Raw genomic sequence first — 272,962 nt, forward strand, 5'->3', positions numbered from 1 at the left:
ATAAATGGGATTGCAGCTTCCTCTTTCTCTTACACCAAAAAACCAGATAGGACATTTATTCACACTATAGTATTTTACTATGTTATGAATGAAGTGAGTCAGGCTTCTCCCTATTTGCTGTCCTCTGCATGTGTTGGACTATAAGTCCCATCATTCCCAAACCAGCATATCCAATACAGTGTTGGCCAGAGACTGTGAGAATTGTGTTCCAACACATCTGGTGAGCAGTAGGTTGTGGAAGGCCATCTCATTATATGGCAACAGACAGGAGCAGTTGGACCTGAAGGGTTAGACTCATAACCAGAGTGGCCTTGGCTGCCAGATAGGCGGCATATAAATAAAATAAAATAAAATAAATAACCTCCAAAATACTGTATAATGATCAGTGCTTTGTTTACACAGTGCGCTCTTGCACATGTTGGGTCAAGGTCCCAAAACTCATTATGCTCCTGCAAGGCCTTGGCCCCAGGAACCCTCAAAGCTAAGCATTATCCATATCGCTGGCTGAAAATTGACTGTGCTGTGCTGTCCCCAACCTTGGGCCTCCAGATGTTCTTGGACTTCAACTCCCAGAAATCCTCACCAGCAGAGGCGGTGGTGAAGGCTTCTGGGAGTTGTGGTCCAAGAACATCTGGAGGCCCAAGGTTGGGGACCAGTGCTGTAGAGAGTAGCATGTCAAAGAAAAAAAAATCTCCACCACCATCCACTTCTCCCTCACTCTGCTTCTTGCCCCAATGAATGTTGCTGGATGGCAACCGTGCGGCTTCTAGTGGCACAAAAGCTACAGCCACATAGAGTGTTCCCCTTCAAGACTGTACAGTAAATATGATACTGACCAATCAACCTCCTTAATTTAAGGACATTAAGGTGGTTGGATTACAACTTCAGAAACCCTCACCCAGCATAACCACCAGTCAGAGCTGGTGGCAGTTTTAACTAAAACACCTGAAGGACATCAAGTTGAGGAAAATAGATTAGAACCACAAGAGTTGGAAATAACCCAAAAAGGCTAGCTTGTTCAAAGAGACCCATTCCAGAGTAGAACCATCTGTTGCCAAACACTTCCACACAAGCCTGCCAACAAGCTCAACCATCACAGCCCATACACAGTACAATATTCTTCAAGGGGTAAGGAGATGCTGCACATAAAAGTATTATGCAGCACAGCAGCTAGTTCTGGAACAACAAAGATCTGGATTTATTCAGGATTAAAGTGTCCAGACTGTCCTTTTTTAAATCCACGTTAAAGTGAATATTGATGGTGTTGCAATTCCATAGGATATCAGTCCTACTTTGTAATAGAAATAAGATGGATAAAAGGGTGTACAGTAGGACCCCCATATCTGCTATGGATTGGTTGCATGGCCCCCCATGAATACTGAAAACCATGGATAATAACGATCACTATATATATATATAGCATGAAAAAAGGAAAAAAAAACAAGAAAAATTATTTTTGTATGCATTACTAGAACTGGCCTCTAGAGAGTGGCAGGGATGCTATGTATTGTTCACTAACAAGTATTCATAGTACAGTCCCTGGCTCCATCTGATGGCCTGTTATGGTAATACATGTGAAAATAGTTTTTTTCTGGATCTTTTTCATTTAACATTTTTAATATTTTCAGACTGTGGATAAGTGAAACCATGGATACTGATACAGTAAATACAGGTGTCCTGTTTTATTTGATAGCACCCAGTTGTGACTGGTGCCCCCTGTAGGAGGTGGGGTGGAAAGCCCAGCAACCAATAGTGAGTGGAGCTGAGGCAAAAGTGGGCATTCACACACAAACACACATTATCAGGATCCCAGTGCTTTTCGTAATGAGACAGACAGTAGTGGGAATACTGAGATTAGCCCAAGGTGGGCAGTGCCTCACTTGCCATCATCAGTGATCTACCAGTGCTTTGATATCACCTTGAGACTGGCATTTTTATTTCAAAGTGGGCAGCAACCAACTTTACCAAATGCAGTGCAGGAATTGAGAAAATAAAATTGGAAAGTGAGTTTAAAGTCTACCAAGAACAAGCAGGACATTTGTAAAGGAGAAGTAGTGGTACAAGTCATAAAGAATCTTATAATATGTGACTAAACCAGTATCACTGTTGAATTCTAAATTAATACATCCAGATTTTAGTATGAACTATTTTACTATCTCATGTTTCCTGTGACCTCCCTTTATTTGACCTCCCTTAAACCAGTAACACCGTGTGCAGGATATTAAAATAAAACATTTTTTTCTTTCCTTTTATTTGGATCTCACTGTTTTCTTTGTTTATTATTTTTAGTGGTTATGATGCTATATAGTTCAGTTCTTTGGACAGCTTATGAAAAGAATTTATTTGAAAACCTTATTGCTTAATTCTCTGGATTAATTTATATTAACGTATTATCCAAGAAATGAATAGAAAAGACTCAACAGATTTTGTATCAGATTTATTATGCTATACAAAATCACATTGCTTAAGATCTGAAGTGATATTGCTAAATTTGTTTAATATGCAGTATAATATGTTCCCCACAAAATGCACAAATGAATTGTACCTACAGTATTTCAAATTCGCTCAACCTGATGCCCTGCAGATGTTTGTGGCTTACATTTCCCATCAGCCCCAAACAGCATGCTCTATTGCTAAGAGCAATGGGAACTGTAGTCTGTAACATATAGAAAGAATCAGGTTGGGAACAGCAACCTGATCAGTAAATTTGTAGATCAAATCTATTTCTATTAAGAAGTACATTCCTTTGGGCTTTCATGGTCAAGTGAGATATTTGGGGAGTGGTTTTGCCAATTCCACACCCCTTCCCTGTGAGTTTCCATGGCCAAGTAGGGATTTGAACCCAGGTCTCCTGCGTCCTAGTCCATCACTCTACCCACTACACCACTCTGGCTCTATTTGCTTCAAAAACTAGTATAATTAGGTGGTGGGGAGTCACCATGGACGGCAAAGCCTTTCTCGCTTTCATGCTAAATTCAAGAAATTCACAGGTGCAAGCGTGAAATCCTTCTTTTTTGGCAAAGCAGGGGCTTTCAATGAAAAATGCTGCATTGTTTAATCTTTTTAAATTGTGTACTTCTAAATTGTTTTTAAACATTCCAATTAAGTTGTTGTTTTACTGTAATAACATGCTCATTTGTGTTTTGATTTTATAATTTGTTGTGTTTTCAATTGTGTCTGGTTTTAAAAACTATTTCATAACCCTCCTTGGATTCACAGAGTGAAAGACATGGTATCCTTTTTTTAAAAAAGGATACATAACCTCTTTGAATCATGGTATTTAAGAATTAAGTGTGGCCAAGAAAAGAAACGCAGTGCAGGGGAGTTTAGATAGGTGAGAAATTTACATAGAAAGCTGGGCTTAAGAACTTGTTTGGATGTGCATGCTCACTGCTTCATAATGAGGAGTCTTATGGCTACTTGATGACTAATCATCACCATTTTAGAACTGTGGAGCTGAAAGGGACCTTGTGGAACATCAAGTCTAGCCCCTGTCAAGGAGGCACAAAGGGGAATCAAACTCCCAACCTCTGGCTCTGCAGCCAGATACCTAAACCACGGAGCTATCCAGCAGTTCTCTTGTAGCATTTGACATAAGACTGCGTGGATTTTGTGGGCTGGAGCCCACAAAAGTCAAATAAAGTACGTTAACTATAAAGTGCCACAAGACTCTTGGTTGATTTGGGTGCAGAAACATAGTACAGCTTGTTCTGTTGACAACAGCAACATAGAGCAATGGCTTGTACATGTGAAGGAGCTATCACTGATCTAATCCTGAAATTGAACTTTCACATTCCCTGCCAGTGATCCCCAGTGGCGCACGTTCACAAATCCAGCACTGAGGCATCAGCACGTGAATCCTGTACAGTATACATTCTACTTGGGAGAAAATATCTTCAAATTCTGTGGAACAGGTATCTTCTGAGTAGACTTGGAAAGGACTACACTATAATGCTACACCAATGGCATATATAAATGGTGAAAAGTTTGATGAAAGCTCTTATGAACCAGCCTACAAAGAAGCATGTTCCAGTTTGCTTCTCTATACGGTTAACTTACAGTGGTCCTGACAAAGCGTGGTCCAAATTCAGTTCTAGAGGTTACGTTTCTGTATTGTGGATGATGCTGGTGTATTCTTCCAGATGTTGTTGGACATCCATTTCCACTGAGAAAAACAGTGGTAAAGGATGATGGGAGTTATAGTCATAAAACACCTGAAGAGGCATACTTTCCCATCGATGCAGGGGTGTGCCTCCTCACTTAGTCCAAAACCATTGTCCACAGCTTAATATTGCTAAGCACCTTTTGAAAAGCAACTACCATTTCCAGTTTAGAAGAGGGAGGAAAAAACACAGTTACAAGGAGAAGGCAGTAACCAGAGTGGGCTGTAAGGAAGTGCCACTAAAACATGAAACAAAATAAATGAAAATGAAAATGGAATAAACCAATGAGCAACAAGCTCACTTTTACACTTGAAGGCATTTGCAGAATGTCAAAGAACAGCAGCCTTGGATCCCTTTAGTGTCACATCAAGTTATAGGACATGATATAATGCAACTGCTGGTCTATTTTGAAATGCCATCCCTTCATTGTTTTCACCAAACTTTGAAAAACAATCTGTTTCTCCTCCTTCCGAAAAGTGCGATGGGCAACAATGTTTTCTGCCTTAAATCCATGTTTGAAAACTCTCTGAGGGTTGTAATAAAGAATCAAACAACCAAGAGCCAAGGCCAGCTCTACCATTAGGGGGAGTGAGGTAGCGGATTTGGAATGACACGTTACTGATTTAATTTTCATTTTTATTGACGGAGATGGGGAGAGGTGCTTGAAGGATTTTTTTGCCTGTTGGCCACAGCTTGAGCATCATTTGCTAGCCTTCCTCAGCCAGCAAGGTTGGGGGCAGTCCAGAGAGGGTCACTTTGACCACTTCAGCAGACTTCTTCTCAATCTTGAGATCCAAAAATAATGAAGAAAAATTCTCCACAATAAGAGGGAATTGCCTCTCTATATATCTTTTCAGAAACTCTCTAGCTTGTGATTCTTTCATCCAAAGAACTTATGTTAGCAGGTCAAATTCTTTTATGCACAGTCATTCTTCAATTATATAAAACTAACTTTTTGTGAGATCAGCTTTTCAGAGCCAGCCCTACCATTAGGCAAAATGAGGCTATTTCCTCAAGCAGGAGGTGTTCAGAAGTGGCAGGAAAGTGTTGAAGGACTAGAGTTGTGTGCCATGTGGCTTAAGGTGTGCCTTCCAAGCTCCTATGCTGTTGGCTTTTGGACATAGTGGAAGGCACTCTCCTATCATCAATGTTCAGGAAAATTCAAATGGCAGCCCAAGCAACTTTTGTATGTAGAATGGGAGAAAGTGATATCTTGTTTTTTTGTCTCAGGCAGGCAGAATATTTTGGGCCAGCTCTGCGATATTCATGGTTCCACCACAGCTGTTGGACTCTCCTTCTGGATGGTCAACCTAAGCCGAAGCCTGGATATCTTCTGAATATAGCCATAGAATTATACAACTGTAGAGCTGGCAAGTACACTAAAGGTCACTGATTCCAGCCCCATGTCAAAACAGAAAATCCAAAAGAAATATATTACTTGAAAGGGAAATTCATTCATAACCAGGAATACATAATGTTTGGAGATAGGAATAACTCTTAAAATCTGTGTCCAGCAGCTAAGCAGCTCACTAAGAGTGAAATTCACACACTAGTTACTACTCACACTTCCTGGAGAGGAGGATCTACAAAATGGTAGAGTGAGTCATAATCAATATTGTAAACATGCATGGAACTGAATGGCTTAGGTCAAGTCATGAGTAACTTTGCAAGGTTATTGTGATTTAGCTATAGATTTAAAGGCAACTGGCTTTCCCTAGCTTTGGCTAAAAGTAAAAGAATTTAGGACTTAAAACCTTCTATCGCATCTCTGCTTGAGGCTTCACCACAACAGTTTGCAGAAAATATCCCCAGAATTGATATTATGTACACGGAATTTTTTTTTACACAGCGTGAATTAATATTGACTGTATTGTGTTGTGTTCCTTTTTGTGTCTTTGTGTGTTCGGAATCCTTCTATTTATGGACTTTGCATTTCAACACATGTTCTGTTCTGGGTCATAAAAGAAACCAAGGGTGTTGTCCAACATGTGGCACTGCTACAGGGCTGAAGAATGCATTTGGAAAAATAAGCACAAAGCTTTCATTGACTCTCATGGAAACGAGGGCACATGTGAAAGGGCAAAGCAGGCTGCACTGGAACGTTGGCCTGATGCTTCCAAATATGTGTAGAGAAAGGGTGGGTGAACGCTGAGTGAGTGAGGGGAAGATGTTAAAGCCAGTCTTTACACAATATTTGAACATCAACAACACAGTAAGTTACTGCACAGAGTAGTGCCAGGTCTTGAGTGAGGGCATTGATTGAAAATTAAGGAATTGCCAGTAAGGAAAGGTTTAGCCAGACACTGGAAGAAAACGTTGGGGTTTTTGGATTCCATCTCCTAGAATCCTCCAGCCAACATGTCAAAACTGCCCTCCCCCAGTAACTTTTCCAACTCCAGTTTTGATGGCCTTCTGTTCTTACAGTTCTCGGGATAAATTCCTTTTCACACAGCCACATCGTGTGCATTCAGAATGGCCGGGATCCAATGGTTGTTGTGGGTTTTACCAGGCTGTTTGGCCATTTTCTTAAGGTTTTTCTTCGTAACATTTTGCCAGTCTCTGTGGCCGACATCTTCAGAGGACAGGAGTCAGAAATCTGTATGTGCTGTGTTGCAGTTTGTTGGATAGCAACAAACTGCAACAGACAGAGTTCTGACTCCTGTCCTCTGAAGATGCCAGCCACAGAGACTGGCAATATTAGGAAGAAAAACCTTCAGAAAATGGCCAAACAGCCCGGAAAACCCACAACAACCATTAGAGCCTGGCCATGAAAGCCTTTCAGAATACATTAACCCATTATTCTCTTACTTTCTCCATGTGTAATACAGGGTCGATAATAGTCTCATGTTCAAGAGTGCTCTAAGGATCATCAAGAGCTTGGAAAAGTTACTTCTCCCAATTATGGGATTATTTGGATTACATACATGAAGTGATCGAAATATCTGAGATGTCTACATGCTGTGCATTGTTATTCCATGATGACACAGACATAAAAGCAGAGCTAATAATATTGGATTTCATGACTCACCAGGAGCCAGTATATAATATTTTCGTATATACTTATCCCTGCCTTTTGCAAGCTTTAATTGGCTTCCATGGAGTTCCAGCTGCTTGCCATCCATGTCCAGCTTTTTAGCTGCCACAGTGCTAAGGACCAGCCCTACTGTTAAGGAAGAAGGACCTGAAGCCATGAAAGGGTAACAAATTTTAACTCTTTGTTATTATCACATCCAACTGCCAGAGATAGAGATCAATGCTCCTTGGATTTTCTGTCCCATGTGCCAAAATAATTTTATTTACTTACTTTTGGCTACTGTGCATCCTAAGATGGGTGGGTAGCTTTGCCATTTTTGTCTGTCTCAGGCAACAAAGTATCTTGGACTGACAATGATGGAGTAGCCAACCATGGAAACAATATTTTAAAAAACAGTGCTATTTGTGCACATCCCAAGTTCAGAGAAAAGGCTATGGTGTGTTATTTTATTCGGTGTTTGTTCCTTTCCAAAGGAATGCTTATGCTGCATTTATTCTTTTTAAAAAATCTGTACAGGAATGCCACTTAAGGATAGCCATCACAAAACCCTTTTCTCAGTTTGGAAAACTCACCCCCGCAGGCTGAGTCTTCTGTGCCCCCCAAATTGCGATTTCCTTCCTGCCATTCCTAAGGTGCTTTCCAACAGTGGCAGAAGAAAAATCAGGCCATATTCATGATTTCAGCCACTGCTGTATCTCACACAGTGCAACCCCTCCACATGTCTACACACAAGTCAGCCTCAGGGAGTTCAGTACAATTTGTTCTCAGGTAGATGTATCAAAACCTAAACTGGGCAGGGTGATCTAAAACCAATTCATATTGTTAGTTGTTTTTACCCCCTCCATGAATTTTCAGCCACTTTACAGCCTTACCAAAGAGTCGTAAAATCCATCTTGCTTTTTAGAAAAAGAAATATTTGTACGAGTATCCCCTTTTTTTGAAAACAAGGGTTCAAGCCTCGCATTTTGCGAGTGTTGTGCCATTTTCCACGCTGTTGACGTCCTCGTCTGGACAGGATAAAGAGATTCATCACCTATGGACATGATGCACCTTTTCTTCTAACACTGGGTCTCCACCACCACGTTGGAATCTGGAATGACAGCAAGAGATCGTCACGAAAGACCAAAGTGCTCTGGTTTATACCCCTTCAGATGGAGCGGGGAGGGGTGGGGGTGGTCTACCTGATTGCCTGTGGTTGCGTGCATAACAGAAACTCCGTGCACGTAGAAAGTTAACTATAGGGGGAAAGTTCTGATTGGACCTTCTTTCTAGCAGTGATAGGAGCTACCCTTGCAGTGGTGCTGTTTAAGAATTTGATTCACACACGCACACCTAAAACAATCCCTAATAATTTGAAGCGGCGCAGTCCTCTTTTTTTGGTTTTTGTTTGTTTTGACACCTTCTTCTGTCTTTCTCAGGCGCTTGAGCTACGGCTGTAAAAGCTGATCATCCGATTTAAAAGCGCTGTTTTGAAAAAGGTGTGTGCTCTTCAACAACGCTCAGCAACATTTGCTAAGTACCACCATAACTTGGGGTGGTATCACTCCAGTCGTTGGCAAGTGGGAGCCCCAAGGAGAGGAGAAGGGAGCTCCCTTATCCTAGACTTATGATTGTAAGGTACACAGATGCACGCTGTGTTCTAGTGGCGCGCGTTTTACACACGCAGTGTGCGGACAGGCTCTCTTGTTGCTCCTTCCGCGTCCCATCCCGAATTCCTTCTGGACACTCTAGTAGGCAGTTTAGTGCTAAATCAGCCCTTGATGTATCCTATGGGGCTTCCAGGCAAGTGTGTATAGACATGCGGGCAGAATGACTGCTGCCGCGCTTGGCGTATGTATTTGCGATCCCATACCAGGGTTTAGGTTCGAGGACAGCGAGCGGTTCACAATTAAAGGTTTAGCTGTCCCCGTGCTCCCTCTTTCGTCTTTGGAGACGCCCACACCCAGAGGTCTCTCTTGCTTGATTATTCTTTTCATGAACTATTCTGTGTTCCCTGTAAACTGGTACTGTATTCAGTTGTTCGTGTAAAACTTGGTCCGCAACCCTTCCCTCCCCTGCGTCCTGAGCCCTGCGGCAACGGGGGGGGGGGAGGATAGAGAAAGGGAGCAAAGATCCTGGACCTGAAGCGATGCTGTCGGTGCAAGAGTCGGAATAGAGTTTTGGGCCAAGCTGCTTAGTGAGATAAAAGGAGGCCAGTGCAGTGACCCGGAGGGCGTGAGCATCAGGCCCGAAGGGGCCGCATTCAGATACTGTAGTTCTCATATCCCCCCCTCTTTTTGTGTGTGTGTGTGTGTGTGTGTGTGTGTGTGTGTGTGTGTGTGTGTAGATTTGTTCCTCCATTCCAGCTGTGCACTGAAAAGAGGCAGCCGTCTAAAAGCCTAGGAGTTGACAGAAGTGCTGGACGACACCTCCCATTATCCCCACTGGCCGTTGTTGGAGGAGGAGGATAGAAGCGTGAAGCTAACGTCTCTCTAGAGCGCTAGGCTTGGAAAGGTGGACGTGAGTTAACGGAGCCAAGACAGAAGGCGGCAATCTCTAGGCAGCCTCCCAGGCCCCTCCCCCCAAGAACTGGCCCGATTCCTAAATCCAAGATTTCTACAATCTGGCGACTAAAGCTCTCCCTTCCCGCTGCCCCCAAGCCGAGGTGGAAGGCGGAGGCAAGGTAAAGAAGTCTTGTGGCAACTTCCAGACTAGGAAGATGCGTTTGGCATAAGCTTACGGGGGGCGGGGGGGGGGTGCAAGAGGCCACTTCTATCCACGAAAGTGTCTGTCAAATGGAACCTAATCCTTTTTAAGGTCTCCCAAGACGTCTGGACTGGTTTGGCTGCGATAGGCCACCAGCTGACTAGGCTGCCCCCCGTCCCCGTCCCTGACCCCTAGACTCTTTTGAAATGGACGTCCGAGTTCCTTTTCAGGAAGTCCCGGAGGTTCGAGACACGGCTTTGACCTCCTCGTCGGCAAGAGCGGGCGTAACGGTGTTCGCCGGTTGCAGCAAAAGCAACGAAGAAAATCTTTCCCGCGGCACCTTAGAGACGATCAGGTTTTGTTTGGCATTAGCCTTCAGTGGAAGGCAGCCAGCCCACTTCGGTCCGCCGAAGTGTTTGCCAAGCGAAACGTGGTAGCCTTTGAGTTGCCAGGACCCCGAAATGGACAGCAAAGAGGGGGACGTCTTTCCTCCAGATGCGCCAGAAGTTCAGTGGCTTCTATTGCTCTGGGCTTCCCGGTGTGGGAAAGAAGCGCGGGGCGCTCAACCATTCGGAGCGACCGAAGGGAGAGCTGCGGCCGGAGGGATCTTGAGGGACACGACGGCAGGGGCTCCCCACGTGGCGATCCCGGTCTCCCCGTCTGTCTTTGCTTCCTGGGCACCCCTAGGAGGCCGTCGGAGCCCCCTTCGGGCCCTCGAATTCCCAAAGAGAGGCGTGCCCGCCAGCCTGGGTCCTGCCCGGCTTTGCTGGACGGCTTTGCGCTGCCATCAGCGCCGCTGCGCGGAGTGAAAGGCTGGTGGAAGCCATGGCTGGGGAGAGCGAGACAGGAGGAGACACGCCGAGAGGCAGGTCGGGGGCCCGGCCTAGTCGCCGCCTTTTCTCTCCCAGAGGCTCTCTTGGGGGAGGGGGTCGTTTCAAGAGGCGCCTGGCTCCTTCCCCACTTTCTGGCCCGATTCCTGTTGAGAGAGAGAGAGAGACCACGTTTTTCGGGGGGGGGGACTTCATTCTTGGTACCCCCGCAACCTTCATCTGTCAGCCTTTTTACCGCCCCCCCACACACACACTTTTAAAGAACCTTTTTAGGATCCTCCCTGCAGCTTCGAACCCGCAAAGTGTAGGTAGTTCTATACAGTATTACCAAAATTAAAGGGGGAAAGGGTTGCGAGGACAAAATATTGGGAGATTTTTTTTTCAGGGGGACCTTTCGAAGATCAAAGCCTGCTTCCTCAGACACATGGAGTGCCTGTACTGTGCCGTGGCCCCCACCATCGCAAGGATACATCTACAGTTGGCATGAACATTAGCCCTCCCTAGTCCGAGGAAAGCGATTAAGAGCCACAAAAGCTCACGCTGAACGTATCCTGTCACTCTGTCAAATGCCACAATCTTTTGCCCTTTCTTCCCGGTCTTTTCCCCTTAAATTTTGCCAACGTGCTGAAACAAGCTAACAGGGTTTCTTCTCTAGAAACTGTTACACTATGCAGTTTACCTTGTATATAACCTAAAGGATGGGTTTGGTACCGCTTCCCCGCATCTCCCTCAGCTGGTTCAGTCCTTTTATCGTGGCCAGCAAAACGGAAGTGAATAAAGCGTATACCTTTCCAGACACAACTAATCAGATTTACCTAAAGTCGAATAAGAAAGAACGATTTAAAAAAAAAAAAAAACACACCAAAATACTACAGTTCTTTCAATATGAAAGGGAAGTTAAATTGGCCCTCTTGTCTATCAGCAGGAAGGGAGAAATAAATTCCCTTTGGGTCCCTTCCTTCCTTCCTTTGCAGCAGGGCAAAGGAACCAATTCTCGAGAAGTGGCAGGCACTTCTACACTGAAGGCATTAAAGAGAAACTTAGGCAACCACCTGGCAGATACCCTTTGATTTGTATTCCTGCATTGAGCAAGGGGTTGGACTCCATGGCCTTGTTAGGCCCCTTCCAATTTCACTATTCTAGGATTCCTTCCTGGGGATTAATCCAGGACAGATGTTTTGAATCTATAGCGATGCTTAAGTTTTAACAAAAGGGCGGAGGGACTGTTTGTGATATTAAAAGAATACGTTTAACCATATAATTAGCTTTAGGTAAGAGGAGGAGCAAAGAGAAGAAAAAGGAGGGAGCGGTGTGCCCAATCATAGGCGAAAACTCCCCCATTCTCAGAGTGACTTGGAGTAATTACCACGCCTTGATTTTGAAATATGATCAGATCACCTCTAGAAATCCCCCAGGGGACTCATATTCCAAGACGGAAAGACTAAGGAGAGGGGAAGGTGCTTTGTTTGTTTATTTTAAATTCCTCGGATGTTGAGAGCTACTAGTAGGAGAGGAAGTTAAGGGCAGCAGTGAGGTGTTTAACATTAACGAAGGTCCCACAGCAAGTGTGTTTTGCGTGGAGTGGCGGAATCCAACGAACCTGTGTTGCCCTGATGATCAAACCCGAGCGGGTGGGAATCCCACCTTCCCAACCCATTGTGGAAGGGTGTCGCTGGGGCCCTCGGTTCGGTCCACTCCCTTTGGAACTCAAAGCGGAGGGAGAGAAAAAGCATGCACGTTTAAAAGGCAGAAAGACGCCTCCGGAAGGCGGACTGGGTGCTCAAAGCGGACGGCGAAAAGAAAAGGAAAAAATGTGTGGAAAGGAGAGGCGACACATAACTGACCACCGTGGAAATTTCACGGTTTGCCCCGCACCCACCCACCTATCCATCCGCCCCATTCAAAACACAAAAGTCGAATTGTGGAAGGAGCCAGTCCAAAAGACCCAGGAGTCAGAGCTGAGGTCGTCAGTATTGCGTGGGAAACCCAGCGGAATATATTTGAGAATCTGCTTTCTTGACCATCGAGTCAGGAAAAGAGTCTGAAGTGTTGCCCGGCTGGTGTAGGTGGCTTCGCTCCGGATGCATCTCCCTGGAAGAAGGACAGAAAAACAAGTCGCCGTGGAAGAGCGGTCACCTTGATTTGGGGGACATTGTTCAGCAGAAGAGGGAAAGAGGGGGCACGTGAAGCTTTGCGCCCTCTTGCTCGCAGAAAGGAAAGTTTGGAGAAGAATCGGGTCCTGCTCATTTGTCCTTGAAAAAGGCAGGCGTCCAAACTGGCTTCTTCCCGTACCTAATAGCCCACAGGTGCTTCGTGGGGTAGGGACACCCCGCCCTCAAGATTTGGGAGTGAGACGCCCCACCCCTTGGCCTGTCCACGAGGATCCTCCGCACGGCTTCCGCCTAAATTGGTCGTGCAATTATGCACGGAACTGAATTTCCTGATGTTGAATGTGGGGGAAGGAAGAGAATATTATTAGCCGATCTCTTTATTTCTTTCCTCTGCCTTCCGAGACAGCGAAGCTATTTCCTAATTGGAGCATCCATCAAGCCAGTTCACACATATCCCTAAAACGTGAAACCTGCATAGGAACGTGCACCCATCTAACTACTAGGCTTAACTACTCCCAGCTACCTACCATCGTTTCCTTCTTTCTTGATTACAAACAGTATCCATGTCCCTGGTGTACTCAAAACGAGGAAAACATCCACTTCTACCTTGTAATCGCTTTTATTAAAAAAATCTAGTGTTTTATCCCTCACATTCATAACAAACTTTTAAAAAACAAGTTGTACTATTATGGTTACCAATACAGGTTGGAATCTCCAGTTTCCACCCATTAAAGTGCACCAAAGGGGGGGGGGGAAGCAAAACCAACTGATTCACCGTTTTTCCAGAAAATGGGCGAAGCAGAAGGTAAATCTGGATCTACCTTTAGATCTCGGGGCAATTTGCAGGAGTTCTACAATGATTTCTGACGCAAGAACAACAATGCAATGACCCCCAACCCAACCCTGCACCAAATTATATAGCTTGAATTGAATGGATACGGAAAAAATTGAGATTATCCGCTTCGTTTGGATATAAATTCCTCCTCGGTGCAGAATTCTTTGTTCTAGAGCTATAACCAGGTTTAGATCCGTGAAGCTCCAGATTCTAGTAAAAAGAGCAGATCTCCCAGATCCGAATTCTGTTTAGACTTACCTTGAGGTCTTGTTCGTTGTTGATCACGCAACTATTGGCAAGCAAGAACTGACTTGACTGGAACCGATTAAGCTCCTTCATTGTGATGTTGACACAACATGATCACCACGGTCTGCGATCCTAAGGGCATAACCAACGTACGCGGTCGTAATAGCCCTTGAGATCTATGGGTCGCTTTCTTAGCAAGCCGACAGCCTTGTTAGCTTAAATAATTAATCGATCAATCACCCTAAATATAAACAAGAGGAATGGGGTCGCTCTAAAAATAACCCAGCAGCTGTCCTAATCCTTGGCCTCCTCTTAACCGAGGCAAAACAGGTTCTCCAAAAATGAGTTTAAGCGGGGGGTGGGGGAGCAGACCAGCATACACGCAGCCAGGAGCTGCAAGACCGATCAAGAGTCTAGTGGCACATTCAGGGCTAACAAGTTTGATCGGGCATAAGCTTTCGCTGACTCTAACCCACTTCTTCAACTACATTGAAGCTCTAGATATCTACTGCTCCCTGCCTCCTGGGAAGAACTGGGTGATGATCCATAAAAACCTACGCCCCATAAAACATGTCCATCCGGAAGGTGCTACAAGATTCTTGGTTGGTTTTGCTGCAACAGAGTTAACAAGGCCACCCTTCCGTCAATATTAGCAATGAACTAGACGCTACTAAGGCGAAATTTAGCGCTGGTTAGATGACACGGGTGAGCACGCATGGGAGCTAAAAACTTTTCAGAGAAATCTGAAATCGACATGCCTGGAGAGCGCCTCCCGGGACTCTAGATTTTGATCCCTTCCTTGGTCGTGTAAGATCAGCTTCCCAGCAAGTGTTGCGTTTAGGGAAGGGCTGCAAGACTCACGGAAAAAATCTTACATTGTGACCCTACCTGCACACATCTGGTCAAAAGCAAATCCGGGACTCGTGGAGCTAATTTGTAACTCAGAGTTTATAAGTCTGCAGCCTGCCTCCCTTTAGGATGCGATCTACACCCCCTTTTTTGAGAGAATAAGTCCCACTGAGCTGCACAGAGCTGACTTCTCAGGAAGTCAGCGACGGATTGTTCGAAAAGAAGCAGGTATATTTATTTTCTTTGGGCACCGTGGGCACTGAATCAAATCTACGCTTACAATCAGAATACTGGGGCAGAAAGCGGGGACCGCCGAAGCTCAAACAATGCAAGACACTTGGGAAAACATGCGGAAACAAACATTACCAAAAAAATAAATGATTTCTCTCTCTTCCCCCCCCCCCCCCGATTTAATGTGTGAAGCTGCAGTCCTGTACCAGGATCCCGCGTTGGTTCAAGCCCCATTGAAGGCAACAGGACTTCCGTTCGCCGCCACATCAAAACAGGCCCTGTTGAACATCGGCCTTGGATATCCTTTGCAAGTAGGAGCAAGCGGAAAACGAATCTGATGCGACCGACTGTTCAGGACCAAGAGCGTGATTCACATTCCCTTGCCTAGCTTTCTCTGACCTGAGAATGGCTGAGGATGCAGTCTGGAGCTCATAGAATTGTTTTCCCATTTAAAACCGGGGATGCGGGGGGGCAGTGGGAAAATCCCTCCACACTACATGGGCAGACCAGGAACAAGTCAAGGGCCTTCTTCAGGGTGGTGCCCCCCCCCCCCGGTGTGCGATGATCTTCCAGAAAGGTGCTTGCTTTGTCATTGGCCTTCACTGCCAGACAGGCAAAATACCTTCTTTATTTCAAGCAGTGTTTTTAGAAGTAAATTTAATCCTACTGATATTTTTATGCTGCTTTTTTAATTTTGGGGCTTTTAGAGGCGCTGTATCTGGCTCGCTCGCTCTGTGTTGTTGCTGTTGTTGTTTTAACGCTCTGTTTTATTCTTACCCTAAAGTGTCCTGGAAACATAATTGTAAACCACCAGCCCCGCCTCATGTTTTGGAGAAAGGGCATGATATAAATGTATTAAGTAAACAGCACCACCGTGAAATGTTTATAATGGGAAGGTAAAACCTTTCCTGACATATTGGGATTTGATTTTATTTTTTTAAAGATTGCTTTATTTTATATGGACCAGCGCTGACTCATAAGAGCTCCATTTTCACTCCGAAGTGAGACAGCCAGACATGGGTAAAGAACATAATTTCTCATGCGCTTTATCCTATCCTGGTGTAGGATGAATCTATATGTGTGCGTATCCCCAATGCATTCTCATTGGGGACTATATAATTGGGGACTATATCAGCAATTTTAACTTCTAGGATGTCGAGAACGAGGTAAGCAGTAGCAGCAGTAATAATGGTAGTAATATTGTATAGAATGATCAGTGTTGTAAACATTTCGCCTGCATTACCTTCCTGTAAAACCTTGTAACACTCCTGCAAAGTAGGACAGTATTGTCAATTCTATCCATACCGCAGACGGAAAGTTGAGATAACGGCTTTCTTAAGTAGACCTGATGACATCCTGGCAAAGGAGGGACTGGATCCAGGAACTTCAGTCTCCCAGGCCATACTCTCATGCTTGCTTCCCCCGGAATAAGGCCCGTTAAACTACCCAGAAAACTTGTCTAGGTTTGCGCTATTGGGCTGCAGTTTTAAGCAGACTGAGTTAGGGGAGATGTCCCCGAGGAAGACTACGCTGGATTTCCTTCTGAAGAGACACTGGTACCTCCTTGAGCTGCTGACAAGCCATGCAGGCATTAGGCGGCCAAGAACCTCAATGTACCGACACTTGCGCCCCGCAATCTCCCCATTCCCTCCGTGGATTCCTGGCGTTTCTAACGGGACACGAAGGACTTTCCAGATCTACTTTTATTTTGAGCAACTAAGGGAGAACGAAAGAGATGGCAAGGGACAGACAGGGACATGCCCAAGGCCACTCTGTGAACTCCGTAGCAAGGCAAGGCATTTGAACCTGATTTAGGCAAGGCAAGGGAGCGCTTCCCTTCGAAGCAAATCGATTTGAGGGCGCAACCTAAGGGACAAGTTCCAAGCTTGAGCAGCAGAGCCGGGGCTGTGGGTTAGGAAGCGGGCAGGCATTCCCCCCCCCCGCAACCTCTCGCCCGTCGATCCCTGTCTATCCTGGTTTTGGTGAACCCCGGTGAGGGGGGGGTGAGGGTGGGTGCGCGCCCGCGCGCCCGTGTTTGAAGAGAGGTGGTTTGGCTCCGGCTTGTTTTTCTCCATAGCTGTGTTCTTCTCTAAAGCCTTGCCCTGGCCGGCATTTTGCGAGCGCTGAAGGGGATTTTGTAAAACGGGACAGATAAAAATGAGCCAGAACATATTGTTTGACAGAGTGATCCAGGATGATAAAGCGTTTTCTCCAAACGGGGGCGGACGAGGTGGGTGAGGGTGGGGGTCTGAACACACAAAAATGGAGAATTCCTTAAAAATAAATAAAAAGAGAGAGAGAGAAAGCGGGAGGGGGGGGAAGACGACCAACGCGGTCTTTTCTCTCTCCCAGCCTTCTGCCCGGAGGGGATCGGCGGAGAACGAAGTCCGCTCAGGATCACGTCCAAGCCGCTTCTTCCAATGGGGAAGTCATTTGTTTTGCTAGCAAGACAGCCCCGGCCTGGGATTCTCCAGCGTCCTCCTGTCTCTCTCTTCCTCCCACCGCCGCCCGCGGCTCCCCCTCCTCTTTTCTTTTCCTGATGGCGGATGAAAAGAACAATTTTCGAGAGAAAGGCTCGTTTTGATTAAATCTGACATGCTGCTGATAACTCCATGCTAATGTGAAATAATTAACATAATAGCCATAATTAAAAGCACGCTAACAATGCCATAAATTTATCACACAATTTTACTAGCTTTCTGCCCCTAACTGCTCTCTCATCGTTAATTAAATGTGTTGCCTTTTGCAGAATGAATGTTTATACATTTCCAGAACAAATATATCCGTTTTGGAAACATCGGGAACTACATTTTCCCCCGGTTTGTTTGGTCGCCCAACCCAGCCACCCATCTCTTGCTCTGAAGCTGATGGTATGGCTTCTTGGTTTTATATATTTACGATTTTTAGAGGTTGTTCTTGCTGCTGCTTTAATTACGAAAAAAACGTTTTCTTGGTTTTGATGAAAGCGTGGCCTTGGTCCTTTACTGTACTGGCTTCTGTCTGGGGCAGTTCAAGCGGATGGCGGTTCAAGTTGTTTCTAAGGCCTTGACAATGATATCTTATAGGAGTTTCGTCAGAGCTTCGATTGCATCAAGGATGTGCTTTTTCAAGGGACCATCGTACTAACCCCCCCCCCGTCCTCCCTCCATTCTCTCTGTCTTGCAGAAAACGTGGGGGGAAACGTGGCCGATCTTCTCTCTCTCTCTCTCTTTCATACACAGAAAACTGCACCTGCAAGAACAGGAGCGACAACCATCGAACGTTCTCTCCCGAAACATTCGGAAGCTTGTTCAATTTTATTATGACGACAACACCTCGTCTCTCCCCCCACATACACACACACACACACACACACGCCCCAACTCAGTGTTTCCCTCATCTCTGGCTGGTCAAGGTGTTTTTTTTTTTTTAAAAAAAAGCTAACATTAAAAACAGTTTCTTTCTGCTTTTTTCCTCCCACCTTCAAATTGTTGTGCAATTTAGGCAACAACGCAACTCTTCCCCATCCCCACCCCCACCCCCATTTTGATTCAACCAGCAGTGGGATCTAATACAGGTCAGGCCAGCGATTTATATAACTAATTAGAGAAAGTGATAGGGTTAAGGCGATGAAAGAGGACACCTTTGATTCTCACCCACCCCTCTTGTGCTTAAAACGATTACAGTGAAAGGATCTCAGACCAGCGTTGCAATTTGTCCCTCCCCCCCTTTCCTCCAATCCCACCTAGTCTCGGGTTCATTTTTAACTCGCTTCGCGGTCAGACACTCGCTTGGTCATATTAGAACCAAAGTGAGCTGTAATTAATTTCTCCTCTTCCATCATAAGTTGTTCAGACCTCTCTACTCTCTCCCCCCACCTCGCTTTGATGCTAGTTATGTCTCTATCTGACTTCATATCGATCTGGACTGTACAGTTTTCTTGCCTCCCGTTGCTAAATCTTTGTGTGTGTATATATATATATATATATATATCACAGTCACACAACCTCTCTCTCTCTCTCTCTCTCAAACACGCTTATCTACTTTGGCTTCCACTAAGGTGAGCATCTCTTACTCAATCTGATCCATTCCCTCTCTATACCCGCACGCATCTCCTGGTGGGGGGTGGGGGTGGGGTGGGGACGAGCAACTTGAACTCTTCTAAATTAGGTGGTTTATCCCAAACCCCTCTGTGAAAGTTTTGTTTATTATGATAAAAGGCTCCCCCCTCCTCTCCTCCCCACGACGTCCTAGCTAAGCTTAGCACTGATGATTGAAGACTTGTGGGTTTTAAGAGCAAACTTCAATTAGGCTTAAAACAGGATTTACTTAACACCCAAGCACTGTCAGATGGACTGGTCCATAGCTTAACGCCATCTTTTCTTACGGCTGTCTAACTATCTGTCTGTCCGTCTCCCCCCCCCCTCTCTTCCTCTCCCTTTCCGGGGGGGGGATCTTTCCCGATATTAACTTACCGCCAATTTTTCAAATGCTCTTTTCATGGAGGGGGGGGGGTCAGTTTCGGTTTCTACCTTCTCGAATAAATGGCGTTTTTCCTACTAGTGGGCGAGGGTGGAAAGATGGGCTACCAAATTCAAATAGGCCGGTGGGCAAGAGGGCCAGTCTTCTCACCCCTCTTTGATCGAATTAGTTGGGAAAGGAGACCGGACTGTGCTGCCGGAGTCACCGCTCCAGAGTCTAAATGGGTCCCGCAAAAGGCACTCCCAAACTTTCTGTCTCGGAGGCTTCTCCCGCCGCCGCCCCTCTCACCATCCCGTCCCTCTTATTCTACTCCCACCCCTACGTCCTGCGCCTTTCCCCCTGGATCAGATGGTAACACTGATTGAACAAGAGATTAGCACAATAGATCCCTAATCGAGGGGAAACGTTTCTTTTCACGCTAAGCACCGTAATTAACGGTATGAATCAATTAATTTGACTTTTATTGTGTGGAAACAAAAAAGGGCAACAAATGATCTCGACGCCGTGGGGGGGGGGGAGAGAGAAAGGGTGCCTGGGTGTGTGCGTTTTAATTTTCTCCCTTACATTTTCCGGAGAGATTTCAGCGAGGCAATCGCAGGGGGCAGAGGCATTTGCGATCCTGTGCTTTCCGTGGCAAGGAGCCATTTCGACCGGCCCGATGGCGGGGTGGGGTGGGGGAAAGAAAACCCAAATCAAAACAAAAGTTCCACTCTGTTTTCTTTTAGAAAGACCTGAGCAAAAAGAACGCCCGAGTTTTGGTGTGTAGGTTACTAAAAATAGGCGGGCTTCCGGAGAGCGTCTGTGTATGCGCGCGAGTTACACACCCATGTGTAAAGAAGCGGTTGTGATTCCAGGTGGCGAAATTTATTAGGATCATGGAAGGAAGGATGAAAAAATAAAGGAAGAAAAATCAAAGTGGGGAGTAAAGACAAAACAAGGATACGCGAAAATGGAGGGGAGAAAAAGGATTTTCACTGGCTTCTTCGAGGTGAGGCCACAAGCAACAATAAAAGGCAGGTTTGTGTCTACATGGAACGAGATAAACTTGCTTTAGCTTGCGCAGTTTTGTGAATTTCCCACAGATGAGCGTCTCATTTCATCTCGCGCCCTGATCAACATCTCAACCGAAAAGGTAAATTTCCCCCCTTGTTTTGATCGATATTTAGCAACGGTCCAGTCTCATCCTCTGGCCATTTCCTCTATTGTCTTTTAAGAAGTAAACCCTGAAGAGTTCCATGAGGCCTTGTTCCCAGATATGGGATGGCAACGTTTCCTAAAAGGTGATGCCTTACGGACAGGTTTTAACGAAGGTCCGTCTTTAAAGGGGTTGCCTTTATCAGAAAACACCAGGATTTGAAGGAAGCAACGCAAAAAACATCTACTGGAATCCCACCTTGGCTTGTTTTTATGTTTATGTTCCTAGGATAGGACTAATTTTATTGATCAGGTTGAGATGATGGAGAAGAGTTTCCAAGAGACTAATCACCCTCCAGCCTCACCAGGTTGGAGAAGGGGGGGGTGTTTTTGTTTTTACAGATGCTCCATTGTCTAATCCGGAACAACCGGGATGCCAAACCCTTTGGTGTGAACAGCCGGTCCGATCTAACGAATACACAGAGAGCCAGATTCATTTCCCCGCCTTTCTTGGCTCCTCTCCTCCCCCTTTATGAAGAGAATAAATCATCCATCTCTTTTACCCAGTAAAATATTGTCCTGATTTCTTTACTCGTCTGTAGCTCCCCCGTCCATTCCTAGCAAACCCCCTTCTCTCCTTACAAAGCTGACTCACGTTTTTCCCTCCATCCCATTTTTTCTCTGCCCCCTTTAAAAATTAATAACTTTTTTTAAAAAAACTCAGAAGAGTTTCAATTTATGTGTCTACTTTTAATTATTAAAAGGCGGGGGGAATCACGGAAAAGACGGGCAGAGCCTGGCCATTTATTAAGGAAGGTGGCGAGACTCTGACTTCTTTCCGATATTCAGAAGTCACATTCCTCTTTCGGGACGTTTGTTGTTGTTTGTTGTTGTCAACATCTCTCCGAAGCCATAAGCGATCATTACAACAATACACAGGATGAACAAACAAGCAACCAAAAACCAGCACCGAAAACCGCCCGCTGAGCAAACCTTTTCAAACCAAAAGCCAAACTTATTCTTCTCTGTTGAAATCGATTCCCTAGACAAAACCAGAGGAAATCGAAATTTGCAGCCAGCTTTGACAAACTCCCTTCTCTACCTTTCTAAACGCCGCTCCATCCTCGGGACGAGGCTTCCCTGGAGCAGAAGTGAATACAACCTTTCTTTTCACCCACAGCCTTCCCATTTCCTTCTTTTGACATGCTGATGCACCATCACTCCGTCGTTAACACCTCTCCAAATAGTGTCAATATTAATACTAATACCAATACTGGCGTCCCTCAGCGCCAAGCTTCCTCTCCTGTTTTTTTTTTCCTCCCTTTTTGTTATTTATCATTTCCCCTTTTTGTTATTTTACGCCTTTTTGTTTTATTTCTCTCTGGAAGTGAGCTATTAGACTAATCAATAGCCATTTTCTGATCTTCTCTTCCCAGCTGATGCTACTGTTTGCCGGATGAAGACAGAGAGAGCGAAGGAAAGGGATATTCACAGTCCAAAGTTCCCCTGGCCGTTGTTTATTTTTTCAAAAACTAATAGGCGGCATGCGAAAAGACTTCTCTTTCGTCCAGGCGGGGGTTAGAATTATTATATTAAAGAGATATATTATTATTATTTTTATTTTTGCCCGATGCGGATTAAAAGGCCGGCTTGAGGCAGGAGGTGACAAACCCTCCTCCACCTCTCCATCTTCTCTTGGCCTGAACTTTTAAAAAGAGAAGAGGCCCATGCTTCCTGTATTGTCATCCGACGACAAGCATGGTCTTGTTATTTTATTAGCGTCCCGTTCCTTCCTCTGGATGAAGCTTGTGCCCTAAGATGGCTAAAATGTAAGCTAAACGAAAGAGTGGCAACAGGGCCGGTTTTTGGAGCCTCCCTGGGGGTGGGGGTGGACGAGGCGCGGAAGGGAGGGGGAGGTTTGGGCCGATCGGCGGATGGCTGGGCACCCATCAAGGAGAGGAGAGCCACTGTTGTCTCTTTGTTTACAATTCCTTGAAACAACTTGAGGTTTGCGTGGCTTCGCGGGGGGGGGTGCGCTGACGTCAGGCCATCACGTGGCCCCGCCTCCTAGTATATCTTTAACGGGAAAGTAATCTATCAGCCAGCCTTTTAAAAAGGGACTTTCAAAGTGGGCCACCGAGTTCCTTATAACGCCCGCGAACTGCCCCGCCCTCCCTTCTCTTTTGCTTGGCGGCCAGACGTAACCTTCCCCCCGCCCTTCCCTCCAACTCCTCTCCTCCTTTCTGGGAAAGAGGGAGGGAAGGAGATAACGGGAGAAGAATTAGAAACCAAAAAAAAGGGGGGGGAGGAGAGAGAAAGAAAGAGACTCTCTCTCCCTGTGTATCTGTTCTGTGGGGCTTGAAAGGGGGCATCGGAAGAGGGAAAGAGAGGGAGGACTGAACCAAAAGCTACGCTCTGAGGAGGAGAGATGGAAAGATCGAACCGAAAGAGATCTAACCTGCAGCGGCGGCGGCGGCGGCGGCAGCAGTCCCGATGAGCTGGGAGTGGATCTTAAAGGACCTCCTGTCGCCACCGTCCAATCCATCGCCAGCCGCTGTTCCAGGCGCTTGGTCGGGAGCTCTCATCCCAGACGACCAAAGGGCTGCGGAGAAGTCCTGAAGTGATCCCACCGGGGAGAAGGACACAGTCGAGGAATCCGAGCTGATCCCAGCTACTCTACATGCCCCCTCCAAAACGCTCCTTAACCCTCCACAATTTCTCCTCCTCGCTGCCCCGTCGTGGATGCTGCTACTGCTGCTGCTGCTGCTTTCCCTGTAGCAAGGTGAGGTGAGGTGGAGCGCAGGGGAGGAGAGAGAGGAGAAGGGGGAGCGGAGGAAGTCCCCCCCCCCCCGCCGCCGCCGCCACCGTCCCCTTCCTCACCGCTAATGAACGCCCAGCTCGATCTGTGAGAGAATCGATCGGGAGATTCCCTCAGACGCCGCAGCAAACTCGGAGCGGAGTCCGGCCAGGAGTTTGAGCGGATCCCAAATGTCGGCGGCAGAAGAAGGCGCCGAGGCCGGCAGCTAGAGGAGGAAGAGGAAGAAGGAAAAAAAGAGAAAGAGAGAGAGGGAGAGAGAGAGAGAGAGAGAGAGAAAGGAGGAGGAGGGGAGAGGAGGGAGGGAGGCGAGGGGGAGGGGAGCCCCCTTTTTTTGCTGCCAGACCCGCTACCTGTTGGAGAGGTATCTTGGAAGGCGCGGGATTGGATTTGCTCCCAGGTGCTTTCTCGACCGCCTCCCTCCTTTCCCAGCCGCGTCCTCTCCCCCCCCCCTCGCCGCGCTCCATTTTATTATTCTTCCTACTATCATCCCCAATCCCCACCACCACCACCACCATTATTCTTCTCCTTAATACCCTCTCTCCGTCGCACCCCACCCACCCGGGCGCGGTGATGACCCTGTCGGGCAGCCTGAGCGCCAGCGACATGTCCGGCCAGACGGTGCTGACGGCCGAAGATGTGGACATCGACGTGGTGGGCGAGGGGGACGATTGCCTGGAGGAGCGAGAGGGCGGCGGCGGGAGCAGCGACCCCGAAGCCGGCGGCAGCCCCAGCCTGGTGGTGGCGGCCGCAGCGGCGGCGGCAGCGGCGGCCGCCTCGTCGGGGGCGCTGCCCGTGCAGCTGGCCCTGGAGGAAGCAGCGGAGCTGCTGGTGGCCAAGGAGGCGGCCGAGAGCGGCGGGGTTGGCGGCGGCGGCGGCGGCGGCGGCAGCAGCCCGGTCGAAGGCGAGAAAGCCGGCGACGAGGGCGCGGCGGCGGCGGGCGCGCCGTCCGGGCCTTCGGCCGGGGCTGCTGCCTCCAGCGGCGGCAAGCCCAAGAGCAGCCTGGTGAAGCCGCCCTACTCGTACATCGCGCTCATCACCATGGCCATCCTGCAGAGCCCGCAGAAGAAGCTGACGCTGAGCGGCATCTGCGAGTTCATCAGCAACCGCTTCCCTTACTACCGGGAGAAGTTCCCCGCCTGGCAGAACTCCATCCGCCACAACCTCTCGCTCAACGACTGCTTCGTCAAGATCCCCCGCGAGCCGGGCAACCCGGGCAAGGGCAACTACTGGACGCTGGACCCGCAGTCCGAGGACATGTTCGACAACGGCTCCTTCCTGCGCCGCCGCAAGCGCTTCAAGCGGCACCAGCAGGAGCAGCTGCGCGAGCAGACGGCCCTCATGATGCACAGCTTCGGCGCCTACAGCCTGGCCGCCGCCGCCGCCGCCGCCTCCGGGGGCCCCTACGGGCGCGCCTACGGCCTGCCCCACGGCGCCTACCCGCACCCGGCCGCCCTCCAGTACCCCTACATCCCGCCCGTCGGACCCATGCTGCCGCCCGCCGTCCCGCTCCTGCCCTCCAGCGAGCTGACCCGCAAAGCCTTCAACTCGCAGCTCAGCCCCAGCCTGCAGCTCCAGCTCAGCGGCCTCAGTGCCGCCGCCGCTGCCGCCGCCGCGGTCGGAGGCTCGGTGGCAGGCGGCGGCGGCGGCGGCGGCGGGGGTGTCAAAGCCGAGCCTGCCAGTCGGCCGTCCTTCAGCATCGAGAACATCATCGGCGGCGGCGGCGGAGGAGGAGGAGGAGGCGGCGGCGGAGCTGGACTCGGCGGGCCGGTGGCCAGCAGCTCCTCGGGCAGCGTCCAGACTTTCCTCCGGCCGCCGGTCACCGTACAATCGGGCCTGTTGGGCCACCAGCCGCTGGCGCTGGCCAGGAGTACGGCGGCGATCGCGCCCATCCTCAGCGTGCCTACAAACATTATCTCGGGACAGTTCTTGCAGCCCGCCACCTCCGCCACGCCGGTCCAGGCCAAGTGGCCGGCGCAATAGACTCCGGGACCCCGGAAAGAGACATGTTTAGAAGGTGCGCGGGGGGGGGGGGGAGAGGATCATCATGATGATGTGAAAAGACGGCGGTCCTTTTCTACCCGCCACTTTAGACTCCTGCAGTTTAACAATCACAATAACCACAAGATTTCTTTTGATGACGGTCGCCCGTTTCTGCCCCAAGATCGCCGGTGAAGTGCCCAGGATCGATCCAAATGGACGCTTTTAAGGCCCCCAACTCTTACACGCGCGCACTGTCTCACACTCGCTCAATCACAGATACACAAAACACGCAGAGAAGGAATGAGGTCTGTCTATCTGTACAGGTAAACCTAACGCTCAAACCCCGCGGCAAGGTATTTGTACATACAGTATTTGTAATGGGGAAGGGGTGGGGAAGAAGACGGACTTTACTTTCCACTTTTTATTTTTTTAAAACAGGCCACAGTTTTTGGAAAAAAAGGCCAAAAAAAAAAAAAAAGATTTAAAAAAAAAAAACACCCATGGATCCCAAACACAAAGAAACGTAAGGTTTAGGAGCCCCGAACTTTCAGTTTTGTTGAAGGTTCTTATTCTCCTAGTAGTTTTATTCGAAATACATTTAAAAAACATAAACTTTTGAATTATTTTGAATATGTGGTGAAAAAAATTGATCAAAAAGAAAGGGTAAAAAGGGTGGAAATATCTCTGTCATTCTATTATAGAAGTCTGTTTATATATGAATGAATATATGTGTTCTAAATGTTATTCCTCCGTGTTGTACACAGCTTTGTAAATAAATTTTTAAAATGGTGCTTCTGGTGTTTACTTGCTAATTAGCAGATCGTTTGAAATAACTGTAGACAGAGACGCGAAAGCAATTTAGCTGCACCAGGCAGATTCGGTTCAGTCCATTAGCTCGGACTGGAAGTACCTTCTGTTGAAAATCAGTAGGATTTACTTTCACAGCAAATATCGCCCCAATAGGGGTTTTAAAAAAGATGCGGTGGGTCCAGAATTCCGATGTTTAAAGTACTGAGTGGATGTCTCACAGGTTCAGTTACGAGGGTTGTCCTAAATCTCTCCCCCCCAACAAAACAAAGGTGAGAAGCGATAGCTGCCTCTTAAAAATTTACAAAATTGACAAACACAGATTACAAACAAAGGAACGATGTGGACATTACATAGGTGTTAAAGTTCTGGTGCTGGTGAAGTATCTTTCTTCTTAAACAAACATTTGAGACATTGATTGAGGCCCAAAATATTTCTCAGGAGTGGCCAAAGTAACAAATCAATTCTTCTGGTTTGGGAAAGGAAAATAGTCCCATTAAGAGATATCGAATTAAAACAGACTTAGGGAAAGAAACCACCTTTCTACTAGATCTCTCTCCCCCTAAACAGGGAACTTCAATACTTCGTCCGGGTTTCTTTTTTTACTCAGACTAGGTTTTGCTCCCCATGATTAAAACAGATATACAATTTCCTTTTTCTGAGCTGTTTGTCTTTACCTTACTTATGTTTCAGTGAGATGTATGCATGCTCCGAAGGTTTAAGAAGTTGGTGGGTTGTGTGTGTGTGCGTGCGTGCGTGTGTGTGTGTGTGTTACTCGGGTCTGCGACCACATAATAAAGAAAGTAAGGAAAGTAACTTTTAACTTCGGGATTCAATTGTAGAAAATTTGAACTAATTTCTTTGCAACAGAATCAATGGTGGGAGAATTTGGGAATTCCATCAGAAGGAAAGCCGGTCGAGTGGTTAGGACGAAGCGACAATAAGTAACGTGTACACCGCTAATTGCATGTCGATGAGAAACAATGTTTTGATCTAGGGAACATACGTACTTAAACCGAGCCGTGCCTTGTGTTGTTTCTAACAGAGTCAAAGCATCGCTCTGCCAGCTGTTCTTCCGCAGAGGTAGCTTTGCCTATCGACATCTGTGGGTAAAAGAAATGAGGCTGTATGTGTCTTATTTTAGGCCAGGAAAGGCCTGGCCAAACCATTTGAATCCAAAGGCCCCTTCCCATCGATTTTAGGCAGATCCCAACCTGAAATGCAGGTAACGATTTGAAGGGTGGCATTCCGTCGTCAAAAATGGAGAGAAGGCCACCCAAGAACAGGAAACGTTGTTGTTATCATGATTAAATTGTTGTTGGTTGTGGTGAAAATAGGAAATCCAAATACAGTATTTTTCTCCCTTCCTCCTTTTCTCTTTCTTTCTCAGAAACAAAACATGCATTTTGACAGGGCAGGCTTTCGTTCTGTTCAGCCTCAAAATGTACAGCCTGACCGTCAGTCAAGGAACGAGGCTTTGGTGGAGTTTTCTGGCGTAAGGCCCGGATGTGCCTTTAAAAGGAGGCGACCTGGTCTGGTGGTGTACAATTTGTTTTTCCAGATAAACCATAAATATTATTCCACCCTAAGTAAACATTTATACCTCGGGATATGTGGACGAAAATAAAGTTAGCTGCCTGGTGACACGGGGGAGAAGCGGGGGGCGGAGAGGCTGAACTTTATAAATAAGGACCTGCTAATCATTTGACACTCGGGAGGCAAACAGGCAACCCGCGGCCAAGGCAGCGATTAGGTATCAGCCGCTTTTCCAGCAGGTCCCTACATGGACCCACCGGCTCCCTCCCCAGCTCCTCGGCCTCTCCTGGGCTGCCGTGGCCTCCCCTTCCCCAATTTCATAACTTCGGCTCTCCCCTGGCCCCAGCCCCTCCCTCCCTCGGCGGCCGGGATTTCCATCCGCGGCTCTTCACCACCGCCGCCGCTATAAAAGTCACAAGTTGTTTCACAGTTGTGTCTGGCTAATCGGTTTTTACACAAACAGCAAATGGTCCGTGGCTTGTGTGCAAACCAGGCCGAGGCGCTGGCCGCGGGGGCTATATTTAGCTGATACCCCTGGGAAAAGAGGCAGGGGGCTTGTCTTGAATTCACTCGCGGGCCGCCCGAGCTGCTGAGGCAGGCCTTCGCCCTGACATGGGATAACAGGGGGCCCATTCCAGGCCTCAGCCTTTTGTTGCTTATAAAATTACTCCCTCATATTTCCGCGCATAACTCCAATACCTCGCGCGGCCCGGTAGGGGGAAGGGGGCGGCTTTAGGGTCAGCCGCCGCCGCCGCCGCCGCCATTGTTTCAAAGGGGAAATGGCTCCTCTATCTACTCGTTCCCCCCTTCTTCTTTCTACCCATCCCTCAAAAAGAAACAACCCACAAAACCTGGCACCCCCTTTCCCCTGCTCTTTATCGAGGGTCGTTGGCAGGTGTAGAGAAAGAGGGAGGAGAATAGGAAAGAGAGCTGTCAACTTTCGGCCCCAATGGCTCCCTTTGACCGGCGGGGAAAAAAAAAACTCCCTCTCCGTTGTCCTTTTGTCTCGTGGCACACAAGAAAGGGGGTGGCCGCGTGGCGATCGAGGGCGAGGAAAGCTGGACTGAGAAGCGCGTCTGGGAGCACAGAGACTGAGGGAGGTTTCCGCTCCTGACAGGAAAAAAAATAACTGGGAGAGGGGGAAAAAATCAAACCGGCCCATTATGTCTGTATCAGTCTCACACACTTACAAAATCTGTATGAGGTGTGAGTAGCAGAATTAGTTTGCGAAGGACACATGACGGACAACTAATCGTGTGTCTGTCACACAAAACATAGATGTGCCTGTTACGCAAAACAAACTTTGTGGGAGAGTCATGGGTGTACGGACTAGTGTGTATAGAGCAGATTCATACTCAGTGTATCACACATTCTGTGGGGTTGTCTACCAAGTGGGTACGTAGTGTGAATTAAATACGCACAACGTGTCTCACTCCGTGTGTGTCTTTTTAATAGGTGGTGTATAGATCAGGATCATACCCTAGGCAATAAGTACCTGGCAGCTTCTGGATTTGAATGAGCAGCCCTTCCCATTCCAAGGCCTCACCACCATCACAAGCACTCGTTTGATGTGTTGTTATTGGCAACGAGACCTTGGGATGAGTATTCTTGTCAAAAAGTCCTGAGGATCAGAGTGAGAGAAAGTGGGAGACGTCTTTGTATAAGCATGAAGGGAAAGGGGGTGGGGGTGGGAATAGGGGTTGTTTGTTTACAGTACATTTTTAATTTCCTTTCAGGAAAATGCCAATCACAGCCCCGTCATATACAGAAAAGCACCAAGGGTTTATAATTTTAATTCACATATCATTCTGACGTATTCAGATGGATAAATCAGGGCCTTTGCATCCAAGGGAAGAGTAGAAGCCTTTCAATCTCAGGGGGCTCGTTCACCGTGCTGGAAGCTGCTGAAACCTATCTTTTCATTCCTGCAAAAGGGAAAACTCCCATTGCCAGTGTTTATCTTTCGGATCCCGTGAAGCAGCACTCATAATTACAGTATTGCTAGGTAGGCGTATTGCTGGAAAAAGAAAAGGCAACGTGTTTGGAAGAAGGAAGGGCCATTAATGTCCACGACAGGGAACTGGAAAGTTGGGGGGGGGGAAACAGCGGCAGGTGAAAACGGGGTTTTTGGAGGGAAGAGAGTGACGTAGTGGCAGAGAAGTGCCTCTAGGGGGCGTTTGGTGCGCGGCGAGTTGCGCCGCCTTGGATCGTGATGTTTCTGCGATTGCGTCTTTTCAGTCTGGAGGCCCATTGAAAGGAATCGGGAATAAGATGAAGCGCGCTTCTTTTATTTTGCGATCTTGGAGGTGAGCAGCGAGTAAGCACTGTATCGCAGCGAGAGATCAGGGTAGTTTCCCCCGGTGGGGAGTCCAAGCGGAGACAACCATCTGTATAACCGAAGGTGGCTTTTTAGTACGTTTTCTGAGTACATGTTAGGCATGGTAGATTAATACAGTATGTGGATTTATGTAGATGGCAAAAAGAACAAATGTGATGGGAGGAAAAGATTGCTGTTGATCAGTCTTCCCAACCAGAGTGCCCCTCAGATGTGTAAGATTACGACTCCTGTGATCTCCTGCCACTGTGGAAGCTGTGGATGATGGGACTTAGTTCAACACACCTGGAGGGAATCAGATTGAAGAAGGCTGATCTAAATCGTGGGTCTGAGATGTTGTGCCGTGACAGATCAAAAAGGGGTCAGACAGTCATTGGGCGGAAGTTGATCTGTCCTTGATTCTTCTGATGTCCTTGGGAATAAAAAGTGGTGGGAATGGCCCCTCAAAAAAAGTTTTACTCAAAAGCCAAGCAAGAAGGGTAGAAAACAAAATATAGAGGATATAGAATAAAGGCCATTCCTTCTTACAGAAAATTTTGACATGGTGTCCCAGGATCTGCTTTCAAGTAGGAAGGGGGCTTTTGGCCTTGGGCCTGCAGAAATGAACTCAGATTCCTACTTGGCTCTGATATGGGTATATACATGATCTTAAGCAAACAGATCTGGGAGTCAGTGAATCAGAATGCTGAATTTGTGGATACAGACATGAAAAGTCTCTCAAAGAGGCTCCTTAGATGTGTGTATTCACACGAGGATCTGCTGTGCTAAACTGTTAAGAAGTCGTGCATGTCTAGATATACAATGCTCAGGTGCCAGGAAGACAGTTACAGCCAATTACATCTCCTTGAAGTTTTTTAAAGGGGGAGGGCAAGATCACACAATGTTTTTCACTTTCTGAATTTACTGCAGCAAATACTTCCATGATGCCATAGGAAGACTGAAACATTTTTGGGGGACTTTTCTCAATCAACATTTTGAACAACTATTACCATAAGTGTATATTGTATTCAAAATACAAGTATGCCACAGTGAGTAAGAAAAATGGCATGCCTTATATAATACATGCAGTAATTGTTCCCCCATTCTTGTATATATTTAAAGAAAAACATACCACAAAAGAATAGGAGGCAGAAATAAATAAATAAATAAATAAATAAATAAATAAATAAATAAATAAATAAATAAATAAATAAATAAATAAATAAATAAATGCATACATACATACATACATACATACATACATACATACATACATACATACATACCCTTAACCAATTATGAACAGCAAATATGTAAAGAGCAGTTATATTTTACTTACATATCACAAGTGACCCCAAAAAGTCAATTAAGAATCAGTTTGTAGTTTCAAAAATAATTGGCATGGCCCTCTCTCAAGTCTGGCCTATCTCACAAGGTCATTGTGAGTCTAAGCCAGTCCATTCTCAGCAGAGGCTGTATGGCCTCCTGGAGGGCCCTGAGAAGTTTGTAGGGGGCCACAGATTGGAAACGATTCTTCCCACATCACCTCATAGGGTTTATTATGCGACTTACACTATCCTGATTCAACCTATATTTCTCTCATATTATGTTTATGGGCATGGCCAAAAAAAAGTTGGGAACAGCTGTTTAAACAGTGCTGTATGCAAGGAAGGACACAATTGCAATTGAATTGAATTTAATACAGTTAGGTTCCAGTTCTCCACTGTAAAATGGGAATAGTTGAGAAGAACATAATGACTCTAGAAATGAAAAACAGAAATGTGACAGCTCATATTATTAATATTTATAATTAATATTTATTTTATTTATATCCCGCCTATCTGGTCGGGCATATTATGTTATTTTAAAAGTCTTATCTAATATTATTTATTAATGAAAACACCAGACTGTTAATATAAAAAGAAGAAAAAGTATTCTGCCAAAGGTATGTCTGAATTAAATTCCAGTATGAGAAATTTCACCTGCTTTATAAAAATGTTCTCTTTGCATTTTTACCAAATTCCAGTGCAGAGCTACATAGATTAATTTGGAAACAAGGTCTGTTGAAGTCATCCATTGAGCTGAAAACCCAGAACGGCTGCAAAGACCTCAAAACTGGGCAATTAACAACTTATTAAATTAAGTTCAGTGTGAGGAAATAACTATAATGTGATGCACATTCTACATTGGAGTGAAGTATGCGTATATAGCATATTTTTACATATAAACCTGCTGTGGTCAGCGCTTGGAAATGTTGGCTGAAGATTCTGAGACTTTTAGTAAAAAAAATTATGTTTCCAAGCTCTAGCAATGACTAAGGAAGGAATAAATCTCAGGTTTCTAGTAACCAGTTTAATAAAAACATTACTGTACTTTGGTGTGAAATAATTATGGAAAAGTTGCTGGAAAATGGTCTCACCCTATTTGAAACACAGCATACAGTTCCGGTTTGCTCCTCTCTGAAACAACATTACACTGCTGGAAAAGATATTAAAAAGAGAAAACAAAATGTTCAAAATAATGTTCCCTATAAGGAAAGTTTAATCAATTTGGGCCTTTTTATTTTAGAAACAAAGATGATTAAGGATACAAAACGATAGACATGTATAATAATTATGCACATCTTGGGGAAATACATATGGAGAAACTTCTTTGCCCCCTCATAAATTAGAATGTAGGGTTTTTACCAGCCCTAGATTCAAGAGAAACAAAAGGGGAAACAAGATGTATTGACCTGCTCAACCAAGGGGATAACACCACAACCCCAAGACAGAAGCAAACTAGCTGCCACTTTCTATCCAATCTTTTTAAAACATGTGTCAATATGTGGACATTTAAACCTACAATAATCCAGGCAAAGTAACAATGTGGAAGTATATATTAATATGTGTGCCTTTAAACCTGCAAACAAGGCAAGAGAGAAACTAAGACTGTTTTACTTATGGCAGGGAGAGTCTGTAAGTTGCTGGACTGCAACTCCCAGTAACCCTTGCTGTCATCCTCAGTGGTGAGGTATCATGGGATTTATAGGCCCTCACTTATTCACCCAGATGCGGAAATTTATATTATCATTTTGAGCTTGTTTCAACTCAGTTGGAATTTGGATCAATGGAGTCTGTCTCATGACATCCATTTTTCTTAAACTGCCATTCTGTGCATGCCTATTTACTAACACCTAAGTATATTCACTTGAGAGTCCCCTGGACTGCAAAGAGAACAAACCTACCCATTTTGAAGGAAATCAATCCCAAGTGCTCACTGGAAAGACAGATCCTGAAGCTGAGGCTCCAATACTTTGACCATCTCAGGAGAAAAGAAGACTCCCTGGAAAGGACCCTGGTGTTGGGAAAGTGTGAAGGCAAGAGGAGAAGGGGACGACAGAGGACGAGATGGTTGGACAGTGTCATCGAAGCTACCAACATGACTTTAACGAAACTCCAGGAGGCAGTGGAAGACAGGAGGGCCTGGCATGCTCTGGTCCATGGAGTCACGAAGAGTCGGACACGACTTAACGACTAAACAAAAAAGTATATTTACTAATAGTAATCAGTGTGGTTGTCCACACATACAGGACCTTGCAATAGCCCTATTGAATTGAGTGGGGCTTGCTTATACATCTGAGTCCAAAGCAAAACTATAGTGACTCCCAAAGACAGTCTTTTGAGTAGAGCTCACCCACAACTGTCACACGTGTTGTTTCAAAAACAGTATGTTTTTATTTGGTCCAGACCTGACTCTGGCTACACTGTATCATTATTCTATTAGAGGTTTGGCAGAGAATAAAATAAAATGGAACTCAAGCAATAAATTAGCCCTTCAACTAGCTGAGACTTCAGGAGAGTCATTTCTTATAATAGCACACTTGTAATTTTTAAAGAAGTGATATCCAGCTGTCCAGTTAATTCTACACTTAGACTGCAGTCCTGTGCTTAATAATCTAAGAGTAAACCCCATTAATCTCAGTGGACTTTCTTTTAAATAAAAATGCATAAGATTTGTTACCATTTTACCTGGGGTTCAAATCCCAGGTAGCCGGCTCAAGGTTGACTCAGCCTTCCATCCTTCCGAGGTCAGTAAAATGAGTACCCAGCTTGCTGGGGGGGGCAATGTGTAGCCTGTATAATTAAAATTGTAAACCGCCCGGAGAGTGCTTGTAGTGCTATGGGGCGGTATATAAGTCCAATAAATAAATAAATAAATAAATAAATAAATAAATAAATAAATAAATAAATAAATAAATAAATAAATAAATAAATAAATAAATAAATAAATAAATAAATAAATAAATAAATAAGGTCCTTCCTATTACCGACTACTAGATCTTTTAAATAGAAATAAAACTTAGTACCTTCCCCATGCAAAGTACATGATTTACTAGTAATCTGTGGCCCCAATGATTGCTTAATCAGTGATTAAGATTTACAGACAATGTATCTATCTACCTAGAGGTTAATTCCCACTAAGTTCAATGGGGCTTATGTCCAGTGGTTATAGGAGTGCAGTCTAAAATTCTTACAATCTATTAACCTATGTAGAAGCAGAGGACAGCATATTCCTTAGCTTTGTATGTTATGTGATGTCAAGTCAATTCTGCCTTATGAGGTTTGTGAGATAGTTAAGTAGTGTTTTTACCAATGCCAGCACCTGTTGAGTTTCTATGGCCAAGTGGGATTTGAACCTGGGTCTCCTGAGTCCCAATCTACAGCAGTACACTGGCTCTCATTCCTTAGCTTTGCCTCTGCCTAATTCTCTCTTAACTTTATTTTCAACTGCAGGGTTTCGTTTGAGTTTTTAAAACTAGGAATCTAAGAACCACCAACTAGAACCTTCTCACAAAAGATATACACTTGGAATTAAAGAATTTGAAACACAGCGTACCTAAACTGAAAGGAGCACAATGATTTTTCTCTACAAAAGAAAAACAAAAAACAACTCCCCACCCCACCCTGCAGCCATACTCCTGGCTATAGATCCCCCTGTTTCTTAGCACTACATCTGTGGTAGGAGGCAAGGATTTTTTTTATTTTTTTTTACTGTGATGGGAGTCAGACATTCTTGTATCCATACTGCAAATCACCCAGTCAATCTGGGTCTACATTCTGGTCACTTCTGTTCTACAATGCAAGTGGTTCTTTTCAGTCTTTGGCCTTTCAGATGTATTGTACTTCAACTGCCAAAGGCACTTGCTGTTGGCCATGCTGGCTGATCCTTCTGAGAGCTGAAGCCAAATGTTGAGAAAATCTGTTTTAAATGATTAAAAAACAGAGAAATCCTGTTACCATGATCCTGCTAAACTGGTATGGTTATTTCCACAATGAAACAGTTCATACCTGACTTAGAGGTTGCTGATATTGTTTTCCTGATCCTGTTGTGTCTGTTTTCTCCAAATTACAAATCAGTTGGGAATTCATCTTATCTTTGTCTCATTAGAGACAAAGATACGATGTACATTATTTATTGTTTTTAAACAATAAACAAATTTATTGTTTTTAAATTTTGTAATGCTGCCCAGAGAAGACCCAGTCTAGATGGGCGGGGTATAAATCTAGTATAATAAATAAATAATAAATAGAGAGCTGCCTGCTTTACTTTGGAATTCCTGCTGCATCACAGTCCCTATGGAATGTTTACAGTGGTGCCTCGCTTAACAATTTTAATTGGTTAAAAAAAAACCATCGCTATGGGAAAACATCGCTAAGCGAAACATGTTTTCCCATAGAGATGCATTGAAAACCGGATAATCCGTTCCAATAGGAACGGATTGCCGTCCTTAAGCGAAAATCGCCATAGGAAACATCGCTAAGCGATACAATGTTTCCCCCATTGGAATGCATTGAAGCCTATTCAATGCATTTCAATGGTTTTGCGATGTCCATTTTTGCAATTTTAAAAGTGTCTTAAAATGTTCAAAAACTGTTTTAAATGCTTGGAATCGTTAGTGCACCTTCTAAAACGTGTGCAAACTTAATTTGGCTTTGTTCTGACTCTTTGTTAATTTTTGGTGAATTTTTCCCCCATTGAAATGCATTGAACCCAAGTTTGACAGCTGTCAAACAGGCACTTCAATGCATTCCAATGGGGGAGAAAAAAATTCACCAAAAATTAACGAAGACTCAGAAACTGTTTTAAATGCGTGGATAATAGAGCACCTTGTAAAACGTGTGCAAACTTAATTTGGCTTTGTTCTGAGTCTTCGTTAATTTTTGGTGAATTTTTTTCTCCCCCATTGGAAGTGGGTAACACAGCTGTGAAAGGGTGGCAGGATCGCACCCCTTTGATCCTCAAGCAGCTATGAAAGGCTTCAGGGCCAAAGGGGTGTGATCGTGCAAATTGTCAAATTTGGGGTTTAGAAAAGGGCAGGTTGTCTTATACATTGGGTCGTCTTATAAACAGAAAGATACGGTAAATAGTGGATTATGAGGTCTAGTAGAAACCAGCCCTTCCTGCAGCACAGTCCTATATATACCTCCTAAGTAACACCTTCTGAATTGATTATCAGTTAAGTAAGTATGCATGGGACAGAATCTTATGCAAGCCTATCAGAGTTTGCTGCTTACACATCAACATAAGAGAGAACAAAAGATAATACTGATTTGCTTAATAATGCATATGATCGTTTAGTTATAGAGATACAAAATAAGAACAGATTTTTTAAAAAAAAATCGCTGAAGCAGAATTACATTGCATCTTACTCAAGGAGAGAAAGGTGTGGCCATGTGATCTGTGTACCTGCCAAGCCTGCTATCCAAGTGTTGATTGCTGTGGATGAGCTAATCAAGGTTTGTTTCGTTTAGTCGTTTAGTCGTGTCCGACTCTTCGTGACCCCATGGACCAGAGCACACCAGGCCCTCCTATCTTCCACTGCCTCCCAGAGTTGTGTCAAATTCATGTTGGTTGCTTGGCAGACACTGTCCAGCCATCTCATCCTCGGTCGTCCCCTTCTCCTCTTGCCGTCACACTTTCCCAACATCAAGGTTTTTTCCAAGGAGTCTTCTCTTCTCATGAGATGGCCAAAGTACTGGAGCCTCAGCTTCAGGATCTGTCCTTCCAGTGAGCACTCAGGGTTGATTTCCTGCAAAATGGATAGGTTTGTTCTCCATGCAGTCCAGAGGATTCTCAAGAGCCTCCTCCAGCACCACAATTCAAAGGCATCAATTCTTCGGCGGTCTGCTTTCTTTATCGTCCAGCTCTCACTTCCATACATCACGACAGGAAAAACCATAGCTTTGACTATTCGGACTTTTGTTGGCACGGTGATATCTATGCTTTTAAAGATGCTGCCAAGATTTGTCATCGCTTTCCTCCCAAGAAGCAGGCATCTTTTAATTTCATGGCTGCTGTCTCCATCTGCAGTGATCATGGAGCCCAGGAAAATAAAATCTGTCACTGCCTCCATATCTTCCCCTTCTATTTCCCAAGAGGTGATGGGACCAGTGGCCATGATCTTAGTTTTTTTGATGTTGAGTTTCAGACCGTTTTTTGCACTCTCCTCTTTCACCCTCATTACAAGGTTCTTTAATTCCTCCTCACTTTCTGCCATCAGAGTGTTATCATTTGCATATCGGAGGTTGTTGATATTTCTTCCAGCAATCTTAATTCCGGCTGGGGATTCCTCCAGTCCAGCCTTCCTCATTATGTATTCTGCATATAAGTTAAATAAGCGGGGGGACAATATACAACCTTGTCGTACTCCTTTCCCAATTTTGAACCATTCAGATGTTCCATATCCAGTTCTAACTGTTGCTTCCTGTCCCACATATAGATTTCTCAGGAGATAGATAAGGTGGTCAGGCACTCTCATTTCTTTAAGAACTTGCCATAGTTTGCTGTGGTCCACACAAAGGCTTTTGCATAGTCAATGAAGCAGAAGTAGATATTTTTCTGGAACTCTCTGGCTTTCTCCATAATCCAGCGCAAGTTAGCAATTTGGTTTCTAGTTCCTCTGCCTCTTCGGAATACAGTTTGCACTTCTGGGACCTCTCGGTCCATATACTGCTGAAACCTACCTTGTAGGATTTTGAGCATAACCTTGCTAGCGTGTCAAATGAGTGCAATTGTACGGTAGTTGGAGCATTCTTTGGCATTGCCTTTCTTTGGGATTGGGATGTAGACTGATCTTTTCCAATCCTCTGGCCACTGTTGGGTTTTCCAAACTTGCTGGCATATTGAATGTAGCACCTTAACAGCATCATCTTTTAAGATTTTAAATAGTTCAACTGGAATGCCATCACTTCCACTGGCCTTGTTGTTAGCCAGGCTTTCTAAGGCCCACTTGACTTCACTTTCCAAGATGTCTGGCTCAAGGTCAGCAACTACATTGTCTGGGTTGTCCGAGATATCCAAATCTTTCTGATATAATTCCTCTGTGTATTCTTGCCACCTCTTCTTGATGTCTTCTGCTTCTGTTAGGTCCCTCCCATTTTTGGGATTTAAGGAACTAGATTTGGTGGACAGAGTGCCTGAAGAACTTTGGATAGAGGCTCGTATCATTGTCCAGGAGGCAGCAACAAAAACCATTCCAAAGAAAAGGAAATGCAAGAAAGCAAAGTGGCTGTCCAACGAGGCCTTAGAAATAACAGAGAGGAGAAGGGAAGCAAAATGCAAGGGAGATAGGGAAAGTTACAGAAAATTGAATGCAGACTTCCAAAGAATAGCAAGGAGAGACAAGAGGGCCTTCTTAAATGAACAATACAAAGATATAGAGGAAAATAACAGAAAAGGAAAAACCAGAGATCTGTTCAGGAGAATTGGAGATATTAGAGGAACATTTTACGAAAAGATGGACATGTTAAAGGACAAAAATCAAGGTACATGACCTATTTTTTAATGGGACTTGGATCAGATGGTCCTTCATATGGAGGATACTTTGAAAAGGATTATCCTCTGGTAGCCCTAAAAGAGGATGTATCATCATCCTAATTACTACTCAGTTCCAGACTGTTTTCCTCTCTGGTAGCTTTCAGTGCAATCTTATACAAATCTATGCAGAAGTAAATCCTACTGAGTTCAGTGAAACTTAATTGTCCCATAAAACTTGTTTCTCTTGTGACAAAAATACATGGTAAAGGAACTAAAAAATTAGTCTAATTGAATGGATTTCCCTCACTTTGGTCTCCTACCATCCCTTTTGGTTGAAGGACAAATTGATCTGAATCTTAAACTTAAGATCCTCACCTTTCCTCATCTTACTAAAATGTGTTGAGGTCTCACAGCTTTGCTTACCAAACTCTACAGAATAAAACAGTTTAGTAAATTTGTTTGAATAGCACAAGATAAGCTGTGGGAAGGAAGACTTTACCTTATTGGTCTGTGTTTTAATTTCAATTCTGATTTAAGAAAGAGAAAAAGAGAGGCTGGATTAGCATGGATATTGCATTTTCAAGGACCTCACCACTATTAAATAGACTGTTAAGTGCATTTTATGGCTGCAAAGGCTGTTCCCACTTCTGTCTGGAAAGACGTGGTAAGTTCATGTCTACCTGCTACATTACACACTCACTGACTAAAATACTTCCTGTGGATATAATACCAATGCTCTGTATCTTTTTAGTACATAACGCTGTTTTAGTGCTAGTAAAAACCTAACTCCATAAAAAAATCACAGGGAACCTAAATATTGTCCCTTTAGGAGAAAAAAACTGGGTGGTTTGGATTTAGATAATAATGTAATTCTTTGCTCAGTTGTATTACAAGGTAATCCAGGTGTGGAAACCCAAAACCAATAAATTTTGCAACAAATCCTAAAATATGGAGGGAGCTAGGGATAGAAATCAAACCAGTTCTACCTCCTATGTATAGACGTGATTTACATTGTATTATAGACAGCAGGTTTAATGGCCCTGATCCAAAGCGCATCAGATTTGAAACTGTAGTATTTAAAGTTGCTCTGAGCATCTTCTAGAAAGAATGAGTAATAATATGAATGCCTCTGAGCATGCACAAAGTATTTGCCTCTCAAACAGCTACACTCAGGACCTAATATAGGAACATGGGAAACTGCCTGATATTGAGTTACACCATTCATTCATCTAGTCCAGTGGTTCCCAATCTTGGATCCCAAATATGCTTAGACTACAACTCCCAGAGGTCCTGAACTGCAAAGCTACTGGTGAAGGCTTCTGGGAACTTTAGTCCAAAAACATCTGCAGACCCAAGGTTGGGAACCATTGATCTAGTCTTTGATTGTTAGCAGCTTTCTAGTGCATGAGGAAAGATTCTTTCCTAGTTTTAGCTAGAAAACTTGGTATTACCTGATGGTCACCCATCTAACTACTAAACCAGCTTAACCTAACTTAGCATCCAAAATCACACAGTGTGTGTTCAAGATAGCATGGTAGTTTAGAGACTGTATATGTTCTAACTCAAATGATAAAGAGTTCATAACATAATAACAGAAGTAAAAGTAATTTAACCAAGAAACTGGATACTATTCAAATATCAGAAATAAGTAAGATGTTTGGAAAGTATTTTTTGAATATTATGATTAATGGTACTACATAATAATTTTTTATATCTGAAAAAGTACGATTACAAATATTTCTGGATGCCCTGTTGTATGTAATTATCTATGATACCTGAATTTTTTCTAAGTTTTAATTTCCCTTTCTTTATTCCTATTTCATTTTTGAGACTATATATACAGTATCTATATTTAAAAATATAAGAGTTCATGGTAAGCTTGAGTCCAAACTCTTTACACCGTGTACATTAAACATTCAGTGGATATGTACTCCGGAATTATCAAAGCAAAGGTAATATTTCTTTATATGACCATCCCATATATTCCATACCAACAAAATTAGCTTTGCCATACCAAAGGACGCCACAAAATCACTTCCCTGGTTATTGTAATTGTATGACAAGCATGGTTGTTGCATTCACATATTCAGAGTGCCTGGAGTTTTTGTTTTAAAGTGCCAGCTTAGATGTAAACCTACAACCTATCATGTGGGGGATTATTGAGCATCCCTTCAGTTATAAAGCTGCTCCAATAAGCTGGCTTTAAGAGTGGTTATGGATAAGGGAATGAGATGAAAGGCTGTTGATCCAACATTGGTTGGATGAACAGCCTGTTGATCTCACTTGCTATGTGGGGACTGCAATTATATTCTCTCTTCCAGGGGACTTATTATAAGCATTACTGTGATAATTATATACAAAATGATATTGTTGTAAGTGTACTACCAGAGTCTATGTACAAGGTTACAGCCTCAAGGGAAGCAATAGAGAAGGGAAGGAGGTGAGGGCCAGTGCAACATAGTAGAATTGTGCCCTAAGTCGAGGTTCTAAGTCACATTCAATCATAAAACACATTAGGTGACATCAGGTCAGGTATTCTCCCAGCCTAAGGTACCTCACAGGGCTATAATGATACAGTGAGGAAGAGAACTAATTCAGTGGAAAACAAGGTATTTTATTTATTAATTAAAACATTTGTTACAAATATTTATAAATGTACGGTAATCAATATATGGTAGCTATTACTAATAAGTAAACAAATCAGAGACAGGGATAAACAGGTAAAGTATACATGGTCATTCCATTAAACCACACTGACACACAACTGCTAGCTTATGTTCTGGTATAGCAAATGGTACAGAATATACAGGAATGAATCAAAGATATCAGAGAAAAGGTGAGTTTGAGGAAGAATTTGATAGAAACAAAAGAGGCAATATGACATAGGTGTTCAACTTTTTATGGACAGGAAAAGAAAGAAAAAGGTCAGTTTGAGGGAAGAGGAAGTATTTTGATGAAAGGAGACATGGAAGGAAAAGAGAAAGGCAAAATTGTATAGGGATATAAAACAGAAATGGTGTTTAGGGAAGGCCACAGATTACTTTGATGGTAAAGAGATTATGTTGGATGTGTGCATATCTTCCTTGCCTGTGAACCTGCGTATAATTTGCTACCAACATTAGAGATTTTCTTAATCATTAAAGGGTTGGCTGGTGCACACACAGGACATTGTTTTCTCTCTAGCAACAACTCAATCATACAGTTAGATAGAACTAGACAACTCAGTGGTTTATGTATCTAGATGTGGAGCCAAAGGTTGGAAGTGCGATTCCCTTCTGTGCCTCCCTGACAGGAGTTGGACTTGATCCCAAAGGTTCCCTTTCAGCTCTAAGATTAATTATTATTGTATTACACTATATTGTCTGTAAAGTACAGGGCAGACAACTGGTAATGGAAGAGCAGAGAGAAGACTGCAGTAACCAAGTCAAGAAAGGAACAGAACATAGACCAGCTTGTATTTTGGCAAACTTGTAAAGGGAGAATTGGAATGAGTTGATGGGATAGGAATGAAGAAGTAAGGACACTAAAAATATAAAGCCAAGACTAAGTATTTTATATTTTAAATGAAACCCCATATAAAGCTATTGGAATTCTACCATTACACATTGCCTTTCACTACAAAGCAGTGCCCCTCAAGAGACTTACAACCACTGCAAGGCAACAAAAACAAGCAAAGCCACTAAGAGTTAAAAAAAACTGTGCCGTGGAATTTGTTCCACCCACCAGAGCTGACGGAAGCTCACATGTATTCCAGCTTGCAAGTCCACCCATGTTTACCCCATCCCACAAGTGATAACATGCATATTCAGGCAGGATCAAAAGAAGGGCCTCCCGGAATATCTAAAATGCTGGGGGAAATTCCTGCCTTTAAGTCCTTGAAACTACCTCTCAATAGGCATCAGTGAGACCATCTGCTTGGATTCCCTTAAATCTTTCCTAAAATTTCACCTTTTCCAAGAAGCCTTTGCATTCTCCCCCTTGCCTCTTACTGAAGCTAATGCAAAGTACGTATAATTGAAACGACCATTTATTCTTCCTCTAGTCCGACAGTCTCACGACTCTCTCAAGACCTCATCCTTCCATTCCCTCTGTAGTTTTCCCTGCTTTTGGGAAAGGGCAGCTCAGAGCCATCATTCTCTGGAAAGCACCCCAGGTGTAGACTGGCACCATTTATACTCAGCTGAGTCTCGCAGTACTGTATATGGGGCAACAAAAAGAAATAAAGATATGTCCTTAGCCTTATTTACTATAAGTGAAATATTTTTTTGTAAAAAGAGGCTATATAAAGAAATACTCGTAATAAAATAGGCATAATCTGGCCTAACTCTACACAGGATCAGTCTGCTACTAGGATATGCATTCCCAGAATCACACATCCAAGTAAAAGTGTTTCCTTTTGACTACACGACTGTATAAAAGCAACCTCTCAAATTAAATTTAAAAAAAAAGGATGGAATGGAAATGTCACGTCGCTCGCGCGCTCCCGTTTCAGACACGCCTACTGCGCATATGCAGAGTCGAACGAGGCGGGCCTGCCCAGCGAGTGAGGCGGGCGCGCATGCCCATTCACCTCTTTCCCCCCTCCCGTTCCTGACAGTCTCGGTGAGTTTGAAAGAGCGTCTGATCGGGCTGACGAGACAGAGCGGGGGGGGGGAGGGGGGGAGAAGGGAGTGCGGGAAACCTTTCGCGGGCCTGCGTCCCAAGAAGAACGGGAGGGAGAGAAGAGGAGGGAGGGACCGGCGCGAGAGTGAAGGGCGAGGGCCCGGCAGGAGGGGCGCTTCTCGCAGGGTTCCGGGTGACCGTCGTTGCAAAGGGAGGGAAGTACTGGACAAAAGGGTCGGAGGTCTTAAAACTATAAATTCTGGCAGGAGTTCCTCAAGGGAACATAGTCTCCCGCCAGGCTAGGAAGGGAAGCTCTTCAGTCTGCCCAAAGGAAGGAGAGGAAGGCATTAGGTCCTGTTCTGTCAGCCCTCCATTGAACATTTCCTGGCATGACGGCGTCTTAACGAGTGACGGTGACGGAGGCTTCATAGTTTGAATTTCTGTTTGCTGGATAAAATGGTGACTGCCCTCAGGAGCGCCACTCACCCAGGTGCATTCAGCGCTGCCAAATAATGTTACTCTGCCCTGTGAGGCAGGTTCTGGTCCCACACCCTTTTTTAGTAGTACGGCTGAAACCTGTATTACATGAAGTAAAAAAAAAAAAAACTTAAAAAAGTTCTTGAGTACATGCAGAATTCCTTCTATTTCTCTCCTAACACACTGAATCCGTGCACCCACACACCTGGAAGTAGGCAGGAAGGTCTTTAGGTCAGGGGATGGGTTTGAATTCCTATATCTCTCTTTGAGGGAAAGCCTTTCTAGAGAACAGCAGGTTTTTATTAATATTATTTCCCTGTAAATGATATTCATACAAAATGAATGTGGCAGGTAGCTATGGAACAATATATGGCAGAAATAATAATGTCGGACTTATAAGATGAACTAGTTTTTAAAATACTTTTTCACATGGAAGCTTATAAAAAATGCAACCTAATTAGTAGTATAGGTACGACAACTATTTCTCATACAGTACACATTAAAGATCTGCTTTGAATCTATTGCTTGACAATTTTATCTGTCAAATTCTGCTGTCAAATGCTTTTCTTTGACAAAGTTTTTTTAAGTTTCTTTTTTATCCTTATCTATTTTTGTGATACTGTTTTCAAGCCCTGTAATGTCACTATCAGAGTACAGGGACAGACGTGGTATCTGGTCATGTAGAAGAGATTCCCTTCTCTTCTGGTCATGTAGAAGAGAAGCTTCCCATAAGCCTCCTCCCTAAACTGAAATGCACTCTAGCCATCTCATCCTCTGTCGTCCCCTTCTCCTCTTACCGTCACACTTTCCTAACATCAAGGTCTTTTCCAAGGAGTCTTCTCATGAGATGGCCAAAGTACTGGAGCCTCAGCTTCATGATCTGCCCTTCCAGTGAGCACTCAGGGTTGATTTCCTTTAGAATTGATAGTTTTGTTCTCCTTGCAGTCCAGGGGACTCTCAAGAGCCTCCTCCAGCACCACAATTCAAAGGCATCAATTCTTCGGCGGTTAGCTTTCTTTGTGGTCCAGTTCTCACTTCCATACATCACAACAGGAAAAACCATAGCTTTGACCATTCGGACTTTTGTTGGCAAGGTGATGTCTCTGCTTTTTAAGATGCTGTCAAGGTTTGTCATTGCTTTCCTCCCAAGAACCAGGCGTCTTTTAATTTCACGGCTGCTGTCTCCATCTGCAGTGATCATGGAGCCCAAGAACGTAAAATCTGTCACTGCCTCCGTATCTCCCCCCCTTCTATTTGCCAGGAGGTGATGGGACCAGTGGCCATGATCTTAGTTTTTTTTTTATGTTGAGTTTCAGACCATTTTTTGCGCTCTCCTCTTTCACCCTCATTGAGAGGTTCTTTAATTCCTCCTCATCTTCTGCCATCAGAGTGGTATCATTTGCATTTCTGAGGTTATTGGTATTTCTTCTGGCAATCTTAATTCCATTTTGGGATTCATCCAGTCTGGCCTTTTGCATGATTTATTGTGCATATAAGTTAAATAAACAGGGAGACAATATACAGTGGTGTCTCAACTTACGAACATTCCTAGTTGTGAAAATTTTGAGGTACAAAAAGCTCCAGCTGCAAAAAAATTTTCCAAAGCCGCCCCGACCACCGTGCGGGGTGCTGGTTCTTTGGAAGCCGTGGAGGCTTCCTACGGTGGCTGTCAAGGCAGTGGGGAAGACCAGGCTTTCCCGACGGTGGTGGTCATTTTTTGGTTTTTTTTTTCTTCTGGAACGGATTAATCGGTTTTCAATGCATTCCTATGGGAAATAGTGCTTTGACTTATGAAAAGTGCAAGTTACAGCCACCCTTCCAATACGGATTAATTCCATAAGTTGAGTCACCACTGTACAGCCTTGTCGTACTCCTTTTCCAATTTTGAACCAATCAGTTGTTCCATATCCAGTTCTAACTGTTGCTTCCTGTCCCACATATAGATTTCTCAGGAGATAGATAAGGTGGTGAGGCACTCCCATTTCTTTAAGAACTTGCCATAGTTTGCTGTGGTCCACACAGTCAAAGGCTTTTGCGTAGTCAATGAAGTAGATGTTTTTCTGGAACTCTTTGGCTTTCTCCATAATCCAGCACGTTAGCAATTTGGCCTCTTGTTCCTCTAGCCCTTTGAAATCAAGCTTGTACTTCTGGGAGTTCTCAGTCCACATACTGCTGGAGCCTACCTTGTAGGATTTTGAGCATAACCTTGCTAGCCTGTGAAATGAGTGCGATTGTACGTTAGTTGGAGCATTCTTCGGCACTGCCCTTCTTTGTGATTGGGAATGTAGACTGATCTTTTCCAATCCTATGGTCACTGCTGAGTTTTCCAAACTTGCTGGCATATTGAATGTAGTACCTTAAGAGCATCACATTTTAAGATTTTAAATAGTTCAACTGGAATGCCATCACCTCCACTGGCCTTGTTGTTAGCCATGCTTTCTATGGCCCACTTGACTTCACTTTCCAGGATGTCTGGCTCAAGGTCAGCAACTACACTATTTGGTTTGTCTGGGACATCCAGATCTTTCCGGTATAATTCCTCTGTATATTCTTGCCACCTTTTCTTGATGTCTTCTGCTTCTGTGAAGTCCCTGCCATTTTTGTTCTTTAGCATGTCCATCTTTGCACAAAATGTTCCTTTAATATCTCCAATTTTCTTGAACAGACCTCTGTTTTTCCTCTTTCTATTATTTTCCTCTATATCTTTGCACTGTTCATTTAAGAAGGCCCTCTTGTCTCTGCTATTCTTTAGAAGTCTGCATTCAATTTTCTGTAACTTTCCCTATCTCCCTTGCATTTTGTTCCCCTTCTGTTCTCTGCTATTTGTAAGGCCTCGTTGGACAGCTGCTTTGCTTTCTTGCATTTCCTTTTCTTTGGGATGGGTTTTGTTGCTGCCTCCTGTACACTTTTTCGAGCCTCCATCCATAATTCTTCAGGCACTCTATCCATTAAATCTTTTCTTCACTTCCACGGTGTATTCATATGGAATTTGGTTTAGATTATACCTGACTAGCCCAGTGGTTTTTCCTACTTTCTCAAGTTTAAGCTTGAGCTTTTCTATAAGAAATTGATGATCAGAGCCACAATCGGCTCCAGGTCTTGTTTTTGCTGACTGTATAGAGCTTCTCCATCTTTGGCTGCAGGGAATCTAATCAATCTGATTTTGGTATTGAGCATCTGGTGATGTCCATGTATAGAGTCGCCTCTTGTATTGTTGGAAAAGAGTGTTTGTGATGACCAGCTTGTTCTCTTGACAAAACTCTATTAGCCTTTCCCCTGCTTCATTTTGAACTCCAAGGCCAAACATACCTGTTGTTTCTTTTATCTCTTGTCCCCGTACTTTAGCATTCCAGTCCCCTATAATGAGAAGAACATCTTTCTTTGGTGTCAGTTCTAGAAGGTGTTGTAAGTCTTCATAGAATACGTCAGTTTCAGCCTCTTCAGCCTTGGTATTTGGTGCATAAACTTGGATGACTGTTATGTTGAAAGGTGTGCCTTGGATTTGCATTGAAATCATTCTATCATTTTTTAGATTGTATCCCAGTACTGTACAGCTTTTCCCTCCAAACATTTTATCTGATCCTTTGCCACCAAAGCTAGCTTAAACAACAAGAGGTCCTGGAAATACCAGACACTATTCTTAGAAAACTGAGATCCGGTGCCAACACCTTCTGACCTGAGGAGCTCATCTTCCAGTGTTGTATCTTTTAGCCTTTTGTTTCTTTACATGGAGATTTCTTGGCAAAGATACTGGAGTGGCTTGCCAGTTCCTGCTCCAGGTGGATCATGTCTGTCTTGGGTGTCCCTGCACGGCATAGCCCATATGTGATTGGGTTCTTTTGTAAGTATGGGCGGGCCTGGGGTTTCGGCGGAAGAATTGACGGAGATGACGCCGAAGGTACAAAAAATGATTCTTTATTGCGGTTAACATCAACTATTCTTAGACCAAACGGGTCCAACAGTTCAACATCAGATAACACATGATAACGCTTTCATTTAACAACTTTCTCATCTTTAGAATCTTTTAAGGTTTCTTCACTCCAGGGATATAGGTTACCGCTGGGTTCAGTATGGATGTGCTCAACACTGCACAGGTTGTCCCGCAGCAAGGGTGTTTCACTTGCTGCCCCTCCAACCGCGGGAGATAGGGGTTGAAACCAAAAGGGGTCCCTCTCATCTCCAAAGCCTTGAAAGGTTGTACTGTCCCCGAATTCCATCTCCCTCCTACTTCACACTTATCTTTTTTTGTCGCTTCTGGAGGGTCAGGCAATAATCCTCCTCCCCACATAAGATTAGGAAAGTCTCGTACTAAACTATTCGATCTCTTTCTTCTCCTGTTTCCACCATTTGCACTGCTTCATCCTTCAGTTCTAACTGCCTCCACCCATTTCTTTCCTCCTCTTTTATCTCATCCGACCTCCAAGTTGTTAGCTCCTCCTTTTCCTTCTTCTGTCTACCCTCTGCCAAGAACACCTCTATGGCTTTGTTACTCCCTCCTTCTGTGTCATCTATCTTTATCAACTCCCCCATGACGCAACCTTCATTCACTTCGATCTGTTCTTTCGCGGAGGACGGCACACTTCCTTTCTCCTGCTCACACCATAGCTTCTCTGAATTACTCAAACCCCTTCACCACAACAAGGCAGCAATCCGTGAAGGGGTAATGAAGATGTACATATAAAATATTTCAAAAGTGTGCTTTTAATACCTCCAAATAGTCTGGATTTTAATAATCACATTTATTTTCACTACCTCTGCCATGCCAGGAAAATGTTTTAACTGACAGATTTCAAGGACTCAAGTGTTAGTGTGGTTTGAATGCTGGAGTATGAGATGGGAGATCTGGGTTCAGATCCCCATTTCGTCATGTAATTCATTAGGTGACCTTGGGTCAGCTGTATCCTCTCAGACTAATGTAGCTCACAAAGTCGTGAAATTAAAGTGTGGAAGAGTGAAACCATATACTCCACCTTGAGCTCACTGGAGACATGAAGGGAAATAAATGTGAAGAAATAAATGAATACATCTTCAGAGGACAGGAGCTAGAACTCTGTGTTCTGGTCCAGAACACAGAGTTCTATCTCCTGTCCTTTGAAGATGCTGACCACAGAGACTTGTGAAACATTAGGAAGAAAAACTTGCAGAACACGGCCAAAACCACAACAGCCAGCTACTGGATAGCTTAGTGGTTTAGGTATTGGACTGCAGAGCCAGAGATTAGGAATTTGATTCCCTGTTATGCCTCCTTGGCAGGGGCTGGACTTGATGATCCATAAGGTCTCTTCTAGCTCTGCAGTTCTAAGCTTATTATTAGTAGTATCAGTATTTAAAATGTAATGCAGGAATGGGTAACATTACTAAGTGGAGTGCCCCCCCAAGTCTCTCCTCCAAGCACCCATTCTATTTCTGTGTGGCATGGAGCTGTCTTTACATGGAGAAAGCAATTGGGCTGGCACTTAACCTATTTTATGTGCTGCTCATTGTCTCAGTTAAGATGGGAAATGGCTTACAAAACAACTTGTTTGGCACTTGGAGGAGCTGACTGGGTCATGCACATGTCTCCAAGTGCTGACTGGGTCATGCACATGTTTTGTGTGTGCTCAGCCTGACTGAGAAGGTATTTTTCACTTAGATCAGTGACATAAGAAAGTACCATAAGATTGCACTTTTACACACAGTGGCGTGGAGTAATCCACCAATGGGACTCATTGATGCATGATATGCAACTGTACCTTTTGATCATGACTGCACTTCATTGTCTAGTCTAAGTCTCTGCTTGTTACAAATGCTATAAAACAAATGCCTCTTGCCCCTTCAAATAATTGTAGTGATTCAGTTTGTCTAACTGGGTTTCTTTAATTATACTTCTACTAATTTATCACAGCAGCCTATATTCTACTTGGTTTGGCCTGAGCAGAACTGCACTCATCCACACTTGTGTTAAATTTAATTCACTAATGGAAAATTCCATTTGAGCTATATCTTATTGTTAGCATTTTCAACTTTGTAGATTATTTTGCTGAATTCACCAATTGCTTTAACTGGCTTCACTGTAATAGCATAAGTAAAAAGGTAGTACTGACATACTGTCTTGTTTTATGCCAGAGTACAGTACAGAATTCTAAACATGTAAACTGCCAGGACAGACACCTTAATTGTATGAAATCATTTCTTTCCTGTTTTTAGTTCAAGGTGATTTTGGATACCGTTTGAAGAGCTGCTATGGAAAAATGGAGCTTAATGACAATTGTTGCATTACTAGGACTTATTGTCCGTTGGACTGTATCACTTGGTTCTTATTCAGGTAGTATACTTTCAGAATGTGTCTCAAACAGTGCATGGGAATACATTTTTGTAGAAGTTCAGAGATGGCTGTGAGAACTGTAGGGAAGAAAAATAAGTGTATCAGTGCAGAACATGTTGGCCTCCAGATGTTGTATTGGGAAGCAGTTCCCTTTCTATATTCAGGGCTGTAGTCCTTCAAACAGCCTGTCTATAGTCCAGTGACTTCAGTGAGAATTAGGTAGCCTGATTGTCCAGAATATTAACCCAAGATGCATTTAGGAAATGCAAAAACTAAAATGAAAGCCTCAAACTTTTATACTTTTTTTGGAATTAATATTTAGTTTCATGCACTTACCTGTGGCTGGTTACAATCTAGGTGCTAATGTCACTTCAGTATTGTACTGATAACTGAGGAGAACATTATAATAAGCTGCTTCAAGGTGGAACCATCACTGGTTGGTAATTCTAGAAGATATTTCAGTCTTACTATCAGAACATGTTGAACTATGACTAGCAAGAGGTCTGAAATAAAAGGCTGTAATCAAATATCAAGAGATCAGTTGCACATTATTGCTTCCTATGGAATCAGTAGGACCTTATTGCTCACTTGGAAGCATAGCAATGTGAATATTTATTGAATATTCTGCATCTATCTTGTTCACTTGTAAATATTTGTTTATTATGTTGGTAGATGAGCAGAAAGAAGTAGCTTTTTTTAGTATTATGCATGTCTGCACATGAGTAGTAGTATGCAGTAATGCTTCTATAAACAGGAACAGTCTGCATATCATTCCAGGCTGAGCAAACACATTTTGCTGCTTGAGGTTAAGTAGCGTATGGCTCTTCCCTGCCATCATCAGTCAAGGTGCATAACATCCAAGGCTAACCAAATTATTTTGATCCCTGAGGTAGAAATCTTTTAAATACCTTCTCACTTCCTTTTCAGTTGAAAATAGATAAATAACTTGCTATCCTTTCATGTCACTAAAATTCAGCTGCCAGAGGTTTAGTCTTGTACCGTTCACCTTTTTCAGAAATACTGTAGCATAATTTCAGTAAATGAGTTATTGTGCCCCATACACTCAGAGACAGAAAAACCTAAATCCACTCATTTTCTCTGAGTTGTGACACCTGGGCCAATTTTATACTTTTCAAGAATCTTTCCCAAAATTGTGTTAGCGGATCTGCTGGATAGCTCAATGGTGTAGGTATCTGGCGTCAGAGCCAGAGGTTGGGAGTTTGATTCTCCTCTCTGCTCTTGGCACCAACAGGGTTTTGTTGTCTAACAGAGTAGGTTTTGGGGGTACATGAAAGACCGCAGGAGATAATAGGGTTGTCTAACATTGGCAGCAGCAGTGGGAGCCAGTGGAGGTACACCACTGGATACAGGGAAACAATTTCCTACTTTTTCATTACACCGCAAATCTGCTAATTGGAGGGCCACTGTTGTTTCTGATATATGCCTTTTTTGTAAAAGACATTTGCTCTCAGTCTTACAGAAGGACAGAGTATAGCCTTCTGTGCTGCTTGTGTGAATTGTTCATAGATCACATGGGAGAATTATAGATGGCTTTCCTATATTTAAAAGAAACTCTTCAATCTCCATGAAGTTAGAGTCAATACTTTAGTAGAAACAAGTGTGTGCTTTCAATAGCTAATCAGAAGCGACAGGAAGTGAATAATCTGCATGCCTAGAAGTTTAATGTGTACTCCCATGATTGGATTATTTTGTAATACTAATTTAAGAAGAAATCCATGAAAGCTTTGTATTGATACAAAAATCCATGAAAAACTAAAAGAACGTCTGACAAGAGCAGTAACTGAGGAAAATAATGGAGTGACTCATAGTGTTCCCTGTCTGATCCCCTTCCTCCCTTTTTGACAGCAGGGTGACTCTGACGCTTCAGTTTTTTCTAATAAAACGTCATTATTATTTAACAAACTTTTGTAGTCTTTGTCAACAATAACATCAGCCTCTTGCTCTATAGAGGTGGCACCAAACTTTTCTTCCTCAAACAATAACAGATTCCCCTTCAATGAGAGGGATGAAAAATTCAAAGCATAATTGTACCATTTCGACTCATCTGCAGCTATTAGTCCTGGTCTCATTGATGGGGGTGAAATATCCAGCCCACCTGTGGTGCCCAGTGTAGGTCTTGGGTTGGGGCAAAATTGACTGGCTCCACGTGGTCTCCTAGGTCTCTCCGTACCTTGATTGTGTTCCTTCCATTGTTTCTCTCTCTGTACCCAAGCCTGATATTTCTTTGGTTGTTGTGGGTTTTTCAGGCTTTTTGGCCGTGTTCTGAAAGTTGTTCTTCCTAACGTTTCTCCAGTCTCTGTGGCCGGCATCTTCAGAGGACAGCACTTTGTGCTCTCCTCTGAGCACAGAGCACAGAGTGCTGTCCTCTGAAGATGCCGGCCACAGAGACTGGTGAAACGTTAGGAAGAACAACCTTCAGAACATGGCCAAAGAGCCCGAAAAACCCACAACAACCATTAGATTCCGGCCATGAAAGCCTTCACGAATACACTGATATTTCTTTCTTTCCTCTCTTTCCTTTGTCTCGCCCCAATAAGGAGGGTTCCTATATGTTTGTCTCTTCCATTCTTTTTCTGCGTACTCTTTCGGTACCTTAAACTCTATCCACTCTCCCGTCCAGGGATCTTCTTGTATCAGATCTACCAACTCCTCTTTTTCCTCTACCTTTTCCGTCCAACATGCTTCTCCCTCTCCTAAATCTATCAAATCTTGCCCCTCGTCCTTTCCCTTTTTATCCTTCTCCTCTTTTCCTGCCAAAATAGTGCCCCCTCTCGCTTCTGATTCTAAATTCAATTCCTGTAAATCTTTCATCACATTTGTCAGTGGTTCCTCGGTGTTTCCTCTTCATGAGACGGACGGCACACCACTTTGACCATCTCTGAGGGTGTCCCCAGTCTCATACTTATTTGTCAGAAGTACTGGCTGAAGGAGAAGAGTAAGTAGAGAACAATTTAATTTAGCCAGAGTAAAGCACAATTCTGATAATTATGTTTTAATATTAGACTTAAGTATAGCTTCAAATCAGATTGAGAAATAAGGTTCTGGAAAAGAAATGCATGATATTGAAAGTAAGAAAAGTGGTAGCTGTTTATATAGGGACTTAAGGAGAAGAGGAAAATACTTTTGAGCAATGGACAGTGGGAGCAAGATATGGGTTAGATTGAGAGAAAGTTGAGTGGAGTTGTGTTTATCAGAGCTTGGAAAAATTAACTTCTTTTGGATGAGTTTTCTGAAAAATGTGCAGCTAGTGACTCTGTGCTACTTCACTCTCCATTACACCCAAAACAGACCCCCCCAAATTTGCTTTTGAATGTTGGAAGACTATGACTAAATGTCACTACATATTCTTTGTCAGGTGTCTAGGACTAAATGTGATAGCCCTCCATGGATCCCACTTTAAGGGACAACTGTTGACCAGTCTCATATACAGTGGTGCCTCGACGTACGACCATAATCTGTCCCAGAAGATGGGCGTAACTCGAAATGGTCATAAGTTGGAGCACCATTTCCCATAGGAATGCATGGGAACAGGATTAATCCGTTCCAGCATAAAAGAAAAACAAAAAAAAGCCCCCCATAAAACACTGCAAGCCCCATTGGAACGTGATGGGCCTGGAAAAAAAACAATAATCACCAAACAAACAAACAAAGCCAGTCCCATCGGAATGCAATGGGGCTGCGAAAAATAATCACCAAACAAACAAAGCCAGTCCCATCGGAATGCGAAGGGGCTGCAAAAAATAAACACGCACACCAAAAAAGGCTCTGCAAGCCCCATTGGAATGTGATGAGGCTACAAAACAAACAAACAAAAAACAAAACAAACCAAAAAAGCACCAAAAAACAAAACAACAAAACAGCACAGAAACATAACCCCCCACACTCCAAACCCACCCTGCAAAACCCTGTAAATGTACTCACCCAGGAGCAAAAAGCAGCACCAGGCAGTCCGAAGCCTCCTCTGACACACACACTCTAACCGTTGGGGTGAAAGAGCTACAAAGGTTATTTGAATTCCCTGCCTTTCCCCCTGCTCTTTCCTGGTTGCAACTCGAAGCTCTGGCTGCAAGTCAAAGCAAAATTTTGGGGCTGGAGCTGGTCACAACTCGAAATGGTCGTATGTCAGGACATTCGTAAGTTGAGGCACAACTGTATTCCATTTCTGGGCAAGGGTCTGGAGCATGTGGTGGTCTTTAAGGATTCCTGGAGGAAGTGGGTTACAGTGGTGCCTCGACTTATGAATGTCCCGACATATGACCTTTTCGATTTTCTACCATCTCCAGCCGCAAGATGTTGTTCTACTTGTGACAGGAGCTTCAAGTTATGAACAGAAAAAGGCAGGGGGAAAAGGCAGGGAATTCAAGTTGCTAACCATTGGTGGTGAAGAGGTTGCTTCTTTGTAGCTCTCTTGCCCCAGCGGTTAGAGAATGTGCGATTGGAGGAGGCTTTGGACTGCCCGGTAAGGTGCTGCTTTCTACTTTTTAAAAACTGTTCTGGGTGGGTTTTGCAGCGTGGTTTTGGGCTGGGAGGTGGGATTATGTTTCTATGCTGTGATGGGTCTTGGGGGGGTTGTTTGCTTTTTGGTTTTCTTGTTTTGCATTTCTGATGGGTCTTGCACTCTCTGTTTGCTTTTTGGTGGTTTTTTGTTTGCATTTCCGATGGGTCTTGTACTCCCTGTTTGCTTTTTGTTTTTCTTTTTTTGGTTTTCTTATTTTAATCAGTTTTATTAATTTTTTTGATGTAGAACTTACTGTATTTTTAATTCTGTTCTTTTGATTATTGTAAGCTGCCTTGAGTCCCCTTATTGGGAGAAGGGCGGCCTATAAATGAGACAAATAAATAATTAAAATAAAATGAAATGAGGCGCAAAGAGGGATGTTGTGATGACAGAAAATAAGGCCTTGCACAAGGCACTTGGCAATCCAAACTTGTATGATTTAAAAACTTTTATTTCTGCTCATTTGAGGAAAATATTCATAAAAGAAGCATGCAGAAAAGTGAATCTATCTCATTTTAAACACTGCCTTGAAATATTTTTCTTTTCCTTTAAAAAATTATTGAAAAATCATTTCAGTTGCCCACAGTGGACACACATTTATTATGGGGATCATGTCAGCTTTAAAACATAGGTCAGAAGCCTATTGGTGTTTATGTTAGGTTTGCATAACATGTAATGGCTAATTGTAATAGATTTAAGTACTGGGATGCATCTCGGTCACGTGCTGGTCATTCATGCAATTACACAACTAAGATGTGCCCCATCACTTCACCAGTTAGCTGCAATCATCTGTGGCAATTTACACAGTTGTTACATGGACACCAGTAGGATTCTGGACAAAGTATTAAATGAAAAGCATTAGTAGAGCATACATTAATAACAGTGGATAAGTTAATGAACACATTAATTGAAAAATAAATATATGTATGTAGTTTGACATCTCTTTTTTTAGGTGCAGGAAAGCCACCTATGTTTGGAGACTATGAAGCTCAGAGACACTGGCAAGAAATCACCTACAATCTACCAATCAAACATTGGTGTGTATTGGTTTGAAATTGTTATGCTTTTTTATACAAAATAGGCTATAATCACAGAGTGTATATGTAGAAAAATTCTGAGACTAACAATACAATTCTTTACACGTTCTCTCAGAAATAAGCTTCATAGTATTCAGTGGGCTTATTTCCAGGTTCATGTGCATAGGGTTCCAAAACTGGCTCTGTACCATTGTTTAAAATACTCAAATGTATGATGATCATGTTTATTCCAAACTATATCATTATAATCAGAAACCTATTGTTATCCACATAAAGTCTGTTTTACTTATTATATCCAATTACATCTAATTGATAAGATACCAGGGCACATTCTGGTCACATGCCTTGTCACATGCCCTGTTACATGCCCAGTTGTGCACCCTGGCACCTTGTGAATTAGCTGTAAATATTTGCGACAAGTTATGTAAACCTGACATAAATGGCAATATAATTCATAAATAATTTTACATTTAATATGTGTCAAAATGATCTCGAAACTTTGGGCACAGTAATTTTTTTTAAAGATGAAAACTCATGTAAAGGACCCATTTTTGGGTCCTTTTGTCCTTGAAAGAACAAGCCACTAAAACTTTAGCAAGCTTATACAAAATGAGTGTTTGAAAATAATTTCTCAGCTTGTTCACTTAAACAACATTTTACAGTTATTGTCTGGATTGTAAAGTGATACCAAATCTCTGAAATTTGGAGTTGAGGCAGAAGGAGTAGATAGTTCGTGTTAGGATCTGAAAAAGCAGGGTATTAGCAATTGAGGGACAAGGTAACCCAGGAAGCACAATTTATGAGCAGGAAATTATAATGGAACAGGCTGCCTCAGGAAAAGAAGAACTCTTTCTCATGGCATTTTCTAATCCCACAACTATAATAAACCACCAAGTCTGATAAACAGAAGCAGAGGTAGACATGAACCTCCCTTCCTTGTGCTCCCTTCCCTGTGCTCAGGTTTTAATTGATCTTTTTAATAGAGGGGCTGCATACATAACACTGAAGCCCCTGGTTCAACTCTCAGTTTCCTGAGTTCAAAACCAAATCTCTGCTAAAAAGTTGTTGCTAGTTGGAATTGCTGCATATAAGAGTAGACAACACCGGAATAGGTAGACCAGTGGCCTATTTGGATATAAGGTAGCTTTGTACAGTAAAGGTTAAAATTGGCGGGTAAATCTATTTTTATTCATGAATGAAAAATTTAAATATTTAATCCATGGTGCAAGAATATATTTATGTCCCTCAGATGGGTGGGGAAGAAGAATTGTTTAAGAATGAGTTGTTTCTAATAGATGACTGAAGAATGAGTACTTCTAGACAAGGAGATAAAAGCTATTCAGACCACTTCAGACCTGAAGACTACAGTCAGCCTATACATGCTGACAATACATTAATATAATTTGCAAAAGTACAATGTGCCCTGCAAATATGACTATAAAACAGACAGTACCAGTGTGGAAAGTACATCTGGAAACAATATTATCATAGTTCATTTTTGCTACAACAACAGACACATTTGTGATCCATTTTCCAGCATAGAAGGCATCACATTTAGGAAGCCGGTCCCCAAAGTCTGCTTTGAAAAGGCTTCAGTGTTAATATGGCTCACCTGTGCTCAAATGATATTGCCATGAACTTCACGTTCATGTCCTTTGTTAGAAGCAAAGTGTATTAAAAAGGGTAGGCAGTAAACTGGAAATGTGATTTGTATGTAGTTTTCCTGCATGTGATTTTTCTGAGCCAGAGGCACGAATTTAAATCTTTCTGCTGTCCCTATCTTTCTTTGGAGTCCATGCATATATTTATCAAAGACAATCTTGACAGCATCTTTTCTTCCTATATCACTAGTTAGAAATGTGACAGTTCTTACCATTTCTCTCCATCAACATACAGAAGCCTTTTCTATGGAATAAGAACACATAACTGTGCAATCCATGATGAAGTGAGTGGGGTGTTAACTAGTAAACTGTAGAATATTAAACTCCGAATGAAGACATTAAACTATCCTGACATAAGAAATCTTGAATGGTGGGATAAGGGCAGAGATGCAGCTTTAAGAAATATGATTTATCATGAATTGTTCATAAGATACTTCAGGCTGCTCATATGGTATTCAAGAAATATCATTTATTGTAATAAATGTCAAAAATTGGCTGCATTTGAGTGGATAGACTGGAAAAGCTAAGAACTTGCCCCTTGGCAATTATAAAATACTAGTCACTCTGTTTCACAGGGATTTAAAGGTTCTGATGTCTTATTTTTGTAACTTTTATTTTCATTGAATAAAACCTTCTGCTTTCAACTTGAAGTTCTGGCTAAATTCTGACTGCTCTCCACAGAAACATAAGTAAAGAGGAACTGTATATATGAAAATTCTTTGCCTGTGCACTTTTGTATTGTCCTCTGGAGGTTACTTTCTTCAACCATTATAGAGGGCCAGTTTAATCTGTTATCACTGATATATCTGAGCAAGTTCATGACTCTTGTCACTGATTTTGTCCACACGTATTGTGGCAATAACCTAGTTACAGCTGTTAAAATATGCTTAACTTTTAGTAACTCCTACACATTCTGCAAGCCAATAGCATCATATGGATATTCTTGCTTTGGAGCAATTTTCCCGCCCCTTTCCAAGCACAGCAGTTTATGTTTGCTGACAAGAGTGTTCAGTCGTTTGTCTCTAGTTCAGATGTTTAAAGTCTGTTTTTCAAGCAGAAGAACTGGTGTTAGGTATTAAGTTCCTTCCAGTAAGACATAGCCTGTGTTGAAAATTGCAAAACCACAAATTCTGCAATCCTATGCTGACATAACCAAGAGTTAAGCATAAGGCAGAGCTGTGTGTAAACATGTCTAGCTTGTACTGTACATAAAAATGAATTGAGAAGAATTTCCGATACATAGTAAGTAACAGTAGTTATTTCTCTAGAAAAAACTATGTATGCTTCATAAAAATAACATGCTTCTGTTGTCACAGTGCTAACTGCTAGTTGCAGAAATAGTCACTTAGAATATATAAGTTCAAAACTAATTTTGAGGTGAGAATATGTTCTCTGTAGAGAGTGTTGCTTGAGTACATTTTCGTCTGTTTTATTTTGCACCTCCAAATCTTAATTGCCTTTTCTGTTGCACTCTTGTGCAGATGTTCAAATTTGTAACAGTTAATATGGGGGCTAACCTCCACATTGAAATGATGCCATGTCAGAGCCAGCCAAAGGATATTCTTAGGTTTGTGGTGCCAAGGTGCTTTTCTACCTCATTCAAAATTACTGTGGAATCCAAAGGGGTCCAAAGAGTTTGAGTCTTGCCTTACATTCTTGTGTCTGCCTCTCGCTTAAGTTAATAGAACATTTTGTGGGAATCATGATGCTCAAAACAAAACTCACTAGCCTTTTGTAGCTCGATAGATTTTTCGGAACTTCTCTCTTTGAAATTAAAGTTTATTTCTGAGAGCAACATCAACTGGCCATACAAACACATTTTATATCCTCAGAATCTTACCTCCTTTTCACTCCGGAAAAATAATGACAGTTGTATCAATGTTTTCCATTTTTTTAAATTAATGAATTCACAACAAAAATGCAAAATGTTTTGCATGAAAAAAAGGAATTTACATTTATACTGAAGCACTTTATTAACAGTAGACTTGAATATTAAATCAAAATGACATGGTATTTAAAGGTTGCTGAAACTTTTGCATTATTTCAGGGGTTTGTTTTTTTGTTTTCAGGTACTTCAACACCAGTGACAATAATCTGCAGTATTGGGGCCTTGACTATCCACCTCTAACTGCTTATCACAGTCTTTTGTGTGCTTATGTGTAAGTTAATTATGTACCAATTATTTTTAAATGCCTATTGTTTACTAGAAAAAAAGAGAAAAATGCAGGGATTTCCAGATGCCTTTTGAATGCATAGAAGTTCTAATGTACATGCGGGCATTCCCTCTCCATGACAGGAATATCTCTGCACAAGTGATTCCTTCAGTGTCGTGGTGAATGGAGTGGTATAGCACATCAGCATTGCCCAATATTGTGAAGTAGCTAGCTGTCTTCTTAAGCCATGTAACAATATTGGGAAATTGGAAATGGGAGGCATATTTGAAGTTGCTAGTTCCACTTTGGTTTGTTTCAAGTGATTACACCCATTGGAAACAACCAAAATGGAGTGATCCTACCCACATAAAAAAGGTAGTAGCCGTGACAGGGACCCAGAAAGGTGTGAGTAGGAATGCTCTGGGAACAAGCTGGTTCACTTTAGCAATTATGTTGTCTAATTCCCAAAAAGAGGAGCAAACCAGCCCATCCCAGCAGTAGACCAAACATGGGGAAAATGGCAATATGACTGCATCCTAAGTTATATATATCATTCGTATTTGTACCACTCCATTATTTTGGATTAAAGTCATGCCAAGGAATTTGTTTTACACCTATCATTCATCTTTCAATTTGGAAGTTCTGTCAATGGAGAAAAAGTACTACTGTTTCCCTGAAAATAAGACCTAACCTGGAAATTAATCCTCGTATAATTTTCAGGATGCTCAAAATATAAGCCCTACCCCAAAATAAGCTCTAGTTAAGTGAAACCCTGCCCTCCACCATTGTGCAGCAACCAGAAGATTATGACATGACTGAATTTCTACTTCTACTTGTACAGTGGTACCTCAACTTACGAACTTAATCCGTTTTGGAACGGCGTTCATATGTCAAAAAGTTCCTAAGTCAAAGTACCATTTTCCATTGAAATGCATGGGAACGGAATTAATCCGTTCCAGCATTTCAAAAAATTACCTTCGGAGGTCTCAAAGGGCTTTCCCCCCGACATTGGAGGAAGCCCTTTGAGAGCTCCGAAGGCAAAAAGGCAGGGAGAAAGGGCAGGAAATTCAAATGTCGGGGGGGGGGAAGCCCTTTGAGACCTCTGAAGGTGCCGATCGTGGTGGCGGGGACCTCCAGGGAGGTCTCCCAGGGCTTGCCTACCATTATGGCAGACCTCCCTGGGGATTCCTGCTGCCGTGATCGGCGCCTTCAGAGCTCTCAAAGGGCTTCCTCCGATGTCAGGTGGAAAGCCCTTTGAGAGTTCCGAAGGCAAAAAGGTAGGGAGAAAGGGCAGGAAATTTGAATTTCCAGGCCTTTCTCCCTGCCTTTTTGCCTTCGGAGGTCTCAAGGGGCTTCCTCTGTTGGAGGGGAAAGCCCTTTGAGACCTCTGAAGGCGACGAACGGCTCCGTTCACAAAAAATGGCATTGACTTGCAAACCGAGCCTCACAACTCTAGTTATTTGTGAATTCACACTTCCTGCTCGTCCTCTCCTCTGTCCATCACTTCTGTATCTATTGATGCAGCGGCGGGCTGTTTCTAGGAACTGAGGTAATTGGAAGGGCAGGCGGACCTCGTGGGCTAGGGGGCAGTCCTTGATGGACGTAGCATAAAGCTCTGGAATATTTCAGAGATCTCTGCACAGGCGCAGATTGAATGCATTAGTGTGAATTCACAGGTGACCACTTGAAGAACCAGAGTTACAGGTAAGTAACCTCTCTATATGGTTAAAATGGAGAAAATTTGTTCAAAATCTTTTTATGTTAATGTGACGTTTCACCCAGTGTTCCCTGTTTGTTTCGCCTAAACCAGGTTTCACTCTGGTGACATTTTCTCTTTCACTCGCTGCCATCAGTGGATATCCCTTATCCACACTTGCACAATATTTGAATCAGACACTTGCTGCCAACATAACTTGTTTATTTAGATTGAATTTGAATCATAGATGTTCTTTTTAATCATTGTATAGAATCACTCATTAAAACTTCTTATATTTGGTTACACGTTCAATTCGTTATTTTGTTTTATTGATTTATTTACTTTAACCAACTTATTAATAATATCAGATCTCTCTAGTTCTCTATCTATCTTGAGTATTCAATTTTCAATTTCTCTCCTCCACACTCTCATTCTCTCTTTCACCTTTTCTCCCTCTAACTCTCCCTCTAACTGACTAACTGATCCCGGCCCTCCAGTCCTCTCATAGGCTTATGCAAATGAGGTTCCCCTATGAGTGACAGGAATGATGCAAGGCATTTGTCACAGTTAACTTCTAAAAATACAAGTAATATACTGCAATATGTGAATGAGGAGATATTTTCTGTTTCTTTACTGGTAATAATTGCATTAGTATTCTTTGATAAAGCAGAATTATGGAGTTGTTTGACTGTGTGCCATTTATATTGTTAATATAATTATTGGCTGCAAAAATTGTCTAATTTCAATGTTCTTATCCTTTCATTTGCAGAGCCAAATTAATAGATCCAAATTGGATTGCTCTGCATACATCCCGTGGATATGAAAGTCAGCGACACAAGTTATTTATGCGTACAACAGGTAGATAATTGCATCTTTTTCAATATAGGTTTTGGTGCGGTCCCATATTTTGTACTGTGTAGACAACCTGTGCAAAGGATGTATTCAGGATGTAAAGATAAAAGAAGAGGTGAAATTGCAACTTCGAATAACATCAGCTCCTTAACACTAATGTTATGTTGATAAAACTACAGCGAGATGAACTGATCAAGGTAAGGAATTAAATTGCATGACTCAGAATGGATTGCCATCGATAGTTGTTGAAATCTTGTTGTTTAGCATAGTAAATTGCAGTAGAGTAAGCCTCTTGATTAAGCCGAGATTTGATGTATCATCAACTCCTCCATAGGTTCCATTGATTCAAGTGGGCCCATTGTATTTGCAGCTTATTTTAGCACAGTAAATTGTAAGTAGAGCAGACTCATTTGAATCAATGGAACCTATGGAGGATTTGGTTAATCAAATCCCCATTGAGTCACTGTGTTTACACTAGTGATGGGCATAAACCACTGGTTCAATGGTTTCTGCTGATTCATTTACTGGCCCCACAGGCGTTCTGCAGTTTGGCACCCCACCCCCTCTGGCAGTCACTGAGAGGGAGCGCCCAGAGGAGGCAGGGCAGGGAAGCCAGGGCACTACCTTTGAGTGGGTGCCTGCTGCAGAGAGTGTGGTGCCAAACTGCAGAACAGCTGTAGGACTGGTAAACGAACTGCCAAAATGATAGTTCATGTCTGTCTCCTTTGTACACTAGTGTGACTTACTATGCTAAGCAACAGGATTTCAGCCATTGACAACCATATTTCCTATTACTTGGCACGAGCCTTTCCAAGTGCCTAAGGTTAAGCACTGGAAACAGGACTGTTTTGCTTATAACACAATACTTGTGTTCCTTGGCTTGGCTTCATCATTCTGAGTCAGAATCCTATGGGTTATTTATGCTGGTGTAAAAGCAGTGGCATAAATGCAAATTGCTGCTAGCTAATGAATTGTAGCTTTTATTCCTTGTTACATGCTTGTTGTGTGATGTGTTATGCAATGAGAAATCTAAGCAGTGACTGGTGAACTAACAGCATTACAACCCTGCAATTCATTTGCACTTACACCAGAGTAAATAGCACAATAGGATTCTGGCTCCAAGATTTTTTTACCTGGGCGTGAAAACTGAGTTGCTGCAGGCTTCCTTTAGTAAATATGTGTGCCTGAATTTTTAAATATCCAATTATTTTCAGTGCTGTTCCATTTTCAGCAGTTTAGATCCATTTAATACATGTTTGCTGTCAACTGTGAATTTTTTTTCAGTTTCTGATTTTAAGGAATGTTATTTTATTTTCATTGAGACAATGTAGTTGTGGGTTTTTTTTAGTTTTTATGTAAGCTAGTTTGTGAAGGATTTGTCTGAAAAGTGGCATAGAAACAAATGGCAACAAGAAGAGCTTGCACATTTGACATATGGCTTTAGTAATTCCTTATATATGACACTCAATTTGATAGCAGTTTGACATTCCTAAGATATCAGTTATGGCTCTTTACTTGTCTACAATCAAATTAATGCAGGTAGTGTTAAACAAGATAGAAATCTGGACTGAACAGGATTAATTCTAAATTCCATTAATATTCCTTCTTGAGATTGGTAGACAGGCATTCAAAATGTATTTACATGTACTTTCATTCATTCAGGAAGTAGTATATAGAAGAAGGTAGAGATGCTAGGTATTGAATAAAAATGATGCAAGCTTTTGTAGAATTTCAAGTTTATTTTCTATTAAATATAACTGATAACAGGGACATTGAATTGAGAACTTTTATTTTATTTATTTATTTATTTATTTACTTATTTATTTACTTACATACATACATACATACATACATACATACATACATACATACATACATACATACATACATACATACATACATAACCCTGCCCATCTAGACCAAAGTCTACTCTGGGCAGCTAACAATAATAGGTAAAAGTAAAAACAATATAATAAAATAAAAACAACAGTAATAATATAGTTCAAGATGGCAAAAAATAATCAAGTGATGACAGGAGGGAAAGAGCCAGGTCTTAAGATTGCTCTTTAAAACATCCAGTGAGGGAGCCAGACAGATCTCTTGGGGCAGACTGTTCCAGAGGCAAGGGGCCACTGCTGAGAAGGACTGGTTTCTTGTTCTGTCTCTCCGGGCCTCCCTCGGTGTTAGGCCCCTCATCCGCCCTTCTTCACTAGAACGCATGATTTGGGTAGATCTAGGTGGGAGGAAGCGCTCCGCTAGATATCAAGGTTCTAAGCCATTTAGGGCTTTATATGTCATCATCATGCGCTGGATTATGGAGAAAGCCAGATAGTTCCAGAAAAAATCTACTTCTGCTTCATTGACTACGCAAAAGCTTTTGACTGTGTGGACCACAACAAACTATGGCAAGTCCTTAAAGAAATGGGAGTGCCTGACCACCTTATCTATCTTCTGAGAAATCTATATGTGGGACAGGAAGCAACAGTTAGAACTGGATATGGAACAACTGATTGGTTCAGAATTGGGAAAAGAGTACCACAAGGCTGTATATTGTCTCCCTGCTTATTTAACTTATATGCAGAATACATCATGCGAAAGGCAGGACTGGAGGAATCCCAAGCCAGAATTAAGATTGCCGGAAGAAATATCAACAACCTCTGATATGCAGATGATACCACTCTGATGGCAGAAAGTGAGGAGGAATTAAACAACCTCTCAATGAGGGTGAAAGAGGAGAGCGCAAAAAATGGTCTGAAGCTCAACATCAAAAAACTAAGATCATGGCCACTGGTCCCATCACCTCTTGGGAAAAAGAAGGGGAATATATGGAGGCAGTGACAGATTTTACTTTCTTGGGCTCCATGATCACTGTAGATGGGAACAGCAGCCACGAAATTAAAAGACGCCTGCTTCTTGGGAGGAAAGTGATGACAAACCTAAACAGCATCTTAAAAAGCAGAGACATCACCTTGCCGACAAAGATCCACATAGTCAAAGCTATGGTTTTTCCAGGAGTGATGTATGGAAGAAAATATATCTCATTATTTTGATACTAAAACATATAATGAAGTATATATATTATTTTATTGTTAGAATACTTAATACAACACCCTCCTCCCATATCTGAAGATCTCAAGTCAAGGTGCCGTAATAAAACAGCAGTAGGCAATTTAAAATATTTTAACACATTATACATTAACAATTTAGAACAGTCAAAATATTTTAAATGTTTACAAATAATTCTAAAAAGTTTAAAATGTCTACTCCCAGTATGTTAAAAGAGTCCTGTAACATAGTCACTCTATGAGGTGACATCCAAAGAAATAAAACGTAAAAAGACAAAAAAAAAAGAAGACAAAAACACAGGACACCTGACACCTTAAAGAATAACTATTATATTTGTCCACAAAAGCTTACATGAAATATAATAGTTAATCTTTAATATGCCACATGTTTTTGTCTTTGTTTTTGTTTTTTCATTTCTTTGGATTTCACCTGATATGCTTGCACAGACTAACACCAGCTACCTCTTCTAAAACTGCATCTATGCTAGTCATACTAGTAGGTGGTCTGCAAAAGCTTTGATGAGAGCCACATTAGTATCATTCATTAGTATCTCAAGGGGAGTAATTCCACACAGCCTGGGTGCTATGGAGAGAAGGTTCTCTCCTTTGTCTCTATGCAGCATATTGTTCATGTCCGTAGGACACAGAATTACAGGGTGGGAGCCAGATTAGCACTTAGCAGAGATTCACTTGCCCTCAAATCAAGAAGTGGAAACCTGGTCGATCATTCTTCCATGCTCTTACATCTCACAATGCTTCTTGAAGCACTGTTTTGAAGGATGGGGAGACTATTTGGAGCAACATGAGAGACAATAACGGGAGATTCAAGGAGAACTGGAAAATATATCCCTCTCTGCTTCTTCCAACAGGGGAGGATTCCAATGCCTTCTGTGAACAGAAAGCCTTCCTATTCACAGCATGGCTAATCTGGATCCAGTTTGTATTAACTGGGCTCATCCACACTGGTATTGCCCCTGGTTGTTCTGGGGTTGCAACTTAATGTTGCAGATTTGAATTGATCATCCCAGTATCAATGTCCATATATGAGGAAGGTATTTGTTGCTGGATTTATTCCTGGTACTGTCTGACCATACATATCCAGAACTGCTCTCTGAGGTCTCATTCCCAGGACAGATTGCCATCCTATTTTGCCTATGTTCTCTTCACCCTTCTCTTCCTTCCTTGTTTTACCTGCTGGCTGTCCTATCTCAACCCACCATGTTGAGATAGAAAGCTGCAGTGCTTTCTTATTAATTATTTTAGTTTAGTTTTAGTTTTTGTACTATAGTGTACAAGTGATAGCATTAAAAAAGCAGAATTCATTAACAACTGATAACATCTGTGCTCTTTCCTTGGCTACTTCATTCTCTCCTCACTTACCTGCTCAATATTATAAAATTTCCATTTTTTAACACAATTGTTTAATTTTAATTTTTCACATTTAGAGTGGAGATCCTGCACTGGAGCAAATTGGAACAAAGTAAAACAAAAATATACCAACATATAGGAATAATGTAAAAAACCAAAACAAAACCCCAAACCCTGGAAAGCAAGTTTCTGTGTCTGAGTTGACGCTAGTTTCAGCCCTGTGTTATGTGGACACTGGGATGCAGTCCTGGTATCATAAGTGCAAGGACAGTTTAACAAATATTCAGTGTGAATGGGCCCATTGTTTCAGAGTCTTTGGGAGGAGTAGATGGTAATATAGCTCTTCAAGCCCAATATTGCTAACCATTGTGAGCCTGTGTTTTTATTATTGTATAATAGTTTTCCTAAACTTAAAAAAAAAAACATTTAAATACTCTTATCATAAAATTCAGCATGCCTTTTTCTACAGTTGAATCAAATGGGACAAATGAGTGATTATTTTCACAGGCATATTGATTGGAAGCTGTTTAGTGGCAATACTTAATAATGAAGGGGAAATCAGGAATGTCACAACAGTTATTTAACAGACAGCATGCTTATTAGTTTATGTTTAGTCTTCCTCTGTTTCATAAGATTGAGTGACGTCCTGGAAAATCCCCTGATGACATGAGAGCATCTTCCTTATTCCTGATTATTCTGGGCTGGACTAGACACTCCTCCACACTACCTCTTGTTCTGGCCACAAACATTTCCAACTGGTCTCTAGTAATTGATTGTATTTTAAAAATCACTAGAACCAAATTACCCTTGAAATGGTCTTTAATAATGTTCAGATCAACACACTTGACAAACCATTGATGTACAAACTAAAAAAAATGGATAGACATTCTTTTAGCTACAGCCATTAAACTACTGTGTCAGAAGTACAAAATTCAATACAGTTAATTGTTGACCATTAGTTTTGCATATTTAAAAAAATCTCTCTGTGAAGTACAGATAACAATTCTCTTAAAGAACTTTTTTTTAAAAAAAAGGAATCTTATAAATGGTACAGATACCATACTTGGACATAAAATAAATGAGTGCTGGAGAGTAATAGATTTGTATACCGTATTTTTCTGTTTATAAGATGCCCCCATTTATAAGACAGCACCCCAATTTTCTAACCCCATACTTAAAGAAAAATCTTAATTCAGCCTCTGAGCTCAGAATGTTGGACATTTTGTCTCTGTTGAGCCTACAGGCTCCACCCCCAAGGAGGTGTGTTCCAATTGTTTTGTTCAGGATCAGCTGACGTCAGTTGCATAAAGCTCATGATTGGAGGAAGCTAAGTCTCCTGACTGTAGGAAACAAAGCCTCGTGGCTGAAGCAAGACTGTTTAGAGAGGCAAGGTACATGCCGTTTTGTTCTCTCTTCAGCTATCTCAGCTTACTTCTGTGTAAAAGATGCCCCTTAACTTTTAGGGTAATAATTTTAGGAAAAAGTAGCGTCTTATAGACGGAAAAAATACGGTACTTCTTCCTCATCTTGTGTTCCTGCTTTTCAGCAAACCACAGTACTGTATACTATCTTGTGTCTTGGCAAAAGTTCGCTCAAACAAACCAAAATAGTATTGGTGTGCAATTTTATGACTACAACTCCCAGAATTCCTGAAGCAATATGGGGAAATCTGGGAGTTGTAATCCAAAGTCACATATCTTCACAGGTTTGCAAAATAGTTAGCCCACAAACCAAAATTGTTTGTTGTTTTGTCTACACAATTTTTAAACTTGGTCTTCTAAGAGAAAAACAATCTTGGAACAGCCTTCCTCAACCTAATATTGCACTCTGACATGGGACTACATTTCCCCAGTTGGCATAGTCAGAGGCCATACTGTTTGGAGATGATGGGAATTATAGCATATCTGGAGAGTACCAGGTTTGGTGGAGCTGATATGGAGAATGTAAAGTTAGATTAGCTCTTATTAGATGGGCTTCGCCCCCAAAGGATCTGTACTGAGACCAGTGTGTTCATAAACGATTTGGAGCTGGGGAAGTGAGTGTGATGCTGATGACATCAAATTATCCAGCATGGTAAAACAAACAAACAACAATTATGATGAGCTTCAAAGGGATCTCCCCAAACTGGGGTGGAGGGAAAAAACTAGTTATTTTAAGATCTATTTGGGCACTATTCATGTTGTTTATCAGTTATTACAGAATCAGCCTGGCTTTTCTGAGCTGTAGTTGTGTCCCCCCCCCCCCCCGAGTCCTCCTTCAATAGGAGGGTGTCAGAAAGTCCCACTGGCCTAGACATGAGGCAAGAAGATGGAGTAACATTCATTTTAACTGCAACAAAAGTATAGCTTCAGCAGGGTCAAAACTGTCCTCCTGCTTTTCAGGCGCAATCCCTACAATTCTAGTCCAAGGCCTGAGAGTGCTTTGTGCCATTCTTTGTAGGCTCCTACTAGGGTGAGAGCACTCACCACAGTGGCTTCATGTGATCACCCCAGCCTGTTGAGCAGCAGGACTGCTTGCAGGTGGCTCAGACCTCAGCTTTCATCTGCTGAAGGCACTGCAACTGTCTCTGGTGCAACCACTTCCTCCTTTCCATCAGGATCTGGTACTCCAGGATGGCAGTGACACTGGGCTAGGCTAATTGACCAAAAGTGCCTGCAGGTCTTTTTTTTTTTTTTTTTTCAGGCTGGGGCCATTTCAGGACTTCAATCCAGCTCTCCTTTTCCTCAACCTGAGTCACTGTGTCACCTCATCTTAATCCTTCCCTGTGCTGCAGCTGTTGCCTTTTGTTCCTCCTCTTCCCCTCAAGTGTCCTTCCTCACCCTGCCCCACCCCTAGAGGCCCATCTCCTGAACCTGCTCCACCAAGGTCCCTTGGCTTGGTGCCTGTTCCAAAAGATTGGCCTTCCTGATGGCCTCTTTGCTAGTCCTTCTGTCTGGGGCTGGGACTAATCATCTTCATGAGGAATGTTGAGGGGCTTGGCCGGTCTTCTGCTCATTGTGAGGCCACACACACCCCCTGGGTGGGGTGGACTAGGGGAATTTAATTCAAAGAAAATGTGGGGACCAGTTGAACAGATGGCTCTTTCTGGCTCCTGCCACAGTATTTAATGCCCATGTCTGGGATAGGAAAGTTGGTCTTGCATGACCTTTATATTTTGAACAGTTAATGTGAGAACTGTAAATGAAAAAGAGCACAAATAATAGCACATTAACAAAAAATATTGCATGAAACAAAATAAGCAAAAGCAGAGGAGACTGCAAAACAATATTGATTTGATGTTCATACATAATATTTCTATTTTGCAGTTCTTGTTGCTGATTTGCTGGTTTACATTCCTGCAGTAATCTTGTACTGTTGTTACTTAAAAGATACTTCAACTAAGAAAAAGGTTGGTACGATTTCCCCTAACCCCATTCCCAACTTTGTTGCTACATAGGCAGAAGAAAAGGAGTTACCTGATCATGTAGGGTGCAGCCACAAATAATATGTGTCCCAAGCCCCAGTTTGTATATTGTCAAGAGATGGAGAGAGTTTCACCTGGGCTTTGGGATGTCCTCCAAGTTTTCTCTGCTCCTGGGATCCCCCATCAATTCCCTATTTGTTTTTGTTTTGTTTTTTCTTCTTCCCAGATTTCCATTTTGAGGCCTTGTGTATCCCATGATGGGGGCTTGGGCTTCAATTTGGTCCCTAGGCATTTAGACTTTGCCCATTTCTGTCATAAATCATGATAACCTGTTGAAAAATAAGCTTTTGTTAAATATTTGATTATTCTTTTTTTTTTAAAATCTCTTCTCAGATTTCTAGTGCTCTCTGCATATTGCTTTATCCAGGTCTTATTCTGATTGATTATGGACATTTTCAGTATCCTTGCAGATCCTATAAAGTGAGATCATTACATTTACCAGTTAATAGAATTTATAACCTAACACCAGGCTGTTTACTATAAGACAGTTAATCTGATTATATGCAAAAAGCACGTGAAGAGGGATGATAATTCTTGTAAATAATATTAGTGAAATATATTAACACTGTAATCATATCAATGCCTATTCTAGAGTTCTATAGTACAGTATTTGAGTCCTATTGTGTCTAATGGAACTTACTCCGATGTAATTTGATGTAGGATTGTGGCCTTACATTACCACTAAGGTCACAACCCTATTTTTACACTTACAGAGGAATAAGTTTCTTTTGTGTACCATATATTACGCTGTTAGATATGGTATAGATTATAAAGCCGAAATATAAGTACATTCAAATATTCTTATGCTCAATGTGTTGGTAACCATTCATTCAGTATAAAGAAGATGGTGCAATATGCCCCAGAAGATAAAGTCCCATATGCATCTGTGTGGAAGAGCTATAACAGATGAACACCAATGATAAAAGTTGGGTATCAGCTGAATCCAGTTCAAGGGACTGGAGGAAATTTTTAGGTTCTGTTCTTATTCGTCAAGAAGTATACACTCTTCTGATATCTGTGGAAAAATAGGTAAACTGTCCAATATCATGGTAATTCCAGATATGAGCAAACATTGAGTTTCAGTTTATTTGAACAGTGAATGGGCTACTCTACTGCCATTGCTTCCACTGGGTTCCAATAATGCTAGAATAGTGGTGATCATGCAGAAGGAACAATGCAGATACTTCAACGTATTTCAAGCTGGTGTATGAAAACACAGAGTGCAATGTGACTACAGTTAAGTGATTTGAAATTATGTTGGGCTGTAACCAATGCTGGATGTCCATTAACACAATGGTGGAATCCAGTGTAACAATGAGCAACCCCCCACCAAAAAAAGAAAAAAAAGCTTTAGAGGGTTGGGAAACCCTCAAGAGACACTTTCTGAGTGGCTAATAGAAAATTAAGCATTACCATATTTGGTACCAGCATACCGGAATAGCAGAGTGTTCTTCTCCTATATGTTCTCTTACTACTGCTTATTTGTAACAATACAGTTCTTGACACATTTTTCCTTAACATAATAAACATGTATAATGCTGTGAGCCTTGGCCTTACTTTATGGGGAGTGCTTTGCCTGTCATATGATTTGGACATTTTGGGCTCGATAGCCTTTTGCTTAGCTCTTAACTACAAACAAATGGAGCTTTACCATTCTTTGCCCTTCTTTTGCTATCTGCTAGGAAAGTGCTTCAGAAAAGGCCTGATGGGGAAGGGGTGAGTATCTTTAAAAGCTGACATCCAGAAAATGGTCCTGGAATGCACTTAGGCAGCCTTGCCTTGAGAATTTGTGCATGTCATTCATTTCTCGATTAAGCTTCTGGAGAAGGGATTCATGTCATTATAATTCTTTACTTCTCCCTCCCCCAGTAGAGCATGTTTCTCCTAAGTCATTAAATAACATACTAAATAGTTTTAAGAGTGTCCATAGTGTATCAAAATACACACAACTATCTTTTCTCTTCAACACCTGTCATTAGTTAAGCACAGGTCACAAATGGACACCCAGATTTAGAAGATAAGAGTTTAGCATATATCTTTTTGACATCTAACAGTTTTCTTATCCCTGATCTTTTCTGCTGGTAATTTCCCACTCTGAATTATTTGCTGCATGTATTTATATGCAGTGTTCAAAATGAGCTTTAAGTATGAACCAAGCAAACATTTATCCTTTAATTCCATGTTGCCATTTCTGTTTCCTCTTCATGACTTGGCTTAATGTATTCCATTTCTTACAGGTTATTCTTATTAATAAAACTGGGGTTTACTGTCGTTGTTTCTTTTGCCCTCTGTTGGCTCCCATTTTGGACAGACGTCAAACAAATTTTGCAAGTGCTCAGAAGGCTCTTTCCAGTTGATCGAGGTTTGTTTGAGGTATGCCTCATCCCTCCTACCCCCTTTCCAAGCTTCTTGTAAATGTTTTATATTTTTAGCTCCCTTGAGAAACCTTCACTTTGACCCTTAGGGATTTCCATGTGGAAGATACACCAGAAGGCCAGTAATGTGATCTGGCTACTCTGACCATCATTTCTTGCCAGTTATTTAATCCAGCATTTAACCCCTAGCTCAGCTGGCATCTTCCAGGATATTATACGAATAGACAGCATTTATCCCATCGTCAGATCTATGGTTCAGACGTACATTTTTCCATTCAAATAGATTCCATAGTAATTAACAGCGTCCTTGCACAATATTCTCTAAAGGAGCTAAAAAAACCAAAACAAATTCATTTCATTCTGGATTTTGTTTTTACTATGTGGAATAGCCATTGGCTTGATGCTGAAACATTGCATGCTTCAAAATGCATCAAAAGTTCCAGTTTGCTACAAGTTGCAGCTTGCTTTATTGAAATAAAGCCTAAAGGATGTTGGGCATGAAGTAGGTCTTTTTATTAGAGAGATGACATCTATTAAATGGTTTGCAGAGAGAGGATAGGAGGGGGAGAGAAACAGTGATCCAATTCTGCATCAGACTTGCTGCTGAAAACCATTAACATCCACAGCAGTGGAGCTGGCAAAATGGCAGAAAAAAATAGGATCTTATTCCACAGTCATACGCTGAGATGATGCACAAAGTGTGAAGTATATAGAAATTCACAAGCCAAAGAACTGTCAACCAATTTGGTGTTTATATGTGTATTTGGTGGTGGTAGGGGTGCACATTGCTAGGTTTTACAAAAGCAAGTCAAAGTTTTATAAGAAAGAAACTTCACACAATTTATCCAGGACAACTCAGGAATTTTGGTCTAATGTTAGCTTCAATATTTTTGGAGATGACAGAGGAACAACTGATTTGGATATTTATCTGGATAAACTGAGAAGCTGTCTACGTAAGCAATGCACAGTAAGTTTATACTGGGGTGACTGTGACAGGTTCTTTGAATTGGTTCCCATTTACAGAGATGCCTACATATGCTGATAGTTGTAAAACTTTGTTGGCTATTATGCTGGCATCTTATATGCTTGTGGGTGCTGCCAAGCACTTGTCACCTTCAGCAGATTTGCAATGTGTGTTCTGTAGGCTTGTAAGTGAACAAGGAGAGGTGGCTCAGTTGTTGGTAGTAGCTTTCTTGCTGTTATGTCTACACAGCTGTGATTCAAGCAGCTGTTTGGGGATGAGTTTCACGGGCATGCTAGCTGTGTGGTTACAAATTTAATTTGGAAAGTGATCCTAGCACAACTGCTAATGTCTTTAGACTTCTTGATTTATTAGGGGTTAACTCTGTCATTGCTAGCAACTAGCAAGCAGAGCTAAATATGTTCCAGTAACAGAATGTGGCAAAATATAGTGTGGCTTCACATTTTGAGGAAAAGTGTTATATTTATTTTAAAAAAAAAACACATGGTAATGTGCAGTTAAATGGTAACGTTATAATATTAATGATCTATAGGTCCCTATTATCAAGAACATTCTTGTGTTATTTAAGGTGTGTTTTAATCCAATGTTGTTGCCCATAATTTTGAATCAGAGTCTCACAAATTCTGTAAATACTCTTAGAATTTTAGCAGTGGCTATTCATTCATATGAAAGGTCTTTGGCATTCAGCCTGTAAATAATCAACACCAGTGGAAACATTAATACAACATGTTAAATATATTTTCAGGATAAAGTAGCCAATATTTGGTGTACCATAAGTGTCCTTTTCAAAATAAAGACAGCTCTGTCAGCAGAAACACAGTTTAAACTGAGGTAAGTGAGAATAGGTCTTGAGGAATTTTCTGTTTGTATGGCACTCTATGAAAAAGTGCAAATATTTTAATGTTTTAATTGTACAATGTGACCCCAGTTCAGCCACCTGTAAATAGTTTATTTAAACAATTTGTAGCTTCATGCTTCTGAGCTTTGTTCATTTGTTTAATAACTTGTGATGAGTTATTAAGCAAATAAAACAAACATTAGTGAGTTTTAAAATCAGAAAATTGAGAATAGGAATCTTGTTGCCTATTTCTTTTCATTAAATGTAAAATGTGATCCATACCAAAATGTTCTAGGTAAACAATTCAAGTTTGAATTATGATTTGAAGATAGTGAATTCCATGTTATTGAAGTAAAAAATTAAAATGTGATCAATTTATGTTCTCATCTTTAGCTTTGCTTTAACATTCCTGACTGTACTTCCAAGTTGCATAAAATTAACTCTGCAGCCTTCTCTCAAAGGATTCAAATATGGTTTGGTAAGTACATAGAAAAACTTCCATATTTAAATGTAGCTTTTGTATTATAAAAATACATAAATGCAAGAGAGCTTGATCTCTTTGCCAGCCCAACCATGAGGGAGAGGCAGAAAGGAAGATGGAGGTGGGAGGAAATAAGATATAGAGAAGGACAGTTCTGCCTATTAGTAACCATCATTAGCTCAAAATTGTAACTTCTATGACTGAAAGATCTCTGTCTTGTCTAATAAGCACTTTTTTGTACATTAGTATAGTGTTTGCTATCAGTGCTCCACTGTGCTTTAGTTTTAAATTCAGTGAAATAATCCATAGCTATGCCATATTTTTCCATGTATAAGACACTACTTTTTCTTAAAACCATTACACTAAAAATTGAGGGGCATTTCATGAAGTAAGCTGAGGAGAGAACAAAATAGCACACACCTTGCCTCTGCAAACAGGCTGCCTCCAATCACGAGGCTTAGCTTCCTACAGTCAGGAGACTTAACTTCCTCCAGTCACGAGCCTTATGAAACTGACATCAGCTGATGCTGAACAAACCAACTGGAACACACCTCATTGGAGGTGGAGCCTTTAGGTTCAGATTCAACAGGGACTCATAATGTCTGAGCGTTCTGAGCCCAGAGACTGAATACTCAAAGCTAAGTTTTCTTAATTTGGGGTTAGAAAAGTGGGGGGGGGGCATCTTATACATGGGGGTATCTTATAGATGGAAAAATATGGTATGTGTGTGGTCTTATACTTGAACTGACTCAAAGGCTGATTGTCTTTGGAGTGGCCATATTTTTATTACAAGAGGGAATGGTCTGGCTGCTCTTTTTTCTTGCATGCAAATCAGCATAGTGGGTTTTAAAAAAACAGCTAAATTATGCCCTCAGACTTTGAAGTTGGTAAGATCCTTTCATGCTCTTCCTGTTTCTTTCCCCTGGAATTTATTTGATTATTGGTCACTTGAGGAAAAAGGGACGTGGCACTGTGGGCTAAACTGCAGAAGCCTGTGCTGCAGGGTCAGAAGACCAAGCAGTCATAAGATCGAATCCACGTGACAGAGTGAGTGCCTGTCACTTGTCCCAGCTCCTGCCAACCTAGCGGTTCAAAAGCATGCAAATGCGGGTAGATTAATAGGGACCACCTCGGTGGGAAGGTAACAGAGTTCCGTGTCTAAGTCGCATTGGCCATGTGACCACGGAAGATTGTCTTTGGACAAACGCTGGCTCTATGGCTTGGAAATGGGGATGAGCACCGCCCCCTAGAGTCGAACACGACTGGACAAAAAAAATTGTCAAGGGGAATCTTTACCTTTACCACTTGAGGAAAGGGATAAATTTTAAGATGAATCCATGTAGCGCATGCATCAGTTGGAACATGACAGTATACTTAGAATCATCACAAGATTTGAAGGTTCTTGAAGGTCTTTTGGTCCTAAAGTAAGGTTCATAAAACAGCAACAAAAGTGGTCAGAGATATTTCAGTACAGGAGATTGAAAGGTAGAGTGTCTGCAATTGATCGCTGTCCAGCTTTTGTGTGAAGACCTTCTGTGAGGAAGAGCTTACCACCCCTCTGGATAATTGGTTTCATTTTTAAATTGCACTTTCTGTCAAGTTGTGTTCATTTGAAATCTGCCTGCCTATAACTTTAGGACTCTGGGGCAGCAGAGATGAAGCCTCTGCTGTCTTCTTTCTGACAGCCTCTCACATATCTGCAGAATGCTGTCATGGTTTTCCTTAGTTGTATCTGAGGACCTACTACAGAGGACCTCCAATACACAACAGCTCGTTTTACAACCCTGCTTTTACAACCATTCCAGTATTAGCTAATATCTCCACATGTGTCCATCCATGACACTCTTCTTTTACATGGTGACAACATTGGCTTTTCTCAAGTGTGTAGAACTTCTTTTTCAATATTTGAAAATACTTTCCCCCCCCCAATATATATTCATTTGGTTCGGGGGATTCACACATGCTTTATGTAGTTTTGTTTATGGCTACTATGATTATAAATTGACACATTTATGTCACCAAGCATGATAACAAGAGAGGAGCGATGGGACACAAACCCCCATTGTGAGGTATGGGGGTCTGGTATACTTAGAACATAGCCAGCACCTTCAGTCTTTCCTCATATGATTTGTTTTGTATATTCCTGACTTTTTTTGTTGCTGTCTTTTAAATCTGTTACTCATAGGCACATAGGCACCTTGCTACATTGTTAGATCCTATGTCATTGATAAAATTGTGGAAGAGGACTGGACCTCAACTGAGAACTTTACACCACTCCCTAATGGAATATACTTCTGTACACCTGAGTACATTTCATACGTCTGTGGTTTTCCAAATCTTCTTCCCCATCTCCTTTCATGGTTAGGACATTTGTTCTTCAGGAATTTTCAGAGATGGTAGTCTGAGGCTCTGAGAGTACATCTGTAAATTGTTTGATTACCCTATGATGCACTTTCCTCTGGTTCTTCTTGCTATGTATTTGCTGACCTGGTACAGTCCTTATCACTTCATTAGCTATTTTCCTTGTATGAGGTCATGCACTGTTTTCTTTTCAAGAGAGGATTATTGTTCTTTCTTCTAAGCTCTTTGTCAGTGCAATCCATTTGCGTATGCCCCTGGACTTGCAGTGCATTAGACTGGCACTGGACCTGTATTTTAAAGATGACTTCCTTAGGGAAAACCAGTTGGACGGGACTTAGGTGTTGTTAATAAACATGCATAGGTGGTAGTTTAAAGGACCACCTTTCGATTGCTGGGCCAATTTAAGCTTGGCACAGTGGTCCCTTGATGTTTGAGATGGTTTGAAAAACATCAACTGGGCCCCATATGCCAGACTATCTTGAGTCCTGGAGACTCAGCATAAAGGACTATTTTGAATTCTTGTTAACATAGTTTGGTGAAGGGTGAATAAAAATCAATGATTTTTTAAAATCTAATTGATTTAAATAAAAATATATATTATTTTTGGCTGACCAAGTACAGTCCTTACAATCGTTACGATGATCAGGGGAGACTGTCCCACCACCCTCACAGAGGTCTTTGGTTGGGTCACAGGGGAGGGCCTTCTCTCTACTTGTTTCACCATTGTAGGCTTCTCCTAGACTGTGGAACTCCCTCCCACAGGCCTCATCTTTGCTGTCCTTCCACAAGCAGGCAAAGACCTTTCTCTTCATGCAGGCATCCCCGTAGCGACTGGCTGTCTGAAAGCATTTTTAAGAATAGAATTGTTTGTATCTTTGTTGCTTTTAAAATCTGTTTTAGTAACATTTTGATCTACTATTTCTAATATGATGTTTATTACTTTTAAATATTCTTACAATTTGTGTTCACTTTTAATATTGTTCCTTTTAATAATCAGAATCTGCTTGGATGCTTTTCAGGAGAAAGGGGGAGTAAAAATATTTTAAATAAATAAATAAATTCAGAACAAAAAAAATGAAAGCTGAAAAATGTCAACATTTTAAAATATTGAAATATTAGAATGGTAAAAGCCGGCAGTAAAACCTAAACATTAAAACTAAAAAATAAACATAAAATTCAAAGGCTGACTATCTGCCTATATAGGAAGGGTTCAGTGCGTTGCTTGAGTGCCACCAAGGAGAATGCCTGGTGGATCTCTCCACAAACAAGGGGATACTTCAAAGGAGGCTCTTCCCCTGGTAGCCACTTGTTGCACCATTGTATGCAGTGACACCAAGAGAAAATTCTCCAAAGATGACCTTAAGCAATTAAGGGAGGGGGAGGGACTCAGGCACTGCTTCAAATAATCTGGTCCTAAGTCATTTATGGCTTTAAAGATTAACACAGTTTGAATCAGCACCAGATACTGACACGTAGCAAACACCACTGAAACAGTACTGGATGAAGTGAATTAACAGATGAACAGATGCAGTGAGGAGCCTTGCTACCAATCAGGCACATAGATTCACATCGGAAGCTATACCCAAGTAATTCTACAAATGCCTCTTCTCTTAGCAGCAATTGTAAAGAAAAAGATATTTCAGTTGCAGTGTACTTATGCTTGAAATCCTGAAATGGGGATATTTGAGACCTAGGACCTCTTTTACATGTAATTATGTAAAATTTTTGCAATATATGTTTGGTTAATAAATTGGCCATAGTTGCTGAATAGCACCATCATATTTTACAGGATCCTCTCATTGCAAATCAAAGTTGCTTCATGAGTTAATACTTGTTAATTTTTTTTAAGGTTAGCTGTGCACTGTCCTTCTTTTTGTTCTCATTCCAAGTGCATGAAAAATCCATTCTTCTAGTTTCAATGTAAGTAGCATTTCAGACTACATTTTGTGCCATTATAAGGTATCTTCTACTATAAATGGCAGTCCTGGTCCATTGAGTTATGAGATCTGATCTAGAATTAGGCTCAAACTGCTATACAAGAGTCCATCTCATACCAAGGGCAGTGCATTCTTATAGTCCTATGGGATGTGGCACTCTTACCTAATTTACACCAATATTGTGAAAGTGGGTGGTGTGGAAATAACGAAATTAGCCAGCACATTATGGAGACTTCACTGTTGATTCAGTAGAACAGGGATCGTGACCCACTGGTCTGCATCCTGGTGATGGTCCGTGGGCTTGCCGGAACTGGGCCGTTGATATGGATCTCCGCCTCCCTGCACACACATGGGGGGAGTGTCATGCTTGTGGGCATCTTGCACCCGCAGGGGGCATGTCACACTCATGGGGTGTGTGTCGCAGTCATGGGGGGCATGTCACGCTTACTTGGGAGGGCATGTTGTGCTCACGGTGGGCATGTCATGCTTGTGAAGTGGGCATGTTGCCCCTGTGGGGGCGTGTCACGCTTGCAAGCATGCACAATGCCTCCAAGCGCAACACATCAACTGTGAGTGTAACATGCCCACCGCTCTTGCGTGGGGTGCTTCCGCCCCCCGTGCATGGAGCTCGCTCCCCCCAACCAGTCCGCGGCCCCAAAAAGGTTGGGGATCGCTGCAGTAGAATATGGAATATATACTCAAGCCAAATGTGCCCAATAGTGACAATATAGCCAGGTTCCTGCATCATAGTGTTGTCTGAGGTTTGGGGATTTGCTTGTGATGGAAGAACCTTTTTTGGAACAATGCCCAGTATCCTCTTCTAAATTTATGTGCATGCAGAACTCCCAAAGTAGAAGATGATTTGATAAAGTCCCAGTTGTACATGACCATTCAACATGGCTGGTACCACCAGATTGCTGTGGCAGCTTCTACAGTTTGAATGTTGTGTGCATAAATGCTGAGGACACCATTGTGCTCGGTCACTACTTTCAACTGCTTGTTTGCATATGTGTCTTGCACAATTGCTTGTGTGACGTATACTGTATATGACAAGAATTTCTCTAGGAGAAATACCAAGTGTAACCTGAAATAAAATGTTGCAATAAGGAATAACTCTGCTGTGTTCCTGCCAGTCAGCTGTGACTTCTTCTGAGATACTTTATTCCAGCCCCCACCCCTTATTGTATTATAGGTTTTTTGCCCCCTTAGTCTCTTTTCCCTTTATGATTTTTTAAAATTCTTGAAAGCCTTGGGAGTTCTCAGCAGCCTGATGCCACCTGCTTATTTTTGAGTACTTATTTTAGCTGCAGTCTTGGTGATGCTTTCTAGCCACGTTCAATGTTCACAGACACAATTGTATGCATTTTCTTGCCATTTCACTTCCCCAACAACAACTGGAGTGATTGTGTGGCAGTCCAATTGACCTAATAGTCCCAAATGCTGCAAGAGCCCCTTGCCCCTTATGGTAGAAGTAAAATGTTGCAGTTCCAGAAATTATTTAATTCAAATATATGCGTATATTTCTTTTTTTCATCCTTAGACCAGTCTGCTTAGTTATAAATGAAATTCCTTTTATGTCTACATGGTTTCTACTTGTTTCTACATTCAGGTGAGTTTGAATGTTAGTATTTCTAAATAATTCTTCCTAACTTAAATACATTTGAAGGCCTCTTTAGTATTTTAGGTTGTTGGGAGCATAATCTTGACAAAGCACATATTAATTTCTATAACTCTCTCAACAGCATGCTTCCTCTTCTCTTGAAGGATGGCCTGCTCTTGCCTTACACTGTGACGACGTTGGCTTTTTTCACAGCGTGCATAACTTCTTTTTCAATATTTGAAAAGACTGCTGAAGATGACCTGCAGCTGAAAATCCTTTCTTCTTCCATTAGAAGATACATTTCTTGGTTTAAGGCATTTCCAGATATTATGAAGAATTTAGTAAGTAACTTGTAGAAAAACATTATCTTATGTGCATTAATTAGATTAAGGGGGTTCACACATACCTTGGTTGTTGTTTTTTTAATAAAATTTAAACACAAATCATTTTATAACATTGCAAAGTTCCCCAATGAGAGTTATTGTGATCTCTATGGGCTGCTGCTGAAGAATATTTCTAGGACAGAAACAAGGAACAGAACTAGCTTTACTGTTTAAAATCATAGGTCATTGCAATATCAACAGCAACCCAAAACTGCACTGACACAATATATCTTTATATAAATACAAGATGACATAGCTTCCCTTCTTAAGTTTTTTGATGCTTGGCATGTATTTTCTTTGCTGCCAAAGCAAATTTTGCTACTTGCTAGGTAGTAGTAACATCCCTACCCACAAGCAATGTAAAATGTTGAGCCAAGAGTCTGAGAATGCCCGCAAGAGGTTGACTTCTGGTGTGCTCATATAAAGGGCAACTTAATGAATAATGGAAAGCATCTTGAACCTCTCCTGATCCACAGATACAGTTTTTGATGAAATGGGACATTATCATATTCCCCCCTCCAACATGGCTGATGGCATACACTGAAAATGCAAAGCTGTGAATGCTTTTCTTAAAGGGACTGAGGTTAGATTAACAAAATAATTCTCCCAACCAAATGATGTTTTGTACAGGGGGGAACCCAACAAGAATAGGATATTTGTGAGAGGGCACACAAATGCAGCCACTTATGAGTGAAGACAGATTTTTTTCTTTAACCAGGTGCTTGACCCTATTAGAGACAAAAATGGGTAAGGACTCTGTGTCAATCCCATAGTTCTGTAAAATGGGTCTAATTGAATTTACCCAGAACTTTTGAGGAGGACTATGGAGTTGTTCTTTGTATCACTTCTTTGGGATGTGAGTCACTCGTGCAGGCCAGTTTCAGCCAATACATGACCAGTGCAATGTGGGACTGTGTTTCATTTAGGATTAATTCTACTTCATCCTATAAGTATGCAGCAGTTGTGCCACAGGGAACTGTTAGGAGGTAAAATGAAAGATTTTTGAACCACTTCTTGAGCGAGGGTCTTTGTCTCTACCCCATATATTATTTAGGATTATATTTTCTTAGCACTTGAGCAGGAAACTCAGCTAAATTCCCCCACAGAGTATGGTAAACCACAAAAAAGACTGAGTGGAATGGGATGCTTTCATATGGGTTGCTTTCAGATGATGTTTCTAGGAAAGTTGGGCATTAACGCAAAGACTAAAGTTATGTAACTGCTCAATGGATTTGTCATCAAGCTTCTGTGTGGGGTTTTTTGTCTTATTTCTGAAGACTACTAATTTGGTTGTGGTGTGATTGATGACCAGATGTTCTCTTAGAAACAATGAAAGCAGTGCTTCTGGGCAGTATCTTGATGCTTTAGAATTATAATCATTCAAGCTGAATGATAAGTTGAGTTCACTATCATCATGCTTCAGTACGGTATCTCTCACAATGCACATTATACGCATTGCCAAAATTAGAAATTCTTTTCCCCTTGGAAATTCTTCAGTTGTTTAACATGACCATGTTTGCTTCAACCTTGGCAAGTAGTGCATAAGATGTCATCTTTAGAGACACACTATATTTACTGAAAACAGAGCACCTGAGCAATGAAACTATTCAGTGGGCACTGTAAATCAGTGGTAACCAGTGTACCTTTCCTTTCAGTTCCTTGTCTCAATAACTCTGATGGGCATCCTGACTTTAATGAGTGCTACGTTGGATCCTCCACAGAGGCTACCAGATTTATTTCCTCTAGCTGTCTCTGCTGTATCCTGCTTGCACTTTCTATTCTTCTTGCTATATTTTAATGTGATTGTAATATGGGAATCAAGAGAAAGCAGAAATCAGAAAAAAACCAATTAGTTCAAAGTGCCAACATGCAAAACTAATGACAAGTTAATCGGACCTAGAATTGGAAGTGTTAAATCACTTCACTATTTCATGTATTTTTTGGGGAAATGCACAGAAAAATGTTTACATTTCAATTTGTAATGTTTGAGGAAAGCAATTGTCCCAAACAAAAGGAGTTAGAAGTGAACTTTATATTTTGTAAGCAGTAAAAATGAATTGTAATACTTGATGATGTGTTCAAAATGAAAAGGCTGATGTGTCTTTCAACTGAAAATAATTCAGGAACAACTTGGCAAACGGTGCCAGTTTAATTTAAATAAATAAAACCGCTGGATTAATTTAATAGTATGAGTGTATCAGATTGATGCAGTTCCAAAAATGAATGTGTTAGTGATACAGAGGTATATGTTACATCAGTCACTCATGTCTGAGACTACTAAATGCTATCTCTTACAGCCTATCTGATTACATACATTAAACTGCCTTGTACAATATTTCACCATGCTCCATAACATATGCTTAAAATCATCAAGGTCACTACACTTATATTCATGATTCAGTGTCATGGCTCATGCTTACATGACAGTCTTATTTTGGCATTAACCTCTATACGATCTGAAGTCCATAACAAGAGTTCCAAGGTACCGTAGTGACTAACATTTTTCATACATATCCATATGTGAGCATCACACTGAAGCAGATTTTATAGTCAAAACATCATCAGCCTTTATATATATATATTTATTCTAATTCAGCACTTCAACAGGAATAGATGTGACACAGCATATCATCCAGAAGAACTTAAATCTTATTGTGCAGTCAGTTTTTGTAATGTTCTTCTAGTAATTTTGAAATTTCAATTCAGAGGTTGTTTTTAATGAAATGGTTACAAAATAAATTACATGGCTATCCATTTGTCGTTCTTTAGCATTTTTACGTATTGTTCCGTATCAATGCCTTGGGGTTCCACTAAAAAAGTTTACATGGTATACAAAAAAATTCTACTGAATCTTGGCAGCAAGGATCTGCATGAGTCAAAACAATTTCCTCAGCAGTAGTTTGAACAGGTAATTGTTGTTTCTGGCCCAGGATCCATGTTCAGTCTATCTTACCTTTCATTATTTAGTTATTCTAATATTCAACAAGCTTTCAGGATTTGGGACCAATTTGTTGCCACAACACAGGACTATATTAAGTGTTAACACCTCGCTCAGTGTGTGCTTTCCACTTTGGGGCACCTCGATACAGATTTATAATTTTCTGCCATTTTGAATAGTATATGTATAGTCTCACAATAAAGCCTAATTTTAAAAGCGCATCTGGAGAAGTGGCACAACAATTTGTCTATGCAGTTGCCTCTGGATTGGAGACCTAGAGTTCCTACAGATTCAGGATTTCTATTTTATTGGATAGAACAGTACATGTTGAATATGTTTTGTAAAACAGAACGAGGAGAATTTTCTCCTAAGCCATGGTTTAGAGGTGACTTGTGTGATTGCAAAAGCACTTCCACCTTATTTTTATGTATTGAACAATATTTCTATATAAAGGTAACAAATTCATTTCAAATATAAGTAAAGAGTCACATCTCCATCCTGTTCATAAGTACTTCAGTATTTTCAGCACACTATTAATATTTGTCATACCATTTGAAGAATCCCCTGATCCTCAGGACTGGCTTGTGTGGACAATGGGGCAGGATGCAGTGGATGCTGCAGCACAGAAGGGCCAGGAATCCTCATTTGGAAAGTGGCTCTCTGGTTCCTACACAGTGTGTTTTATTGGATGAAAGTCACCTGCTGCAATCCCATATTTGCCCCATTAAATAGTAGGAGGCTTAATGTTGCTCTCCATAAACAAATGACAATAAGGACTATAACCACAAATGGGAAGTAGCACATAATTTGGGTCTCTAGCCCCATGTGCAACCACTTTCTTATGCTAAGCTAAGGCACTGCCAGAATGCTTCAGGGAAGGCAAGATAGTGGGAAACAATCACTGTTGCTGACTGAGCAGTGGTCTCACATTTCAGTAGCCTTTTCCTCCTTGTAGTAATCAGAAGACCACAGCAAGTGCTCCCCAGCATAGAAAAACATTAGTTTTATGTGTATCTCTGTCCTTCAGATGGCCTTCAAGGGTGATAAAGTGAGAGTTATCTGATCTACCTTATCTAGAACTAGGAAATGGTTCTTAATACACCCAGCTGTTCTTAAAAGGGAAGAAGCTTAATACAAGTGGCCGGGAAGCAATAGCTGCTTTCATAGCCCTAGGCTGCAAACTTACAAGGAGTCAGGTCTCCCTGAAATCAAAACTAATTTATGTAGAACATGCTTAGAATTAAGCCATGATGCATGCAAACAACTGAACTGGCCAGTCTGCTACCCCTTACTAGAGGGTAGTCCCATTATAGTCTTTGGCCCTACATCGGAAATGACTAGCAACTATCTCTTGGGAACCCTTCTTGGGTTTTTCTTGCTTTGATGAGCGTACTCCTAAACATATTGATCTGGAAGCACCTAATGATGATTATTACATAGAGCTAAAGCCTAAAACCTTATACTGTACTTTCGACAATGCAATGCCAGAGTGAAAAAATGACTGTTTCATAATTTTGAAAATGATTCTTGTAAGGGTTTATCATATTAAGAACAATACTTGTGGCACTTTGTTAAGAGGCACCTGCATTTTTGAAATCAGCAAATGACTTTTATAATCAAAAGTTTATATACTAATCTGGTTCCAAGTAGTTTTAAGTGGGTACTTGTACTTTTGGTGTGAGCTTTCTCTTCAGTTTTTGCCCCAACTTCCACTCCAATGCCCTTTGCAGAGTTCCTTTGCCTTCAGGAATGACTGTCAGAGGAGCACTGAACAAAGCAGTGGTTTGATTCTACTCACATGTTTTCAGATAAAAATCATCAGCGGGTATATACTGAAGAGAACAACTGATAAAAGCTCTACCCTAATCCTTAAACTAGCCTTTTACTGACAGCCATGAGATGGTATAGACATTTCAATGATTTTTTAAAAAAAGCTTTGCCACCTAAACATTAATTAAAGATAGAATATTTAAAGATACATTTCTTCATATCAAGAAATGTATTCATACTGTACTATATCCTTAAATACTCAGAATGTCACTGAATTAAATTATCTTTTGTGGATTGTACACAATAAAAGTTTTACTTATTCCTCACACCACAGATAATATTGCACACAAATCATTTTAAGGCATTTAACAGGCAACACACAGGAAAGAAAGTCAATTTGGCCAACAGAGAAAAAACTAGACTTCTGTGACATTTTGGGGATATTTTTGCAAATGCTACATTTGGAGAACCTAGGCCTTTGCTAGCAAACGGGCAACCAGAGAGAGCAAATCAGCTTGCCTTTGGGAGAGTTGGTAGTAACATAAACTATGCACCACAAGTTGGCAAGCAGTCTTCATTGTTTGTGGTAAAACTGGCACTCCTTCAAAGAAAGCATAGAGCATATCATTGCTGTGAAATTTACAGTTTGTTTGAAGGCCTGGGAAATATTGTCCATCCCTAAATGTCATCCTTGAGGACAGCTTGTTGCAGCATTTGACCAAGGTATGGCAAGTACAGCATCTTTAAATCCACAGATATCAATGCATTGGGCTCCTGCACATTTGCATAAAAGCACTATGGCAAAGTGTATTATTTACATTGAGATTATCTGGTTGTGCAGATTGTAAAGTTTAAATTAGATGCAAGAAATTGTATCTACATGTGCACCTGCCTTGTGCACTGAGCAATCCAAAGCTGGTATTTGCTGGAGAGATAGATTTACAGGCATTTCTTCTCAACCTTTTCAGTAGGATCAGGCAGTTGCTAAATCTTGCAACCAAGCTGAACTTATTCTTCAGATAAGCCCTGTAAAGATTTTTTAAATGATTAAAGAAACAGAAAATGAGCACAACTATTCACAACTAAAGACACAACTCTAGCTTTACAGTAGCTACACAATAAAAAAAAGATACCTGGCATTTTGCAAAATATAGTAATATACTGGTCATTGTAGTGCAGACATTTGCAAGTATGATGTTAATTCACAATTTAACACAAAGAAAAGCCATGTACAGTGGTGCCTCGCTTAACGAGTGCCCCATTTAACGACGAATCCGCATAGTAATGTGGATTTTCTGATTGCAAAAGCGATTGCATTGTGACATTTTAAATGGCCAAAAATCGCATTGCAATGATCAGTAAGCGTTTCGCTTACTGATCTTCGCATTACGGTGTTTTAAAAACAGCTGATCGGCGAGCCGGGAAAAAATGGCAGCCCGCAGCGTTTTCACGCGGTTTCCTTGCATACTGGGTGATGAAAATGGCGGCCGTGTGGAGGATTTCCGCATAGCGGTGAGTTCCCCCCCCAGGAAAGCATTAAACATGTTTTAATGTGTTCCTACGGGCTTTTTAGTCCCGCATAGCGACGAATCCGGATAGCGACAATTTTTTCAGAATGGATTATAGTCGCTATGCAGGGCACCACTTTATTCCCTTAATATTTCAAAAGAGCAAAGATTGACATATATAATAAAAGCTCCCAAATATATTTAGCAATAAATGAAAAGCTGCTCTTCAGAAATCTTTTAAAGAGCTGGAAGGATCTGAATTCTGAAAGAGAAGAGATTTGACATACATATAAATGAAATGTTCAGTACTATCTGTTCTGTGACTCCCTTCAGAAAGTGCTTCTGTGGAACAGCAGCGATCAGCCAGTGTTCTACGATAATTTTGTCTTCCATCAACTAAGAGAATTAGCTGCTTTGCTAACGTGAACAACCTACATTGTTGTATCCATTGCTAAGCATAGAAGATAAACACCTCTTTGAAGATGTATACAGAGGACTGTGAGCAGAATGGATTCTAAATATAAGTAAAAAGACGTATCTTTTGCATTATTGTTCTGGTGAGGACCCATGTGCTAGCCGTTGTGCATTTTCAGATTTAGTGCAAGGATGGAATCCAACACAGGTGTGTAAGTCGATGCGCAACCACATATAAGACCAGTTGTGCAGTCTCTTGCACTATTGCTTATACAATTGTATATTACTGCACAAATTAAACTAACTGGGATTTTCACTCTGTTGACATACTCAATTTAGACCAATGTATTTTTAGATGACAGATGACATAGCTATATCTGGGATTCCCTGATGCATTTTTGCCTTGAAAACAGGCAACAAAGCACCCTCCCTTGGTTTTTTTTAAAAAAGAAAATACTGAATATATACATTAGAGTGACTCTACGTCCCCTCAAGCTGTGGTAGATCCAGGATGGGTCTCTTCTCAAACCCAAAAGTGACTAGAAAGGCCCCCTTCAAATTTGGGAAAAGGAAACAGGCAGGAGGAGTAACAGAGAAGAAAACTACAACTGGGGTTCTTGCAGGGTGGGGAAGAAAGCTAGAAAAAAAACGGACAGACAAAAGAGCAGCCTTGGGCAGTAGCTACAAATGGAATCACATAGTGATTTCAAATGATCAGTCAAATATTTTTCTATCTTGCTAATATTCACTGGATCTGTCACTTCCTGATTCCTGAGACTACAGAGCTCCTCTGTTCATGCCCTGGTGGTTACAGTAATCCAGTACAGTAACCCCTGGGTTACAGTAATAGACTTTTCATTCTACTCTCTGTCTTTCTTCTTCTACTCTCAGTCCTCTTGCTCTTGTATAGAATAATGCGGGATGAGTGGTTTTAAATTTACCCCCTTATTCCCATATTTCCCATCATTGTAGAACACGACATTGGCTGCCTATCAGGGCAAGGGGGCAAGGACCTATTTTAAAATCCTTTTTTTTTTGACATTTAACACCCTGTTGTAATTATTTCACAAAGCTGGTGGCATGGCATGTTCCTCTTACAAGGACTCAGTCCACAGACTGGACTTTTGTTGGTTCCTTGGACTAAGATGGCAAATTCCAAGCTATATGCCAGACATATTTGCCCGATACCTGGCAGATATGAAGTTTTTTGAATCTATTGAATATGTCAGCCCAGTACTACTAACAAAACTAGATGATGATAAGGCTATTGAATCCAATTCTCTGCTCAGTGCAGGAATCCAAGTCCTGATATCTTCCTTAGGCTCCAGAACATACACCATAATACTGTATTAAAAATTTTGCTGTGGCAGCACCAGAATGACTTAATTATGTTTGTTTCAGGACCTATACTTATTTGTGCTCACCTTAAACCAGGAAGAGTCTACATACTGCACATCATTTATTTACTGTCTTTCCACCACACTGTTACTCCACTGAACTCAACAGTCATGAGTCTCCTCTTCTCCACTTTATTCCTATGAGTTAGTTCAGGTTGAGAAGATAAGACTGGTCAAAGTCACCTAACTTGATGGTTGAGTGAGGATTTGAATACTGATCTCCTAAATCCTAAGAAAAGAGGATTTCCTAAGACATGATTTTATATTACTGTAAATTGAAGTGATGACAGTCAGATAGGAAGTAAACTTTTCTGCAATAGAAACTCCCAAGTTGGCAACAAATTGGTTGAAGTACTTAGCTTTCTCATTCTGAAGGAGGGGGGAAGGATGTACTTCATGTGGGTAACATCCTAACAAATGCTTGTTTACGTGGATGAAAACATAAGCAAAAGGTTTTTTGAGAAAACAAGTCTGTTCCATGTGAAGAATGCAAGAATGTAATGACATTCGAACATACAAAGTTACAAACAGATAAAACAATACTTTCTAGAAAGCATTATGTTTGAGCCAGCCCAACACCTTGAGTTTAATACATTTTGGGGGCTAAATAATCACCAGTTTGTAAACCAGGTATTAATTACATTGACGATTAAATCTGAAGTGCTCTCCCATTTCCAACACACTGAATTGTTTACAATCAGTAAGGTGAGCACTAGTGAAACTGGATTGCTTTGCCATTTTGAGTTATCAAGAAATTCCAAATAATTTACCCCCTACCAGTCTGATTCCTCAAAAAGTCTCTATTCATTATAAGCTTCAATGTCATGAAGGCCTTCTTACCTTAGCCCATAATAGTTTTGAGGAACTCAAAGCTGTTGAGAACATGGCGATGTTCTACAGGATTTAAAAAAAATCACATTTAGTTCATGTCACCAGAATGCAATTACATAATCTAGTTTATACTTACAGTATGGAAAACATTGAGTCATTGCCACCAATGGGCCCACAGATTTCCTGTAGCCTTTACATAGATCTACATTGCTTTTACACACAAATAAATGCAAGTCCTGAAGATCAGAAAATTTTAAGAACTCGTTAATGACAACCGTTACAATGGAGACCTATGTGAATTTTGTTGTGGGTTATTAGTGTCCAAGCCCTTGAGATCAAGTGTCGCTAAAAAAAAAAAAACCCTCTCCAATCTACTACCAATGTAACGATTTGACTACTCCTGGAAAAGGAACAGATGCTGCTTTGCCTGCACAGGGACAATCATGGTTGTGCAGCAGCAGCAGCAGCAACAGATCTTTAGAAATGCCAGTTGGGCAGCAAGTACCTGCTTCGCTTGCAAAAGGCCCCAGTCATCGGCACAGCCATTTTACTTACTAACGCCACCCATCACAGCATCTATCCTGTATGTCTCCAGGGTTGCTGGGTGACTCCTGTCTTGGAGGCCACAGATCTGGGTGGGTAATTAGCTGTCACTTCATTCATCTGCGAATACAACTGCCAAGATATGTGATTTCCATCTTGCTAATACCTACCAGACCTGGCACTTCCTGGTTTCTGAGATTACGGAGCTCGTTTCTTAATGCCCTTATAGTTTCACACCTAGATTATTGTAATAGCCTTTTTGGTCATCTTCCTTCTTCTACACTCGGTCATCTTACCCTTGTACAGAATAGAGTGGTATGACTCATTTTAAATTGACCGTGTTACTCCCATATTTCCCATCATCATAGGGCACTGTATCAGCTGCCTATCAGGTCAAAGACCTATTTTAAAATCATTGTCTTGACATGTAAGGCCCTGTTGTAATTATTTAGCAGAACTGGTGGCATGGCATATTCCTCTTAAGAGGACTCAATCTGCAAACTCTGGACTTTTGTCGGTTCCTTGGCCTAAAACGGCAAATTCCAAGTTTCAGTCATTTTCGCATTTGACTCCAAAGGTGTGGAATTCTATCCATCACCACCTTCGTATCGAACCAGAGTTGGACCCCTTGGAGCCACAGGTGTAGGAAGAGGTGAGCAACCAGAGTATTTTTTTTTACTTGAACTTTTAAACTAGTTTGTGAGTAGTTGGTTTAATTCTTCTTTGATCACTGCCCATTCCAGTGAGTGTTATGTTCTTTCATTCATTCATTCATTCATTCATTCATTCATTCATTCACTCACTCACTCACTCACTCACTCACACACACACACACACACACACACACACACACACACACACACACACACACACACACACACACTTGCTTTGCATGCTTGTATTTTTTAATTGATTTTTTGCTGGATTACGCTTTGGTGTAGAGCACACCACAAAAATAACGACCATCATTGTGATCATCATTGGCTGCTTGTATTTGCTACACTCTTATCTCACCTCTTCACGAAAGAGCACAGACTCAGGGATGACCTGGAGTCAACAGCAAGGATGCTTAAAAGGTCTACGGCAACACTGCAGCTCAGCACCAAGGCTTTTGAAGAGGACTAACTTAATCTGCTTTTGTCAAGCTGAAGAGAGCATCACCAGCACAATAAGAGGTCATGATCTAGCTGAAAGTTTACTCTCTTTTGTGCGTATGTGTGCAAGTTTGAATGCTTTAAACCATATATAGCTCTACACCTCCAGTGGGCGGCAGGGGTGGGGGTGGGGAAATGGCCACCTATCTGGTGATATAAAACCAATCTTCTCTTAAATGTGCCAGAATAATTTTTCTCCACTTCAGCCACAGTTAAAGCCTTCAGTCTATTCATTACTGTCCTTTTATAGTATTTTTATTTAATAAAACCTATTAAGACTACCATACAAATCTCTTTACTTATGCTTTTATCTTTTAACTGATCAATTTTTATATTGCTGACATCCCTTCTTCACCATTTGCTCATTTAAAAATTCATACTACATGAGCGATGTCTCTGGAGAAAATGTCTATAAAATTTGTTACAGCTGGCAAATGTGTATGAGTCAGTGATAGCACATGACTGAATGCTTCACAGAAAATAAAACTTGTTTCTGTAGTAAGCAGAACTGTTTAAATGTTATTTATTTTTATGTTTCAAAGAAAATATATTGTGAAGTGCTGCATTGATTTAATACGCAACAGTGTCTGTGTACACGCTGTACAAGGAAAATTTATGAAACCTTTGCACAACTCCTTTAATTGAATTTTCCAAATCTCTCACCACACACAAATAATCAATATCTTCTGCAGAGAAAACCAGTCAGAATTATTACAGTCTTTCTTTTCAATTTTGTTGTCATCAGCACATACAGAGCACCTGGATATTTGTAATGTCTGGATAGCAAGTTATTTACGCCTTTTAAAATGTAATTGCTATTAAGTGAGTCCAAACCAATATGCTTTTCCTGAAAAAAATTAAAATAACTGTTGTATGGTTCAAAGAAGAAATAGGTATTTTGCAGAATTTATTGCCACATGCAAGCTATTATACATAGCACTGGTATAATGAAGTTTAGGTTTTCATAACGCTTGATCTTCATATTTGTGTTCTATTGTAAAAACACCATATGGGAAGAGACCTACAAGAAGCCCAGAGTTAAGACAAATATATTAAAGTTCACGGTACACAATGCTGGCAGTTTCACATACAAAAAATTCAGTTTGATGAGGTAATGTATGGGCACATGCATATGGTTAGTTATGTGTCTGTCTGGTCTCACAGCCATACATCTCATATGCATTTGTATCTATTCCCCCAATGTTAATAGCTTAATATTTCATCTACATAGTATAGGATACTAAATCACTTGTGAGGTTTGTAGTTTGGCTCCCAAATATCTATCATGATGGTAGCCTCAGCCTGCAATGCTACATGCACTGAAAGCTATATTTTAAAATTCACACCTTAATTACAACTGTGCCATGTATTAAGACAAGTGTCTCTCAAGAAACAAAGTGTTCTTTCATAAATCGGGAGGAAAAGATCAGATCACGCAGTATTTATAGGTCAAAAGAATAACTGAGTACCAGCAATATTTCTCCCCATTAGGCAACATCTCTCCACTAGACAGATTAAAGTCTCATCTGAAGCAAAAAACAGACCACATAAAAATCAATACAGCCAAAACTTTGTCCTTTACAGAACAATCTCAAGAGTGGCACAGCTTTTAGGGGAAATGCAGCTGCAATCCAAAAATGCATACTGAGAAATGTACAGATTTTACACTAAATCTCACTGAGGGCAAAATGTTGCCATCCTAAAAACACTTCACATGGGAGTAAATTCCACACAATATCATAGTGTAAGCTACTTTTGAGCAAACATGTATAATACTGCACTGTTAGCAACACTCAGGATTAGAGCATTAAAATAATAATCCACTATTCAGGCAACAAAAGATCACTACACAAAACCAAACAAAAATACTTCCATTGAGTTTGGGTGGGTTTATTACTTACTTGCAAAGTGTCTCTTAGGCAGTGATGGACTTTAAGCTTAAAAAAAGGACACATCCCAGAATCTCAACAAGTCAAGAGTACAACTAAACATAGTGCATGCAACAAACACAACAAGAGAATGTTTTCTTACAAAAGCAGCCGGTTAACAAGTGGGGATGTATCATTTCTGCTACCTTATATACAAAGCTCAGAATACATTTTCTTATTCATTCCACAATAGCCACCAACCCCATGTTCTAGATCGAATGTTCAATATCTCACCACTAGTAAGAAGGCAAAATTAACCCCAACTACGCCTTGAAATAAAAAGCATGCCTCTTTTAAAGCAAATGTACTACTCCAGGGCAACTGAACGAGACTGAAAGGATGCCAAGGCAAACCCTTTGGTGGCCAAAGGATATATCACTGTTCTTGTAGTCAAAAACATCAGCTCAGTCCTGTTCTTCAAACAGACCACAATGCTGCGTTACCTGCACAGATATATACCACAGGTTGCACTGGAACATCCTGGCAGATTTTTAGAGCTACAGTATCAAACAGGCAAAAAAGGACTTGCCTGGCATGTGGAAGGCTCCAGGTTCTGTACTCAGTATCTCCAGGCCTAATTGTTGAGCCTACTTTCTGTCAAATCCTCCATAATCACTATCAGTATAAAATCAAAGCAGACAACTTCAGTGGGTCTGGAGATGGGGAATTTTGCCTCCCTCCCCCAATAAATGAAAACTTAATCCAGACAGTCAAAAGGCAGATCAAAGATGGGGTTGCACTCCCTCTGAAAACACAGGTAGGCCGCTTGGGGGCACTTCTGGATTCGTCTCTGAGCCTGAATGTCCAGGTTTCAGCAGTGACCAGAAATGCTTCTGCACAATGTAAAGTAATGCACATTGGGGCAAAATAACTAAATTAAAAAATCAAAACTTTATTTATCAGCTGATGGGTTCAGAGCTGTCCATGATGGATCTGGAAAGAGAGATCTGGGTGTGCTGGTGGACAGCTCGATGAAAGTGTCAACCCAGTGTGCGGCGTCAGTGAAGAAGGCCAATTCCATGCTAGGTATCATTAAAAAGGGGATTAAAAATAAAACAGCCTACATTATCATGCCATTGTACAAAACGCTGGTAAGGCCGCCCCTGGAGTATTGTGCACAGTTCTGGTCACCGCACCTCAAAAAAGACATAGTGGAACTGGAAAAGATGCAGAAGAGAGTGACTAAAATGATGCATGGACTGGGACACCTCCCTTATAAGGAAAGGCTACAAAATTTGGAGCTCTTTAGTCTAGAGCAGGGATCCCCAACCCCCAGTCTGTGGCCCGCTGCTGCTCCGTGGCCATCATAGGACCTGGCCATGGAGAGAGATCTCCTGACCCCCAGCACTCCCCCCCACATGCCCACCCACCCGCACATGCATGCAAGCATGGCCAGCCTGCCCGTGAGTGCGCCCCGCCCACACACAAACATGCGAGCACTTTGCCCACCCGAAGCACACCATGCTCGCTCGTGCATGTGCACCATGCCCCCATGAGCGTGCCACACACACTCACAAGTGGGGGGTGCCCCACCCACTGACCCCCACACCCCCAACCAGTCCACAGTTTGGAAAAGGTTGGGGACCACTGGTCTATAGAAACGGTGCCTGAGGGGGGACATGATTGAGACGTATACAATTATGCAGGGGATGGATAAAGTGGATAGAGGGAAGCTCTTTTCCCTTTCATGCAATACCAGAACTAGGAGACATCCACTCAAATTGAGTGTTGGGATTGTGAAAACAGACAAAATAAAATACTTTGTTAACCAGCATGTTGTTAGCCTGTGGAACCCCTTGCCACAGGATGTGGTGATGGCATCTGGCCTAGATGCCTTTAAAAGGGGACTGGACAGATTCCTGGAGGAAAAAATCAATATCAGGTTACAAGCCATGATGGGGATGTATAATCTCCAGGCTTAAAAGCAAGGTACCTCAAACTGCTGGATGCAGGGGAGGGATATCAGCAGACAGGTATCTCATTGTCTCGTGTGCTCCCAGAGGCAACTGGTGGGGCCATGGTGAGATACAGGAAGCTGGACTGGATGGGCCCCCTTGGCTAGATCCAGCAGGGCTCTTTTTATGTTCTTATATACAATTAAAACTAGTGCACCAGCAGCACTCATTCCCAGACAGGACTGATTTGGCCACAGTGACATATGCATTACAGTAGTTACCCCATCTACATGGGGCTGCCTCTGGAATGTTTTTGGAAAGTTCCTCAGGTCCAAAACGAAGCAGACAGACTGCTAACAGGGACTGGTCACAGGGACTACATAAGCCCCAAACACCAGAGTAGGAAATGGAAGAAAAACAGCATAGAGAACAAATTTGGCCAAGGCCACATCCAGTTCCTTCCCCAACAACCACAGACGCCACCACTCCAAAAATCTGCCTTTTTTCTGCCTGGATTTCTCTATTAGTCAAGAGCATTTATATCCTGGTGATCTTCCATCCTAAAACACAGAAGACAGTACTGGCGTACCATATTAATGGGGTTCCCAGGTGGTCTCCCATCCAGGTACTGACGTGATATAGGCCTGCTGTGCTTCAGCAGTGTGACTATTATCATGCAACTAGGTTAAAGCAAGCTATGGGGGTGGGGAGGGGAAGGATGACAGCTGACTAGTCTGTTTAGCCTCACACTGCAAACTTCAGATCAATGCCATTCCAAGACAGAAAACAAGATGAGGCAGAACAAACAAATCAGACTATGTGGCTAGAATTGCATAATACACAACTTGGGGAAAAACAAACACTAAGCCAGAAAACCTTTAGTGCTTTGTCTTACATATTGCAAACACGTTAGTAAACAGATACTTTAATCTTGATTGATTAGGAAAATACCTAATGAGAAAAAGTCCTGTTTAAGTCTGGCAGAAGAGACAAAGAACACTCTCCCCGAGTACTCAAACATGGCTTCAGAATCAGCTGGACAAAAATTCATTTAGCTTCTGCATGCGTTTCTCCAAAAGGCTAAAACTGTTCAAAATTCCCCTCTGAAATATGCAGAGTGCAACCTACACATATGTATATAAAGCAAGCTTTGGGAGGCACCAACATGTTGCGATTTCATCTCTTGGCAGCTGTTCTTGAGTTTGCTTACATTCTCTTCAAAAAACATTTTTGTTTACAGTAAACGCTAGTCATGGGCAAACAATGGTGCTCTTTTTTAATTCTGCTAAAGCAAAATGATATACTCAGCTTTACATAATGCCGTTCATTGACGAAGGAATGTTCTGAGTTAAGTTGTTTTAAGTAGAGGCTGTTTATGTAAAGTAAATAAATTTCATGCCTCACCATGTGATGATAATGTGACATTCCATCTGTATCAAGCCAAAGAATAGTCATAGGTTTTATGTCCTATGCGTGGCTAATTAAAAATAATGATGGAAAGCCACATCCAAGATTCAAAAGCAACAGAAAAGAGGATGTTCTTTCTCTAGCTCTGCTCTTTTTTCCTTTATGCTTTCATTTCTGACACTCCCGTTCTTATTAGGAGAGGGATGTGGCTCTACATGACCATGTCAGCAGTGCTAAATGTTAAAATTTAAGTTTAACCTTTTCACTCATCTATGATTTCCAATGCCATACTAAGCTCTAGCTGCCTTTTGTCATATGCATAAACGGCTGAAGAAAACATAACAATGTGCAGTTTAATTAAACACTTTTTTTGGACACAAATATCTCACAACTGGTTGACAACTGGCATCGTGCAAGGAGTTCGGGGAATGGCAAAATAGTCATCTCCTTTAAACCTGAATTCTGAAATACTTATTAACTACTTGCTGGGCCCAGTGAATCCGCTGTCCCCTAAAAGAGACTACAAGCTGCAACGGACAAGCATCAGATAAACAGATGGGAAGCCAAACATCCCCAAGCACTTTTTCCGTATCCTCAGGCTGCAACACGTGAAATTCATGCCAGTCATAGCAACCAGCCTGTAATGGAACGGCAGTCAAATTTTTTAATTTAAATAGAAATAGTGGGAAGCCAGTTTTGAGAAAGTTACAGAAAACCACCAATGGTTTCTTTAGGGTGGGGTAGGGATTCTCTTTGCAAGAGGGTCTGCACCACTTGGAACAGCCTTGCTTTTGCACCATCATTACAAAAGAATGATGGTGCAAAAGTCCTACATATCACCAATACCTACGTTAAACTTAAATGAGCCTGTGTTGTGTTGTTCATTTTGATTTTGAGGGTAGTGATCTCAATGTCCAGACTGTCAGGTATAGGCCTCATTTGCAAGATTCTGCTGAACTCACTGATGTTAAATAGAAGCAGTATACTGTATGTTCCCAGTGTGTTGGGCAAGACTAGTGGCCTTCTGCTCCTCTATCACATATAGGTCCTACATTGCTAGATCCCTGCCTTCTCCACTATAAACAATACTAACTGCCACTGGGATGATCTTAGCATCAAAGGTGGTTTTAGAACATCATTTAAAGGAAATGTGTATCTTAAATAAAGAACAGAACATACTTCTTTTCAAGAATCCTGCAAGCAGATATGAAACAAATAAAGAACTAAGGAAGATGGGAAGAAAAACAAACTAGAAAATAGGTCATTTGTTCACAATGTGTTAAAAATAAAGAATGAGAAAACACCACTCAACACATCTGACACTCAGCAAGCGAAGTCTTCATCGTTAAAATGTCCTTTAATCTATTTCTTTTAAAACTAAATCATAACCACAAGGGAGAATTAATCTATTTGATCAAGATGTGTGGCTGCCTGTCTGGCATCATGAACACACTGCTGAGCTAAAGAGATTTCAGATCATATCGATATAAATGCTAAATGACTCAAGCCGAGGAAGAAGGAAGTATTGCCTTGAGTTGAAGGCACAGGACTAAGAATTAGCTGTCCTCTCATTTCATACTTTCTATGGGGGACCAGTCTTCATGGCCATTAAACACAAATTTGTTGCAGAAAAATGTGGGCTCTTTCCTTGTATGAGTGGGAACCATTGTACCTGTTACTCCAAACATGCAGAACCAACCAGACATGATGCCAGGAGATTCTGAAGTCCTTAGGCTTAAGTCCAGTGTTAGTCCCACTTATACCTGGAGAAGAGTCGGTGAAATCAGTGGGGCTCAATGCAACTGGTTACAAACAAATCCCATTCATTTCACTGAAAATCCTATTCCTTTCATTGACTCTGTACTAGCTCGAACCTGTACTGCATTTGCCCCACAGTGTTTGTCATGCCATTTCTGAATGTTTTGGGAACAAGGCCAGAGGGCAGCCCTATTTTGTCATGCTGACTGACAAACAGATCTTTCTCCATCAGCAGCTTACCTGCTGCTCAAGCCACCCCGTAAGCACGGTATGAGTGAAAAATCATGGCATGCTGGTTAAAAAGGAACAATCTGCTTGCCATCCAAGGCATTGTACCCTTGAAAAATTCAAGTTTGGGTCCGGGTTTGCCCACGTTGAGACAACCTGAACAAAACAGAGCAGGTAAGATGTATTCCACAGAATGTCATGGAAGCTACTTGTTTATTTAATCTGCTTGTCAAATTACCACAAGTCATGCAGCTGCACAGCACAGAACTGTTGTTGTTATGTGCCATCAAGTCACCTCTGACCTATGGCAACGCCATGAATGAGTTACCTGTAAAATATCCTGTTCTCATCTGCCCTGGTCAGGTCTTGCAAACTCAAGCCTGTGGTCTCCTTTAGGGAATCAATACATCTCATATTTGGTCTTCCTCTTTTCCTGCTGCCGTTCACCCTTTCTCGGCATTATTATTCTTTTCCAGAGAATCTTGTCTTTTTGTGATGTGCCCAAAGTAGGACAGCCTCAGTTTCATATTTTTGCCTTCAGATATAGTTCAAGCTTGATTTACTCTAGGAATCACTTGTTCATCTTTCTGGCAGTCCAGGGTGTCTGTAAAGCTCTCATCCAGCACCACATTTCAAATGAATCACTTTTTTTCCCTGTCAGCTTTCTTAATTGTCCAGCTTTCGCACCCACACAGAATTGTAATGTCCGTTGTTTTTTTAAAAAAATCATGCTTCTTAAACTGGGTCCCGACCTGCAGAAGCAGTGATGTCAGTCATGCGCTTCATGTGCTTAATGCAAGGCATGTTCCTGAGTACCTTGCTGAGATGGGCCTTTGCAAAATAGAGATCATATGTCTCTGAGATGTGGCAAGGCTGTATTCATAAATGTTTGCAAAGTGCTCTCAGGTCCTCCAGTAATAGGCACTAGAGAAATATTATTATCATTATTCAAGCCTTGAGATGCATCAAGGCTTTATTGTTCACTCAAAGACCTGAACCTAAGATGATGTGGCTAAGAAAGGAAAAGCAAAAAGGTTACAGACGGGGCGGTCCAGCACTTCCATCACAGAATTAAAGTGTTCCTCTCAGTTTGGTGGGGTGCTCACATGAGGAAATATTTATTAAAAAAACAGTTCTAACATTCAGTCCCGTGATCCTAAGCTATGTGCCACAGTAAAGAGAGAGTTGACCATGTGAAGAGTGTATTCTCCTTACTATTAATACCTGGTTAATTTCATCCACAAATACAGTAATGTCTTTTTAACATGGAGGAAAACTGCATACATGCATGTTAAGCGCTGGTGTTTATTTCCTATTATGTACAGGCAAGCCCCTGTTACAACTACCTATCATGTATACAAAGGGAAAAATTCACATGTAGCAGTTTTGTCACATATGAAAGCATGCTTCTGGTTTTCGGTTGGAGCAGGATCACATTACAGGACAACGACTTTCTAAACCATCTTCACCACATGCCCAACTTCATGCCAGTCCTCTATCCTATTAGGATTGCTCACCACAGAGGATTCTGGGTATCATAGTCCTTGAAAATAACTTTTCCAGGTTGCCCTTGTATTGTAACCTATAACCCATAGCTTCCAGACAGGCTTTGCAATCTTTTTTAAAATTAGCCATTGCTACTTTTTATTGCTCCACCATTTCTAACAGAGTTACCACTTGCTTCCGTCCCAGAAAGAAACAAAGAACAAAGACACCATACAAACTTTTCCAAAATGACCGAGCCAGCATCTAAAGTGGAGCTACAGGTCAGCAGAAAATGAATTGCAAGTAATAATGCTTTCCTGGTATTCCCAGCATATTAAGTGGTGGTGCTCTTCCTCTTTCCAAAAAAAAAAAAAAAAAGCAAGACGTTTTCCATTAAAGTATTAACTAAGGTACAATGTTTCTGTAACACATAAATTATTGGGTAGCTTATGGAAACTGAGAGAAGACCTGGTTGAAATACAGTGGCTTAAGGGTTGGGAAAACTTGCTCTGTGTAGACAGTTCCTTTGGCCTACGGAACTACAAGTAAAATGCCTACTCTTCCAGAGATCTTTAACTATTAAGGTTATATTTATATATATATATATATATATACACACACACACACACACACACACACACACACACACACACACACACACACACACACACACACACACACACACACACACACACACACACACACACACACACACACACACACACACACACACACACACACACACACACACACACACACACACACACATCTTAATCCATGGTGAGGAACTTTTATGAGGGAACATAGAGTTGGATTCTTCTCCATGCCCCTCTTCAAGCCATGCAACATCAGCCGGTGAAGTGACAGTGCTGATGCCCGGAGGCAGCCACTGCTCCCTATTGTCACCGTGTCCTCACCCACCAGTTTACACGCCAGTTGGGGACCTTGCTTTGCTCCCATGGAGGCCAAGAGGGGAAAGAGGGAGGCCCACTGAGCTGGTAAGCCAAGAACCGGCCGAGTCCTATGACCAGGATTCACGCCGCTCCCGAAGCACGAGCAAAGTGTACCCACCCTTTGTTTCCCACTGGGCCTACAAGGCACGGTAGGGGCAAAACGATTAAAGCCTGCACCTGGGTTGGAGCAGTAGCTCAGTTGCTTTCCCACATCCTGTACCTTCATGGGCTAGCCTGCTGGCCAAAGGTGGCCTGTGGGCTGGAGGTTCCCCAAGCCTCTTCTAGCCATACTTTTACAGTAAAAGTTCACTTTTACAGTAAAAGTTCACCCGGATAATCAGCTCAGGACAGTCAATGTGCCCCGGAAAGCAGAAACAAGGAGGCTGCTGCGGCTCTTTATATATATAAAAAAAGAAGTGGACACTTTGGAAGCTGCCTGAATTCTGGCCATGGGGTTCAGGAGGCTGCTGACGTAGCACCTCGGTGTCCTTCATTCTTGTAGCTTTCCCCAACCTGGTTCTTTCCAGATGTGCCCGAATACAATTCCCATCATCCATTGCTAGCCATTAGATTGGGGAAGACTGGATCAAAGTACAAAAAGGGGGGGAGGGAAAAAGAAAAGAGAGAGATGATGCTTCTGTCTATCCCTGAATCAGTTTTTTTTTTCCTCTCCTCTCTTCCTGACGTTCTGGATCTATTCTGTCGGGTTCAACTTTTCTGTCACTGAGGAAGAGATCTCTTTTATCCCATCTGCTCTGCCTGGGCCTTCTCCTTGTGGGCAAGCTGCACACTTGCATGGAGGTGAGAGGAGAGCACAGACAAGCAAGTGACTTTCAGTCTTCTCCCTGACTCTTCTCTGTACCTATAAGGGAGAGTTCTCTCTCTCTCTCTCTCTCTCTCTCTCTCTCTGGAGGCACCTGGGGGGGGGATTTGAAAATCCAGATTTTCCAGCATCTTGAAATCACACAGAGGGCCTTCCCAAGTGATCCCACCTGTACAGGGTGGTGAGAACCAGGGGAGATGGAGGCAGCATGCTTGTCCCTGCTGAATGGCAAACAAGGCTATGCAGCTGCAGATCCCCTTTCTGCTCTCAGGACCAGCAATAAGAAAAAGTCAACAGAAACTGGACTTAACATAGAAAAGAACAAATAACTACCCAGGACCCTATTTGTGGGCCTTAGAAATGAAAGAGATGTGACATATATATGCTTATTCCACTATTGCCTCTCCATACAGCACACCACTAATGTCAAACAGGTCCAAATCCTCTGAGGGCAGTCAGGAACTCAATAAGGCTAATATATGACTGTGCCCTACAGCCTCATGTTCTGACATTGCATCTGTGACACAGTCCCCCCCCCAAGCATCTGTATTTAGGGTGCACTCGTCTACAAAAGAACTGTATAGGAACATTGAGCAATGTCTGTTTAGGCTTCCTTTTATAGATGCGTACACCATACACATAGATCCTGGGGGAGCTACATTGTAGGTGTGATGTGGGGGAGGGGAGCCATCCTGTGTGGCCTCATGTGTGTGCTAGCATTACCAGATGCCTGAACCATTGTATACACTAATGACAGCGCAGTTAGGCACTTAGATAATATGAAGGCAAAAAGCAATTGCTGTTTTTCCTTGTAATATATCTTTAAGATACACAAGCAAAGACAGTTCTCCCGCACCCACCCAAAAGGGTTATGCTTTGCTGCAAGGAAAACAAATCCGATATGGTATGTTGCAAAAGGATCGTGTAAAGCCTTGCAAAGGACATTCACTGAATGGAAAGCTGTGACAAATCATTTGCTATCAAAGCAAATAAGGCATGGTTTTAAGGTGAAGGAGGGAAATTACCTTGGGCAGGATGTCTTACACTGCTTCTTTTCAGTAGCTTCTGCTTTCTGGCTTGTTCTACTAGTTAACAAAATATATTTAGACATTATGAAAACATTACTCGTGATTGTAATGTACAAGAACAGCAAAAAAGTTTCATTCTCTTTAACATCCAAGGAAATGTGATCGCAAATTACTGGACTGGATGCACAGTTCCCTGATCCAGTTTTATGGGGTGCTCTTGGGCCTCAGGCCCTCTCACTGCACCCATCTGGAAAAGCATGGAAGACTGTGGTGGGATGGAGGAAATTAGCAAAAATGGACTTCCTCCCACAAATACACTTTAAAAACAAAACTCTGCTAGATGCACCCCATGAACAAGATGAGACACTGAGCGAAACCTAACAAGGCTACCCGTATGCAAAACCATAGGGGACCTGCATCTGATGGACCCTAATCACATCTCAAAGTAGTTTAATAGCAACCTTCTTCAGTTTCCGTTTACAACAGCTTGAAGATACTGTACATCCGACAACAATTATGGATAGCTCAGCGGTTTAGGTCAAAGGTTGGGATTAGACATGGGAGCTTCATATTCATATCCCGGGGGATGCAAATACAAAGCTCGGCACCACAGGGGCCATGGCGGTCCATTCCCACCCTGCAGAACCAGCCCGACCCACTCACTGGGCTCCTTGCAGCACGTGCGTCCGATGGTGGCAACAACTTGCCAATTGCGGATGTAGTCCTGCTGGCGCTGCCCCGCCTCTCCCCTTAACCAACCACTGAGCAGCTAGCTGAGTAGGGAGACTCGTCTTCCTGCCTCCTTGCCAGAGCAGTCGGCTGTGGGCAGAGGATTGGGTGTGATGTTGCCACTGTCAAACATGTGCACTGCGAGGAGCCTGGGGAGTGGACCAGGTTTGTTCGAGGGCGGGTGGGAATGGACCCCCATGGCACCTGTGGAGCCGAGGCTCCCATGCCTAGCTGAGAGTTCAATTCTCCGCAGTGCCTTCTTGACAGGAGTGGGATTCAGTGATCCACAGGGTCTCTTCCTGCTCTGCAGTTCTAGGACGATGATGATGATAATTATGGCGTTGTGGAGACTCTCAACAGAAGTCTTCCACCTTTGAAAAAAACTGAATATTGTTTTCATCTCTCCTCTTGGCATCTTTATTTGTGAACATAGGAAAAGGGATCATAACACTTCATACTTTTCACCAAGCATATTCAAAAGCTGGCAATAGAATCTTACTTAAAGGCAGTGGTTTTTGCACATATGGTGACGATGATCCTTAACTTTTTGGGGAGGTGGGGAGTGTATAATACTTTATTAACAATATCATGTGAATACCCAACCACTAGAAATGACAAGATTTTTTCTTTCTTTCCTGCTCTTTCTGCAGCCCTCCATATACAGCCCAAAGACCTTCTCTGGAAGGTTTGCAAGCTTCCTAGGACAGACGCGGAAGGTGCCTGGTGTACTGCAGCAGGAAGGAGGGTGTGCATCTACTCACTCTCTAGTTCTGCCGGTGGAAGCAATTTCATCAGCAGAAAAAATCCTGCTGGATCATGACTAGTATACACATCGCTAGACAGAGTGGAGAGCCTGCTGCAAATCTTAAAACTGTAGAAATGAAATCTAGAATTAGGATAACAATTGCAGATAATCCCATATGTAGTGGTATCTGCCAAATGAAAATGAAAGATACACCTGTCAATGTATGGACAGTTTTATAAGCTGTGGAATATAACTGAGATAGTCAAAACATAGCTGTTTCATTTAAGAACTAATCAATTCACTCTGAAGTTCCTTTGTAACATCTTGAATATACAGAGAGGTCTTTGGACAATAGGAAGGGCTACAGAAAAGGCAGGAGAGGAAGAAAGGCCTGCCTTTCTAGTGTTTGGATACTAATGTGACATTTGATTTAGGTCACTGTTAATAATATAATAATCTTAGAAATGCAGAACTGGAAGGGACGGGGGGGAATCAAACACCCAACTTCTGGCTCCGCAGCCAGAGCCCTAACTCACTGAACTTCCTAAAAAAAAACCTTGAGTTTAAGGTGTCAATGTCACCATATAAGCAAAAATTATTGACTTTAACCATGAATATACATTATTGCTATAATCTTGGGCTACCATCCTGTATGGTGCCCAGTGTACTGTACTAGATAGCGACTGACTAGGATACAGGGGATCTGGGTTTGAATCCCCATTCAGCCATGGAAACTCACTGTGGGAGGATGGCACTGGTAAAACCACGCTTTAAAGACTTTGCTTACCATGAAAGCCTTATTGGGTTGCTGTAAGTCGATTCTGATTTGACAGCACTTAACAACCATCCTCTATACGCTTATGTGGGAATAAGTTCCATTTTACTGAATGGTATTTACTTCTGACTGGGCATGCAGAAAATTGTGCCGTACACTAGTTCCAGTTTTATCTACTATAATCTATAATCATACCACTTACGTATGGTGAATTATTTTTCTTGGTGTCCTGTGCCTACAATAACCAGAAAGTTACTGTACAGTAGTATAACTCAATTAGTTGTGAGCAACACATATTATAATATGTGATGCTTCAACGACACATAAAAACCAAATTCTGAATGCCTGAAGGAACATATATTAGCAATATATACAGATACAAAAAGCATGAAAGCATCAGAGGTTTTTCTTACATAGCTTCCTCGTTTTTCTCACTTCATTTTTTAAGTGACCAGAGTTGTCCAAAGCACCTATAATGTTCTCAAGCTCTCTGGTGCCCTCTAAAGCCTAAAAGGTGAATTTAAAAAGAGAGAAAATCTTACTGCTGAAAGTCCTCAAGACGGGCATTTCCCAAAACTCCCATTTGTTTTGCCTCTTTCGTTGACATGGCTTCACAGATGAACTGCAACATGCCTGCATGCCTCACCAACACAATCGGTAGCATGATGTTCCTTCTTAGTTCACTGGCCTGAGCAAATGACCGCTGAGAATAATCAACAGCTTGCCAGTTTGCTATTTCCAGACTGCTTTTTATTTTATTTTATTTACTGGAAAGCCACTCCTGCCTTAGCCCATTGGCTAATTTACCCAAACCCTCTTTATCTTGACATTCATGCCCTTCAATCAAAGGCACGGCTCTGGCTTCCATCCTGGCCATAAATGCCATCCAATCCACCACCTCTATGCCTCCTGCTGTTGGATCCAAACCCCGCCAGAGCATTAAAACGGGCAAGATAAGCTTACAGAAAGTGTACTGCCATCCGCTACAAGCTGTGGGTATGACAGCACAGAGAATACTGCCCGTCGAGCAGAATAAGACCATATAGATGTTTAGGTTCCTTCTTGCACCATGTATTTGTTAGTGCTAAATGTATTAACTTCAAACTTAACAACTTCTAAAGAAAGACAAGAGAAATGAATTCCAGTTTGTTTATTATTTACATGTCTCTCCTGGACATCACCTAGGGGTACTGGGAAAGTCTCTCTGGTTTTCCACCTGGTTTATGCCTCCAGTGCTATATCCATAGAACAAGCATAAGCAGCATACACAAAAGAACTGTCTATCCACCCTGTTTGGCTCTTCCTGCCTAGGGAGCAGCCGGATAAACCCAGAACACCAGCAAGGAGAGTTTTAGCATGAAGCCCACACCCAGCTCTCAGCTCGACACTTTCAAACCAGCCTATGGAGCAGAAACTAATGACCAATCCTGGCTTCAGAGTCGACCTTGGTAGGATGACAACAACTCCACAGTTCCAGTTTGGATAAAATGCCATGCCCAGAGTTTAGAAGAAAATAGTAACACAACACTTCAAGGGATGGCTTGTAGACAAAGGGCCTTCTCGGCAGCTGCCCCCAGACTATGGAATGCCCTCCCGACTGAGATTCGTCTGGCGCTGACGCTGATGACATTTCGGCGCCAGGTCAAAACCTTCCTGTTCCAGAAGGCTTTTAATTGAAATAACATCAACTGTGGGTCCTGATGGCAATTTTTAGAGTAAATATTTTAATTGTATTTTAATTGTTTTATCTTTTTTACTATAGTTAAATTGTTGTAAGCCACCCAGAGACCTTTGGGTAGTGTGGGTGGCATATAAGTTAAATAAAATAAAATAAAATAAAATAAAATAAATGGATAAAATGAACATTTTACACATAATTAATTCATTTTTGTAAGCTTTCGTATGCTAAGGCATACCTACTGCAAGTGATTGCAGTGAAACAAAGGATAACATCTTTATGTAGTATAAGGGTCACTGGTTTAAAAATGTATTACAACTACCTGTGGCTTCACTGTTTCGATATACTTTCTGCTACAGGGTATTGGCTTGTGGCATTTTCTTATTGTTAAGTAACTCTGCTAGTTACTTTGGAATAACAAGAAAGTAAGGTGTTGTTATAAAAATGTTGCTATAGGTGGCTTTGCCATTACTGCTTTGAACTGTGTATTTAGGTGATTTTAATGGTTGTTATGGTGGAGTTGATTTAATTCTATTTTAATGATTATGTGCTTATATTTTTGCTTGCTATTATTCTTTTGTGCAGATTATAAAATCTTAGAACTTAATAATTGTTTGACAGAAGCACTTTTCCCAGTTTTAACTGACCTTTCTGCTCTTGGCTTGTTTAGATGTTTCTGCTTTCATAAGGAACTAAGAATGAACAATCAAAGATATGCATGAATGCATAATTCATGAATGATAAATTTAGAATTCTCAAGAATTCAGCCTAATCTTTACATACAAATACTGACACTGTAAGGTGAGAGTATTACAGCTGATTTAAAGACATGCAGGAAGATTCACAGTGAAGTAGGAATTTCTGCTCTGATCTTCTGTCCCCAAATCCAGCTGTCTACTCACAAAGCCACAGTAGCCATGTTTACACCCTGGCAAACGGAAGGCTGCAATCATCAGCACTGTTGAATCCCACCATTCCCAAACAATGTCTAAAACAAAGATCAAGCAGCAAAGAAAGAAAGGTCTCAAACCCCATCCCTACATAAAATTCAAAAAAGATCAAGAGAGGAGACAACAGACCTGTAAACTGGTTAGGTTTTGTCTGATTTGCATGAAGGTCTCCAGGGAATCTTCAACTTTACTCTGCAGCACTGAGAGTCTAAATTAAGAAAGGAAAAGGTGGCATTTAAAACCACAGCATTAATTCTCAACAGCAATCTGGACAAAAAGTAAATATAGGTCCTTGAACCTGATCCAGCAGTCCAGGTAATTCCCAACAACTTAAATGTGACATCTAATACCATGCATTACAGTTAAAGTAAACCTCTGAAAGATTGTCTATGAATGCTTATATTCTGACATATATCTGGGAAACATCCCCAGGATTCATCTTGCTTCCCTTTTGCAGATGTTATTTTGCGAAATGCATAAACATACACCTAGTCATACTTTCATCTGTCATCACTCTCTCATCACCTCCGCAAGTTCTGATATACAAAGCCAACGCCACCCTCCCATGGTTTGAGCTGCTACATAAGGATTCCAGCCCTCTGTACCATGTAGCAAACTTTTCAGGAGCAAGGAGAAAACAGACAAAGGGCAGAACAAGAATCAGGGGAGGGAAGATGGAGAAAATGCTAGTGTCAAAAAAAGGGGGGGGCATCAGAGTGCTCAAGCTCAGAAGAAGCACACCAAAACTGGTTCTTAACCTTTGTTACTCATGTTTTTGGACTGCAACTCCCAGAAGCCTTCACCATCAGCTCTGCTGGCTGAGGTTTCTGGGAGTTGTAGTTCAAAAACACCTGAGTAACAAAGGTTAAGAACCACTGACATAAATGAATCCTATAAAATAGAAAGATGACATGAGCTTAAGAACTAATTTTACTCTGCCTTTCATCAGGCAGCACTTCAGCTGGAGCGGATGCACTCTGGCTTATTCCTAGCAGTTCGAACAACTGAAGCAGTGCTATAGATTCAGATGGGCCACTGCAGAGTAAAAATACGTTGCTATCATAACATTATGATATATGGCCGTATATGTGGAACTCCCTCTGACAACCAGTGTCACACATGGTGTTTGACAGATGACATATTCTATATATATTTTCTGTCAGTCTGTAAAGATGTCAGAAGCACAAATACTAGTATGTTAAGTCATGGGCAGATAACTTCCATGTAAAATGAAAACATATTTTGAAGTTCTGCTTTAAAACAGGGAGCATGGAGAACTTATACAGCAGATTAATCTTTTTGTGGAGCTTCTGAGATAGCAAATATGCTTTAAAACAATGCATGTGGTCCTTACACATCTTATAATAATAATCTTAGAATGCAGAGCTGAAAGGGACCCTATGGATCATCGAGTCCAGCCCCTGTCCAGGAGGCACAGTGCGGAATTGAACTCCCAACCTCTACCTAAACCACTGATCTATCCAGCAGTTCTTTAAAGCAGAAGTGATTCAAAAGGCTGGGAGGTTGCTGTCACACTGGCAAAGTGATAAGAGAGTCATGCATGATGCACAGGTTGCCCATCTCAGCTGTTTTTAATATATACATAGCAAATTATCATCATGTATCTATATCTATATCTATATCTATCTATCTACCTACCTACCTACCTATATGTGTGTGTGTGTGTGTGTGTGTGTGTGTGTGTGTGTGTATATACACACACACACACACACACACACATACACACACTGTATCTAACTAAATGATGATAATTTGCTATGTAAATTTTTGTATTTTAATTAATTAATTTTAATTAATTAATTATATTTAAACATCGTCTTTCTCCCAATTGTGAGACCTAATGTGGGTCAAAAATCACTGAGAGATTGAATCAGCAAAAACACACTAAATTAATATTTGAAAAAAGAATTAAAACAGATGTAAATATTACAATAAGAAGTTAAAACTATTATCAGTTTACCGTTTTTCTTCCCTCTAAGTGAGATTCTTAAAAAGTTCACGTCACCTTGACTCTGACATAAATTACACTGGGAAACTATCCTTTATGTGTATATGAAGGAAATTGCAAATGACTACCAAAAAAGCAAATTGCATTCTAGAGAATCCTTACTGTGCTTGTGCACCACTAAAGGAAAAGCTGTCTTGATGAGGTGAATTTCAGCAAAAGTGATGGTGTCAGTCACTTCTGCTCGTCCACACCAGTGTCCAAAGAAGTATAAATAAAAAGCTCACACCAGCTTTGCAGCCCTTAGGTAACCAGTATGTATAGTCCTGTACAACAAAGCCCAAAATCTCCAAACTGCTAATACATCTCCAATGGCAGTGTTAAAAAATCTCAAGAAAAGTCTGAGCGCCAGTGTGCTGTAGTGGTTAGGGTGTTCAAATGGGACTTGTCAAGGTTAGACTGTCAGATTAAGATTTGGGAGACCTGGCTTCAGTTTCTCATTGGCTATGAAGCACAGTGGGAGACCTTAACTATGTCATACTCTCTTATCCCACCAGGTTATAATGAAGATAAAAGCAGGGAAAAAGAAATCCATGCATGGTGCCATGAGCTCGCTACAGCAAAGATGGTATATAAATATAACAAATGAATAAATGTAGATTCTTAGGGCTAAATGATAACAATATATTCTCTGGATAAGTCTTTTCTTGCACTTTCTTTTTCTTTTTGAATTAATTTTAGATCTACCGTGTTTTCCCGAAAATAAGACATTATAAATAAAATATTAATTTTTTGCTTTAAAAAAGCATTAGTGCTTATTTTCAGGGGATGATTTATTTTTTTCATGTACAACAATCTACATTTATTCAAATAGTCATGTCATCTTCTGGTTGCTGCACAGTGGTGGAGGGCGGGGTTTCACTTAATGGGTTTATTTTTGGGGTAGGGCTTACAGTATATTATGAGCACCCTGAAAAATCATACTAGGGTTTATTTTCAGGTTAGGTCTTATTTTGGGGGAAACAACGTAGTTTGATAGACCACCATACTTATTGTATTGTTATTTGGGGTTATATGTTGGTATGAGTTTTCATTTATAAACTGCCCCGAGTAATATTTCTGCTAAAGGGGTGGCAAATAAATAAATAAATAAATAAATAAATAAATAAATAAATAAATAAATAAATAAATAAATAAATAAATAAATGTTGGGAGATCCAGCTGCAAATCTTACTCACCATACAGTATGCTGTGTTGCCCCCCTTCCCCCATTAGGTGATCTTACCTGTCACTCTCTTCTATCTGAGGTTGCCCCTTTCTGGATGATTTCATTGCCAAACCTTTGGGTACATCTCTCTTTCCTACAAATAAGACATTAAAGAAATAAGAAAAAAACAATTTCATTTCTATACTTACTAAAGGCGAAACAACAGCAGCAGTAACAACAACAGAGCTACCAAAAATGGCAGGATTGGGAACAGCATACGTACTGCACCAATATTTAACAGATACTTAGGTTTTTTGTTAAAACCTGTATCTTTTATATAATATAATATAATATAATATAATATAATATAATATAATATAATATAATAATAATAACTTTTCATTCCACAAATACACCAGTGCCTTGTACAAAACAACGACAGAGTTTTTTTTTACTGAAAAGACCAGATCTTAGACAAAAGAAATGTGACAACATGTTTGGGTGATGTATTATTTTGTTACAGCCATGGAAAACGGAAAATCCAAAGTTATACCCAGCCTCTGTCTCCACTGATGGTCCCTTGGCCCCGCCCCCTCAAGAATGAACAGCCTGGAATCAAGAAGATATTTTATTTGTTTGTTGATTTCGTTTCTATGCCACCTTTCTCCCAGTGGGGGGACCTGAGGTGACCTAAGATATCATAAAGTCCGAGGGACCGGTAAGGACCAGAGATGAAAGGAAGGGCTGTTTCTGTGAAATGGAGTGTCTCTCTTGGATCAATCCCTGAAACCACTAGCGGCTCCCTCACCTGATCCCCTCCCACCAAAGGAATGGGCCTGAGACCTGGATTATATCATCAATAGTCAGGGATCACTTGGTCCACAGGTATCCATTTTATTTTAATAATTTGTCAGTTTGAAGGCCAATTTTGGCTGAGTCCCTATATATGCGTACAAACAAGCACTTAAACACACATTTCGTATCTACAAATCGTTAAATTATATAAAATTCTCAGAAAAGTACGTATCTGGTCTGAACTACAGCTTCCAGAAGCCTTCAACCAAATCAACTATTGGTTTTTGAAAATGTAATTTTTTTGAAGCGCGAAAGAAACAGACGGACAAGGAAGATTATCAATATGTGTTTTATCTTGGTTAAGTTTACATAACAAGGAGAGTATCTCTGAGATGGGAAATGTTAGGATTTTTTTTACTACACCTCCCAGAACTAGTGGCCACCAGGTCACTGGAATTGTAATAATAATAATTTAAGAAACACTCGGTTTCCCCTATCTGAAGGCATTTCAATAAGAGATATTAGTGCTCAGTCTCATGCCAAGACCTGGGTGAAGGAGGCAAATAAGGACTGGACTAAATGATTTTTTTCCAGATCTATGATGCTAGTCTTATATGGCAGGTGAATTGTTTCAACCTTAAGACAGTGCCTTTAAGATTGCAGGCTGTTCCCCCTATCCTACAACCTACTTAGAGGAAGAGAATTGCAGTCCTTGAGGTATAAGATCTTGTAGCAGGTAGAATCAAACGATTCTGCTCTCTCTGCAGTCACAAAACTCATTATGGTAACCTTGCAAGATACAAAGAATAAGCAGGAGCATCTATGCCCATGGAAGAATACACAGGAAATGTAACATATTTTTGTTTGTTTTCTTTGCTAGCTGACTATAGAACTAACCTGGGAGGCCCTACTCTAGTCCTTTTTTCTAATGCCAATGTCGGATCAGTGTTCCCAGTCTACCAATCGTATATGTGCATCAGAGGCTGCCTACATGGATTGCATGCAAGGATTCTGCATGCCTGCCTGATGATGGGGTTGTTGCCAGTCTGGGTATGTCAGCACAAAAATGCGGGAAAAAACAGCAGGTTTAGCAGAGTATTGATTAGTCCAGGTAGTCCAGAGTAACTCACGCACACACCAGCAAGTTCTCCACCACCACATGTATTTACAAGATATTTACAGTAGTTCAGTCTGGCAGCATAACAGGTAGCATTCATCACAAAGCAGGAAGATACACCAACTGTTCAGTTTCACATATGCACACATATACAGATCTGCTTGTGTCCAATCACATTATGTGTTGCATCATGCATGAGTCAGCACTGCTGAGTCATCATGACTCAGTTTCTACACATCTGTTCATTATGGCTGCTCATTAATATACTTTATTCTTCTCAGGCCTGTAAATTTACCTTGACAGGGTTGCTACTCATAAGGTAGTACAAGTTGAAACTACAAGGTAGTATAAGTTGAGAGAGGAGCCTCGATTCAGAAATGTGGAGAAACATTGCCTTATGCTCCTTTTTGAAAGCAAGCAAAGCAAGATGCCCTGGCAAAGGATTTGCTGATCAAGCTCAGCATCTGTCAGGGCAGATAACTCACTGCAAAAATTAAATGGAAGGTAACTGGATAGCTATTATTTTTATCTATGCACTTCTTTAACTATAACAGCTACCTCAAGATCACAAAAAAATAAAATCCCATCACTTCCACAGTGCTCAAATCATCAGGACATGGTGGTTGGCAGAAACCATACTTTTCATTTGATTCACTTCAGCCAGGATCACATCACTGGGCATATGCCAGAAGTGATCTGCCATCAATCCCTGGAGTTTCCTGTCCTGGCACCTCCCTCTTCCTCTATCTCTGGTGGAACCCTTTCTCTGTTGTTGGGCTCTGGTGGGCCTATTCAGTCCCAATGTGACAGTTGGCAATGGCTGTACTCTAAGAAGCACCAATTGGTTGAAATCTATCATATTTATTTTTCCTACAGCACAAAAACGGCATAATCTAAAGCCTGGAGAAAACCAAGTATTTACAGTGTCTTTCAGTTCCATTGTTGTTTCCAAACATGCTTTCTTCTCTGGACATCTTCTGCTCAGGCCTTTTTTACGGACCATCCACCCAACAACTATCTCACTAACTGCACTCTTAATGTTTTTTTTTTGCCATGATTCCTAGGAAAATTTTTGTTACAAGGTGCTACTGCATCACCCAAAAGACCATTATGAAGAGATTACTGAGGCTTTCTTCAAGTTTGTGCCTTCATTTGAACTTCGCCTTTTCTGTGCACTTACCCTGTTTTATTGCTCCTTGCTGATCATGTGGGGGAATTGTTTTTTATTATTTATGCTTAGATGGCCTCTCTTCAGAGCCTTGTGACAGTTTTCCACAGTAAGAGAGGAAAGCTTTAATTTCTGGTTTTCTTGAATTCTTTCCTTCTTCTTAACAGCAAGGAAATGGCATTTATGATTATTATGGTACTATATTAAAGAACATGATGGAACCTTCAGTTTCCTTCTACTTCTGGCTAAGTGTGGAGGAGGAACTCTTAACAGAAATGTACAGTTCTAGTCTAGAAGTAATCTTGGTCTCAAAAACAAGCAATTATGCAATTTGTGAACCTGAGGTACTGCTGCATAAAAATCTTTTCAGTGGAAAGGAACCTTTTTCTCTTATGAAGGGCCACTGACCCATGGGAAAACTCAGAATTGCAGCCATAGATGGGCGGAGCCAAATCAGACGGTGCATATAACCTAAGTTAAAGTGGGCAAAATTAGTAGCACTGCATGATTATATCTCCTTTTCTTTCTCCTGCTCCCTCTGCAGGTCTCATGAAAATCAGCCCATTTTCGAATGACCCTTGAATTGGGTCATGATTCACTACAGGTTTGAATGAAACCTATTTTGAATACCTTGGAATATCATAAAAAAAGATAAAATGCTCGGAAGCATGTGCAGAGTATATCCTCTGATTAACACATTACCACTATTAAGTCTGATGCATGTGAATTAAGGCACTAAGAACTAGAACACCACAAATGATTTCTATACAGCCTTCTCTCATCTAAGGAATAAAAAACTCTGGTTAACTGAGTTACTGGTCTAAGATCTGTTTGATTCACCATTCCTCTGCATGCAAGCAATTCTGATCCTGTTTGGTATTTACTGGTTTTTGAATATTTTGCAAACTGCTATTAAGACATTTAAGAACACATATTAACACATTTAAGAAAACATTTTCTTTAACAATTTATTAAAAGTCAAAACATCTAAATTTAAGCACTCAGATCATGCTTATCAACCAACAGGTATCTGATACAACTGAATTTCATTGTTTAATCCAAGAATTGCATTCATCATATCGTGTAGTATTTAATCTAAACAATAAGGACACAATACCATATAAAATAAGATGATCAGTGTGCTCTATAATTTCCCTGAAAAAATGAATGTAGGGTTTGTGTTGCAATTGTTATTCAATTCACTTGTGAAGGCTCAAAGCCAGGGGAAAAATAAAGATAGTAAGTGGAAATGTCCTCAAGGTTTTCTTTAAAAGCTTTTGTTTCAGGCTTAAATTGCCTATTTTTATACTTCTGGCATAATAAAAAGCACAAGATACATTATTGTGTTCACCCGTATATCAATAACACATAAATCTTATAATTAAATAGATTTTCAAGAAGAAAAACTTAAGATATTTAGGGGAAAAGTAAGAATTTGGAATCTGAATCCTTGCCACCATTATGTACTTGATGAAAGTAGAAATGGAAAGCTATTGCTACTTTGCTGAATAATTATCCATCTAAATGTCAGCTGCAAACACGTGGTCTCCCTTTTTATGTGCAAAAGGACTGTTCCCTTATGCCCATATTTAATTACAATATGGAAATATAGCACACACTCACCTTTGCCTTTGACATCCCAATACACAGGCATTTCACTCCTTCAGGCATTTTCTCCCTTTTTTGTCAGAAATAAAGCATGTGAAAAATTCCAACAGATCTTTCTTCCCCTACATATTCTCACAAACTGAGAATCATGTGTGGGTGGTAAAAGCAAATTTTGTACAATCTAGCCCACAGAAGATTGGTTCAAAACTTTTTTTAAATCCACCAATAGCAGAATTTGCCATTTCAATGTTATACCTTGCATAGTTTTACTGTAAATGTCACATACATCTGTTATCAATTAAATGGGACAGGATCAACTAACCAAAGGCACACCTCCACATACTTCTAAACAGCCAAGTGGCCCATTCATATAAAACAGATGCAGTATTTAACATGGCACATAATGTGCAACTGATATCTCTTTTTAACTCGCCAAGATTATGTACATGAAGTCCTAGATCATCTCCTCTCCCTTTCTACAACTCCTAGACTGAATAATCTGGTCAATTTAAACAGAATGCATGCTGCTCCTATGCAATGGGAGCAGGAATAGCTCTTTCATATGCTTTGATGACTAACTTGGGTTTTGACTGCTACTAAATTGTAGTGACTGATGAGCACTTAGACGTTGAGATTTAAGAGCTGATCTATATAGACAATTAGCTCCCTCTACTGTACCCTGTCAAAATGGAGCAACACCCAGAAACTCAAAACATATCTAAAACCATGGAAGGGGGGGGGCACCAGAAAGGACCTCTAGGAATTCTAGGGGGGGGAAGCAGTGAAAATGCCATGTGATCCATTTTTGAGACAAAGGACAAAATCCAATTAATTCATGACATTTGCATGCACATTTGATAAAAAAACAGGAATGAGCACAAGCTATAGCAGAAGGCACAGTAGTAATGAAAGGGGTAGGAGAAAGAATCCGGTCTAAGACTCTTGTCTACACGATATAGACAATATGAGCAAATATGGGGGGGGGGGGCACATTTTTGTCCCAAGACCATGTGACACACCACTTAAGTTCCAGCAATGCTGTTTTCAGACATTCTTATTTAAAATAACTGAAATAGTTCAAGTTTGGGGGGCTTTAACATACACCCAAGCAGCACTGCAAAAGTTCCTACTCCTCGAGGCCATCAGGATGGCAATAAGGTTTCTAAAAAAAATCTTTAAGTTTCATTTTATGAGAGGCTATCAGATCACCTTCAGGGTCACAGATATAGCAGGGGGGCACCACATGAGCCCCATAAACGGCACATTACCCATCCCTGACCTAGACTAAAATCATGAGTTACAATAGATCAGCCACTGAAAACATGAAACTAACTTGTTGCTGACATTTATCTCCATCACAACAAGCTTCTATCTGTCTCAGCCCAGACTATACACTTTGCCGATAAGCTTGAGAGCTTAATGACTTGCTATGTAGGAATTATCCTACAATTTAATGTAAGCCTGAATAGAACCAGGTGGCTGTAAAGCTGGAAACTAACTATTTAGTTTCCAGCTAAGTGAGATACCTCACTTGATATCTGAAAGTTGGACAAAAATTTGTGTCAATATTTTCCCTCCCTCGACTGAAGAAGCTGGGGTTTCTTTCCAACACTGGAATTCAAGGGTGGGAATGCGTTAAACTTGTGAGAGTTAGAACCTTCAGCACCACCAGCGAGAGCCTGTTGCAAAAACAAACTCTCTTGAGTGCCTAAAATTAATACAATTTGGCCCAACTGGCCTGATCCTCCCCCCTAAGACTTCTTCGTTTCAGCAGTGGAAAGCAGGACAAAGAAATGTAATTTTGTTGTTACTGTTTTTAAACGAATCTTTGCTACAGCAAATCATACAGAAGTCCACCAGTAGATCACATTCCACCTTCTGTTCACTGTTGAGGCTGCATTCCTGGAAGTTTAAAATTCTTCAGGGAGATTATTCCCAATGGTATGTTCATTTCAACACTTCAGTGATTTGCTCACTCGTATTCTACACTCTTCCAGAAACTACTTAAAGACATAACACATATGACACAGAAAAGAAATGCAACTGTTTCTCAAGAAAAACTGATGAAATCTGCTCGGCGATAAAAAGTTTTAAGCGCTCCCTTTAATTGCTGGTGAATGAAAATCCATAATCACATAACAGAGTTACATTTAGATTTGTACATGTTAGATTTGATCTGTATTCACAAAAGCAAATGTATTTCTCTATAAGAGAGAAATACTTTACAGCTCCAACAGTATTAAACTCTCCATTAAATAAAACATTTTGAAATGAAGTCGCCACAGTTTCTAGACATGGTTATCACAAACAATAATGCAAGGCAGAAACTTTCTCAATGCTCAGCTTTTCAATGAGAAACTTCCCTTTCCAAATGAACCATAGTTTTGTAAAACTCTTTAGTAACATCAGATGGATGTCAATAAACAAGCTTTGAAGTTGTTGCTATTGTTTTAATTAGCCAATAAATATATATATACATTCTGAGTGGGGGTTTGGATTGTTGTGCTGTATTGCTTTGAATGTGTTTTTGGTGTGGTATTTGTTTGACCCTTTTTAGTATTTGTATACTTACTGATGTAAGCCCCTTTGGGTCCTTCTTAAGGAGCAAGGCAGGATAAAAATATTTTAAGTAAATAAAATAAATATTCCTAAGCAAGACAAGTTGGATCCAGATCAGCTAAGTGCTCTAGCCGTCAAAAGATTGCCGTTTTTTCTGTGTAATTATTTCAGGTAGTATGAGGTAACAATACATACATGTCTTATTAATTCATTTAAAAAAACCCAAATAGACATTATAATCCATACATGATAAGGTTATGAATTTACCTTTGACCTATGAAAGTCAAATAAAAACCAAAATTGTGAGTAAAGTGTTAGTCACTTTCAACAAGTGCAGAAAGCAGCATCTCAATTCTCTTCTTAAGCTTGGGAGTTAAGTTAATCTCCAGTTAAGATTTTGCGCTGTCCATCGATGTTTTTTAGATCCACAATCCAAGATGCAAACATCTTTGCAGGAAGAGAGCTCAGGGTAAAAGATAGTGAATTGTTAAAAGTCACAAAACAAACCTTTGGACTTGATACGGATTTGAACTCTCGTTCTAGTCAGATCTCTAATCACTGTATCCAATACTCAGCTTAAGTACCCTAGGCCAACTCAAATCATATTTTATTTAGGGAACTGAAAAATCTTCTGGAACTCCAGTTCGAAATGTTCCATAATACTCTAATCATTGATAGTGAGTAATCAAATGGAGCCTATGACATCTTTTGGAGATAAGCAGATATATTTTTTTCAAAAGGATGCAATTTTGATAATATGTTTTTATTGAGACCTATGTAATGTATGGAGGACATAATTAACTTGCATTGTCCAAAATTTGATGCCATAACTTGTTAACTGGAAAGTATCTGTATAAACCAGGTGAAGAAATTACGTGTGTATCATGATACAGACTGCCCGTGAAAGGTAAAATTATTTGCATAAGATTAATGACAGATGTGCCAATGCAAAGCGGGACATTATAAAAATAGGATACAACATATTTCTAAGGCAACGTAGTCCTTTGATTTAACAAACACCAGCATTAAACTGGTTAATATCTGGTGAGATTTCAAATGATAGGAATATTTTTTACTCTCTTTGATGAATAGGGAAAGTAGTCTAAATACTATATGTTTTCCAAGGTTCAGCTTCATCACAGATATTCAAAAAAAGATGGATTTTGTAAAGATTCAACCTCACACTCAGGGGGGAAAAAGAAAGGAGAAAAAGAAAAAGAGAAATCAGAACTACGACATAAGATATAAATTACTAGATCAAGAATTTGACTTGGTCAATAACCAGAAAAATTCTGTAGTAAGTAGAAGAGAATGTTAAACTAACCTTTTGATAGGCCATTTCTCTGCTCTTGTATATTATTGCTCCTGGGACTTGAAAATGGACTCATTAGGCATGTTCCCGTTGTTGGTGAATAAGACTGATGATTTTTCTTGCTGCTCACCTGTGGTGTTGCGGGCACCTAAATAATAATAAATAATGAAACAGAGCAAGATAATGCAGCAAGATGCATTTTTATATTCTCCCTTTTAATTCTCACAATCCACATGGCTACCTATACATTTTCTCTCGAGAGATTATCATCATGCCTCTGTTGATACAGTTTCAGGGACTCTGGATGAAAAGTGGAGCATGCCAATTGGCAGAATAAACTAGTTTTAGCCCTTGTGCTGGTAACACGGGTCTGAGGTTTAGCACTGTAGGCAGAAACAACAATTCATTTGAAACCCATACACTAAACATGCATCCTCCTTGAATGTTGTATAGATTTTGATATTAAAAAATATGAATGGCCATAGATGTGACTATGCTTATCATATTAGTGAAAAACAAAAGCAATTTTAAATAAACTAATGTGCCCTCTGGCTTCAATTATCTTTTAAATTAGGAACTAAAAGCTGGAGCTGTATAAATAGTCCCAAGGTTTGCCGTATAGCACATGCACTGAACCCCAAGAATTTTTTCACATGCTTCTCCAGCACAGCTGCATTCTCACCAGCCCACCAAATAGCTGCTTGGCAGGAGCACAATTTAAACAGAGAGGACAGTATACAAGAATGACTGTCCCCTCTAGAACAGCTATGCTCCTGTCGGCCAACCAAACAGCTGCTTAGCAGGAGCATGATTGAAATGTGGACAGCAGAGCACAAGCGGTATGGTTTCTAGTTGTGCTTTGTGGGCGTGTGGGTGTCAAAAATGGGACCTTCCCATTTCCACGCACTAAGATGGCAAGGGAAAATGTTTGTGTGACTGAATATACATCTGGAGGCTCGCTCTGTGTGTGTGTATGTGTGTGTGTGTACGCGCACATATGAAAAGAGGGCTAGGGGAAAGCAAGTACTGGCTGCACCCATAGTGAGCCCTGGACCCAACCACTGCTGCCTTTGACACTGTTGCCCACAAATATGTGGGCCCCAACCATCCAGCAACCACTGATTATGGCCGTACAGGACAAAATGTCCTTCTTTAGAAACATCCTGAACAGATCAAAACACTGTCCATTTTAATAAATTTCCACTTATACTATCTTTGAAAGATAGCATTTCTCTCTGGCCTAAGAGTTTTCTGAAATTGTGTGTGAAAAGTCAAACTTCAAAAACTGCTCCGTTTTGTAATCTGAAATTAGAATACAGCCACAGACAGCTGAATGGCCTGTGGCATATCTGAGTTAATCCACAGATGAAGACCCAATGTAAACATTAGCAGTCTGCTAGTAATTGCTGGTTCCAGTGGATCCCACGTGGCATTAATAATGTCTAGATGAAAGAATCATGTGGGAACCCGCCCTATCAGCACTGCCAGGCCCCAGGGAGATACAGCATTGATGTGGTTGCTTCACACATGATCCCCTCATCAACAGAATCTCTTTATTCAACTGCTACTGATACAGCATGGAATCCGGCCAATGTGCCATATGTGAATAATGTCACAACAAGAATGTCATACAGAACTATTTCCTGTTTTTTTAAAGCAAATTCTCTAAACCCTGATTCACAAACTGATTTTTTTAAGTTGCCAAAGAAATAGCCATGTAAGTGTCTGTCTCATCCTGATGGAAAATTAAAAGGGGGAAAAGAAAGGGCAAAAGAAAAGGGAGAAAACAAAATATTGTGTCACTTTAAAGATTAACAGACTGAATTCAGTGTGAGCTTTCATTGATTAAAAAAACCTTCTTCAGATAGAGAGAATGTAGACACATATGACTGGATACTTCAGTGGACTGGACATTTGACTATGGAACCAGAAGTTGGGCGTTCAATTCCCCACTGTGCCTCCTGGAAGAAGAGCCTCCTTAGGCAAGCTGCACAGCCCCAGAGTGCCCCCAGAAGAACAAAATGGCAAACCACTTCTGAGTACTGTAACCTAAAACACCATGGAAAGGATCACCATAAGTCAGAATCAACTTGACAGCACATTGTTGTTGCTGTACTGCACTTCTTATTTCTCAGTGTTGCCAGTACATGGAGTGAAAATTAGGAGCCTGAAAATTAGGAGTCAATTCATCCCTGACAACTTGCTTATCCCAATACAGTATTGCAGTTGTGTTTTCTAAAACTGGAGGTGGCTGGAATTTATAATGTGGAAGAAAAGATGAAAGTCATAAGAATTAGCCAACTGCTCAAAAATGATCTTTATAATTTGGTTACACCTGCACATATTGTTGATGATAACTTAGGGTATCTAACTGTGACATGATAATTTATTTCATTGGATTATATCACATATACTCTGCTTCACAATTATTTTCTGATGGTATCTAGTAAAAATAACTTGATCTTGGATTGTGCATACAGATCACTCAGTTTCAGCCTGAAGATGGCCTAATTTAAGCCACAGGTTCAATGGTTGCTTAGCAACATTATCAGCCAGGAGGTAGCTGAGGTGCTGTCCATGTTTTCTCAAGCCATGCATCTCTGCACTGTAAGTCTTTCATTAACATTGGCTATCTCTCACTTGCAACTTGCAATATCGTAAGTCCTTTGTCATTTTCTATCATCATCTGACGAAGTACTGTAAAGCTTTGCTCTCACAGAAGAAGTTACTACATGTGGATGTGTAAAATATAAATATATGTATTTGTATCTTTAATTTTTAAAAGCAAAAAAGAAACATGTCATAACAAATGAGCCATGCCCCCCCCAAAAAAAGTTGGAACACCATTCTTCTCACCTCCCTCCCAGTCTTTCACCCAGAATTCTAGGAGTTCCAGCTGACAGACCCACATCTACAGAGACCTTCAGGCATCTATATTTTGCTCAGCTGGAACAGGGTCTGCCTTGGAAGTTCCATCTCTCCATGCCTGTCTCAGGCCAACGTCTTGCTGTTAATATACCAAAAAAAAAAAAAAAAAAAAAAAAAGCCATGGTGCTTTCTGACACACTTTATAGTGTCAGTACCCTTTAGGCTTTACAGAGGGCATCACCCAAAGAACTATGCCATATGAAAAGTATCATGGCACGCATGGATGCTTCAAGACAGCTCAGTTCCAGGTAAATGACATAAAGATGTCTGAAGATGTCTGCAGGTGTGGGCATATTAGCTGGAATTCCCAGGATTCTGCTTAGGGAACTCTTGAATTTGGAATCCAAAATATCCAAATGGAACTTCCCTAAGAGTCACAAGGTCAGGTATGTAGAACTGCTGTTTGAAGAGGTCTCTATGACATTGGAGCAACAGAATGAATACTTACAATGCAACCTTTTACTAGTGGTGCCTCGCATAGCGAGCGCCCTGTTTAACAACAAATCTGCATAGCGGTGCAGATTTGCGATGTTTTGAATGGGCGAAAATCGCATTGCGATGATGCGTAAGCGTTTCGCTTACCGATCTTTGCACTGCGATGTTTCCTCAACAGCTGATCGGCAGTTCCAAGAAAATGGCCGCCTGCAGCGTTGTCGCGTCCTTACCTCACTTACCAAGGCGGCGAAAATGGCGGCCGTATGGGGAATCTTTGCATAGCGGTGAGTTTTTCCCCCATAGGAACGCATTAAACAGGGTTTAATGCATCCCTATGGGGTTCCCCCCCCCCGCATAGCGATGTTTCCGGATAGCGACGATTTATCCAGAACGGATTATCGTCACTATGCGGGGCACCACTGTATTTACTCTACTTTCATTCAAGAAAACATATGCTTGACTGTGCTATTTATTAGCCACTAGCTCTAATAAATGTCCCCTGTATATCCTCAAATAATTTATCTTTCTTTACAGGAATGTTCAAGTTCAGTTCTAAAAAGTTGTTCTAGCAAAGTCTTAAGCATGACTTTAAAAATAGGCAAATTTGCAAAGCATCTAATCTAAGAACCCAGGCAGATAATACAACATTGAAGATCTCATACTATTATTATTGCTGCTGCTGTTATTGTTGCTGTATTAAAAAACACAACCCTCCATATATGGATCTACTCTGTAAATGAACAAAAACACTCTGTTTATGTTTGCAAGTCTTCAACAGCTGGAGATGGCTTCCATGAATTATATGTCTAATTAACAAGACCATCACATGATTAAGGCTGTCATCCTAAAATACTTACTAGGCAATAAGCTAAAGTGAACATGGTGGCACTTACTACTGAATAAATATGTATAAGATTGCTTTGCTTAAATATCCTAGTCTATTAATCATATCTATTTTAGCTGATTGACTGATTAGATCAACACACATTATTTATATTATATATACAGTATTATCTTTCCCTCCCTACTGGAGGGAAAGACGTAAATTCATTTTTAGGTAAAGCGACTGTGTTGTGGCAGGTGTCATCTTAGAAGAGGTATCCCCTTGCAAGAGAAGGAATAATGTTTTTTTTTCATAATTATGACTGGTACCCATCCTTTTTGTTAGCTTAATAAATATCTTATTTCATCAGAGTCCATTTTCCATTCAAAATGCCTATAAATGTCAAAAGAAAACCCAGTGAGATATTAATGTTTCATTCAAAGCAACACTGGAGTTGAAAAACACACCCAACACCAACAAAGTTCACACAAATTATATTTCTTCTGCTGCTAGACTATTATTAACATTATTATTAATATACAAAGCACCTAATATTTGCTAAAACTGTACAAAGGTGGTTGTTTGTTTGTTTGTTTACTGCTTCTTTACTGAATACAGTACTCTGGACAGTTTACAAATTAAAAATTTAAAAACTCAACTTCCCCCATGGCCCAAAACAAGACAATCCCAGGATCCAGTGCATTGTCGTTTAAATCCAATGTGTTTGTCATATATCATTTTAAAAGGAAATGGAGGAGGGAAGGAAAACAATAAATAAGCAAAACCTGTTTTCATGGTCACATCTTGAAACTTACACAATCCCACTAACTATACTTTCCCTTTGTACATACTCTCTCCTCCATATATCACCATACTTGTTCAAGTAAGCTACTTCTGAGAAACACATCCAACATAAACCTTGCATTTCTTCAAATTGTTGTTCATTCCCCTCTGTTTTCAACCATTTCAAGCATCTTTCAAATCTGAATGTTGCATCTGCACAACGTTAAAATGTGATTCTCCCAATCTATCCATAGCTGTTGTCATTAATGCTGTCACTGAATTGTTGTTAGCCTGCTAAAACCTCATGTTTTCTGTGGAGAGATTTTGAAACTATAAACATCCCAAACTGTTGTTCTCAAAATATGTATTTCCCCCTTTAACTTCTATTTCAAGAAGGCAAAAGCAGCCTTGGGGTGGAACAAAACAATTTCAAGCTGCAACGCTTGCCTCCAAAAATGATACTCGGACCAAGGAAGCAGATGCAGAATTACAGGCACAGCTGTATACTGAGCACAACAAGGTGGGTAATGGAAAACTAAATTGCTAATTAAACTGTTAATGGTTTTTGTTAGTGCCACTACTGTATTTTGTCACCTTTGTTTAAATTTTTAAAAAAACCAGAATATTTTTAACACTGCAAAGTTTCCAATTTTGCCAAAATGACATTAAGCCTTCTAAGGCTGCCATCTATAACAAAACTGTTGGCATGTGCAGGGAAAATAGGAGGCTCATTTTATTGACCTACTGTTTAGGTATCTGTGCTTCCCTACCAATTTAGTTTCTTTTTAAGGCTACCTGCCTAACAAACCCCTCTCTATAAGTGTTCATAGCAACACCCACAGTTGGTATTGGAACACAATAAACTGGCATATGCCATGAAATGTTGGCATTGGAAATATGTAACAAAAAGAGAAAGATATCACAGCAACAGTACAATTTTATTTTTATTGTGATAACTGTAGGGGAAATTTATTGCAGTGTTAGTATTTTATTGTTTCATTATGTTAGATCAGCTGAGAGAGGTAATTACAGTCTCAACATAAAAATGTCTTTAATGTTTTCATTTCAGTTTGGCAGTTTATAATATGCAGATTACAGCATTATCACAATCCCATATTGTTATACGTACAGAGAGATGGCAGTGCATTTGCTCCACCAATTATGGAACTAATTTCTAATAAATGATTTCACCAAGGTTCCTAGCTCATTCGATGTTTGACAGCAGTGTGTATGTAACAACAAGAAAAGATATCCCACACTGGAAGTCTTTCTATCATAGCTAGTTGCTTCAGGAGGACAAAAATCAAAACATTATATAAGAGTTTTTTTTCTCCCAAAGATATCTGGCAGTCATTTATTCTCCACATTCAGTGATGCTTTACTAGAGATTGCCAAGTAATTTACAATAGTGAACTACTGGTCAGTTATACGTATCCTACAAAACATTTTATCATAAGAATGGAAAGGAAGACACAATCACAAATGCAAAGACAGAAACTTACCTTTCCCATGATAAAGCTATCCAACTTCAGAGCCCTCTTAGCACTAGAAAAGAAATTGAGGGAAATCATGTTTAATTATTCTTCCAAAAGAAATGTTCTGCCAAGAAGCTCAAATATAGATGGTTACAACCCACCTACAGTCAGCTTACGTTGTTAACACTACAGGAAATACCCTATAGAAGGCAAATATAATAACCACCTAGTGAACAGGGCTTTGAAGCCTGGATCATATCCTTCTCAGTTTCCCAGCCCAAACTCCACTTTTACAATTCTGCAAACTGGGACAAGCCAGGACAGTTTAGAATATCAATGCCAAAGTATTTAAAACAATTAAAAACATACTGGTTTCCTGCCATATATTAATTAAGAATATAATTCAAGAGACATGCCCAAGGACTTACCTTTAGCGTAGGTGCTGCAATAATTTTGCCATTCACAAAAATAATGTACTAGGCATTTAAACAATGTACGCTCAAGGTGAAAAAGAGAGCTCTCTCATCATTTTAGCTCTTAACATGATTCAATGCTACTAGACTACGACTTAACTAGGGAACAGATGCTCTATGCCTTTACAGGTCCCCAAACCATAAGAAACTATTTTCTGGTGTTCTTCACTATACTGATTCAGAACATGCCAGGCTTCCTCTGTAAAATCTGTTCTGCTGAACTGGATGCCCAGCTGTTAATGGCAACACTAGGAATGGAAAGCTGAATATTTATAATACTTTACACCATACAGCTGTCTTCTAAAGAGCAGTCATCAAAATTTTATTGAATGCAGACTAAATACTCAAAGGAAAGAAAGGTCAACATAAATTAAGACTATTTTTCCCAGAGACAACTCCAACTTTCAAAGTACATTCTTAAATCTTAAACAATAGTTAAAGGCCTTTTTTTATACAAGCAACTAAAAACCTTTAAAATCATCCAATAAAAGCTTCAGAAGATTATTTTAGATTAAACAAGGTTTGCAAAAGCATTTCATTTCAGAACAGATCAGCATAAGCACCATGTTGGAAACAGGCAATTTTGATTTAGTAACCAAAGATCTCAATGCTGAAGAGGCTACAAAGGTTTAATACACACCTAAATCGAGAAACATAAATGGCCAGATATTCAAAGAGGGCCACAGCTGGAACCAGCCTCACTTAAAATGTAGAAGGAAAGTTTAAAAGCATCTGTATACCATTAATTTGCATGCTAGTTCTGACTTAACACCTTGATGCTGCAAAAGGATCACTGTCTTTAAAAATAGAAACAATTTACTGCATAAGATTTACATTTCTAAAAAATATTATAAAGCCACTACATTCTTGCCAAGGGACAATCAAAGCTGAAGCAGTTTGACAAAATTCTTAATAGCATGTTTCTTTTTAAATATAGTGCTTCATACTGCTTAAGGAATGCAGACTCCATTACATCTTCCACCCCAGTGGCAGCGGAGAAACATTTTATACATTAATACATTCACTCTGCAAAGGTGCTCTAGGGGACCATGTATTTGCATGCTACACTAAGGCATGTTATGATGGAAGTTTTTATGACAGACTTCAAAGGAAGCTGGAAGCCAAAGTACAGCTGAATCTGGACTCAAGGTGGCTTTATGATTAGGATAAATGAAAAGGTACGTGGAAATCCCATTAAATTATAGCAACCTAGGAAAAAAAAAACCCTGACAAAAATCGCAGAGTGGTCAAGCATTATGCTATTTAAAATCTGTCAGTGACTTGTCAGTATTGGGATGGTAGTGGAGTTACAGTGTGCCCACTTTTTCCTTCATTTGCCTGTGGAGACACTGTAAATTCAGAAATAATTGAGATCACCCCAGCCATTTGTATTCCAAGAAAGGACTATTACAGCAGGAAAGGCAAAATCTTGGTTGTTGCTTATGCAATTTAGTAATCTTAGGGTAGTCTCAGCAGTGTTCCAAATAACAAGCATCATTATGTATTTAGGCAATGGATCTAAAGCAGGCGTGGGGTGGGCAAACTGAATTCAAGTTTCAACTGGGGCGGGAGGATCTTATTTTGAGAGCATTTGTTGCAGGTATTTTGTGCAGATGTTGCCTTCTACAGTAATACAATTTCAGCAGGAGTTAGTAAATTCGGTGTAAGACAGGATGACTTGTCATTCAAACCAAGCAGCCAAATAGAAAACAGAACAAATGAAACACATTAGAAGATCACTCCAACCTTCCAAGGAGATTCCTGGTCTGTGTTGTTACTGACTCTGGGTTCAATAAAGTGTGGCAACATAGTCCTATGAGTGTCTGCTCTGAAGTAAGTCCTCTTGTATTCACTCACCTCTGCTTCCAAATAAAAATACAAAAAACGTATAGCTCATTGTTGGTTTCCTTTGGAATCAACAGGACTTTAAAGTCATGACCTGCCATTGTCATTGTTAACGGGGTCTAAATTTAGCTAATACCAAAAAACAAGGGTTGGTAATATATTTTACTGGATCACTAACTGATTGAACATAGTTACTGTACATTTTAAAGTGCAACAGTCATTACTGCTGCAAAAAGTGACTGATTACATGACTTGCCATAATGCTCATGGCTTTTTCCTTAATTTCTGTAAAATTTTTAAAAATTTAGAATCGATAACTAGATACAGTAATTAGAAAATGTTGCTCAGTGCACCAACAACTTGACCATGCCCACCCTCTTAATTCTTAAATGTAACCATTGTATCCTTGTAACTTGCAAAATGTAACCAGTTATAGGTAACAGTGTTATCTATGTATAACTTGCTATTTCCATGTTCTGGTGGTCCTCAAAAACAACAACAGCGGCTTCTTGCTACTATATTGAGTCTGACTCCCAAGTCCACCAAAGTTAGCAGTGTATACAACAGCCATTTCAAACTATTCCCAGCAACAATGCTGCTATGTATATTGCTCCTGTTCAGGGTGTTGGAGTTTTATTTGCAACCTCGCACGCTGTCTGTAGTTTGTTTGACTGGGAGGGACTTTTCCGGGCTGGGGTGATTGTCTATCCAGAAGTAACCAATTATTTCTTCCAGTCTTGAATTTAAAGAGAGCCCCACCTCTCTGCTGAGTGCTCTTTCCTTAATTGGTGGCAGTTGTCTGTTTGCTGTTGATCTGTCCAGTTGGTTGCCACTATACATGCAATAAAGAAAACAGCATGCACAAGGCAGTAATTTCAAGAAATTATGAGTAAAGAAATGTGTTTTTTAATTCTTTCTTCTACAAATGTCTTACAATAAGTTACTGAGACCTTAAGTACCAGAAAGGGGTGGCTCTGGGGAACTTGCAGCTATTCCCCTCTATGAGTCTCTGTATTTCTAGGTAAAGGTAAAGGTTCTGCTTGACAATTGTCTAATCATATCCAACTCTAGGGGGCAGTGCTCATCCCCATTTCCAAGCTATAGAGCCAGCGTTTGTCTGTAGACAGTTTCCATGGTCACGTGGCCAACGCGACTAGACACAGAATGCCGTTACCTTCCCACCAAGGTGGTACCTATTTATCTACTTGCATTTTTACATGCTTTCGAACTGCTAGGTTGGCAGGAGCTGGGACAAGCAACAGGAGCTCACTCCATCACGTGAATTCAATCATACGACTGGTAGTCTTCCGACCTTGCAGCACAGAGGCTTCTGCGGTTTTATCCACAGCGCCACCACATCCTCTGTACTTCTACTGCATAGCAAAAGGAATTTTACCAGAAATTTAAAACTCTACAACACAGGGTTCCAGCCAGCCAGCTAGCTATGGTCCCCTCCATAATGTTCCATTCCACAACCCCTTTATTCCTCACTTCAACAACCAGACAGCTTTCTACCATGGCCATTGAGCAGGTTCATTGAGCTCCTCTCTGGAGCTTTTTCATTTCAAAAACATGCTTCTGCAAAACTCTCTCCCCCCCCCCCCCAATACCTCTCTCTTGTGAGTGGTGTCCTTTTGGCTGTCAGTGGTGTAGGTATCTGGCTGCTGAGCCAGAGGTTGGGGGTTTGAGTCTCCACTATGCCTCCTACATGTAGAGTCAGCCTGTATGGCCTTGGGCAAGCAGCACAGTCCCAGTGCGCGCCCAAGAAGGAAATGGTAAACCACTTCTATGTATTCACTACCCTAAGTCAGAATCTGCTTGACAGCACACGATTGCTATTAGAAATGAATGGTTCCCCTTCATACTGTTGGTGTTGACTGTGGTGAACAATCACAAAATACAGAAACACCTCAACACTGAGGGAGGTAGCCATTTTAGTGTGGTTGCCAGGAAACTTTTGCTGCTTAATAGGCAGAGACAACTCGATAGCCACTAGCAGGAGATAATACTTCAACACTGAACAGCTTGTGAATAAATTTCAAATACCAAGAGCTTAAGGGCAGTCAGAATAAATTCAGCATTTACTGGCTGAAACAGCTCGGTTTCAACCTTTGTAGGACAAATGAGATGTTATACCCAATGTGGCAACAGTTTATATGTTTTTTTAAAAAAATTATGTCTGTAGGGGAAAGTTTCCATGTACAATATGAAGTTACCATTAGAATGCACATTCATAAGACGTCCTTGAGCTTCCCTTTTGACATTGTATAACATCTTAATCCTATCCATTGCTCTCCACCACTACCCTCTTTGACCTTTTTCATATTATTATATAAAGAGACACTCCCTGAATCCCACTTCATCTGTAGAATATGCCTGGATTGTGAGGAAAACTACTGTGCACACAGAGACCTAATAATCTAAAATGCAAACTGTAGAGTGCTGCACCTACCCAATTTCAGCTCCATGTTACACCAGCATGCAACTGTCAATAGAATCACAAACAGCAGGTTGTATTTCCAAAAGGGGGAACAATGAGTTGCTGCATCGAATAACCAGATAACAAGAATGTAGAAACTGTTGCAAATGGTTTCTAGATGGAAATTATAATACTGAAAGCTTACAACATGGAAGCACATAAGGTGGGACTACTGAGTAAATATAATAATCTGGAGAGGATTCAAAAATAAGTGTCAGCAGGGTGAAGATTGTAAATGGGGCTTCTCAACAGTTTTCAGCAGTTGCAAAACATGGTAGCCAAACTACCATGGTGTTAGTAAATACCAACGTATCTACCCAGTTCTGGCCACCTTACACTGGTTACCTGTCAGCTTCAAGGTGATGGTTCTAACATATACAGCCGTAAATGGTTCAGGACCTCGGACCCTGGCAGAACGCCTTCTTCCCGAGAGAAATGCTCCCCCTACGTACTTGTTTGTTCCACGCTGGATGTCTAAGGGGGCTGACGCTGAGAGAGGCCTGGAGGGAGAAAACTAGGAACTAGGCCTTTTCAGTGATCAGCTACCTCCTGGTCCCCACACTGGTAACTTTTGAAAAGTTTTTTAAAACCTGGCTGTTGAGACAGGCATTTTATTCAGTTCCATCAATGGAACCCCAATGAAATTATCAGGCAGAAAGAATATTACATGGCCACTTTAAATGCTTAAATGTCTAAATTTTGCGATACGTATTCTATCATGTTCCATTGGGTTGAATTTACTTTTAAATTTGTAGTGATGCTTTTATTGTCCTGTGCTATGCTGTAAACCTCCTAGAGTGGCCTCTGGCTAGATGAGTGGTATATGCTGTAAATTAAATTAAATAAATAAATAAATTTTGTAGGATATTTATTCCATTCTCTTCTCTCTCTCTTGGCTTACCCACTAATAAAATGTGACTGCCTTTTTTTCTTGCTTTCTGATACTAATTTCTAAGGCTGTGAAAATAAATAAATAAATTCTGGAAAATAAACCACCTTTAACTCACTCTGACACACTTGAGGAGACATACTTAAAACTAGGCTTGTCCACTGTCTTCAGATACTGTTTCCCTGAAAATAACACCTAACCTGAAAATAAGTCCTAGTATGATTTTTCAGGATGGTAATATAAGACCTCCCCCCAAAACAAGTCCCCCTTAAGTGAGACCCCACCCTCCACCATTGTGCAGCAACCAGAAGATGATGACATGACTGTATTTGAATAAATGTAGATTGTTGTACATGGGGGAAAAACATCCCCTGAAAATAAGTACTAATGTGTATTTTGGAGCAAAAATTAATATAAGACCCTGTCTTATTTGCAGGGAAACACAGTACAGTATACCTGCAAAAAGACCGTATCTGACTTAAGAACAACTACAGGACAATTACAGAACTACAGGAGAGAGCAAAAAGCAAAGTTCACCCACAAGGTGAAGCAACACCGCCCAAAGGGTCATATTCTATTCAGCATTTATAGAGTTAAAAAAAGTCCATGATTTGAATTGGGCAAAGGGAAAATCGGTATTGGTGCCCTCAGCTCCTGAGGCCAAAGGGGAAAATGAGTGAACGCTGAACCGCCCAATGAAGCTCAAGAGCCTTTCCAGATACGCCAACCACAGAGGAGCTAGGAAGGGCTCCAATGAAATCCCCATGTACTGTACTGTATTATGTGTTCTTTTACACACAGCTGTTGGGCTGCCCATTTCACAGACGTGTAGGGCAAAATAAACGAACGACTTATGTTGTTGCTTAGATAGCCTTTTTGCATTCTGAAACAGTTTTCCCTCCTCCTTCTTTTCACTCAGCTTGCTTGATTAAACTTCATTGCGACCCTATTATTTTCTTGCAAACACTCACGCCAGTCATATCAGAGGTGCAAAGCAAAGTGAAACACTGGAGTCAGTGTTCAGAATCAAATACAGAAGTCTTTTTGTGTCTTGGAAATTTCCTTTTTCTTTCCCCTCTCACTCTACGTGCTTTATTAAACTTTACTGAAATAGTCTTCCTTTAACCTCGACACGGGAATGAGTGTGGAAGGATTGTTGCTGCATAAGCAATAGCTCACACATTTATAGGATTCGAGTCTGTCTTTCACCCCCACCGTTTCTCTTTTTATTCTTTTTTTTTTGTATTGTCATATAAATAACAACCACTGTCTGCTAGCATTCTGACCAAATCACGTCGCCGAAATGCGCGGTGCTTCAGGTCTCCCCAGGCGATACCTATTTGGATCCCCTCCATTTCCAGTAATTTGTTTTATTTCACTTTTACAGAGAACCAGAAAATGCCACGAACTTCAAAGGAAGCTGGTCGGGAAAATCTCTTAAAGAGCACAGGTTGGTTAAGCCCCAATCCGTAAACCCAGCCCTTCCGGCTTCTCCTGGACGTATCGACTTAAAACTGCACGTCCCTTCGTCTAAAAAATCCTATCTGAAAAAAAAAACGCGAAATGCAATAACCTCTAAAGTCAGGGGGAGGAAACACAACTTTGCACATGCTCAGGGGGCGTAGTGGCTATCATTGCCTCTTCCTACCATAAGCCAAGGCTAAGTCTTTGTATTCCGTCTGTTTAAAAAAAAAGCTACGCCCAAATAAACCCTGGAACTTTTCAGTAAACTCGATCCGTTTACTTTAAAACCCCAGGTTTTCGGGGTTTGTTTGTTACGGTAGCTTTTCTTTTACTTAACCTATTTAGTTAACATCGAGGAAATATACCGGGGGAAAAACACATCAGCCCAACTCTCGTCTAGCGCTCAGCTTATGCTATACCGCCGCATTCACACGACGCGCCCTCCCCTCCCGAGATCCTTGGCGGGTCCTGTACTTACGGCATAACGAGCGCCTCCAAAGAAACGCAATGCCCTTCTTCGCCCCCTCCTCGATTGCAAAACCGAGACTCCCGCCCAGCGCCTCCGCGGTGCAACACTCAAAGTCAGCCGGCCGGAAACACCCTCCGCCCGGCTGTGTGGCCGAAGACCCGAGGTGGCATCCTGACGTGCAAAGAGGAAGCGGGTTACTAGGTGGCCGCAACAAAGGAAACTGGGACTGGACAGAGCCAAGGGCCCCTAAACGTCAATGGCCAGGTCGGAGCGATTTCTTCTTCGCCGTGCTATCTTCTCTCCAGCGCTCTCTCCTTTCTTCCCTCTTTTTTGGGGTTAAAACTTGCTCATTTCCCCCTTTGTATTATTTCCACGGCGATACAGTAGTTGCGTTGGTTGGTGCAGGGCAGGGGATGCGTGCCAAGAAGAGAGAAGAAGGAAAACGGTTTCATGGCAGAGAATTCCCGGCTGAGATGTGGGAAGGTCAAATAAAAGACATCGTGAACAATCGTCTATTCTCTCTCTCCACACCCCCACACCCCTCAAAATGGGGACTAGAGAGGATGCTCCTGGGATCCAAGCCTGCCTAGAAAGAGCTGTCCTATTCTCACGCCTTTCAGTGTTTTCCGGATGGAAACGGGGACCCTGCTGCATACGCTCCGAAATTCTTGATTTAGCTTTCAGAAGTCAGTTTGGAACAAGTCTCATCGAACTTGATAGGGCTTCTAAATAGAGGAGTACAGAATCGACCCATGGGTCGGTTACTGGAAGGCTAGGTTTGCTGTCTATTTCTGTTAAACGGGAAAAGTCAAGTACAGTATTAGTTTAATTTTGGGTGCTTAGAGGAACTGTTCTTAGGCATTACTTTCCTCCCCCCCCCCCAGCACTAAACACTCCCCCTTCCTTTCTCTCCTTAATGGATCTTTGTTTCTCAAAGAGATTTTTATTTGTGCAATCGTCAAGTCTCATTCCTACAATTTTACCCAGGGGAGGCATAGACACTGGCTAGATACTGTAGTTCAGTAGGTTACAGCGCCTGATGTGGAACCATGGGTTTGGAGTCTGATTCCCCACTGTTGCTTTCCGAAGAACAGCCAGCCTTCCGCAAACTGTACACAGTCCCAGAGTGCCACCAGAAATACTTCTGAGTATGCAATACCTAGAAAAACTCAGCAAAATTTGCCATAAATCAGAAGTGACTTGATGGCACATAAATTTAAACAGGCGTTCAGATAACAATATGTTTTATTTCCTTACCTCCTATGTTTTTCCACCACTCTGCCTTTTTTATTTCCTCAGATATTCCTTTAAAGATGGAGTGACAACGGGAGGCATTAGGTGCTGCCTGTCTGAAAACACCCTTTGTGGGAAAACATGGACAGGTTATGAGTAGAGGATGACATTGAGGCCTTCTGTAAAATTGGTAATTGAAGCATAGCAATTGTACATTAAAAGCCATGTCTGGAAGAAACTTCTGCCAAAGTTACAAAAATTGTTTGTTCAACAGGATTATTCCTTTGCTCCAGTGCATATATTATAATATGTATGCTTAAAAGAATGTATAATAGCCCTTAGAAAGGCAAACTAGGGACAACGATTTATCAGAAAATAGGGAACATCCCTAGCAAAAAAGAAGCAACATGCACTTCCTTGCGATTTCAGATGTTTTACTTAGGACTTTTCTTACGCAAAGATGAGAGAACAGCTTTTTCCATGTTATTGGATATGCTTTGTTTTACTTTGCTTTACTGTATTTTATAATTTCCAAACCAAATTTCTAACTTTGACGAGGGATTCTGGAGCTGAACTTTAGCAAAGAGTTAAATCTTGTTTTCCCCATTAAAAACACCTACAATATTGAGGTACCTTAAAGACTAGCTAGCTGTTTGATAGCAGTTGTTGAGAATTTGCAAGTTTTGATAGGGGGCACTATGTTTCCAAGAAAAAAACAGCAGTGGATATTGAGTGTACATTACCTTAAGAGTACAATTTGTTTTCCTTCCTTGGATAGCATGACATCACATCTGTTGTCCATAGCAACACATCATGTTGTCAGTTAACGTGTACTAATCTCAATGCAGTCTGTATGAAAGACTGAACTTTGTACATATGACAGCCCTTAAATTAGATGGTATTCAGATGTTGGAATATTTAAGATTCAGCACATAGACATACAAGCAGGATAGGAAACCCCCATTATCGCTACTATGTGTGTTACCTGCCGATTGCTCCTTTTCGTCTTTGCATATGGAAATCATAAAGTGGAGGTTAGGGGCAAGGAGAGGTGATATGATCCCTCATCTCTCTGTGCATTGACTGTGTGTATTCAGATTTTGAACATCTAAATGAGGCTCAAGGTTTTAATCCCATGTAAATGCAGTAGAAGTAAATTTTATAGTATGTAGTGGGTATCCATGCAACAGAGTGAGCTCCCCTCACTTTGTCCCAGCTCCTCACCAACGTAGCAGTTCGAAAGCATGCAAATGCGAGTAGATAAATAGGTACCACCTCGATGGGAAGGTAAAACAGCGTTCCCTAGTCACGCTGACCACGTGGCAATGGAAACTGTCTTCGGACAAGTGCTCGCTCTACGGCTTGAAAACAGGATGGACACGACTGGACTAAAAATGTCAAGGGGAACCTTTACCTTTACCTAGTGGGTATTTCATCTGAGTCGTATACGATTGACCTTAAAGGGCCTATCCAGAATACATGTGTTTTACTGAACTGCTGGGCACAATCCAATCTTCTTTTTCTTCAGTGTTTCAGTTATATATTATTTATTTTCCAGTTCCAGAGAGTCAGTCCCTGGGCAAAAACTGGTACAGTATTAGTATTCCTCAGTAACACAAAGAAGTGTTGACATGTTTCCAAGTGCAGCAGCTGTGCCTCCATCTTATACTGGTCCCATAACCTATTCTTCCTCCTTTGATAAGAGGATTGGATTCCTAGTGTACACAGATCCTGGCTTTGGATTCAAACATGTGCTCATTCTGAGTAAAACTGTGTCTCTGTCCCAAAAATGTCAGCTGAATACTTTTACAAATATATGCAATTATATGTATTTATACTGCAAATTTGTGCTGTGATCCCAACCATAAGAATAGCATAGCCACAAGTTTAGCTTGAAAGTGGGCATGTAGTAAGCAGTGAAGAAAATGTCCCAACTGTATATGGAATGTTTTGCTCAGCAATTCACTGTGTCAGTTGTAGGACAAACTCCCTGAGTCTACAGTGTAAGCAGGTATGGTGGCTGGCAAATTTTCTCTTTCTGGAACTGGATGTGTTGCATTCATACATGTGAACCTTAGTAAGAATGTCGTGTGGACATGCTTACTTGGAAGTTTATGTTGATTTATATGTACAGTGTTTTTTTTCCAGTTTTGCTGCTAGGGTCCAGAAGAACAATTGGAAGAGGTGAGCTATTTTAAATAAGCAGTAGGGAAAACATCTGAACATCAAATTTTTCATCTCATCTATTTTATGCAGAGATGTAGAATTCAGTCAGCTTGTCTTGATCCATCTATATTAGATTCTGCAGAATGGTTTTCTGTATTCTGCTACTGAGCTACCAATGCAGTCTGTATTTTAATAACCTTAGCAGTAGAGCTTTCTTTTTTAAAAACAAAAACAAAAAAACCCTCTTGCATGCTGTGCTTTGAGTAACACATTGGAAACATCTCTGTACTGCACAGCTGCCCAAATAAGAAATGGCCAAGAAGTGAGAGCTGAGCAGCATAAACAAGTGTTCCTATTTGATAAAACTGGTTACTGGAAAATTAACATTTATTCTCTTTTTCCCTCATTGGTTAGAACTCACTTTCCTTTGTGTGTGCTAACATAGGTGCTTAATTATTATAGTGACATCCGTTTGCAGTAACTGGACTGTGTCCCTGTGGGGTCCTTCTTATGCCACTGTAATATGAAACTGTCAGGCAAGGCGGTCTGTGTATTATAAATAGGGTACTTCATCCATGATAAGCGATTATTATCTTTCTTTCCCAAGTGTAAAAGGCCTATATAACTCAAGAAGGTGCGAGTGATTTAGGTCTCCAGAGTAAGGCTCCAATGAGTCTTGAAGGGGACCCTACCTATGTTGTTGTCTTGTTGTTGAACTTGAAATATTCAATTTGTTATACTGGAATATATTTTCAGAAGTCAGCACTGGATAAAATAATGTTGCAGGCTGTTAGACCAACAGTACAACAGGATTTAATGCCCCTCTGTGATGGCCTTCTAAAAGCCCTCATCACCTTTGGTAAAGAAGAAAATTACTATTGACGTTTACTAACCATATGTGCAGAAAAAGCTGTGCAGCATTATTTCAATTATTTAAAAGAAAATGCATTTCTGTGGCCCTTTTCTTTAGCTGAATGCAATTTTCTCCTGCTGTAGTGTTAGGTTCTTTATCCAGGCAACTATATTCCCAGCACATAATGGGCTGCCCAATCCACAGACGTATTCAGTCAGACTACTTTGATTTAAATCCACTTGGCCCTCTTGAGATAATTGCATTGAGGACAATCAGCCTGCCATCCTCATACCTGGAACTTTTCCATTTGGCAGAAAGTGCAATTAATTTCGATGAAGCTTACTTTCTCCTCAGTATAAATAGAATCACAGCCTAATTATTCAGTCATCTGTGCACAGAATCAGTGTTATACAGTACTCCTATAGTTGTGATATGACAGAAGAGCTGAAATCCCAAGCATACTTACTTGAAACCAAGTCTTTTTCAATGCAGTGGGACAGTTCTAATTAAAAGGGCATCGAATCAGACTGACTACACGTCATCTGAGGAGCAAAACTCAAGAAGGAGGTAGTTAACTTTTCCTTCTCTATGCCATTTTCCCAACTGAAATTCCCTCCCCATATCCCAAAGGTGCTGTTATTATTGTGGAAAAAACAGAACTCTGGTGGTGGTCTTTCTTGGTGTAAGATACAATTGTGATTCTTCTCTTATGAGCCTCCTATCTGACCTCACTTGTTTCTTTGCCTCCTTATTGCCTACTGGCCTGTTTTTGTGCAGTCTTGCCTTCCCTGGATTTTGATCCTACCTAAGTTCACATGCCCTGTCCCTGTCCTATGCTGCTTATACTCATCACATCCTTATATTCTAGATAAGTGGTTCCCAGACTATAGCCCCCAAATGTTTAGGTCTTCAGCTCCAGAAGCCTCACCAGGTCAGGGTTTCTGGGAGATACCGGTCATCAACAATTGAGGACCCACCTTTGGGAGCCACTGTTCTACATATAAATCTAAAGGACTAGAAAACTACTGTATTTTTAATTTACTACCTTCAAATGTTTAGGACACTTCTGCTGGTACACTTTAATATTTCAGCCTTGGATATTCATACCGGGGGTGAGAGGAGTGTTGAGCTCCCTTGGAAGTTCATCATATATTATTAGTGGAAACATCAGTAATGGCAAATAAACCTTCTGTCATAACAACGCGCTAGCTGCTACTTGCTGGAATTTTACTTCCAGTAAAAACCCATAAAGTTGGGAAGGATATGGTGCATTTGGCAGTGGTAAGTCAAACAGGCATCTTTTGTATTTTGTGTGATATGAGTTTACTGGAACTTCATTCTACTCTGGATCTTCTGGAATGCAGACAGTTCAATGATAGAAGTTCAGGACTCCTTTGGTAGACACGTTAGTGTGGAAAGTGTCCTGCTGGTCAAAAGTTTGAAGCTACTTTCTTCTACCACTAGCTTTGTGGTGCTGCCAGCTTCATGCCTTAGGAGAAGCTTTATCTTTTGCTGGTAGCAAACATTACCATACATCTCATCAAAGCTGCGATGTAAGCATAATCAAATTTATTTCAATCAGATGAAAAGCCTCTTCAGATGTTAATCCGGAATATGCTGGCTGCTTGCCCACAGGCAGCTGGTCAACTGCACCTGCTAGCTTCATGAAGGGTTCATCTTTCAACACATATTAGTAGATCCTAGAAAAGTGTCATTTTCAGTGGTCTCCCAGAACCTGATTTTCATATGCCATAGCACACTGTGGGCAGCTCAGGGAGCTGGCATATGCAATTTTCATTGCAACTAACATGCACCAGATAATTAGTCCCAAGTCAGCCTGAAGAAGATTAAAAATGAGCTTTTATAGATTTTAAGTCCACCTTTGATCCTATCCCAAGAAATAAACTTTGGGCCAAATCCGAATCTACGAACATAGATGACTGCTTCTGCTAATGAGACGACTATATGAAAATACCCACCTGTAATCCAGCTGGAGTTCTATCCAATCCAGTCCCAGTTTTCAATGGGGTCAAATAGGGTTGTATACTGGCTCCCATGTTGTTTAACTTCTATATTAATAACATATCTGAAGATTTATCTAAGCATAAATTTCATCCCCCCAAGCTGCACTTATGTCGTGTATCAATGCTGCTTTATGCAGACGATGCGGTTCTACTCTCATTAATGTGTGGGACTAAGAAGACTCTTGAGGGAACTTTCTTCCTACTGTAAGCAAGAGCAGTTAGTAATTAATTACCAGAAGACCAAAGTTCTCATGGTCAGTAGAAGAAGAGTAAAGCACAATTGGGCTATCAGTAGTCATCCCACAGAGCATGTTTCCAGCTACAAATACTTGAGCATAATCTTTCATGCCTTGGGCTCCTGGACCCCCCCCCCCCCCACATAAAGCATGCAGCACTGAATGTTCATAAAAGTGCAGTGGCATTAACAAGATTTTTTCACACCAAAGGGGGGTCACCATATCCCATCAGCCATTCAGGTTTTCAAGGCTAAAGTTGTTGCTCAAAAGCTCTACGTGTGCCATTTGTTTGCTTTATCTGACCTACGTCCTCTTGAGGTAGTTCAAGCCAAATTTTTGAGATCTGTTCTGACTGTACCTCCCTGTACACCTAATGTAGCCCTTCGTTTGGAGGCTGGCCTAATCACCATAAGAGCATGCTCCAGAGTCCATATGTTTAATTACTGGCTAAAGCTTCTCTCTTCAGAAGGCTTGGTACAGATGTCACTTTTGGACTCCTTTCAACCAGAATAGAAAATACAACTTACAAAAAAAAAAAAAAAAATAAGGCAAAAGGGTTTTTCCACCAACCTTCTTTTGGTGATGGGGCATGTCGGTGCTAAAGCAGCACTCAAACAAAGAATCTGGGACATAGAACTTCAAGAGCATATGAGACAGTTAGGCAAATACAGTGTTGTCACTAATAATGCCTTTACAATATCTTCATATTTGACGAGCACAATGTCAACAAAGACCAAAAGAGCCTTCACATTAGCGAGACTTAACGTTTTACCCTCAAAGCTCATGGAGGGAAGATTTCAACATATACCTATCTTGGATTGCCTGTGTCTGTGTAATGATGGCCAAGTGGAAACTGTAGGTCATGTCTTACTGTACTGTCTTTTCTATAGAGATCTACGCGCCAGCCTTCTGAGCCCAATCATTCTCAGATATCCAGGGAGACCTGATGAATTTTACATCAAGTTACTTCTTTCCAATCAAGACTCCCTTATTACATGCTCTGCAGCAAAATTTTGTGCAGCAGCAATGGCAGAGCTCTCCCTTATATATCCTGAGTTCACAAAATGACTGGTTTTAGCATGAGGGTGGTTTATTGTCTAGCACAGAGAAATGTTGTGGCCCCAACCAAAGGGAGGAAATATTTACAGATCTTTACAAATATGTAGGAAGGACTCCCTATAACCCAAAGACCCTGTCCAAACCAGTTTGTCCTAGACAAGCCAGTGATTCAAAGGATAGTTATAAAATGCTGTACAGTGGTGCCCCGTATAGCGAGGTTAATCCGTTCCGGATTAACCTTTGCTATACGAAAACATCGCTGTGCGGGGCAGGAAAAACTATTGGAACGCATTAAACTTAGTTTAATGCGTTCCAATAAGTGTTTAAACTTACCCCCTCCAGCGATGTTTTCGCTCCGGCGGCCATTTTGGAGCCGCCGATCAGCTGATCGGCGGCTCCAAAATGGCCGCCGGATGACCCGAAATGGCCCCTATCAGCGTTTTCGCGCCCTCCCCTTGCTGATAGGGGCCATTTCGGGTCATGCGGCGGCCATTTTGGAGCCGCCGATCAGCTGTTCGGCGGCTCCAAAATGGCCGCCGGAGCTCCAATCGTTGCAAAGCGAGTGCGGCGATTGGGGCTGATCCGTATAGCGATCCCCAAAAAGGGATCGCTATACGGATTTTTCGTTAAACGGTGCACTCGTTAAGCGAGGCACCACTGTATTTGATTCTCCCCATATTTTACAACCAGTACACAATTTTTAAACTGCATTTTGTATATTTTAGCCATACATATGTTTTATGAGCTGGTCATCCAACCATAATAAATAAATTCAGTTCAGCCCTGAAGAAGATTAAAAATGAGTGAAGTAATAGGAATACTTTCTTGATTGCACAATGAGTATTTGGTAGTAATCATTAATATGAACCATATAATCTTCATGCCCAGCCCTCTTATGCAAGAGTAATGTGCTGAGATGTAAACATGAAAAAAACATTTGTCTAGTCAAATTATTCAGAGGATTTCCAGGTCATCTAAAATGTCTCTATATCATCATTATTATTTGTTGCTTAAGATTTGCAAAAAAGACTTCTACCATTTATGGAGCCAGAGATATCAGATATTCAAATTAGATTCAGAAAAGTGTGAGACACTAGAGATCATATTGCAAATATACATTAGTTACTGGAGTGTACTAAAGAATTTCAGAAGAATATCACTTTGTGTTTTACAGATAACAGTAAAACCTTTGATTGTATGGATCATTAAAAGTTATGGATTGTTCTAAAACAAATGGATGTACCTCATCATTTGATCATACTGATGAGTAAACTATATCATGAATCAAAGGTTCTTTGATTCCATATTCCATATTCTTAAAACAGAATATGGAAAAACAGAATATTTCCAGTTGAGAAAGATGTCAGACAAATTTGTTTTTATATTTTTATGTCCCCATGTTTTTATGTCCCCATCTGTTCAGTCTATATGCAGAACATATCACACAGAAAAATGAATTAAATGCAGATGGAATGAAAATCAGTGGAAGAAAAATCAAGAATTTACGATGCACAGATGACATCATATTACTGCTATAGAATAGCAATTCTATTAGAAAAAAGATGCTGATGAAAAAAGTACTTATGAAGATTGAAGTAGAAGATGCACAAAAAAAGGATTATAGCTGAATTCCCATATTTTACTATTGAAAATGAAGAAATCCTAATTTTAAGGACTTTGTACAGTGGTGCCCCGCAAGACTATGTCAATCCATTCCATTGAAATTGCTGTTTAGTGAAAACATCGTCTTGCGAAAAACGTTTCCCCATTGGAATGCATTGATATCCGTTTAATGCATTCCAATGGGGAAAATAATCGTTGTTTTGCGAAAATCGCCCATAGGGAAGCCATTTTGCAAAGCGCCAATCAGCTGTTAGAATCACTGTCTTGCGAAGCATCGGTCCCAAAAACAGCCGTTTTGTGAAGATCGCCCATAGGGAAGCCATTTTGCGAGGCCACCGATCAGCTGTTACAATCGTCATCTTGCGAAGCATTGGTCCCGGAAAAAAAAAGTCTTGCAAAGCAGGGACCGAAACATCGTCCAGCAAAAATTGCCCATAGGAAACATTGTTTTGCGGAGCGCAATGGCGATCGCAAAACCTCATCATCATGCAGATTCGTTTTGTGGGGTAATCGTCCTGTGAGGTACCACTATATACCTTGGTTCAAGCACCAATCGAAATGAAGAGCATAGTAAAAAAAAATCAGAAAACAACTGAACTTTGAAGAACGGCACTGAAGGAACTTTCTGAAGTATAAAAATGTGTTACTTGAGAAAAAATAATTAATAGGCTGACATCCTGCTGTGTAACTGATACCTGCAGAAGAGTGATAACATCAATGGCAGTGGGCAATAATAAAAAACTTCCTACTTTTTTCTGTAGCTTTTCCAGCTCATGTGTAAGGAAGAAGGAGTCTTTTACTATTGAAAATCATCACCATTGGATGATACTACAAATGTCATCCAAGATTATTTTAGTATGTATGGTATTATTTTTAGTATGGTATTTGTTTGATTATTTTGAGTACAGTATTTGTATACTTTTTGCTGTTAGATTTAATATTGTCTTTTAATTATGTTATCTGCTTTGGATTATTTTTTAAGGGGAAAGGAAGGATAAAAATATTTTAAACAGACAAACAAATAACATTTTCTCCTTGCATACTACAGTTCCCACGGCTTCTACATGATAAAATGGATTACACAGGAGTCAGAAAACCCAGAGGACAAAAGTGGGACTTGTTAGTTATCAAAAATCACCCTCTGCCAATGTCTTCACCATTCTTCCTCAGACATAAGTTATGCAACAGGATTTCAAACATACTATATTCCTGACTACTATGTATACATTTAAAATCTGGCCAGTGAGAGGGAAGTATTCATTCAAAATGTGTTGTATTAGAGAAGAGCTTTACAGATACCGTGGACCATCAAAAACAGATAAATGGGTTCTAGGTCAAATCAAGCTTGAACACTCTAGAAGCAAAAAATGGCTAAACCAAGGACATATCATGAAAGACTAATGAAAAGAAAATACTGGAAGAAGTTGAAGACAATAGGAAAAAAGGACTGACTAAAATAAGATGGATTGACACAGTAAAGGAAGCCATACTTGAACAGGGTTCTTATTGATCGTTTTTGTAGATCACTAATTCATAAATCACAAACAACTTGATGGCATATAGCAACAAGATTTTTAAAGCTTATTAATGGTTGTAAGAAAAAATGTGGTATGTAGCATTCATCTGTGGACCAAATACAATGGTGCTTTGCTTGACGACATTAATCTGTTCCAGCGAAATCGCTGTAGAGTGAAATCGTCGTCAAGCGGGGGAACCACTGAAACGCATTGAAAACCGGTTGAATGCGTTCCAATGGGCTAAATACCTAATCGTCCAGTGAAGATCCTGCATAGGGTGGCCATTTTCCGGTGCCTGTACAGTGAAAAATCCATCCTAAAAACAGTGGGGAGCCATTTTGCACAGTGGGTGGCCATTTTGAGAGCTGCCAATCAGCTGTTTTAAAACCATCGTTAAGTGAAAAATCGGTTCCCAAAGCAGGGAACCGATCATCATTAAGCGAGTTTTTCCCATTAAAACATCGTTTTACGATCACAAAAGTGATCGCAAAAACCTCATTGTCAAGCGGATTCGCCATTTAACGAGGTAATCATTAAGCGAGGCACCACTGTACAGGATTGGTATACATACAGGTTATGAAATATTCCTTGTGATTGAAATTTAACTTTGACGTCAGATATATGTTATGTTAATATGCATGGTCTCCCATAAGAGTTGCAGAGGAGTTTGCACATGAAAGAGAGCATGAAATAACCAAAGTTAACCACTTCAAATCCCACTCAATTTGAGATGCGTGGTTGTAAATTGATGAACATTGGAAGTGCTCAGGTTTATCTAGATCAGGGGTTTTAAACTCAATTTACCTGGGGGCCGCTAGAGGCAGAGTCTGGGTGAGGCTGGGCCGCATCAGATTTTCCGCCAAGCGGAGCAAGAGCCCGAGGAAGCCGCCCAGGAGTTTCCTTAGCCGACAGACAGGTGGGCTGGCTGGCAGGTTGCAGTTCTGGATGGAGGGTGCAAGAGGTGCTGTCTTGGGAGAGAGCCGGCGAGCAAGGCAAGGCTTTTTTTTTTACTCTTGACAGCAGAGGACGTGTGGGCACTTTGGGGGGGCAGGCAAGGCGAGGGCCACAAGCTATCATCTGGGGTGCTGCAAATGGCCCCCGGGCTGCATGTTTGAGACCCCTGATCTAGATTATGCCCAGAATTGTATAAGTGGCGTAAGCAATCTTGTAGTCCTATACTGTATTTGAAACTAATAATAAAATTGAAATTAACAGCTATGGATGTGCTTAGATAGTAGCAATACTGGGGAAAGCATGCTAAAGAACATCTCCCCCCTGCCTGCCCCAAGGATACCTCTTTGCCACAACCATGAATTGTTGGGATTGGTGCTGATCCTGTTAGGGAGTAAGAAAACTGTAGCACTGCAACAACTTTATCTTGTGGGTTATTCCCTTCGAAACTCAGCATGATAACTTGATTAGTGCCCCCCATTGGTATTCGTCCCATTAGAAAGAAGCAAAACAATTTAGAGACTATCGGGCTGGTGCATGGTCTGAGCTGGGATTCTGAATTGAGAGAGTGAGCCATCCCTTGCTCAGACCATAAATTGCCACCAATGTAATGTATAACAATGGCTTCAGAGTTGGTATACAAATACAGTGCATTAAAAAAGTAGTCAGCCAAATTAAAACAGATTTTTGAATTCTTTCCTCTTTTTTTCAGGAACAGAAACACAATAAAGTTCAGAGAACATTCCCACCGAAGGGATGGACAGATGGTGATTTGATACTGAAGTATGCAAATAAAAGAAGCAGTCTCTAAATGTGTTTGCATTATTCACAGGATGGTTGGCAGTCAGAAAAGCAATGCATCCCTCTCTAGTGAACAACCAACAGGCTCAGAAAGTTCTCAGGCAGAAGCATCTCAGAATTATGAAGATGAAATATTCTATAAGAATTGCCGAGCAGCCTATTTAACTGTTTTTAAAAGCAGCTTAGAAAACATTAAATCAAAAGAACAACTACGTTTGGGTAAGTTTTTCCCCCTACATTTTTATGAGGATAGATTGTACAGAATGACTCTGCTAAAATTATATACATAGTTTGTGTAAATTGTTTTAATGGATCTGAGAAATCTTGGAATGTTTTCAGTTTCACTTTTCACTGTGACTAAATTGTGGTCATCAAGTTGCTCGCTGAAGTACACAATAGAGTAAATGTCCTCGTACCATTGCTACATTGTCATTTCCCGTATATGTAACAAGGGAGGGGGGGATAGTCTGATCCAAGCCCCACAGAGGTACAAATGCAGTTTTTGCAGCTTTCTCTCTTTCTACACATATGCACACCACCACTACTTTGAAAAATTTTGGGGAGGTGTTTGTTTCATTGACAGACCAAAATCAGAACCCCTTGGGACACTTTTTAAAATATACACACAGAAAAGATATAACCTTTTCCACCCTATTTGCATAGTATCGTTCGCAGAGCTATCCTGTAGAAGCCACGGTACCTTTATCGTTAGGGTCTACAGAAAGTTGTTGTTAAAATTAATTCTAATGGGAGGTTCTGTTTTTAAATAATTCTGCCACACTAACTCACAGAGGCAATGGTTCTCAAGTTGGGGGAAGGCTACCTGACCATCTCTCTCTCTCTCTCTCTCTCTCTCTCTCTCTCTCTCTCTCTCTCTCTCTCTCTCTCTCTCTCTCTCTGTGTGTGCGTGTGTGTGTGTGTGTGTCTTTGTACGTCTCCTTTGAATTATATAGATTTGAGCAGCATGGTTTTGGTTATACACAGATTTTTTAAAAGTAAATAAATAAATAAATATCGTGCTGCTGTTCGTCTCCAAGAAGTGGCCTGAGAAAGGTGGGTCTGGGTCTCAGACTTACAGGGACCCATGTTGTTGTTGGTTCAGCAGCTCCCAGTCTGACGGCAGTGGCCTGGCCAGCTCCCTCTCCTGGCATTCCAGCTCTATGTGTGTCTATATGTGTGTGGTCTGTATTAATCAAGTGTTTATGCTTTGTGGCTACATTTTGGGGAGGGGCATAAGAGTTATAAATGAATTTTGAACTACATGGGGGCCCAGCGCCCCTTATCTCAACATTGTTGAAGGGAGGAGTATACTTACTTATATATGCTGCATTTCTATCCATAGGCTACTCAAGGTGGCTCACAGTTCAGTTAAAATTATATAGTAGTGACTATTAAAATCACCTTACAAAACTATGCTAAAAGCAATTAAACATCTAACAATATTAAAACCACCATGAAAAACAATTCCAAAGCATTTTTAAAACATTTTAAAAATTTCTAAATTCAATAACCACTGTATTCCTAAACCCTCTACTTATTTATTTGAAAGCCTGCCTGAAAAGGAAGATCTTTGTCTGATGATGGAAGGGCAAGAAGGAGAGGTTTGAGCTGGCTTTTCAGTGGGTACATTCCACAGCCTGGAAGCAGCCACTGAAAAGCCTTCTTGCACCCTCACCAAATAGGATGGCAGAACTGAGGGAAGGGTCTCCCAGGAAGATCTTAAAAGCTGAAAAAGGTAATATGGTCCTTCAGATAGCCAGAACCCAAACAATATATAGGGCTTTAGAGGTCATAATTAGCACTTGGAATTGGGCTTGGAAACAGACTGGTAGTCAGTGAATTGTTACAATTAGGGGGTTTTACGCTCCTTCTAGCTCTAGTGCCAGTCAGTGTCCTTCACTGCATCATTCTGAACTAACTGAAATGTCCAAACATTTTTCAAAGGCAGCCTCGTACGGAGCATGTTGTGGTAATTCAGACACGATGTAACTAAAGCATGCGTCACTGTAGCCAGATAAGACATCTCAATTATTAGTGTTAATATTAGTATCACTGTCACTGGTAATGTTTAAGTTTGATAACCTTTAAATCCTTGGGGTTCTCTGTAGGGGGAGGGGGCAAAACGTATGCCAAGGCAATAGTTGGAATTTGAAAAGGTAGTTTCATTTCAAATCACTCAGCTTTGTGGTTGCTCAGTTTCAAGGCACAGAACTTTATACACAACAGGTATGACAGCTGAAAAGACCAGTTTTCAGGTGGTTCAGTATCTGTTCTCCCCAACCCAGGCTTTCTTCCAATGGACTGCTCACTAAAATATGGTTATTTCCAGAATGAACAAATAGCTTTTCCCTTAAATTCTAAAGCATATCTGGCCAGCTTCTGGTTCTTTTTCCTCACCCTTAGGAAATGCAGGTTTACTCCTACCTGCCCAATTCCATCTAATCTCTTCCACAAAAGAGCCAGATCTGAATATGCTCCTGTCATCTCCAATCTTTCAAATCTCCTACTTATCTCTGGTTAATTGCTTCCTTTCCAAATAGTGATTGGCTGAGATACCCTTTTAACCTGTTCAGTCAAACTGATAGTCCTACCTTCTTTTGTGTCCAGACAAGATATGTTGTAGTGGCGAAATTCACCTAGATTTATGACTGAAATCTTACTTCTCATCATCCCAGCCCATGGATCGCATTAGCTAGAGGCCATGGAGGCCCTGTTCCATTCTTTGTCTGTAAAGAGATCTCCTTCTGCAACAGCAGGTTCCATACCCAAATGTGTATGGGAATCTCTGCACATTCACCTATTGATAACTTATGTACATATTTATTTTATGCCATCTTTCTCCCAGTGAAGGGACCCAATGCAGCTCACAAATTATTAAGAAACAAACTAAAATCCAATAAATTATTGTGTTAAAAACAAACACATAATAGTTCTGAAATAATTAATGAAAACAGTGAAATGCGCATAAAACATGTTGAAATGCACATAAAATTATGATGATGTGCAGCTCCCAAAATCAAACTCTTCATTGCTAATTAGTTCTTAAAAGTAAGTATAGCTTTCAGATGTTACCAGGACAAGGTGAGCAGCAATCCAGCCTCCCAACGGAGGGCGTTCCACAGCCTGGGAAAACCTGAAGAGAAAACCCTGTCTCGTATTCCCACCAGAGGTGGTTGAGGAGGCTGTAGGACTGAGAGAAGGGTGTCCCCTAAAGATCTTAAGAGCTAAGAAGGCTCATATGGGGAGATACAGTCCTTCAGATAGCCTATACCCAGACCATATAGGACTTGGTCATAGCCTATAGCCAGCACTTTGAATGAGCCAGAAAATTGACTGGCAGCCTGTGAAGCTGTTGTAACCAGCTTTGGTCAGCAGCCTGGTTGCAGCATTTTAACCAGCTAAAGTTTCTGAACTATTTTCAAAAGCAGCCCCACATGGAGTGCATTACAGTAATCCAGGTAGGATGTGTAACTAAGATGTGTCATCGTACCCGTAGCAGACATCTCCAGGAATGGGTGCAGCTGGCACACTAGCTTTAACCATGCAGATGTGCTCCTGGACACCTCCAAGATCTGAACAGCCAGGCTTATGGGTTTGTCCAGGAGTACACCCAAGCTGTGAGCCTGAGTTGTCAGAAGAAACGCAACCCTCTCCTGCAGAAGTTGAATTCCAGTTCCCTGACTGGGTTTTGGATTGGCCAGGATCACCTCTGTCTTGTCTGGATCAAGTTTCAGTCTGTTTGTCTTAATGATTGATGGCAAGTTGTCTTCCATCTGTATTTAGAACAGAGGCAACAACTTGTGACTCTTCAGATACTGTTGGATTGCAAGTCCCATCAACTCTATCCAACATAGCCAATGGTGATGGATGATAAGTGTGTCAGGCCAACAACATATGGAGGGTCTCAAGTTGCCCATCTGTGGTTTAGAATGAGAAAAGAAGTACTTTAGTCTAAGGAATTCTGCATTCAGTGATAAAAATCCTAATAATTACAGTTCCTACTGTTCTTTTATTTAAATATTGCTACCAATGTAAGAAAAAATGTACTATGTAGTTACACATTAATTTATAGAGTACTCTTAAGCACTTCAGAACTATGATGTGTAGAATCTCAGTGTTAGTGGACCCTAATCCTGATTTTAAATAAGAATTGCGTGAACAAATGTTTCTGTTTTTTCCATGTTATTTCTTTCATCTCTGTCCATGTGTCATTTGAGCATATGGCAAGTGTTTGGCAATGTCCATTTCAAGGTCAGCTTAGGAAAGACAAGAGTTCAAGATCATTATATTCTTAGAGATATGTGGAACTATTTTTTAAAAAAAGGAAGTGTGTTTAAGCCCATTATAAGCCCATATCTAAAGTGACATTGACTACAACAATGTTCGATTATTAACACAAATAGTAAATAAATTCCACATCTGTAACTTACCAACTTTTTTCAAACCCACTTTCATACAAACTACTATATTTGTTTGCTGAACTGTAACATAATGTTCCTAGCTAAAATGTCTTTATACTATGTATAGGCAGTTATCAGGATGCAAGGCTTTTTTTTAGAAAGGTAGATTTAAATGGTAAGATTGAAAAACTTCTTTTAAAAGTACTCTGAGGAGACTAGTTAACAATTCACACCAAGTACTGATTTCAAAGAAAGCATAAATAAATATACCAAGCTGCAGAACTTTACAATATATATCTTGATTTATTTTTTGTTTTTTAACTTTAAGAAAATGAACATTGGGTTATAGAAGGATACAAGGTTGTCCCCTCGGAAATTCATATAGCAAAAAGAATCCTACAGGCATTTACCACAATCCAGTAACCCGTGCAAGTAGATTCAAATACTGTACCTACCCACCAGATGTTTTATGTGTACTTTTTCTAAATAGACACACAGACAGCAAATTGCTAGACTTCAGAAATTGTTTGGGACTGAGCATTTGGGAGCTGTTGTTCAAAGGAAAAAAGGCAAGTGTTTCAGTATGCAATTACAACCTGTACATAATGCCTACATAAATTTCAAAGAGTCTCATGGAACCTTTAAGACTAAAAAGTTTTACTTAGCATAAGCTTTTGTGGACTGCAGCCTACTTCTTCAGATGGGCAGAGTGGACAACATTCTATGAGAACTTCTGTCAAATAAAATATGTTTGCCTTTAAGGTGCCATAAGACTCTTCATGATTTTCTACAACGGACTAATATAGCCAACACTCTGGAAATTCAAATAAGCTGTCTAGGTTGTGGTCAATAGTTCCATACATGATTTTGGAATTTAAATACCTATCTTACATAAAGTGAGAGGGACATGGTGGTGCTGCGGGTTAAACTGCAGAATCCTTTGTGCTGTAAGGTCAGAAGACCAGCAGTCGTAAGATCAAATCCAGCAATGGAGTAAGCTCCCATCGCTTGTCCTAGCTGCTGCCAAACTAGCAGTTGGAGAGCATGTAAAAATGCAAGAAGATAAATAGGTACGACCTCGGTGGGAAGGTAACAGCGTTCTGTGTCTAGTCGCGTTGGCCACGTGACCACGGAAACTGTCTTCAGACAAACGCTGGCTCTATGGCTTGGAAACGGGCACTATGCCCTAGAGTCGGACACGACTGGACTAAATGTGAAGGGGAACCTTTACCTTTACCTTACATAAAGCAAGCTTTGTTTCATATTCTTTACACTATTATGTCATGCTCTGTTTCAAAAGAACTTTTATTAAGGGTCAGAGGTCAAAAGTGGTCATAGAAACATACTCCTTTAGCACCTTATCAAGCAGCAGCAGGTGGTTACATCTCTGTGTTAGGAACTTGGTCAGCTTTGGTATTTAACCTATGAACTGAGGCTACAGAGCAGAATTGACTGTAAGTTCAAGCAGAATACAAAGCTTATTGATTCACAAATACGGCCCAGGATCTCACTTTCATAGAAAAGTGGAAACTAAGATGATGAGACAACAAAATTCTTGCACTAAAAATAACTAGTCTAGGAGTGAATGGATAAATACTTCCTCTTAAATGTTTTCTGGATGGATCTTGGAAATATCATGTTGAAATTAATGTATTAATGGTAAAATCATTACTGTTTCAGACTAATATCAGAAGAAAGTACAGTGCTGCCTCACAAGACGAATGTAATTCGTTCCACGGGAAGTGTTGTCTTGCAAAAAGCAGCTTCCCATAGGAATGCATTACAGTGCATTCCTATGAGAACCTCGCAAGACGAATGATATCATCACCGCAGGGAGGGGGGGCGATGATAACTTCCTCAATGGCTCAAGGGGGCGTTTCTTTCAAAAAGGTTAAGAACCACTGGCCTAAACAATGGTCAGAGAAGATATGGAACTTGTAGATATTAGCTATAGTTATCTATTCAGCCTGCATTCTTTAGGTGTTTTCCTGTATATCCATGTTAAAAGTTTGTTCTCTTAGTTTCTCATCTTAACAGAGAAGGCCATCTGGCTTAGCCAAAGCTTCAAAGAGCCCCAGCTCCATTTTAAGTTTTTTCCCTTCTTTTGAGGATCTGAGAATGTTAAACCTATATCCGATATGGTATATAAGAATACTGTATTATAATAAAGGGAAACAAAGCTTTAGTTAAAACTGACAAAACAATAGTATTTCTCCATACTATTCAAGGACTCATTGTCCAAGACCACAAGGAACTCCACAGTTATGAACCATTGATGTATAATGAGCCAGTTGGCCACTCCTAGCCACACTTGTTTAGCACAGGACTGTAATAAACTTTGCCAGGAAGCATTGGTCAGGTTAGACGTAGACTCAGAAAGCTGGCCCCAATTGATCCTAGTTAATTACAGAACTCTGAAAGTCAAGGCAGCTGCAGATATCTGCTGAATATCCTGTATTGCTCATCACACAGCTGGATTCCAAAATATCTGTTTGAATGAACAGAATGAAGTGACGGATAAATAACAAAACCTTTGTTGCTATTAGGAGGGATTCTTTTTCATTTGCAGCTACCTGTGGGATGGCCAGAGAGAACTGGATATTAAAATGCAGCAGCTTAGCCATCTGTGTTTGCCTCTCCTTGCACCAAGAAATGTTTTGGGAGTTTTCATGTTCGGTCATCTATTAAACATGGCATGTCATTTAAACAATCAAATTTACAAGAGTCTGCTGAATTTACAGGAGCTCAGCTAGGCCTTCAGCAGTAGGTTGGGCCTTCTTTTCCAGTGTACAGCATATAGATACCTTTGACCCACTTTTAATGTTTCTAATATTTAATGTTAATCAACTTTTGAATCTAAGAAGTTCTGCTTCTGCTAATGCACTAACTAGACCATAAAAGCAGTCCTTTCAGGCAAAAATTTTCATCACTTTTTTGAGAAAACTGTACTTAGTATCAATAACAGCTCATATTTTGCTTTGTTGTGCAGTTCTTCAACAAGGTGGAAGAAATCCATCTCAGAAGACAGTCAATAAATACTGGACACTCCAGACCACATCATTAAATTTTGATGATTTTTGTTTCATCTTAAGACAAGAACCACCTATTAGGGAAACAGAACTACTCAAGGCATTTGCAAAAATAGATACAGATAATGATGGCTGCATTCTGCATAGTGAACTTTCTAAAATTCTTACAACTGTAAGTGACACAGGAAATTATTAGATCTGAATTTCTCTTTTAGTAATTCAAGCATTTCAATATGTTTAACAGTTTTTAGCTATTGCTTTTTCCTGTATAACAACTGTGTTGTGTTTTTCTTTTATCAGTAACTGAAAATGATATTCTTTTGCAGAGAGGTGAAAAAATGACTCTTGATGAAGTCAGTGCAATTACAGAACTAGCTGAAGTGAACAATGATGGGAAATTTAACTACTATAAGGTACAGTGAACAAAATGACCAGAAAGTTATTGATGAGAGGTTTAGCCACTATGATTTTTACACCTTATTGTATTAATGTCAGTCTAGCACTCTGTCTAATGAATCTAATATTAGTTTTGATCTTGGTAAAGCAGTGGGGATGAGATCCGTACGGCAGCTAGGAACAAAAGAAACATGATGGAGCATGCATTTGTTGAAACTGGACTTCAGGAGCTGTATGTTTTCTCTTGCTGCTCAGCATATAATAAGTGCCTTCATATGACTTAGCTATATAGTGGGAACTCCATTCAAATGTCAATACCTTTCTGGCCACCTTAGTCAAGCAACTTGTGACATAACCTATGATTTGGTCATTCTAAAGCCTTGGCAGAAAACGATGCTTCAATCCTGAAGTACGCTCACTGTTTAGAAAAACCAGTCACTAGAGTACCTATTTACAAAACATAAAGATTATACCCCAACACAAGAATCATTATATTTTGGAAAGAGATGGGGCATATGATGTAAATTAAGATGAACCATATTGATTAGAATAAATTTATATTCCCAATGGTGGTGGGTTACACTGTATATTTAAGTTGTGATTCTATTTGTCATATATGTTTTTGTTATATTTTGTTATTTTTAAAATTAAAATTAGAAAAGAAAAGAAAACCCAGTCACTTACAACAACACCTGGATATTCTTCATAGTTTCTTGTGCTGCAAAAACCTGAACCTATTTTTTTGCCATGCTTCATTAGCCAGCCCAAACTTGGTTGAGAAGCCAGATACTTTTGGATGGTTCATCTTCATTCTAGGATCCAAGCTTATCATTGTTTTCCTTTCCACAAACATCTGTGGCAAAACAAAACATGAACATATCCTACTTGAACTTCATCAGTGTTCTTGGACAAGTTTCCCTACTTTGCCTAAGTACAATGCATAATCTTCTGTGTGTGAGACATTCTTCTTCTAATTGCCAGAATCCTGTTGATGATTTAAACTTCTGTAAGTTAAATTGCATAATTCCACATGGCAAATTATCGCTAAATGATATTGCATCAGTCATGTTCCAAGACACACATATACAGTAAATGCACAACAGGCAAATGCTTAGTAATACAACTGGGATCCCATTAGTTAGTGGCAATTTGCTAAAGTGAGTTAAAGAATTAAACTTAAACACATATCAGGTACCAACAGGATTCTGCCTGGTATTTCTATGGTCAGTAAGAAGATATCCATCTACTTGTACGTTCAGATGCATGTGTAAAGGAAGTGTGGTGTAAGTCGTATGCAAAGTTCTGTCTTGCATGGAGCGGCAGTTTGTGCTATGTCTTACCCTTAACTGCTTATGCTACATCTTACCTTTCTCTTAGAGCTGTATCTGTTCCAGTCCTGCTCTTGATCCCTCACAACACATGTTACAGTGTTTAAAGATTTAATTTTTTGCTTTACAGTCTCCAGTTTACCTTGATTCATACCTCTTACATTCCATGTTCCAAATGTAAGTGTTGTGTAGCATCAGACTTTGGCTTCAGAATTCACAGTGAAGATATAGCACTTCGTATAGTAAAGAAGAATGAGGAAAATACCAAGTGAAGTATAAACGATACTTACCTCTGTTTTTGCCACCAGTATTTTCTTGAGTATGTGGAGCCAGCCATCACAATATTATATTTTAGGCTATAGCTAAAGCCTCAGTATGCTGTTTCTGAAATACAAGGTTCATTTGTGTGAATATTGGGTTTATTTATTTTATCTTGAGGTTTGGATTCTTCATTAGAACTTATTTTTAGATCTGTAGAGAAGTATTTTATTTGTGAGATGGGCAGGTTCATGGATTCCCTTGCCGATATGCCAACATGCTCTGACCAAACCCCCCAACCAGATTGCTACCAATGAAGCTGCAGAGAGCTTACAGGCCACTGTGGCCTTAGTGGCGAACTCTTCCCAAGATGCTGGAACACAAATGGAAGCCAGAGTGGTGATGTCAATCCTGGGAGTTGGGGATGGTCCCTGGGAGAATGGTTGGAACTAGTCTACCATGGAACTTGTCTACCGTCCTTATACCAAGGATATAAAAGCAGCTTTGCTGCCAGATGAGGCAGAAGCTCTATGGGAGACTAAGAGCAAGGAGGATAACTGTGAGGTGGGGGAAGGATTGGTGCCCAAGCCGGGAGGACCAGTCACCCCAATGACAACAGGTATGCCTAGGCCAGAAATGGAGATGAATACCCCTGTGATGGAGGGGGAGAAGACCCACACACACAGAACAAGAAGGGAACAATGGGCGAAAGCTGACTCTTCTGTCTATGAGTTGGAAACCCAAGCCCAGGAATCGCAGGGAGAGAAGGACCAGGGGAAGAAGAGAGATCCTCTGAGGACAAAGATTTGTGAGACACGCAAGAGGAGCAGTCAGGCAACTACTGGGCCAAGGGGTCCTCTGAGGAAGAAGTTCAGATTGAATGGGACTACATATATAAGGATCCATGGCAAGGGATCTGAGTCTAATTTTAAGTGCCTAAAGAAGAGGCCTCTAGATACAAATATAGGCCACCCTTCACAATCCTCCTATTGGTGAGAAAGAGAGGGAAGGAAAGAAAGGAGAAAGAAAGGTGCATCAACCTCCTCTCCACATAAACACTGATGAAGAAGGGGTGTCATGACCAACACACAGGAGGAACAAGTGATCCTGGAAAATGATCCCAGCATACCTGCCCACAGTATGGATATATTTCCCCTTGTTCTCTGAGAGAGAGGGAGAACTCGGGTGTCAGACTGGACTGGTTGAACAAACCGGAGACTTAATGAAGGGAACCAAGTCACCCTGAGAGACTTTGACCTCCTTTGTGAATTGAACCAGAGAACAGCAAAGCAATAGAGAGAATGTCAGACTAGTGCTTAGAACTAGAACCTCTGAGTTTGTGTGCAAGTGGTTGTTATCCTTTCCCCTGATCCAAGTTTCAAGAAATCTCCATTGAGTTTGATCCATTGCCTACTACTTGTGTGGAAAGGATGGAAGGCAGAAACTTTGCTGAAGCTACAGGGGCTGGCAGGGATCACTATTAAAAACTGGGCAGAAAAATCCAGTGTATCTACAAATGTGCCTAGTAGACAATATAAATCTTACCTTGGGGTAACTTTTCATTTTATTTTCTCCCAGTTGCCTAATCTTCTTACTGAATCATGGTTCCTTTTTGTGGTGTCATTGGAAAGTGGTCCATGTAATTCATGAAAATAACAGGAGAATTGTGCTTCCAAAGGAAATATTTTTTATCTATTGATCTTTTTTCTTCAGTTGTGCCTTTGTTTATTTTTCTTCTTAAACACAGAGCAAGGCATATGTCTGTTTTTCTTTACAGTTTTGTAAATCATACATGACATTCAGTGAGCAGTGTCTGAAGAATGCAGTAGAGAAACTGGATGCTAATTGTAAACTGAAGTGTCAGCAGTTTGGAAGTCAACACAAGACCTCATCAGAAATGGCAGAGTCACCACTTTCAACATCATTACCAAAAACAACTAGGAAAATAGGGGTTGGACCAACATTAAAAAGAGGTATTCATAATTTTTTTGAACAGCAAAGCTCTATCCTATGAGTTTCCCCAGGATACCTTGAATATACCGTATTTGCCGGCGTACAAGATGACTTTTTGGGCCCAAAAACATGCCTCCAAGTGGGGAGGTCATCTTGTACGCCGAGTGCACTGAATGATGTGGGGCCGCGCTGGCCAGGGAGGAAGGCAGGCAGGCAGGCAGCCAGGCAGTCGGTCGGTCTGGGTGGATGGAGGGAAGCACAGCCTGCCATGCCTGAGCGGCCAGAGCCCGCCGCCGGGCTGCCCGCCACCCCGTGCCGCTGAGCCAGCCACGTGCTCACTTGCCCGCCACCCGTCTGTTTTCCTTTTCCTCTTCCTCCTCCTCCTCCTCCTGCCACCGCCCACTCAGCCTCTTCCGCTCTTCCTCACCCTCTTGCTGCCGTGCCTGAGCCGCCGCTGGGCTGCCCACCGCCCCGCGCCGCTGAGCCAGCCGCGCACTCGCTCGCCCGCCCCCCGCCCATTTCCCCTCTTCCTCCTCCTCCTGTTGGGGGGGGTCATCTTATACGGCCGGTCACCTTGTGTGCCGGCAAATACGATAGTAGGTTTTCTGTTTCTGAGATCTGTGCTTATTTATGCAATTCATAGATTTGTTTCATTGATGCTAGGAAAGTCCTTATTTCCAGAAGCTCCAGTTCAAACCGAGTTCTCATCTCAGCATTTTCTTTTAGCTAATGTTAGTTAATTTAGGTGCACATCAAAATGGAGAGAAATGAACATACAGGCTAAAATCCTGTTGCGTAGTTCTGCTTGCACAGTGGAACTGACATCCTTGATGGTGGTTGATTAAAAGTTCCTTTTGCAATTTTGGAGTGTCACTGCTCACACACAATACAACAAAGTCATGTTTATCCCACAGCTACAAAAGGGAGACTTTAATCTGTGACAAGCTGCTGTTGCTGCTGCCGCCATCATACCCATTCCACAGGCAGACACTGCACAACAGGATATTGTCCACATTGTGGGATATCATCTGTCTATTTATCAGGTCCCTTTTACATTCAGTGCAAGACTTTAGGAATACGTGTAAAGACACAAGTACTGTTCATGATGAAAACAACCTAAAGAACTTTAAACCCTTGTTAATTTTGCTGGGACACATTTAGTTTTGTGCTTCACTCTACCCCAGCATGAATGAGATTTAAAACATCTTCACTTTGAAGAGTTTCCACCTTTTTTATTTTAGTTAGCCTACTCATGATCTCAGCATTACTCATCTACTTAACTACTATAATTGTACTCAATATAAGAGGCAAGAGATAGTCGAAGCATACAAGTAGCGCTTTCATTTATATTCAAGCAATTCTAGAGTCAGAAGATTGGTATGAACAGACCAGTCTGACTTATATCAAGTTGGATTACAATGGCCATTGAATACGTAAAATTTCCCTTTTGGTTCTTTTCCTCTATAGAATATTTTGGCAATGTTTGTACCATTCTTCTGTCTTTCTGTAATTATTATAAACGTCCCTATAATGTAGAGACAAAGAGTGGTGAGTAAAGACTGTACATGTAGATTTTGTCCATTCACACAGATGAAAAAATTAAAAGAAAGCCACAGATAAGGCAAACATTGTGACTGCCCATTCCATATCAAAGTTTGGCTAGAATTGGAACAAATAATTGAAATTAGGAACCTTCATCTTAGTAGAATTTCACACTTACTTTAAGAGATAGTCACTTATGTCACTTACTTTAAGAGATAGACTCTGATATTTAAACGCAAATGTTACTGGGCAGATGAAAAGTTGGTGTTTCATTACAAGTGGACTTGGCAAGTTCAGTGCAAATCAAAAGCATATTCCAACCTGTTGTAGGGCATATAGTCTTTTTAGGCAAGTATACAAATCATTTTACCAAAGCAGATTAATTGTGAGAGACACACACACCCTTTTAAGCTCACTGTACTTTTGAAAGTAAATATTCAGGAAAAAAAATAAAGTAAGGAAAATTCTGTTTTAGATCATTGCAAATCATATTCACAAGGCCCCTCAGTGCCCAGTTGCAAAATACGTGTTTCTTCCGCCATCAGTATGGGTGCCTGTTGCAAGAAGGACTCAAAACTGCTTGTGGCAAGTACAACAAAGGTACGTTCCATCTGTTAATGTAGTTTGACTCGTGCTGCTCTTCACCAGGTATAGCTCCTGCATTCTAAATAGAAAACAATTTTTCTTTCTCATGTAGCTTATGTTTTATTAACTGCTTGTCAAGGGTAGCAATATAGCACACAGACATTTCTGGCTGCAAAACATTGTAAACATTTTTATATAATGTTGGTTTTGCTGACATCCTGTTATTTAGGATCATTTTTCAGGTGTGAAGGTTTGCTAGAACAAACCATATTTTCCCATAAAGAAAAGCACTCTTGGATAAAATTGTTAATGACTGTTTGAGAAATGCAAAATTGAATAATTTATTAGAACTTTAAATGCTTAAGTAGCCTGAAAGATTATGTATCACACAACGTTGTATAGGAAAGGTAATTGAAAATAAATATCTTGAAAACTAGTCAGTTCAAAAGACATTAATTGGTAGATATATGCCGTAGCTTGGATATATTGACTGTTATTTAGACTAATAAGTTTTACAAGTAATTTCTTTTAAATAAGTCATTCATTGAATATCCCTTCCTTTGGGAGAAAGACAACAAAGTCACTTTGCTAAGTCAATATTTGTAGAGTGTTAATATTGATCCTTTTCCTTTTGTTTTCCTGTTTTTGATTCAACCCTTACTAGTTTTCTTTCAACAGAAAATAATAGCTAGAGAAATATAAAACATTATCTGGAAACTGCTAAGATACATTGAAAATGTGTGCCTTGAGACCTCTATGTAAGGGAGAAAGAATGGTTATGACCACATAATATAACTGCGGCTAGAAGACTGAACTGATTGTTCTCTCGAGTTACATTTTTGTTTCAAATAACAACTCTGTATTTGTTATTGAACTCTGAAGTCCTTTATATCTTTAACATTGCTAGACAGTGACATTTGTTCTATATTAAAATTTTAAAACATCTTCTCCAAGGATTTTTTCCCTGTGTGTTTAGGTATTTGAACCCCCGTGCAATGTAGCCTGTAATTCCAGTGTGTTCAGATATACCGTATTTTTTGCTCCATAAGACGCACCTTTCCATAAGACGCACCGATTTTTTAGGAGAAGAAAACAGGAAAATATAATCTGTTTTCTTCGCTCCATAAGATGCACAGACTTTCCACCCCCCTGTTTTGTGGGAAAAAAGTGAGTCTTATGGTGCAAAAAATACAGTATGTTGTGTGTGAAAACATAAGAGGTTTTTTTTTTTACTGGAAGTCATTGGTTCTGTTTCAGTGGCCAGATAACATAGTAGTGAAGAGTAGCTTTCTAAGCTATTGTTAGTGAACAATCAGATTGATAACTTTTGTAAAATACAGTAATAATAATAATTAGGCCATAATCCCACAATCCTTCTGCTGGCCACCAATGGACTGTAAAATGTTACAGAAGTGGAACACAGAGAGTTTGCACTATGGGGCGGTATGCAAGTTGAAATAATACAGTGGTTCCTCGACTTATGAACATCCTGACATAGGACCATTTCTTGTTATGACCAGTTCCGGCCGCAAAATTTTGCTTTGACTTGCGGCTGGAGCTTCCAGTTACGAACACAAAAAGGCAGGGGGGGAAGGCGGGAAATTCAAATTGCTAACCATTGGTAGGCAAGTAGGCTGCTTCTTTGTAGCTCTTTTGCCCCAGCAGTTAGAGAGTGTGTGATCAGAGGAGGCTTCAGATTGCCTGGTAAGGTAAGGTGCTACTTTCTGCTTTTTAAAAACTTTTCTGGGTGGGTTTTGCAGCGTGGTTTTGGGCTGGGGTGGTTATGTTCTGTGCTGTGATGGGTCTTGAGGAGTTTGTTTGTTTGTTTGGGGTTTTCCCCCATTTCTGATGGGTCTTGGGGGGGTTGGTTACTTTTGGGGGGGGTTTCACCATTTTCAATGGGTCTAGGGGGTGGGGTTCCCCCCCCCCCATTTCTGATAGGTCTTGCATGCTTCCCTTCCTTTTTGCTTTGCTTTCTTTGCATTTCCGATATGCTCTGCCTGCTTTTTGCTTTGCTTTCTTTGCATTCCCGATGGGTCTTGCGTGTTTCCCTTCCTTTTTGCTTTGCTTTCTTTGCATTTCCGATGTGCTCTGCTTGCTTCGCTTGCTTTTTGCTTTGTTTTCTTTGCATTTCTAATGTGCTCTGCTTGCTTTTTGCTTTACTTTCTTTGCATTTGTGATGGGTCTTGCACGCTTGATTGCTTTTCTCACCACCACCCCTTCAGCCAGAAGGGATTAATCGCATTTCCGATGGGTCTTGCAGTCATTTTTTGTTATTTTTTTCTGCGGCCAGAATGGATTAATTGCATTTCAATGCATTCCTATCAGAAATGGTGCTTTGACTTACAACCATTTTGAGTTACAACCGGAGTTCCAGAACCAATTAAGTTCTCAAGTCGAGGCACCACTGTAAATGAATAAACACCATCAGTGAGGCAGTATTCCCAGAGATTTCCCCAGTGTGCCAGCAGAAATCTCCACTGGTGTAGATTAACTTTAAGTAATGTTTTGCTGACTGTAAAGCAGAAAGAAGCATATTGAGCGCAGATTGAAGGAGACCAGGTTGCAATAGAATTTGAAGTCCCATTTTCTGCTGACATGCCTTTAAGAAGAATGAAAATAGTATGATGGCCCTGAAGTTGGGATGGTGATTTTCCCTACCACTGTTGTCTATGGAGCTGGCTGGATAGCTTCCTAAGTTCGATATCTAGCTGTGGAGCCAGAGGTTGAATGTTTGGTTCTCTACTCTGCCTCTAGGAAGAACAGCCAGCATGTGTGGCCTTGGGCAAGGTGCACAAACCCAGAATGTCCCCAGATGAAGGGAACAGTAAACCACTTTCTGTGTGCTCTCTACATAGAAAATGGGTCATTGTACATCAGAATTGACTTGATAGTACACAAATATTATTATATTTTCAATGGGAGAGGATTAAGGGGGGTGGGAACATACTTGCTGGCTCCTTGTGTTGTCTCAGCTGGTCCCTAAAGATTCATCTATTGCTCTATGTAGATTTTTGCAGGATTGGTAATTTTTGTTTCTTTGCTTCTGTTTTGAATAAAAGCCTGGCTTTGTGTAAGACTCACATAGTGTATGCAAGAATGGAAGAATGATGTTTCCCCTCACCAAATGTTGTGGAGGTAGTTATATTCGTCCTGTGCAACAACAATATGCAGAAATGAATAACTTAGCGGGTGCTTTCAAAAAAGAAAGGCTAAGCTGAGGTGTCTGTTTTGTTTTCTTTTGTTTTTCTGAGCTTATTCTATATTAGGTGACTGGGTTGCTTGGAAGCCATGTTTCTCCACTTAAAGTAATTCATAAAAAAGGAAATTGTCCCTTTCCCTACAAAATAAATGGTTTTCACTACTTCACATGTGGGATATTTTTATCTTTCTAATTATAACATGTAAAAAGGTAGCCTCCAAATAATCACACATCTGCTCTTACAGTGGTTCTTGGAAGTTTCAGTGCCAAATAGTAATTCTGAACATGCAGGGATGAGTGATAAAAAATAAATAAATCAGCAACCGTATGGCAAATTCAAATTAGAGTTGTCAAATCCTGAACAGCAGATGGCTGTGAAGGACATTCACATACAGTCTTATTGTCCCTCCTTTAATGGAGATGGGACAGAAACTGTCTGTCTCTATGGATGTCTGTCTATTTGTTGTACAGCATCCTTGGAGGCACTCAGAAATGGGGGGGGGAGTATGCCTTCCATGGAGGCAGACTCTTTTTTGCTGTGCAATATCCTCCCAAACAACAGAACATCTCTAAAACTTACTATTCTGAAGTTCATCTACACCGGCATCGCTTTCATCATGTCCATCTCCATAGATTTTCTAGCTGCTTCGTGTGTTGCTCTAAGTCGGAGGAAGAGAAGGAAGGCAGCCCACACTTGCTCAGACAATGTTATAGTATAGCGTTAACATCTTAATTTTAAATAAAGAAATAGGATGGAATTAACTTTGACTGATCTATCCATCCTCAGCATTAGGCGCTTATGTTAAAGTAATTCCAGTTGTTAAGCTGTATAAAATTTATCAGTATTTGAGAAAAGATAAATGTATGCATCTAAAAGCCAGTTGAAGGCTCTGTAATTATACAGTACAAACAGCCAGTAGGAAACTTTGGTCAGCTGTCTGTATTGGTGTCCTCTGCAAATCAGGCTGCAAATAATGGCATGGCCAAGTGGATGCAGGAATAAATAGAGAAACACATAACATACATCTACAGTAATGTAGACCGGCAAATAATTATGTGAGCACTATACAGTTGTATTTGAATTTATGGAAAATAGAAGTTTTGAGGTAAAAGTTTATGGTTTATCATTAGGATTGACTATTCTTTTGGATTCAGGTATGAGCATTCATACTTTTCCCAGTCAATAGTTATCATAATCATTTAGAACTAGCAAGAGATATTGGGGGGGGGGAGGGAGCTTTTGCATCATGTAGTATAATCCTGTGCATTAATGGAAATCCTGGTGCATTGGAGTTAAACTCTGTTGTGTTCATTTCCGTAGTGTTTTACAGTAAGTGGGAAATTCCTGCCAAAATGAATGGCAGTTGCACTAATGCTTGTGCTCAAACTGCAAAGCCATGACTATATCAAAAATATATTTTCACTGCTTAATGTTATATCACAGCTGCCAAATACGTATGTTACACCTATATAATGTTTTGGTAAATGTTCATTTTTCCTTCTTTTTTTCCAAATTTTGAACTTCCCATACCCATTTCCTCTATTGTTCATCTTACCACAAAAAAGGATATAAAAGGTACAAACAGCATCAGTAAAATCACTAGAATTGCACAGCGCACAAGTGGATTTAGGAGCTGCAGCACCACCTTATGTTTTCCAGCAGAACAGCAAGCAGGGAGTTTGGATTTTAAAAGTTCTCACGGTTTTCTACCACAAGGCTAGAATTATTGTTGTCAGATTTCTTCCACTGTTTGAAACATGATAAAGTCACTCAAACATAGCAATCACTTGTTTTAACACTTCCTGTGTCAATTATATACTTAAATACTTAGCGTTTGGTACTACATAGTGACAAATATATATATTTTAATTCTATTTTAATTGTTCTAAATTGTATTGTATTTTATTTGTTGTAAGCCGCCCAGAGACCTTTGGGTAGTGTGGGCGGCATATAAATTAAATAAATAAATAAATAAATAAATAAATAAATAAAGAAAGAAAGAAAGAAAGAAAGAAAGAAAGAAAGAAAGAAAGAAAGAAAGAAAGAGGGCAAATGATGAGCCAGAAAGTTACAAAGTGGCGTTAAAAAGCTGCCATTTTCACAGTTTCCATCTATAAAGAGGAATAATAACACCAGCTTACCTTAAAGGGTTTGTTGTAAACATGGCTGAGATAATACATGTGGAGTACTCATAGGAAAAGACTGTAAAATGCTATAGCTGTGATACTGTTGTTTCTTGGAGGGCATTATGAGAATCCTTTGGATTTTTAATATTTCCTTTTCCAAGAGCAGGCCAAGAGTTTCTTTCTTGGAGAGAGAGAGACTAGGGCTCTTGTAAGCCTTCTTGAGACTGCCCAGTGGTCTGCAGCTGATGCTTCTCCAACAAGTGACAGTATACAAAGTATGTATCGTTCATGAGCCTGTCAGGAGAGATTGTGACTCTGAACGCTCCAGTGCATTTCTCAACATGTAGGATGAGGGAAGTGTAATCCTCCCATAGGAGTCAGTGAAAGTGGAAAACAAAAAGAAGGAAAGAAGGATACTTAATTAAAAAGGGGAAAAGAAACCAAAGAAAAAAGGCCCCACCCTTTACACATACCTTCTGCTCAGCAGAGAATGAGATTCTCTGCCTCACGTCTTTCCCTTTCATCCCTTGTAGAATTGCTCTATAAGTATCATTAATATTAGTAGCTGGAGTTTGCTTAGCTGCAGCATCAGCTAATTAGTATGACGCACTACTGAATTTCTGGTTCTACTCTTCACTTTAGAAAAAGGTAGGTAAAGGCAAAGGTTCCCCTTGACAATTTTTGTCCAGTTGTGTTCAGCTCTAGGGGGCGGTGCTCATCCCCGTTTCCAAGCCATAGAGCCAGCGTTTTGTCTGAAGACAATCTTCCGTGGTCACATGGCCAGTGCGACTTTAGACACGGAACGCTGTTACCTTCCCACCGAGGCGGTCCCTATTTATCTACTTGCATTTGCATGCTTTCGAACTGCTAGGTTGGCGGGAGGTGGGACAAGTGACGGGCGCTCACTCCATCGCGTGGATTCGATCTTACGACTGCTTGGTCTTCTGACCCTGCAGCACAGGCTTCTGCGGTTTAGCCCACAGCACCACCACGTCCATCACTTAGAAAAAGGATTTATATATAAAGTGTCACCCGTGTTGATAGTACTACTGTGAGTGAAAAGAGAAGCTGACTTCTAATGAAATACTCTGGATAGACTTTCGAGTTCTTTAGTATCCTAAAATTGAAAATCTATCTACTTTTACTCAGACCTTGGAAATTGTTTTTTTTCCCCAACAATATATCCCCCAATCCTTGGTGAACCTGGCAAGTTGCATTGCTGGCAGAAGAATTCTAGGAGTTACAATCAAAAACAGTTTTTCTCAGGTTTTGTCGTTGTTGTTACATGCCATCAAGTTGCTTCCCACTTATGGTGACCCTATGAATGGGTGATAAATGGCCTGTCCTCAATAGCCCTGCTCAGTAGACTCAAGCCTTTGGAGAATTAATGTTAAAGAAAAGCCAATAAGCTACATGGTGAAAAGGACACACCAAAATGAAATATGTTTATCAAACTGCAGAAGTTAATAGATTGACTTTGTACTGTATAATAGAAACAATAGAGGGATTCTTCTTGAATACATTATGCTTGAGAAATAGTAATGAAGTCATGGGTGGGGCGAGGGGAGTTTTGGTAATTACAGAGTCCTGCTTCTGTTGCATGGCTTGCCTGATTCATGATTACTGTAATTCCTTGCATTGCATGGAAACTGAGAGCTGTGGTACAAAAGGAGGAAGTCTTTTATTATCAAAAATCAAAGTCAGATGATATTATCTGCAATATTTTCAGTCAAGACATCATCCTACCATCCCAGGGCCCCCAGAGCTTCCACCTAATTAAAAGAACTATTCCTGAGGTGGATGAGCCACAGGAGAGAAAGGGGGAATTTCTAATTTTAACTGAAAATCTCCCCGTGCAGGTAACAGCCTTCTTCGGGTGTAACGCATGCAAGATAATTGTGATTATTTGTAAATAAATAGGAAACCTAAATGTTTTTAGAGGAGGGGAAAGCAGAAGAGAATGAGAGTCTGTATCTTGCTTATAAGGAAAAGTGAGAGTTAGCCATAGGATGAGAAAGACAATGAAGAGAACTGTAAATAAGACTAAGATGTGATGTTAATTTCAATTCCTAATTGTATAAGCTAATTTACTATATATATTCAGTTATAAAAGTTAAATCAGTTTAGAAAATAAATCTGCAAGGGGGGATCAAGCACTAACATTTCAACACTGGCAGAAATACTTCCATAAACACTTGTCAGGTTTTCTAGCACTGTAATTGTAGCTGCATGAAAGAGACTAAAGAACTTTCTTATGTGTTGGTTGATTGTTTGATTTGACTCTAGGAATGGCATTGTGCCCAATCCAGAGGATGCTTCTTCTTTCAGAACAATGGAGAGATAATTAGTCATAAATATAAGTTATTCTTGACTCAGAAATCTGCAGTTTGTATCACCATTAAGCCTGTCAAGCTTAGCCAGAGAGAAGGTAAGAATATTTCACTCCATTATCAGAAATATTTCCTTGTAATTTTCTAGAACTGCATATTGGATGGATAGTGAGTGGCCTTCTTTGTGAGAACAAAGTAACCCAGGATAAACAATGACAAAAAATTGTATAAAGCATTGAAAATTGTTTGTTCTAGAAATACAGTTTTTGAAATTCTGCAGATATCATGGCTGAAATCCTGTTGCTTAGTTTCAACTAGTTGGCCCACTGAATCAATTGCATTTACAGAGGAGCTGACTCACCAAATCCCAACTTGTTCAATGGGCCTACTCTAGTTGCAACTTACTACACTAAGCAACAGGATTTCAGTCAATTCTTATAGTTCTAACTATCTACATTCTAACTTTATTTGTATGAAACATATTGCTGACAGTGATTAAAACCCCTTGGATCCCTTTTCTATTAAAAGTATCTGTAGTCAACTATGTAAAAAAGATAGTGATACCACTAGAGTTTGGGATTCGCTTGTAATTAATGCCATTTTCAATAAGTAATGCATAATTAAATTGCATTACAATTGTAAATTAACAGGGGAATCACATATTTTGCAGTGCAACAAACGTTTAAAGTAGTTTTTATAATTATAAAGATGTGACATTGCTGTCTGGTAAGGGAGGTGTCCACATACCTTTTTTGATGGGTCATTCTCTGCTGCAGGAACTCAGGTGAGCAAGAGGAGAATATGATTTGTTCCACAAGCCAGTGATTTGTAGCATTCAGGTTTTTGAAAAGGAACTTAACATAAAGAGTTACTTTTTAAAAGTAGAAACAGTCACAGTAACTTAGTATATTTTTTTGGACAACTGAGGCTATAACCATATTTTTTATAAATAATTTTCCACTTTTTTGTAGGCAAAAGCACCCCATGGTTAACAGTGGACACAGCTTTGTTCATATTCAAGGGAACAGAAGATAATCTAGAATTTATGAGCTTCACTGAGCTACATAATAAAGAGGTCAGAAACATTTTAAAGTATCCTACACTAAATATTTGGCTTTGTGTACGTGGGAAAATAATATCTAATATTGGACTCTAGTCTTGAAATAATAAATGCAGTAAAACACAACTCCCTTGATTTCTCTTTTTTAAAGAAAATGACTTCAGTTACTGCCAGAAATTTAATGTTATTCCCAAAATAATTAATTAAATTCATTACTTTTCAAATGCTACCCAACTAAACAGGCCATATCAAGCATAATCTGAAGAATCCTTTTTTTGAAAGTTGGTTTTTAGAGTTAGATCTAAGAATGTTGGTTGCATGTATACAAATGTCAAGTAGTTTGTTAGATAGTCATTGGACTTCGATACTTCTGGCAGTTCTTTCATTTTACTTCCTAATTTTTCTATCACATTCTCCAGTAGAATGTGATAAAAGCAAGATAAGAGTTTATCCCTTCTCTGTCCCTCCATGCCAGAGATATGAGCGATTGCAACCTAATACAATGATTAAATAGTGAAAACAACCATCGAAAGTGGGATGGAAGCAGCAAATCTTTACATAACAAAAATTTCCCTGTCAGTAATGTCACACACAAGCTTCAACTTTAGGTAATTAAAGACTGCCATTCTCTTCCACAGCTTCCAAATCTTCCATGAGCAGCCAGCAAAGCTATCAAACAGAAGTAGAACATTTTTAATTATAAAAATTCACCCCCTATGGATGACATCAACACTCTTCTGGCAGCATACTTATGCCAGTAGGATTCCAATCACTTTAATTTTGGGCCATGCTTGTGTAGAAGTGCATTAAATCTTCATAGCCGTATGAATGTTAACTAGTACAATACAGTCCGTAGGGACTGTTTGGCATAACTCTGATTTATTTGTTTTCTAAATTATAGTTTCAGAAGGTTTCACATATTTTTACAATCTTTGCAATACCCACCAACTCTCATGTTTACAAAGTAAGTCCTGTTTAAGGTACAGTGGTGCCCTGCATAGCGACGATAATCCATTCCGAAAAAATCGTCACTATACGGACTCATCGCTATGCGGAACGAAAAAGCCAATAGGAATGCATTAAAACACATTTAATGCGTTCCTATGGGCAAAAAACACACCGTTCTGCAAAAATCCTCCATGCGGCCGCCATTTTTGCTGCCCAGTAAGCGAGGAATGGGCGTGAAAACACTGCGGGTGGCCATTTTTTTTACCCAGCAGCCATTTTGGAACCGCCGATCAGCTGTTTTTAAAACATCGCTATGCGAAAATCAGTAAACGAAACACTTACCGATCATCACAAAGCGATGTTTTACCATTTAAAACATTGCAATGCGATCGCTTTTGCGATCGCAAAAACCTCATCGCTATGCGGATTCCTCGTTAAACTAATCGCTCGTTATGTGGGGCACCACTGTATTGTTCAAGATTGGGTATAGGAGAGATAGTTTACAAAGTTATTTCACCTTCACATAACCACCCTGGTTACATTGTTTGCCTGTATTCCTAGACAGCCACAAGGATGCTGAAACAGTTGTCCTAAAACCTGACTTTGTCCGAATGTGAAGGTATCTCACCTCTCTCCCAGCATATGAAAATTATCTTGCTTTGTTTTGTGATTCATCTTTATGACTTTATAGATTGGTTTAAAGATTGGTTTGAAGTCTGATTTCTCAAACAGGGAAAACTGCCTGGATCACAGTGTCTAGTGCTTTCAGCTCTAATTATGGGTTTTCTGCAGTGTCTGTTTCTGCCACAACTGGAAGTCTGAGCCTGAGTTTCCTATTTCTAAATCCTGCACTCAGTTTAGCATACTTCACTGCATTAAAGTCTACAGGACCAATCTGGACCTCTCAAATACTTGTGAATGTGAATTGTGAACAGTAATATGAGAACTCTAAATAGTTGATGTTTGTCTTTTTCTTTGCGGCAGACTTATGGTTGGAGAGGGGAACTTGAAGCTGGCATCTATTGGTTGGTCCCTTTTACCACTGGCTGTAGATTCAAAAAAGTGAAGAGGCCACCTGAAGTAGAAGCCAAACTTATTTATAGAGATGTAAATGGAGACTTCACACTCACCAGAGAATTCAGGTAAGGCTTTTGTGAAAGTTTGCATTCTCCACACTTTGCTCTCTCAATATGTTTAGTTCCCAAATAAATTTTTCTGATGTATATTCTGAATGAAATGAGGTGTATGATCAGTTGAACTGATTTGTCTCCTCCACCCTTCAGAGCAGTCTTATTAGAAATATTTGAAATGATTGATTTGGATGGGAACGGCTTTCTCAGCCTGGAAGAATACAACTTCTTTGAGATGAGAAGTAGCGGTGAGAAATGTGATGAGGAGGCTTGGGCCATATGCAAAGGTAAGAGAGAAAATGACCAAGATATAAGGATAGTCTCTCTATACACAAGTGTGGTCTCATATATCAGAATGTTTTGCAGGAATTTTCAAATAATATGAAGATAATCTGGCATTTGGTTAAATAGAAATGTTGATTATGTAATAATAAGATATTAACAAGAGGCTACATGAAAGGGGGGACACACAGAAAAGGCAAAGAAATTATACTTTGACTTTCAGTAATTCTTAGTGCAATTTGAACACATATTCATAAACTGTATTATTTATCTGATAGAAGGGAGTCAGTGTTTATCATATACAGTGGGGTCTTGACTTACGAATGGCCCGAGTTACAAACATTTTGACTTACGTACCGCTCTCATAGGGAAAATATTGACTTGACTTACGTACTTAGATTTGAGTTACGAACTGAAAAAAACTGAAAAAAACCACGTGGGAGGCAGGGAAAGTGCAAAATTTGAACTTTCAGTTAACTGTTGGCCAGTGAAAAAGGTGCCTGTCTGCTTCCTGACTCCTCCCAGCGTTTAGAGAGTGGATTGGGAGACAGTCTTCAGACTGCCTGGTACTGTACTGCCTGGACTGTATTTTCCCTGCCTTCCCTGAACCTTTCTTGACCTAAGAAAAAAAGAAACAAAATATCCCCCTCTAGTGGTCGAAGGCGGAATAGCAGCTTCCCATTAGTTTCTATGGACGGAAAAGAGCTGATACGGATCAAATGGTTTTCAATGCATTCCTATGGGAAATGCAGATTTGACCTGTGAACTTTTTGACTTGAGAACCGCCTTCCAATACGGATTAAGTTCTCAAGTCAAGACCCCACTTTACTGTAGTAATGTATTAATGGAACTCAGTATCTTAAGCTGTATTTAAACTGGTATTCTTGTTCCATCATCTTTTACTTATGGCTTTGTGCTATTGTTACTGTGTATGCGTTATGTGCTACAAAGTCAGGTCTGATTTATGGTGAACCAAGGTTTCCAAGGTATGTGAGATATTTAAGGAGTTGTTTTAACAGTGCCATCTCCAGTGAATTGCCAAGCATCAAGTCTTCTAGGTCCTAGTCCAACACTCTATCCACTGTACTACACTAGCTGTCTATTCTTACTGATACTTTTTTTTCTTCATAAATTTATTTCTTTACCTTTTCCTTGTTAGGTTGCAACTCTGTTGTATCACAGGCACCTCGTTCAGTCCCCTGACTGTCATTTTCAGTCTCTCCTCTATCACCTCCATTTCTTTTCACTTCATTTTGCTACTGCCTGAGGTCAGGCTGTCAGAACCTTAATAGGGGGTTATGTAAGATGATAAAAACCAAAAAAGCACACTGGCTGCTGCTTTATCTTCTCAATAGACTTCACTTTTGCAACTTCAGTAAGTCTTATGTCCATTGTTGGGGGATGGTATTCTCAGTAGCCATTTTGTGAGACAGTAAATGAACAGGTGTATTCATTTGTTGTAGGGCATCTAGATGTCTTTACCCTAAGATAATGTTTCTTTTTCATTTCTCTAGCATTCAATAGTGATACTGTGTTAATGGGAAAATGTGACTTTTTCTCTCAGCTAGTACATCTTTTACAATTTGGAGTGCTTTGGAGAATACTGGAATATGGTTTTGTTTCACTGATACCAGCTGGCCAGTGTTTCTGACCTTATCAATGCTGACCAATGTGTTTTCTGTCCCCCTTCTGGTGTCATTTTGAAAGACATTTTATTTTATTTTATTTTTATTTACCTCTGGATTTACAAAACAGCAGAACAAGTAATAATTTATATAATCTTCTTAAATTAAAATGGGAGAAGGAAACCCTGCCAATCAACAGAACTTCTACATCCTGCTCCTTAGTATTACTTTGCTTGTAAGCTTCATAGACTTTAAATTTTTTAGTTTTATTTTAAGTCATTTGGATAGTATCCTAGAATCCTGTTGTGTAATCCTGCCTTTGCAATGGAAGTAGTATTAATGATAGCAACAGATCACAACTAAAGAAAATGTTGCCTTTTTGACTTCAGGGGTGCCCACAACCTCCATACAATGATACAAGATTGTATGCACTCCAAAACTGAAAAGAACTCTTCAGTTACCTGTTGCTCGTGGTGATATCACTCCATTGTGCAGGCAGAGCTACACAACAGGATCCTGGCCATTCATTCTAACTTCAGCAGCAGTGCAATATATTCAGAGAAGTTGTAGCAAATAGGCCATATCCTTAATTCATTGTGTAAAGAAGGAATATTGGGTTATTAGCACTGAAAATCAAGGAGAGCTTTTTTTGTAGCTAAAGAGTACTGTACTGTATATATCATCTTTTTTAAGGAAAAAAAAAGATGGGGATTCTGTGAAGAGCTGATTCCTTTGGAAAGATTTAGCTGCATAAATGCTTTTGTGCACATAGACACATTTTATTGCAAAGATAGCTTCTGCATCTTCATATAACAATCCAGCAATATTGCCCAAGTGATGCCAGCTCATCCTGTTTAATCTTGGGAAGTATGCAGTGGAGTTTCTGAATAAAAACTATATTTCCTGACATGGAAAAAAATAAAATAAATTAACTCACAATCACGCAAAGCTCTGTAGAACCCCAAAGCATCCTGGAGTTACCGTAATGACTGTTAACTCAGTCTATAAAAGCTGTAACTGTGCATATTTTCTGAGACTTTAATCAAATCATACACTTACACATTATCTGCGTGAGACTGAGTTGGGGGGAGAAATGTGCGGTGTACATCTTAATAAATAAAATAAATCTGATTGCCTCTCTTTGTTTGGCCTTCAGTATCTGAGATAGATATCAGACATTTAAAGAGCTGTGGTGCTTTGTTAATTTTGGCTAAAAGATTGCTCCAAAAAGTCTTCAGGGCTTTTTATGCTTTGATTAAAGAGCACAAATGCAGACATCCTTTTAATATAATGCCTACGATCCAAAGAATAGTGTGACTAATTCCGTTTGCCCAAGGGAGGCTGAAACTGAAGCCACTTGGGATGTGGCATAGGGAACGGGGGAAAAAACCTGCAAATGTCCAAGTGCTTGGGCAGGACTAAATTTTTCATTGTTAGCTTTCTACTCTGTACAAAAGATTCATACTTTTCTCCTTTGTTTCACATGTTCTCAAATAAACACAACAGCATTCAAAACACAATTGTGTGCATGTCAAAAAGAAGCAACAGCACAAGCTGTGGATGGAATACATGGCAATTAATCAGCCAGGGGGTTCAGATGGACATCATAAATCTTCAGAACCAAGTTCAAGCAGTTTATAATGGCCCCTGAACTTTTAGATTTATTAAATTGGTAATGTATTTTTAAATAATACATAGCAAAAATTTAGCTTTGTTGTGAAGATGAGAGAACGATTTTTAATCCAGCAGCATAAGAATATTTTCAGTTGTATGCTTATTTGTTGACACCAAAACAGTCTCTTAGCTAGTTTTAAAGCAAGAACGACATGTGAATTGTACTTCAAGTTGATTACCATCCACAGATTAAAAAAATTTTTGCATCTGAATTATAGGACTGACCACATTCTCTCCTAGCCCCTCTCAATGTTAAAAACAAAGATTATACCCTCCAGTACTTCAGAGAGAAAAAATATGGATGGTATTTTAAGACCCGCAGTCTCATACCCAGGATCATTTCTTGGATACCCCATCACCACACTACTTGAAGGATTTTAGTTACACAGCTCACTGTGAGGCAGAAAATATGTAGCATGCATAATTAAAATCATGAGAGAGTGCTTGAAGTGCATGTTTTGCTCAATAGTTTCAAACATATCTCTGTAGCTTTAATATATGGATTCATAGCAATGACAGGCAGTGCCCGTAGAAGCCAGTGGGACAGAGGACTGGACATGTGTCAGTATTGGGGGGGGGGTGCCCAAGTCTCATCTGTACCTTTGGTATTTTATACCCAACCTGTTCTCTCTGTCTCCTGTGCACACACCATTCTCACACATACCTTTCTCCCTTCACACAGCTTTTTCTCCCATATTTATACGTACAATTCATCCTCACCAGCAGTCTCACATATACCATACTTGTGCACATCATTCCCTTACACAGCCATCTTTCTCTGTCTCCCAAACACATATACATACATAGATGCGCCATTCTCAGCAAAACACATACCCCTTTCTCTCACACATCCACACATACTGTTTAATCTCCCAGAAGAATCTATCAGATCAGCTGCTGAGCCAGGGCAAGTTTATTCTCATCATGATGAGCCAGGCTCGGGAAATTTAAACTTTGATACACAGTGCATTACTGTAGAGATGAAGACAAGTATCTTTCTTCTACTCTATCAAGCAGTCAAGACATCCCTCTCCACTCCCATTTTTAGCACACTAAACTGACAGATTTAAACCTCTCTGTTTAGCATGTCTCAAAGGAGATAAAAAACCAGGGCAGGCAGAATTTTTGAATAGTTCCAAATCATGTTCTTCAGGCCCTTGGAAGGGTTCATTCATTAATTCATTAATTCATTCAACTTGTTTACTATATAAACCATTGGTGCAAACACTCTCTGGGCAGTTCACAACAGGTCAAATCACATTAAAATTAAAAATACAAAATTACAAAATCAATTAAATTAAATAAAACTCTGCCAGCTTAAAAACCTGCATTAAATAGAAGTAAACAAATTTAAAACAAAAGCGTTCATAAAAGGCAGCTTTAAATAAATCTTGTTTTTTATTAATTTCCTAAAATCTGAGAGAGATGGTAACTGATGAACCTCTGCAGGAAGCTTATTCCAGAAGGAAGGGGCCACAACTGAGAAAGTGAGGTTCCTGGTGTTACCTCTTTTGGCCTCCTTAGGTTTCATCATTTTTAGCATCAAGGACTGCAAGGAGCAGGTGGGGCAGGTAGCTGTTTTGCGGGAGAGACATTTGGACAAGGATTGGAGTCCTAAACCATTAAGGGCTTCATAGGTCATGATCAGCACCTTGAATTGGGAATGGAAACAGACAGAGAGTTAATGAAGCTGTGCCAAGACTTGGAATACAGTATGTGTTTATATCTGCTGGTACCCGTGATCAGTCTGGCAGCTGTATTTTGGACCTGCTGAAGTTTCTGTACTGACTATGAGGGGAGCCCTACATAGAGAACATTATAGTGGTGCCTCGCTTAACAATGTTAATTCGTTCCAGCGAAATCGTAAAGCGAAATAAAAAAGCCAATTTAACCGTATTGAAAACCGTTCAATGTGTTCCAATGGGCTGAATAACTCACTGTCCAGTGAAGATCCTCCATAGGGGCGACCATTTTCGCTGCCTGTAAAGCGAGGAATCCGTCCAAAAACACAGCGGGGAGCCATTTTGAGCAGCCGGCGGCCATTCTGAAAACCCGACGATCAGCTGTTTTGATCGTCATAATGCGAAGAATTGGTTCCCAAAGCAGGGAACCGATCGTTGGGAAGCGAAAAAAGCCCATTAAAACATTGTTTTGCGATCACAATTGCGATCGCAAAAACATCATTGTGAAGCGGATTTGTCGTTATACGGGGCAATCGTTAAGCGGGGCATGACTGTAGTAGCAACTTCTGCTGCCACTGATCTTTCCCATTCTGTGGCATAAGCCAGGGCCAGCAGAAGTTTGTAGATGCTTACCACTTCAGATTATTCCAGGCATCCTGAAGCAGCAACACCTGGCAGAGCTGGTTGCTGCCAGTCTCAGCCTTCCACTTGCTATATGACAGGCCAAGATTAGCTTCAGGAAGTCCCTGAGGAAATTAAGATTCCGGAGGCTGCAGACAGTAGCCACTGACTTACCAGTGGCATTGGTGGTTCCCATTTTTTTCCTTCTAGTTAGCCCAGTTAGGAAGAAAGGCTCATGACTTCCACCAGATTTGTGCCATCCTTGATACATGACCTGTGATTATTCCTATTGGGTAAGGGCATCCCTTACGACCACCTTAGCTGATGGGAATTTTCTTACCCTGATTGCCTTCATGAACCCTGAACAGGCCAAAATATGGGAGTGGGTGAGGGTGGTCGTCTTCACAACTTACCATCAGCGTTAAATGTAGCCTAAAGCAATGTGTGTACCTATCACACAAGATCTGAACACTCTCTTGCAATGGTACTGGTAGCATACTATTCAGGAAGGACGAACATAACATTATATGAATGCCAGGGCATGGAGGGGGGATGGGAAGGGAATTGAAGATAAGAAAGCAATGCCCCTTGCTCTCCTAGTAGCCTGGTGCCTGTGATTGGCAGGCTTTGCACAAAGTCGTTCCTTTGCATTCATTTTTAATATGTTTCATAGTGAATGTGAAATATCTTGAATTGTGATGTTTTGTCATTCCTCTGAGCTTGTCACTTCTGTCCACATCCTTTTGGGGTCACACTGTATGTTAATTATCTGCTCTCTGCACAACTTTTCTCTAAATGTCCGCCCATTGTCTCCAATAATTTCAGGAGAATATTGCTTAATATTCGGCTTCTTGAATGCTGAGAGTTTTTCTTCTGTCACACCATAAAAATAAACTGGATTGTTGCAAGTCCTCAGTTGAGGCATATAAACCTGCCTATTCTGTGTAAGCTTATTAAAGGATTAGTTTTTGTAATATAATTTTTGAGCCGTGAAGATGCAAGATCAAATGCTGCCATTATTATAAAACTACTACAGTTTATACACTACGGTTGACGTGCAGATGTTTTGAAGAGTTTCACAAATTGGAAGGACAAGGCCCTTGCAAATAGAGTTTATAATTTATATTTTGATTATTAACAAGAGTTTGGAAGAGGCAAGAGTGACAGGCAAAAGTAAGACAAAAAAAATGAGAAGGGCCAGCTGCTAAAGCCAGTATTTGTTTTTCCCAAAGACACTATTTGTAGTTTACATTGTAACCTATGAATATATCTATTGTGCTTTCTTATTAAATAGAGAACTTTGATACAAAGAACAGTGAACTAACAAAACAAGGATTTGTGGATCTGAACTTCATGGAAGCCAGCGAACGAGGTGGGGATCTTAGTAGCCTCTGGATGACTTTGCAATCAATAGGCTACAATAAAGCATTGGAATTAAATGAGGTATGATAGATAATCAGACCATAAAAATTAATAGCCATTATGTTTGGTTATAATATTCTCTGCACATATCTTTGATTCATCCAACAAAGTGCAAGCATTTCAGACTTTGCACTTAAGTCAATAAGCAAATTATTTAATCATCAGTGGGTGTATGATGAATTGCTCATAAGGGATGTTTGTGTCCAAAGTGAATACATACATAGCATCTGTTACCCAAATAGGAACAGTAAGAGGGAAATATTAATGGAATGGAATCAAAAAACTCTTCTGCAGTTCCAGAAAGGAAGTAGATGATCAGTTGGTATTTTGGTGATTGTTTTTACTCCAATAATGTCTTATACAAAAGAGATAAACAGCTGTTTGTTCTAAAGATTTGCTGAGCAAAGCCGCTGATGTTCATGGCAAATGGCTGGACAGAAATATGGCAAAGGCCTTTAATGGACATTATGTTTGGTACACCTGTACCAATAAGCTGTTACTTACCAAACCTTGTCATACAAGTGAAAACATAGCTAATCTACTGAATAAAGAGACTGAAAATGTAGGTCCCTCTAGAGGAGGGGTCTCCAAACTGTTCACACAAAGTGCCACATATATTTTTGAAATTTTGAGGACTGAAGGAATGGTTGTGTGTGCATGTGCTCACGCGCTGCTGCCCACACACACTCACTCCCGCCCACCCACACTCCCACCCGCCTGCCTGCACATTTGCCCACACACACGCACACACTCCTGTACGCACACACGGGCTGGATAAAAAGGCCAGGCAGGCTGGATGTGGCCCGCAGGCCATACTTTAGAGACCTGTGCTCTAGAGTGTAAGTCCTTGTAATAAGCAATGCAAGGGACATGAAAGCTGAATGGCAAATATTATGGGCAAAGTATAACAATTTAATAATATTTGGATGTCTTATTCATGGGCTGAATCATTTGACAAAGTATTATTAAGAATAAATAAAATAAAGTCAATACTGATAAATTGTAAGGCAATTGTGAAGGCATTCAGCAATCATATTGTGAATTGGAATCTAAAGAAATTATGGAAGGAGAAGCAGGGAAAGGAAAATGAACTAGTAATGTTTAAACCAGGGGTCTCAAACTCAATTTACCTGGGGGCCGCTGGAGGCAGAGTCGGGGTGAGGCTGGGCCGCATCAGATTTTCCACCAAGTGGAGCAAGAGCCCGAGGAAGCTGCCCACGAGTTTCCTTAGCCAGGCGGGCTGGCTGGCAGGCTGCAGTTCCGGTTGGAGAGTGCAAAAGGCGCTGTCTTGGGAGAGAGCCGGCGAGGGAGGTGAGGCTTCTTTTGACTCTTGACAGCAGAGGACACATGGGCGCTTTGAGGGACAGGCAAGGCGGGGGCCGCAAACTATTATCTGGCGGGCCGCAAATGGCCCCCGGGCTGCATGTTTGAGACCCCTGGTTTAAACAGTTTGTTGCACACAAGTGTGTGCAAATCAGTGATGCTGTATCTGAGGTTATTTCTGTATACATTTGGAAGCAGAATTTTGACAACAATGTGTTCTGAGTTTGAATTTAAAAAGAACAGTTTGTTGCTACCAGGTTCAGTGTCTATCAAGAAACTTGAAAGAAGCACACCAAACATTCCTCAGATATTCAGACAGCTGAAAGTTTAGCTGAACTTTTGCCTTCTCACCTCTATTAGAAAAAGCAGCAAAACAAATGTTTGCTAATAGATCTGAGTTCTGCACTCATCCAGTTAATCTTTCAGCAAACTTGTATCCTCAATATTCTGCTTTTGACACAGTTATGGATGTAGTTAATAATGTCCTTGGCATTGATTAAATATCTGTTAGGAGCAATATGGCCAAATACCATGCAAAAGAAAACTTTGGAGCAAAGACGCCATTGGTATATCACTTCTCAAATGGTAGAAAGGATACACTCAGTTGTTGTCCAGAATTGCTATAAGGATCTTAAACATTCCACCACCACCAGCATTCAGCTCAATCAAGACAAAAAAGCGGAGGGGACTAACAAATGAAACTTATTTCTATTTCACAAAATCTCTTGTTTCTCCAACAGTCTTAAGTACAAATAGTAAAGACAAAATATGAGAAGTTCCTGATGACCATACACTCACGTCTAGCCTTTTTCTTTCTTTCTTTCTTTCTTTCTTTCTTTCTTTCTTTCTTTCTTTCTTTCTTTCTTTCTTTCTTTCTTTCTTTCTTTCTTTCTCTCTCTCTCTCTCTCTCTCTTTCTTTCTTTCTTTCTTTCTTTCTTTCTTTCTTTCTTTCTTTCAAAATATTTTTTAACCTTCCTTTCTCCTTAAAATGACCCACTGTAACAAAAGGTTCAACTAGTTGTTCTGAATTAGACTTTTTCAATGGGAAATGGGACCAATAAGCCAGCTGTCCCCAACCGTTTTGGGAATGCGGGCTGGGTAAGGAAGGCGGGGCACACACACACCGTGTTCATGCAGGTGCACTTTCTTTCTCGGGCGCATGCACAAAGCAGTGGAGGAGTGTGCGCCTGTCAGCGCCAGCGTGAGCACTCCCCCACCCCTTTGTGTATGCATAGGAGCGCCTGCATGCCTGTCCGCCTGCGTGTCACCCACTTTGCATGGGTGCTTGGGTGCATTCATGCAGGGGTGGGGGAGCGCTCGTGACGATGCTGGTGCACGTGTACACACACACAAAACAGCTGTGGGGAGGTGAGTGCGTGCGGGGGGACAGGAGGTCTGTCTCTGCAGCCCGGTCAGGCTCAGGCCACGGACTGACACCGGGCTGCAGACCGGGGGTTGACGACCTCTGCAATAAGCAATGCAGAGAGTGAGTAAAAATGAAGGCGCTACAGTTATAACTCAGCAAAAGGAAGTAAAATTATTGACATAAGATGTACCAGGTATCATTTGGGCATGCATCCTAAAATATTTTGTTGTCCCAGGTATAGTCATTTTGGTTAAAGAGAAATTAAAGCCTGATGTCTTTATGTTTCTACAAATCTTCCAATAAAATAATTTACACATGAAGCTTTAATGTGTTTGTATGTAACACTTAAACTATACTTTCAGGTTAATTTAATTTCCCCATAAGTTAGAAATGGAAAAACTTTTGACATATTTATATGTCAAGTGAAATTGACATGGGTTACATTGTTAGTTCTCCTGTTTACTAAATATGAGTTTTTGGTGTGTTTATTGAGGGGAATAAACACAAATCAAGCATACTAAATCAGATAGTGTTATTTAGAGCAGGGGTCGCCAACCCCTGGGTAAACGGGCCGTGGCCTTGGCAGGACCAGGCTGCAGAGTCCCCCACACATACGCCCCCTATACACACACGCATGCATGGCCCCCACCCGCATGCACACACGGGTGCCCTGCCCACCCGTGCATCTGCGTACGGATGCCCTGCCCACTCACGTGCATGCCCTGCCCACCTGCATGCACGCACAGGTGCCCCGCCCGCCCGCCCACAGACCCAACCAGTCCGCAGTTTAGAAAAGGTTGGGGACCACTGATTTAAAGCATTTTACTTACTTTTCCAGAAAAACCATTATCACAGTTTGTACCACAATATACGTAGTAGTTTACAGCATATAGATTATTTTAGTTACTTACGAGAAACAGCAGAGTAAATATTCACTTTAAATTGATGGCTGTGATAATAAATAATTACATTTAGGGGTCTTTGAACCAAAATGAGACAAAAGGCCTGTTTCAAATCTAAGAGCACTTAATCATTAACTCATAATTGGGAGGGGGGGTTTCAGAATAGACTCAAAGTCTCTTGTCTTCTGCCCCTGAGTTGAGTAACCTGTGGCGTAGCATTATGTATTGGATGTTAATACCATAGTTAACACTGGAGAGAAGAAAGGAGCCTTCCAGGGTTTTAAAATATGCTGGTGTGGGTCTGTTGCCATTTGGGGTCACCATATCAAGCAGATCACAACTTTGTTTATTTCTATCTGATGGCTCAAAAGTATTTGTAAGTAGTTCATTTATTTATTAATAGAAGTATAGTGTCTAGATCAAGGGAAGTTGTAATACCATTCTATTCTGCTTTGGTCAGACCTCACCTGGAGTATTGTGTCCAGTTCTGGGCACCTTAATTCAAGAAGGATTTTGATAACCTGGAATGTGTCCAGAGGAGGGTAACCAAAATAATCAACGGTCTGGAAGCCATGTGCTATGAGGAGTGGCTCAGGGAGCTGGGAATGTTTAGCCTTACAAAAAGAGGGGACGTGATAGCCATGTTTAAATATTTGAAGGGATGTCATGTCAAGGAAGGGACAGGTTTGTTTTCCACAGCTCCAGAGAATAGGACAAGGAGCAATGGTTTCAAACTACAGGAAAAGAGATTCCACCTGAATCTCGGGAAGAAGTTCCTGGCAGTCAGAGCTGGTTGGCAGTGGAATATGCTGCCTCGGAGTGTGGTGGAGTCTCCTTCTTTGGAGGTTTTTAAGCAGAGGTTGGATGACCATCTGTTGGGAGTGCTTTGATGGAGTTCCTGCATGGCAGGGTGTTGGACCTGATGGCTCCTGTGGTCAATTCCAGCTCTGTGATTCTATGATTCTATGATTCTGTTTGCAGTAACAAACAAAAGCACAGGAGAGCAATAGGTAATTGTAAGCAACAATAGCTAAATGATGGAAATAATGAATTATTCTTCTATTCTTTCCCTGCAGGCATGTCCTTTTTCTATTCATGTATTCGCTGAAAAGTGCAAGCCCAGAATTAAACCAATTTGTCTGGAAACTGGCGGAGAGCAGCTTAAGAATGCCATCTGTATGAGTGTGATTAATAAAGGAGATGCTAAGCCAATGGATCATAGGGAACAGCTAAATATTCATACCTATAAAAGTGATACACGGATAACAGCTGTTATTGAAAACAAGGTATTATGTAATATAGATAATGGGAAGAACCATTCTGAAAACTTTTGACATACAAAAAATAGTTTTAGGGTTTCTTTTACTACTTGATTAAGTTATCAGTGCCAGACCAAGACCTTCCGGTTCAAGGGATCTTGACATAAATTGCTTAAAGTACAAGTTGATATAACAGAAAGTTCTGAGTAAACAAAGACAGAGAACTATATACTGTAATTCGCATATTCATCAGGCCTAATTATTCTTGAAGTTCATATTGCCTGCATATACAGTATTAAGCACTTCTGTCCTTGAAAATCATACCTTTAAAATTCACTCCAGTTATAGTACCTGAGCAGCGTGGATCAAACTCTGAAGTCGTTTGTATAATATTTATTGTTTATTCCTATAAATATTCTGTGCATAATATTGCTATCTCATCCATGGTGTGTTGTTGGCTTTGTATTAAAAGTAAATAGATCCCTCCCCATATATTTAGTAATCTAAATTCCAGAAATTACTTCCTTGTCCTGATAAATCCCAGTAATTGTAGTTGATCACGAGGTGCCTGTATTTCTTACAAGCCTGCAATAGTCTTTCTTTTCTTACTGTGATGATTGTGAACATGCTGCTGCTCTGGGTTCTGACTCACAAGAAATTAAACTAGATTTTAAAAGGAGGTTTTTAAATGTGAGTCCTCAAATGGATCATGGGAATCAACCTAATTGGAACTATTCATTTCTTCTTCCCAACTAACTTCAGGTAATAGAAAAAGTGATCATACTAGATTATATGCATCTAGATCCTATATGCATCTAGTTTTTTCTTCTTATGACATATGTTCATATTTTCAGTATTCCAATTGGTGAAACATTTCATAGTCGGCAAATTCTGTTCCAAGTGAACAATGGAATAGTCAGGCCAGAAAATCAGCAATTTGCTACTTCTCAATGTACTCTTAAGTACAGTGGTGCCTCACTTAGCGACGTTAATCCGTTCCAGGAAAAACATTGCTAAGCGATTTCATCGCTAAACGGAATAAAAAAGCCCATAGAAGCACAATAAAACGTGTTTAATGCGTTCCTGTGGGCTTCAAAACTGACATGCGAAGATCCTCCATGGGGCGGCCATTTTCGGTGCCTTTAAAGCGAGGCAAAACAGCGGGGCGGCCATTTTGTTTTTCCAGTGGCCATTTTGGAACCGCCAATCAGCTGGCCGAAAATGGGGGCTTTGCGATGATCGCTTCCCCGTGATCATCGCAAAGCGCTTTTTCCCCATAGGGCCATCGCTAAGCAATCGCTCTGGCGATGGCCAAAACCCCATCGGTAAGCGATTTCATCGCTCAACGGAGCGATCGCTAAGCAAGGCACCACTGTATTTGTTCAAGCCCATCCATATTGCGTTAAGCAAACTTTTTTCCTCATATTATTTATAAAAGAAGACTAAGACTCAGGAAACCTGGGTTTGAACCCCTGCTCAGCCACAGATATTCACTGTGGGAGTGTGGCTTAAAAAGTAGTATTTAAATCACTACTTAAATATCTCTCTCACCTCAAAAGTCTTTATCAGGATCACTATAGGTCTTTTCCAACTTGACACCACTAGCATAACACACAACATCAAGGATCAGAGATTTTGGTATCCATATTTTTTCTTAAAAGAACTGTTACCCCTTTATTTGCTGTTGTCAGTGCTCTGATCTTTGGTTCATCACTTTTTAAAGCATTTAACGGTATTATCTTATATTCAGGTTACTTAGATACTTACCATTGAACTTGATTGAGGTTACATCTGAATAGACATGTGCAGTCTTGAGCTGTACATCTGTTGCTGTGAAAGATATTTGCAGAAAATCTTGAAATAGAATAGCAGTAATGAAATTACATTGTGAGAAGCTTTTCTGTTTTCTCATTTTTATTCTCTTTGCACCAACTCATCTTAATTTTGGCTGGTATGTAAAGCCTGCTTGGATTCATATTCATCTCCATCTGCACTTTAATGTTGCTGTACTGTTTAGAAACAAAAAAATTGAGGTGTTGGAGAGAGGGTATTGTTAAAGAGTGTATTAAGTACTGCTAGGTTTGCACATACTCTGGGCCCTGAGATGTTCTTCAGTTGCACATAAATATATAAAGCTGGTTCTTACATTACAGCTACTTTGTAGTTGACTCCTTGAAAGACATGAAGTGAGGATTCTATTGTCTGTGTGTGAGAGAAACCCCACAACAGATAGGGAGCACTGCAATTAAAAACAAAGCTGACTTAAGCAGTAAAGGGCATCTGATTATCCCCTTATGCTTTTCACACCTTTGTAAGTTGCAAATTAGCTCACTTTTACTTAGTGATTGGCCACGGGGAGGAAGCGGTTGGCCTGTTTATCTACTGATTGTGCAAACACAACTTTGGAGAGTGTGTCTGTGCAGCAATAACATTTGAATGAGTATGCGCCATCAGCGTGTTTCCAGTGTATAGTGATCCTCATAGAGTTTTTAAAATATACAATACTCAGAATTGTTCTACCAGTCCTTCCTTCTGGTGGCACTCTGGGACTGCACAGCTTGCCCACGGCTGCACATGTAGCCTCCTCAGCTACACACATTTGGGGGGGGGGGTGTGATTTGGGTGGGTAAGCCAAATAAAAAAGTGCTATGCCACTGAGAAATATTTGTTTAAATGAAAGCTTCCTCCTGTTCCCCCAAAAAGGACAGAGGTCTTTTTTTAAAAAAAATCTTTTGCTTTAAAGGAAGGAAGGAAGGGCAAAATTTTATTTTATTTTATTAGATTTTTATCCTGCCCATCTAGACCACGGGTCTACTCTACTCAAGCAAATACGAGGTGTGATGTAGTTTCCCACCTCAAAACCACTGGCTCCTTGCACATGGATGCAAGAATCATCCCAAATAAACATATTGCACCTCAGAGCAACATGCTTAGCACAATCTAGCCTGATCTAGCCTTGGCTGATTTGGCCATCTGGGTTTGCATGCTGAGATTTGTTCTTCTTTGCAGGGCTGTTGTTCTTTGCAGCGCTGGTGTTAGCTGCGAAGGGGGAAAAGTCACTAGGCTTGCTGATCCCACAGGAGCCGCAACAACTACTGGTTGACTTGGGCTTCTAGTACTTAGCCAGGCGTTAGGTATCAAAGGGAATTTGGAGGAATCTGGGTGGGGCGCATGGTGGCAGCACAAAAGATACCTCCTGATGGCAAGTACAATTTTGTTACTTAGTTGAGCTGCTTTCTCACATACATGATATGTGCTATTGCTTTTCAAAGTTAGAGATAAGAAGAAGGAAGAGACTAAACTCATACTGAAGGGATGAAATGGTCCTGTGTTTCAGACTGAGTTTAGAGGCGAATCCTTAAGTTTCTGCAGTGAAATTTTTGCAAGTGATGCTAGGTTCATGACTTTCCAAGAGACCATCATTACGTGATCTCTTGCTGATCTCACTTTTTAATGTAGGGTTGCTGTTAAGTTCTGTTGAATACAAATCTCAGTGACTGATGCTAATGTTGTTTTTCTCTTAACAGTCTGAAAGCAAAACGATCATTCACGTGAACAGTGAGAAAAATAAGAACTGTGTGAATAGCAGAGGGCTTGATGCTTTTGCTGTTGAAGTGGCACCTAAATCCATGATGGTAACTGATTTGTTTACCTACTTATAGTCTGCTTTTTGACCTGCCAGGATCCAGGAAAGAGCTTACAACACAGTTTTAAATATCCTGAGCAAACATATTATATACTAAATCTGTTTAAAGTGGTTCATTAAAAATTAGTTCCTTCTGCAGTGTTTTAGGACAAATTAGTAGTTGTGTACTAGCATAAAAGTTTAGCTGTTTTCTCATCTCTGCACAGTCAGAGAATGAATGCCTTTTGTTTCTACAGAAATAAATGTAAATACAAATGCATAGGGGTTAGCGCATCATATGACACACAGTTTGTCATTTAACTGTGTGTAGCTGTTCAGATGTATTTCAGTATTTTTATAATGTACTCTTGAGTGATTGTGTTTTTCAAGCTTACAGAGACAAATGGGTAGTAATGGGGGAGATGGATTTCTGAACCAACTCTCCAGCGTTTGCTTTTATAATATTTATATTCTGCTCTGCTGGAAAAGCTGTTTATTTTAAAAGGCATTCTCTATTTTTAAGGTTAAAATCTAAAAAGAAATGCATGAAAGAAGTAAGTTACGGAAGTAAAATTTTAAAAATTAGGCAAGGTTTTAACATTATGAGACAACAATATTATGATTCATATATATTAGACAATTTGGAAAGCTAGGTGCAGCCTAATCTGTAAGAATCATGATAGACATAAATAGTTGATTCTTTTTTTCTGTGCTTTACATTTAGATCTGTCACCATGTGATGCCACTGAATGACAAGGAAGAATGGCTATACAACTGTGTTTATTCCATCTTATCTTGAGTTGTCATAGGTAGGAAAAAAGGCATACTACCAATTCTCACAGAAATGTTTCAGTTTTGGACTACCCTCTTGATATGTAAATAACTTGATTTATCTCACCATTTTTGAGCAGAGAATCTGCATGTGATTTTCTTTGCTCCAGCTACCCTTTCTGTAACATAAATCATTTTTGCCTCCCTGGGTTTTTGTTGTTGATGTTGTTTTTGTTTTGGTAGGGAGAGACCTTCAGATGTAAGTAACGTTACCATTTTTGTGTTCCTAGATCTTTCTGGGAACATTTCAGATCATTGTTGCACATGTCATTTTGATCTAGAGCACTCTGTGGTTGCAATGTTATGTCTTTACAAAGAGCAGATTCTGAATCTCCCCTCTGAAACTTCTGCCTACCAATGATCATTTTTGTTTCCATAATCCTGCTGCTGTGTATTCCATATACGATTGGTTTGTGCAGGTTGCAGGGATCCACTTCATTTTCTACATTGTAAATAATTGGTTTCCAGGAATAAATTATATTTGTGCTCTGTTGTCTTCACAGTTTTCCTGAAGCTCAGCTTCTGAAATATAAAGCCATGAGAGAATATTGAAATTTTACTTCCTTTCTGTGCCACAAAGTAATATTTAAGAAGCAGCAAGTGCATCTTAAATATTGCTTAAATATCCATCTGCTTATTTCAAGTATATGTTATGTAGTAATGAAGCAATGGAACAATATATAATAGTAAGGAGTCACCTAATATTAGGCAACATTTAGCATTAATATTTTTTGTTTCTATTTTGTATATAAGTCCTTGAAACTCAGCTCCTTACTTTATATCTTTGGGGGAAGGGGATACTTAAATCTGAACAAATAACCAGATTACTGCAATCAGCTGGGCCATCTTAAACTTCCAACCTGAGCTAGAATAATCCAGCATGACTAGCTTTTTTATTATTTTTTCCTCCATTCCAAAGAATTTGTAAGATCAAAGACTTTTTCATAAATAGATCCCAATCTGTTCCAGGCAAATTTTGTAGCAGTTGCACCAGATGACTTAGATGGGTACCCAGCAGGTGGCCCTGCATTATATGCAGCTCTCTGCTCCTCCCTATGTGCCCCCCAAAGGTGATGGGGCCCCACTTTTACCCACAGCAATCTTAGAATTCTAATTAGCTGGGCTCAGGGAGATACTGTAAAATATTGTTTCTTGGTTTCAGACATTTATATTAAATTTACTTACTGTAAGTAGCAGTGGTTAAACAAGATTCTCAGTAGAGATTGCAGGGAGCATACAAGCACTCTAGGTGTAAAAGTGGAAGTGTGTTTACATGTATGCATGTAAGATATCGTATGTGCATGCTGTTTGCCATGAGTGCATGTTTAGTTCCCAGCCTTCCAGATGAAACAAGATGTGGCCCTCAGTGCTGACATGTTTATGTACCCCTGGTGTAGGACAGCAGTTCAGCTACTGCAACTGCTAGTTTAATAGTTATTCTGCATCAGGAATTGGCAAATTCCCAGGAAGGAAGGAATTGTGGCTCCTGGCGGTTTCCTTTTAACACTTCCCCTGTAGTGTTTATAAACTAAGAAACACTGATTTTTAGAACTGGAAGTGGACTTTCTGACGCTTCTGAGGTTTTGTTTTTTTTTCCAAACTTTTGTGGCTCTCTGAGAATCCTGGAGTAAAAAAAATGGCCTACATGTAGCAGAGTTGACAAACCTACATCACCAAATCAGCAACTGTTGGTTTAGCCCAGGAGAAAGCCTGTCCCATTCATGTTTTTCAAACCAAAACATCACAATGATGATATGACTATGACTGGGTAATTACATTTTCATCGAGGTTCCTAGTAAATGCATTGAAGTACTTTTTCCATTCTTTTCAAATCAAGGTATTAACAGTATCTTTCCATACACTTAAGCTTTTGGTACCCAGCCAAGGGGGACCCTTCAAAGAAATCTCATTCACCTCCCAAACTACAATTCCCAGAATACTTTAAGGCATTCAGACTGGCTTAAAAACTGACAAAGATGTGTCCTGGTGTCACTTTGGCCATTTGAATGCCTCATCTTGAATTTTCATAGCTGTAGCTCTAAGATAAAACTACACATTTTTTTAAATCCAGCACTCTGCAGATAAATTTACACCCTAGATATTTTATTAGTTCATCTAAGTAGTTCAGGTTAAAGAATGATAGTATCTAGTACTCAGTAAGTACTGCCTATTAAAAACAAGCTTATAATTTAAACAAGATATCAGATTTATATGACCTTGTCTAAGAAAGTGCAAGAAGGCTTGAAAAGCTATATTTATCTCACAGCCACTCCTATACTCTTGACTTCTTCTGCTGTAACAGGAGACCAGGCAAGTAAATGTCACTTCTAAAATTGAAAGAGTGCTTAGCAAAGAGCAGAGTTTCTCTGTATAGTTCTGGTTGAAAGAGTTATTATTGAGTGGCTCATGGTATGACTACACAGGGGGGGTTATCCCACATGCATTTGGGTTGATCTGAAGGTTTTTTAATACCAGTTTCTGCTCCTGAAATCACTGCAGTCATTTACATGGAAGAGATTAATTATCACCATTTCAAGGGTCCACATAGCACCTTCCAGTCAGTACAATTTTCACCTGGATCCCTTCCATCCTGTTAACACTGACCTCATCTCCCACCCCTTCCTTTCACCCTTCTCCATTCGTTGTCTCTTTGCTTCCCTTTTTTAAAATTTAACAGGTGATACAATGCTGAATTCATATGCAAAAGTGAATGGACAGCTCAGTCTACCCCTCTCTCTTTCCATTCTCCTGCTGTTTTTCAGAGAGTGAGTGAGAAAGAGGTTGCAGTCATTACAAGTTTAGGTAGCGTCAGCAAGGCGTAGAGAGCCAACCAGGTAGTTTTAGCTTTAGTGTTAGAATTAAGCCTACTTCTCATGGCAGACAAGTGTGATCTGGTATAGTTTTTGGAAATTACTGCTCTCATCCGAAGTACTACATCCCTCATATACAAGATATTATTGCCCAAACTGCAGCGCTTATCTGGTAGAGTACTACATCAGATGAAGATAATCTTTTTTAAAAACTGTGCAGAGGAGGGATGGTATGCATTGGCAGGAGTCTTTCCATTCAGTGGGCACAGTACATCAGTACAGCAGGAACAGCCCTTCAAGCATCTTATCGCTCCTCTGGACAATTTTTAAAAATATGTATTATCTGACTAGACTATGTCAGATAAGCACTGTAGTTTCACAATGTCAGTACAGCGCTATGTCACTTACATTTTAAAGCCCCATTGTCATTTTAAAACTTACATTTTAAAACCCCTAGGACATGCCCACCACTGCCTCTTTGGATTGAGGTAGGTGATCACACATGCCAAAAGCCAAGAAAAAAAAGCAATGTGTGACGAATCACAAAAAACACACACAAAAACGAGAATGAATTACGGTAAATAATATTAAGTAATTTCAGAGCAAAGCAGTTAAGGCAACATTTTTACTAAGGAAGATTAAACAATTCATAATTTAGAACCTTGGTTTGTTCTTAAAGTTCTCAGTAAGCATGAATCCACCTCCACCTGGCCTAGATAGCTTAGTGGCTCTGATATCTGGCTGTGGAACCAGAGTATGGGAGTTAGATTCCCTACTGTGCCTCATACAATAGGAGACAGGCTATATAGCCTTGGCCTATTTTTCTTCCTTTAGTCCCCATTTTGTGAACCAAGGACAAACTGGTTTTTTTTTCAGAAAAACTTCCCTTTTCCCCCCAACCGCAACCTTGCCATCAATGAATAATAGGAAAGCATTAATTTTGCTTGTGTTTAATGAATTGTTTGTCTTAGTGATGTTTTACTGGTAATTTTAATGTGTAATGTTGATTCCAATAGGATGGGTTTATATGCTTTTATGTTCAATTATTTTATACACTGTTTTGTGCAGGCAACTGTCCTGGAAGGTCAGTTTAATTTCAAAATTAAGATTGGGGCAGAGGGTGGATCTTGTTTTTTCTGTAGAGAAAGAGGTTCATGAGATTTGCCCAGCTACGTCTTCCTCCTTCTTTAAAAGGCATGAAAATCTTGCCACTCTGTCTTTGCTTCTTCATTCAGCAGTGCCATTGCATCTTGTAGCTGAACATACAACATGTACTCCTACTTGCTGTTCTTTCTCTAGTGCTCATGTAGTAATGGGACAAATGCAGCAATGTGGAAGTAGATCAAGAGAAACTGGAGACACACCCAACAACAACAACTGGAAAATCTTAAAATCAAAATGGAATGGTGGAAATTAGAGACGGGGGTATTCGTATACCTCCGCACAGGTGGAGATAACAACCCTTCCACTGCTACTGTGGGCTCCGCACTCCCTTCCAATCACTCCAGAGCACCCACTACATGGACAACATCTGAGAAATATTGATGGAAGTCATGGTCATAATTCAACACGGACATGGCTAAAACTGGGGACCATTAAGAAAGAAACTGAAGGCTTGGTTTTTGCTGCACAAGAAAAAGCACTCCAAACTAATGTGATGAAAGCCAAGATTCAAGAAATTAGTGCTAAAAGCAAACGTCGACTCTACTAAGAAAAAGGTGAAACTGTGCCACACCACATCTGTGAATGTCCAAAGCTTACAAAAACAGATTATAAAATTAGACTTATAGAGTGACAAAATTAGTGCACTGGTCTTTATGCAAAAAAATATAATTTGCCGGCCTCCAAAAACTCATGGGAACATCAGGTGGAGAAGGTGTCAGAAAATGACAAGGTCAAGATCTTGGTATTTCCAAATCCAAACTGATAGACACCTTGAACATAACATATCAGACATACTAGTAATAGAATAAAGAAATGTCTGGATCATTGACATTGCAATTCCAGGGGGTCCCAGAGTTGAAGATAAAGAATTGGAAAAACTAACAAAACACAGAGACTTCGCAATTAAAATATCTCACTTGTGGATGAAACATACCTCAGTGAACCCCATCATCATCTGGGCTTTCAAGAAATTTTACACAAACAGTTGCATTTTTCATAAATAACATCATCATAGTTACAAAAAACAGCAATATTAAGAACAGCATATATACTGTTCTGATATTTAACAGATACTTAGGTTTTTGGTAAAAACTTGTTTCTGTTACATAATACCAGTCAATATTTTTTATAATTTTGACTGTGCCTGGTGTTTTTGAATAATAATAATAATAATATCCAATCTCAACCACCCACACTCCTAAAAGACTGAGGGCTTGTCTATATGGTGAGAAAGGTTGGGCTGGGCTAAATATTGTGACTAGGAGGGCTGATTTAGATTAGGCATCCTTCAGTCTCGAGAGACTATGGTAACGTGCTCTATATGGAGGACTTGGAACAGTGTCTAATGTGGCTGAGAAGGCCAATTCAAGAGTGACAATCCCTTCCACACTGAACACGAATACAGTCTGGCCCCTGTCCAGCTCCCTGATTTTGCTGGTTTCAGGACTGCCTCTTGGCCTGCTGAACAAGGGTCTCTTCAAAATGCAAGAGGCTATGATGCACTGCCTGCCTCCAGGCTAAACTCTCAGACGTCAAGGTTTCCCATCTGTTGAGGTCCATTCCTAAGGCCTTTAGATCCCGCTTACAGATATCCTTGTATCACAGCTGTGGTCTCCCTCTGGGGCAATTTCCCTGCACTAATTCTCCATAAAGGAGATCTTTTGGAATCCGACTGTCAGCCATTCTCACGACATGCCCAAGCCAACATAGATGTCGCTGTTTCAGTAATGTATGCATACTAAAAATTCCAGCTCGTTCCAGGACTATTCTATTTGGAACTTTGTCCTGCCAGGTGATATCAAAAATGTGTCAGAGACAACGCATATGGAACGTGTTCAGCTTCTCCTGCTGTGCACTAAGGGTCCAGGACTCACTGCAGTACAGTAGTGTACTCAGGACACAGGCTCTATAGACCTGGATCTTGGTATGTGCCATCAACTTCTTATTAAGCCATACTCTCTTTGTGAGTGTAGAGAACATGATAACTGCTTTGCCAATGCATTTCTCCAGCTCAACATCTAGGGAGAGTGTGTCAGAGATTGTTGAACCAAGGTACACAAAGCCCCCACACCTGCCACTAGTTGTTGCTATTTAAAAAACAACAACAACCTGGTGCCAGTGAAGCACAATACTGGAACATCAGTCTTTCACCACCCCATGAAGCAGCTGTTTGCTGGGCTGATGGGAGCCGATTGTAAGGAACATCCACATGTTGCCTGCATTCTTGGAGCATCATTGCAATAGCAACAGAATTCAAGCCACCAAAAACCAGCAACCTTCAGCACTGCTGCTATGGAGGAGGCTATACCTTCACTCCAGTCACAAATTATCTGGGATAAAAGGGGACCCAAGATGCTTCTGCCATACTTTCTTTCTCTGAAATGCACTCACTCCCCCCAATAATCTGCAATAGGATTCAGGTGTATATATGCAGGCCAGTAAGAATACATAATGGCAGAAATGCTGTTCCTTAGTGCAGTAGGTCACACAAGAGTAGGCCTGATTCAGTGACAGTGTGGTGAGTAAACTTATTCGGGAGTTCCATTGATTCAGCAAATGGACATACTTAATTTGCAACTAACTTTAGCATAGTAAGTTGCAACCAGAGTAGGCCCATTTGATTCAATGGAACTTAGAGCTGACTCAATGAATCTCAAATGATTAAGTAGGCCTATTCTAGTGTGTCTCACTATACGAAGTAATAGGACTTCTGCCTATTTCTTACAGAATAAAGTATTGCACGAAAGGCAGCCAGGTTATGAGAAACCCTGGAATATTTATTGATCATGGCTTTGTGTAGTTTCGTGTGGAACTTTTCATCTATTGTTCCAAAGGGGACAAAAAGTGAAGTCTTGTAAAAAGTTAAATTTGCAGGGTAAAGGCATATTTTCACTTGCAAGATGTCAAATAGTATAACTGGAAGACATAATGCTGCAAATATTCTTTTAGAATGCTTAAACTGTTAATATGCTTAATACCTTACTGAATCAAGGTAGGCTCTGTCCTCGCATGCATTCTTTACATGTGACAGCTACATGATTTCATATGATGCAACTTTCAGTATAGTTCAGTAATTAACCTTTATACAGGCAGTAAATGGTGTGTCCCCCTCCCCTTAAATTCTTGCCTGCTTGGAAATAAATTGGAACTATCACTCATTCTGCACAGACCAGATGTTTCAGACTTTAGATCTTAAAGCCAGCCTTTAGCATTCACAGAGTTCATAGCTAGAGGCATAGATAGTAGTGTACAGTCTTCTTAGGGATATTAATTTAAACTGCATGTTTCCACTGCCATTTTTAAAAAGCCATCATTTCCTACGAGGATGGCCTGTAGTGTTTTTTAGGACGGACACTGCTGACTATTTGGATGTGGGGGTAAAACATAATTCAGATAAATGTGCAATTCCTGCTGTTATGATAGGTTCTCTCCTTTGTTATGTGTAACTCCCGAATTAGACATGCAAATGAAGTTGTTGGTTTCATTCTAGGGATAATCCTAATGACATACACTTCTAATTTTAATTTTCTTTCAGAACTATACCTCTTCACCACATCATTTTCTTTATCTTCTTTAGTGACACCCTAAATCAGTTTAATCAATGGAGTTTTAGATTATCTTCCAGATTCTCTTTGTGTTTTTTAATCTGGTGCTAATTTGTTTGAAGCATCACCTATAAAATAAGTACTTGTGGTTTAAAGGACCCTGCACTGGTGGGATGATGTCCCCCTTCCCCCTCCACAAAAGAAACAGCAGAGAATTTAATTGATGCTATTTGGAATTTGTTGCAGACAGATAAAGATAATCCTGATACATCAAACAATAGGTAAACAGTTTAGATCTTCATGGGCATGTTTTCTGTAGGGAAAATGAAGAAGAAAATTCCCACATTAATTCTTTAATATGGTTCCAAGTTGCTAGTTATTTTTCTCTATTTCTTGTTTCTGTAAAAACACACATATATAGCAGCCAAGTCTGAGAAGAGCAGAAGAATGGCTACTCTGCCTTTTCCCATGTGGTGGATTTCTACTAAAATCATAAGCCAAAATCTGCTTCTCCCTCCCACCCCCCATAAGAACAAAAATGTCATGTATCTTTTTGTCCAACCGTATGATATACTCTGCAAGGTGAAATGGCTGGAACAATGACAGTCATAAATCTGGAAGGATCCTCAAGAGTCATCAAGTCTAATCCCCATCAAAACAGGAAATGCAACTAGTACATCTCTGACAGATGGCCATTCAAACTTTTTCCAAACCTCCAGTGAAGGACACACACACCCATTCTCCAAAGCAGTCCATTCCACTGTCAAGCAGCTCTTACTGTCAGAAGAAAGAGTGTGGCTTTAATAAATACAGTACAGGAAATAAAAGGTAAGTAATGGCCATGCTGGGCTAGTGTTAAATACATAAATACACAAAGTGTGAATTACATAGAATGCAGCTGTGCACCTGCACCTTTTAAAATTTACAAGTAAATATAGGAGACCAGAATTTGGATCTGGAGCACCATGGGTTTGCCCACTTGCTGTTTGTTCTCCAAAATGTATAGAACTGCCCAAAGGAGCTGGGTTGGCCCCTTCCTCATGTCATCCTGCCAGCAGACAGAGACCTTTCTTTTCAGGCAGGCCTTTAAGTGATGAGAGAGAGTTGCAGGAATGTTGCGTCTATAGAAATTTAGATTTTTTGTTTTGTTTTAAAATGTCTTTAAAAGTATTTTAATGGTGAATTTTAATATTGTTCTTTAATATTACATCTTATGGTATTTTAAATTGTGAATACTGGGCAAAAAAGCTATTGGCATAACTTTACACTGGCATAGCTCAGACTGGGTGCCAGAAACATTTAATTTAAACTCATGGAAAAGTTTCCTGTCCCTTCTTTCATGCTGCAAGGGTTCCTAGGGCTCATTTGTCTTGGAGGCAGCCTTTGGGAGTCTCAGGACAATTATGACCCACCCAGTCAAAGCTTGCCCTTGTAATGCAAAAATATAAGCTGATTAATACATATTTGTGTATTATTTATTTTATTTAAAATATTTTTATTCCACCTTTCTTCTTAAAAAGAACCCAAGGTGGAGGAAAATTACTGAATGCAACAGCTGGCCTAAAAATAAGAGGGCATTAGCAATAGTAGCTGGATATATAATGATGATGATGTGCTGTATGTAAGTAGAGGATAGGTACTTAGAAGTGGTTTACCATCCCCTTCTTCAGGGGGCACCCTGGGACTGAGTAGCCAGCCCAAGGCCAATACTTCCCCCCCCCCCAGGAGGCATTGTGAGGAATTGAACTCTCAGCCTCTGGTTCCAGCTGGATATATAGACCCCGATATATAGTCAGAGGAAGACTGAGACTCCTTATCAAGTGTAAGGATGTGTCGCCAGAGACCAAGACCATCCGCACTCTTGTATGGGTGTGAAAGCTGGACAGTAAAGAAAGCTGGCAGGAAAAAAAATGATTCATTTCAAATACGGTACTGGATGAAAGCTTGAACTGCCAGAAAGCCAAACAAATGGGCCCTAAATCAAATCAAGGCTGAACTACCACTGGATGTACAATTGATGAAACAGAGGCTGTCATACTTTGAGCACATCATGAGAAGGCAGGATTCTCTGGAAAAGACAGTAACACAGGTTGCGAGTGATAAGAATCACACCATATGTAGAGTTCACCAGGAAAAAGGACAGTATATGGAACCATGAAGTTCAAAACCTTTTCCTTGTTCAGACCTTAAATGTGCTCCTTCTCTGCTCCTGCATAGCCCTCCTGAAAAAACCAATGGATCCCCATAACCATCTGAATGTCAGTGAAGGCTTCTAAATCAGGGTCACACCGACTCCTGGGCTCTGTCATGGCTCAGGAATATGCTTCAAGAAGAACTGGGCAGTGTTGTTTAAAAATTAAGCCCAATGCTATGTTGTACCACCCCTCTCCCTTGCTTCACGCGTGACCAGTAGCTGGGGAATGAGAAGGCTGAGGATTTCATGACCCTGCCCGACTCTAGCCAATGGGTGAGAGAGAGGAGCACCAGAAGCCTCTCTCCCGTGTCCCAAAGTCGAGGCCCGTCGCTGACTCCCGAATGGGCAAAGGAGAAGGCAAAACGGCAAGAGGCAATCCTGACTGGGCCGTCAGCCCCAGAAGGGGACCGGCCACTTCACCTTGAGTTTATCAACACCACTTGCCCCTTTTTCTTTCTTACGGCCGTGATTTAGGTGAAGCGAGTCTTGCTTCTAAATTTAATCCAGAAGGGCGAGGGAAACCACCCAAGGTCCCAACATTCGCCAGAATAACTCGGCTGGCTTTGTAATTCTTTGGCTTGAAGGAGGCCAGGGCGCCTTTTACTGGACACCCAACCACCCTTGCCCGCCTCCCGTTTCTTCCTGAAGTGACGACGCTCATTTGAGGCGGTGTGAACTCGGGAGGGAGGCAGCCGGAGGTCTTCGGGCTGGCGGTGGGGAGCCTCTCTACCCCCGCCTGGGCTGGAAAGCCTCTCCGTTGCAGCCTCTGTGGCTTTAAGAGGGAGGGAAGGCCCGGTCGGGAGGAGCGGCCACCGTCCCGCAGCGGCTGCTTTGGGCGGAGAGAGGCGAAGGAGGAAGCGCCCGCCCGCCCGCCGCCTGTCCAGCTCCTCAAACGCACCCGCCAGCACTCGCCCCAGCCTCCGAGCCCCGCCACCGCCGCCACCATGGTGAAGATCGTGACCGTCAAAACCAAGCCCTACACCGACCAGAAGCCCGGCACCAGCGGCCTCCGCAAGCGGGTCAAGGTGTTCCAAGGCAATGCCAACTACGCGGAGAATTTCATCCAGAGCATTATCTCCACCATTGACCCGGCCCAGCGGCAGGAGACCACGCTGGTGGTGGGGGGCGACGGCCGCTTTTACATGAAGGAGGCGATCCAGCTCATCCTCCGCATCGCGGCCGCCAACGGGGTAAGTACGGGCCCTGGCAAGGGTCCCCATCGCCCCGCTTCCTTTCGCTTCCTTTACCGGGTGCCCGCGAGTTTGCAAACCCGTTGCACCCAATGTTAAGTCAAGGATTGCAGAATGTCCTGTGGACTGGCTTTGCCTCCCCCCCCCCTCGCTTCCCCGGATCCCTGCGACACGACACCCCCTCGCTTCCCCGGATCCCTGCGACACGACAGTCCTCTCCTTCAGGGGAACGAGAATGAGGTCAGAATTGCACAGAAGGGAAGAAATGCCCGAAGGGCTCCAAACTGAAGGTCATGCTTTGGGCTGTGACTGGGCTTTTGGCTGTGTTCGGGGAACACCCACCACCAGCCTGATGACTTGACAGGTTCTTTTGCTTTGCCTCCTTGCCTACTCAGACCTTCCCTTTGCTGGCTCATTGTTTTGAATAGAATCTTACTGAATGTGGTGGGATTAATAAAGCAAAGGTCTTGCTAGAAGCGGAGGAAAGAGAACCTGGGAATCTGAAACACCTTTCCTAATTTGGTCAGAAGGGAAGGAAACACTTGGGCTGATTCCATTGCAGAAGCTTAAATAAAAAAGATAAATAAAGCAAGGGCAAATTGGTGAGTCACAAGAAGGAGCCACAATGCCCAGAATGTGCACTGCTTTTCATGCACGCAAGATTCTGGGTTGCCTTAACTACCTTCACAAGTAGCAGAAAGTAAAAGATGTCCTTAAGTCACTTTCATTGTGGAAGGACTGAGGAAGGAGGCACATAACAGAGTGAATGGAGGCACCGGTGAACTTACTGTAATAGCGCTTAGGTAAGTCAATTATTTTTACACACTGACCTGTTGCCATTAGAGGAGGAGTGTTTGTGATGGCACTGCTTTTGCCTACTGCAAATGGCTCTGCAATCTTTGACATTTAAGTTAACCTTTCAGGCACTGGAGATACAGTTTCTCTTACTTTGCTGCAAGGATTCGTGCGTCTCATTGAGTCAGGCCAAAGGTTACGCTGCTTTAAAAATAAAATTGGATTTTCATGACTTTGATGTCTTGATATCCTTTTTAATAGCAGAAAACACATTCCTAACAATCTCTTTCTGCTTGTGCAATTGCAATTATTTGCAGAGGCATGAGTTGTGCAAAAACCTGCAGTTAAGTCACAAATGACAGTTAAAAGTGAACGACTGTAGAAGTTGATTGGGTTCTTTGCCTGGAACCCAGCTTCCACAATGGCTTTGGTGCCAATGTTATTGCTAGGCCTATGGACATGTTATCAGAATTAACTGCTTCCCTTGCAGCAACTGTGGGCAGCCTGCCTGACAGGAGACGAAACAACTATTTAGCATTAGTTATTTCAAAGAAACCATGCTTCAGGTGTATGTTTAATACAAGGGGTAACAGGGCAGGAACAATAATCAAATGGAATTTTCTTCCTCGTTGAAATTCAGAATGAACAAAGTTTTAAAACATTTTAAAGTGAATATGTGTCTTTCCAAAGTGAAGCGTGAAATATATAGATTTTGGAACATTGTATTTCTCTGCCAGGGGAAGAGTTGCACAATCTGTGCATAGTCCATCATCCATGTGTTACAATCTATAAGATCTTGATTCTTTTCCTGGACACCATTCATGGCAAATAGGTGCATAAATTTTGAAATGGTGGGTCATAGATCCTTCGTCTGTACTGATCAAGCACTTTTAGTTTTCCAGCCAAGTAATGGTTATATACTTGCAACCAGTCTAGGATGTATGATAGTTACTAACATTTATATGCTGCTTTCAAATATTCCAAGAGGCTTTGCATGGATTACCTAACTACTGTATACAATAGTCCTGTAAGGTAAGCCCACATGATTTCCCCATGTACAGTAGACATGGGGGTTGAGGCTGGGAGAGGCTTAGGTAAAGCAACCTGGTGAGTTTATTACAGAAGAGAAACAGTTGAACTGGGGCTCCTTGATTTATAGCTCGTTTTCTTAGCCACTGTGCCATACCTGTACATAGTTCCTATCCTTTTTAACACTCAGCATTATTCATACTTTTGTATTCTATTCTAGCCATTGAATTGTTCTAAAGTGGTAAGGGGGCAATCCTGTGGGAAAGGACACAGTATTCTGATACTGGAACCTTTGTTCTGTCCAAAGACTGGCCTGCAGGGCAGAAATCCAGAACAGATTTGCCCCCACCTGTGTAATTTGTTTTCTTTCTTTGTGAGAAACAACAACAATGAATCAGATCAAGGAATGTGGTTGGAGACTGGGAAAGCTGTATATCAGGGTGGGCAACTGTCACATGGCGCAGGGGATGAATTTCTGACCTCCAGGCTCCACATGGCCTGCAACAAATGGCCATAGCCTGAAAAGAACAAAATGAGAAATCCACTTCTAATTGTGAAAGCTTGGATTGGATGGGGGTGTTAAACATAGTGGGGGGAAGGGCTGTAATCTGTTTGAAAGATGAATTCCAACTTCTGGAGCCTTTGGGGTACAAGAATACACTTTTTTTCAGGAAAACATTTGCGGGGGGGGGGGGCCATGAAAGCAAGCCTTCAGGGGTTTGATGTGGTCCTGTGGCTACACTTTGCTTACACCTGATGTAGATTCAGCAAACCAATATCCTCTCCCCTGCCCAGTGCCACATGCCCCATAGGCACCTCTGACCTTCCAGAGTCTTAACCTCATGAAACTGTACCACTGTGAAAACTGTAAGGTGGCTGGGAAGGACTAGGCAGAGATCCCAGGATCTGATTGCTCTTGAAGTTAACATCTGAGACAGGAGTAAGCAACTCCAAATGTTCTTGGCCTACAGCTTACATCAGCCCTAGCCACCACCGCCCCTAGTCAGAGGTGATGAAGGGTTATAATCCAGAAACAGCTAGAGGGCCACAAGTTGCCTCCTTGTTTGAAACCTAAGACAATGATTCCTACTCCCATCTGCAAGACAATGAGGTACCCTTCTTGGAGCCAAGGCGGCACTCTAATTGCCTGCTTACAGAACACAAGTTTGCTGCTCATAGGCCAGATCAATGTAACACATTATATATGAGGTGCTCCACCAGGACAGAGATGTAGAAGGTGTTTTCTGTCTTCCTCCTGGTGCTTTGACTCCAGTTTCCATCCGTCTCAGTCACTGTAGTCAGTGGTAGGGGGTGATGAGAGTTGCAGTCCAATATTTGTTTATTTTATATGCTGACTTCCCATAGGGGATTCAAGAAGCTACACAATAAGTACCATTAAAAACATTAAGGCACAACACAGACAAAATTAAACATAGAAGAATATTTTAAAAACACTTTTAAAAACATTTTAAAAATTTCTAAATACAATAAATGAAGTATTCCAGAAACTCCCACTTATTGCTTAAAAGACTGCCTGAAAAGGAAGGTCTCTGCCTGATGACAGAAGGACAATATCAGCTACAATAGTGGTAGTAGGTATAAACAGTTTACATGTAAACTCCAAAAATGTGGATCATAGCCATTGTGCATTGCAAGAAACTGCCTATTGACAGTTTCTTGATAAAACCTGATTGCACTTTTGCACATCTGTTTACTTTCAATGCAGGGTAAACATCTCTGTTTCACACCCTAGACACATACTAATACTAAACATAATGACCTAAGTCCATAATGGCCTGTGTAGTGTAACATACGTAGGCTTAAGTTGTAAGTTTCAGTCTATTCCTTGCTGTAAATAACGAATCCCAACAATCTGAAGCAAGCACTCACAGATCAAACTATTGCAGCACGGCATCTTTATTTACCAGCAAGGAGTGGTCCAAAACTTCGCTTACATTGCACAACACAACTTTGGCCAATGTATGCTCTTAAACAAATATGTTTGTTTAAGAGTGGGGATACGTATGGCCAACTTTGGAATATTTGAACTGACCCTAAGTTCAGGCTAGTTTATAGAACATTGGCATACTTTGAATATCACCTCATCTTAATTTCATGAAAGTATGAGGCATTCTCAGAATCTAGAAAAGTGAAATCCTCCAGATTAGCCTGAACTCACCAGAGTAACTTCAGAGCAACCTTTTGGAAGGGTGTTATAAGAAAACCTTATAATGTCAGAGAAGTGTATAGGTTCATTCAAAACCAATCGTATTTTACTAGGATTGTTAGTACATAACACGTGTTCTTCCATTTATAAGATTCTGAAGGATGCTACAGGAATGTTGCTTTTTCCTTAACCACAGAGGCCCCCAGAATAAGAATCATTAAAGAAAACTGTTTTCAATGGAAGGGAAGATAAATCTTTTTTTTTTTTTAAGCTGGGAAATAATTGGTAGAGCCTTAAACTAGAATCATTAGTTTTCAGAAATGGCTAAGCAGCTGTACAGATCTCTCTTGTCTGGAAGGTGTACAAACCAGCCACTCATTAGATTTGGCTTCAGCTAAATATAAAGGCTAGTTTGTCTAGATTTTGGAAGTTTACCCAGAGGATCTTAATGGAACATGGCATATTTCCAGCAGACTGAGCAACACTGCAATAGCAGTGCCGCCACTTACATCAGAGCAATACTAAGTAGTTAAGGATGAGTAACAATTTAGGCTACCTTAGTGTCCTTGGTTTCTGCTTCTTTAATTTTGCATTACAGCAATTTTCTAATCAATATATGGCTTCAGGCCTAAATAGACTGGTGAGGGAGTAAGCCCATTGGAACACAGTGGGGCATACTTCTCAACAAACATGTATAGGTCTATACTTTATATTCCTGAATATATAGTAGAAGTAGCTCTGAGTTCTTTTAAAAAAATATCTTGAACATAGTTGCAAAATTTTTCTGTATTTACAGAGAGCTTCTCTTTCCAGTTGGACGTTTTGTTATACCTCAGACAAACAAATATATTTGCTCATCATTTGTATGTGTAAGCATTTTTGATTAATTAATGAAATTTATGTGTAGATTTTAGTGTGTTGAATATGACTTTACATTCTCCATGTTGAACCCAGGTTTTTATAACTACTGTATATATGGAAGTCTTTGAGCTTTAATATCAGCAAAGACTTCTGGTTGAAAGTTTCTGGTTGAATTAGTGTGCTGTTAGAAATCAAATGCTTTTTTTTAAAGAAGTAATTTCCTCTATAGGGATTGATTTAAACATACTGAAAAATCAAGTGGGCAGCAGTTAGAACCATGTCCAACATAGTAAGAGAAATCTATACCATAGCTGTGCATAAAAGAGTCTTTCAAAATTTTCTACCTTATTTGTGGACACAGGAATTGGAAGGACAATTTCTCTGAAGTTCTCCAATGGAAGAAGGAATTCTCAACAGTTTCTCACAGGTGGAGATCCATTTTAGCAAAGCTTGCAGAAGTGGAACTCAGTGTCAGGAGATAAGATTTCCTTTGTATGTGTGAACTTACTGTAACAATGCAAGGTGGCACAAAATTGTTGCATTTACTTTTTCTACCTCCTCCTCATCTTTTAGCAATTTTGCAGCTTCCCTGGGTGGGTATACACTGAAAAAAAGTGGGATGAGAATTAATTACCTTATGCCATCTTCACCTGGGCTTTAATACAAGGATGGGAAGTTGAGGAGGTTGCTGGATGCCACAGAGGTGACTGTACAATGAAAGACAGAATGTGCATAGGCAGTCCTGAGCCACACCTGAGCAATCAGAATTCATCTAATGAAATTCGTTTCAAAGACCATTTCTTTTATATCAGATTGAATGACAGTTGTGCTAAATAATTACTATTATTATTCCATGAGAATTTCAAATACACTAGTCTGTAGGAAAAGTGGCAACTCTAATCATGCTTTTAGGAGCAGAACCTTGCTTTTGTGTTAGAGGTGTCAAAACATTTTGAAGGATTCCATGCACTGTCCCTGCACCCTGGATGCTGTAACTGTTTTATTGCATCCAACTTGAACTAACTGGAAGCTAGTATGAGGGGAAATCTCTGTAATTGGCCATTGCAGCGATCTGCCAACAGTACTGATGATTGATGATGTTCAAGGGAAAGTAGTTTTCAACATAAGAAGATTCTCCACCAACAGAGGAGGGAAGCCTCTGTGCATGTGGGCCTAATCCAACCCATGGATGTTCCCATACAGTCCTCAGAGCTCCCCGCCATCTAATTTGTGACACTTCCATCTCAAGTGATCTGAGGTAGGAAGCAAGTGGATGTTTAAAGCCCCAGAAGATTTTTGCATTAAAGTGAAATTTGGTTTGCAGCTCTGAAAGGTTTTGCATGCAACAGCAGCCCTGTTGTGCAGACACATTCTGTTTTTCATAGAACAGAAACACTGGTTTGCAGATGGGGAAAGGGAATGTGTCATTTTTATTATCTAGTGATGGGTGGTGTGGAACAGTGGAATAATATCAACATTGTTGCATATATTGTTCTCCTCCAATCTTCATAATGTAATACTAGAGGTTGGATAATAAAATGCTTATACAGTGGTGCCTCGCATTATGATGTTAATTCGTTCCAGCGAAATCGCTGTAGAATAAAAACATCATAAAGCGAAATTTAAAAGCCCATAGAAACGCATTAAAACCCGATTAATGCATTCCTATGGGCTTGAAACTCACTGTCCAGCGAAGATCCTCCATAGCGCGCCCATTTTCGCTGCCCATGCAGCTAGGAATCCGTCCCAGAAAAGAGCGGGGAGCCATTTTTTTTTTTACTCGGCGGCCATTTTGAAACTGGCGATCAGCTGTAGGAAAATCGTCATTTTGCAAGAATCGGTTCCCAAAGCAGGGAACCAATCATCGCAAAGTGAAATTCCTCCATAGGAAACATCGTTTTGTGATCACTTTTGCGATCGCAAAAACTTCGTCATAATGCGATATCGTCGTAAAACAGAGCACTCGTCTTGCGAGGCACCACTGTAATAATGTGTAAAATTTCTTAATATTGTTTCCAAAGCCCTGTTGACTACGAGGACCACTGCAGTGTGTTTCATCCACAAGTGAGATGTTTTGATAGCCAGATCTCTGTTGCAATGTCAATCATCTAGACATTTCTTCGGTCTGTCACTACTACTATGTCTGGTGTGTTATGTTCAAGGTGTCTTGTCAGTTTGGATCCCGAAATCCCACAAGATCTAGTAGTAGTAGATCTAGTAGTAGCAGATGTAGTAGTAGTAGTCAAAAACACCAGTTATAGTCAAAAACGTAAGTATCTGCTAAATATTGGTACAGTATTATACTGTTCCTAATATTGCTATTTTTAACTGTCATGGTGTTATTTCTGAGATCTGCAACTCCTTATAATATTGTGTGAAATGTCTTATATCCCACCTTTCCCCTGAAAGATAGTGCTTAAGACAGCTTACAAATGTTTACAAAAATAAAACCAGATAAAATCACATTTAGCTAGAAAATAATAAAATCATATAAACCTGCCCCACCGTAAAAACTGCTGCTCTGCTCAACTATACTGCACTGACTGACTTTATATACTGTATTTTTCCATGTATAAAATGACACTTTTTCCTAAAATAATCAGAGGAAAAATTGAGTGTCATTTTATACATGGAAGGAAGCAGTCGCACGGGCTTTTGGGTATCTCTTGCTGCTTCCGCCACTGCCCAATTGCCTCTTCTAGTACTCACAGCTTGTCCCCTCCGGTGGCCGAGGCAGTAGCAGCAGGAGGCAGAGATGGAGGTGAAGGAGCATTCACAAGCACTTGGGCGCCTCTTGCTGCTGCCTTCACCCGATCACCTCCTCCAGTGGGACTGATGGGCTCAGCTCACGTCGCCACCTTATCCACTCCGGTGGTGGAGGCAGCAGGAGGCAGAGGCAAACAAGCACTCCCCCGCGCTTGGCTGCCTCTTCCTGTGATCACCTCCTCCAGCAATCTCCTTAGGGCAGGGGACAAGGCAGCAAAGTGAGCTCGAGGTGAGCCCCGGCAGTCCCACTGGAGGAGATAATCGGGCGGGCAGTGGAGGCGGCGGCAGCAGCAGCAGCAGGAGACAGAGGTGGAGGAGCAGTTGCCCATTTATTGCTCCTCCATCTCCATCAAGGGTCAAAATTAGGGGGCTGTTTTATAAATTGGGGGGGGTCATGAACATGGAAAAATATGATACTCCCTGGCTAGAAACTCCCAACCACTCAGATTGTTTGTGGATAGAATTAATAACCCCACTATTTTCAAGGCAGAGGAGCACAACAAAAGATTACCAGGTCTCTACAAGTAATGAGACCATAAAAATTTCAGTTCCTTCTCTTGGTATATAAAGCAGAAATTGTTCACATGTTGTCTGTTTTGCCATAACTACAAAGTGGCTACTAAAAGTTTTGTAGTCTGCCAGCCTGATCTTTAAATATTGAAGCTTCCTCCTCACTTTACTCTTTTTATTTAACAAGAAAACTAATAATACAGGTAATCCTTACTATGCATATCTTAAGTTTTCTTCATACTACAGTATGATTCAGGCTGAAATTTTGTACATGTTTCTTACAAGCCTTACTTCTGAGCGTTCATACATACAATTGTCACCAACTGGAAGGTTTGGGTGGCTAGAATCTCTGACAGCTGCATAAGCTGTGTGGAGTTTCCAGTATTTTCTTGTGTAGATGTAAGCCCCTTTTGAAAATAATTGGGATCATTGCTGCAAGACAAACAAACAGTATGGGTGGAATATTATCAGCCATGCACAGTGCAAGAAGATTCTAACTGTTGTTTTGGTAAATGGGAGTAGTTAAAAAAATGTGTTCCCAATTTGGTTACTTAAAAATATGAGACCTCTGTGACACAGTGGCTGAAATCCAGCTGTAAGTCACAACTAGAGTTGTTGAATCAGTGGAACTTAGGATGTAGCGGATTCAGTAAAGCCCCTCTGATTCAATGGCTCTATTCTAGTTGTGAGTTCGTCTTGGATTTCAACCACTGTTTGGTATCTTTGAGGCTATTATTTGAAATGATTATACAAGAACCTAAACCTGTGAACCTCAGAAATGTTTATGGACTTGCATTGTGGTTAGCCTTGCAGTGTAGTTGGTGCAAAGATATTGATTCTGTTGCTAAATATTGGAAACAAAGAGTGAGTTAGGGAAAGATGTTTCTTGCCAGTTTAAAAAAAAAAGAGGGGCAAAGGTCTGGCATACTAATGGAATGAAAGCGATATTGTGCAGCCTGGCAGTGCATTCCCGTGCATGTCTGCTCAGAAGTGAATCTCCCTTGGTCTGTTGGGCTTTATTACTGATAAGTGTATCCTAATTTTAGTTAGTGAGAACAAATCTGGATCAAACTGTGATTCCAATTTGTTGTCACTAACTAGCTTTGAACAAATCATGATTCTGTTACTCTGAATGTCACAGGGAACTGTGGTTGGCGGAAAATTAGAAGTTACAACTTCCGGTGTCCTCTTTGTGGGCATGAAAGAAGAGAAAAATAGTTAATTGGCCATGTCACTCAAGAGGGTTTGTAGCTGAACAAAGGTCCGAATTGAAGCCTTTCCAATCCAAATCAATGAATTATACCTACAGCATGCTTTTTTTACTTTTACATGATACTTTGTAGAAAATCCTGCCCTTTTGAATGTATATGTTACCAGTGAAAATGCTTTCCATGCAAGTAGTTATTTTTGCAGTGCAGAAGCAGCGTTTAAGGTCTTCTGTGTGAATCATCAAACCTCTACACTGTAAGGCATTCTCTTATAGAACCATGTGAGGGGACTGCAAATGTGGAGTAATAAAAGCATGATCTAGAACAGGGGTTTCCAAACTTTTGAGTGTTAGGGCCATATCATATATTTTCAACATTTTTGAGGGCCAAAGGAACATGCACGCGTACGCACAGCTGCACGGACACCCCCTTGCCTGCACCCCCCTGTGAGGATGCACCCCCCCGCATGCACACCCCTACATGTGCACAGGCTGAAGGGAACGGGCCAGATAAAAAGGGCAAGGCGGGCTGGATGTGGCCAATGGGCATAGTTTGGAGACCCCTGATATAGAACAACAAAGAAAAGGCTGAAGTTATCAAGGGAGTATCAGAAACCTACAGCAAGAGCTAGGTCCCAGTGTTTCCTATGTCACTATTTCTTTTCTATTACATTTGAAAGGCATCCATGTTCCTGAAAGCATGTGGCCAAGCCAGTCTTCTGAGTTTTCAACAATAATATGAAGCAACCCTGTAGCATAAATATTTGCTGCTATGTTTTAGTGACAAAGCACAGTCTTTAGGATTCTCTTTATAAGTAATTTATATTTAAATTTAAAATGAAAAGCATCTGTTATCCTGGTTGGATTCCTGTTGGAAGCAAATGACAAATAAATTGTTGAAAGTTCAATTGTTTTAATAAAACTCAATTATATTAAATGTCTCAGGGACTTGGCAGACTTCTAAAATTAGTTTTTGTTTTGAAACTGTAGATTATCTCTTCCACAAAGTTAATTTTCCTTTTGTTTAAAATCTCATTGTTCTCTGTGTTAAAGAAGACTTCTGATGCATTTTGAGGATGAGTTGAATTTTAAAACTTGAGGGGAAAAATTATATGATGGGGTTGCCGTGAGCTAGTTAAGTGGGAAGGTCATAGGAAGATGTCCCTATTTTTATATCAGAATGCATCTCACAGTGTATAGGGAACTAAATTGCAAGATTAGTTTGTTTTTCGTTTTTTAAAATATACTGTTGCACTCAAAATAAGCACATCTAGATGAAGGGTGATACCCAGTGTGATATAGTGCACTGGTTCTTAACCTTTGTTACTCCGATGTTTTTGGACTGCAATTCCCAGAAGCCTTCACCATCAGCTCTGCTGGCTGAGGTTTCTGGGAGTTGCAGTTCAAAAACACCCGAGTAACAAAGGTTAAGAACCACTATATTATAGTGGATAGAGTGACAGATATTGATTTAAATCTCTGCTTGGTCATAGAAACTCATAGAGGTGGGGACAGAACTGGTAAAACTACTCATTAGATATCTTGTGAACTCTATTGGGGTTACTTTAAGTTATTTCCCATTTGTTGACCAATGATAGTTACACAGATGAATGTACACTGCAGGGTAAACCAAGTTAATGGGCGGAAAGGATGATAATGGGATAACATGAATAGACTTTCAATATGTCATGTGGAATGCATAATATTGAGCTCATTAAAGGAAAAGTATGATATGAATAAAAAATAAATAATATTTATTTTGCTTGTGAAATGCCTGCTCCTACATTCAGTCTTTGAGGAATCTGTCAATCAGTAATGAATCTCAATTTAACAGTCTCTTGCCCATATTAGCCATCATAATCTCCAAAAAGAAAATATTTCTATTAGAATACAGGTATTTGATTTCTTTCCTTTCTGTTACACTGTAATCTGGGTCAACTGCTCTTGAAGACAACAGTTGTAATGCTACATTGTCACAAACTGACTTAACAATTGACGGTGGAGGAAGATTTTTATTGGAAAGAAGTTAGGCTATTTGAATTCTGCTTCCCAGCTGCAGGTTTTCTATTTCTACCTTTTGGTCTTTATTTTTTAAACTGAGAGAGAGAATTGTATTAGAATGTTTCTCTTCTCTCTCCAGACGTACTAGAAGTTTTATGTGTACATTTTGAGCTCCTGTGAGCATCAAGGAAATTCTCTTTGTCCACTGGGAATGTACATGGATTTTCCTCTGAGATGTGCATTTGCAGGTTGCACCACAAGAGGGAAGCCTCTACCTATGAATATAAAAGTTTTGCATAGTGTATGTATTCCAGGATTCTTTTTTTCTAAACTAAAAACAGGATTTTGTGGTCTTTCCCCCTGAAACATATTGTTTTCTTCTCTTCCTTCAACCTGCCTGTTTTCCATACTATATATTGTCCTAGGCACCTTTTTAGATATGAGGCTATAGAGACAGAATATGTTACACAAAGAGTATATACACGAATACCATATTGTAAATACTATTCCTCATTTGTGTACACATTCCAAAAAGAGGGAATATGGTAAAATGTTACTTTAAAAGAGGTGGAATTGCACCAAGAGGCATAAATTTTAGCCATATTCTAGCTTGCTTGTACTTTGGGTATATTTGAGATATTGTGTTGTGGCTGCTTTTGGTGGTAGCTGTCCACTTCACACTAGTTTGAACAAAGAATAAGTCTGTAGGATGTTTTCCCCGAACAAACTGGTTTCTGAGTGGAGTCTTCATTATTTTAAGACATTTTGCCAGTTTGGTTCCTCCTAATGTAAAGAAGCTGGACCTGAACTTCCCAGTGTTATGTATGACTTGCAAGCTACACATTTGGCCAGTGCTACTGACAATGAGTAACTTCATACAAATCTTTTCAGGCAATGCATTTCAGTAAGAACTGAAATAGTTTGACCTCCAATTTGTCTCCACTGCCAGCATAAAACAGCTTCTTGCATGAAAAATGTGGGCTACAAGAAACTATAAATAGGTGATACGTTTTTATCTTTTTTTAAGGTCAATGATTAAAGTTAATTCTGAACTAATCTAGATATTTTTCTTTGAGTGCCCCAAATAAAAAAAAAACCTGCATCCTTTTTAGGACAGCAGATTCTCCTCACTTGTACTGCAATACGTTTTGCAGATATGCAAATGGCTTTTGTTATTAGAGGTGCTGTAATAAATTACCATGTTTAAAATTAAGTGAGTTTGAAATGAACTTTGAAATCAGAGGGAAGCAGAGGAGTTGTGTTGCTCTGTATTCAAACAAGGTTGAAAAATAAAAGAAAAACGTGTTGTTGGGTAGATTGTTGTATCGCCGCAGCTACAGTTGGAGGAGTATAGCACTTCAGTACGGGAGACATCTCTAGTTATTAAAATAACAGGGATAAAGAAACTGTAGGTAACTGAGAAGTCCTGACTTCCATATTAAGAGTGACCTTTAACTTGCTAGACTCCACAAAATAACTTCAGTGCTACATTACCACGCTTCCAATAAGGCTTACCTTCATGCCATTCACTCTTGAGGACTGTGTAGAAAGTGGGTGCCAGAACTGGAAGCCAGGCAGTCATTTTTCTAGACCTGCTTATCCAGCTAAGATTGTTCTAGCTTCGTGTTGGTTTTGGAGAGCCCAGCCTGATGACGACACATGAATCAATGCTTCTGACTGAAGGGCTGACCTACTAAACAGCTTTCCGTACCTATTTCCTCTGACTGTGAAAAGAATACTGGCCAGAGTTCAGTGCTGAGGAGTCCCATTCGTTGTAACACAGGAATGACAGAGCGCTACTGCCGTTAGCAACCAAAAGGCTTGAAAGAACTCCAGATCATCCAATTTTCCTGAGGGATTGCGGTGTGGAATTGTCTGTATTCTGCCTGACAGTGATCTTTCAGAGCAAGTGCAAGAAAAGTTCTTCAGTTACAGAAACCACATTCAGCTGAAGGTTCAAGGAGCTATTTTAGGGTACAGAAGTACTTCACTGAACCTCCAACCAGGAGATCTGTCATTGCCAGTTATCAAGACTGATCTTTTTTTTTTTTAAAAAAGAAAAGATAATATATCAATATATTAACGACAGTTGTAACTTTTATTTTTGATGTATTTGTATGAAAAAGGATCATGGAAGATAGCCCACTTCCAATACTGACATTGCCAACAGCACCTTATTATGACCAGAAACCAGGAACTAGTGGATTACGGAAGAAGACGTACATTTTTCAAACCAAGCTAAACTACCTGCACAATTTTATTCAGAGTGTATTTTTTTCCATAGACCTAAGAGATCGACAAGGCTCTACCGTGGTGGTTGGAGGAGATGGGAGATATTTTAATAAGCTTGCAATAGAACTGATAGTTCAGATGGCCGCTGCCAACGGGGTTGGTATATCATAAATATGATTGCATCACTAATACCTAATAGATCTCTTACGTGCTCATTCCTAGCATGTCAAAAATTATCTTATGTTCTATAATGCACTAATGCATATTTTTACCCGGATGTTGTTAGTTAACAATTATGCATTGGAGAGAAAAGAGGTTTTAGGGGAGAAATGTTAAAGTAGTGTTGAAAACATTCTCTGTGTGATGTTTTCCGTGGTCCAGTTTTGGATAGGAGCCAAGCTTGGGGGGGGGGGGGCTAGAAATATTTCTAATTAGTTTTATCTGTGGCAAGTGACTTGTTGCTATGCAAACGTTGGTACTAGATTAGTCTGTTCAAGTGTTGTAGTGTAATTAGAAAGTACTGTATATAATTGCCTAGAACATGAGAGATGGATTCTGTATGTTTGTTTTCCTACTCAAAACAGCCAAAGCTGTTTCATTACCCAGCAGAGCCACTCAGCTGATGAACCTGCAAGGCATATTTTCAGTTTCTCAATGGATATAAATCGTTGTGTCATGACAGTTGTGAGAGAGCTTGAAAACCATGATGTTGGTTAAGTTAGAGTAATGTACAGTAGCAAAGATTAGCCAGCTTCTATTCTGATTAAATTTGGCATGTTACACATTACTTCTGTCATTCAGCACAGATTGTTTAAAATGATATTTTGAACTCACAGTAAAGATTTTAAGAGGATTAGGATGATTTTTAAAAATGTATTTGAGGCTCTCGCATGCTTTATGTGGCACAAGCAAATAACATAAATGCAGAGGAAAAATCAAACGTGTAATTTGGCCTGTGTCATGTTTCTATTTCTGATAAGAAAATGATTATCAGTTTCCATTGGTGATTAAATTAATTCATCGGTCCCTTCTAGATAGAAATCATTTCACTGAGAACAAAGTTGTTTCAAAAGATCTATACAGGACAGTGGCAGGGAGCAGACAAGATAGCAAACCAATTAGTGTGGACACGAACAAACCATGTAAGCTTTAGACTGCCGCACCCCTCATGTCATCTTCTACTCCCATGAGATCAGAATTATTTGCTTCCAGTTTGGATTGACCACAGTTTAAGGTGTCATTAGTTGAGGTCTGTGTTGACTACAGTTTATTTAAACAAGCTTTAAAACTTATAAAGTTGGCATGTTTCAGTCAAGCCATGTGATAGTGATTTGTAGAGTTGAATGATACAACACAAATCATGGCTAATCTAAACCAGATGTGAAATGATTCTGACTGGTTGGGACCATGCCACAGAAAGAGATTGGGATATCTGAGGCTGCAATTCATTTGTGTTGTGATAAACTGTGGTGTAGTGTGATCTTTGAACTAGACCAGTTAAGTGAAGAGGATAAAATCAGAAGGATATCTCTGTGTGCCCCAAACAGGGAGACAGTAGTTCATATATTTGCCATCCAGCATGCTGTAGAGCAGTCATTCTCGGGGGGGGGGGGAGCAGGGTTCATATGGCCACTTGGTCCTGACACATTTTAAAGGGGCCACAAACTGGAAACAATTCCTCACACAAACCCTTATAAGATTTGTTACGTGACTCACACAATTCTGATTCAGCCTATATTTCTTTCATATTGCGCTTATGACCATGGCCAAAATAAGACAATGGCTGCTGTAGAGAGCATGAGGTTTGAAAGACTGAGATATACAGACTTCTACAGCCCACTTACCAGAGACATGCCCCCACACCTCTGGTAAGGTCCATTGCTTTGTGTGATCATTTTTCTCCCTGTTCTTGAAACTGGGAAATGAGAACCTCATATTTCATAGAGTATCTGCCTGTTCCAAAGCTTAACACAAGCTGAGAACCACTCCTTTTCCATTTTCGGCAAAGGAGAGTTTGTGTCTTTTAGTAAAGGCTAAGTATTAGTAAAGTCTGTCCCTGCTTCAGAGTGGTCTGGCTGATGTTGAACACCCCAGAAAGAATTAGGAGCACTTGCTTCCACTTGGCTGTTAAGATAATGCAAAATGAGTGAGTCCCTGATCTAAGAAGAGCCTGAGTTTAAAACAAAGTGCTGTGTAGCTCAGGATCCTCATTCCCACTCTGCGCCACTAAGTTAAAAGATCATTTTGGGAGGGGGTCTTTGAGACTAGTGACACCTCAAAAAATGCCTTTGGGGCATTATGCAGTACCTTGGGTCATACTTTACTCAGCTGTGACCTTCGATGATGCTAATACCTTTTCACAACTGTTTTAGCAGCCCACATTTAGAGAGAAAAAAATTAAAAGAAGGGGATATTTACTAAAAACTTGTGGAGCTAACCTTGAGTGCCGCGAGATCCAAAAGCTGTTTTATGAACTAAGGTATTTTCCAATTAGTTACGGATGTGTGGATTTTCAAGGTATCATATCATGGGGTTAAATAGGCTGTGGTTCGTTTTTGGTCACAATAGAGATGAGCAAGTTGAATCACTGTTAAGAGTTTCTCCTTTGATGCAGAAAACGATTCAGGAGGTAAACTGGTGAAGTAGGTGCATTTTTCCCCCTTTAACAAAATAAACAATCTGGTCATGAGCATCTCTGCTGCATCTGCTTCATGTGTGATGTCTAATATCCCTAGTCAGGAAATAAATTCTTAATTAAGATTGAGTGCTATCTGTTCATATTGGTAAGGAGGCTACTGAATTAAGTTTTAATTCTTTTACATGTATTTTCAGGAGAGGTTAAAGCATTTATTTTATGGAATTGGTGAAAATTCTTACTCACAATCTAACTGTTTGAAATATTAATCATGTGCTGTCAAGTCATTTCTGACTTCTCTTTTCAGGGTTTTCCAGGTAGAGAATACTCAGAAGTTGGTTTGCTATTCCTTTCTGCTGGGGCCTCCCTGGGACTGTGCAGCTTGCCCAAGGCCACACAGGCTGGCTCGACTTGCAGGAGGCACAATGGGGAATCAAACTTCCAACCTCTGGCTCCACAACCAGATACCTAAACCACTGTGCCATCCAGTCAGCTAAGCATGTTTAAGGATGTTAGCATCAGTGAACTAATGTGTATTTAGACTTTCAAACACTGGATAGATTTGTTTCATTGCCAAAGGATAAACTGACACAAAGCCGAGGCTTTAGATCAGGCTTGTCCAACCTGCGGCCCAGGTTGGCTCATAATGTGGCCCTGTGCAATTTTTTATTTTTAAAGAAATTCCAAAGTTTCAAGTTACACTGCTGGCGCTTGCGCTTGCGCCCGGAATGCGGCTGGGGCACGTCACAACGATAGGGGGGAGAGGGAAGGAAAGGAGGAGTGGGAGGGGAGGGGAGAGGGGGGCTGTGTGACTGCATTGTGCCATCTCCGTCAATAGGTGGACCCCCTCCTGGCCCGATAAAGCCACCGGAGTTGAAGCTGGCAGTCTCTGCTGTCTGAGATCGCAGCTGCCGTTAAGCGTGCTTGGAGCGGGGCTGCAGAGGACGGCTAGGGCTGCCCCCCCATGCGGCCCAAACCAAATTTATGTGCAGCCCAAACCAAATTTTCATCTTCTAATGTGGCCCAGGGAAGGTGAAAGGTTGGACACCCCTGCCTTAGATAGTAATAAGAACTATTCAGTGGGGAAGTACTGAAATGTCCGTTTATTCTGTAGGAGATCTTATGACAGAGATGGTGAACATGTGGTCCTCCATATGTTGCTTGGCAATGCCATTGTTCTTTTCCATGGCTAGTATATTGCAGAAAGTAATCTCCTTATTTCTGATCCTTGTTTGTACTACTGATAAGCAAGATATTCCCGTTTGTTAAAAAATGGATATCACTGATCAGGAGTAAATATTGGTCACACTGATATTATTTGAATCTTGTACCCATTTATTTAGATTCCTGTTTCTTTCTTGCTCCACACAGAATTGCAGCCTGTTACTGTACCTGCTGTTACTACTAGCTTTTGCTACATATTTATTCATTTGCTACCTGTATTTGGGTTATGTATAGTTTCCCACTTTGGCCATTTCCTGCATCTGATGAAGGAGTCTCTTGCCCATGAAAGCTTGTGCTGCTGTGAAGTTGCCTTAAAAACACACAAAATGACTCTTCATTGTTTTTCTATAGTAGACAAAAGTGGCTGCTCTTCTGGAATCTCTGCAGGAATCCAAGTTTAATATTTTGAAAAATTATTTATTTCCTGAGGAGCAAGAAACTTGCACAGAGCTGCAGAGTTCTGGGCCAAAGAATGACTCCTGTCGTGCCTTTCTGTGCATAGGAGGAACACTACTTTACACAGAAGGGTTTTTGACTCAGGGATGTGCACCCTGAAAAAGGGGGTGAGGAGCCAGATTTTTGCAGTCTTCCACGCCATCCTCCATACTATTTCTTAATGTCTTCTAGCATTCAAGAGTTGGGAGGGGGATGCAGACAGTTACAGGGGAGAAACTGTGGAATTAATTCTCTTCCAGGTCACGTGTGCCCTTTCTTTGTTTGAAATTCTTGATACAATTTTTTTGAAGGTGTTGTTACCCCATCTCGCAGCAATTAAGCTAAAAGAAACAAATTTAAAGTCAAGAGTTTTTCACCCAAATTCACTGGACATGAATGACTAGAATAATTATATTCCAATGACATTTATGGAGATTTTACAAAATTTGGCACATAATAGTAGCACTTTCCAAATACTTGAAAGGTAGTCCTACAGAGGAGGGGCAGGATCTGTTCTTAATCATTCCAGAGTGCGCAGGGCATGTAATAAATGGCTCAAGCTACAGGAAGCCAGATTTAAGCTGAATATTGGGAAAACCTTCTTAACTGTTAGAGCAGTAGAACAATGGAACCAGTTACCTCGGGAGGTGGTGAGCGTTCCAACACTGGAGGCATAAAAGAGAAAAGTGGACAATTATCTGTCAGATCTGCTTTGATTTGGATTCCTGCATTGACTTGAGGGTTGGACTCAATGGCCTTATAGTCCCCTTCCAACTCAGCCATTCTGTGATTCTTTAGTAGCCTTGTTAGTGGCCTTGGTTCAGGAAAGCTCTTTATGAAGGTATCATTTTAGGTAATTGGGATTTTGAAAAGAGTTTGCCTCTCATTATGACCTTGCAAACATAATATTTCACCTTCCCAGGATATTCTTTGTGAAATGGGTTTTACAGCACCTGAGAATTTGCCTGTGAGTCATAGTATCTGTAGAAATGCTTCCAGGGAGTTTTCTAAATGCACACAATGAGATGATTTTATGATCACATCATGTGGGGGGAATGTGAGTTCTACCAAGAAGTGACAGAAGTGTTAGGAATGATGAATCCAAAGAACTCTTAAGTAAGAACATGCATGCCAGGAAGGGATTCAATACCACTTACACGGGTTGTTTCTGTTTCCTGTTGGGTTGTACTAGTATATGTGATTGATGAGTTAACTGTCACGTACTCTATTTGGTAATGACTTATTTTTGTTAAAGGAAAAATAATAATTCCAGTAGCTCCCTGAAGTGGCGTGCCTAGATGTGAGTATCTATATTTAGAGCTGCAGTTATAGCATGGTTTAAAGGGTTGCTAAAGCCATATTTAGAATGCTGATCTATAGTTCCGGTCCCTTCCTGATGGATAGATATATTTAAAAAAGGAGATGGTACTGTAGACAGCAGTCAGCCTGATTAGGGAATCTGATCTTTTCCTATTTAAGTTCCCAAGAGACACTGTTACAGTTAAAAAGGAAAATGAGAGACTTTCTCTGATATACACTGTATCAAGAAAATAGATGCTGCGATATAAAAGGTGGGAAATATGTTGGTTATATCAGTACAGTCCTTGATATTGGGAGGTACTGTATCTGTTTTGAACTGAGATCCCAATTAGTAAATTCCTTTGTTCTTGAGAGGAAAACAGGAAGTGAAATATGCTTTCTTTCATCCCTCCTTCCACAATCCAGTGTAATGGACTACAGTCTTCATAAACCCCAATTAATAGTCTTGTTGGCTGGGGAACAATGAAGGTTGTAGTCTACCATATACAGAGGACACCACATTGTGGAATGCCATTTTCTTGACATGTTTCCTAAAGAAATCTCTCATGTGGTACACAATTTTGAGTTTTTAGATCTGGATAGTGTAGATATGTATGTAACAAAGCTTGGGAAAATTTACTGTTATGGACAACAATTCCAAAAATTGCCTAGCTAGCATGATCAATTAGTGTTGTAATAATTAAAAAGAGAGTTTCAAGCTTTTGTCTAGTAATAGAATTTCAGATGTACTGTTTTATAGCTGTACAATGCAAAGGACATGTATAATTTCCAAAATTCACTCAATTTGAATTTTAATTGAGCAGTTAAATCAATTTTTCAGCCGTTTTGAGGTGGAAACAGGAACAACCATTATTCCAGCACCTACTGTCCATAATACATCACTAGAATCTACCATCGACAGACAACCACTAGTACTGCAGATTTCAGATGTGAGACGCGCTTTCCAGAATATTAATATTCGAAAGGCAGCTGGACCAGATGGAATCATGGGACGAGTTGTTAGGGACTGTGCTGCAGAATTAGCTGGAGTTTTTACGAATATTTTCAATCTATCCTTGTTGCAGTGTTCTGTCCCCACTTGCCTGAAGACATCTATTATAGTGCCAGTCCCGAAGCAGTCAGCTGTGGTATCTCCCAATGATTATAGACCAGTAGCTTTAACATCTGTTATTATGAAATGTTTTGAGAGATTGGTGCTGGATTACATTAAGGCTAGTCTTCCACCTTCTTTGGATCCATGGCAATTTGCATACAGGAGAAATAGATCTACTGATGATGCTGTGTCCATCGTACTCCATACTGTATTGAGCCACTTAGAACAACAGGGAACTTATGCAAGGCTGTTGTTTGTGGATTATAGCTCTGCTTTTAACACCATTCTACCAAATAAGTTGTTTTTAAAAATGATCAACCTGGGATTACCTCAGGAGATCTGCATGTGGATAAAGGATTTTCTGACAGATAGGCCACAGTCAGTAAGGATGGGATCCCACCATTCTTCTACCCTGGTACTAAGTACAGCAGCTCCCCAGGGCTGCGTGCTGAGTCCCTTCCTCTATTCCCTGTACACACATGATTGCACCCCACTATATAACACCAATGCAATTATTAAATTTGCGGATGATACGACAGTGGTGGGACTCATAAATAAGAACAATGAGTCTGCTTATAGAAAGGAAGTACAAAGATTGATACTATGGTGTAAAGAAAATCATCTCACACTTAACATCAAAAAAACTAAAGAACTCATAATTGATTTTAGGAGGAAGAGAAATGTACATTTACCACTGTACATAAACGGTGAGGAAGTGGAGAGAGTTGGTAGTTTTAAATTTCTGGGTACTTACATCTCAGAGGACCTCTCATGGACTATAAATGCCAACATGCTAATGAAGAAGGCACAGAAGAGGCTGTATTTCCTGAGAATACTCGGGAAGTTAAATTTATCACAGCATTTACTTCTGTCCTACTACCGTAGCACCATTGAGAGTGTCCTAACTTATGGCATTCTGGCATGGTTTGGGAGTAGCTCTGTAGTGGACAAAAAAGCTCTACAGAGAACCATTAAAATTGCCCAGAATATCATCGGGCTCCAGCTACCAACCCTGGATGACATCTTCACATCCCGCTGTCTGAGGAAGTCACACAGCATCCTGAGAGACTCTTCCCATCCTGCTTATAACTTTTTTGAACTGTTACCGTCTGGCAGAAGATATAGAACAATTAAGACTTGGACCACACGTTTTCTAAATAGTTTTTATCCTAGAGCTATAATTGCAATTAATAATGAGCTTAAAGACCACCAGTAGTGAATAATTAGTTGGACTGTGTTACTTGGCCTGAGGTGTAGATGTTTGTATTTTTAGTGGGGGACTTCTAGTGGGTGGGGAGTGTTTGGGGAATGTTGTGTGTGCATGTGTCTGGTCTCTGGGTGTCTGTGAATTTCGTTGTATGGTATACTGTGTATATACTTACAATGACAATAAATTTATTATTATTATTATTATTATTATTATTATTATTATTATTATTATTATTATTATTATTATTATTATTATTATTATTATTATTATTATTATTATTATTATTATTATTATTATTATTTCTCTAGTTTATTTTGAATGCAGGCAAGTAGGGAAAGCACCTGAATGTTAAGCCTGGTTTAACATTACATATTGTATTCTAAACAGTATGCACTCAGTCTGTATAGGGTTGTGCTACTTTTTGATTGGTTATATTATACTTAGAAACATTCTTTACCTATTTAGATGTATACAGAGCCTGGTGGATAACTGGAGGAAATGGGGTCGAAGTGTTCATGTCTAAAATTTGATTTATAATTTACATCAATTTCCATTTATTCTCACCTTTCTTCTCTGCCTGCTATCCTAATTGAGTAGGTCCCTATTAAACTACATAGAGTCACAACAAGCTATCAATATACTTACGAGGCGAAGCTTTGCCGTGGTGCAGCCAGCAGCTTCTGGGAACAGCTCCCGGGAAAAGATGGAACCGCCCAGTCTGGGGTCCCTCTAGAAAATGGGGGATCGAAGGGGAAACCAGGAGAAGTCTCTCTGAAACAGTTGGTGAGCCCCAGAAGGAAAAAGATTGGGCAGCAACCTGATTTTTCTTCCCTCTGAAAATTTACCCAAGCACAAATCGGAGACTGGAGCCATTTTGACAGAATAGCTTTGAGTAACTCCACCTCCACCCTCTGAGGAGAGGAGAACAAGAAATACGGCCAAAAATATACAATAACAAAGTAAGTGGAAGCCTTTGATTTATGAATAACCTCATTAAGATGAAAAAGTAATTAGAGTGAAAATACTTGACCAAAAGAAGATAAGGAGCAGCGAGTCTTGCTTGCCAGCCTGCTCCTTCAAAACAAAACTGACTCTTAAACATTAGGCTGGCTCAAGATCGAACAGAGAGACAGTGAGATGGAAAAATCTTGTATTTCTGGAAAAAATCCCAGAGAAAATACCACTGGACAGGCTTTAAGGGACTGAAATTTTGTGAATGCTGTTTAGCCTGGATCTTTCTCCCTAGACTGTGTGGGACTCTGATAGCAAAATCTTGCTGGGTTTTCGGAGAAGGAGGAATAAGCTTTTGGAAGTAAGAAAACGAACTGTGAATTATCAGCGAGATGAACGCAATGGAATAGACTGTGGAGCTAGGAAAAGCAGGACTGGAGTTTGACACATTACAATGATATCTATTGGAGAGACTGACTTCCTGTGTCTGCTGTTTAGTCTGGACTTTTTCTTGGCTGGATTGTGTGGGACTCTGATAATACTGCCATGGTTGTAATTTAAATTATTGGGCTAAAAGTTGATCTATATACTATAATACCTGGGTAAGGAGGAGAGGAAGTATCTAGGGGAGGTTTATGATGATGGGTTTGGTTTGTTGATAAAATAGTGGAAACTAAAGAGTATTATTTATACAGATCATTCTCATTGGAAAGATGGAAATGGCTCCTGAAAAATTTTAATATCAACTGTTGGGGACTTTTCCAGATAAAGAATGGCAGGTTACCATGCAAATGATAATAATAACAGGATTTCAGCAGGTAGATGAGCGTCTTAGCAAGATGGAAGATTTGATGAAAGAGTAATCATCAGATGTTAAACAACAGTTAAAGGAAACTGTATTAACTCCCGAACTGTGTTTATTGAATGCGATGTCAGGTAACATAGATGGGATTAAGTGTTACCCAGTAAGCTACAACAGTCAGAAAATGTGATGTTAAAAATCGGATTACTGTCCTGGATTCATCCTTACCTGACTGGAAGAAAACAGAGCCACGGAAACAAAAGAGGTATACTGAGAAAATATGGGAAGTGATTGAAATGGATACTTTTTCAGGCATGCTGAATGTATGTCCAAGACAGAGGGAAACTGAAAGAGGGGATGTATTTTACAATTGGTCACGGTTTCCTGATAGTGTTAGAATAACTTAAATGTCAACTAAAACATAATTGTAAGTTGACAGCTAGAGGGTAATCAGTTTAAAAAAAGAAGTAGAAAGTTGATTTTTTTTTATTGAAAAATGAATAGATTGGATGCTTGTATAGTAAATATGAATAGATTGGATGATTGTATATTCTGTGTTCTCCTATCCTTAAAACCCCTTTTCCATCCCTTCCATTTCCTTTCACCTTTTGTATTCCCTACCCTATTCCTAGTAGTTTAAAAATAAAATATTTTTAAAAAATATATACTGTACAATATACTCCATCCTTTACCTGACAGCTCATGAATATGGCTGGTTGAGTCAAAGTTCACATAGCTCTCATCCCAAGGGACCCGCCTTTTTGTAACTCAAATAGGAAAGTACCAAAATAACTCAATGGAAAATAATCCACTTGGTTTCTCCAATTTTTTCTTGAATACACATAGGAAACACCTGAATATTTAGTGTGATGTGAAATTAAAGTTTCCCAAAACTGTACCCTTTAAACGGGGTACAGTTTTATAAAGTGAGTCGCATCATTGCCGATTGCAAAATATAGTCCTGTCTGGAAAGAGAGCTAACTGAGTGCCTGCCTAACTACGGGAAATTGTAAGGATTCACCACTGAAAGTGAGTATGGTGTTTGGAAGATCTAGGTTCTAATTCTCCTAAGTGGTTCTAGTTCTCCTAAGCAATTAAACACATTGAGTGACCTTGGGCCAAGTGCTCTTTCTCAGCCTGACGTCCTTCATAGGGTTGTTGTGAAGACGGAGGAGGAGAGCCATGCATGACACTTTTCACTCATGAAAAGAAAGACTAGATAAGCTGTCTGGGGTTCCTGTGCTTGGAGAAAGATAAGATATAGATAAAATATGTTATGTGCAACAAAAATATTCGTTCTCAGACAATGGTGGTGACATGATTTAGAATAGCTAAGTGCTGCCCATGGCACATATGAGGTAGCTGATCTAAGTCAACAGCACCAGAGTTAGGCGATGGTCCAAAAGATTGGCCATACTTAGTAGTAGTAGGCATCCTTCAGTCTCGAGAGACGATAGTAACATGCTCTGAATAGAGGTCTTGGAACAGCATCTAGTGTGGCTGAGAAGGCCAATACGAGAGTGACAGTCCCTTCCACACTGAAGACAAATACAATCTGTCCCCTGTCCAGCTGCCTGATTTTGCTGGTTTCAGGACTGACTCTTTGCCTTGGCCTGCTGAACAAGCGTCTCTTCACATTGGGAGAGGCCATGATGCACCGCCTGGCTCCAGGCTGAATTCTCAGATGACAAGGTTTCCCATCTGTTGAGGTCCATTCCTAAGGCCTTCAGATCCTGCTTGCAGATATCCTTGTATCGCAGCTGTGGTCTCCCTCTGGGGCGATTTCCCTGCACTAATTCTCCATACAGGAGATATTTTGGAATCCGACCATCAGCCATTCTCACAACATGCCCAAGCTAACATAGTTGTTGCTGTTTCAGTAATATATACATGATAAAAATTCCAGCTCGTTCTAGGACTACTCTATTTGGAACTTTGTCCTTCTAGATGATACCAAAAATTGGCATTGTGGCCATACTTAAGCCACAATAAAAAGTGCTGAGCTTCTATCCTCTTTTTTCTTTCTTTTGGACTGTCTTATCCCTGTAACTAGACCCCAGAACCACCTATCTCATGATGCAGGTTTTCTGCCTTTTGTGTGGGAGGCACAGGATTTTGGTGTCTATAACAGCCTTTTTTCAAATGTGTAACTTACTACAGCAAAGGAGAGAGAAAATTGATCAGGAATATAGTATAGGATTTGTATAAGGTGCCAAACATTCCATATTTCAAAATGTATACTGTGTTTTGCTATGTAAACACAAACACACGTTCACACACACACACACACTCATATATATATCCACAGCAGCAAATTAAAATAACTAGTCTGTATGAAGCACTGAGCAGTTAGCAAAAATACTGCTGTATAGCTACAAATTAGTACAGTATTAGTACTTAGTGGATGTTGTAAGAGGAAAGTTAAAAAATACTTTGAATTCATTGGAACTGAGGAGACAAATTTGTGAATAAGTTGTGAATAAGTTGTGATAAGAATTGATTGACTTAAACAACAAGATCGAAAATCATAAATGGATAAAAGACAGAACATCACAGTTGTATTGTACAGATAACATGGGGATTTAGCAATCCTCTTTCCAACTAATCTTAGTGCAAGTTTCACTGAATTTAGTAGGAGTTTTTTTCAGAGTAAGCAAGTAGAGGATTGTGCTGGCAATTAGTTTATAAGTGGGATATTACTGAGTGCAAATGTAAAGCACAATATTTTAAGTTTCTTTCTGGGATTTCTAGATAGAACAAAAGTTTGTTGCAGCATACAGCATACTTTCCCAGGAAATTACCTGGGAAAGTATTTTATATATATATATATATATATATATATATATATATATATATATATATATATATATATATATATATATATATATATATATATATATATATATATATATATATATATATATATATATATATATATATATATATATATATGAGATATATATATATATATGAGATATATGTCAGAATTTGACCTACCATAAGGCAGTGAGAGACGGCTTCCCTTGGCAGTAAAATACAGAGGTGGGGGGAGAGAATGTTTAAGGACAGAGCTGTGCATCGTGTGCCCTTTCACTTCCTAAGCTAGATGCCTTCTGTTGGGTATAGGGCCGGATGCAGCCAGTGCTGGAAGCAAGATTTAATGCCACTGCTGCTGGTTTCTGAATTGGGAAAACAGTGAGGCAGGGGCACAAGTTTGTTCTTTGCCTCTGGCAGCAAAGTGTCCTGATATAGCCCTGCTAATTATATCTGTTCTTCGTTTTGTGTATGCATGTATGTAGACCTAGGAAAGAAAAGCAACACAGTGAAAATACATAGATATCTGAAGTCATTTGGAATTTCATTTAATTTGAATCAGAGTTTTTTCTTTACCAGAACAATGTGGATGGTCAGAGTACATTTAGATTGCATTCTCTTCCAATAGCTCTAAATCTTTCTAGATTATTTTGGTGCTTTTGCATACTTGAAAGTTTCAGAGTATTTTGAACATAACTGTTAAGGATGGATTCATCTCCCAATGTACCATTGTGTAATGTAATGTTAGTACTGTAATATAATGGCTAGAATCCAGTTGCCAGTTTTTATGTTTATAAGTCAAATTGTGTAACTTACTACAGCAAATTGCCGCTAACTAACGACGTAGAGATCACATTACTATGTGAGGTGCACAACTGATTGCATAACAAACATACATCTCATGATGTGACTAGCATGCATTAGTTTGTTGTGGTATGTTATCTGTTTATCTTTACACATTCATAATTAACCAACAGGATTCTGACCATTTGAGATTGGCGGCAGTGTAGTTACACATCAGAGGTCCAGTAAAACAACTCTTTTGCACTTCCCTTGACAATTCATTATAAGGAAAAATGGTAACACTTTTATGTCTTTGTCTATGTGTTCTGTGCCCTCAAGTTGGAACTCACTTATAGCAGTCCTTATAGGGCTTTCAAGATAAGTGAGACATGTAAGAAGTGGTTTTACCAGTTCTACTCCCCCAGGCAGTTTTCATGGCCAAGTAGAGATTCAAATCCTGTCCTTCAGAGTCTTAGGCCGTCATTCTATCCACTACACCACACTAGATAACCAGGTTGAAAAGAGGATAGGGCTCCTGCACCTTCAGTTGTTGTACAGAAGATGACATTTTAGCAGAGTTGTCATATAACAAACATCTGATGAAATTTTCCACACAAGTATTAAAGGTCAGAAGTTCTGTCTTCTGGCTACACTAATCTATAAAAACTGAAACAAGAGTTGGTACGTATAGAGGAACTTCATTAAAATTTTATAGGATGTGCTTTTCTTGCCAGGCACTACAGTGTATGTTTCTCTTCAGAAAAAAAAAATCAGGAAAAGGCCCTGTGGTTCCCAAAACAATACAAATGCAGGAACAGATGATGCTTTTATTGGCCCACTAAAATAAATAAAACAAAACAAAAACAAAAAACAGTGAGCTTTTGATGATATTTCATCTTCCTCAAGTTGTATACCAAGTTTGGTTTTGTTTTCTCTTTAACTGTTTGTTGTTCCTTTTTTTTTTTTTTTTAGATTGGCCGCTTAGTAATTGGGCAGAATGGAATTCTTTCAACCCCAGCAGTATCCTGCATTATTAGGAAAATCAAAGCAATTGGTGGAATCATCTTGACAGCAAGTCACAATCCTGGCGGGCCTAATGGAGATTTTGGTATTAAATACAATATTTCAAATGGAGGTTAGTAATCCTGACCCTGAACTGCGCTCCTCACCTCTGAACATTTTTCTTGGTATTGACAGATACACACAAATGTTGGTCACACAATGTTCGTTGCTGTTTGTGCATGGTTCATCTGACTTGCATTTGCCAGGGTGTGACATGGGCCTACTGAAGGAGTCCTATGGGAATAGAGCAGTAGCTGAAGTGAAGGAGTAATGAAGAGATGTAGCCTGGAGGGAGGGAAGGAAGGAAGGACATATGTATGTCTGGTGAACACTTGTGGACTTTCCGGGATTGTTGGATTGCATCTCGCTAGCCGGCTTAGCCAGTCCTGAAGTATGACAGAAGTTTGAATCCAACTGAAGGGCACCTTGTCCTCTAACATGTTCTGCTGGCCTTACAAAAATGGAGGAATAGAGATTGTATACTATGCTCTTTTTAAAGATGTCCTAATAGGACTTAGAGGGAATGTGGTGGCGCTGCGGGTTAAACCGCAGAAGCCTGTGTGCTGTAAGGTCTGTAGATCTTCAGCTGTAAGATCGAATCCACGCGACGGAGTGAGCGCCCGTCGCTTGTCCCAGCTCCCGCCAACCTAGCAGTTCGAAAACATGCAAATGTGAGTAGATTAATAGGGACCACTGGCCATGTGACCACGGAAACTGTCTTCGGACAAAACTCTGGCTCTATGGCTTGTAAATGGGGATGAGCACTGCCCCCTAGAGTCGAACACGACTGGACAAAAATTGTCAAGGGGAACCTTTACCTTTACTAATAGGACTTATTATTGTTGGCAGACCCCCTTCAGTAATTATTCACTTGCGACTTGTCAGAGGATGTGATTAAAACTAGTTTGCTTTTTGATACATTTATGTATATACAAACTTCTGTCTTAGAAGCACAAAAGTGAGTCATCCTTTTTTTCCAGGCTGGAGTACACCTAGTTTCAGCAGTGTCACAACAGTGGATGTTCATAAAACAGTCCTGGTATCACAGCCTGTTTAGCCAAGCCTTTTGTTGTTGTTGTTGTTGCTGCTGCTGCTGCTGCTGTTGTTAAAAACAAGAATAAATCTCTCCTCATATGATGACACAAAAAAGGGAAGCCAGATACAAAAAGAGGGGAGGGGGGAGGATTCTTGTGTCTCTTACAGTTGTGTGAAAGGTCCACAAGTATGTTAGCTTGGCAAGAGAAGCTACCCTTGCTGCAGTTACCTCTTCTGTGCAGTTTATTAAATGCATAGGAATCCCATTCTATTTGGCCATTTTGTTCCATAAATAGATATACAGTGCATCACAAAAGACCTCAAGCATATGGTAACAGTGTATGAAGGAATTTTTGATGTCATATAACTGTCAGTGTCCATGCCAGACAGGGGGTTCTGAGAATGCTTATCCAAAAGGTAACATATCTATTTTACTGTTTTGAAGCTTTGTATCTGCACATACATGTGAAGATGTGCCATTTTCTGGGTTCTATGAAACTTTTTTTTTACATGGATACTCATATTGCAAACACAATGAACTTTTCAAATCATAGAATAATTGAGTTGGAAGGGGCCTATAAGGCTACTGAGTCCAATTTTCTTCTCAATGCAGGAATCCAAATCAAAGCATATCTGACAGACGGTTGTCCAATTTTTTTCTTGAATGCTTCCACATCACAAAGATGTGATGGCATTTTTTAAAAAAGTAAAACAACAACAGTAGTAATAAAAGCACCATCCAAACTGGATGCTACAAATGAAACACCTTTAAGTCCAATTCACCCCATCTGTATCACAACAGAAGGGGCTCATAGGCAACATAAAGTAGGGTAGATGTCTCTTTAAAGCAAAATGGATCAGGGACAAAGTTTCAGATATTTTTATCACCCAAGTAGAAGATTTACAGCAGAAAGAAAAACAGCTCCAGGCATACAATCTTTTAAGGCTCTAAACCAAGGTGGTACAGGTCTGTATCACCCTCTAGGGTGACAGCAGTTCCTGCTCTCTTCCTAGAATTTAGAATCACAGCCTCTTCCTTAGATTTCATCTACCCACTAGGCTGAACCAACTAGTCTATAGAGGATAATTAGCACAACACCGAAAATTGCATCATTGAATTTTAGGATTTTTTTCCCTTTTAACTATGGCACTTGGGCTTGATACAAAAAGTTTTATGATAAAATTGGGAACCACTGCATTAAATCTACATCTCCTTAGCACACCTTCATTGATTTCCTTTTGAAGCTGAGAATATTCGTTGTGATCTCCCATTAAGATCCTGTTTTCCCTACTAGGCCCTGCTCCTGAAGGAATTACTGACAAAATTTTCCAGATCAGTAAGACTATTGAAGAGTATGCAATATGTCCAGATTTAAATGTAGATCTCGGCACCATTGGGAAACAGCAGTTTGACTTGGAGAACAAGTTTAAACCCTTTACAGGCAAGTAAACCATCCTTTTAAAAAAAAAGAAAAAGAAAATCTTTCTTGTTAATGAAAGAAACTCACTTGCACTAGGTAGTAATTTAAATATTGTGTTAATATTTCACGAGGGTTTCCAGATGCAAATGAAGCCAAGATCCCTGTACCTTTAGTAGATTTATGGAACAGGGTATTTCAGCACCTGGGGCTTGCATGGCAAACTGTTTCACCTGCTGAAATACCTTCTTCTGCACAACCATTAAAAATGTAGGAGCCCTGTCCTTTCTTGGAGCATTTAATGCCCTGCAGGTGACGGAAACACTTTGTGTCCCTTATTGTAATGTTCGCATTCCCTTTTTTAATATTCATTGATTCATTAAAATTTGAGAATCATATTACTCCTTCCTCTCTTATTAATGTTAATATAAATGGCCCCTGAAAGATCAGAAAGTTTTTGTGCAGCTCTGTTTTTTGGCAGAAAGGTAGGATATAAATTTAATAAGTTTGGGAACATGTCAGAAGGGTGGTCCCTGAAGTTACAAATCCTTTAAAAATGTTCTTGAGTTACAACAACAAAAAAGGAAGTAGTGGGGTATAGCAATATTTTTATGGTATGTATGTTTATAGTGAAGTTGAACATGTGTTCCTTCAGATAATTGTTTCTTTTCTTTTTTTAGTTGAAATTGTGGATTCAGTGGAAGCTTACGCCAACATGTTAAGGAATATTTTTGATTTTAGTGCATTAAAAGAGTTACTCTCTGGTTCAAAGCATCTGAAGATTCGGATAGATGCCATGCATGGAGGTATGTGGGATGAATAAAGAAGTGCTGATATCATAACTTTTGTGTTCTAGCTGCTGCAAGACAAATTGGTGAAACTATTTCAGCCAAAATGCAAAATGCAATTTCAGAGAAGTTCTTTGGAGAACACTCTCTCTCTCTCTCTCTCTCTCACACACACACACACACACACACAGAGAGAGAGAGAGAGAGAGAGAGAGAGAGAGAGCTTGGAAAGCACCTTGCAGTGGGGACATGACCATCTGGGGAATTCCAGGAGGGGTGGATTCAGTCGGGGGCCTGAGGTTACCCAACTCTGCTTTGTTGTAGCTCAGTTTTATAATTATAAAATCCCCTATTAACTGAAGTGTATCCAGGGTGGTGTAGTGTAGTGGATAGGTCTCAGGAGACTGAGGTTCAAATTCATAATCAGCCAATGAAAACTCTGCTTGTTAGTGGTGGACTTGGTAAAACCACTCCTTAACTTTGTCATTTGCCTTGAAAATCTTGTTAGGGTTGCTATAGGTTGGTTTCAGCTTGATGACACAGAACATACACACTAACTGCAACCATTTTCCAGCTACATCTTTAAGCAGAGTAGAATGATATTTATGTGTCAGTAATTTACACAATGTTTGCTCATCTGTTCATGCATTGCTGAATCAGTTGTTGGCCCTTACGTTAAAAAGATCCTCTGTGAAGAACTTGGTGCACCAGCAAATTCAGCTGTGAACTGTGTACCTCTTGAGGACTTTGGTGGCCACCATCCTGATCCAAACTTGACCTACGCTGCTGACCTGGTCCAGACCATGAAGACAGGAGAATATGATTTTGGAGCAGCCTTCGATGGAGATGGGGTATGTTTAGATATCATCCTCCACACAAACAAACAAAAAACAACTGATAAGCACAACTCCTGCCAACATATGGAACTTTACATAATTGATGTATTTATAAATAGCTGAATGAGCTCTACCTTTGGTAGAAGCAAACAGAACTTGCATTAACATCTCTATGGTTCAGAGCTATGAAGGAAATTTGTTCAGTGCTGAACATCACTTCAGAAAAACGAAGTTGCAGGGTCACAGTTTGTATATTTTTATATGCAAAGTAGGGAAATGTTATGACCAGCAGTCTAGAAATTATGGCAGGGTCTTTATAATTAGCTAAGGCTTCCATTTACCTCAGACAGGGATGGCAGCTTATAGCTTTCCACATATTTTGGGATTTAGCTGTCAAGAGATCCCAACATGATTGATGCTCAGAGATTATGGAAGTTGTAGTCTAAAATACCTGGAGGGCTGAATGTTCCTTACCCTGATTTAAGATGATGAGTTAACCCTACCTTTGGTAGAAGCAAACAGAACATGCATTAACATTTCTATGGTTCAGAACTTTAAAGTTTGACTCGTGTTGTCAAGACAGCCTAATTCATATTAGTCATTAATTCACATATGTAAAACCTTGCATTGAGTAAGTTTGGGGGCGTTTTTTGATCCAATGGGAATTCAATACATGGAGTTAGTGTTATGACTTCAGTTCATTCTATGTATCTTGTACCCAGTTGAATTGCAAACTGCTCCCTATCCTGATCAGTTCCAAAATAAACCATGCCCACTGCTGCAGCTTTCCATAACTGATACCTAAAGAACCTTTCAAACCTGCCTTTATAACTATAGATCTCTGTGAGCTGTTTTGTGGCATGGAAAAATGCCCCCTTTTTACAGAACATCATGGTCACTTTGTCAAGAGAAATACCGTATGTCTAGTGGAATGTCCCAACTCTGTACATCATTTGGGAGCATGTTAAAGCCCCAGTCTGGTTTCCTCCATATAATAGGATTGATTCAAAAGACTTGCAATTCAGTTCCTATAAATCTTTACTCAAGAGTAAGTGCCAGCCAATTTTAAGTGCCAGATTCTGTTTTCATTAAACCTGATGTTTCTTTTATTGATGTTTGTTGTGAGTGGTACTTGTATTGCTTCTGTAAAAACTGACCTTTTCTTTCTCTGCCTTTACTAGGATCGCAACATGATTCTTGGAAAGCATGGATTCTTTGTCAACCCTTCTGACTCTGTAGCAGTTATTGCTGCAAACATTTTCAGTATTCCTTACTTTCAACAAACAGGAGTTCGAGGTTTTGCCCGAAGCATGCCGACAAGTGGAGCCATTGACAGGTAGCATTAAAGAGGTGCCATGCCTTTTTGAAAGAGCCTCTCATTTTGTCTGCTGCTGCTGCTGCAAGCTGGCGATTAGCTGTTTGTGGGCATTTGTGCCCCCCTATCTTTCCCTATGTATGCATATGGAGATAACTGTAGGAACTAGATAATGAAATAACAGAAATAAGGATAATTACTTTCAAGCCAAGCAGGGTGAATAAAAATTAATGATTTGTTAAAATGATTTAAATCATGATTTATGTGGTGCACAAGCCTCCCTAAGGAGCGCTTGGCACTTGGTCAGAGAGTTCCACAGGCCACTTACCTACCACCTTTGCAATGAGGCAAGTTCCAAGACCTCAGCAGTGCGTAGCTTAAGCCCCTTGAACAAGCCTGACCTTAAAAGAACACTTTACTTTTACCCAGCACTTTGCAAGTACAGACACATGGGTTTTGTGATTCCTTAGAATTCACAACTGCTCAGTTAGGGTAGGACTCTTAATGATAGCTAGTTTGTGGCCCTCTCCACTCTCCTGGATTTAGCCAGACCCTGTTGTTCAAGAGACCAGTCCTTTGTAAGGATTTTTATAATTATTTTTTATTAGAAAAATAGAGCTTTATAGAATCAGTTTATATTGCTCAAGCAATCTTTTCTACATTCTCTAACCCCTCCCTTCTTCTTGACACTTCATGGCTGTTAACCAATTAGCCTCAAGGGGCTGTAACACCTTCCTCCGCCCTCAATTCCCATGAAGATCCAGGTGTTTTATCTCTTCTCCAATTAGCTCGGAATGTTAATTTCACAGGCCCCTTGGCCCGACCTTCAGCTTTATCACGAATCATGCAGTACCAGTCTTCAGAAAAACACTCTCACACTACTTAGAAAAACACATTCCAATGTCTCTCAAATCATCTTCACACAGAACCTGTCTGACTCCATTTTACATTTCTCTGACTCCCATACTGCTACAAATCCATCACAATTTAAATCAAGTCCACCCTTTAGCTAAGTGAGTTGTTTCATAGCACTTCTAAGAGTGCTATGAAGATTTGGTGTCCTCTTATTGGGAGAAAGATGTCATATAAATAAAACAAAAATATAAATAATATAAACGAGGCATGGTGAATATGTGATCCTCTGGATGTTGTTGGACTGCAGTTCCCACCAGTTCTAGCCGACATGCTGAAAGGTGAACTCCAACATCATCTGTAATAGGAGTTTCCCATCTCTAGTTAAGGTAATTCTAGATTAGGCACGCACAACTCCTGCTCAGTTTGCTGATATAACTGGAAGTAAAAGCTGGAACCCTGTTGTTTTAAGCAGGTGCATGGATGCATCGGAGACATAGAACTGATAATATAACTGGGGAGGAGATGGAAAACATTTGGGTGACAGTTTAGAAGAGGATTGCTTTGGCTTCAGGAGCAGGCAGATGTTTGTTCTGTAGGCATCTTTTTGCAGTGTACCATCTCTTGTGTTTTTGGCGTCCTACGCTTGAAGTGCATGATGTGGGAGTAGAATTAGTAGGAGACAGGACAGAGTTGTCGTGCTTTATAGCAAACCACTGGAAGAGGTAGCAGCTTCTCTGAGCCTTCTGATCGATCTGTGACCTAGGGAAAGATGTTCACTGATGTTATAACAGCAAGAAGCAACTTGTTTTTCTTCACCCAGCATTAGAAAACGTGTGCAGGGGATTGCAAGGGGTGGAGATGTTAAATAGTGGAGGCAGGCAAAAATACATAAAGAAAATCCAACCTGCCAAAATGACCTTGACATTTTTTGTTACACCCTTCAAGATATACTTTTTGCTGAGGAATTTTTAGCAATTTTGATCTCAACAATTACCCAGTTGATTACTAATCTCCCTGTGAAACTCAATATCTGACCGGCCAACTCTTTGCTTGATTTTGGGAGGACAGTTAAAACTTTCTTCTTTAAGATGACCCTTCCCCTTTGGAGTAATATCTCTTATTTCAAATGTTGGCTGGAGTTATGTTAGTTTAAATCAATTTGTCTCTGATTTTAATTGGTTTTGTTATAATTCATGTGTGCGAGTCATTTCAGAGCCAATGATGACTGAGGGGGAAGGGTGCATTTAGAGGAAAATGGAAAATAACCTTAGAAATTCATTCTTGATATGCCAACTATTGCACAGAATAATTGGCTAGGATCCAAGCATTTGGCGATGCTTAATGAGATTCTGACCTTTTTCTTTTACTGCCAAACAAAACATCGTTCTGAGACTCCTCTCCAGTTTCAAAAGTGGCTTGCCATGCAACTTATTCAGGAAACCAAGTCAAAAGAGCCCCTTTAGGCACACGAATCAGGTTACATAGTCTTTGGGGGCCTGGCCTGGCTTGACAGTGTTTTCCATAACATTGAAGTGCAGTTACTTTCCAGTCACCTCTTCCTATCTGGTGACTCAAGTAAAGTAAGCGCATGTGCATGGAAGAGATGACGTATGACATGTGGGATGCCCAATGGCAAATACGTACTCTTTCAGTGCTTAGCAAAGTTCCTTTTGGACTACAACTCCCAATAAGCTTTGTTCAACATAGTCACTGCTCACACTGACTAGGGGTTTCAGGGACCTGGTTTCCGAAATACTAACTTTGTGCAGTGGTGGCTTGTTTTTCCAGAAAGAAAGAAAACTGATAAGTAATTATGTTAGCCCTAAGACAAGTTTCAAAGTCTTTATTGTGGGCAATACCTTGAGTAATGCTGACTCTCTCTCTTAAGGGTGGCCAAAGCTACAAAGATTGCTTTATATGAGACTCCAACAGGTTGGAAATTCTTTGGAAATCTCATGGATGCAAACAAGCTGTCTCTATGTGGAGAGGAGAGCTTTGGTACAGGTAAGAGAGCAGCCTTAATACCTGATGACTTTCATTTCAAGGTTTGCACCATGCTTTTCCTCCCAAAAGGAGGATCAAAATGATCCCAAATAACTTGCCAAATCAAATACAACTTTTAGGAAGTTCCTTTTTTGCACCTCTTTGAGATTAATGTAGAAAATAATTAGATTTATTGCAAAAATTAAAAAAAATTGATTTAATGCAAAGTACAAATTTCAGCACTCTGATCATAATTAGCATGTATTTACATGCTGCTAACATACGTTATACTTATAAGATATTAGTTTCAGCTTCAAAGTCATCTGCTTTTACTCCATCACTGGTTCACTTATATATATATTTTTACATGCTACAGGATCTGATCATATTCGTGAAAAGGATGGACTCTGGGCTGTTTTAGCTTGGCTCTCAATCATAGCAGTCCGCAAACAGAGCGTGGAGGAGATCTTGAAGGATCACTGGCAAAAATATGGGCGCAACTTTTTCACCAGGTGAGGATCATCCTATGTGATGTGAGAATCTCCTCGTGACAATTTTGTACATTTGAAATGTGATTATCTGTAATGAACAGAAACTCCACAGTCTCACCTTCCATGAAAAAAATGACTGTAGGGGGGTTGATGTTACTTGGAGCTATAAATTGTGCCATATTTTTGAATGTAAACTCTGTACGGATTTTGCCTTTGTGCAACTCGTAGAATTCTGTAAAGTAAAATCATCAAAGAATCTTATTTCATCTTTAAAAAACAAATTTTGTTTCATCTAAACTTTGATTGACTACCACAACTGCATCATACTTTACACTTGAAAGTTTATTCCAAGTGAAATTTTGAGCCTTTAAAGTGCCACAAGGCTTTGTTGGACTTTGCTGCAACAGATTTAACATAGCTATCTCCTCCTGCCCATAAATTTTTGTAAATGAAAATATTGCACTTAGATATGAAGGTTAGAGTGTGTAGATCTGTGTTCTTGGACTACAGCTCCCAGAATTCCACAGGCAGCTGGGAAATTGGAGAATTGCAGCTGAGATCTGTACACTTCTAATGAAGGCAAGGATGTTGCTCATATTCCGTGAAGAGGTCAAGCATTCTTTGGCTTCCCATAAAATGATTGGTTTTTGTTACTTGCATATGTTTTGCATTCCTTTAAAAAATCACTGTAGTCAATTAAAAGAAAACAAATTAAAACAAAAACCACATTATAATGAGAATAAAGTGGGTGTCTGAATAAAGTGGTTTTGACTGATCAGAATTTACTACTACAATATTTGAAATATGTAATACCACTGCTGCCATTTAACTGTGGTGAGAAGGCACAAAAGTAGAAATTATTTAACGTTGCTTTTGCAAATGCTAAGTATTATGTCCATTATTTCTAGCATATGTTCTGACCTGTTGTTCTGTTTTCCAGAAGACTTGGTTGATGTGAAAGGTGAAAACTAAGGGCAAAATCTTTTTGTGTAGTTATGCAAATAGCATAGTTTTTGCAGACTAATTGCCCCAAGTTATGAGTTATGCACACGTTAGTGTGCAGCTGATAATGTCTATGGTGATTTCTTAACTTGGAATAATTCACTTCCTAAATCTATGCCATTTGTGCTACATCAGTATAACTAGGTAAGAGGATTTTAGCCAATCTGACTTCTATCTAGAGTTAAATGATCAGATGGAATTCTCATTTATTTCAGTGGGCCTTCTGCTAGTTGTGATTTACTTTTCCCACTGATTTCAGTCTGTGCAAATTCACTTTACTTAGTTGGGCTCAAACCACAAATTTATAATCTAGCAAAAGACTGGTGCTATATCTGGCATATTTTCCTATTTAAATCTGGCATGTAAGAAGTCAAAGAAACCGTTTCTGAGTTATAAAGCAAGGCTATTGAATTGCAACCAAAAGGCAATTATCTCCCAAGTGAATTACATCAGAGTTTCAACTGTCAAACATTTCTATGGAATCACTGCTCCTATTTATGAATGTGGAAAAGTTTAACCAGTAAAGAATCCCAACAAGAATTGCATAAAAACGAAAATGTAAACAACCCAAGCAAAGCACAAAAGTTTTGTTTATACTTATCTATTATCTTATCAAAATCTCTCTGACTACTCTTTATAGATATGACTATGAAGAAGTGGATGCTGATGGTGCTAACAAGATGATGAAGGATCTGGAAACGATGTTCTTTGACCGTTCTTTTGTGGGGAAGCAGCTCTCAGCAGGTGACAAATCATACACTGTGGAAAAAGCTGATAATTTTGAATACAGTGATCCTGTAGATGGAAGCATATCAAGAAACCAGGTACAAAATTTATGGCACTTGCTGCAGATTTATACATTTTGAAATATATGTTCTGATATGATTGCTATTATTGCTTAACATGTGTATTTCAAGTCCCTTTCATTGTGATTCCCTTGGACACTTGCATACCATTTTCTTTCATTTAAATCTTTCCCCAGTCTTATTTTATATGAGTGTCACAGTATTATGCCATGCTGCAGTAGAAGACTCATGAATAGAGTATAAGTCTTACCATATTTGTTATTTTTATGGCCCCAAAGGACTTTTATAATCACAAGAACACTAAAGACCTTTATTGTCTCTATTGTGAAACTTGGTTAAAAGAATACTGTTAAGAGCCTCTTACATTCGATAACATGACCTAAGTTCCTTTCTCCACATGCCAAGGGAGGTAAACATATATTTTTCAGGCACTGGATCATCTTCAGAGCTTAGGCTTCTGCAGAGCTGGTGCAGACAGGCCAACAAGAGCAGAGCTTGAGAAATGTCTTGTTTTGACTACAATTCCCATGCTGCCTGCAGTATTCTGAGAGTTGTGGTCCAGAAACGTAAGCTATCCAAGCTCTGAGCAACAGTGACATGGTAGCTGTACTAATCATGAAGGCAAATGTATTTCAGAAGCAACCTGACACAACTCGTGTCTGTTTTATTTGAATGACAGTGAATATGGAAACTGAGAAGTGGACCCATCCACCTGATTGGGTTTCAGTGGAGCTCACCTGGGTATGATATTGCTGTAATGCTGCCTTTTGCCTCAAGTTCCCAGCAGCCTCTCTGAAAGGACAGAAGGAGAGGAAGCTGCTGCACTTCTTGATGGCTTTGCCAAGCCCTTTTGTTGTGCCATATCTGGTGAAACTTTCTGTGAACAACTCTGATTTCTTGTTGTTTCATTCCTTGTCTTTGCTCTAACCGGTCTCTTCTCTTGGCTCCTTTCCTGGGTTTCCTTTGTTCTCAATCTTGTTCACAACTCTTAGTATGTTTTCCATCCCCTAGTTTGTCAGCTTCCAGGAAACATATTTTCCCAGTCCACTTAGGTCAAGCAAGCCCCTGGCAATTATGCCTTGAAGATGTGGATCCAATCCCATTCAACTGCATTTCCCTTATTTACAACAAGTGACGTCAGGGCCATCCCAAAGGATTTAGTTGCTGGAGGCAGAGCTGAAAATGTTACCCCTCCCCAAAAGTCAAGGAATGATGAATAATCAACTGATCAAGATATTTTGGCACTGATATATTAGCAGTGCAAATACAGGCAAAATAATTTGTGTGTGTGTGAACATGTATGTATGTATGTATGTATGTATGTATGTATGTATGTATGTATGTATGGACAGTTGCATCACTGTGCCTATGGGTACAGCCCTCCATACTATACTTGTAAATACATGAACTCAGAAGGACAAGTCTTCTATATTCTTACTTTAATTTTATGAAGTAGTGGCAGAAAGATATTTCATCTTTACATCTTAATAGAAGTTCCCGTTCAGTGGTCAGAAAGCCAGCTTGGGGCAGTTGATAGAGCATCAGACTAGCACTTGGGAGACCAGGATTCAAAGTCCAGCTCAGCCATGCCTGCTCCCTAGGAAGCGGCCATTCTTGGAACATCTTACATGCCTTGGAAGTCCTATTAGGGTTGTCATAAGCTGAAAGTGACTCAATGGCATGTAGTGGCAACATAGCTTGGCTTCTTCCCCCCACCCCCCTGAGAATGTGCCAAGATGATTAGACTATCATGATTAGAATCCTGATGTTGCTGCAGAAACCTGATAAAAACCTATACACCTATGTACTTGAGACTGAACGAATGGATTACAGGACATATAACTTGTTATCATGGTTTTATTTAATTTGTGGTCCTTTTGCAGTACCTGTGGCTCTGTTGGGCAAAATGAGAATCTGAAAGTCCTGCTCTTTTCCACCGGGACTATTACAAGTTTGTCAAATGATCTCATACAGCTGCCAAAGGAGGCTCTGCAGTGTTGCATTGTTGTTTCTTGGGTGTTTTCACAAAGTTTTTGATGTAGAGTGGCTTTTCAAGAAAATTGTATATTTGTTTGTGTGTTTTTAGGGTCTGAGGCTCATCTTCACTGATGGTTCTCGTATCATCTTCAGACTAAGTGGCACAGGAAGCGCTGGAGCAACTGTGCGCCTCTATATTGATAGCTATGAAAAAGATGCACCAAAAATATATGAGGATCCACAGGTAGATTTTGTTTTGTTTTGTTTTTCCCAACAAGAATTGCATCTGATTCCAGTTTCATTAGAGAATCCTTTTCTTCCTTGTAGTAAGGCTGAGATTTCCATAAGCCTTAGATAGCTTAGATAGCCTCTGATCATCATCATAACTGGTACTGTATATAAGGACTTGTTTTTCTTTATAAGTTATGAATATTTGCAGAGATTATGAAACGTTGTCTTAGACTATGTCTGTAGCCATACTGGTTGAGGATTCTGGGGGTTGTAAACCAAAAGAATAACTTTCCAAACACTGTTTATATATAAGAAACATATAGTTGTCTTGGTATGGAAAAGTAGAGTGGGGGAAGGCTCGAAAAAGACTTACAGAGGATCATTGTGAAGGATATAAAATAATACCCAAATCCATTTGGCTCTGGCTTCAGAACCTTCAGGAGATTATCCTTACAAAATCAAACGTTTATTTTTACAGTATAACCATGAGTGCTAGAAATTTCTTTATTCAAACAAATATATGCTTCCATATATTTCTTCTGCATTCCCTCCTCTCACTTTTTTTTTTGTTATTGTTGTTTTGCAGGTCATGTTGGCTCCTCTCATCAACATTGCACTGAAGCTTTCACAGCTTCACGAGAGAACTGGGCGCACTGGCCCCACTGTTATCACATAAAGAGAAAACTGGAAACCATTTGGATACATGCCATTGTGTGATGTCCCTTGCCAATTGGAATCAACCCATCTTCCTTGCTGTTGTCAGATTTATTCCTAAAAATGCTAACCATGTATTCAAAAAGCACTGTCAAATGTTCAAAGGATAGATGTGATATATTTAAGAGTTTACACTATGTGTATGCTGATATACATTGTCTCTTTAATGTCATCTGGTACCTTTCTAATTTGTGCATAATACCTTTTTTTTTTGCCTTTTGGTTCACCACGGATTCAAAAGATGTCTGTAAAAGCAGCAGCAACAACATAAGGAGGAGATCATAACGTTACTGTTTCTCAGGAGCTCCTCTGAATTGCCTCTGCACAAAGTTGTTTTTCCCCTTTTGGCAATGTGTTGATATATCCTTTTAAGTTTTGTGCCACAAATGTACAATCACTGTGAATGATAATCAATCTCCACTCCCTGTGGAATGTTTTGGTTCCAAAGGAAAGAAACAAGATCTGTAACCTGAACTCTGTGCCACAATTCAGTCTTGGACAAAGATTCCACTGCCATTCATGCACAGAGGTCACTACTAATGCAAGCATTAATAAGACATTAAAGTGAAATAAATCAGTATCTTTGTCAGATAGTGGGCTTTTTCAAATTATAGCATGCATTGCATGGGATTGGTTTGAAAAACTACACGTTCAAGCGGAGTAAAGAGCCAGATGAGACACTTTTAACTTTCACCACGGTTTTCCATCTTAAGCGTCTTAGACTGCCACCTCTACTGCTTCCTGGTCCGGCCCTACCATTCACCAGAGTGGCAATGGACAGCTCCCTTATGAATGGGACTGTTTTCACGAGGTTAACATCATAATGAATATATGCCACCCAGCCTGAATGATACAGAATTGTAGCAAAGATCAATCAAGGATTCCTGTTTGTCCAGCCATCAGCAAGGCTTCCCCCTCCTGCCCCGAAGGATTTTCTTTTTCATGGTGCCACTTCTAATGTGAGAATCATGGCTTTTTTTATATAACACCAGTAAGGTTGGTGGATAGGGACTGGTCTGATTAGATAGTCTCTTCCCCCCCCCCCCCCCGCTTCTGTTTTGATAGCACTAAAAACTTAACTGCCTGAGTGATGGTAAGTACTGTATATGAGGCTGCTCCCTTAAGAGAGAAGACTCTGACAATGTATCTCTCATCTCCCAGTTAACATAAGATAATTCATTGATTCATACTTGACTTACATGAGGCTTTTTAATGATAAAAACATTGGCAAGCCACACACAAGTCTTAGAAGCAGAGTCATTTACATGGAGGATTCTTAAAAGTGTCTCTTCAGCTCGACTTCTTTTTTATCCACAACCATTTCTCTTTTTTGTTTCATTAACAACCTGGGCTTGCTTCAAGTGAAATGAGTGACAATAACAGATTGGGTCCTTCCTCCTGAGTCTTCTAATACTATTTGCACGTTCAAACTTCCTGCACTTTGCCACTAACAGGAGTCCCATAAGCAACATGGCAGTATTTTTTCTAGATGTGTCGGGAACTATTAAGGAAAGCTATTGCTGTGGCTTTTGCAAAACTAATCATGCTGCAAGCACAGTCCCTGTTGCCAAAAGATACCAGATGGAGCATGTAATGAGGCCTTTAAATTCCGCTCAGGTGTCTTTCTTCCTCTTACTCTTTAATGTGAAAGCTCAAGCTATAATTGTAGGTGGCAGGCTCTACAATTTAGAACCTATTCTAAATATTGAGTCTCATGAAAGAGAAAAATAGTTGCTCTCAGTTTTATGCAGCCACCAGGTCAAATCTTAATACAAAATGATAAATTCTCATTCCACCTTAAATAGTGAGAGTCACCGGTTTTTTCACAAGCACACTGAGGTTGCAACACAAAATCAGGGCATAGTTAATGAATGTGGGTTTTTTTAATATGCTATATCAACCAGGATCAAAGTATGCCTTTCTAAGAGCTTTCCAACAGAATTGATATGAAAATATTTGCCACATTTGCTCTAAGCCTACTTACTGAGAGGCAAAACCCATTTAATTCAATGAAAATTACTTCTGAGACTCTGATTAGCATACGCCCTTTCAGACTTCAGAAGCCTGAGCCTAGGCACATTTATTTAGATAAGTGTCTCAGTTGTTCAAGACTTATCCTTAGGTGAGAGGGCACAGGCTGCAGTCTTGGGTTTCCTTTTGCTATATCCGGGTAACATTTATTTTTCTAAATTTTATAATCGCATCAAAAAGTGTCAGGTTTATCAATGTCCCAAAAATCTCTCTAAGCAGCGGTACGTGCATCTCCAAGTTTCTTCCCTTTGTTTAGGTCCTCATGCAGTATGTATCCCTGGATGGCTTTTAGGGAAGGTGTTGTGTAACTGAGGAGTACGTTTCCAGCACGTCCATCCATTGGAGCAAAACCAACAAAGAGCCTTGTGGCACCTTAAAGACTGCCCAGTTCTGCTTGGCATGATCTTTTGTGGCCTGCAGCCCACTTCAGAGGCATCCGAAGAAGCAGGCTATGGTCCCTGGAAACTGGTGCCAAATAAAACGTACTAGTAATGACAGTACCATAAAAATCTTAATAGTACACCGAGTCTTGTTTTAGGTTTTTCTGAATGAGATTTTGAAAAAAAAACATTCCAAAAGCACAGCTCACAAGTGTAAAATTCTTGGGAAGTGTACAAGAGAGCGACATTTAAGTTAAGGTCCACTCCCTTTCCCTCAGGTTTTATTAAAAAATGAGTACTTGCTGCTTTGCTCCCTATAAAAGATGGTGTCTGTAGCCTGCAAGTATGGTGCATGGCCTGTAGAGGCCACTGTGATCCCAATGAAATTCTGGCCTTTTTTCCTCTGTCCTTGAATGTTTTTAGAGGGTTAGCAGGTCAGATAGCAAGGTGCACACAACTGTACACACTCACCTGAGATCAAGATCTACATAACTCCAACTTACTTCTAAGTAGACACATATAGGATTGCACTGTTAATGATGTAGTGTGGGCAAAAACGTTTTAAGAAGAGGAGGCAAATTTCTGGATTAGCTAGGACTGGTTGGTGGATTAAAGAACATAATGGCATTATGAGCAGTCAAATTATGATGAGGCTTGAGTACATCTCAAAGGTATGTGAGACATTTAAAGGATGGTTTTAGTACTGCTACCCTCCACGGCGAAGCAGGAATTTGAACCCACACCTACTGAAACCTAGTCTGCAACTCTGTTATTCGCTGCTGTTGAAAAGATTTTTCAAAATTTAATTTGTGAGTTCAGCAGAAGAAAGATTCTTAGTTTTTAGATGATGCCTGAGCATTAAACATAAAGCAATAAAAGAAACTAGCTTCAAAGTTTCCAAAGCCAGTTTGGCCCTCCTTGGCTGCAGAGGATGCAATCTGCTGGCAGATGTTTGCCAGCAGCGAACAGAGCAAGGGCAAAAAAAGGAGGCAAGCCATCCCTTTTCCGCCTTGCTTTCTCTCTCTCTTTTTCTTCCAGCTGAGCAAGCTGCTGGAAGAGCAACCCACCATGCTTGGTTCAGTTGGACTCCCCAAAGGAGCTCATTTCAGCCCTGCAGATTTCCAAATACAAGCGAACATACATTTGGAATGCTGTGTGTGTGTGTGGGGGGGGGGAAACTGAGCACCTCCTACCCTGCCAATTTGGGGACTTCCACTTCTCTGGAAGCAACATTTCCATTCAGGTAATATTATATGCTTCTGCCTCTAATTCCTCTTCAGCTGTCATGTAGGAAGCCCCTCTGTTGAAGGTGAAACTGCATCAGAATTCTGTCCAATGTCAAAATTGCCTCTAAAGCAAGTTAAAGACGCCTATGCCAAGGAATCTAAAGGAACTAAGTAGCTGCTGCCATCTGAAGCCGCTTGAAGTCTGTCTAGCCACATCTAACTTTAAAGAACAAAGCACGACACCTAACCTTTCAAAGATGATTGTTTAGCTATTGTGTACTAGACACATCCCCTCATCAGTACCCATGGACTTCCTTGTGGTTACAGCTGTTGTTCTGTATACTGTATATGATTGGCACTCTCTCACAAGACTACTGTTCTGCACAGCTGAACAGTAGAAGATTGTGTTCCTGCAAGCTAAGGACAGGATGTGCTTGTATCCCTACTGAATTCATAGCTTTGTCTCTGAAGTCTGAAAGAGATCATCTTTATGTGAACCAACATATAAACGAATTAGAGAATTAGATATTCTGTAACAGTCAAAATCAATCATGTGCTTTTTGGGAGGAAATTAGACATTTTCCCCTCTTGAAAAAGTGACACTTTGAGAAAGTACTTTTTCACTGCTAGTAAGTAGACAATTTCCCTGAAACTTTAGTTTTTAAAAGTTATTCTTGAAAATAATTTCCACAGGGGCAACCATCATGAACTAAGTAAGGGGTTGCCTCTTCACAAAGGTTCACCCCTCCTCCAATTACATTCCCCTCTGAGGTAATTGTATTGTTGTTTGGCTGTAGACCAGGGCTAGACAACATTCCTGATTGGGTAGGCCATTTCACCCTGAAACCATGAGGGGCACACCCTGCATACTGTCAGTAGTTTTACCATTAAAATCTAGTTATGCCACAGCAAAGAAACCATTACTTCAACTTCAAAAGTGAAAAAATACACTGTTTCATCTAAATAAGGCGCACACCCCAGGGCACCTTGTTTACAGGCAGGTTTGCACCCCTAGAAACGTCCCAGAAGCATGAATCTACTTGTCAACAAGGCAAGAGAGAACTAAAGAGCTTCTTTAAAGAGAGAAAATGTGCTTTTAAAGTGAAAGCGCTCTTCTTCTTCTTCTGCACCACCAAATTTCAGGAGCAAAACTGGCAACGGTAGGAGTGGCAAAAGAACTTTCTGGATTCCCAGAGGTGCAAATGAATGAAGGCTACAACAGGGCCATGGGTTATGTGTTGCCCATCTCTACTGAGACAGTAGATTCTCTGATATCTTCCAAGAGGAAGCCCGAGGGATGCATGTGTATGTGTAGTGATCAGTAGGATATCTGGCAGTCCTTGCGAGTAATATTAGAAATTATTAGATAACAGCACTGTCATGTGAACCTGTTGCATTGCATTGATTTGGCAACTGTTCTTTAAACAGGCACATCCACAGGGGTGGATTGACTGTGAAACTAATGAAACTTAAGTTTCAAGGCTCCAAATCTTGTAGGGGAAGTGGAGTGACTTTTAAAAAAACGCTGAGGTGATCTGTAATGGAACAACCCCACTGAAAAGGATAACTGTGGCTACCCAGATCTCATTGCTAGTAGCACGGGGGCTCCCATAACAATTCAAGCTTCAAAACCCCAAATATGTAGGTCCTCCACCACTGGTCATCCAGTCTTCCCAATACAGTAACACTATACACATCCACTCTTACGTCCAACTCATTGGCTTAGCTGAGACCATTGTTCCAATTCCAATCCCAAAGAGTAAGAGGGATGGCCCATCCCTTCCACAAACCTCTGCCCACCCAAGGCTGAACCCCTGGGGATTCCAGTCACCTTGCTCAACCTTCCAATCAGGAACAGAACAGTGAAAGGGGAATTTTTTTTCTGTTCTCTTTGATCAGAGATTGGGGATAAAAGTGATACTTCCTCCATACCACTCAATCTGTCCAACTGAGAAGGCCACTGGCATTCATAGGGATCTCTGCAGTTATCTTCAGTCTTAGATCAATGAGGCTTGTGGCACAATGGTTAAAGTGCAGCAATGCATTGAAGCTTCTGCTCACAACCTGAGTTTGATCCTGACAGCTTCAGGTAGCCAGCTCAAGGTTGACTCATCCTTCCAAGTTCAGTGAAATGAGTATTGCCTACCTTTGCCTTCAAATTGTGTCCAAAGCCCACCTACCCTCACCTCCCAGTTTTTGCATTCTTGCTTGAATTCTTTTTCAACATAACAGCTACTATCCTGTTGTGGAGTTCTGTCATGTGACATCAATGTAAATGTACATTTGCTCCCTTTTGTTTCTCACTATTCTCCATTAACCATATTCATTCAAACTTAAGATTGCAACCCTGTGTAGGCTTTCTTGGGAGTAGGATTCACTGAATACTCAGAGGTTTACTTGGAGCAAAAGAGCACTTTAATTTCCTTCCTGCACTTACACTTCAAATTAATTGCACACCAATTTCCATAGAAATCAATTTGGAAGTTATCATGACAAATCTTTCCCATTTATTTCAATAGATCCTATTATATACATACCTCATTTAGTTTTCTTCAGTTCAATGCAAATACCATCAGAAGTCAAATATGCACTCAGAATCCTAAGCTAGGTTCTTAGACTTGTTACTTCCATTTCCAGGCCCCACAAAACATGCACAGCGAAGTTCCCTCTTCTCTACTTCACCTCAAAGCAATAATCTAGCATGGCCCATGCCTTCATTCTCCTCATGATGCAGGAGGAGGGAGGGAAACAGCAGCTGAGGAAAACAAATTGCCATTTGTGCTTTGTCTGACTGCGGTAAATGAGGTCAGTTGGTCTAGATGCCTGGATAGGGCATGAAAAATTGCCGCAGAAGTGGGTCAATAATAGCAGAATGCCTGGCCAATTGTAGAGATGCCTTGCATTGGACACATATAATAATAATCATGTGCCAGCAAGTCTTATGGTGACCCTGGTTATGAGAATGAACTCCAATGTCCAGTTGAATGTCTCCCCATCTTCAGATGCACTGTCTTAATCACCAATATTTGTCTTTGGTGAATAATGTTGTGCTCAGAACCTGAGGTTTATGGAAGAATTTAGTTCTATTTCGGATGAAAGGTAGCTATAAATATTTCACAGAGCCCTAATATCCTTGGGCTAAACAGCAGTTCTGTGGGTAATTCCTCCCACACTTTCTCTTTCCCACTAACTATTGCACATCTCACCAGAATCTAATTAGGTCCAGCTGTTTTGTAATTTGTGTAGCATTCCTTTCCAACTTCACCTGATGTACATGGCCTGTGTAAAAGTGTTGAAAGTTTCTGCTTTTGGACCAAACTCTCAGAATCCCAGAATTTTCCCAGTAAGCATGGTTGCAGGTTATGCTGGCTAGGAAATTCTGGAATCTACAATTCAAACAATTAGCTTTTTTTAAAAAAAGCTCTGGTCGTACATACAGTAGTTAAAAGCCTGGAAGACTGCAAGGCTTCATCTCTGAAATGTTTCTGTTTGAAGAACACATCCACTCTTCAATGCACATTCCTTCACAAAGGAATTACTCAAAAGATGGCTTTCTGTCTCCAAAAATAATTTAAGTAATGTGGCAAGACCTCCCTAGTTGAAGAGTGATGTTCACCTAAACGTTATTAGTCCAATTTTTGGAGAGTTCCCTTGATGTTCCATTAGTGGTTGTCCAGAACATCTGGTAATCTTGTGGTGATCACTGCAGAGGTTTTGCCTCAAATAGTAAATTTAGAGATGGTATCCCAGTAGTAGCCACTTTGTGCATTTCTGGAACTGTACAAAAGAAACTATAACAAGCTATACATTTTGTTGTATCTGTCCTATGCCAAAGTTTGGAATTAGCCTTTTAAAAACTCTCAGTAGCCATGTTGCTGTTATCCTTATCCTTGCTTTGATTACACAAGTACTGTAATTCATTGTTTCACACATTATTAATATACTATATTGTTGCTACCTACAATAACAATGGAAAATGCAGGAAAAAATGCTCTCTGGGATCACACCTTGGACACTGCTAGATAGATCAGTGGTTTAGGTATGCAGGAAATTGGGAGTTTAATTCCTCACTCAGCCTCCCTGACAGGGGATAGATTGGATGATCCATATGGTCCCTTCCAACTCTGCAGTTCTAAAATGATGATGATGATAATGATGATGATACAAAACAAAAAAAGAGGATCATTTATTTGCTTAGGGTTGATAAAGGAGTGGAATGAAATCTGTACAAAACACTGTCAAAATGCCTCTGAAAATATCTCAAAATGCTCTTTAAAGCATTTTTTTCAAAGTAACTAGGTGTTGCTTGTTACATTTAAAAGCTAAAGCTGTAATTACTATTTACATTGCTCTTTACCCAATGGCAACTAGATACAGGTATGTTTATTATATGAAATTAATTACTTTCAAGCTGTCTCCTATTTTCCATTCATCATCGACTGGAGCTAAAAGGCACCCCACACAACTTTCTGCCTTACCTGTTGAAGGATGCTCTGAGAGGATAAGAACATTACCGTGTTCTTTGGATTAGGGCTACTCCTGAGCCTGATTTGGACTGGAGCACAAAGGGGATTTGAACACCATTTCCCAGAAAACACACATGCCAAGAGTCTCTCTTTTTTCTAGGAAAGAAATGGGCATGGGTTTGAATGATTACGGTTTGAGTGATGCTGGGGTCCCATTTGCTAGCTGCTACAAATGCTCACGTTTGTGTCGGGTTCGGGTGAATAGTATGAGAGGATTGGTCAGGAGCCTCATGGTGCGATGGTTAAACTGCAGTACTGCAATAAAAAATCTGCTCATGACCCAGGTTCAGTCCCAGGCAGCCAGCTCAAGGTTCACTCAGCCTTCCAAGGTTAGTAAATTGAGCACTCAGCTTTCAGAGGGGGCAGTGTGTAGCCTGCATAATTAAATAATAAACTGCCCAGAGAGAGCTTTAAGCACTATGGGGTGATATATAAGCAGAATGCTTTGCTTTGCTTTGCTTTAAATTGGGGGTTTGGAAGATGAATATCCTCGAATCCCCGGCCCAGCCTAGTAACCTCAGGTATGATCCAAATTGTCTACATAAAGTCACATCCTCCCTTTTTCTTCACTAATGCAGAGAGAAAGGCTTTTCTTTGGCAACCTGTGGCCCTGGGGAGTTAGAAGCCTGCAGCCATCCTTGTTTACTAACTGGTGTGCAAATGTCCAGCAACAGCACACATACAGCCAATACTTAGAAATTTTATTTTGCAATATGATATGTATCTCTCTCATATTGAAAACCATGTCAACCAAAATGAAAAGAAATATAAAAACTAAAGAAGACATAAACATTGTGGCACCTTAAAGACTAACTGACATATTTTAATGTAAGCTATCATGGACAAGTGCACTTCTTCAGATCTGACAATATAGCAATCTTTACAGTACCACAACAATTTTGTCTCCTTCAGTTTTTATTTTCCTATTGGTTGTGCCTCACATGCTAGCACAGACTAACAGGGCTATGTCTTCTAAAACTACTGATATTGAAAAGGACAGTGAAATCATTCCTGGGTAAATGTTGCAGATATTTCAAACCTAAGTTGCCTCTGAGATAAAACAGCAAATCAGGAGACAGTGACTGCAGATCAACCTCCCTTTTTGTGTGTTGTAAAGATAAAAGCATCACAGTGCTCTGTAATTATAGTGCCTCAAAGAAGAACATTTTATAATGGCAGTTTTCAGATTATGAACAATTAAAATCCATGGCACCAAATGAAAGAATATGCTTCTAAACAACTCCTGAGCTTTTAATTCTGCTGTTCTTGCATGAGGAAAGAACATATTTTGGCATTGTACTGAAGTGGTTGAAAGATGCAAACATTTGGAGCGACTGTAAACATTTTGCTGCTCACACTGCCATAAAGCTTTGAACATCCGTATTTAAATTTCAGTGACATGTTTCCAAACTGCAAAGCAATCGCTATTCTGAAAGATGGAAATTTATAAAATATAACTCTCATTTGTGTAATCTAGCTAGTTTATGGTTCCTAAATGCTACTTTCCATTCACAAAAGGAGGATGTCCTTGGTCATTTTAATTATCCCAAGTGACTTTTCTTGCTCTGTTCTATTTTGAAATCTTCAGAATAAACAAAAAGTATTAACTAAGTTATCACCATTATTTTATACCATCTAGTGGATCAATGTAACTGTTATACTGAAGAAATTGCCCTAGAATGTTTGAAGGTAAAAACAGTGTAGTGGTCTTTATTCATTTCCTTTTGAAATATGTACACAAAGGAGTAATTACAAAACATATTTTCTGTTTGCTATTTTATTTTATTTTTATATAATTTTTTAAAAATATTTTTGGATGCATTTATAGTTCAGAGTTGGGGAATCTTTGGCCCTTTAGATGTTGATGAAGCACTGTTTGAATCATCCTTCACCATTGGCCAGGCTGGTTAGAGTTTCCCAGTTTTGTTATAATGGATTTTTCCTCATTAACCTTGCAATGAGTTGGAAAAGAACTTTCAGAATATAATTTAGCCGTCACATATACAGTGGTGCCTCGCTTAGCGAGTGCTTCGCTATGCGATGAATTCGCATAGCGAGGGGGTCCGGGCCATCGCTGGAGCGTTCGCTCAGCGATGGCCCCTATAGCGTTTTTTCGCTTTGCGATGATCGCTAAGCAATTTGCTTAGCGATTTTCGCAGAATGAAGCGGGGAGAACAGCTGATCGGCAGTTCCAAAATGGCCACCGGAAGGTCCGCGCCGCATTTTCGCGCCCTGCCCTCGCTTACCGAGGGCGCAAAAATGGCGGCGCTATGGAAAAACATCGCTTAACGGTGAGTTTTAAAGCCATAGGAACACATTGAACGAAATTCAATGCGTTTCTATGGCTTTTTTATTCCCGTTTAGCGATGTTTTCGCATAGCGAAGGTTAATCCGGAACGGATTAACCTCACTATGCGAGGCACCACTGTATTTGGCTAAGTGTAACATATAAAAGATAGAGGAAGAGAATAAGAGATGTAAGTGAATTTATTTATGTATGGCTTCTGATCTAGAAATCCTAAATGAGTGCTTACCTCAGCACATAATGAAACAGGATAGACTAGCTGGGTATAATTTCATGGATAAGATTTCCCCAAAGAGATTAACACATAATATAATCTATCAGGGGAAAGACAAAATCATGTGACCTGGGCCAAGATTTTGAAAATCAAAGGTTTCAAGACAACTGGATCTCGTTCACAAAACTGTCAAGTACCAAACAGCTGGCATTTTCCCTGGTTATCCCCATCTTATAGTTAGGCCAGCAGGCGATTGTCCTGTTGAAAACAACAGGGACTTATCCCTTGCACAAGTGATGTTACAAGATGGACTGCATGTGGAACCAATTGTTCCATCCATGCCCTGGGACCAACAGGATCCTGGGCATTAAGTGATAACTAAAATGTTATACTATAGTAAATGTTCCAGTAAATTTCTATGGTGACTCCAGCAGCTTCTGTATGTGAGATGGCACACATGCGTTCTGGCTACAGCATGAATTGTGATCTACAAATGCAAAGGAAGGCCATGTATTTTGACAAAAACTGCAAAGGAATAATAACCAAGGGTATTATCAAAAAGGGAAATAGCTAACGTTTTGAACTGTTTGCAGTTTGAGCTATTTATGAGTGACCAAATGATGTGTGGACAATAGCTGCCCAGACCAATCCTGATCCATGACCAAGCTGGACATTTTTAGGGGCAGGCTGGAACAAATCCCCCATGGATATAAGGGTCACTTTAAGGGAGACCTCTCCCAGCAAAGCAACCCTTTCCAGTGTGATCAGACATGATTCTTGTCTGCCATGTAGTTGCACCCTAAGACACAATTAAATAATTTTCCAAGTGTCTGGGAAAGCTTTTCTTGATTATATATTATATTATATTATATTATATTATATTATATTATATTATATTATATTATATTATATTATATTATATTATATTATATTTATGTGAGGCATTTTCATTTATATATGCATGGTGATTAAAGCCCTTGTCCAATCAAATTTTGAGAGATAAAAGTCAATCTCTATATGAGTTATTGTGGGTGCAAGATTGTAATAGTAAGGTCAAAGGCAAAGGAAATGCAAAAAGAAAAGGTAGTGAGAATTGACTAATAAGTCAATGAACAAACAGTACTTGGGTGGATGATAACAGATATACCTGCACAGAGGCATTGACTAACATATTCAAACCACAGGAGATGACGTTGAGCCCCTTGCATAACGCTTCAAGCATTTCCCATTGGAATCTGTTTCTGAGGTCTTTGTTCAAGGATGGTCACTTTGAGATCAGAGACAGAATGTCCTGGCTGGCTGAAGTGATGCCTTTCTGGTTTTCAAATATTGCCATTGCTGATGCCCCATTTGTACCTCTTTATTCTTTTGCATAGCAGTCATTCTATTTTTCCCCATGTAAGATGCAGTGGGGTATTGCTGGCAAGTAATCACACATGTCAGTGGCCTTTTCATCACCATACATGTATTAATCTTCTTATCTATGACAAGATTTCAGTGTAACCTCACCCCCGCTACTGTTTCATAAATGATCACGGTAGATCTTTGATTATTGTCAATGTTTGTACCTTTGTGTTCCAGTGTCCCCCATTTCTAGCCATGGACATAAATACCAGCCATCTGAGGCCCCACTACATGTGTCTGATGAAGTGGGCTGCAATCGAGAAAAGTATGTGCCATATAAATGTTGTTAGTCCTTAAAGTGTTGCCGATATCTCTGTTGTTGCTTTTGGTGCAACAAATTAAAAGAGCTAGCCAACTTCCATTCCCAGCAATAACTGCAAAGAAAGTTAAACATATTTTAAGAATTATTTTGGACAGTTAAACTTTACATTGCCATATTGGAGAATCTGGTTAATTCCGTTTATAATCAGCAGAGTACCAGGTACAAACAACAAGTGCACAGAGAAAGTGTGAGAATAGCTTTATACATCCAGGAGTTCAGAAGAGAGAGAGTTGAAAAGCAAAGGAAGTGAAGCAAACAAACACTAAGAGGAGATGAGCAAGCCAGAGGTGCAGGGAAAAATAGTTTTCCTATAGGTTAGAATCCCTTTAGGTCCTGAAACCCTCTTCCCACTGATACCCAGTGTTAGAAAGCATGCAAGACTGCTGTTATCTCAACATGCTTGAACTATGAATTCACACATTAACCCTTGAAGGAACTCTTACTTCATCCTAGACCCGTGTAAAATGAGGAGGTTGTTAGTGTACATATGAATAGTGTTCCTCCCCCCCATCCCACTTTTACACTCCACAGAACAATAACAGGAAGGGGATTAATAGGAGAGGATGAAAGATTAAAACCAGCCTGCTTCCCCTCAGCCCCCTTATTTTCATTCCTTGTTTATAAATCTTCAGTGCTGCTCACCAGATGACTGGCCATATCTCACCACAGTAAAGCCAGCTCTGAATTTCAGTGGGATTTCAAATGGTCACATCCGTAACTAAAATTTCAAGCCCTCAGGATTATATACTTCTTCCATTGTTTCCACATGATAAAAATTCCCGCTTTCTCTTGAGAAGAGGCCTTCTTTTCATTCCCAGGTTGATGGCTCTCACATTTCACACCGGATGAGCCAGTGAGCTTGCTATTTTTGCTTTCCTTCATTCAAGAAACAAAATGAAATTCCAGCTACAGTGACTAAAGGCATTCTTTCTGTCATTTCTTCTGTAAAGCAGGGCAGGACTCTCAAACACAGCAGGGAGCATCACTTCCCAAGTGGTTGGAAATCAAATCACAACAGTCTGTGATAACTTCATCTCTTTTGTATTTATCAGATCAGGGCTGGAACTGAAATGGAAAACCTCTCTTTATTTCCATTAACAATAAATGGAAGTTAAAATCTCTCACTCAAAGTGTAATGACAAATAAAGAAATAATTTTCTCACAAAGTCAGTTTTGAAGAATCGTTATCTCTTGTGTCTCACCAAGCAGTAGAAGAATGATGTAATTATTCTCTTAACTTACAGCATAAATATTTTGCACTATGCTCAAGGGTCAGAATAGATGTATGTGAATATTTTGACCTTGAATTTTAAAAGAGGGTAGCTCATTGGGTGGCCTTGGGCCAGTCACCATCTTGCAGAAATTATGGTGATCTATTTTGCAGCTTTACCTGACAATGCTGATGATTACATAGATGGTAAATGACTTTGGTTCTTGAAAATGAAATGCTTTGTACACTTCTCTGCTGCTTTTGGGATAAAAATATTTCGCATTAAATAATTTGATGATGATGATTTTGATGTATTTACACATATTTATTAAATGCTTACATCTGAAGATTTCACTATGGTGTACATCAATAATAAAATATACTGTGACAATAGTCTGAGAGAATGACTAACCCAGATTCCACAAATGAGCTTGAGAGGATAACTACATGATGCTTAGAAAACAATCTGCACCTAAACACCAGCAAGACTAAGGAGATGGTGTTGGACTTCCGGAAACAGAGATAGGAACCAGCGCACTCTATAACAAGGGGGCAATGAGGAGAGGATTTCCTCCTTCAAATTCCTGGGATTGCACCTCAGCCAGGATCTCACCTGGAAAAGTAACACATTCCAGGTGGTCAGGAAGGCCCAACAGAGATTCCATTTCCTAAGTGTCTTATGGAAAAATCAGGTGGCACAGCGGCTGATGACATCCTTCTACTGGTCAACAATACTGTGTCATGGTATGCTACGCTAGCTTAACAACTGTGGACAAGAAGGCACTACAGAGGGTGATGAGTACAGCACAAAAAACATGGGTTGCCCCATAACCCCACTGGAGGAAATTGCCAGGTCCCGCTGACTCAACAGAGTGAGTAAAATCCTTAGGGATGACTCTCACTCAGGACAGTACTTCTTCATACTTCCACCATCGGGCAAGAAATATAGAAACATAGCCTGCCAGACAAATAGGCTGAAAAATAGCTTCTATCCATTGGCCGTCAGACTTCTAAATGCCACATAACACCACGACTAGACTTAATAAAAAAGATTCACTGTGCCAGTGCAACATGCAATATGTACATACCAGTGGAAATGTGTGCCTAGCCTTGGTATTCCTGGGGTTGGGGATTTGGCTGGAGATGTATTCTGTGTCTGAATATATTCTGTGTTTTTTGTGCTTTGTGTGGTTTTACCAATGGAGACTCATTCAATTTCACTGCACACATGTTGTGCATTGACAATAAAGGTTATTATTATTATGGGCAGGGTGTGGATTGAAACCCTGGTCATCCCCCTAATAAATTAAACAAACACAAGAGCAAAGACACGAGTATTGTGGCACCATTAAGCCTGACAATTTTATTCAAGTGTGATATTTTTTGAATTACAATCCACACATGTACAGTATAATATTTGGGCCACAGGTGCAGTATACATGGTGATAGGGTTGGGAATGGGGTGAAGTGAAAAAGGAAACAGAACATGACAGTTGCATACTAACTAACTGGTAATGAGCCTCAAAGGCCACAATGGCAATACAAACATATGCAGTGAATGGTTGTTGTGGGTTTTTCGAGCTCTTTGGCCATGTTCTGAAAGTTGTTATTCCTAACGTTTCACCAGTCTCTGTGGCCAGCATCTTCAGAGGACAGCACTTTGTTTACATCTGAAGATTTCACTATGTGCTGTCTTCTGAAGATGCCGGCCACAGAGACTGGCAAAACGTTAGGAAGAACAACCTTCAGAACATAGCCAAAGAGCTTGAAAAACTCACAGCAACCATTAGATCCCGGCCATGAAAGCCTTCAAGAATACATATGCAGTGAACATTCAAGGGGTTAATTCAATTAGCACCCTGGCAATCCTGGCAAGTAGTAGGTATAAATGACTTGAGTTTCCAGGTAGCATGTTGTGCTCAGGTCAGAGGTTTGCCAAAAATAGCCACTTTGAGGTTGGTGACAGAGTGTCCTGATGTCAGACAAAAACAAAACAAAACAAAACAAAAAGAACAATTAGACAAGACAAAAACATTGTGGCACCTTAAAGACTAACTGGTATAGTATTTGAATGTGATATACTGGGATATGCCACAGTTTCACTAAGCTGCCACCAACCATTCCCTGTAAGGAGTCACACAGACCAGGAATGGATTTTCAAACAAACAAAGGAATAAGGTTTATTTAAATAACACACAGGGAAAAATAAAATGATCAAGTGAATAAGATACAGTAACGTGGCTTAGTCTCAATCATACATACACCAGTTTGGTTCACACAGAACACCTTTAATAAAGCACAGACCCTGAACCTATCAGTTCTGGCTAACCATACAGACACCTGAACCTATCAGGTTGGTACTGACTGACACACAGTAGTACCCTGTCTGACACACAGCCTCCCACTCCAGCTTCTTCTCTCAGCTCTCCTTCAGCTCTCCCTCAGCTCTTCCTCTAGCTTCTCCTAACTTCTCCACACAGGCTCCACATATATATACAGTACAGCCCCTCCTCCTGATGTCCCGCCTTCCACTCCCCATAGGATGGAACTTTCCCTCCAAACCCATGACAGACAGGTAACATCAGTGCTGTATGTAACACCTCCCCTCTTTATAAGTTGTTTTGTAGGGGGAAAGCTAAAGTGCTTTTCTCCAAAAAACAACCTGGATCCAAAACATACAAAAACAGTTATACAATAACATACCATACCATACTTACTCTAGGATAAACATATCAATTAGGCATTTAAACATTTACCATTTACAATACATCAAGTTACCTTTATTCATACAAACCAGACATGTTTAATAAACAACAGGTACATTTAACTTTTTGGTCACCAAAATATATACATAGTCCATGTTTCTTTCGCCGTCTTCATTCTTCGGGTCTTCTTGACAAGGCGTCAGCAACACAGTTCACTGACCCTCTGACCACCTTCACTTCAAAGTCATAGTCTTGCAGGTTTAAAGCCCACCTCATAAGTTTGCTATTGTGGGTTTTCATTGTCTTTAACCATTGCAGTGGTGAATGGTCAGTGCACAGAATAAAATGTCTTCCCCAGATGTAAGGCTTGGCCTTCTGGATCGCGTAGACTATGGCCAGGCACTCCTTTTCCACGGTTGCCAAATGTCTCTCACCTTTCTGGAGTTTCCTACTCAGGTAGGACACTGGGTGCTGGTCACCATTTTCATCCTCCTGGCAAAGAACTGCTCCTACCCCGCTGTTAGACGCATCGGTGTATATGATGAACTCCCGGTCGAAGTCTGGAGCACGCAGCACTGGATAGTTGATGAGGGCCTCCTTCAACCTCTGGAACGCCTCCTCACAGTCGCTGGTCCACGGGATGCGGTCATCAGTCTTCTTCCTCGTCAGATCAGTCAGCGGAGCCGCAATCTCGCTAAACCTCGGGATGAACTTTCTGTAGTAGCCCACCAACCCAAGAAATGATTTGTCCTTTTTCTTGGTGTTGGGTCTAGGCCAATCACGAACTGCTTCTATCTTGGCCTCTAGGGGTTTTATCACTCCTCCCCCTACTATGTGACCCAAGTATTTTATTTCTGGGCTACCCAGCTGACACTTGCTCTCTTTGCAGGGCCTGGGCCAAAGCACTCCCTCCCCTGGGTTAAAGTGCCTCTCCCTGCCTTCCTGGTCATCCCAAGCTTTCTTTCTGACCCTTTGAGCTTGCAGGGTCTCTGCTGCTAGCTCTAGGTTTCTCTTTAGGTCATTCCTTAAAGAGTCTATACATGTCACAACATCTTGTGGGTCATCCTGGGTGATCTGCTCCCAATTTTGTTTGATCAAATCAAGTGGCCCTTTCACCCTTCTCCCAAATAAAAGTTCAAACGGACTGAACCCGGTACTGGCTTGTGGCACTGATCGATAAGCAAACAAAAGGGATTGCAGCTTCTGGTCCCAATTGTTTGGATTCTCTGCCAAGTAAGCCCTAATCATGCGCATTAGAGTCCCATTGAACTTCTCCGTTAACCCATTACTTTCAGGGTGATAGGCAGTGGTTTCCTTGTGTTTAATTCCACAGATTTGCCATAACCGTTTCATGAGCTTCGATGTAAACGATGCGCCCAAATCTGTGATTATTTCTGAGGCAAATCCCATCCTGGACATATACCCCACCAAGGCATCTGCCACTGTGTTAGTTTCAATGTTAGTCAAGGGAATGGCTTCAGGGTACCTCGTGGCATGGTCCACAATGGTGAGAATGAACCGGTTCCCCCTCTTTGTGGCCTTGGGCAAAGGTGCCACAATATCCACCCCTATGCATTTGAACGGAGTGTCAATCACAGGCAAAGGGCACAACTTTGCTTTGGTCCTGTCACGGTTATTCCCCTGCCTCTGACACACATCACATTGTTTACAGAACTCCTTGATCTGCTTCCCTATTTCAGGCCAGTAAAAATTCTGTGTAATTCTCTGTTGTGTTTTGTTCACCCCTAAGTGCGCAGCAAACATGTCAGAGTGACCCCTTTGTAAGATCATGGGGCGATACTTTTCAGGTACCACCAGCTGACTTCTGATCCCATCTCCCCCTTTTGAGATATTCCTCAGGGTCTCTCTATATAGAATTCCCTTTTCCTCTCGAAATCTCACTGGGGTTTCAGGTGTTAGCTGGGCGTCTGTCACCTGTTCAAAACACTTTTGGAGAGTGGCGTCTGCCTTTTGCTCTTGGCCAAATCGGCTGTCCGTGGTCAAGGTTTCCACCACAGCCTCGGAACTTCCCCCACCTGCTTCCGTCTCGGGCTCTCCAGTACTCCCCTGAACTGTCCCCGTGGTGGCTTGTGAGCGTGTAATCACTAGCACCCGTTTCACATGTTCAGCCAGGTCATTTCCCACGAGCACGGCTGCTGGCAGAGTCGATGAAATCGCTAGCCGCCAAACTCCCCTCCAGCCTTGAAAGTTCACAGGTACCTCAGCTACTGGCAGTGAGATCACCTGTCCCTCAATCCCTGCCACCTTTATGCTCTCATTCGGGATTATATACTCCCTAGGAATAATATCTGGATGGCACAGGGTCACCTGGGAACAAGTATCCCTCAGCCCCCTATACTGATGGTCAAGTATTCCTACGTCCACCCCTGCGGTTTCAAACAACTGCGAATCTGTTCTCACTAGCAAGCAGCGCTTGACCTCCACAAGAGGACCATTTTCCTCAGCCTGATCAGCAGATGTAACTGTTCCAGATTGAGTAGCCATGGCAACAGGCTCCCTCAGTGACAAGGAGCTTTGCTCTTTCTGGACACAGAACACAGCTTTTGGCTTGGTTCCACTCAAATCATGAGGCACATTTCCTTTTAGCTGCTTTAATTTCTCACACTCTGAGATTAGATGGCCCTTTCCTTGACAGAAATAACATTTTCTGCTGTACTTGGAGTCTTTCTCATCTAGTCTTGGTTTTCCCTCCAAAATCTGGTTCCTGGACTGGCTCTGCCCAGAAGTTTTATCAACAAAATGGCCGCCCATTTTTGGCGGGCTCTGAACTAACCCTTTGGAGTACTTAGGGTCCCATGTTTCCCTCATGTTTTCTTCAGAATAATTCAGGTTTTGATGTTGTGCCTTAACCTGTGTGCCTTCTTTTGGTTTCTTTTCTAGCAGCAATTTCTTCTCTTTTATTCTCAAATCCAGCTCCTTTTGCTTAGCCTCAAACTCAGCCCTGATCTGTAAAATTTCTTCCTCAGCCCTAGCTTTTATCTCTTTTACTTTTTCTTCAGTCTTATCTCTGATTTCTTTTAATTTAATGTCTTTTTGCTGATTATATTTTTCAAGATCTTGCTCACTTTGTCTGGCCTGAGCCTCATACTTTTCTCTTTCCGCAATTTCTTCAACTGATAAATTGTTAATAAACTTATTTAGGAAATCCAATTCTAATTGTACCATTCTAATTTGGTGTTTCAGTTCCATCCCTTTCATCCTCATGGCTATTTCCCTTTTCCTGGCATCTGCCTCTGCCTGACTGATTTCAGCTCTTTCTCTGGCCTCCCTTTCCAATTGTCTCATTCGATATTCATGCTGTTGGGCTAGGAGCATTTTTCTGAGTTCTGAGTTCTGCTCTCCCGTGCTCTCATCCTGCACTGAGCCAAATTCATCCTCAGAACCTTGGTCTACCTGGGGTTCCCTCACTTCACCCATTTCTGCCATTTGGCTTCAAGTCAAGGGCATAATCCCCCCCCAGAACAGGCTGCTTTCAAAAGTCAAGCCTCAAAATAAAGCGACCACTTTTTTTTCTCTTTTGCCTCAGAAACAGCCTTCTATAGATTGCTGCTGTTCTTTCAGCACTAACTTGCAACTGTTGCCAGCCAGAGTCTACCCCCCTCTGCTAGGCCTCTCAGCAGACAAGCTAGATCACTGCTACTTCACTCAGTTTTGCCTCAGCTTTTTTTCCCACCAAAACAGGTTGCCTCAGAGCTCCCTAATCTAGTCCCACCAATCTGAGGTCACACGTTCTTCCACTAGCTTACCTCCCCGTGAGGTAAGCCTAGAAGATTACCTACGCGCTCTCAGATTGTCCCTGACTAGACCCCCCTTGCTCTGGGCACACTTGCCAAGGCTTTGCTGTACCACTGGACAACTGGACCAGTCGTATCCCACCGCTGCCACCAATCAATGTGACAACCCCAGACCTACTGGGATATGCCACAGTTTCACTAAGCTGCCACCAACCATTCCCTGTAAGGAGTCACACAGACCAGGAATGGATTTTCAAACAAACAAAGGAATAAGGTTTATTTAAATAACACACAGGGAAAAATAAAATGATCAAGTGAATAAGATACAGTAACGTGGCTTAGTCTCAATCATACATACACCAGTTTGGTTCACACAGAACACCTTTAATAAAGCACAGACCCTGAACCTATCAGTTCTGGCTAACCATACAGACACCTGAACCTATCAGGTTGGTACTGACTGACACACAGTAGTACCCTGTCTGACACACAGCCTCCCACTCCAGCTTCTTCTCTCAGCTCTCCTTCAGCTCTCCCTCAGCTCTTCCTCTAGCTTCTCCTAACTTCTCCACACAGGCTCCACATATATATACAGTACAGCCCCTCCTCCTGATGTCCCGCCTTCCACTCCCCATAGGATGGAACTTTCCCTCCAAACCCATGACAGACAGGTAACATCAGTGCTGTATGTAACACCTCCCCTCTTTATAAGTTGTTTTGTAGGGGGAAAGCTAAAGTGCTTTTCTCCAAAAAACAACCTGGATCCAAAACATACAAAAACAGTTATACAATAACATACCATACCATACTTACTCTAGGATAAACATATCAATTAGGCATTTAAACATTTACCATTTACAATACATCAAGTTACCTTTATTCATACAAACCAGACATGTTTAATAAACAACAGGTACATTTAACTTTTTGGTCACCAAAATATATACATAGTCCATGTTTCTTTCGCCGTCTTCATTCTTCGGGTCTTCTTGACAAGGCGTCAGCAACACAGTTCACTGACCCTCTGACCACCTTCACTTCAAAGTCATAGTCTTGCAGGTTTAAAGCCCACCTCATAAGTTTGCTATTGTGGGTTTTCATTGTCTTTAACCATTGCAGTGGTGAATGGTCAGTGCACAGAATAAAATGTCTTCCCCAGATGTAAGGCTTGGCCTTCTGGATCGCGTAGACTATGGCCAGGCACTCCTTTTCCACGGTTGCCAAATGTCTCTCACCTTTCTGGAGTTTCCTACTCAGGTAGGACACTGGGTGCTGGTCACCATTTTCATCCTCCTGGCAAAGAACTGCTCCTACCCCGCTGTTAGACGCATCGGTGTATATGATGAACTCCCGGTCGAAGTCTGGAGCACGCAGCACTGGATAGTTGATGAGGGCCTCCTTCAACCTCTGGAACGCCTCCTCACAGTCGCTGGTCCACGGGATGCGGTCATCAGTCTTCTTCCTCGTCAGATCAGTCAGCGGAGCCGCAATCTCGCTAAACCTCGGGATGAACTTTCTGTAGTAGCCCACCAACCCAAGAAATGATTTGTCCTTTTTCTTGGTGTTGGGTCTAGGCCAATCACGAACTGCTTCTATCTTGGCCTCTAGGGGTTTTATCACTCCTCCCCCTACTATGTGACCCAAGTATTTTATTTCTGGGCTACCCAGCTGACACTTGCTCTCTTTGCAGGGCCTGGGCCAAAGCACTCCCTCCCCTGGGTTAAAGTGCCTCTCCCTGCCTTCCTGGTCATCCCAAGCTTTCTTTCTGACCCTTTGAGCTTGCAGGGTCTCTGCTGCTAGCTCTAGGTTTCTCTTTAGGTCATTCCTTAAAGAGTCTATACATGTCACAACATCTTGTGGGTCATCCTGGGTGATCTGCTCCCAATTTTGTTTGATCAAATCAAGTGGCCCTTTCACCCTTCTCCCAAATAAAAGTTCAAACGGACTGAACCCGGTACTGGCTTGTGGCACTGATCGATAAGCAAACAAAAGGGATTGCAGCTTCTGGTCCCAATTGTTTGGATTCTCTGCCAAGTAAGCCCTAATCATGCGCATTAGAGTCCCATTGAACTTCTCCGTTAACCCATTACTTTCAGGGTGATAGGCAGTGGTTTCCTTGTGTTTAATTCCACAGATTTGCCATAACCGTTTCATGAGCTTCGATGTAAACGATGCGCCCAAATCTGTGATTATTTCTGAGGCAAATCCCATCCTGGACATATACCCCACCAAGGCATCTGCCACTGTGTTAGTTTCAATGTTAGTCAAGGGAATGGCTTCAGGGTACCTCGTGGCATGGTCCACAATGGTGAGAATGAACCGGTTCCCCCTCTTTGTGGCCTTGGGCAAAGGTGCCACAATATCCACCCCTATGCATTTGAACGGAGTGTCAATCACAGGCAAAGGGCACAACTTTGCTTTGGTCCTGTCACGGTTATTCCCCTGCCTCTGACACACATCACATTGTTTACAGAACTCCTTGATCTGCTTCCCTATTTCAGGCCAGTAAAAATTCTGTGTAATTCTCTGTTGTGTTTTGTTCACCCCTAAGTGCGCAGCAAACATGTCAGAGTGACCCCTTTGTAAGATCATGGGGCGATACTTTTCAGGTACCACCAGCTGACTTCTGATCCCATCTCCCCCTTTTGAGATATTCCTCAGGGTCTCTCTATATAGAATTCCCTTTTCCTCTCGAAATCTCACTGGGGTTTCAGGTGTTAGCTGGGCGTCTGTCACCTGTTCAAAACACTTTTGGAGAGTGGCGTCTGCCTTTTGCTCTTGGCCAAATCGGCTGTCCGTGGTCAAGGTTTCCACCACAGCCTCGGAACTTCCCCCACCTGCTTCCGTCTCGGGCTCTCCAGTACTCCCCTGAACTGTCCCCGTGGTGGCTTGTGAGCGTGTAATCACTAGCACCCGTTTCACATGTTCAGCCAGGTCATTTCCCACGAGCACGGCTGCTGGCAGAGTCGATGAAATCGCTAGCCGCCAAACTCCCCTCCAGCCTTGAAAGTTCACAGGTACCTCAGCTACTGGCAGTGAGATCACCTGTCCCTCAATCCCTGCCACCTTTATGCTCTCATTCGGGATTATATACTCCCTAGGAATAATATCTGGATGGCACAGGGTCACCTGGGAACAAGTATCCCTCAGCCCCCTATACTGATGGTCAAGTATTCCTACGTCCACCCCTGCGGTTTCAAACAACTGCGAATCTGTTCTCACTAGCAAGCAGCGCTTGACCTCCACAAGAGGACCATTTTCCTCAGCCTGATCAGCAGATGTAACTGTTCCAGATTGAGTAGCCATGGCAACAGGCTCCCTCAGTGACAAGGAGCTTTGCTCTTTCTGGACACAGAACACAGCTTTTGGCTTGGTTCCACTCAAATCATGAGGCACATTTCCTTTTAGCTGCTTTAATTTCTCACACTCTGAGATTAGATGGCCCTTTCCTTGACAGAAATAACATTTTCTGCTGTACTTGGAGTCTTTCTCATCTAGTCTTGGTTTTCCCTCCAAAATCTGGTTCCTGGACTGGCTCTGCCCAGAAGTTTTATCAACAAAATGGCCGCCCATTTTTGGCGGGCTCTGAACTAACCCTTTGGAGTACTTAGGGTCCCATGTTTCCCTCATGTTTTCTTCAGAATAATTCAGGTTTTGATGTTGTGCCTTAACCTGTGTGCCTTCTTTTGGTTTCTTTTCTAGCAGCAATTTCTTCTCTTTTATTCTCAAATCCAGCTCCTTTTGCTTAGCCTCAAACTCAGCCCTGATCTGTAAAATTTCTTCCTCAGCCCTAGCTTTTATCTCTTTTACTTTTTCTTCAGTCTTATCTCTGATTTCTTTTAATTTAATGTCTTTTTGCTGATTATATTTTTCAAGATCTTGCTCACTTTGTCTGGCCTGAGCCTCATACTTTTCTCTTTCCGCAATTTCTTCAACTGATAAATTGTTAATAAACTTATTTAGGAAATCCAATTCTAATTGTACCATTCTAATTTGGTGTTTCAGTTCCATCCCTTTCATCCTCATGGCTATTTCCCTTTTCCTGGCATCTGCCTCTGCCTGACTGATTTCAGCTCTTTCTCTGGCCTCCCTTTCCAATTGTCTCATTCGATATTCATGCTGTTGGGCTAGGAGCATTTTTCTGAGTTCTGAGTTCTGCTCTCCCGTGCTCTCATCCTGCACTGAGCCAAATTCATCCTCAGAACCTTGGTCTACCTGGGGTTCCCTCACTTCACCCATTTCTGCCATTTGGCTTCAAGTCAAGGGCATAATCCCCCCCCAGAACAGGCTGCTTTCAAAAGTCAAGCCTCAAAATAAAGCGACCACTTTTTTTTCTCTTTTGCCTCAGAAACAGCCTTCTATAGATTGCTGCTGTTCTTTCAGCACTAACTTGCAACTGTTGCCAGCCAGAGTCTACCCCCCTCTGCTAGGCCTCTCAGCAGACAAGCTAGATCACTGCTACTTCACTCAGCTTTGCCTCAGCTTTTTTTCCCACCAAAACAGGTTGCCTCAGAGCTCCCTAATCTAGTCCCACCAATCTGAGGTCACACGTTCTTCCACTAGCTTACCTCCCCGTGAGGTAAGCCTAGAAGATTACCTACGCGCTCTCAGATTGTCCCTGACTAGACCCCCCTTGCTCTGGGCACACTTGCCAAGGCTTTGCTGTACCACTGGACAACTGGACCAGTCGTATCCCACCGCTGCCACCAATCAATGTGACAACCCCAGACCTACTGGGATATGCCACAGTTTCACTAAGCTGCCACCAACCATTCCCTGTAAGGAGTCACACAGACCAGGAATGGATTTTCAAACAAACAAAGGAATAAGGTTTATTTAAATAACACACAGGGAAAAATAAAATGATCAAGTGAATAAGATACAGTAACGTGGCTTAGTCTCAATCATACATACACCAGTTTGGTTCACACAGAACACCTTTAATAAAGCACAGACCCTGAACCTATCAGTTCTGGCTAACCATACAGACACCTGAACCTATCAGGTTGGTACTGACTGACACACAGTAGTACCCTGTCTGACACACAGCCTCCCACTCCAGCTTCTTCTCTCAGCTCTCCTTCAGCTCTCCCTCAGCTCTTCCTCTAGCTTCTCCTAACTTCTCCACACAGGCTCCACATATATATACAGTACAGCCCCTCCTCCTGATGTCCCGCCTTCCACTCCCCATAGGATGGAACTTTCCCTCCAAACTCATGACAGACAGGTAACATCAGTGCTGTATGTAACAGTGGACAAGTCCACTTCTTTCAATCTCTCAGGACACTTCAGAGTGTCCTGAGGGATTTAAACATTCTGACACCAGCTTCTGTGTGTTGTGTGTTCTGAAGTCAGATCTAGGTCCATTTATTCTCTTGCAGAGAGACTGTCCTGTCTTTCCTGTGTAAAACACAGAGTAGATAGTAGAAGATGGCATATTTCACATTAAAAGATAAATAGATAACTTTATTATTTATTTATTTATTTAAAATATTTTTATCCTGAATTTCTCCTTAAAAAGAGCCAAAGTGGCTTACATCATTAAAAGACAATATTGAAAAGCTAAAAACAGTAATCATACAAATTTTAACTACAGTATCTGTCCCATTGTGCATAAAATGTCACAACATTTAGTTGAGCACCTTGTGGCTCTCTTAATATTCTTGACCTTCAGCTGTCATCGTGCTTTATCACAGGCTAGTGGGCTAGAGTTGCACTCCAGCAACATCTAGAGAGTCATTAGTTTCTCAGCCTTGTGTCTGGAAGCAAGCAGTTAAGTTACTTGCAACTAATTCCATTTGGGTAACAAATGCAAAATTAAATTACATGTAAAAAGTAATGGAAGCTCTTTTTCTTGTTATCCCTCTGCCACCAGAGACCAGCTAGCCTCATGGCCATTTTGATATGGATGGAGCAACAACTAGATGTTGTGTTGCATCTAATCTTGTCTCCAAGGTACTTCAGCAAATAAATTATTCTCCTTCCTGTATTTTTTCCTATTTGTTTTATTTATTTATTTATTTATTTATTTTATTTATATCCCGCCTATCTGGTCGGTTAAGACCACTCTTATCATAAATCAGCTGTAACAATCTGTACTTTTTGTTTCCCATGATGTGATCAAAATATTCCAGCTTTCTGAATTGTGTGTGTTTCATGATTTTTTCTTCATCTTTATTGTTTTACTTTAGTATATCTCTATTGGTCATCCTGTCACTTCAAGAAATACAAAGTAATTACAAGTGAATATTTGTAAAGTTATTTTGACACCAAAAGTGATGTTTTCTAGTCACTTTTCAACTTAATTTTTAAAAGGGCATTTTAGGTAATTTTAGATGGCTTTTCACAGGAATTTGTACTTTCAAGTGCTATTGTTTTTTCAGCCCTAACTGGTGAGAAAACAATTGTTTTAAGTATTTTCAAAGTACAGTATCAGAGCTGACTACTGGAGGGAATCAGAGAGTACTGCTCTGTACTTCCTAGCCTGTTGGTAAGGTCACAGCAAGGTGTTAATTACAAACATTTAATGGGTTTTCTGGATTGAACAACTGTGACAATTGGTGCCATCTGTCAGTCCTGAAGTAATCAGTAATGCAACAAATTCCTTCTTAAAAAAATCCAAGCTCCAGCCCAGCTTCTTGTTTAGATTAATGAAAATTGTGTTGTACTCAGTAACAAGAGTTTATGCACATATACAGTATAAGGATTGTCAACCTGAGAAAATACCCATGAGCAATCAGCTTTCCCTTTATCTTCTTGTTGCTTCTGAGATTGTTCTAGTACACCTTTTATCTTCTTATGTTTGTAAGACATCTCAGAATGATATATACTGTATGAAGTATCTTGACTATATTCCAAGAGCAGATATCTGAAACCAGACCTGTACTGGGAATTCTACACCAATGCTACTGAAATCTTCAACAATAAAAAGAATAGATATTGCACATGGGATCAGGGCTATTCTTTTCACTGAGCAGGGTGAACTGGGGATCTCAGGTGGCTAATATTACAAAAGGAGAGCAATTATTTGGCTCTCTTTAAATGTTATTACAGTATTTCTAATGTCAAGGACAAAGAGAGGCATTTGTGGGATTATTTGGGATATCAACATAGCTTGATAAATCTTGGGCACTCTTACTGTGTGTTCTTACGTGCTGTCAAGTCACCCTTCTAGCGAGCGCGCTGAAGCCTCTATTATCTCAGGCCTCCAGGACGTGCTCACTCTTCTTCACAAGTTGCTGCCACCAATACCAATTCAGTACCAATTATTTACTGAGACATGTGCTGCTTTGAATCTTAAACTTGTTTATTTGATCATTAATATATAATAAGTAAATCACAAGTTGATAATCAATTTCTCTCACTCACTAAACTCACTGACACACAGAACCCTACTCTCACTGACTTTCTGGCTCACTCTCCCACAGCCTCCCGGATCTCTCCACATACTCAATACACTCCCCTTTATATCCCAGCACCTCCCCCTTTAGCACCACCTTCCGTTCCCTCATTGGCTCCTTTTCCACTGCTCAGCTGTGATGGACAGGTGAGGGCAGGGCTGAACGCTACAACCCTCGACTTGTGGTGACCCCATGAATGTGTAACCTTCAAGGACATCCTCAGTTTCAAGATTTTTGCCTTCAGAGATAGTTCAGGCTTGGTACTGCACAATATGAATTCAAAGTTGGTGCCTTTTCTGAAAAGCAAAATATCTTGGGTCAGACCTGCTCACAATCAAAACTGTTGTAGATGCACTTCTTTGAGCAAGTATTATGGAGATACTGAGGGCTAGCTACATGTTCTACACAAATACATGTCAAAGATCTCTAACACATGTTTAAAAATGAGGAAATGTTCCATAAGGCAATTCAGAGTGGAGCAAAAAAAAAAAAAAAGCCACTCAGTAAGAGAATCTTTAGAAAAGAGAGGAAGAAGAGAGAGAGGGCTTAGACTTTTTGTCAGCCACTATTCCTCAGCTCCAATTTGCCTCTATGGCCAATCTTGGCTGTAAAAATATGCTTGATAGAGAATAAGGATATTGCTCCCAAATGGTTGAAACATGTCAATAAGATACAGTGCAGTACTTACTAGTATAATTGGAAGGTATGAAGTAGGAAGCATGTTTCCGAAGGTAAATATAAGCATCACTCTCATGTGGGTTATGCACAAGATCCCATGAGACGAACAGAACTGTCCCTGATCTGGAGCTAATTGTTCACATTACAACTTTTCTTTCACATCTTTACAAATTATTCCCAGAAAGCAGGCTTCACGGATAGTTTTACATTTTTTAAAAAAGCCGGCTGCAATAGACATATTCTACTGCTAGAATTAATTCTGTACCACTATTGGCAACAAGCTTTCTGTTGCTTAATAAAAAATGTTGGAATCCGCAAAGCTGAGACATCCTCTATGTACAGTAGCTTTTTGAAAATTTTACCAGATCATCAGGCGTAAACTTAATCCAATGGGTTGTACAGGAGAAAGCTAATCACTATAGGGCTCTGGTTCTTATGTGCCGTCAAGTTCAAACTAACTTATAGCAACCCTAATAGGGTTTTCAAGGTAAGTCAGATATTCAAGGAGTTGTTTTACCAGTTCCACACATCCCCAATGAGTTTCCATGACACAGCAGAGGAACTGAACCCAAATCTCTGGAGTCCTAGTCCATCACTCTATTCACTGCACAACACAAGGTAATCACTATACTAGTGCCTGCCTTTAACATAAGAAGAGCCCTGTTGGATCAGGCCAAGGGCCAATCTAGTCCGGCTTCCTGTATCTCACAGTAGCCCCACCAGATGCCTCTGGTAGCACAACTAGATACTTATCTCCTGATACCCTCCCCTGCATCTGACATTTTGAGGTACCTTTCTTCTAAGCCTGGAGATTATACATCCCCATCATGGCTTGTAACCTTTGTTTTTGTATTGGTTGTTATAATTATATTGTTATGGATGACTGATATTTCATTTTTTAAATAACACAGCCTCCTCTTTCACTTATTTCCCTTTTATTTCACATTTATTCTGTTTCTGCTCCTTCCACTGCAGCACTCACTGAAGTCTTTCTGATTGTTAAGAGTTAAAGGGGAAATAGCAAAAATATTTGTGTTGACTTCAGAATGTGGCAGATTAAGAGCAGATGTGTTCCCCAAGCATATGTTTTAACTTTCATTGATGTGCTCTGAAGAGCAGTCTCTCGGCCAGGAAGCATACTGCACTTGCTAATCATGGGTAGTTTGGCAGATGGGTAGCTAAAAATAATGTTTTTATGTCATATTACTGTAAATTATTTTATTATCCTTGCATACTGAGCATATCTCAGTTTTAACACATAGCTCAGTTTTACATACACTTTTGTAGTGCTCTATGAGTTGTCTGAAGTCTTCTGTCTCCTTGCTGGGTTAAACCAATTGATAGCAATCTGCTGCATGCAGTTCCAGACTTAGCATCTTGCTCAATAACTTTTAAATTTATTGATACCTTCCACTGATTCAACTTCTTTCCTTCTCTGCAATGCAGCTATGAAACAGCACCCCTGAAGGTGACAGACTTCACTTACTACTTCAGTCTCCTTCTTCTTCCTGAAGTTTTAAGTACGAGACTCGTTCAGCACCAGAAATGTCTTCAGACATCAACCTTAAACACATGTTATGTACTGAGACTAACTTCAGCCTGATATGGGTGAGTAAACACAATATTCCTGCATTTATTTATCTATTTTCTTAATGCTATATATGGCCAGTTCTTTCAGTCTTTTCTTACAGAGCTTGGTTTCCAGTCTCCTGATCGTCCTTGTTGCCCTCCTCTGAACTTGCCTCAGTTTGTTGGCATCCTTCTTAAACCGGGCACAGTACTCAAGATGAGGCCTAACCAGTACAGAATAGAGGGGTGCTAGTACTTCATGGGATTTGGAGACTTCTGTTAATGCAAGCTCAAATAGCATGTCTTTTTTGTGACCATATCACACTGTTGGCTCACATTCAGCTTGTGATTTATAACAACTCCAAAATCTTTCTCACTCGTAGTATAAATCTTGTAACTGTGCATTTGTTCCCCCCCCACCCGATATAGAACTTTGCACTTAAATTTAATTATGTTGTTTTCAGCCCAGTGCCCAAGCCTATCTAGATAATTTTGAATTTTGTTTCTCTCTTCCAAGATATTAGCTATTCCACCCAATTTTGTATGATCCACAAATTTGATAAGCGTTCCCTACACCCCCTCATCCAAGTTATTAATAAAAATGTTGAAGAGCACAGGGCCTAGTATTGAGCCCTGGGGTACCTCACTTGTTACCTCTGCTCAGTTTCAGAAGGAGTCATTGATAAGGACTCTCTGAGTATGATTCTGTTACCAACTGTGTATCCATTTGACACTTGTTCTATCCTGCCCACACTTAGTTTGCTTGTTAATCGGAATATCATGGAGCATTTTATCAAAGGCTTTGCTGAAGTCAAGATACATTACATCTACAGCATTCCCACCATCTACCAGGGAGGTTAGCTGATTAAAAAATGAGATAAGATTAGTCTGACAGATTATTGAAAAATCCATGTTGGCTTCTAGTTTTTACTGCATTGTTTTCAAAGTGCTTAGAGTACAACCACTTTATAATATACTCCAGAATTTTCCCTGAGATTGATGTTAGGCTACTGACCTGTAGCTTGCAGATTCCTCCTTTTTGAAGATAGTGACATTAACCCTCCTCCAATCATCTGGCAGTTCACCCATCCTCCAAGATTTCAAGAAAATAATAGTAATTCTGAGAGTTCTTTGGCCAGTCCCTTCAATATACTCAGATGCAGTTAATTGGGCCCTGAAGATTTGAACTCATTCAAAGTAATAAAGTATTCCTTGACTATTTCTTTATCAAACTGGAGCCCTGTCCTCTCTACTTCTACTTCACATTTTCCTGGAAGGTCGGTAGTTTATCTTTTGGAAAAATCCCACTCTAAAGTAGGAATTGAATACCTCTGATTTTTCTTTGTTATCTGTTATCATTTTCCCATTACCATTGAGTAGTTAAATCACTATTTCTTTTCTCTGCCTTTTGTTATGCACATATCCGAAGAATGCTTTTTGTTGCTTTTAGCATCTCTTGCTAACCTCGGTTCATTTGCAGCTTTTGCCTTCATAATGCCATCCCTGCAATTCTTCCTACTTATCAGTACTCTTCTTTTGTAGCCTGGCCTTCCTTCAGCTTCCTATATGTGTCCTTTTTTGTTCTCTAACCATTTTGTGAAGACAGATTGGTCTCTCCCCCCCTCCTGTTTTCTACCTTTTTTTCCTTGTTGGAATTGTTTGCAATTGTGCTTCAAGAATTTCCTTTTTTACGAAACTCTGTCTCATCTTATATTCCTCTTTCTGCCACTGGATCTTATATATTGTTCTGAGCTTTCCTAAAATCCAGTGTACATGTTTGGCTACACTGCTTTTGTTTCCTTTTAAATCGGGAAATCAAGTAGAACATGGTCACTTTCCCCTAGAATTCCACCAAGAAGTGATAGTAATGGTTAAGTGGTTAAGAATCAAGCCAAGAGTAGCTAATCTGCTAGTTTCTTCCACTTTTTGTAGGAGAAAGGTATCAGTCACATAAGCCAGGGATCTCTTGGAAGATCCATATTTGGCAGAGTTTGCATCTCAACAGATATCAGGATACTGTAATTGAAATATCTACATTGTGTCTCTTTGAAATTCTTGCAATTTGTTTTTTAAAATTTCATCTGCATCTTTTCCTTGTTTGTTTGTTTGTTTGTTTGTTTATACCCCGCCCATCTAGACCCCAGTCTACTCTGATTGTGTGGTTGATAGTAGATTCCAACTACCATGGTCCTTGTTTTTCACCCCAGTTGTATTAATCCACATTCTCTCATTGGGAAAACCAAGCTCATTCTCCTGTATATCTGTGCAGGAATATGTATTTTTGACTTATACAACTCCACCTCTTTTTCTATTTTGTTTTGTTTTGTTCTTTTTGAACCATTGATATCCTTCAATTGCTGTATTCCAGTCATGGAAGTTATCCCACCAAGTTTCAGTTATCCCTGTCAAGTCATATATACCTTCTTGAATTAAGATTTCTAATTCTTGTGTTTCCCATACTCCTGGCATTCACATATAGATACTGGAGATTGTGTGGTTTGTGCCCTGGTTTCCTTTGTATGTGTTTATGAAGATTATTATTGGGCCTCATTGGAGCTGCTTAGTCTGTTCCTCTTATTGTACGTAAGCCTTCATCTCTGAGCTTGCATCTCCCTCCCCCTTCCAATTCAGTTTAAAGCCTTCCTCATGAAGTTCTTCATACTGTAGCTAAACATATTCTTCCCAGTCTTCATGAGATAGAAGCCATCACTTGCCAACAGTACCTCTTCCAGGAGACATAGCCCGTGATCCCAAAATCCAAATCCCCATTGTTAGCATCACCTTTGCAGACAGCTGTTGACCTAGAATACAGTGGTGCCCCGCATAGCGATGTTAATCCATTCCAGATTAATCGTAGCTATCCGGAATTGTTGCTAAACAGAACCAAAAACCCCATAGGAACGCATTAAATGAAGTTTAATGCGTTCCTATGGGGCGAAAACTCACAGTTCAGCGAAGATCCTCCATAGCGCTGCCATTTTCGCCGCCTCAGTAAGCGAGGAAACTGCGCGAAAATGCTTGCGGCGGCCATTTTGGGCACCCGGCGGCCATTTTGGAACCGTCAATCAGCTGTTCTGAAAACATCGCAATGCGAAGATCGGTAAGCGTTTCGCTTACCGATCATCGCAATGCGATGATTTCCCATTCAAAACATCGCAATAGTGATCGCAAAAAATAGATCGCTATGTGGATTCATTGTTAAACGGTGCGCTCGTTATGCGAGGCACCACTGTATTTTCCTTTCCCTTTCCATTCCTCTTCTGAGTACTGGCAGGATGGATAATAAGGCTATCTGGGTTCCCAAGTCCTTGAGTTTCCTTCCCAGAGCTTTAAAGTCTGATGTGATTTTTTTGGTAAGTTCTCTTGGCTGTGTAATTTTTTCCCACATGGATAAGAAAAAAGGGGTATGCATCCATGGGTTTTATCAGTGATGACAATCCTTCCATCACATCCCTAGTCCATCCTCCAGGAAGACAGCATACCTGGTGGGTCCATGGATTTTCCCATATTTCAGTTTCAATTCCACACAGTATATTCTCTTACTATAACTACTCTTCTCTTTTCATCTTTTTGTAGGTGTGGATTCAGTGACTCTGCTTGGCTGCATTTTACTCTCTTTCATGTCCTCCGATAGAATTTCCCATATGTCTTCCTTTGCATTCTGTCTGTCAGACTCCTCTTCAAAAAACTGAAACAAGTTTTGCAGTTCCACTGGTGAAGAGTATCTTCTTCTTTTGCTCCTATGATTCTTTTCCATGGTGATTCCTCCATTATGTTTCTTCTCTCCTCAGCATTCTCCATCCTCTGCTTTGTCCTCTTCCACCACTAGTGCTTTCCTTGGCTGCTGCTGCTTTAGAGTTATGTCTATGTACTCTTCATCTTCTCTTATAGCATTAAGCACGGA

At 40.7% G+C, this 272,962-nt stretch overlaps 5 protein-coding genes and 1 long non-coding RNA gene across 21 annotated transcripts; 4 read left to right on the plus strand and 2 right to left on the minus strand.

Annotated features, from left to right (window-relative positions):
- Window positions 1-10,939: 10,939 nt before the first annotated feature.
- Window positions 10,940-14,079, minus strand: LOC144589072 (uncharacterized). The gene is made up of 2 exons (XR_013544961.1): window positions 13,917-14,079; window positions 10,940-12,803 (listed from the first exon to the last, which is right to left on the minus strand). It is a non-coding gene; the product is annotated as an uncharacterized LOC144589072 (long non-coding RNA).
- An 8,443-nt stretch (window positions 14,080-22,522) lies between these two features.
- On the plus strand, window positions 22,523-26,809 carry FOXD3 (forkhead box D3). The gene has a single exon (XM_072997733.2). The coding sequence runs from the start codon at window positions 23,968-23,970 to the stop codon at window positions 25,375-25,377; it is 1,410 nt and encodes a 469-aa protein (XP_072853834.2). The 5' UTR covers window positions 22,523-23,967; the 3' UTR covers window positions 25,378-26,809.
- Window positions 26,810-43,343: 16,534 nt separating this feature from the next.
- Window positions 43,344-83,741, plus strand: ALG6 (ALG6 alpha-1,3-glucosyltransferase). Of its 5 annotated transcripts, none has more exons than XM_020807733.3 (15): window positions 43,344-43,435; window positions 50,099-50,216; window positions 55,688-55,772; window positions 59,503-59,592; window positions 62,052-62,140; window positions 69,873-69,955; window positions 70,364-70,428; window positions 71,561-71,746; window positions 72,268-72,403; window positions 74,133-74,218; window positions 74,619-74,703; window positions 78,917-78,987; window positions 80,545-80,613; window positions 80,747-80,945; window positions 82,643-83,741. In XM_020807733.3, exons 2-15 carry the CDS (start codon window positions 50,135-50,137, stop codon window positions 82,838-82,840), a joined length of 1,524 nt encoding a protein of 507 aa, XP_020663392.3. In that variant the 5' UTR covers window positions 43,344-43,435; window positions 50,099-50,134; the 3' UTR covers window positions 82,841-83,741. The 5 variants fall into 5 exon arrangements, with proteins under 5 accessions (XP_020663392.3, XP_078249070.1, XP_072853840.2 ...); XM_072997738.2 differs by lacking the exon at window positions 43,344-43,435 and adding an exon at window positions 43,474-43,925; XM_072997739.2 differs by lacking the exon at window positions 50,099-50,216 and having other exon boundaries at window positions 43,366-43,435.
- Window positions 70,254-133,857, minus strand: ITGB3BP (integrin subunit beta 3 binding protein). 8 transcript variants are annotated; one of them, XM_072997744.2, is made up of 9 exons: window positions 133,729-133,857; window positions 126,128-126,170; window positions 119,669-119,804; window positions 111,176-111,251; window positions 108,054-108,132; window positions 105,710-105,803; window positions 103,045-103,104; window positions 89,855-89,908; window positions 70,254-70,299 (listed from the first exon to the last, which is right to left on the minus strand). In XM_072997744.2, the coding sequence occupies exons 1-8, from the start codon at window positions 133,731-133,733 to the stop codon at window positions 89,856-89,858; spliced, it is 546 nt and encodes a 181-aa protein (XP_072853845.2). In that variant the 5' UTR covers window positions 133,734-133,857; the 3' UTR covers window positions 70,254-70,299; window position 89,855. The 8 variants fall into 8 exon arrangements, with proteins under 8 accessions (XP_072853845.2, XP_078249071.1, XP_078249072.1 ...); XM_072997743.2 differs by lacking the exon at window positions 70,254-70,299 and adding an exon at window positions 83,135-86,721; XM_078392945.1 differs by lacking the exon at window positions 89,855-89,908.
- Window positions 133,844-225,913, plus strand: EFCAB7 (EF-hand calcium binding domain 7). Of its 4 annotated transcripts, none has more exons than XM_072997736.2 (14): window positions 133,844-133,983; window positions 146,214-146,401; window positions 153,572-153,783; window positions 153,938-154,024; window positions 157,371-157,566; window positions 159,564-159,688; window positions 167,289-167,430; window positions 168,304-168,407; window positions 170,325-170,482; window positions 170,624-170,757; window positions 177,649-177,797; window positions 182,444-182,653; window positions 186,154-186,261; window positions 186,976-187,571. In XM_072997736.2, the coding sequence occupies exons 1-14, from the start codon at window positions 133,976-133,978 to the stop codon at window positions 187,048-187,050; spliced, it is 1,896 nt and encodes a 631-aa protein (XP_072853837.2). In that variant the 5' UTR covers window positions 133,844-133,975; the 3' UTR covers window positions 187,051-187,571. The 4 variants fall into 4 exon arrangements, with proteins under 4 accessions (XP_072853837.2, XP_072853838.2, XP_072853836.2 ...); XM_072997735.2 differs by lacking the exon at window positions 133,844-133,983 and adding an exon at window positions 225,793-225,913 and having other exon boundaries at window positions 141,947-146,401; window positions 186,976-187,060; XM_078392941.1 differs by lacking the exon at window positions 133,844-133,983 and adding an exon at window positions 141,948-145,346 and having other exon boundaries at window positions 145,382-146,401.
- Window positions 197,633-239,911, plus strand: PGM1 (phosphoglucomutase 1). 2 transcript variants are annotated; one of them, XM_020807743.3, is made up of 11 exons: window positions 197,633-197,985; window positions 225,793-225,955; window positions 228,213-228,359; window positions 229,016-229,141; window positions 229,784-229,974; window positions 231,141-231,295; window positions 234,018-234,133; window positions 234,489-234,624; window positions 236,246-236,429; window positions 238,498-238,632; window positions 239,206-239,911. In XM_020807743.3, exons 1-11 carry the CDS (start codon window positions 197,740-197,742, stop codon window positions 239,293-239,295), a joined length of 1,689 nt encoding a protein of 562 aa, XP_020663402.1. In that variant the 5' UTR covers window positions 197,633-197,739; the 3' UTR covers window positions 239,296-239,911. The 2 variants fall into 2 exon arrangements, with proteins under 2 accessions (XP_020663402.1, XP_020663401.2); XM_020807742.3 differs by lacking the exon at window positions 197,633-197,985 and adding an exon at window positions 205,816-211,709.
- The last annotated feature ends 33,051 nt before the right edge of the window (window positions 239,912-272,962 follow it).

Source organism: Pogona vitticeps, chromosome 4, assembly GCF_051106095.1.
Source record: "Pogona vitticeps strain Pit_001003342236 chromosome 4, PviZW2.1, whole genome shotgun sequence".
Lineage (NCBI taxonomy): Eukaryota > Metazoa > Chordata > Lepidosauria > Squamata > Agamidae > Pogona > Pogona vitticeps.

What these genes read in the sequence shown, in the direction of transcription:
- ITGB3BP (XM_072997742.2), bottom strand. An exon ending in CAGATAGAAGAGAGTGACAG is followed by an intron (nt 108,133 to 111,175) that starts GTAAGATCACCT and finishes TTCTTAATTTAG; the next exon opens with ACTCTCAGTGCTGCAGAGTA. An exon ending in AAAACCTAACCAGTTTACAG is followed by an intron (nt 105,804 to 108,053) that starts GTCTGTTGTCTC and finishes TTCACCTTTTAG; the next exon opens with GCTTTAGAGGGCACCAGAGA.
- ALG6 (XM_020807733.3), top strand. Translation starts at nt 50,135, where the DNA reads ATGGAAAAATGGAGCTTAATGACAATTGTTGCATTACTAGGACTTATT. An exon ending in AGTCTTTTGTGTGCTTATGT is followed by an intron (nt 59,593 to 62,051) that starts GTAAGTTAATTA and finishes TTTCATTTGCAG; the next exon opens with AGCCAAATTAATAGATCCAA. An exon ending in AAGGATTCAAATATGGTTTG is followed by an intron (nt 74,704 to 78,916) that starts GTAAGTACATAG and finishes ATTTTTTTTAAG; the next exon opens with GTTAGCTGTGCACTGTCCTT.
- EFCAB7 (XM_072997735.2), top strand. Translation starts at nt 146,167, where the DNA reads ATGCAAATAAAAGAAGCAGTCTCTAAATGTGTTTGCATTATTCACAGG. An exon ending in AAAAGAACAACTACGTTTGG is followed by an intron (nt 146,402 to 153,571) that starts GTAAGTTTTTCC and finishes TTTGTTGTGCAG; the next exon opens with TTCTTCAACAAGGTGGAAGA. An exon ending in CAGCTGTTATTGAAAACAAG is followed by an intron (nt 182,654 to 186,153) that starts GTATTATGTAAT and finishes TTCTCTTAACAG; the next exon opens with TCTGAAAGCAAAACGATCAT.
- PGM1 (XM_020807742.3), top strand. Translation starts at nt 211,452, where the DNA reads ATGGAAGATAGCCCACTTCCAATACTGACATTGCCAACAGCACCTTAT. An exon ending in AGATGGCCGCTGCCAACGGG is followed by an intron (nt 211,710 to 225,792) that starts GTTGGTATATCA and finishes TTTTTTTTTTAG; the next exon opens with ATTGGCCGCTTAGTAATTGG. An exon ending in GGGCGCAACTTTTTCACCAG is followed by an intron (nt 234,625 to 236,245) that starts GTGAGGATCATC and finishes TACTCTTTATAG; the next exon opens with ATATGACTATGAAGAAGTGG.
- FOXD3 (XM_072997733.2), top strand. Translation starts at nt 23,968, where the DNA reads ATGACCCTGTCGGGCAGCCTGAGCGCCAGCGACATGTCCGGCCAGACG.